The 288358-nt window shown below is 50.6% G+C and overlaps 1 protein-coding gene and 2 long non-coding RNA genes across 4 annotated transcripts; 1 reads left to right on the top strand and 2 right to left on the bottom strand.

The window, feature by feature from the left end:
• The first annotated feature begins 47404 nt into the window (after nucleotides 1–47404).
• On the top strand, nucleotides 47405–48255 carry LOC143270637 (uncharacterized). The gene is made up of 2 exons (XR_013047873.1): nucleotides 47405–47472; nucleotides 47727–48255. It is a non-coding gene; the product is annotated as an uncharacterized LOC143270637 (long non-coding RNA).
• Nucleotides 48256–59372: 11117 nt separating this feature from the next.
• On the bottom strand, nucleotides 59373–62378 carry LOC143270359 (uncharacterized). The gene is made up of 2 exons (XR_013047518.1): nucleotides 61645–62378; nucleotides 59373–61450 (listed from the first exon to the last, which is right to left on the bottom strand). It is a non-coding gene; the product is annotated as an uncharacterized LOC143270359 (long non-coding RNA).
• Nucleotides 62379–117678: 55300 nt separating this feature from the next.
• Nucleotides 117679–236205, bottom strand: Adgrd1 (adhesion G protein-coupled receptor D1). 2 transcript variants are annotated; one of them, XM_006971373.4, is made up of 26 exons: nucleotides 235698–235942; nucleotides 235579–235615; nucleotides 224574–224657; nucleotides 222092–222187; nucleotides 219688–219810; nucleotides 211520–211699; nucleotides 205803–206057; nucleotides 203037–203092; nucleotides 201740–201895; nucleotides 193974–194033; nucleotides 190990–191107; nucleotides 189832–189942; nucleotides 188303–188378; nucleotides 186678–186819; nucleotides 159498–159571; nucleotides 151082–151205; nucleotides 144476–144579; nucleotides 143347–143458; nucleotides 142893–143046; nucleotides 133915–133981; nucleotides 132308–132374; nucleotides 123456–123547; nucleotides 121578–121704; nucleotides 121197–121238; nucleotides 120806–120898; nucleotides 117679–119853 (listed from the first exon to the last, which is right to left on the bottom strand). In XM_006971373.4, the coding sequence occupies exons 1-26, from the start codon at nucleotides 235761–235763 to the stop codon at nucleotides 119758–119760; spliced, it is 2712 nt and encodes a 903-aa protein (XP_006971435.2). In that variant the 5' UTR covers nucleotides 235764–235942; the 3' UTR covers nucleotides 117679–119757. The 2 variants fall into 2 exon arrangements, with proteins under 2 accessions (XP_006971435.2, XP_006971436.2); XM_006971374.3 differs by lacking the exon at nucleotides 222092–222187 and having other exon boundaries at nucleotides 235698–236205.
• Between the last annotated feature and the right edge of the window lie 52153 nt (nucleotides 236206–288358).

The raw sequence follows: 288358 nt of genomic DNA, 5'->3' as shown, positions 1-288358 counted from the left end.
ACTTTCAAGAAATACTATTTGATGAAAGGATGAATGGATGAATGAATGAATGAAGAGATAGATGAATGAATGAATGAATGAATGAATGAATGAATGAATGGCCAAGCCAGGCTTTGGTAACAGAGTCATTCTCCTTGGTAGGGTAAGTATGACTCTATGTTAGACCCTCTCTGCTGGTCAGTAGCACCTGTGCTTCTGAATGGATTCACTGTCCTGGTCCTTGACGTGGCCTCACCCTCTGGAGACCAGAACCACAAAGATGGGGCTCTTTGTAGACAGACAGGGCACAACTGGCATTCCCAGTAGAAACCTGACACTTCTGGGACTTGTGTGTGTGCTTACAAGGGGAGGCAGTCAACGCACACTGCCTGGCCACGGTCCTAACCGCGCCCCCATCACCGTAGCAAACCCTCCGCTGTCAGGAATCCTCAGGTAGACTCCCGTGGCTGTGCACACGTCCACCTTCTCTCTATAGCCCCAGGCCTCCCTGATACAGGTTCTCATGCCCCAGCAACTCACAAGAAAGAAGAGACCTAGGCACCCTGTCCCCCAAGAACCTGATTCGGTAAGCCCCTCAGGGCCCTTCCCCCCACTGCATAGCTGCTTCACATGCTTAACTGTGTAACCGTTCACTTTCTGGGACACGTAACAGACAGGGAAGCATGGTGCAGCTTCTACATTCTGGACGGTGGACTCGGATAGTGCAGGAATGACAGCCTACACATCAAATTCTGCCCTCTGCTCCAAGTGTGAGAACGGTGGCTGACGCCGCAGCTCAGGCCACAACTGGTCACCATCATGGTCACCATCACCACCATCACCATCACGACCACCATGACCTCTGATACCACCATCATTACCACTATCGTCGCTACAATTACCTTCATCACCAACACCATGTTCATCACCATGACCATTATCACCATCACACCCCCACCGCCATCACTTATTCCACCACAGGACCATAAGCTCAATAGGAACCAAAAACATGTGCGTCTCGTCCCCCTTGGCCGACCTCTAGAGCCGTGCCTGGCACGGCGCACATGTGTTTATTGGATGCATGTGGGAGCTAATGAATGAATACAAAGGAAACGCTCAGTGGGCTTCTGCTATGGTGCCAACATTACAGGGGATACACAGCTTGCTGCCGGAGCCCGGATGCCACAGGGCCACAGGGAAAAGGTACCCTCTGACCACTCTCAACGCTCTTCTTGCCTGGCCTCCTCTCCTGGCACCCTTCCCGTCTCATGGGACTCTATGCAGCCTAATTGATTAAATGCCCCGGCCCACTAAGTGATGGATTTAGCATCAATATATGCTGCCCTGGGGGCAGACCTGGGCAGGAAGCTCTCTAAATAAAGACATTTAATGATGAGTCTGTGACCTGGGTACAGGGAGTCAGGGGAGGGAGCCACTGCTCCATTAGCCAGGACCAGAGTAGCTGAGCAGGGAGCGTGAGAGGCCTCAGCTGCACTGGACTCCAGGGGGCAGGTGGGCCTAGCTGGAGGGCTGCCTGAGCTGCTGGGCAGAGGCTGTGGGCACACATGAGTGACCCTCGCTCCCTAGCCTCCTAGCAGGTCTGTCAGGATCTCAAGAGAGAGCTGCGGCATCTTGGGGTAGCCGCTGGGCAGTGCCTGATATGGACAGGAGAATTTCCATTCCATCACCTCCTGGGTACGTGTGGCTGGATAGGGACTTGAGGTTGCTGTCTAGACCACATTCCCGGATCAAGAAAGTGGAAAGGCTATCTATCCATTGCTTTCAGGGATTTGCCACTTGGAAATGTCACTCAGAACGTTTCTCAAGGTAATTTAGTTCTTAATTAACTTCTTGTATTTCCCATACCCCACCTGGAATGACTCTGGATCCCAGGTGCTTCTGTATCAACATATCCAGCTTTTCCCCTGTCCCTGCTGGGCTGCCTAAGGCAGAGAGAAAAATGACTGACCGAAAAATCCCCTTGCTCTGGCCGTCAGCAGGGACCGCACTGACCTCTCTCCAGCAGCTTAACACACAGTTTAGTAGCAATCATAGTTTCTAGCTCCTTTGTCCTTCGATGACTAGCACAAGGGGCGGAGAGGACAGAAACTAGCCCTAGGTCACCCATAAGTGTCTCTGCAGTCTCATCCTTCCTGGCCTGCTCCTCCCTGCGTCCCCTCCCCCAGGGGTCCCTTACCCTCCTCAACCTCCCGCTGGTCAGTATGGCAGAAAACTCAGCCGTGACCCCTGTTTGAAGACACTTGCACTAACCTTGGGGCTGTTTATTCCTCCTACCTCTTGGCTCTTTCCCTGGGATTGTCATGGGTGTTCAGACCCATTGCCCCAGGGAAAGTCCCATGCTGTAGATATTGGGGGGGCGGGTGGTGAGTAGAGGTTTTATTTTTCCCTTGTGGCATCTAGTTGGAGGACACATGAGAAGTCTTGGTGGATTTGACTACATCATCCAGATGAAATAAAACTGGCCAGTTTGACCGTGGAAAGAGCAGGCTGAGGAGGTCGCAGTTGAGTGACCCTGGGAAATAAAAAAAAGGAGAACCCCAGAATCAGAGGACCTTGACCTCTCTAAAGGGAGATCCCCAGATCAGACACACCCCAGGCCCCACATCACATCCACCCTCTATGTGAGACCCGCACACCACCTCTCACCCTCTGACCATGCTCCGTCTCAGACCTTGAGTTGAGGATGGAGGAGAATGGGCTCTGGTACCTCTGGTGGTGCAGGTCCATTTCCACGTGTGGCCCTTTCCTGTGTCACAGTCACCCTCCGGATTTGCTGTGGGACAGGGAAAGTGACGCTCTTGGCAGAGAACAGAGGAGATGTGTGCCTACACGGGTTGCAGATCACTGCATGCCGGACGGTGTCCGTATGTGGTCATTCTCCTCCTTACGGTTACTCTCCACCTGCACCTGGAGATGACTGGCACCACAGAAGCCATTCCCAGCCTCCCCTGAGTCTGCTCAACAGATGTTCCAGCAACTGGGTGGCACGGGGAAGGAAGCTGGTGGCTTCCCCAGCACCACCTAGCAAGATTTCCTCATGCCAGTGTGGGACACTGTCCTTCCTGGGCTCCATGATGCGGTCCCCCGTCCCTGATGATCAGTCTTAGGCCCTGTGCTCTGCTCTAATAGTCCTTGGGGCCCCCATGTCCCTAATGGGCTCCTTGTGCCTACTGACAGCCCTGTGAGCAATGTCCTCTTTGTTTTTATTTCTTTTAATCTCCCTGGTTGAGAATTGGCTATGGAAACCAGGCTTCAGGATGGCCTCTTTCTGCCCCCATAAGTGCTTGGATTAAAGGCACATGCCATTGTGCCCAGCCAAATAATGTTCTCGAAACTTCTCTTGTTAGCTTCTGAGCTTGATCCTGCATCCCACAGAGCCCTAGTCTGTGACCCAAAGTAACAAGGGACTGATAGAGACTCTGAATCCATTGGGTGTCCCCCAAGTGCTGGGGAATGGGTCTGGGTAGGAGTTAATTGAGGTGACTCCCCAGTGCTCGGGTATGGAGACTAGGTAGGAATCCTCTGGGTGGCTTCCAGGTAAGAACTGTGCCAGTTAGCAGTATAGGGAACTCAGAGCTTAGATGAACAGCTGTGGGCCACAGCTGCCCCACTTCGCAGCCTCCTCCCTGCCCGGAGTACCCATCCCTTCCCTTCCTGGATGTGAATTCAGTCTACTGATGTGCAGACACAGGTTCTTCCAGATGAAGCTGAGAGTGATTGGCTCTGGCAGGGATGATCTGCAGAGAAAGGACCGCCTAGGTTCTTCCTGGCATCTGGCCTGGCTTTTCCTGGGTCCCCACATCAGCTGGACATGGATTCCTATGGCAGGTGCTGCATTTGGGCATTTCTCAGGTCAAGGGAACAAGCCTGAACTCTTAGCCCTTTCTTCCCCTGCACCAAGCAGAGCGTGATATAACTCCCAGAGAAGACGTGTCCCTGGCCAGACAGGGTCCCTATGCTAGGTGGCTCCTGGGTTTCCTTTCTAGGCAGGAGAAGCTATGCAGGGTGGCTCAGAAGTGCACTGCCCATGCCTCTAGGTTCCTCTGGTCCTATTTATATGGTGACCACTGGGGAATTTATTAGCGACAGAGATAGTTAGCATCACAGATAATTCATATTAGCTCCGAGCGCTCAATGGCCTCGTAAAAAGTCACAGCCACCATTAACCGGATAGCGTCCTCACCTGCAGTGTGCTTTGGAAGTCAAAGCCGAGCCAGACCTCCAGGCTGCCTGCAGCCTGTGTTCCCTCAGGCCAGTAAATTACCTGGCTGGACAGCGATTCCAGGATGGGGTTATTAAACGCAGACACGCTGACCCTGTTAAGTGGGCTTCCTGTAAATTTGCTCCGGGAAACGTGAGGAGGGAAAGGAAGCTGCGTGCCTGGACGCAAGTGGCCAAATGCTGAGGTGCTGAGGGAGCGGATGGAGGCAGAGGCGGCATCGTCCCTGGTGTTGGGGACTTAATATGAGGTGCATCTGGACTCACCCGAGTGCAGGTTCCGGGCTATGGCTTCCTTCTTTCTGTGGGGTGTGGAGCCCCCAGGCTCAGAAATGGAAGCAGGGGCTGACAGCAGTGTCTGAGCTGGCCCTCGGATGCTCTGCTCCGGTTAGCCACGAGCTCTCAGACCTTGAGCAGCCAGTTCTGTGTCTCCCTCTGGAACTGCAAAGCTTCAGTCTCAGCTGCGGTTCCCAAGTGTGACACTCTTCCCTGTGTCAATTAACAGTGAGGCAGGGTGCAGCTGGCCAGTGAAGGGGGAGCCCCTGATGGAGGGGACAGAGCTGGGAAGAGCAGTGCCATTCCAGAGACATCTCATACCCATCCCCACGCCCCAACACCCATTTATACGCTATTTCGGAGGTTGGGATTTGAACCAGGTCCTGAAAGAGCAGAATCAGTTGGGAAAATTGGGAAATGGATGGGAGATAAGAAGTGCAGGGCTGAAGAGCGTTCCTTGGCAAAGCTTGAAGGAAGCAGGTCCAGGAGGAACAGGAAGCTTCCGCTGTGACCCTGGACAAGAGAGGGGGTGGGTGCTGAGAAAGCGCACTGCAACCAATATACAGGGAGAAGGTGAGGGAGAGAGAGAGAGGGAGAAGAAATACCTAGATCCTATTATCCTTCCTTCTTCTGTCTCTAACCAGGGTCCTGAGTTCGATTCCCAGTACTGAATAAACTGGGCATGGTGATGCCTATGATTCCAGCAGGATCAGAAATTCAAGGTCATCCTTGGCTTCTTAGAGAAGTTACAGCCATCCGGGATACATGAGATCCTGTCTAAAGAACAAAAAGTCAGGAGTGGGGGGAGGTGGAGGCTGCTGAACTCTAAGGCTGCCAAGAACCTTCAGAGAGTGTGGCTTGCTTGCGGAGAAGATGGCTTCTTCTGGAAGCCAAAAGTTGACTCTGTCTCTCCACAGTGAAGGCCACACAGGGTAGAAGGGCTCCAGATCTAAGCCTGAGTTTAAGGGGTATTAAGACGGGGTCAAAGGTCTGCTTGAGTCCTGCCTCTCCTCATCCCAGGTCACGGTCATGAGGAACCGCTTGGTCTGCAAAGGTCCCAGGGAAGGATGTGCCTGAGCCTGGGACCCCGCAGGTGCACCCCACCACACGTGCCCCTGAGAAGGAAGAACAATGCCCTGTTCTGCCTCCCTTCTCCCCGTCACTGTTTCCTCTGCCTGGGAAGAGCACCCGCCCAGGTCTGCAGAGGGTGAAGCTAAGACCTGCCTCTGTACCTGGTCATGGCCGCCTGTGGTCCACAACACCGCTCACGGTGTCGGATGGGCTCTGGCTACCTGCGGGACAGGAAACCTGCATCCTCTTGGTTTGCACCTACCCCTGACTGCGAAACGCCCTGTGGCACCCTGTCTCTTAGCAGCTGCGGGCCAGGGCTACCTCTAGCTCAGCCCAAGGCCCCAGGGGTGGCTCCTGCACTCTGTGCTGTAATTGCAGATGGAGGCTTTCGAGCAATGGAAGGGAATCCCGAGAGTCCGGGTGGAGAGGCCCAGAGGGCTGCAGCCTGTAGAGAAGAAGCCTCAAGCCTTGGCTCACCTTTCACGGTGGAGTGGAAAAGCCTTATGTTTGCTCTTGGCCCAGCCCCGGGGTCTCAGATTCCAGGATCCAGGGGTTGGGGCCTCAGCCCTTTACCCCGTGGCCAGTGTGGACACAACCATTGCTGGCTATCTGCTCAAGAGGCAGCAAAGTGATGGCAGAAAGTTACTTGCCCTTCTGCTGGTCCTATGAGCTGCGGGAGTGGTGGACACCTCAGGCTGGGGCTGCAAGGTCCGCTGGCCCTGCTCTGGGTACAGTGGGGAGCGTGGGGGATTCTTTGGAGAGGCATCATGGAGCCTTAAGACTTTTACTCTGGAGGGGGGCAAGAGGGTCTGTGGGGGAGTTGGGGAGGCCAACAAGGTCCACAGGACAGAGAGGCACTGGGGAGGCTGACTCTCACTAGGGGGAGGGGATTTGTACATCCCATGCTCCCAGTGAGCTCTGTCAAGCATGGACCAGGTGATTCTCTTCCTCCTAGACCTCAGACAGGCCCGGACACACTCCACGAAGGCAAGTCCAAATTGCCACTATTTATCAAGGGCCCCGGCGCTTAGATTGGTGCCCGTCTTGTGGCAAATTTTCATGTGGTGTTTATTTGTGGAAATGTAGGAAAAGAGAAGGTAGGCTTGTGTACGTCAGAGGAAGAAGGGTACAGGGCTCTACTGGCGAGCCAGAACTTTCCTGCTCGGAGTCACCCCGCTCAGGGTGGGAGCCAGTCTGCAGTATGAGTCTTGGAACTCTTGGGAACTCTGGTAAGCCAGGCAGGGACCTGGGGCCCTTAGGTGCACTGGAGCCTTGTGCCTGGAGACCTGCTTTCTGGAGCCTGTTGTCCTCCTCAGCCCAAGAGGGAGGAGGGGCCACTGCAGCTGCAGGCTGCCACCTCCTTGGTGACACTCTGACCTCTCCACTCCTGGCACCTCAGTGAATCCCCACACCCCATACCTCTGTGCCCAGAATCTGGGTATAATCCTATGGGGCTCAGCCCTGCCCCCACCCTTCTCAAGGAGGAAATGCCGGCTGACCATCTGTCTCACGAAAGACGTGACCTGTGTTACATATAGGTTTTGCTGAATCATCAAACATAGGTTAGAAATGCGATCTGCCATGAGTTTCCCCAATTTTTTAGCAGAACAGTAAGTGCATGCATCTGATGCAAGATTATTTTTTTACCATTAAATAAAAAAGAATGCCGGAACTGTTAGTATTAAGGGTATTCCCTAATAAGTGAGTCAGGCTAATTTAAATAATTCAGGAGGCAGCCCTGGATGCAAGCTGGTGATGTTCGTGCCTCAGGACAACACTCAAAGACATACCGGTTATTTATTCCTTTAATTCCCCTGAAATGCGGCTATAAATCCGTATTACAAGATTTTAATGAATATTCATTTCTAAAATGAAATATGTAGTTGCTCTAGTTTTTTGTTTTTTTTTTTTAATGGAAGGTGGAGGGGGCAGGAGGCTGTGGATACAGATACTGCAGACCTGGATTCTGGAGCAGCCCAAGGACCCCTGGGTACCAGGGCAGGAGACCTGGCTCCCAGGAGTCTGCAGGGGGTTCTAGAGAAACCCTGGATGAGCACAGCACTTTACAGTGTGCAGAGTGCCCTCCCGATCATGTATGTCTTCACTCATGCTCATTCTGCAGTGGGATGTTACACCACAGACAGGTCTACCCAGTCCTGAGGTCCCTTGAGCCACTGGTCCCCAGGCATCAGCTGGCTTAGTCTGATGTCTCTATCTCACCTGGGTGGGCTGGGATAAGCTGCCACCCTCCCATGCTCTCTTCCTGCCCACAAACACGCCCTTGCAAGTACGATATGGATGCTTCCAGAAGGACTGTGCTGTGTGCACATTGTCCTGTTTGGGGGGAAGGGGTTAGTCTGTATTTTTAGGTCACTGCAGGTGGTCAGGGAGGTGTGTGAAGCAGGGGGAGGAAGACACCTCCCCTGGGGTACTGAGGAAACAGGAAGCACAGTCCTGGGAGGGAGTTCTTGTTCCTTGTGGACTCCCACGCCCTCTGCTGTGCTGTATTTGGATGTGGAAAGGGTGAGGGCAAGGCTAGCCTATCCTGCTTCCTCTCTGACCCCCCCTCCTGGTCACCTTACATCCTGGACAGCAGCAGGGGCTCAGGGCCTTGGGTGGGGAGTGCTGAGTAGCTGGCTGAGTTGATTTAAGAAAAAAAAAAATTTAAGTACCGCCAGAGATAGTGGCGTATGTCTGGCCCACAAAGTGCAGAGGTCAACCTGACCTTGAGGATGGTGGGAACAGGTGAGCCTGTTGCTCTGCCAGCCAATAGATCCCTAATTAACCCAGGATGCCTCACTAGCCCATTTCTGCATTCAGCCCAGTTCTTTCTCCAGCCTTCTGCTCTGGATAGCTCCTCCCCCTAGTTAAGGCTCCTCCTCCCAGTGACACCCCGGATGTAGTACATACTTACATACTACTGTTATTTTGCTTTGTTTCATTTTTTGAGACATGGTTTCTCTGTGTAACAGCCTTGGTTGTCCCAGAACTCACTTTGTAGACCAGGCTGGCCTCGAACTCACAGAGATCCGCCTGCCTCTGCCTCCCAAGTGTTGGGATTAAAGGAGTGCACCACCATGCCAGACTGACCCAGGTCTTTCTTAACCAGTATTTTGTTAGTGTCTTTTCCCTCTTCATCTTCTTCCCTAACAGGATGTGTCCAGTGTTGCGATAGAACAGATACCAACTTCTTCCAATCAGGAAGGAGAAGAGGGGACTCTAAGTCCTAGGCACACGCTTCCCATTGCAAGTCACAGAGTCAATAGTGGAAACAAGATGCACCCCACGACAGAAGTTCCTCACAGTCGCAGGACCCACATTTCCATTCCCAAGCAAGAGCCGTCTGACGCCTCAGGGAACGAACTTTTACCCTTCAGCTGATAACTGATATACAACCACTACTTGGCCCCTCCTGTTCCCCCCACTCATGGCTACCCTGTCCCAGAGACCCAGCGGCTAGAGGACTGACCTCATGGGTCCAGCCAGCAGAGAGGGTGTTGTGGCAGACCCTGGAGCTTGCTGGTGCCCGAGAGGGGCCGATCTTAGGTCCAGACACCCACTCCCCTCCGTTTGCCCTTGAGTTGTTTGTGTCTCTGGTTCTGTTTATATTGCTTGATTTTCTTCCCTTTATTCACAAAGAATCAGTCCACTGGAAAAGCCAATTAAAACAAGGAGAGATTAAAAGGGAGGCATCGGGAAGAGACAGTCACCACACACACATTTAAACAGCACTGGGAATAAACAGCTTAGGGTCTACTCACATTAAAATTAAACAAATATTTTACATTCTGCACTTGGCCAGATTTGGTGGTGTTGTTTCTATGGAAACGTGCATCACTTGTGCTACAGAGTCTATCCCAGGTCCACTGGCCTTTGTGTCCACCTAGGGCTTTTTCGCCGGTCCCAAGGACTGACCATTCAGTGAAGTCTGGGGTGGGAATGCCCTCCCCCGTACAGCATCCTTTTAAGTCCTGTTCGGTGGGTGAATGGAACTTTATCTCAGGACCATCAGCACACGGCTTGTGGGAACAGAGGAGAGTAAGCATCCTCAGATCCAGGTCATGCGGGGCTCGACCATGATCAGTCTCCAGGAGGAAGCAGGGCCCTGCCCCAGTTCTCATTCAACCAAAAGAAATGCCCTGGGGTCTACAGGACAGTGACGGGAATGCTATTTGGGAGCAGAGACTGGAAAGAAGCATCCAAATAAACTCCATCTCTGGACAGTCAGCAAGCCTCATTAATTCCTCTGAAACCCCAGTTGGGCTCTGTGGCTTGAAAAACAACAACAACAAAAAAAAAAAAAAAGTAGAAACTGGAGCCAGGGATGGGCAGCCTACGAAAGACCATGATAACAGGGCACTAGCAGGAATCAGCCCCAGTTGGTAAGTTTGCATATGACATGTCCCCCACAAAGGCTCCTGCTGAAGGCTTGGTGCCCAGCTAATGGGTCCAGTCATTGATAGGTAATGATAGGAGATCTCTGACCTAATCAATGGATTAACATTGGTGGATTTATATAGAACAGATTAGGAGGTGGTAGACATAATAGAGAGTGGGTATGCTTGGAGGAAGTGGGGGCATGTTCTTGAGGGTTCTAATTTGTCTTGGCAACCTCCTCTACCACTTACGGGATGCTCTACCACACCCTTCCACCATGATGTTTTGCCCCAACAGGCCTACTGTTATGGCGTCAAACAACCTAGACATTTGGAACCTCTGTAATGTCATCTCAGTCTTTGGCCACAGCAATGAAGAGCTGATACATCCAACTCAGTGCCACAGCTCAGCTTGCCTGTAGGGCAGCAGGGTCATCCTGCCCGTGGCCAGGAAGGAACTCAACGGGGTCTCCAGGGGGAGAACTGCTATATTGATGTGAAGTCTTGCTTGCTGGGCTGGACTCAAACATATTGTGGAGGAGTCAGAGCCCAGGGGAGGTGACCTGCCTGAAGGGGGTACCATCTGTCACCCTGCCTGCAGTCTGCCACCTGATATTTCTGAGGTGAGTAATGACATGCTCTTGTGCATCAGCAATATTGAACACCTTCTCCACTGTTTGAGAGTCCTTGGAATAAAGGGTCATCTGTACAAAATTCGGAGATAGACCCTGGGCAAAGTATATCAAAGTGTAGGCTGCAGACCCGGGGGGCAGGACCAGGGCTTGACCTATTTCTTTAGCCTTTGGCCTTGAGTCCAGGAACACCAAGACCCTTAGGCTGAACCTTCTCTTGACTGGAGCAGGCAGTAGATCTCAGGGCTGGGATTCTGCCTCTCAGAGGAGAGGTAGCACATGGGTGGAGGCATGGGCTCTCTTACTGTGCCCTCCCGTTGAGATTTGATTTATGCTTTAAGATTTAAACATTTTTAAAATAATATGTCTGGGTGGGTACCTGAGGAAGGCAGAAATGTCCAGTGCCATGGAGCTGGAGTTACAAGTGTTTTTAACCTTCCCTGAGAACCGATTCAAGTCTCCTGCAGGAGCAATAAATGCTCTTACCTCGAGTCACTGCCCCAGCTTCACCACCCAGCCCTGCACTCTGGTCATATCCTGGTTTCTTGCAACGGTGCCTTCAGGGACATTTCAGCGCATCACGATGCACTTATTGGGCACCAACTATGTCGTACAGTCACCAAGGTTTTCTCAGTCTGCCAATGGAACCTGCCCCATTCCACCCCCTGCTCTTGCTACCTCTTAGTTACTGACCTTGGAGCCTCATGTCAGGTGTCCTCTACGGTAGGTATTCAATGGCACCGTTGCTCGGGCCTGGGACACGAAACCGCCAACCTCCAATGCCATCCGATTACATTAGTTACTTCTGCGGTATCGTGACTCAAATTCCTGGGAAGGTTTATTTTGGTGCACACTTTCAGAGAGTCTCAGCCCATCGTGGCAGGGAAGGCGTGGAGGCAGTGGGTTGGTGGCGTGTGGAGGAGCCGCCCTCCTCACAGCAAGGTGCATCCGGAATCAGACAGTACAGGCAGGAAGCAAAGGCTGCCGCTGGTGACCCACTTCGTGCCTCCAGGCGCCACCCTGAGACGCCACACACCACCAGTTGGGAAACAAGCCTAGAAAACAAGCCTGTGGGGGCATCTCAGATACAAACTCCAGCACCAATATTCCTGCCTCTGACTACCCCCCCCCCACCGACAGAAGCCACTAGCCCCTCCCACTTAGACAACTATGGGGGGCCTCTGCTATATTCCCTCCAAACTGCTGTTGGTAAAGTGGCCGACGCGTGAGTTTCACCGTGTCAGCTGTTTTGAGAAGTGTGAGGGGCCGAACGTCACACAGGGATGAGCTGTCTGTTTGCTTTGGGTTCGTTATTTCTAAGCATACTTAACGCCATTTTTTCTTCAGTAGCCATGCTTCCAGGGACTTACTGGAAAACTATCAAAAGTAATAAAAACTACATTAAACACTTGACAGTCACTTAGTCTGAGATGGCCCTGTCCCCAAATACTTGACAAGTACTTGATGCACATTATCTTGCTCTCCATAAAGGCTGGAATAAAGGATGCTGTCTTAGTATTTCTCATTCATCCTTTTTCTGTTTTCTGGAGATGGATTCTTACTATATGGACCAAGTTGGCCGCAAACTTATGACCAGCCTGCCTCAGCTTCCCTGGTGCTGGGACTACTGGCATGTACCTTGCTTCTGCAACTTTTATGTGATTGATTTCTTTTGAAAGGAGAAAAACCCCAAAAAGTAGGAGAGAAAGGAAAGGGGGAACGTGGCCTGTGCCATCTGATCAGAAGACTCACAGCCACAAACTCACTAGGATGCCTTTAGGATTAGAGAAGATGAGGTTGAGGGCAGGACTTACGAGGGACATCTGTCACTGGGCCGGTCAAGTGTCTGGCCCTGGCGAGGCCTTCTGTGATCCCCTGAAGTGGGGGCCAGCAGAGTACTGAACTTCTAGCATCGTTACCCAGGGCGTGCTCTCTCTCCTCATAGCCCAGTACCTGTGTACCTACCTTGATGGTGAGGCCTTTCCCTGGACCTCTTGTGGTGCTGCTGTGGGACCTTCAGATTGAAGAGGGGCAGCACCGTCTGAAGGCGATCTAGAATGTTCCACACAGTGGAAGCTGATGGATGTAACCAGGCTGGTTATTGGGCCTCCAGGCTTGAGAATCAGTATTTCTAGAGTTAGGGGTCTCAGGGTCCCCCAGTATGTGAGACAGGACAGGGAGTACTGCTTTGAAATGATAGGTCTTTAATGGCAAAGGGGGCATCTTCCAGGAGCTTGTTGAAATGCACACAGAGAAGCTTTGCCCTGGAGTCTAATCTTAAGGGTGCAGTGGGAACCTGCCTTTTAAAGTACCAGGTGGGGTGAGGGCGGGGATGGGGATGGGGATGGGGACAGTGGGGATAGGGACAGGGGACAAGAACAGGGCTGGGGATGGGACAGGGGATGGGGACAGGGACAGGGTTGGGGGATGGTAGTGAGGATGGGGGTGGGGATGGGGATGGATGGGATGACTTAGCAAGTCAAGTGCTTGGTAGGCAAGCGTGAGAACCTGAGTTGAATTCCCAGAACCCGTGAAGAAAGACCTGGTATGATAGCACACACTTGTCCCAGATCTGAGTAACCTGAGACAGGAGGATCCCTAGGACTTACTGACTAGCCGACTTAGCCTAATCAGGGAGTTCCAGTCCAAGGAGAGACCCTGTCGCAAACAAACAAGGTGATTGGCACCTGAGGAATGGTACCTAACCTGAGGTTGTTGTCAGGCCCCCATGAACACATACATGTGTGTCTGAACACGTGTACCCACCTACACATACATACAAACCCCTCACCCACCAAGTGCCAGTTTGATCTGAGTGACCAAACACGGTGCTCTGGAGCAAATGAAAAGTTTAGCAACATTCGCCATGGCAAAGAGGGGCATTGGTGGTTTAAAAAAAAAGGCAGGCTGGTGGCCTCAGAGGGCAGATGCCCAAAGTCTGGTGCTCTGGGTGCTTCTGAGGGCAGAGCTGTGTGCCCAGAAGTCTCCCTGCCATTTGTCTATGGGGACCCCTCTATTCTTGGAGTCAGCCACTCTTGGTAGATTTCAAGATGTTCCTTAGAGACACCTATGCACAGTCTTGTGCATAATCCCATTCCCTCACACACATGCACACACACCCTGCAGTCAAGGTCTGTGCTGAGCTGGACCTGCCTCCTCTTTCCTGTCCCCTTGTATCTGTTACTTTTCCCATTGTTGTGACAAAATGCCCGGCAAACGCAGTATGAGGAAAGGAGGGGTTATTGTGGCTCAAAAATCCATCATGGTGGGGATGGCATGGTAGCAGAAATGTGAGGCAGCTGGTCACATGACATTCGCAGTCAGGAAGCAGAGCGAGATGAACGCTGGTGCTCAGCTCAGATTTCTCCCCTTTTTTTCAGTCCAGGACCCCAGCCTAGGGGATGGTGCTGCCCACACTCAGGGTGGGTCTTCTTTCCTCGGTTACACCACTCTGAAAATGACCTCACAGACAAGCCCAGAGGTGTGTCTCCTAGGTGATCTCCAAACCAGCCAAGTTGACAATGAGGATGAACTATCATGCCCCCTTCCTTTCTTTCTGTTCACTCTCCCTTTTGTTTTAACAGTGTATTGGTTCACCACCAGATGTACAGAAGACAGATAAATCTCATTCTTAATGGCTCCATAATATTCCATTACAAGGACATGCCGTATACATGGAATTCAGATTATTTTTCATCTGGTCAAAACAGGGAACAATGACCCTCCATGCATCTGTCCCTCTTTGTGTATTTGAGTAGCTACATCAGCAGGGTAAACTACCTAAAGTAAAGCTACTGTCTGGCTGAGTTACGCGCATGCTGTATTTTTAAGGTATCACTATCTCTCTAGGAAAGGCTCTTTGCAAATAATATTAGTTATGGATTCAACCAGCCATGAGTTGAGTTTTTTTTTTCCAGAGAGGAAAGTGTGTCTTCACTAAAATGCATGTAGGCATTTCCCTTGTCATTATTACCTAAACAGTACAACACAGTATTTATGTATTTTGTGGTATTTGCTATTTTAGACATCTAGAGATGAGTGAAGGTCTACAGGAGGCATGTATAGGCTGTTTATAAGTACAATGCCAGTCTATGCAAGGAAGTTGAGAATCAATGCATTTATTGTCATAGGAGGTCTGGCAGCAGTCCCCTGTGGACACTGAGAGGCGACACCGCTCACATGCCTCCTCTGAAATCACCCTGAGTTTGAGTTTGTTCATTGTATGGACAAATTACTCCTCAAATAGCCTATCAAAACCTTGGCAGGTTGTTTTTTGCAAAAGCTGACAAGCTGGTTTTCAAATGTCCTTGGCTATGTGAGTAGGGCAGGAATAATCAGGACGGCTGACCAGCAGGGCTGAAGGGCTTTGCTGTCGGGCATGACACCTACAATAAAGTCATGATCCCCTGATCATGGGCCTTCAACACCCAGCCATGTAGTGAAACAGTCTAAAAGTAGACACACACACAGACCATATACACGCAAACACACACGCATACACATCACACATAAGCACACAAACCCATAAAATACACAATTACCAGACACAAAGCACACATACTACATATAAGCACACAAATACCACATACAGAAGCACAGGAGCACACACCACACATAAAAATACAAACAGATGCCTGACACAAACACTCATGTGCAACGTACACAACACACAAAAATGAGTGCGAACACAGTTATTAAATGTGAGAGTTGTCCTGTAGATTGTGGGGTCCTTTCCATATCTTTTTCGGTTTTTTCGAGACAGGGTTTCTCTGTGTAGCTTTGCGCCTTTCCTGGAACTCACTCTGTAGACCAGACTGGTCTTGAACTCACAGAGATCCACCTGCCTCTGCCTCCCAAGTGCTGGGATTAAAGGCGTGTGCCACCACTGCCTGGTTCCTTTCCATTTCTTTAAGAGAGTGAATGAACCTTTGAGTATGTCTTATCCCCTGCTCTTCCTTAACCATTTCAAGGTAAAGCTTAGGTCTAAACGTGGAAGAACCTTTAGAAAATGATTGGGTTGGGGTAACTTAACGGCTTTGGGTCAGGGAATGACTCGAAACAGAAAACAAATCTAAAGGCATAGCAATGGATAGATTGGGGAAAAAAACTTGAATTGAAGAAACGCTGATCATTTGAAACCTTTTGGAGTGAAACTGCAAGCCACCCAGTGGGAAGAGTTCTTCACAGCACATTTAATGGGTGAAGGACTGATGTTCAGAACATAAGTAAAGGATCCATAACCCATTGAGACACAGATAACACAATAGAACACAATGATCCAAGAGTAGCGTCCAGTAGATTTCCTAATGGGAAGCATTTCCACATAAGCACTGTGCCACTTTGGTGTCTCCCCACTCCCCTCGTTCTTTACCTGACCCAAGAGACCAACACCTTTGGGAATTATCTGTGTGTATTTTGGGACACAATGCATAAAGGTGTAATTTTGCGACATCAACCACTGAGAAAAGCAGGGTGGGGGAGGTGTTGCAGAGTCGAGTTCTTGTGTGTTATTAAAGTTAAGCTGGTCTAAATCCAAATTAGAGTGTAATAACCTTAGGCCATTACATGTAATCCCCATGGTAACCACAAAGAAAAGAGCTATAGAATACACACAAAAGGAAATGAGATAGGAATTTAAACATTTAACGGCAAAATAAAAATCAACTGCACATAAAGGAAGATGGTAACTTGGAAAACGAAGGAAGCCGGAAGGCAGAGCAGACATGTCTCCAAAATGACAGAAGTGAATATCTTATTATCAGTGGACTTACAGGGAAAGGAAGTTCACCTGCTACCGGCTGGCCCGGGTTCTCTGCTCAGATAAACAACTCAGCTGCAAGCCCCTCCCCCACTGCACTGCTGTGGGTCCCCAACTCTGGCCTGCAATCAGTACATCCAGCTTCTCTGGGAGGCCTCCTTCATGGGACTGAAGTCCTGGTCCAGACCCTTACTTCCTCCACCCACCCAAGGTACCAGGAATTGGTGACGGTTGTCCTGTGCCGGATGGCACCATCTCTTGGGCCTCTGCATTTCCAAATGTCTGCGCTGGGCTTCTCCAGGTGCACCAGCTTGAGTCAGATTTGACTTTTCAGTAGACCAAGATTGGAATTTATCGCTTTGCTCAGGGATTTCACATGCTAAGCCCATGCATGGTTCCTAGGCTCATAGGAAAAATACAGACAAGAGTCTCTACCAGAACTTTCTCAGAGCCCAGCAGGACACTCTCTACCTAGTCAGTGATGTCTTACTTCACCAACTCAGGTGGGCTTTGTACCACTGTGACTCAGCAGCACAGGACTATGGGGGTACCATGGTCCACCCATCAACAGAGATGAGGATATACAGCTACTACTCACAGTATATAATGACTATTGCTTGGGGTCATTCCTAGCCCCCAACCAGGGAACCTAATGCCTTCCACCGAGATCACCCTGAGAACCTGCCATGCAGTTTTGCCACACCCTTGGAGGATATACCTCCAGGGCACAAAGTCACTGTATGAGAAAAGTGGGAAGGGTGGTTGGGAGACCTGTATGGAGGAGTGTGGTCGCTCATGTGGGGCTTGGCTACAGGCTGGAGCAGGCACTCCGGCCTCCCTCTCAGGCCCTGGGCCAGGTGTGTGTGTGTGTGTGTGTGTGTGTGTGTGTGTGTGTGTGTGTGTGTGTGTTTGCGCATGCTCACGCACGCGCGAGCATGCAGAACCAAAACCATTCATAGGGCCAGCCTGAGGCCCAGCAAGTTGACACTTGCTGAAACTCTTTATGGAGTGTGGAGATGACACATCTTCCCTGCGAGCTGTGTCTCCCCCCACGGTGCTCAGCTGTGTAGCCAGGAACCTGGCCCAGGCCTGAAAAGGCAGCTAAGAACACTATCCTCATACTGTGGGTCAGACTGTGCCGGGTATGGCCAGGGGCAATGCCGGATGCTGGTCATGATTTCAGTCAGTGCGTGACTCCAGAGTTTCCCTCCAGACCGGAAAGCCATGAAGTCATTCTTTCAAAACAGGGCTTTGAGAAACCACTGCCTCAGGCACTTCTGGGGCTCTGGGTAGGACTGGAGCCTCAGGGTAAGTGACCAGATACAGAAAGAACTTGGCAGAAATATTTGAGTGGCAAGTTCTGTCTGTTTTGAGCCTGGGAGCAGGTGAGGAAAATCCACACTGGACCTGGAGGCAACTGAGGAGGACCCAGGAGAGCAAGCAAGCAAATGCCTCTCCCTGAGCTGGGAATTCACTGTGCAAGCTGTGCATCCTGAATACTGTTCTGATACATGTGGTGCCAAGCAACACACGAGTACTAATCTGCAGTGTGATCCATGGCTGCCATCAACTCAGCGGTCACCTGACACATCCAGAACCCTCCCCACCTGAGGGTTGAAGGTGGAGGTTGTTGGCTTCTGAGATTTTTGATGAAGCTGCTTTGCCTACGAAACCAGTTCTTGATGGGGGTCCCCCTGCAGTGTCATCTACTTCTGGGACTCCCATATGGCTTAGGTTAGAGCCGTTTCCATCGGGTATGTCTTACTCTCCCAGGACTACCCTGGACCTGGACTCAGTTTGACCCCAAGGAGTCCTTCCATGAGGGCTGGGGGTGTCCCCCCCCCAGCTCTGTCCTTTCACATCCTGGTGATCCCTGGCCATTCTACAGATTCCCACCCTTTCATATGGGGTCCAAGATACTCATTCCACACCGAGTCTCTGAGGGGAGGTCTTCTGCCCCTCATCCAATGGCATTGTGCAGGACACTGGAGGTTTCGCTTCTTGTGGGTGTTTTACCTGCTATCTTCAGGGCATGTGCCTGTCACAGGGATCAGGGACTAGGAAAATGGCACTTGTCATTCCTCCAGAAGAACATTAGTTCCTGGAACCCCATCAACCATCAAATGCAACCAGCCACTGGGCGAATGGCTGAAAACAAGGTTTGCCTGTGGGTTTCGCTTTGAGGGCCACGGTACCCAGCTGGGCTGTTTCATCATCTCTGCAGAGCTCTCCCCCAAAATTGCCTTCTTTATTTTTATGCTTGGAGCCCGGGACTGCATCTGTTCCCACGCTTAGCCCTAGGTAGGACCAAAGAGAACACATCTGGTCACCTGCAGGTTGAGTGTTCAGCTTGGCTTTGGCTTCCTGTGGGGTGGGGGCAGGAAGGGGGGCGCGGAGGCTGGAGAAAGCCAGGCCGTCAGTCACAAGACCAAGAAAATCTCCAGAGCTCCCCTGCCCATTCTGTGTGGGCAGGGAATGACTGTGCGGTCTGTTGGCCACGCCATTGATTTGACCTAAAGGTTTGGATAATTGAAGAGGTGGGCGTAGCTTAGCCAGCAGCGGTGAGGGCCAGACCCAGGACATAAGGTAGAAATAATTCTGCTCAGAGGGAGCGGGGAGAAAGAGTGGAGTCATGTCAGGTTCTACCCCAGCCCTAGCCCACCTTGAGCAATGGAGGAAGGGAATAAATAGATGAGATTCAACCGAGGGTCCTGGGGACCCACTGACGGTGATGCGGTATCTATGGGATGTGGGGCGCTTCTGAACCTGTCAGCATTACCTTTGACTTCCTGTGGAGGCTGACCCCTCTCAAGAGCCAAGGTGAGAGAAAAGATGGGCACTCACTATTCACCTGGGGATCTAGGGGGAGGGGAGATGGGTACCTGTCCCAGCTGCCACTCATGGTAGATCCACATGCAGAGTCCTGTGCCCAGATGCAAAGGTCTTGGTAAGAAGATTGGAGCAGGCCTGAGGAGTCCTACATGCTTTGGAATTCCTGGGTACCACTGTCATCTGCATCCAGCTGCGGAAAAAGAGTGGGGTGGGTCCTAAGCCTGGGAGGGATGGATGTCACTTGGGCCGCATGGAGTGGTGGCCACTGGCCCCAATGTGCTTCAAGACAGGTAGGTAGATGATGGTGGACTCCATTGCATTGTTCAAGGGGGAATCTCTGTGATGTGGAATTATCCCTCTGTCTTCTGAAGGTTCATGCCTTTTAAGCTTCCCTGGGTTCAGTGCTAGTGTGGGGGACAGGAAGTGACGCTCCTGGGAATGCTTTGTGACTACCCTGTGGCTCTAGGGAGCCTGGTGTGCAAGGCTCACAGGCAGCCTTTGTCCACTACGGTGTCAGTGTCCAGCTCTGTCCCAGCAGGACAAAAGCTGATGCTTACATTTCCTGGGTGCAACAGTGGCCACCAGCGGCAGGAAGCAGGGGGCAAAATCATGTCCTAGCAGAAGTCCAGGAAGTGACTGCTTACAGTGTGTGCTTAGAGATTCCGTTTTTGCCTAAAGATCCTGCCCAACCGCCACTTATATTCTGGGCTTGACTCACCTATGAGTCCTTTCTGTGAAGTCACTGGGTGTCAGACACCGGGGACCAATTATTCTGTCTTTCTTCTCAGAAGGCCCTTTTGCTAGTGATGATGTCCCATAGTCTCCTTATATTCTGAGGAGACTGTGTGGGCGCGCGCGCGCGTGCATGCGTGCATGTGTTCATGTGCACGCTCACGTCTGTGCAGACCTACATGTGTACATGAGGAGGCTAGAGAACAACCTTGGTTGTTGTTTGTCAGGAGCCACCCACCTCTCCTCCCCTCCCCTCCTCTCTCCTCCCCTCACTTCTTCTCCCCCCACTTATTTTAAGAAGACTTTGTTTTATTTTTTTAAAGTTTCATTTATTTATGTGTATGCATGCTTGCATGAGTTCATGTGTACCGTGTGTGCAGGTACCTATGGGAGCTAGGAGAAGACCCTGGAACTGGAGTTACAAGAGGCTTTGAACTGCCGTGTGGGCATCAGGAACCGAACCTGGATCCTCTGCCAGGGCAGACAGTGCTCTTAACCACTGAGCCCAGGTAGGCTCCCTAGGCTGGCTGGCCAGGAAGTCACCCCAAAGCTGGGTTACAAACATGCATCGCCATACCTGCTTTTTATTTTCACATACATTGGAGGGACCGAACTCAGGTTTTTGTATGACAAACAGTGTGTTGACTGAGCCATCTCCTCAGCCCCCAGGAGGACTTTGCCCAGGATTTTGAGGGTCATTGTCCAGGTCTGTGAGGATGAGGCAGGAGTGAGCTGTCCGGTTTTAAGAGACACAGGAGCTTTCCCCTAAGGCCTGAGGGAGGTGACAGGATTTCCAACCCTCTCTTTCACTACGTGCACCCTTTCTCTGGTGGGCTGACCCTCCTGCCCCTGAGATGATGGCCAGGCCCTAGTCTTGAGATCTACCACTTTGGTAAATTAAATTCTTGCACGAGAAGTCTTCCGTTCAGAAGGCAGTCTCTCCTAATTGCTCATTTTGGGGTCTGATCAGGCATTTCCGTGGCAAGAGGTTGTGGATATGATGTTAATGGAAAAAAATTATATTTGGCATTTCTGTTCTCTTCCCACCGAAGGCCCCGGGTCTTGTTTCTTATTAGATTTCTGCTGGCAGATTTACTTTTGCATTTCCTCTTTATTACAGGGCTTAGGGGAGTCAGGGGTGCTGGAGGGGGTGGCTACGGCGGCGCGATTTGTGCCACACGGCTCTCAACAAAGGGCAGGCAGCCTGGGGACAGGCAGGAGCTTGGGGGTACGTGGGAAGAGAGCGTGTGATCCATCTGAGGGGGTCTTCACCCTGTATCCCTGGCTTTGGGGACATAACGGGGCGGGGAGGGGGGGGGAGCATGCAGAGTCCAGCAGGGCTAAACCGTTGGGTTGTTAAAGAGCGTGCGGGAGCCTGCATCCCCAGCAGAGCGCTGCTGGCCGCGGCTGGCCCGCCCCACGGGCCACGCTCTGTGCAAAGCCCGCTGGCTTTGCTGTGTGTACTTGCCGTGAAGGAGAGAGACAGATCAAACAACGGGAAAAATATGGCCTGTAAAACGGGAAGCTGACGAAGTGGCTGTCAGCATGTTCCCCCGCCCCGCCCCGCCCCGCCCCGCTCCCAAGACTTCCATTCGCTTTTTGTGTGTGAACACTCCACATGTATTGAGAAACAAAACTGCCTACAAAGTATGAAAAAGCTTTTTTTTATAAAAAGTTTACTTCACATTGGGCATTTCTCAAGGGGTTTGGGCTTGTGGCTCTTTTTTTTTTTTTTTTTTCAGAAGGCAGCATTTTTTTTTTTTAACAGTTTCATACATGTATACATTGACCATCCCGACCCTCACCCCCTCCATGCACTCTCCTTGGACTCCCTCTAACACACACCCCTCTACATTCGTGCCCTCTCCTCTTTTCTTTTTTTTGAATCCACCGAGTCCAGTTAGTGCTGCCCGCTGGAATACTGACTGGTCTCGTTGACTTGATCCTGTGTGGGTGACAATAACTGGAGTTAATGAGTGCAATGGCCATATTATGTCCAGAAGACATTTCATGCACCCCTCCCCATCCTTGGGTTCCCCACCACCACCCTACCCCCCGCCACCCCACGCGCTTTCCACAGTGTTCTCTGAGACTTGGTAGGGTTGACATAGACGCCCCATTTAGGGATGAGCACTCAATAATCATCACTTATGCTCATCCATTTTGTCCAATTATGAGTCTCTGCGTTAACTGCTGCCCTTTGCACAAAGAAGTTTCTCTGACCGAGGCTGGAAGCCGAGCTAACCAATGGGTATAGACATACATATTTAGAAGGCAGTTTGACAATGTATCCATTTAGCAAAACAACATTAGCAGATTCCCTGCTAGGGCCTATGGCCTCCTCAGCCGTGGTTTTTTAAGTAGTTTTACAGCACCAGACATGAATTCCTTTCTGTGGAGCAGGCTTCAGAGCCAAGCACCAAGTGGTTGGTTACCCCCACCTCCCCTCATGCCATTATTGTACCACAGGGCACATCTAGGATGAAGCAGTTTTCACAGAAGGAGTACACCCACCACATGAAGCCAGTGTCTCTCTCACAAACTGCCAGAACTTATTACAGAGAGAAATGCAACACACGTGAGCTTATGAAGATAAAGTGCTTGGGCTGTGGTTGCCTAAGGACTGACCTACAAGGTTCCAGGTTCAGAAGTGGGAAAGGAGGTGAGCAGGAACAAGAAACAGTGACTTGGGAAGGCAGAACGGTGTCACAGGGGTCTACATTGCAGGCTCTACAACGAGGCAGAGGATGGAGCACACAGAGCAGGGTTGGGTTGGGGTGTGCATGGGCAATGAGAGGTCACCAAAGGGAGTAACATAAAAACACAATTCTCTCCTCTCTGCTTCCCGCTCAGCTACCTCCATGTTTATTCCATTTGTGAGAGACAGCCACGGTCGAAATTGAGATTGTCGCCTAAAGCACTGTGCACATTTCTCATGCATAGTGTTAATAACAGAAACAGTATGCAGGTGCATGTGTAGATGCATGTCTGATCAGGAAAACATTTTCAATGTACACAACGGTGGAAGGCGGGTAAGACCTTTATACACCTACCACTTGACATCAGCCACCACAGACCTTGTGCCTCCCCCAGGGATAGACTCGGGAAGGTAATCAATCAGCAATGATCAGAAAGGTCACAAGGAGGCTAGCTCAGGGCATGGTCTGGAGTACAGGGAATGGAAGAGTTGGAGAGCTGGTGATCATGGAGCTGTTGAGACCCTATTCTGAGTAGGAGGGTGTCACCCAGCTGCTGGGTGCATGGCTGTCTCCTCAGTCAGCCAGGGTTATGGAGCTGTGGTTAGCAAGAGGCTGAAGGCCCAGAAGCAGCCTACAGCATTTGAAGAGCACTTTGGATGTGCGTCACCTCTGAAGGACCCTAACACATCAAAGGACTCAGCACTGAAGTCAGCCTCCAGCCCAGAGTTGGGTGGAGAGGACCAAGGGAACTTGGAGGAGGAGGAGGGCAGGAAGTCCCGGGGAACTTGAAGCACACTGCACATCTCATGTTGCACACTGATGCATCCGCATGTGCCCCTGACGCGGAGCCTGCTGGTCCCTCCCACGCTCCGCCGATTGTGAGGAAGTCAGTGGCTCTTTGGTGTCGCTTGACACTGTAGCTGGTAGCACAGCCGGGTCCCCAAGGTTGGAAACTGATCATCAAGGGGGGTGGCCTTGGGAAGTGACAAGATCATGAGGGTGGAGCCTCATGGCTGGGCTAAGCGCTGTTACAAAGGGGTTGGAGCGTCGCCTTTGGCCTCTCACACTGAGTAAGATTCAACTAGGAGGTCTGTGAACCGAGAAGCCACCCCTCACCTCACGCCAGGTCTGCAGGCATCTCTCCCACTCTCAGAATTCAGCTTCCAGTACCTGGAGCAACACAGGGCTGTTACTTATGAGATTCCTGGTCTGTGGGACTTTGCTATGGCAACCTAACGCGACTGAGCCAAACCCACACTCAAGTCCTTGGTTCTTTAGACATCGAGTATTAGTACCCAGATCACACTGTGTTAGAAAACACCTCCAAGTGTCTTCACATCTAGACCAGTATCACTCCCACCCCTGTATGGGTTTTCTGTCTCCCAGGGCCTTGTGAGGAAGCCAGTCAGATGTCCTACCAGAGGAAGGATCGTGGTCTGATTTTAGCCAATGGCTCCTGCAGGGCTGGTTGACTTGCTTGGCATGTGCCGAAGACTGCAAACTGGACCCTGAGTGACGAGAGTCCAGGGTTTGGCTTCTGGGATGATTGGCAGGCAGGGTATGACTTCTATGTGTTATCACACTCCAAGTATACATGACTGCTCAGCCAGATCAAGGGTTCTTGTGGGAGGCTTTGGCTAGCAGATTCTGGTTGGTTTGAGGCTCTGGTACCTGATCCCACTGGTGCAGATTTCTACCCTGATCTTCCATTGAGTTAATTTAATGAGTTAATTAAAAAAAAATAAAGTGTTGGAGCCCCTGATTTCCTCATTCCTCCTGACTGATTGCTCTAGATGATTTAGAATAGGTATCCCTCATCCACCAGGAGCATGAATCTGCAGGAAATACAGTCTACTATGTATCAGGATAGGGTTTCTAGTTTTATTTCTGCTATTATGATAAAACAAACAAACAAACAAACAAACAAACAACAAAATAAAACAAAAAAACAAAAAACAGCTGGACAGTGGTGACACAAGCCTTTAGTACTTGGGAGGCAGAGGCAGAGGGATCTCTGTGAGTTCCAGGCTATCCTCATATCTACAGAGTGAATTCCAGGACAGCCAGGGCTATACAGAGAAATCCTCAAAAAACCAACCAACCAACCAACAAACAAACAAAAAGACCTCTGACAAAAAGCAACTTGGGGAGGAAAGGGTTAAGTTCAACTTATATTATGCCAGGTTATAGTCAATCATTGTGGGGAAGTCAAGGCAGGAACCTCACAAAGCTCATCACACCACACCTGCAGTCAGAGGTAGAGAGAAATGAATCCACACATGATCACTTGCTTGCCCTCAGCTCTGTTTATCCACCCTTACATGGTCCAGGACCCCCAGCCTAGGGAATGGAGCTGCCCACAGTGGAATGGGTCTTCCCACATCAATTAACTTGATTAAGGTAATACCCACAGACATGTCTTCAGGCCAACCCAATGTAAACAATCCTTCATTGAGACTCTTTTCTCGGGTGATTCTAGGTTGTGTCAAATTAACAATTAAAGCTAGCCATCACAGCACGATAAATGATGCTCTCCTTCATGTGTTCTAGTAGCAGAGTGATGAGTCAATATTCTAGCCCCATTTGGGAGTGGACCTATGTGTGTGAGTGTGTGTGTGTGTACTTTCTCTTTTCTACTTACACAGATATTCTTTTACTAAGAGCTTTGTTTGTTGAACTGAATTTCATAGAACACAGAAGTAAACACTTAAAGCACGCGACTTAGAGACACGACTTAGAGGCATTTAGTACGTCCCTTCCACAGCTGCGTCAACCCCACATCTGGACTCTGTTTTGCCATTCAGTTGCAGAGCGATGCTCTGCAGGTCTGTCTACACGGTGACTCGGGTCAGTGTTTCCTCTCTAGTTTTAGATGTGAGGTATTCTGTTGTATGGACAGCCACCCTTCACCTGTCACAGAGCACTGGATATTAGTGTAGTTTATGGTTTGTTATTGTTGTTGTTGTTATCAGGGTTGGCACTATGAACATTCAAGTTAAAAATAGCTGCTAATTTTAAGCGGTTTGGACTTAGTGGCAACATTCCTAGGCCTCCTGGTGATTTTGTATCTAACCAGAGAACTGCCAACCAGTTTTCCACAGAAGCCATGCCAATTTTTTAGCCACCTTGCACATGTATCCACAAATGAGGCCACACTTCCTCTGTGTTCTGCCAAGTGCTACCTAGACTCCGTTACATCATGATTGTTCCTGTGACTGCTATAACGGTTTGGGTTCTCTGGTTCTTCCTGAGTCAGCTTTGGCAGTATGTATTTGTTTCTGGCACCTTCTGGGTTCTATCTAGGTCGTCTGGTTGCTGGCATCAGCTCTTCACGGTGCTGTCTGAGTCATTGAGCTGTGTAAGGTGATGGTGCCCCACATCCACTCCTGGCTCTTACAGCTCCTCATGTGGCCAATGTCTTCCCCTCTACCGGGTTGTCACTGTTCTTTTCGTGGCTATATTATACCCTCCCTGTTATGTGAGGGGTACACTGGATGGCTCTTGGGTCCTGTCCCAGCAACTGCGTCAGCCTCGGTAACATCCCACCATGGGAGACATCCAAAGGACCCCTGAGTAATCAGGTTCGAAGCAACTGTTCTAACAACTGAGGACCTTGGAAGAATAGCTCTTGTACCCCTAGTTCCCTCCTCGCCAATAGCTCTCTGCACAGTCTTCTGGGTTCAACTCAGGTTTTGTTCACGGAACTGGGGTTAGGAATCCGTGTGTGTGTGTGTGTGTGTGTGTGTGTGTGTGTGTCTGCCTCTCTCTCTCTCTCTCTCTCTCTCTCTCTCTCTTCTCTCTCTCTCTCTCTCTCTCTCTCTCTCTCTCACACACACACACACACACACACACACACACACACACACACACCTCGGTAGCACTTAGGGCTGTCTGGGGATTCCACACTTAGGGTCTGGGCTGACCTGAGCTGGCCTTGTAAGGGATACTATAAGGCAGAAGGCAGAGAGTAACACCATAAAGAGACTGCAGTCCTGGAGATCCTGCCCAGTAGCCTGGTGGTAGCCTTGACAGCCCTTGGCAGGCGAGCAACGTGAAGGGACAAGGCAGCCATAAGAAAACCATTTTTTTTTTTTTTTTTTTTTTTTTTTTTTTTTTTACTAGCAAGAACCTGGCTCCAGCCACTTGCCACTCAAAAGTCTTGGCTCATAAGCTATTTCCAAATGTTTGGAATTTGTTCCTTCCACCTGTTACTAAGACAACCCACATAGCATGGTGAGCTAGCCGTGGGGGGGAGGGGGCACTCAGAGAGAGGGAGGCAGAGAGAGAGAGAGAGAGAGAGAGAGAGAGAGAGAGAGAGAGAGAGAGAGAGAGAGAGAGAGAGAGAGAGAGAGAGAGAACAGGGTGGTCCCTGATGGTTTATCCCCCTTCTGGGAGTGGGGCTTGTTGGTTCAGTATTTGAGCCTCAGCCACTGACTGTGAGCATCCTGGCAGGCCAGATGCCTGTGTCTCAGGGCGATTTAAATTTCACATGTTCGGAGTGTGGGGGTGGGGTAGGGAGACAGACAGGAAGTCAGGAGAGTCGCTCTGAGCAAGGTTTACATTTGGGAGACAGGTCAAGAGGAGGGGACGCATTGCAGAGGTCCTCCTCCAGCTGGTGAGTGGTGCACCCTCCTCACCGGCCAATTCCTTCTCCGATTTTGGTGACTCGTCCCTGCCTGTGACAGGGGCTGGATGGGAAAGGAAAAAAAAAACAAAAGCCACAATGACAGAGAGCCACCAAACTGTCTGCAGAGACCGGCAGCCCCTGTGCCCCGTCACGATTGTCTGAGAAGAGGGAACCAGAGGTCGGAGGAGAGACGGTCCCCACAGCTGGGCCGTCTCGGGGGAGGACAGAGACGTGAAAAGCCCTCAGAGAGGGACACAAGGCCGCCTTGTGTGGGGAGCAGCCTCCCCTTCGCTGAGGGTTCCAACCAGCAAGGCTTGGGGATAAAGGTCAGCCAGCTGCAATGTGAGGCTCTTCAGGGGTCAGGAAGGTCTAGTTCGAGCCCCGCCCACAGAGTGGGATGGGTCACGGATCTCAGGACAGGAGGCGGGACCGGGGTCCAGCTGTGAGGGAGAATGTGGCTGGAGCTTCTGCACTGGCCACAAACTTTGGCCTCGTCTCCAGCTAAGGACCCTGAGAGCCGAAGGACCAGGAGTGGAGGGTGTGTGGGGGAGGGGTGTGGGGGAGGGGTTGGTTCCACTTTTGTCCTGAATCTTCTCAGTTCTACACCTGCTCCCTCTTCCCCCTCCCTTCCCAGGCTGCTGCCTCTTCCCTCATCGGGCTGACCCCAGCGGGCAGGAGTGCTGCCCTCTGAACCCTGGCACCCAGAAGGCAACTGTGTAGCGTTCACACTCCATAAAGACACCCAGTGAGTGCACAGGGTGACAATGGAGATGACTCAGATCTCTGTTGGGGTGCTGTGAGCAACAAATAGCCTGGAAAGGACTCATTGGGATCCTAGATCTGGGGATTCCATGGGCAGGAGTCATCCCTGACGAGAGAGCACAGCCAGGCCAGGCAGCAGGTTCTGTCCCAGCAGCCTGAGTTCAAATCCTCTCTACTGCAGTTAGGGAGCAGCTGACCCAGTCTTCCTCTCTGGGCCTCAGTTTTGCCATCTGTTAAGTGGGAGGGCGGATAGTGAGGAGAGCCTGATAGAAGGAGGGTTACTAGGGTAAGCAAGGGACTCAATGTACAAATGCTGAGGCTAGCCCTCCACACAGGAAGGAGTGGGACTGCCCCCAGCACCCAAGTACCCCCCAAGCTTTCAGTTCTGAGCAGCTTATGGGGTCCCCAGGGAAGGCGAAGCCAGCAAGCATGCTGCAAGAAGCCCTCACAGCCCAGCTTGGCTTTGAACTTGCAATCCTCCTGCCTCCGCCTTTTTCAGCAAATCCTGCCGGTGGCATGCGCCACCACAACCATGAAGGGACTGGTTCTGTGGAACGACACCCGCAAGATCTCCAAGACTCATGACAGCCACAGGATATCCCAGAAGTGTCCTGGTGAGGGTCCAGTGAGGATGGTGTACCAGAAACCAGGGGCCATGAACCAGCCCAGTGACTCACAGCGATGAACACTCTCTGGTCAAGCTGATGGGACCAAGGGGTGTACTATATGGCACACCAAAGCCTCCTACGCCACCAGGAAGAGTGAAGAGAGGTGACAGAGAGGCAGGAAAGAAGGAGAGGCGAAGAGATTTTTCTGTTGTCGTTTTTCTTTGGGCGGGGGGTGTTTTTGCTTTTGCTTGCTTGCTTTGTGTTGTTTACTTTTGGGGTGTGTGACAGGAATGAGGGGAGGATATGGGGGGAACCGGGAGGCGAGCAGAATGGGGGTGCATGATGTGAACTCCCAAAGAGTCAATAAAGAAGTTAAAAAAAAGACCCCTCACAGGTGGCCTCAAGGGAGGAGAGTAGACTAGCCTTGTCTCTGCTCAGCTCGGATTCCATCCCCTTGAGATGCTCTCCCCAGGGGCTCACCCAGTCTGCTAGCCTATTTTTGTCACCCAAGCCTCATTTTCTGAGTGACTGCCCCTCCTGCTGTGTGGCTGAGACAGAGCCACAGGCCTTTCACTAATTAATGAGAGGCAGCAATTAGCCATTTACAGCAGAGCAAGCGCTGGTAATGGGATTTCTAATTCTGAAGGGAAACGGAGTTAAACTGTGTTCAGAGCAAACGAAAGCCTGAAATCCAACATGTTTTTGATTTGGAAAGTTCCGTTCTAGTAAATGAATCGGATGGAGGTCGTTAACTTTCCTGCGAGAGACCAGAGATGATGTGCCGGGGTCACAAAACATTTGGGGGTCAGGGAGTGATTTTGTCTCCCCCAGAAGACCCTTGTGGATGCTGCCTCAGAGAACATAAGATGGAGTGGGCCTGGAAGTGAGCCTCTCCATTAGTGAGAGAGACACTGAGAGAGAGAGAGAGAGAGAGAGAGAGAGAGAGAGAGAGAGAGAGAGAGAAAACTCTTAGAAGAGTGGTTCTCAGCATGGGGGTCGCGACCCACGTGGCAAGCCTCTATCTCCAAAAAACATTTACATTACGATTCCCAAAAGTAGCAACCTGACAGTCATGAAGTAGCAATGAAAATAATGTTATGGTTGGGGGTCACCACAACATGAGGAACTGTGTTAAAGGGTCACCCTGTTTAGGAAGGCTGAGCATCCCTGTCCTAGAAGAAGGACTCTGGGCACCTGGTGGGGTCCCAGCTCCATGGCTTCACTTCCAGGTCAGCTCCAAGCCGCTGCCTTGTTAATGAGGTTGCGATGAGGACCTGATCCGTGGAGTTTTGGGAAGGAGAACACAGCACGCACATTGCCTGCCACCACCTCTGCTTCAAAATCGTCCATGAAAATGACCTTGCTGGCCAATGAACCTTTACCTATCCTCACAACTTGCAGGGCGAAACACCACCCTCCTGAAGGAGACAGACATTCAGTGTAGAGGAGTCCCTGAAAGATGGGTGGGGAGAAAAATCGGGGATTTATGTTTCTTCATGTTCAGGGATTCCAAGGTTCATTTGTTTATTTATTTAATGTGTACAGATGCTTTGCATGCATGTAATCTGTGTACCATATGCATGCCTGGTGCCTGCAGAAGCCCGAAAAGGGCATTGGATATTGTCTTAGCTGTGAAGAGACACGAATGACTGCGCCAGCTCCTCTAAAGGAAAACATTTAATTGAGGTGGCAGCTTACAGTTTCAGAGGTTTAGTCCAACATGGCGGGGAGCATGGGAGTATGGCAGTGTGTAGGCAGATACAGTGCTGGAGAATTCTACCTCTTGATCCAAAGGCAACAGGAAGTGAACTGAGACACTGGCTGCTTCTTTAGCATAGGAGACCTCAAAGCCCGCCCCCACAGTGACACACTTCCTCCAACAAAGCCACACCTCCCAACAGTGCCATTTCCTATGAGCTTATGGGGGCCAATGACATTCAAACTACCACAGATACCCTGGAATTTGAGTTACAGATGCTTGTGAGCCTCCATGGGGGTACTGGGAATTGAACTCAGGTCCTCCGAAAGGGCAACCAGCGCTCTTAACTGCTGAGCCGTCTCTCCAGCTCCCGTGTTCAGAGTGTCTAAGCAGGAAGGTGCTCATGGGGAAAGTCTCAGGGTTCCATGGCTTCCTCGCCTGATTTAAGTGTCCAGTTTCAGTTGCACATGGGGTTTCTTAACTGGGGCAGACTGTCCCAAGCCATCCTAGCCGATGCCATCAGACCTGGAAGACACCTGTGGGATACACACCTGTGTCGTCTTCCATTGTGCCCCTCCCCCACCCGTGCCCCTCCCCCCCTGCTCCAGAGTCTGTGCCCCTCCCTGCTTCTGAGTCTGGTCAGGAGAGAGCTTTTCTGTCCTCCCACAGACCACCCCCCTCCTCTTCCCAGTCTTGTGCAGACCCTGGCAAGGGGAGGGGGGCGGGGAGGGCATGACAAGGTCACATCCGCTTAGCCAGGAGGCATGCTGGCCCCCTCTAGACCAGCAGGCTTCCCACCTGTGCCACAGAACCCAAGCCAGCACGTTGAACGGTATCTTCTCTCATGTTTTCTGAGCTGACATTTAATAGTTCTGTTTTAAACCTGGAGACGGGTTGCACAGGCCACAGCCCCGCCGGTTTGTAAACACTGACATTTCACACTCTAACTGGTGTCTCTTTCCCCTGCATCCAATGGGCCACCGACAACACGGCCCCTCTCTATTCTCTCCTCAGCCTCCCCTGTCACGAAATCTACAGGGAAAGTTCACGGGCCCCGCCCCAGACTCTCCTTCTCACTGTTCCCCATGTCTCCCAGGCTGTGCTGACAGACACCTCAGCACATTCCTCTATAGAGCTGACTTTCCCAGAGCAGGAGCTCGGCCTCTCTGGCTGCTTTCTCCCCCTCCATCCACACCTGCAGGGTGAAAGTCTAAATACAAAATTGTACTGTGTCTGAAAAGCTCCAAGGGTAAGCATGTCCTTCTGGACCACGTTTCCCTGCATTGCTGGCAGACGAGTTATCAATAATACAGCACCAACACCTCTGTGTTTATCTTATTATATAAATACGCATCTTCATTATGTGATATGTCATTTATAACACACCCTCCAGGGTGTGCATCATAGGTTCACGTATTTAACATTGAAGATAAACATACCTTTCTTTTTTCTTTCTTTTTTTTTTTTTTTTTCGAGACAGGGTTTCTCTGTGTAGCTTTGCGCCTTTCCTGGGACTCACTTGGTAGCCCAGGCTGGCCTCGAACTCACAGAGATCCGCCTGGCTCTGCCTCCCGAGTGCTGGGATTAAAGGCGTGCGCCACCACCGCCCGGCAAACATACCTTTCTTTAGGAAAGAGTTTGTGGGCCTTTCTCATTTGAGGGTCTTTCCTTGCCTTTCTATGCAGACCAGGCTGGCTTCAGATTCACAGGGATTCACCTGCCTCTGCCTCCCAAGTGCTGGAATTAAAGGCGTGCACCACCACATCCAACTATTCCTCTTCTTTCCTAAAATAACAAAACAAAACGAAACAAAACCCAAAAATAAACAAACAAAAAACCAGCCACGGCAATGGGAGTGTGCAGCACCATCTGTGACTTCACCCTCAATTTCTTCCTAACTTATGAAATCGAAGACTTCATCCCTTGTGTGTTTGCTACTTATACACTGGGGAGTAAAAATGTCTGTGAAATCTTTCCAAAAGAACACTGGGGTCTTTGTTTGGTTGTTATTGCGTCTGAGGTTATTTTTATGTTCTGCACACAAGTGCATTGTCACATATGAATTGTAGATGCTTCTGCCCAGCTGCGGCCAGCCTGTCGCTCTCTTAACAGCGTCTTCTGCAGAGCAAAAGATTTTAACTTTGATGAAACCAACCGATTTTTCTCTAGGGCTCCTGCTTTCAGCCTCCCCTACGCCGAGGTCACAAAAATGGCTCCTTCTCTCCTCTGAGAAATCGCAATCTTGCATTTCACATAATGTCCTTGATACATTGGGAGGCAGTTTTCGCAGAAGGTTCTGAGGTCATTTTTTGCCCAACTGCTAAGATGACGTGTGGTGAAAAAAAAAATCTCTTTCCTCTGGCCAATGGCCTGACAAACAAACACTTGCTAAATAATAATAGTCAATACAGAAATCATCTCAATCACTCACACTTGTTGAAGGAATGAAGGGTGACCAGGCCAGGAGAGACCTTACTGTCCTTGACATCACACAGACAATGGACTCTCTCTACCTCACTGTGTTGCTGGCATCTGTGCTTCTGGACCCAGGAAGGAGTCACCAGCCCCAACATACAGTTTCCCCCACCCCCTCCCCGAGAATCATGGACTACATCTCAAGTGGCCTTCAGGTTCTAGCACTTTCCAGGTCCTAGGCTTCCTGAGTGTCTGGGAATTGGTCTGGGTCCTGACTGGGCCATGGTTGCACCCAGGGCCCCTGAGTTGAAGGCCCAGCCCCTCCCTCTTAGGCTTGGAGGTCCAGTGCTGTCCCAGCTCTCCTCCACGTTGATGCCCAGCTCTTGCTTGGGGCCTGGGGACTGTCACCTCTCTGAGCTCTCTGAGGAGCCTTAATTGGGCTTCTCGGGCAAGGCAGGGATGGAAGTGGCATTCCCACATGAATGAATGGATGTTCTCTCTGCAGATCCACAGAGTTGATCTGAGATGCAAACTGAGGTTGGGAGAAATCACTGCTCTGGGGATGGAGAGTTGGCTCAGAGGTTAAGAGGACTTGTTTCTCCTGCTGAGGCCCCAGGACCAATTCCCAGCACCAAGACGGCGGCTCACAACCTCCTGTAACTCTAGTTCCAGGGGATCCAACCCCCTCTGCTGACCTATGCAGGCAATGGACACACACTTACATACTGCACTGGCTAGTTGTACGTTGACTTGATAAACGCTAGAGTCATCAGAGAGGAGGGAACTTCAATTGAGAAAATGCCCCGAGAAGATCCGGCTGTAGGCAAGCCTGTAGGTCATTTTCTTAGTGATTGAAGGCAGAGGGCCCAGACCATGGTGGGCAGTGCCATCCCTGGGCTGGTGGTCCTGGGTTCTATAAAAAAAAAGCAGGCTGAGAAAGCCATAGGGAGCAAGCCAGTAAGCAGCATCCCTTCCTTGTTTGAGTTCTTGCCCTGACTGATTTTGATGTTGAACTATGATATTAAAGTAAATAAAGTAAACCCTCCAAGTTGATTTTTTTTTTTTGCTGTGGTGTTTCATCACAGCGATAGAAACCATAACCAAGATACATATAAAATAGCATGAATAAATCTTTAAAATATTTTAAAACAAGAAGTCACTGCTCTGTGTGCAACAGGGCACAGGGGCCATTCTTCTGGGTCAAGACCTTGACCTCGAATTTGTCTGCTCTTCAGCATCACCCGCTGCGGGTGAGGGATGCTGGGGAAGTTCCTGCATAGTGATGAGGGAGCCAGAGGAACCCATGAGTCTGTGTCCAGCGGCCTGAGTCATCTGGGTCCCTGAGCAAGGGATGGAGGCATGAGTGTGGGTGGCTGGGGGAGCAGATGAGAGCTGACAATTCTCCTCACGTCAGATCACAAGTGAACTTTATGTCCCTGGGTCACACCCAAGTCAAAATCAAACTGGCTTTAAATGCACATGGCTGACTGTCCAGCTGGTCTGGGATGCTTTGAGGCCAGGTTTCTGTGTCTTGCAGAAATCTGTTCTTCTGGTGGCTAAAGTGACACCGGGTGACAGGAGCAGGCTCATGGCTGGTACTTTTTCCCTGTGCAGAGCCTGGCACAGGATTCTTATCATATCTACATGAGTCCCTAGGACGTCAGTTCCCCACAGCACACCTTTATATTGAAGTTATCATTAGCCTGCGTTACAGATAATGGAACCAAGCGGCTCTGACGGTGTTGTGTCCTTGAGCCTGGGCTGACCATGAACCCTCCTGGGCTGGTTTTGTTTTCTAAAGGCTCGGGAGAGGACAGCTGCTGATTCGGAGTTGTAGGCACTGGACACATGTGGACACACGCGATCCTGTGCTCTCCTGTCCCACCTCAGGTCAGCTGACCAGTTGGGGTCTGAGAGGCACCCTGGCTCTGGGGAGGAGGGGAGCTCCAGGAGGTTGTACTTTGGCTGGAGGAGAGAGAGGGGACTCTCAGCTTCAGAAAACAGTCGGGGAGAACTCGTCTACCTGGCTTTATAAATCAAATGGAATGAGATTCCAGGACGGCACAGTCTGCCCCTGGATGGCACCAGGAAGGGGGCTTATTCCTGGAGCAGAGTCCTGTCCCCCACGAAAGAGAGGCAGGCCATTGGCTTGGCGGGAGTGTGTCAATGAAGGGAGCCTCACGTTAGAAGAGAACATGAGCTGCCCCCTCAGATCCCAGCCTGGTCTTCAGGAGAAAGTTGAAGGGTTACTGTGGGCTTAGGGATGCCACGCTCCTGTTTTGCCTACGTTCTCTCCTTTGGGGATAAGCCGCAAAGAGGTGAAGGTGGATTCCCAACTCCTTCCAGATCTTCTGGGACATGCTGATTGGAATAATACTCTGCTGGATTCTAAATTGTCAAAATACAGCACTGACCAATCAGAATGGAAGGTGTGAGCAATCAGGTTGAACGTGAGCCAATCAAGATGGAGCATGGAAGGTACAGAATGGAGTATGGGCCAATCAGGATGGAGCATTGGGCCCATCAGATGAGAGTGGACCAATCAGTATGAAGCATGGAACACCCAAAGTGTGTGGCCCCATTACAGAAGAGATGCACACATACCCAAGGCATGAGGAGCTGTACATGTACCCTAGGGCCACATTGTACCTTCTTGTCCCTCTGCTCGAGACAATGGGTCTGTGATAGGAACCCAGAAGATCCAAGCTCCCCCACTTCCTGTACAGGGTTCACGCCTCTGAGAGAAGATTGCCTTGGGCAGAGGGGCAGGAGCCCTGGGGTGTGCTGGTTTTTCTGTGTTAAACCCAGGGACCTCAGGCAGCCTCAGCTGTCAAGGACGGACCCTCCCTGTGCAGATCAGGGTGGAATCCTAGACTCGTAGATCCTTACAGCACAGATGATTTAGATGTGTCCCCAGGAGCTGCCTGTAACTTGGTGAATTAATTTTTAATAGTCAGTTGACACTTATTGTAAAGGATGAATGTCCTCACCAGTCCTCATCCATTCCCATCCTTGGGACCAAGTGCAGGACATCACTTTAATTGCTTTACTGTGTGTGTTTCCCGCAGTCTTTACGGCTGTGCATTTCAGTTTATCATCAGGGACACTTTTATAACACTGTCTGCTGCTTCATGGGGATCCTTGGTTCCTAGCAGGCTCTGGTAGGAAGGGGAGAACCTATCATGCCCCAGGTGTCTCCTGAGCTGACTTGTGACCCAGAGACTGGCACCCTCAAGGACAATGCAGCCAGAGGTTACAGCCCAGGACAGATGGGGGCACACTATACCTGCATGTCCTGTGCTGTGTAGCCCAGAGTTCTCTTCACTGCTAGGCTGTGCTCTTCCTTGGCACATCAAAGGAGTCAGCTTTGGGATGGCTTCTATCCAGCAGCCTTTACCCCAATGTCTATTCCAGCACCCTAAGGAGGCACCCTTCCTGGAGTTTGAGATCCTTTCCAGTCCAGGGATAGATCACAGGGCCAGTTCTCAGATAACTGGCACCCTGCCAGGAAGGCAGGAGAGGCAGACATGCGAATAGCAGGATATCAGATGCCCCTGCCGAAGTCTAGAGCACAGTGGAGATGCCAGGTGTCATGGTCATTTGGTGAAGGTTCTAGAAATTACACAGGACAAGAAATAAATAATAGAAACCCAACTGGAAGAAACACATTCATCAACGTTTGTAGAACATGTGTCTGTCTACATAAAAAAGCTGAATTAACCAACACTACAAAACAGTGAGGACCTCAAGGAAAATCCAAAACACAGAAGCCAAAAACTTCCTAGCATGATAGGGGTGGGATTTCACCAGGACCAATCACATGCCAGGAGACTTTCAGTGAGAGGCTCTGGCCTTCTTCCCTACTGTATGTGACCCAAGATAGGTGTGGTCACAGGACAGCCAGTGGGAACCCAGAGAGGAGGTGTCCGAGAGAAGACTGAGACCACAGTTGTGAGTTCATGATCACTCCCTGCTTTCCTTAGGAGGGCCAGGCCATCCCCTTGAGGTTGACTCAGGATGCTGAGTTAAGATGTGTTGTCACCAAGAAGCAAGGATGAAATGGTCCCCGCTTCAGAAGATCATTGGAGGAGGGTGGGAAGTTCTGGGGGACCATCTGATAGCACCCAGAGTTCGGGAAAGGGCTACTGGGACCTGAGGGCTGGTTAGTGAGGGGCCATGGCTCCTGCTGTGTTTACTTCAGGTCTGCAGAATGGAACAGGTGGTATTCAGCAATCCCTCATTAGAGGGTGAGTCTCACGGTTCTGATGTGAGGTTCTCATCCCTGCCATCATCCTGGAGCATAGGTGGCGAGGGCAGCTGCCACCCCAGGATGGCTGATGACTCACAGAGCTTCCTACACACAGCTTGGAGCCCGCTGCACCTGCTGGAGTCCCCTGACCCTAGCTAACCCTAGGGACCTGCCCTGTGAATCTTGTAACTTTCTAAGCTTCTGAGTCTTGTAGGTTGCATGAGCTTCTCTCTTGCCTCAAGGAGGGAGCGTTTCAATGGAGAAGAAAGGGCTTTGGGTTCCTGGACCATCCCAGGCAGCTCCTCCTTCCTTGCAGCTTCTTAACCAGAATGGAGCAGCTACCCCGGCCTGGGGGACTGTCCAAGGTGCTGAAACCCTCTCTGACTTCCAGGACAGGAATGGGGATGGTGCCCACCCCCCACCCCCCACCACCCCGAACCCCCGTGAGCAGTGCTTGGGCACCCAGGACACCTGCAGAGAGTGTATCTGGTGTTCCTGTCTTCCATAATTACAACAGGCTAACAATAAGAATATGTCCAATGTCCAATGTCCAACATCCCACCTAGAAGACACGTCTGAGCAAAAGTGGGAGATGAGACTTCACCATGAATAGTCTGAGTCACCATCATCCACAAGGCCTGGTTCCTGGTGTGCTCAGGTCTGTGACACTGGAAACAAGGGGCCATAAGATGGGAAAATGCATCATCTCAGCACATGTCCATCAAACTTGTGTGGGTACCATCCTGCATAGGTCCCTTGGCCCCCAGAAGGCTGGGCTGTCACCTTGGCCTGGAGAATAAAGCCAAGGAGTGGGTCTAAGCATGTGCCTCAGAGGACCAAGGCATTGGATATTGCCTGGAAACTGGTCCCCCTGTACCAGCTCTGGGTGTATTTTTACAGCGTTCTTTTCCCATCACCAGGAATTGGGTGTGACTTTTAAAACTTTTTGCGACAATAAGTGTAAATGAAATCTGGGGCATTGCCAATGTGTGATGTTCACAGAACTGGGAGAGACAGACAGTCACATATCGGGGCTTCAGAGGCCCCTGCTGAAGTCAGGAGCACAGGAAAAGAAATAAATAATATAAACCCAGCTAGAAGAAACCCGTTCATCAACATTTGCAGACTATGCGGCTGTTTACATAGAAAAGCTGAATTAACCAACACTATAAACAATGGGGACCTGAGGAGAAACTCAAGACACAGAAGTAAAAAATATCTTTCTTATTGGAAATAACCAATTTGAGAATTAACTAAGATTTGAGTTAAAAGAGCAGCCAGGCATGGATGTGAGTGAGCAAGCCGTGCTACACTGTGGAGTGTGTGTGAGGATGACTGCGCAGCTCAGCTGAGAGAGGCAAAGATGCTGAACAAGAGGGAGGCAGACGGGATGAAGGCATAGCTCAGTTCTCAACTGAGCATGTGTGAAGCCCTAGGATTGGTCCCCAGTACCACACAAGCCGGGTATGGTGACTGACGCCTGTAATCCCATCACTCAGGAGGTTGAGACACAGGAGCATCAGCAATACAAGATCATTCTCAAATACATCGTGTGTTCAAGATCAGTCTGGGCTGCATGAGATCCTGTTTTGTTTTGTTTTTTGTTTTTTTGTTTTTTTTTTAAAAAAAAAAAACCATAGAAGGGAAGGAGAAGGAAGGGGGAGGAGGAGGAAGAGGAGGAGGAAAGAAAGAGATGGAGAGGAGGAAAGTGGGGAGAAGGAGTGGGTAAGATAAGGTGGGAAGAGAAAGCAGGGATTGTGGGAGAAGACAGGACACATCCCCAAACAGAAAGTCAAGCGTGGACCAGCCCTCCACCTCCCAGTGCTGATCAGCACACTCAGTGCACCATAGAACTTGTTTAGAGAAAATCACAAGTGGATTGAGGAATTCACCATGAAGACAGAGTTCGAGAATAGTGAAGTGTGGGGACAGAATCAAAGAAAGAATGGGAGGCAGAGGAGGAGATGAGAGAGAGTGGTCCTGGATTCCACCGCACAGGGCATAGAGTCTGTGGGTGGGTGGAGCCACAAGGCAGAGCAAAGAGATCAACAGAGCTGGTGTGCAGCTCCAGACACAGGGCAGGGAGTGAACCTCAGACCCCAGGAAGGAGCTGTGGCTCATCAGTACCCTTCATGGTGAGACACGGCATTGAAAGAGTCCCTCCTTGCTAAACAAAACACAAAATTGAACTTTTGCCTCATACCATTTCCCCAAATACTTTGAGATGGACTTGAGCACTAAATACAAGACAAAGCCATACAACTTTGGATAAGAACATCTGAAAACCTAAGCCAGGGATGCACAAGATTAGCCAAGCCAGAAACTGCAGAAGACTGACATAAAGAACGCACGCCGAAATCCCAAATTCCTGGAGGATGAAAGATCTCGCTAGGAGATTAGAAAAGGAGTCAGAGGAAACATTCACACGATAAATAACAAAGGACTCCCATACAGAATATGTAACACTCCGTGTAACCACATGAGCAAGATAAGAGGCAGTATGGGGGATCAGCAAAGGAGAGGAACAATCCGTTCAGAGGAGAGAGTGTAAACACTCGGCAAGCACAGAAACTGCCCCCCTGAGCAGAGCAAGGAGGAAAACAGGTAAAACAGGGTGCAGGGTGTTGCTGGCTCATTGACACAGTCGAAGGGAAACAATACTATCAAGTGGTTAACGGGCTAAGGCAACTCTCTCTCATCACATGGATGAGAGGCGGCTTAGCTCCTGAGAAATGTCAGCTGTGAAATAGGAACAGTGAAAATGTTGGTGATGGTGAAGATGGTAAAGATAGTGATGATGATGGTAATGGTGGTGATGGTAGTATTCGATGGGGCTGGTACTGGCATTATGATGGTGGTATAGTAATGGTGATACTGGTGATGATGGTGGTCATAGTAACCATGATGCTGGTGATGGTGCTGATGAAGGTAATGCTGGTGATGGTGATGATAGTAATGGTGATGATGGCAATGATAGTAACCATGATGCTGGTGATGGTGCTGATGAAGGTAATGCTGGTGATGGTGATGATAGTAATGGTGATGATGGCAATGATAGTAACCATGATGCTGGTAATGGTAATGGTGAAGGTGATGCTGGTGATCATAGTAACCATGATGCTGGTGATGGTGCTGATAAAGGTAATGCTGGTGATGGTGATGATAGTAATGGTGATGATGGTGATGATAGTAACCATGATGCTGGTGATGGTAATGGTGAAGGTGCTGCTGGTGATGGTGATATAGTAATGGTGATGATGGTGATGATAGTAACTGTGATGCTGGTGATGGTAATGGTGAAGGTGATGCTGGTGATCCTAGTAACCATGATGCTGCTGATGGTGATGATGAAGGTGATGCTGCTGATGGTGATGACAGTAATTATGAGTGATGGTGATGGCATTCATGCTTCATCTAAGGAATAAGAGATTTGGTTACACCATGACAGAGCTCAAAACCGGGCAGGGCTATTTGAAATGTACACATTATTGTTATTACTGTCTTCCCACTTCTCTTAGTATGCAGAGCTAGCTACCTTCCCCCACCCTCCCACCCCCACCAGGCCATGTGTCCTCTGCTGAATTACCTCTGTTTAAGAAACCTTGGCCGGAAGTGGTTAATTTGGCCATGTGGGGCCGTGAAGAAGGCTGGTGTGATGATTAATTGCAACTTTCAACTTTCTGCGATCTAAACTCACCTGGGAGATGCCTGTGGGGGATTATCTTGATTAGGTTAATTGAGGTGGGAAGACCTGATCACTGAGGGTGGCAGCAGTATTCTATCACAGCCACGGAAGAAAGCTGGGAACACAAGTGTCCTTATCCCACTCACAGTTCTAACCATCATGACTCCTGAGGGCCCCTGAGATTGATAAAGCCTCTGTGCTTTCCAAAGCGCCCCTCAGCCCTCTATACCACCACCCAGCTGCATCGTTGTGCATTTGGGTGTTGCTCACCTCTGTGACACCCCTGTCTGTGTAAAGTTAAAAAAAAAAAAATTAGACGTGTGCCTTCTGTCTTGTTTGCCTGTATTTGTTAGCTTAATTCACATGTCTCCAGCTACTGAACCTAACAGGGTGGGATAAATGCTTTTCTCCCCACAGTGCTTAGAAATGAGTTTTCTCACCTGTGTCTCCCGTCTGCCCACCCACAATCCGTGGAGATTTCCAGGCTAACTCGGTGAAGGTTTGTTAAAGCGAATGCGCGGAGGCTGTCTGAGTAAACCATTGTCCTAGCAATTTCCATTTTAATGCCTTTCCCCAGAGTGCTTTGAGCTGGGGTGTTTGGGGCCCCGCCCAAATGGATCTGTGTGAGGTCGCGAGGAGCCCTCTGGCTGGGATTCTGTGGAGTCGCAGGTGGGAGGCAGGACAGTCACAGTCTCTGCCATGCACCCAAGGCTGGGCCTGAGGATCTGAAGTAGAGTCTACAGGAGCTATAACCATGGCTGACTCCGGCCTATGCAGTCTATCTGCCTTCTGCCTCGTGGAACCCTCTGTACCCTCTGGGTCTCGTGAAGCAGCCTCAGAATCCAGTGGCCCAGGAGACACTGCCCGCTCCTCCTCCCTCATGGCTCCCGCAAACCTGAGACTTGAGCCTCCTGTAGTTCCTAGCCTGGGCTACTGTCTCCTCCTCTGATGGGTCAACATTCTGATGATGTGTATAACTGCTGTGATCCATGACGGCAGCTGGTTATCACCCACTCATTAGCGGCCACTGAAGGAGGAGCACTTCATAGCCAGAGTCTCTGTGGTACTGGCGAGGTAGAAGGCTGGGGGTGGGGCCATCTTCTCAACCACTATGAGGTTTGCCCATCATCTTAGGCCCTGTGAGCTTCTGTTTCATGTTAGGGTTCCTCTGACTACCTCCAGCCACCCTCCAGGTGAGCCAGGTGTCACTTGGGTAATTTATCACATGAGGGAAATATTTGCATTTAAACTGTTTTTTTTTTGTCAACTATAAAAACCAATATTGAGATTCACATTCATGATTAAGTTTCAATTTGCCTTATGAGAGCCCCACACAGTGGGAAAGGAAGATGGCTGGGGCAGCTGAGAGACACGGGGCAGACAGCCTCCTCCTGCTCTTCTCCCCTTGAACCCTGGTACAGGGTAGGAGCTGTGAGGTCACCTTTTGAGGTCACACTGTGAAGGGCTGGGTCCTGGGGCTGGGGCGTCTTAGGGTCTCCATCCCCACTCCCAGGCCGGGGAGAGTCTGTAGGAGGATGGAGAGGACCCTGTGTTCTCCACAGCCTGCCCTCACCCTGCAGATGACGCCGCAGGAGAGGAGAGATGTGCAGGATGCCTGATGAATCAGAACAGCCCTGTGGAAATGCTGCCTCTGATTTCATCCAGGCACAAAATGAATGAGCTTCTCGGGCTTGTGGATTCTGAGGGAGGAAGTTTTTTAAAGAGATCAAGAGCTTCAGAAATGTCCTATGTGACCCCTGGGGAACAAAACACACTCTCCTTAAACCAGAACAAAGCCAACCCTGATTCCCCAGACTCTCTTGTTACCCATTGGGCGATGACACCCTTGCTCACAAGGAGCCCCAGTATGTGCTGACCCTTGTGCCCAAAGTCATTTCAGAGGCACCGCTAACCCCTCACTGTTGTGTGTGGTGTTGTAAATGAGACCCCTGTGACATCCCCCTGTCTGTCCACACACTTCCATCTGGTAGCTGAGGCCAGGATGTGGCTCAGGGGAAGGTGCTGTGTATCAGTCAGGGTGGGCTGTATGGAGCAGTAGTAACAAGCAAGCCTGTGGGCTCAGGTGTCTCTCCTAAGCAAAGTCTCACTGACCCTCACATAGTGACTCAGGGTCCCAGGCTAGACCCTCTGCTGTCTACTCACATGAGACCCTGACAACAACACCAGGGGAGAGGAAAGCCTTGGGGGGACCCTGACCCTAAAATCTAACTCTTACTGTAACCGCAATGTCCAATCTGAAGCTCTTAATGGGATGGAGATGGTGTCTCCTCTAAGTCCCTTTGGAGCTGGTTATGACCTTCCGGGGGCATGTAAGAATGAGGGATGATTCCAAATGGCCGGTCCCCTACAGTGAGGAGCAGGGGTCCTGTAGAACCAGGCAGGATTGGGCCAGCCCTGCTAGAAGGGGGCACAGGGAGGAACAGCAGGGTCCCTGTCCTCCCTTGCTGTGGGAACAGCTCCTCTTCCAGATGGCAGCACCCAACAGAGCAGGGACAGCCTTGGGGGAACATGGAGCAGAGAGGCCTCTGGGCCCAGCGCCCCATGAAAGATTCACCAGAGCCCCAGGGCCTCGGTGCCAGCTGTGCAGCCTCCTTGGTGCGGGGACAAGGAACCCAGTGGGGCATGGCTTTGCTTGCCTCACACTGTCCCTAGTCCCAGGGCTGCAGAAGCGATTACATCAGAGTCAAGGCGGGGGGCGGGGGGGGGGGGGGGACACCTGTGCCCGATGCTCACATCCGCAAACTGTGTGGCTTTTTGTTGTTGTTCTCTGCAGACAACCCTGCTCCATAAAAGCAACATTTGGGGTTAGTATAACCTACCTCCCCGAGCCAGCCTCAGCCAGGGTCACCTGACCTGGGGCTCAGGACAGAGACGGGGGGGGGGGGGGACAGCAGAGACAGTAAAATGACGCCGACAGGTACCAATGCTCAGCATGCAGGTGAGTTCAGGTGCACAGGTCCCCACTTCAGGGGATGAGGAGTCACACAGACTTGGGTCGTCTGGAAGGCGTACTGTGTGTGGGAACTCAGGAATCCAGGGTGGGACGACTACACTGCCTCTGGCCTCCTAGGTTGGCAGGTTCCAGACCTGTGCCTAAGATTCCTCGACTGGAAACCAGGAGGGACTGTCCTGTTCCTAGAGTCATTCCTGATGGACCACTCAGGGTGAAAGGGCACAAATGACACTTGGTCCTCTGTGGTGGCCACAGCTCAGGAGGCTCCCCCTGGAGCCCATGAACATGATCCTCCGATTGCCTAGGACGCAGGGTCCCTTGACGTGGTACTAGATAAACTCTAGCTGTGAGTGAGTGGGTAACTGAGAGAATGGATGAATGAGTAAGTGAATGAATGAGTAAACGAGAGAGTATATGAATGAACGAATGAATGAATGAGTAAACAAGAGAGTGAATGGATGAGTGAGTAAATAATTTAGTGAGTGAGTGAATGAATGAGTAAATGAGAGAGTGAATGAATGAATGAGTAAATGAGAACATGAATGGATGAGTTAGTAAACAATTTAGTGAATGAATGAGTAAATGGGAGAATGAATGAATGAGTAAATGAAAGAGTGAATGGATGAGTTAGTAAACAATTTAGTGAGTGAGTGAGTGAACGAATGAATGAGAGTCTGCTCCTTTTTCATCCCCTCTCCACTGCCCACGTCAGTGTCATGGGCCCCAGCGTGTCTGGGTAGAACCCCAGGCCTGGCTTCATTCTGTTACCTCTGTCACGAGGAGTTGCTCTTGGGCATGGGTCAAGGTGTGGTAAAGCGCATGAGTGAGCGCGGTGTCCCGTGGATACTTAAGGAACACGCTGGTGTTGAGGGATGCGGCTGGCACAAGCATGGAGCAGTTCTGAATTCTGTGACGTCAAACGCTTGGCGTGGATGTCTGGCCTTCAGCAGCAATGAGTTGGTGACATCTCCTGAGGAAGAGGACCTGCTCCCCTCCCATCTTGCAGGTCCGCATCACTGGTTCTCCATGACCGGGGGACCCTGTGATATTCAAGCAAGAACGGCCGGTGGGTGGTCCTCCCTTTGAGAGGCCGCTGTGCCTCTGTTAATGGTCAGCAAGTACAAAGAGTTATAACCTGGGACGAGCTGATATAAGGCCGGGGGGACACGAGAGGGCAGAGTGACTGAAGTCAGGCTGTTGGCAGTTTAAGACAGGCTGTTACAACTCGAAAGTGTTTGATGTGGTTCCCACACGAAGTGTGAGAGGAGCTACAGAAGACGCAGGAAGGAAAAGCGGTGGGATGGCCCCGTGCTATCAACAAGACAGCAAGGAAGGCTGCAGGAGAGGGAGGGAGGGAGGGAGGGAGGGAGGGAGGGAGGGAGGGAGGGAGGGAGGGAGGGAGGGAGGGAGGGAGGGAGGGGCACAGGAACAAGGCAGAGGTGAAGCAGCCAGTGGCCGTGCACAGCTGGAGTGTTTCTGCCCCAATTTCTTTTGAGACATAAAAGGACCAAACTCCTGAGCAGAGCAGCCGAACAGAAATAAAGTAAGGCCCAGGCACAAGCTGTCTCAAAGATAACTTATTTATTATTTTTAAAAAATCTTTTGTTTATGTTTTATTTTATTATTATTGTGTGATATGTGAGGTAGGTGTGCGTGTGTGTTTGAGTGTGTGTGTGTGTGTGTGTGTGTGTGTTTGAGTGTGGGTGCATGAGTATCCAGGTGCATGTGTGGAGCTCAGAGTACAACCTTGGGTGTAAGTCCCCACTGTCCACTTGTTTGAATCAGGGTTTTTTTCTTTCTTTTTTTTTTTTTTTTGGTTTTTTTGAGACAGGGTTTCTCTGTGTAGCTTTGCACCTTTCCTGGATCTCGCACTGTAGACCAGGCTGGCCTCAAACTCACAAAGATCCTCCTGCCTCTGCCTCCCGAGTGCTGGGGAGTCAGGGTTTCTTATTTGTTGCTGTGTAGACCAGGCTAGCTAGCTAGTCCATGAACTTCTGGAGATTCTCTTGTGTGATTCCCATCATGCTCAAGGAGCACTTGAATTGCATGTGTTCAATCATGTCTGGCTTTGATAGGAGTTGTGTGGATTTGAACTCAGGTCCTCATTCGTGCACAGTAAGTACCTTACCTACTGAGCCATCCCGTCTCTTTTGTCTTTTTAAAAAGTCTGTGTGTATATGTGTGTGTGAAGACACTCACTTTAGAAACAAAGGACATACACAGATTTAAAAGGGAAAGACAGAAAAATGTATTCCATACAGATGGTGACCAAAGGGAGGGCAGAGGGGGCTCCAGGTGATTCAGACAAAACAGACACCCGGGGAGAACCCGACACAGGGGCGGAAGGACCTAGTATGAGAGGGTTTGGCAGGAGGTGCAATGTGTGAACATGTTGGCACCTGCCAGGAAGGCCCCGATGGATGAAGCATCCTTGGCACCAGTGAGGGGTCTCCTGGCCACGTACCCCAGCAGCAGATTACAGCAGCAACCCCCAAGAACAGGTGGGTCAGCCAGAGAGGCCATGAGAAAATAGAAGCCCCAGAAGACATTGCTGCCCAGATAGACACAGTGCCATGCACAGCGCTTCTTCCTGAGTCAACAGACCGTCCCCAGGACACATCCCATAATAAGCCCCAGAACAAAGCCTTGCACATGGCAGAATACCGAGATTGTGCCATGTTCCTTCTTCCACCACAGCAGAGGGGGCTAGAAGGAAGATGCATTTGCCGATGACACCATCTTACACAGGGACAACCCCAAACGCGACCATAAATGTCAGGCTGGATGAACAAGGACAGCAAGACCACAGAATGAACAACGTGTGAAAACCAGCCTTGTTCTGAGATGGCAAGGTGATCAGTCCCCAAAGGAAATTAAGCAAATGATCCCACTTTCAATAGCAGTAAGAGAAGGACACACCTAGGAAGGGACTTGGCCAGAGAGATGAGATACTTGACCTTGAAGACTGTAAACACTGCTGAGAGATAATATAAGCGCATGGAAAGATGCCTTGCGTTGGAAGACTGGTATTGATAAATGTTTGTATTACCCAACATGATCCACATAGTCAGTACCATCCCTGCCAATATCAAAGAGGCTTTTTTTTTTTTTTGGCAGAGCTAAAAAAAAAAAATAATAATAAAATTTATAGGAATCTCAAGGGACCCCAAAGAACCAAAACAGTCTTGAGAAAGGAAAACATGTGGCTCCTGACTTTGGAAAGGCTGCAAGACTCAGGTGTCCATCCTAGAGGTTGTGGACATGAAGACAGACAGACAGACCAATTGGACAGAATTGAGAGCACAGAAACAAAATTTTAGGATGGTGGTAGACTTTGGGAAGGTGTCAAGGTCAGACATGTCAACCCATGGTGCTGGGGAACTCAACTTCTTAGTTACTTTTCTATTGTTGTGCTAAGATACCATGATGAAGAGAACTTGTAATAAAGCATTTAATTTGGATCTCATGGTTCCAGAGGGTTAGAGTACATGTCTCCATTATGGCAAGGAGCATGGCAGCAGGCAGGCAGGCATGGTGCTGGAGCAGTAGCTGAGAGATCACATCTTGATCCACAAGCATGAGGATCCACAAGAAAGAGTTAACTGGGAATGATGTGGGCTTTTGAAACCTCAAAGCCCACTCCCAGTGACACACCTCCTCCAACAAGGCCACACCTCCTAATCCTTACCAAACTGTTCAACCAACTGTGACTCAGGCATTCAAATAGATGAGCTCATAGGGGCCATTCTCATTCAAACCTTCACACTCAATATCCATGAGCAGATGTGAAGTTGGACTCTCTCCTCACACAACCTGAAGGATGAACTCAGACAGATCAAATGCGCAGGCTCAGGCCCAGGTACAGAGCTGTGCAGAGAAGATGGCAAGGGGGGTAGGGGCAATCCTGTGTAATGATGTCCTGGACCTGATTCTGTACAGACAGCAAAGGTGACAGCTGAGGACTCAGACAACAATCTCAAAGCTTTGGAGTGTGCAAAAAAGGGGGGTCATCAGAGGGAATGCCCTACTCACAGGACAAAGAAAATGCCTTCCCACCTTGTAAGTAATCAGGGTTAATTTTAAAATGTGTAATCAGCCTTTGCCGCTCCACAGGAAAAATAAACAAACCACCCCAGTGAAATGGGTAAAGGACTTAAGTAGACACTTCCCTGAAGCTACATAAACAGTCAGCAGACACACTGAAAGGCACTCAAGGTCACCAGGCACTGGGAAAATGAAAATCAGAACCACAGTGCCCCATCATCTCACCCCATTGGAGAGGCCATTATGAAAAAATGAAATCAGAAAGTAACAAAAGTTGGCAAGAACTTGGAGAAATGGGAATGTAAATTAGTGCAGCTGCCCTGAGAAACAGTGTGAAGATTCCACAGAAACTTACAAGCAGGCCTTCCTGTGATCCAGTCAACCCACTGCTGGGTATTTATCCAAAACCAATGGTAGGATCTGGAGATTTTTTTTTTACTCATGTGAGCCAAATATCCTGAGGCCTGAATGTGTGAAGATGATGTGGTATGCCCATTCAATGGAATATTACTCAGTCTTAAAGGAGAAGGAACTGAACACAATGTATCTCCAGTGGTCAGACCTGAAGAAACAATAAATAAAATGCTGTTGCCAAGGACAGGAGTTGTGGGAGTTCTGTCATTCGGTCAGTTGGATAGCCAATAGTAAAGAGCAGCTTGGCCCAAAGGGCAGAGCTTGTATTAGAGGGCATGTGACCTAAATTATGGGATATAAAGCCGAGGCAGGGCAAAACACATCCTCTAGGACTGGGGCAGAGCTTACAATGAGCCACGGAGAAAGCTCGGCTTGGTAAACTTCACCATCCCATTTGGAAGCAGGGCAGTAGTGGCCACAGTAGCGGATAACTTTGCCCCCATTGGAAACAGTAGAATAGCTGGTGTGGCGACCCAGACTCTTCTTTCTGACTTGTAATTATGCACATGGATTTTGTTTATTCCTAAAAGGTAACACATTTCCCCAGGCTTCCCTCTTTAGACAGGGGCTGGGGGTTGCTCCAGGGAGACAGATTGTTGGTGGGATGAACATGTCCCCGTTATCTCTCACACTCCAGTGTGCAAGTGGCTAACACTCCTGTGCTTCACGGTAACAAACATTTAAGATAATCAATGTGTCTCAGGCACCATGCATGGAGAGAAAGTTTAGGCAAGAGTCACATGGCGTGGCGGCTTCAGCCAATGGCCTGGAAGGTCTCCAGAGTCACTCAGGTTCTACCTTCACTTTTTGTTGTGTGGCTGGTGTGTCCTCTATTCCCACCTATGCCCTAGGAAGGGAGTCTCAATCCCTGACTACCACTACCTGCAGATGTACTCAGCCTCTCCAGATGTCTTAGGGGGTGGGGCACTCAGACCTTCTACCAGGATGCTGCCCACCAGCCTCCGTCTTTGTGGGACCGGTGACTCACCCTGGGCGGCACAAGAGGCCAGTGTCTGAGGTGATCAAGAATTGAGGGAGCCGGGGGGTGGGGGGAATGGAAGGAAGTGAGATGATGCTCCTCCCTCCATCCTGTCACCCCTCCGCCCCTCCCCTATCTGAGGCCCCCTCTGCTGTGATGATGCTCCTCCCTCCATCCTGTCACCCCTCCGCCCCTCCCCTAGCTGAGGCCCCCTCTGCTGTGTACTGGGGACTAATCAAGGGCGTGATTGCTGAGAGAGGAGACAGTCTGTGGGTGCGTGGCGGAGTCCCCCACCGCACTGAAGTGATTAGACCCAATCCAACCAGAGCGGGACCAAAATAGCTCCCTGCCCAGCATCTGCTGAGCAGACAGAGGCCACGGCCCCTGCAGAAGCATGGACTCTCATGACGCCTGAGTGAGTGGACTGGGTGGCTTGTGAGAGAGTGGGTAGCAAGGCGATTCTTCTAGGACTGCAGACCCGGCCCCTCTATCCTCAAAGCTCTTGGTAGCTTTGACCCCCCCCTCCCCAATGACAAAATCCAGACCAGCACCTGGTGCCTAAGGTCTGCAAAAGTCCCTCTGTGGCCCTCTGATGGTCCCAAACTCACTCCCTGTCTCTTGCTCTCCACCAGGAGCCTCAGGTCTTTCTAGAACATGCCAGCTCTTTCACCTCTGGACTTTTATACATGCTGTACCCTCTGCTAGGAAAATCCTTCCTACAGCCTCTGCTCCCTTCATCCAGGTTTCCCCAACTTGTCCCACCCATGTCCTTGCAAGGGGTCATTTCACAGAGGAGCCCCAGGAGATGGATGGTGAGTGTTGTTGCACGTCCTTGGCCTCCCCTATCTCAGGTCATAATTAGGTCGTGAGTTGCTGCTCATGGTCACGTGTTGGACTCATGGATGCCATCCTGACTTTGGGGCTCGCTCACAGTGGGAGATAAAATACTTTTGAAGCTGGGAGGCATCCATGAGGATATGTACACACCAGAAGCACACCCATGACCGTTGTCACACTTGCTGGTTCTGACCTGGGGTGCAGGTTCTGGGGTTGTAGGTGCTAAGTCTGAGTTATGAGTGCTGATGTCACACACACACACTAAGTGTGAGCTGTGGGTGCTAGGGATTGAGTGTGGGTGTTGGGATCACAGGTAAGGTGTCTGAGTTGTGGGTCCTGGGGACAAGCTGTCGTTTTGAGGCTGTAGGTGATGGGGTTATGGGTACTGAGTTTGATGTGTGAGTACTAGGCTGAGGGTGTGGCACTCATGTACTAGGTAGGGATTGTGGTTTCTGGGTCAGTGGGTGCTGGGAATGGGTGTGGGGGGCTCTTGGGGGCTGGGATTGTGATTGCTGAAGCCATTGGTGTTAGGTCCTCTGAGCTAATTTCCCAAGCATCAGAAATTACCTGCTGATGATTAAACCCAACCATGACCATCAATTAATTACATAAACTTATAATGAAATAAGCTGTGTGGGAGGTGAAGGTGTCCCTGCCCTTGTTTCTACATCATTCTCTGACCTCCATACATCACACTGACAGCCAGAGTCAGAGTCCTGGAACCATGGCCATTAGGGGGCTGAGGCTCTCTAGAAAGTACCCTAGCCAACACGTTGTAGATGGTGCAAGAAACCAGGGGCCCTTTGTCCAGTGTTCAAGAACTACATCCCAACAAGGCAAATCCTTCGGCATATAGATGAATGAGCAGGTTTCTGTGAATAGCTTTCACAAAACTCATGTTAATGTTGAGCTTTGAGTCTAGCTTCATGGGACTGGAATCACTCAGGAGGTTTCACCACAGCCTGTCTACCTGTCCATTCTGTGCCTCCACAGGAATGTGATGGCTAGTTTTAATTGTCGTCTTGATAACGGCCTAGAATTACCTGGGAAGGCAGTCTCGATGGAGGGTGGTCTGGATCAGGTTGGCCAATGGGCGTGTTATCTTGGTTACCTTAATTGATGTGGGAAGGCCTAGCTTGCAAGTGGGTGGCACTATCGCCTGGTGTTGGTCCCGGACTGTAAGTGTGCTAGCAGAGCATTAACCATGCGAGCATTTATTCTCTCCGTGCTCTTGGATATATTTCAACTAGCTGCCCCAAGTACCTGCTTGACTTCCCTGCAACGACAGACTGAAAGCTGGAACTAGAAGCCAAATAAATCCTTTATCCCCTGCATTGCGTTTTGTCAGGGAGTTTTGTCATAGCAACAGAAATAAAACCGGGCTTGGGTAAGAGGCAGTCGGCTGGATTCTTGATGTCCGGAGTCAGCCATGGTGGATTCCTCTACAGAGAGGGGGGCCTCATGGTTTTGTCAGTGGGGAAAACCTTATCAGAGGCCTGTGATTCTCTGAGGTAGTGAGAGGTTCACTGTGAAGAGGAAAGAATTCACCAGAGACAGGAGTGGCTGGTACCCAAGTCAGGCTCTGGAGATGCCAACTATGTAGGAATAGCTCCAGCCACCAGGCCCTGACCCCTCCTGCCATGGCCTTACTCAGTCTCCATGGATGTTGGTGGACACCACTCTCCTGGGCTGTTTTCACACACCAGGCAGAGCGAGGAGACTCAGAATCTAGAGGTGATGTATGGAAATCCAGGGCCTACATGCTGATTGCAGATAGGACGGATCCACAAAACCCAGTGAGGACAAGTGTGAGATGTGGTTGGCAATATTTCACGATTCTAAACTTGAGCATGGTGGACCCTCACACCAGTGAGGTAATCTCAGTCGCCAAAGGACAACGTGGGCGGGACAGGGATGTGTCACCTTCTTGTAAACCATTGAACCCCACCACTAGGACAGCCTGGTCCAGAGAGGGATGAGGCTGCCTGCTACGCATTTAATCACCATGGAGTGGTGGCCTGTTGTCTCTTTTTTTCCTTTCTATTGCTGTGATAATGACCATGGGCCATAGAAGAAAAGGCTCATTTGGTTAGGAGTCCTGCTTATAGTCTGCTGTGGAGGGAACTCAAGCAGGGCAGGAGCCTGGAGGCAGGAGTTGACGCAGAAGCCGTGGAGGAACATTGCTTCTTTCTGGCTTACTCCTTATGGCTTGATTAGCCTATTTTCTTACAGCACCCAGGACCATCTGCCCAGGGGTGGTACATCCCACAGTGGGCTGGCTGAGCCCTCCCAAGTTGATCAACAAGAAAATGCTCCACAGACATGTCTACTCACTAATCTGTTGGAGGCATTTCTTTTATTGAGTGTCCCTCCCCTCACATGACCCTCCTAAGTGTCAAGTTGACAAAACCCAGCACATCTGTCTTCTGTGAGTCTCCTGGCCCTGTGGTACAGGTCCCTTCCCTTCAGCATCTTACGTACTATTACTCATTATTATCATTGTTATTATTGAAGGTCAAGCCTCTACCTGGAGTTCAGGCCTCCGGAGTGGGGAGGAGGAAGAGGAGGTGACCAACAGGTTCCTCATCAGAGAGAGGAAGAAAGAATTTGGCAAGGTGCCTGAGGTGTCCCTGGGGGAGGTGACCCTGCATGATGGTTAGCAAGCGTCACTCTCCTTGGCCTTGGAACACCTGACACATACATGGTGCATCTTTCTCTGGATTCGGAGAGGCTGTGCTGACATAGGAGCCCTGGGCCTCTCTTCTCTCCTCTCGGCCCCTCACAAGTCTCAACACCTGCTGCAGTGGCTTTTCCTGTCCCCATGCACATCACTCTGAAAGCCTTTTCCATGGTCCTGCAGAAGCTCCCATCCTGACCGCCCCACCCTGCCCTTCTCTCCTAATTATCTCTCCTGGCTACACTGTGGCAGGCCAGATTAAGCCATGCAAGGCAGGCTGGAGCTTGGATGTGCCCTTTGGTTAGCAGCTGGAGCCTTCTGGCTCCAGATGCTGTTGCTAAAATTAAGAGAGATGTTGTTTGCTCCTGTGCTACCCTCACACCCCCACAAGATGCACCCTTCCTTGAAGGCTCTGGTGCCTGGGGCCATGATGATGGGTGCCATAGCAACCCACCTACACTGTCGCACTGTAGAGTCCTAAGCTGGGGCTAATTTAGTGACACTTGCCCTGGTGACTCAAGCCCTAAGTCACCTTGAATACAAAGCCAGACTGTCCAGGATTAGAACTAAGAGGGCAGTCCCCCAAGGGCTGCAGAGAGACAGAAGTACCGTTTTCAATCCCCGTGAGTGTCTGTGGTCACGGCCATGCACTCAGAGAAGACAAAGGAGTCCAGGAGATTTAAAGGAGCAGGTGCAGGCTTGGCCAGGCCCAGGACACATTGGCACCCAAAGCCTCCCCTAGGATCCCTCCCCATAGAGCAGCTCAGTAAGCACATGTGGTGGGAAATAGCCACTTTCCTACAACATTCGACTCAGGGGCTCCTGGTGAGGAAGGTTGACCAGATGGTGCTCTGAGGGTCTTTAGCTTGATTTGGGTCAAGGCAGGGGAATCCGGTGCTGAGGGATATGACCAGGAAGGAGGCTTTCTGCAGAGAAGAGAGGAAAGAGAGAGGGGACTGGAGGCAGGAGCTGGGACCTGCCGTTCCCTCAAGGAGGAAGTTCTTGGGGGCATGGACAATGTCATTGGTTTAGGGGCGAAGGGTGGCACTGGAATGGTGTCAGTGTGGTGTGGACTGTGGAGGAGCCTGGAGGGATAGAGAGACCTGGAGGCTGGGCTGAACCCAGAGCAAGGGAGGCCAGTGAGGTACCGGGTGGATGCCGGGAGAGAGAAAGAGAGAATGATGGGAAAGGCAGAGCCTGGACTTTGTGGGGTAGAGAGGATGAGGAGAGGAGAGGAGAAAGGTACGCCCTGGACATTGTCCCATCAATCTAGCCTAGCACAGAGCCACAGTGCCCCCTTCTCAGCCTCCTATCTCTCCCAGCCTGACTCTGTCTCTGGAGATGGGGTGAGGGAAGCTCTCAGCTGGCCGGCGTCAGATCAGTAACAGGTACAGCCATACCAGCATGTCCCTGCCATGTACCTAGATCTGGGATGTGTCCATGCCGGAAGTCCCCACCACTCATGATATATCAGGACCCATGCATTTCAGCAGCCAGCACAGGACCACCACATTCCCCCCTGAGAGGGCATTGTGAATCCATGACAACTGTCCACACTCCAGACGGGAAACTGAGTCTGAGCCTCACAATGAGGCCCGTGCCCCTCTGAACCCCAAGCCTCCTGCTGCTCTGGACGCCGACTCCCCCATAGGCAGAAGCCTAGTGTCCCACCTGTTCCAGCCCAGCCACAGGGCTTTTCTTTCCTATCCCCGGAACACGGTTAGGGCTCTGGGAGCTGCAGGTGCTGGAGCGAAGCCACGGTTGTGTCAGACGCACTAGTCAGAGCGGCCGCTTGGCATTCTGTAAATCACAGAAGGAAACGGCGCGGCATCAATCAGGGCGATAATTGTTGCGAACCCTCTGCGGAGAGAAACGCCAGCTCAGCAGAGCCTCCTAGAGACCCAGCCTGAAGGATGAAAGCATTATGGGCGCCTCATCAGGAGGCCCAAGCCAGTGCCACATGCCTGGAATCACTACAGCCAGAAACTCAATCTATTACTCAAGTCTAATAGCCCCGGGCTCCCAGCTTCATTTTCCCAGCTGCATTTAGAACAGCACTCAGACGGTCCCAGACTCTACCCCTATGAGATTTGGAGCCAAAAGACCTGGAGGCATTGTAGGAATAATCACACACCGGCTGCTGACCATGGACCAAGGGCAGATGGCTGCTGTGTGTGTGTGAAGGATGCTCACCATGTGGCCACTTGTGTGTCGCCCCCCCCCCAGCACTGCCAATAGCTGTTCTCGGGGTTCCCTCTGAAGTTGACCAGTGTCCTGCCTTTGGTTCGCGTGGGCCAGGTGAGCCTCGATATTCTTCCTGTGTGTGACTCATGTGACCTGGGACCACATAGCATCTTGTTTCAGAGGTGCTGGGGTGAGGCATGGAGGCTGTCTCATGTCTCTGTTGCTGTAACAGAATACCAGAGACTAGAAACTTACAAAGAGAGAAAGGAAGCGTGGCTATAGTGGTTACATGTCTGTGGCCCCCAGCATGTGACAGACAGAAGCAGTAGGAAGTGGTGGGGCCAGCCTGGTCTACACAGTGAGTTCCAGACCCACAGGGGCTGAATAGCAAGACGGTCTTAAAAAGCCAAAACAAAACAAAGAAGAAGGGAAGGGAAGGGAAGGAAGAGAGGGAGGAAGAGAGGGGATGTATCTCTCACAACTCTGGAGTCTGAGTTGGCAAATAGGTAGGTACCATCATTTCGGGGCCTTTCTGCCAAGTCACCTCATGATGGAGGGTGAGAGGGCAAGAGAGGCAGAGGGTGAACCCACACCTTCAGGTGAACCCATTTTTAGATCGGTCCACCCACTCTAGTGCCAGTAATGTTAATCTACCCACAAAGACAGAGCCCTCGCGACCTGATCTTACCTCTTACGTGCCCCGCCTTTATATATTAGAGCCATAGCAGTAACTAAGTGGCAGTGTGGGTTTCCAGGGATATTCAAACCACAGTGCGAGCAACATCCGGAGCTGTGGAAAAACCCGTGTGGAAGTTCCACCGCGCTCTTTCTGGAGAACAGGGATGGGAGCCTCTGCAGCCCTGTTGGAGGTCGTAGCGGGAGGTTCCCTGGAGCTGCAGGGAACCTGTGTGGGGGCCCTGAGATTGACAGCTCAGAGGATGGTGAACCTCAGAGACGGGGCACAAGGAGTGTCCTCGTAATGTCTTCAAAGGCCCCGTGGCTGTCACTGCGTCTCTGTCACATCCGTGGATAGGAAGAGTCTAAAGAGACACAGGGGGACTTCAGGAAATGACTCTAATGGAAGACCCCGTGTGGTCTCCTGCTTTCTTCTTCCGGTTACAACTTGAATGCCAAGGCAATACCTGGGGCCCTTCAGACGGAGTCTTCGTTAGGGTTCCTATTGCTGTGATGAAACACCATGGCCAAAATGGAAGGTGGGGAGGAAAGGGTTTATTTGGCTTACACTTCTGCATCACTGTCCGTCACCGGAGGAAGTCAGGACAGGAACTTAAGCAGGGCAGGAACCTGGAGGCAGGAATGTAGTAAGCTTTGTTCTGTCGACTGCCAGCTCACAGTTAATCACCCAAAGACTCGTTATTAATTATGAAAGCCTGGCCTTTAGCTTAGGCTTGTCTCCACTAGCTCTTATAACTTAAATTAACCCATATTTTTTAATCTATGGTCTGCCACATGGCGTTACCATTCTTCCATCTTGCAACCCCTGTCTCCTCTCTGTGTCTGGCTGGCAACCCCATCTTTCTTCTTCCCAGAGTCCTCTCTGTGCCTGGAAGTCCCACCTATACCTCCTGCCTAGCTATTGGCCATTTAGCTCTTTATTAGACCAATCAGAAGGCTCCTCGGCAAAGACACATCTTAACAGTGTGCAAAAAGACTATTCCACAACACAGGAGCTGATGCAGAGGCCATGGAGGGGAGCTGCTTACTGGTTTGCTTCTCATGGCTTGCTCAACCTTTCTTAGAGAACCCAGGGCCACCAGCCTAAGGGTGGCCCCACCCACCATGGCCTGGGCCCTCCTCCATTGATCACTAATTGAGAAAATGCCTTACAGCTGGATCTCATGGAGGCATTTCCTCAGCTGAGGCTCCTTCCTCTCTGATGACGCTAGCTTGTGTCAAGTTGACACAAAACCAGCCAGAACAGATGTTGATAGTGAAACCATGATCCAAGGGTGGCCTCGGGAAGGCCTGCTCCTGGGGGACTGGTCCTTCCCACATTAGGCTTGGACTGGCCTCTGCATCTTTCCATTTGGTGTCCTGGTTCCTCCTACTGAAGACCTCACCCTTCACCCTTGGGCTCTATGACCCAGCAGGAGAGAGCCAGTTGGCCACTGTTGGGCCCTGCTGAGTCTTTGGCTGGGGTTTTCAGGGGCAGTCGTGTTCAATCCCTGTGGGTGGAATCATACCCAGAGCCATCATTTCATGAGGGTCCCAGCAAGAGGGGCTTGTCCCCTCTGGAAAGAACCATGGCCTGTGAACAGCCATAGGACCCCACTGTCGTATGCTGTCTAGAGGCTGGGAGCTGTGTTCCATGACTAAGTGTCAATGGAGCTTTAAATGAGTCTAATTTAGGAAGTGCTTGTTCATGATCAAGGGCCACTCTCTCTCCCTCTCTCTCACGCACATGTGCACACGCACACGCACACGCACATGCACATACACACCACTGTTTGCTTTAAATCCCGCAGGGAGCCAGTGAGCTCGCCGCAGCTGTCTCTGCCTACAGGACTGTAGAGCCTGGGTAGTTCATGTCAGGCATCTTTCTCAGCCATGGGAAGCAGGCGGCCCTGATTCCGGAAACCGATACTGGAGTGTGTCACTGTGCCACCTCCAAAGTGCAAATAGCGACAATCACAGCTGCCGCCACCACCTTGCATGCCTCCCAAGAACACTTTGCGATTATACTCCTCAAGCTTCGGGGCTGGGGCCGGAGACAGCCCTCTTCATTTAATATGCAGCTCTGAAGCAGGAGGCTGGAGACCTTGTGTGCCCCATCCAAGTGACATCCGCAATTGCTGAGCCCAGCTGGGTGGCTGGGTGAGCTCAGCAGAGCCCAGCCATATTGTATGAGCTCTACCACCCATCCACTTCCTGAAAGCCTTACCCTCTGTGCCTTAGATTCCCCTGTAAAGAGCAGGTACCGGTACTACCGTGATGGGGGCCATGCTGCCAGGTGCCCATAGTCCCAGCATCAGCCCTATCCTCATATCCCAAGAGGGAAAGTCCAAGGCTGTGTGTCAGGTGGGGCAGCAGCTACCTCTCTGCTCACTGGTCTGTAACTGTGTCCTCTAGTTCTTGATAATTTTGCCTTTGAATTTGTTTCAAGAGTGAGGTCTAGTGGTATCTATGCCAGGGCCACATGCCTCGTTCTCTCTATCTCCACTGATGCCTTCCCCCATCCTGGACTGTCTTTTCTCACCCCTGGGTGCTGATTCCTGGTATCCCAGCCCTGTCCAGCCTTCCCTCCTGCCCCATGATGGCTGTTACCCCCACCCATGCGGTGACTAGGCAGTGTCAGGGAAACCAAGTCTTATCCTGTAATCTTTAGCAGGGGCTTGGGGTCAGGTTCCAGGAATGCTGGAGTCTGTGTGCATTTATCTAGTGACATCACCACACATCCTACTTAGGAAGAGATTGCCCGTTGTCTAGTTCCATCATGTAATGACTCTAGATTGGACACAGGAACATTACATAATACTAGAGTAATACTAGAGACCCCCATCCCGCTCTGATTTGCCTGGTTCTCAAGCCTGTGCATCCTATCTGAGCATGGGGAGAGAACCTGGCACTCAGACCCTGAGGACCCAGCACTTGGGACCCTGAGAGAACGGTTCAGTCACTGCTCCCCTTCCCACTCTTGCTCCCTGATGTCAGGAGCAAGCGGGCACCAAAGGGACTTAGCTGGTGCCTGAGTGTCACCCCAGCCACAGTCTGGGGACAGGCAGGGAACAGGCTAACTCAAGTCAGGATATCATCTTTCAGGACACACCCGCTCCTAATGAAGGCCCGTGACTCCCCATCACGTTGAAAACGCGTGAAGGGCATCTGTTCCAAACCCATTTTCCACTCCACAGCATCTGCTTCAGCGTGTGGGGTGCAGAAGGGAACAAGGTGTAGGGGTGAGGAGAGAAGGGACTCGATGATGCTGCTGCTGCTGCTGCTGATGATGATGATGATGATGATGATGATAATTGGAGGGCTAGGGGCTTCGAGCCTCTGTCAGCTCACAGCAGTGTTCTGGACTCTCTGATGTGTGTGTGACCGCAAAGTCTCTGCCTCTGACCCTAGGTCTATGTGGCTGGACCCTCTCATTGGGCGGGACTGTCCCCCACGACTTTGGGCTCATTCTGCAGGGAAGAGGCGGCGGACAGCTCTGTGCGTGTGATCCAGAGCAGGGACAGCATGGCACCCTTCACACCGCGAAGTTCTGCACCTACACAGCACATTCCACACAGCTCTACACAGTCTGTAGAGCTCCTACAGACAGCTGGCAGTCAGGCCTCCTGGCACCCCATGGATACCGGGGCTGCCCTGGAATGGGAGGCCGTGAGCCACAGCCTGCTTTCCCCTCTGGTTTTGAATAGAAACCAGAGCAACATCTATTTCATTTTAGAAATGAATATTCATTGAAGTTGTAGTATAATACAGATTTACGGTTGCATTTTGAGGGACAAATTAAAGAAATAAATAACCTGTAAGTCTTTGTGTTTTGTGCTTAGGTAAGTGTCTCCATCCCCCACCCCGTCCCCAGCCCTTACGGCCACTTATTGAATTTATTTAAATTAGTTAAAACTTAGATGTTAGTAAATAGTCAAAACCATTCTAGTTCCGGCGTCCTTATGTTTTATTAAGGGCAAATGCTTATGCAAAGAGTTTGGATTTATTGTTCTGAAGTGGGCTCAGTAAACTCCATGCAATGAACATTTTTTAAACAGAATCCAGTAATATTCTGTACTTGACTGAAGTCCCCAGGCTCTTGGGACAGATGGCCAGCACTTTAAAATCTTCCCTGAGGAAACGTAGTAGTGGGGGTGGGAGCCCCGTGGGATTTGTACCCAGTACCAGGCACAGGGGTGTGAAGCATGGGGATTCATGGTATGCTGGGGGGCTGAAGGGTGAATCCTGAGCTACTGGTGTGGCCAGAGCGCCGCCCTGGAGGTAGAAACCTGAAGGTGCAGTGGCCCTTCACTTCACAAGGGCCTGGGCTCCTGGAGGCAGCCCTAGGCCGCAGGCAGATGGCTTGCTCTGGGAGATCGGATCCCCCAGGCACAAGGCTCCAGTGCTCCTGAGGGTCCCAGGTCCCTGTCTGGCTCACCAGAGAGCCTCACATTAGATAGACTGGCTCTCTCCTTGAGGACATGATGCCAAGCAAGAAAGCCCAGCGTCTGTCCTCAGACTATCCTGGATCCAGAGACCCAAAGGCATTACCCATCATCCCATAGGGCTGCAGAGACATCCATTTCTGGGGTGCCTCAGGGCAAGTCTGGGGGCTTCCTGAGGCTCTGTAGAGCGAGCATACAGCCCTGGAAACTTCCCCACATTAGGGTAAATCACACTACTCCCCACCTCCGAAGGCCAGCCAGTCTGCAGGATCTTCGCATTGTCTCTGTACAGCTAGCTGATTTGGGACTCAGTTGGCCTAGAACAGTGATTCTCAACCTTCCCGATGCTACAATCCTTTAATACAGTTCATTTGCGGTGATCCCCAACCATCATATTATTTTTGTTGCTACTTCAGAACTGTAACTTTGCCACTGTTATGAACCGTAATGTAAGTACCTGATATGCAGGCTATCTGATAGGTGACCCCAGTGGGGGGGGGTCGTGACCTACAGGTTGAGGACCATGGGCCTAGAGGGTGTCTGTGATTCCTGATTTGGTGGCCAGCTATAAGCAATATCTTGATATTATAAGGTCACTTCTCACGTGCTGCCTCCGGGTGGGGGGGGGACTTTGCTCACTGGCGTGGGATGAGAACTAGAAGCCCCCGTGAAAGCTTGACCCCTCTAAAGAGACTAGGTGGGATTCCTGGGCCACCAGGCGATCAGGACAAGGGAGGTGCCCAGGGCAGCAGAGTACGATCGGGGTGTGAGGTAAGGACATCCTTACCAGTGTGACTTCCTCAGGGACCACATAGAGTCAGGATCTCAGGAAGAGCCGGAACCGTTGCTCTTGACATGGCCACTTAAGAGCTGAGCACCATGTGAAACGGACACAGGACTCACCAGGGTGATGTCTGGCTTCAGCAAGTCGCTCTGGTCGCTCTCACTCACCTCCCTGGCACAATCGACCTGGACACGACCACTCAGAAGGACTCAGAGGAATAAACAGGAGAGGGGACCACAAGGCCTTGGACGTGAGGTGTATGGGGGGGGTGACTCTCTAGGCCCCAGTTGCTACCCCATCAGGTTCCCCCACTTCCTACTGTATCTGGGGGAGGGAGGCAAACATACCTTCTCCCTGGCTTAGGCATCCTCTGTTCCCATAGCTCAGAGGGACCACCCAAGGGTGAAAGGCCTGACTGTTATTAACGATTGTGTACACCCCGGCCATGCGGGATAAGGCCGAGGAGCATTACCCTTCCTTGCAGTTTGGAATCAGAGGCTCTGGGACTGGCTGTGATGAAGGCTTTGTTGTTCCACTCTCAGGGTAAACTGAGGCCTGAGGTGGTTCTGCGCCTCTCTACCGGAACTCTATGGGCCCCCTCTCCAATAATCAAACTTGTCCTTTCTGGAAAGCTCCACCTGTAATCACAGCTACAGGGCACAGGGGAGGTTCTGTGACCTTGAACTAGCTGACCTGGAGATCGCCTGGCTCAGTGGTCTCGGTCCTGTAGAGCTGTTCTCAGGGGTCCGTGTAGATGAGACTTCAGGAGGGCAGCTGGTGTAGGTACAGAGGACAGCACTGTGGGACCCGAGGGGTTCTGGTTAGATCCACAGGCAGCTCCCAGCTCTGAATTCGGCAGAGCCTGCTAGGTTTCTTTTCCTGGGCAGAAAAAAAAAATGAAGAGAGCCTTCCTCTCGAGGTGTGCATACCCTGGGAGCTGCATCTGGTGGACCTATGGGGGTCCCCGGTTCAGACCCTTGGGGGTTACTCACCTGTATGCTTTCCTGGGATCCTCAGAGGCTGTGACTGTGGGAATATGCTGACATCTCATTGGAGCCTGGAATGAGGGGAGGAGGAACTCAGGCAAGGGCCTCTCTCCTTGTCTCACTCCTGAATTCAGGCTTGGGTGGAGCCCTGCTGCAGCCCCCCCCCCACCATGATGGAACCAGTCTTTGGCTTCTCTAGCAAAACAGTCCCCTGCAAGCTCCTGGCTTGTCTATGTGTCCTGGTGTTTACGGAACATGAGGCGCCCAGGAACGGAATGGTCAGTGCTTCCAAACCTGAGCACTTAAGCCCAGAGCCCTGCCTCCAGCCACAGGCCAAAGAGCACAGTGACGCTGGACTTACTGGAGAATTGCTGGAGACCTGGCCATACTTCCCCGGGGAAGGAGCTTGAGTCCTTCCTTATTCAAAGACACCCCCTGTTGACGCTCGCTTCTTCTATCCTTAAAGTCTGGACCCAGCATAGAGAACTCCAGCTTGCAGACTCTGCCTCGACTAATTTCCACACCTAGAAGAGAGATAGGGACCTTGATACCGAGCAGCCACGATACCAGAGAAAGAAATGGGTCGAATGAAGACCAGCGTGGAGTCAGGACCCAGGAACAGTTCTGAAGGCTAAGACCCATATTAGCCTGTCTACTCTGGCCCTTGAAGTTCCCAGCATCAGAGACAGATCTGTCTCCTCTTCCTTCCCCAGCATTTGGTACTTGGGTCTCTGTGGACTGCCTCTTTGCTCTTTTGTCTCTGCATAGCACTTCCGGTGACCTTTCTTCCAGGGCCTTTACAGGAAGTCGGCTTGGCTTCCGTGGGCCGGCATGTCTTGACCTTTCTTCCAGTACATTTACAGGAAGTCGGCTTCCTGGGGCCAGCTTGTCTGCGTTTAATAACTCCATCCTGGAATCGCTGTCCAGCCAGGTAATTTAGTGGCCTGAGGGAACACAGGCTGCGGGCTGGTTCTGCTTTGACTCCCGAAGCACACTGCAGGTAAGGGCGCTATCCTGCTAATAGCGGCTGTGACTTTTTACAAGGCCATTGAACGCTCGGAGCTAATGTGATGATACAGGGAAATTACCTGTAATGACGGCTCACCCGTCATCGATAAATTCCCCAGTGGTCACCACATTAATATTACCAAAGGACATTGGCCCCCTCCTCACACGAACCTCTGTGGGCCACATCCTGCTGTGCCACCCAGCACAACTTCCCCTGCCTGGGAAGGAGACCCAGGAACAGTTCGGCATGGGGACCCACTGTGGCCAAGGACACGTCTTCTTCGGTATGGTTTGCAGCTTCCTGTGCTGAGGCAGTGCATGGAAGGGAGGGGCTGGGAGTGTAAGTTTGTCCTATGACCTGTGTCCTTAGCCTCTTTCCAAAGATGGACACTGAGCACATTCTTATGGACCACACGCCACGGGGTCTGGGTCTTGCTGTTCTGAAGCTTCGGACCCAGGGAAGCTGCCGGGGAGGACCTGAAGCACCCAGGCAACCCTGTCCTGCAGCTCTTCCCTGTGAGAACTTCATCACTGCCAAATGTCGAAGCATCAAGTGACTATGAATCCATATCCAGGAGGGTAGAGAGATGAGTGCCTTTGAGGAGACTGTGGGACCTGGTGCGGGTGGGCCCCTGGCACCCATCCAGCTCCAAGAAAAAGGATGGTTGTGTGCTGGTGGGTATCACTTCTCGTTCTCATCCCTCATCACTAAGAGCCATCCAGAGGATTCTCTCCCAGTGCCCATCTCCACTCCTGGGGAACTCACTCATGGATTCCCATATGGTCCCCAGGCCCCGGTACGGGATGGCCACAGCACCAGCTTCCAGTCAGGAGAGCTCAGCAGAGCAGTCAGCACATGGAAACTGATGTGGAGAGTGACATGATCAGTGAGTGACCACATATGCAAAATGACTGTGACACAGAGACGGACCACACGTGGACACTGACCAGGAATGGTGACTGCACACGTCGAGTGATGGAGACACAGAGGTGGACGACACACGAAGTCCTGTGCTGTCCGTTACAGAGTCCATTCCCCTCTACCCTCAAGTCAGGGGTCTTACGTGGAGCAGGGTCAGAGGGTTGAGCGTGGGGTGTGAGATCTGATTTCGGGGTGAGGTGAGTCTGTTCTGGGGTTCCATCTTAATGGAGGGCCAGGTCTCCTGATTCCGGGCTCCTCTCTGTCTTGTTTCCTGGGGTCACCCCTGCAGGATCCCCTCTAGGCTTCCTCTCTAGTCTGCTCTTTCCACTGCCGTTCTGGCTAGTTTTTATCTCATTTGAACAGCCTGGTCAAACATGCCAAAACTTCTCACATGCCCTTCAACAAAATGTCATGGGTTCCAAGGGCGAAGCAAAACCTTGGCTTCTGCTATCCTTAACCCTGGTCTTTCTCTGAGGCAGTGGTCTGGTGCCCACACTGATGGATGCAAGAGACAAGGGCTTGGGGGAAGAAATAGCCCAGGGCTAGAACAGATGCCTTCTATGGTGGTTTAAAGAAAATGCCCCCAAAGGGAGTGGCACTATTAGGAGATGTTGCCTTGTTGGGGGAAGTTTGTCACTGTGGGGGCGGGCTTTGAGGTCTCGTATATGCTCAAGCCACGCTGAGTGAGACAGATCACTTCCTGTTGCCTGTGAGTCAAGCTGTAAGAATTCTCAGCTCCTTCTCTAGCACCACGTCTGCCTGCATGCTGCCTTGCTTCCTGCCATGACGACAATGGACTAAACCTCTGAACTGTAAGCCATCCACCACAATTAAATGTTTTCCTTTATGAGAGTTGCTGTGGTTAGGATATCTCTTCACAGCAAAAGAAACCCTAACTAAGATACCTTCAGATGGAGTTACTGCCGGCAACTCCCATAAGAATGACTGATAGCCAGGCAAGGAGAAGAGGTACCTAGGGTAGGGTAGGAGAGGAATTTGGGGCTGCAGGAATATGCTGGGAAATCTCAGATAAGCTCCTGTCCTCTCTGAGCTGTGGGCTACTCATTGAAGAGCAAAGGAGTGGTCAAAGAGTTAAATACGAGGCAATCAGGGACATCTTCCACTGTGTCTCCAGGCATCTGAAGCAGCCCTCTGTGGTTAAATATCCTTGAAGCTGCAGTTAGGTTGTTCCCACAATAACAGAAGCTAAGGCACCAGGGCACTTTCCTATCTATCATGTATGTGCACCCACAAAAGGTCTGCAGCACCCTCCAAGGACTCAGCCTTCACCTCTGTAGCATTTGCACCAACCTTAGATCTCCCCTCCCCGTGAGCTTTCTAAAGACTCATGGGAAGAAACACCCTAAGTAAGAGACTGGGTCCCCTGTGATTGGAGGAGAGACAATAGGGCCGCCTTTCTCATGAATATGCTGCCAACCTCATAAATATTCATAGACCCCACTGGGCTGCTGTCTATTTCTAGCTCACTGCATTCCAGTCTCCATGTTTGCTTTGCTCAATAAACTTCCGCTTAAGCCAACTGTGTCTCTGAACTGAATTCTTTCCTCTTCTTGCCTGAGAACCAAGGGATTCCTGTAGCAGAGGAACATAAAAGGTGTGTGAAGTCAGGGGTCAGTGCGATCCTTGCTGAAGGCTAGAACAGCCAGGTCCTAAGTTCTCATTGCTTCTCTATCCAATAACCACCCCCAGGGGCTGGGCAGTTCGGCAGGAAAAAGTTGGACATGTTGACACAGGAGCCCCCAGAATTCAAGTTCCAGATGAAATGCAGGGGATATAAGCAGCGTTAACAAAAAAAAAAAAAGTGCCGGGCGGTGGTGGCGCACGCCTTTAATCCCAGCACTCGGGAGGCAGAGCCAGGTGGATCTCTGTGAGTTCGAGGCCAGCCTGGACTACCAAGTGAGTCCCACGAAAGGCGCAAAGCTACACAGAGAAACCCTGTCTCGAAAAACCAGAAAAAAAAAAAAAAAAAAAAAGTATCCAGAACACATTTCTGTGTGGTATTTTCAAGTGTCACGTTTTCTTTGCAAGCAGGAGCCAGCCATGGCAATTCTTTCACATTCTTGAACCGGAGTACCGCCCTGGGTCCCCGCTCTGCCTTATGTAGCTAGGTTATAAAATACCCATTCCTCTCCTTGTCAGGCAATGTCCAATGGCTATCCCAAGCTGTCCGAGTCCTTTTCCATGAGATCACCAAGAAGGAGGGTCAGGACATCTAGGACTTGCCTCCTTCGATCTGTGGGCGCCTCAGAGCTCCTCATCAGACAGTAAGTACTCAAAGGCACTGCCCAGCAGTACAAGCAGCCCTCCGGCCAGGCTTACTTGCCTCAGAGACCAGTGCAGCTCAGGCCTTATGTCTCCTCCCACCCAGAGCCTCTGGTCTTGGCTAACGGAGCCTTCTCCTACATCCCTCCACCAGGTCAACCCATGACTAGATATCTTGATTTAGAGAACTTCCTGCCCAGGTCTGCCTCCAGGGCAGCGTGTATTGATGGTAAATCTATTACTTAGTGGGCCTGGGCATTTAATCAATGAGGCCGCTGGAAGCCTTGGGAGGTAGGAAGGGCTCCAGCGAAGGAGGCTGGGTAAGAAGAACGTCTAGATTGGTGGTCCTGTGGTATCTAGGCTCTAGCAGTATAGAGGCCTGAATAAGAATGCCCCGCCCCCAATGGGTTCGTATATTTCCATGCTCACTCCCCAGCTGATGAACTATTTGAAAGGATTGGGAGGCGTGGCCTTGTTGGAGAAGTTTTGCCCTTGGAGGAGGTGTGACTGTGTTGGAGGTGGTATGTCCCTGGGGGTGGGTTTTGAGGTTTCAAAAGCCCACAACAGGCCCAGTGTCTCTTTTTCTTCCCGCTGTCTGTGGATCCGAATGTAAAGCTCTCCACTACTGCTCCAGAGTCACAGATGTCTGTGTGGCACCATGCTCCCCTCCATGATGATACTAGACTCAACCTCTGAAACGGTAAGTAAAGCTCCCAATGATGAGATTTGCCTTGGTTGAGATGTCTCTTCACAGTGATAGAACAGAGACTAAAACAAGCAGTAAGTGGTATGTCTCCTTGTAATGTGGCCATCACTGGAGAAGTCCACTGGGTGCTTTCCATACTCATTAACCCCCGTACACATCCAGCAAGCACATGTGGACTGTGCCAGCCATGATGTTACAGGCTAGGCAGGAAGGACTAACATGCAGATCTTTGATCAGACTGAGCTTATAGTGTGATGGAATGATTGATAATGGTGGTGGTGATGATGGCAAAGGTCATGGTTGTGATGGTGGTGATAGTATTTATAGTAGGGATGAAGGTGATGGTGATGATGATGGTAATATCGATGATGGTGATAATAGTGTTGATGATGTTGACAGTGATGATGATGATAGTATTGATGATGATAGTGGTGGTGGTGGTGGTAACCATGGTGATTGTGATAATAATGTTGATGATGTTGACAGTGATGATGATGATAGTATTGATGATGATGATGATGGTGGTGGTGGTGATGGTAACCATGGTGATTGTGATAATAATGTTGATGATGTTGACAGTGATGACGATGATGGTATTGATTATGGTGGTGGTGGTGGTGGTAACCATGATGATTGTGGCAGTGATGATGATGTTGTTGTTAGCCAACACGGTGATTGTAATTCTCATTGGTCCACACACGGGATGATGTTTAGACTCACTTCAGGTCATCGACCTCTTTTCCACTGTGTCCCCATATTAAATGCAAGTGCCCACACACAGAGGAGTCTTCACAGGGCAAAACATGAAGCACTCCAAAAATATAGTTCAGCAAGAGGAGCTATAAGTCAGTGAATCGCAGTAAAAATTAAGACCATTTGCTCCTTCAACTGCCAGATCCTGCACTGTCAATGGAGTGAGAAATTCTCTCTTATGGCGCCAGGGAAGGATCCAGCACACTGCCCTCCATGCTGCTACTTGGCCTCGGATCAGACCTCAGGGGTGTTCCCGAGGCCAGTTCTTTTATTCTTTTTAATGTCCCCTAATGGACATCCTGAACTCTGCCATTATTTTGTAGCACTCCCTGCCAAGATAAATGCTGCTTCGCGGCCATCTGCCACACTGGCCATCCTGGTCTTGGCTGTTGGGGTGCCCTGGGGCTCAGGATTGATCACAGGCACCGGGAGCTCTGACTCACAGCAAGTGACAACTGGAGCTGATGCTCACGGAGACTAAGCGTGGCCATCATCCACCACCCTGCACTCAGGCTGGACCGATGCCTGCACAGAGCTGGCCTCAGTGTGGACTGCCATCTGCAGGCTGTGCTGTGAAGGACCACTGTTCCTACCTTAAGTGGAGGTGACATGCAGTCTTCCATCTTAGGGCCATCAGAGCCAGTGGTGTGTCAAGGCTTGGCAGGAGAGGATCTGAGTCCTAGCTCCTGGCATCCATGGCCAAGCACCACCTGCTGGTTTGGGCATGTCTTCTCAGTCCCCCGGCTACTGGCTCCAGTTTCCTGTGGTGCCTGTGTGTTTATCCCAGATCCTGCTGTCCCTTGGCTTTTTTTTTTTTTTTTACCCTCTCCTCATCTGCTATGTTTAGGGACCCAGCTCTCTTGCTCTCCCCAAGACAAACATCCCCAAATACAAACTTTAATGAAGGACACACAAAGGTCACCCACATTTTATTTTCTCATTATGGTGATTCATTGTTCGCCGCTGGAAAAAAATAGATAAAATTATAGAGGAAATAAAAATTAAAAACCTGTGCATATTTATATATGTAAAACAAACGACAATGCCGTTGACACAAAGATAATGCCAATTTGCTCCTTTTAAAATAAGCTTTAATTATGGTGAAATACAGGCACATAAAATTTGTCAGCCTTACTGTACAAAGGGAGGACATGAGTGCTCCAAAGCATGGTTGAGGGGAAGGTTTTTATTGTAGATATGAGGGAGAGACCAGCCAGAGGCATCTGGAAGAGTCCAGCGCAGGGAGAGAATGTAGTAGACTGAACATGGCCAGCAGATTGGACCGGGCCAGGAGCAGAGGGTGGGGTGGGGGGAGGGGGGGGACAAGAGAGCACACGGCTAAAAAGGCAGGGTTATACTGGAATGAGAAGCTGGAGGAAGGAAAGCCTGTAGGCTAGAGAAGTTTAGGGGAGGGGACTGAGAAGAGCTGAGAAAAGCCATAGGTAGTTGTGATACTGAGAAAGACCAGAGGCCAGCATGAGCTTTGGTATGCTAATAGACACCACAGTTAGCCATCGTGGCTCCCCCATCCAACTCTCCTCCCAATTTCTTTTAGACCTGATTCTCCCCCCCCCCAAGACAAGGTTTCTCTGTGTAGCCCTGGTTGTCCTAGAACTCAGATGTCTACCTGCCTCTGCCTCTGAGTATTGGGTGCCATCACAGCCAGGCTGACACTTAGCATTTTTAAGTCCTTTGATAAAAGGACTGAAATGTGACTAGCTGTGCGTAGCCACCATGTGAACTGGGTGGGTTTGGAAGAGGAGCACACACCCCAGAGACCATCACTGTGATCCGCCTCTTCCAGTACCACTACCTAGTCAGAACCACTCAGAACCATCACCACAGTCTGCACCACCTGAGAGGGCCAGATGCTCGACCCTCCCTGACAGCTCAAAGTCCTCAGAGCTGCTCCCCTGCTGAGCACCTCCTCAGGTCCGGTGACCTGCAAAGTACCAACTCTGCCTGACCCTTGGTCTCATCTCATGTCTGGAAAGAACCTGAGTCTAATGGACCCCAAGGCTTGTTCCTTCCTTCTGTGGCATCCCATGGACATCCTGAGATCCTGGAGAGACCAAAGAGAGAGCAACAGGACAACTTATCCCTTTGGCCAAACTTCCTGTGGGGAGATCGGGACACCATGGACATGGCAGTTCCCATGCCCTGCCCCCAATACCTGAGCATGCACGCACGGCCCTCTCTGCCCTTCCCTGCCGAGCCTTGCAGTGCATGCCAAGTTGCACTGGACTTCCACAATGGTTTATTTTTGCTTCTTTCAACTGTTAAGCTGTTCTCACAATCCCAAATGTCCACAAGGTTATTCAAAATGGATGGTGCCTCCAAAACAGACCCCCTCCCCAATCCCTTTCAGATGCTCTGAGGTCTCACTCCTTCACAGGGTCCACGGACAGGCTGCCAAGGCATTGCCTGGAGCTTGTTAGAGACATGGACTCCCAGTCTTATTATAATCCATAGATCCAGAACCTGATCCCACCAAGACTCCAAGGATGCAGGTGACTCCCGGCTGTGGAGAGTCAGGGCTCACGCTGGCTGTATGCTGGAGTCTCCTGAAAACTTGCGTTTTCACCCAGAGATTCTGGGTGACTTTTGTCTTCTTGTAGGTCTGTTAGTCCCAATAGTTGGGGTCCAGGGTCTCATGGGCATCCAGGGCAAGCATGTGGAAGGTAAAAAAGGCAAACACCTGTGCCAGCCACAGTCACTCTGCTTCAAGGTGTCCTTGGTCGAAGAAGTCAAGTGAGGTCAATTGGGGGTACCAGCCCCGAATAAACTCAGGTAGAGCCAGCATGCTTCTTTCCCCTCAGCTATCTGGGTCCTTCCGCTCTGCTCAGCTCTCCCAGAACTGTCAGTCCTGGCTCCTGACATATCCAAGACCTGAGAGCTGGACCAGCAGAGCGTTGCTAAAAGTCCTGCCCAGTAGGAGAGACATAAGCAACATCTATCCTTCCTCCGAAGGTTCCAATGACGAACTGAGGCACGATGCCACCAAAGATCACTCTGGAAAACCAATGAGTTTGCTGGGGTTCATTATAGAACATAGGTGAGGGGTTACTTACAGGGTGTGAGTGCTCCTCTGCCCCAGAGGCCGCACTGAAAGTCTTCACTCAGCAGGCATGATGGCTTCCCTACCACCCCATAGATGGAGCTCCCTTCCCCCAGTGGTCCCAGCCTATATACTCTAACTCCTTCCTCCACCTGCAATTTAAGGCAGAGTTGTATAAAACAGGGTGGTAGGGAGTGGCTGGACTCTCAGATGAGGGTCTTGTGACTCCTCACCTCTAATGGGGTTGTAAACAGTCCATAAGCCCAGGGGAAACATCCTTTTACCAGTGAGTGCCGCTGAACTCCCCAAGATGGTGGTTGCTTGGCTCTGAGGGTAGCCAAATAACCACACAGACCTAGATGCTAACTCTGGGCATGGAGAGCTGGGGGCCTTTTGCACCAGGCCTTGGCTTTCAGGACCCGGTTATTGCTGGAGGATTTAGCCACCCGCACTTGGGAGCTGTTGTAATCCTCCGCTCTCAACAGTAGCAAAAGCAGCATGCTGTGACGGCTCCCAAATAGCCATGGAGTGCCGGGACTCTAGGTCCTATAGTGACAGTGTCACCCTAGGGTGTCAGAGACCCTCGGTTCTTAAAGCATGACAGCTTCTGACAACTCTTCTGTGACCAGGGCCACAGTCGCGTGTCTTTGGTTTTAAGTAGCGCTGCTGTCCCGGCCACCTCTGCTCCCCATTTTTTTTTCTGCCCTGAACACTCTCTGGAGATCTCCGGCTACCCCGTCACCATTATTGTCACCTCTTCTGTTGTGTTCACCACGGCCATAATTCTGCTCCTGCTTGCCACCTCCCCTTCCTGTTACCAGCTTAGCCTCTTCTACAAATGCTGAAGGTTGGAAACAGACGAGGAAAGACTGCTAAAGAAGACTAGCGTTGGGCCCTACTACTGCACCACTGGGAGCAGAAATGGCAAGAGAGGCTCCGGGCTCGCAAACCAAAAAGGGGGCGTGGCAAGGGTGATGGAGCCAATCGGAGTGAACCTTCATGTAAATGAAGGACTGAGCTTGCACCAATCAAAGGCCTTGTGCTGGATCAACAGGATAGTGCGCCCCATCTGGCCTGAGAGAGAATAGCTGTAGGGTAAGCAAGGTGGTCTAGAATTCAGAGACTTGTGTAGGCAAAGAGATCCAACGCAGGCTGTTTAAACAAGTTGTGCGTAGAACAGTGCATTTTGCTGCTAGGACTGGTTCACGCTGGCAGCAAGCAGCTGTAGATGTAGTGTCGTTTCCTGGAGGTGACTGTGGAGGGTACAAGGGAAGATGTCGCATGGAGAGAAAGAGAGATTGGAGCCCCACACTCAGCCTTGACTTCCATAAGCAGAAATAGTTAGATGCTTATGGCCAACTTTTTTAGGAACAGTCTTCTTAAAAGTAAGGATTAGCCTGAATGGATGCAGCTAATTTTTGTGGACTTGTATGTTTGACCCAGTCACTGGAACAGCTGAGGAAAGAACGCAGTCCCCAAGGAAGGTTATGACAGGCCCTTGAGGTGGGTGATAGAAGTCGATACATTGATGCTGTCCAAACATTGACCCGCATGGTAACTGTGGCTGGATCATACAGCCTTTGTGTCTCCCTCCCTGCCTGCACCTAAATCCCCTGAGAGAGAGCAGGCCATCTCTGGACTTTAGCTGCAAAAACTCCCTCCCCAACACGGAGGAGGAACAGGCAGGGAGACAACGATCCTAAGGTGTAACCTTAGAAATACATCTGGACCTCAATCCCTAGCTAGTCACATAGGTGTGGGCACAGGACCTGCGTGCCTGTGCCTCCTGGGACCCTTCAGGGACTCTCTCAGGACACATCCAGGGGAAGGGGACAGCTCGGAAACCAGAAGAGATCACCTGAGTGGGGGATACCGATGACATCCCTTACCTGTATGTGAGACAGTGCCCCGTGACGTTAACTAGGGGGACAGTTGTTCTCAGGATAGAAAGGTGAGCCGTCAGCAGCTCTGGGGGAAAACAATCCCTTGTGAAAGAGTATTTGGTGTTTACAGCTATGGCATTGACTTCACGCAGCAGCCTCAGCCGTGTGCATTTTTAATGCCCCAGCTGCATAAAAGGCAGACGAGCTGGCCTTCCCCTCTCCCTTCAGCTATGGACTCTCCACTGCGGTGTCTGGCCTGGGGAGAATACTGAGCGGCTGTCCTCAGCCTCTGGTCACATCTCTATGGGTAAATGGATGGAACACCTCGGCCCCTGAGTTCCCCATGTGGTGTCGGAGACCAAGGAAAGAAGAGCTGCATGGGAAGGCCATGCCTGTCGCTTACATGACAAATAGGGGGACCAGTGTCACAGGAGATGTGTGCCAAGTCCTGTCATGGTGACACCGCTTAAGAGACTGAGCAGCAGAAACAAAATGAATAATGGCGCTGGGGCGTAAACACTGAAGCAACAGTTTCCAGCTTCTTCCTCAAGCAGCCAGCTGTGGTCTTTCCCCTTTTCACCTTTGAATTGGTGACCTCCCATAACTTCTAGGAAAACGAGTCTCGCAACTTAAAACCCCAGCTTGTCGGAACTCCCCGGCTTGACTTTGCTTCCCCAGCTTGTCAGTGACCATCTGTGCAGGCTGCCATCCATCTCTTGAGTTTCCTCACCTGCCCGGAACTGGTTACAGTCACAGATGGGAGGCTCTCAAGGCTGCAGACACACCTCTGCGGGGGGGGGGGGGGGGGGGGGGGGTGCTGCTGTCTCCAGTGTCCGCCTCCCTGCAGTAGGTTATAGCCTCCTGGATTCAGCTAGACACATTGTATCCCAGAATAAGGACACACCCCAGCATCCCTTGCAGCAAGGCATGGTCATGTGACTGTATACTGTCCAATGGATGAGAAGGGAGATAGCAGGTAGCCCTTTCTAGTCACTGCCACGCCCCTCCTCTTCCCATCCCCCCCCACCTCCCACCCCCTCACCCTCCGCCAGGAAGCTGGATGCCCAAGAGTTGGATCACGAGGAGGAGAGAAGATTGAGGATTGGCCAGTGTAGATGATGCAATGCAGGAGAGAGCCTGGGGCCTCACCATGGGGCAGTGGTCACACAACACTGGCCAGCAGGTGTCTGACTGTTGTCGGAGGTGACTCCTGTTGTGTTGAAGACACTGTTCTGTCTTAGCAGTGACTCCACCTCTCAATGGATGTTGCTCCCCACCCCCCACCCGCACCCCAGTGAACCCAAATCCCCCATCCTGTCCCTCAGCCTAGATTTCTGTCATCTCAGAGTGTTCCATAAGGTACAAAATATTTCAGGAGCATTCACCCCAGCCTTGTGCCATGTGCTGGGCACTAACTCTGCAGCAGGCTTTGTGTCTTGACTCAGGGTTGCAGCTAGGGACCCCAAGTCCTTTTGCGTGGACTATGCCTGTCCACAGGCAGCCCGGGTGTGTGGGTGTGTGGGTGTGTGGTGTGTGTATGTGTGTACAGCACCATCTGGGGGGATTCTTCCAGGAAGTTTCTCTCAACCCCTGAACTCTACCATGCTGTAGAGCAGGAGCCCCATTCAGCCCACCTCCCTTGCAGCAAGGCCTGGTCATGTGACCACTGTCTGGCCAATGGATGGAGAGGAAGATTCCCGGAGAGGTTAGTATGGATTGATGGGGCCAGAAGTGACTGTCAGAATGATGGAAACCCTGCAGAGCCACAAACCTCCTGTGCATAGCTCAGGGAGCCGCTCCTGAGCCTCTGTCACTGCCCCGGGCCGAAACCGCAGCGTTCACCAGTTTTTCATACGTTGGAGATATCTCTTTCAACATGTTCTTAAACGCTCCCTACTGGATCCTCCCCTGCAGCTAAGATGAAGCAAGACAAGGTGCTCCACTGCCATTTGGCAGCGAACCCCAGGTCAGAATAAGAGTACGTGTGTGTCAGTCACCTATAAGGAGAGTCTGGGAAAGCAGGATGGAAGACCCTGGTGAGCTCGGGCAGGGTAGCCACCACGCCCTCGGATTACTGCACTCCGTTTGCCAGACACCATCAGCACCAGAGTTATTCTTCTTCATTTCTAGAGTGTGTGCGTGCTTGCGTATGTGTGGTGTGCATGTCTGTCTGTGTGTGTCCCAGTGTGCAGGGACACACGTGCCTGCAGGTGCACACGCACACCAGTGAGCATGTGCCTGGAGGCCTCCGGATGCTGCTGGATGCCTTCTTCGACTGCTTCCTGCTTCATCTATTGAAGCAGGGTCCCTGTTGAACCCAGAACCCACTGATTCAGATTCTCCACCTAGCCCACCCCTGGCATCCCCTATCTTCACCCGCTACCCTAGCACTAGTATTAAAGGTTGGTTGCTGCACCTCTCTGGCTTTTTAGTGAGTGCTGGGGGTCCAAACTCTGGTTTACCCACTGAGCCATGTCACCAGCTCCTGGGGGTTCTTGACCCACATTGCCATGTCGTATGCACAAAGGAGCTTTGCCCAGTGTCAAGGCTCAGGGTCCTTGTACGGATGAGTTCTCCCTACACAGCCCTTCTTGTCCATGCTGGACCCTGACGCTTGGATGTCAAGGGACTGAGCAGACGGTGCTTTTCGGCAGAAGCAGTATTTCCAGTGGGGAAACAGGACAGAGGAGAGAGTAATCCAAAGACTGTGGGTGTGGCAGAGATGCTGCATACACCTGGAGACACTGCCCCCCTCTCGCCAGCTTCCACAGCCTATGCCTTTTGGTGTTTGGAATGCAGACCACATTCTCCCCTGTTCTCTTTAGCTACGTGTGACCAATTTTTGACCAATAGCCCGTGAAAGAAGCAGTGCCCTTAAAGAGGAAGACCACGTGCGGTCTCCACTGGGGCTGCAGAAGGCTGCAAAGAACATCATTTCCATGCTAACAAGCAGAAGGCAGACAGTCTTCAAGATCGGAGCAGAGAGAGCTGAGCTTTCAGGGACACCGGCTCCCTCCTAAGGAAGACATATGGCTTCCAGGAGAGGTGGTTTGGGACACTGGCTTTCTAGGACAGAGTGGCGACCACCTAGGGCTTCTAAGAATATTTGGCTCAAGATATCCAACCGGGCTCGAAAGCTTGGTGTGCCCTAGCCTGTGAGTCCAGGGTAACAGCCATGAGATACCTGCAGGCTGCAGGGAGCAACTTCCGGGGGCTTCTCGTGGAGCTTGGCAGGAGTCAGAGAGATGGGAAGAAGCATTGCTCTGTGATGCCCAACTGTCGGGGATGGGGGGCGGGGCACAGGTGTCATTGCAGAGGTGGGAGGAAACCCTTCCGGGCTCCTCTACCCTGTCTCACCCATGGGACAAACTTTGATCAACGGAAGCACTGGGAGCCAGCAAGCCTGCCTCCTCCAGGGGACAAGCAAAGAGCCGCTGTGGCTGGGAGCAGAGAGGATGTTGTTCAGGGAGCCAGTCCATGTTCCCAGGTCCTGCTGCTGGGAAGCTAGAGGCATTAGCACTAGAATCCTTCATATGATGAGGAAGAGTTGAGGAGGGTTTGGTGGGATGGCTGGGTGGGCAGGAGGATACCCAGTACCTACACTGCCCAGGACAGCTGAAGATGCACAGAGAGTATAGAGAGTATCCTGTTCCTGTTGCAGAATATTATTTTAAGCTGTGTTACTTTTGTTTATGTTGCATTTGTTTAACTCTGTGAAGCTGTGTTACTGTGCCTGTCTAAAACACCTGCTGGTCTAATAAAGAGCCGAATGACTAATAGCAAGGCAGGAGAAAGGATAGGAGGGGCTGGCAGGCAGAAAGAATTAAGAGGAGAAATCTAGGGGGAAGAAGAGGTAGCCAGAGGAGGACTCCGGGGGCCAGTCACCCAGCTACACAGCAAGTCATGGAGCAAGAGTAAGATTTACAGAAGTGTGAGAACAGGAAAAGCCCAGAGGCAAAAAGTAGATGGGATAATTTAAGAAAAGCTGGCTAGAAACAAGTCAAGCTAATGCCAGGCATTTATAATGAAGAATAAGCCTCTGTGTGTGATTTATTTGGGAGCTGGGTGGTGGCCCCTCCCCCAAAAGAGCCAAAGCAAACAACACCATGTCCCAACTGTGAGGCCCAAGGCATTGACTATCTCCTACTGAGAGCCCAAGAGAGGGGAGATGTGGGCAGAAATCTTTGATGGACTTGTAAATAAAGCCTGGAGATGAGAAGGGACAGGAGCAGTGACAACATTTTAGTAGCTAAATCTCCACAGCAGGCACAGGGGAACAGTGGACAGACACTCAAGAACTCCGTTGCTGTGAGAGCGGCCATGACCAGCGGCCACCAGATCCAGTGCAGTTTTGTCCAAAGACATGCCCTTCTTACCCCAAATGAAGCCCTAGAAAAAATAAGAGGCAAGTTATCTCCAAGCACACATGCCATCACCTCCAGTTCCATGTTCTATCCTGTATCTACCTTTCCTTCTCTTCTTCACTTTTATTACTGAAAACATTTTTAATATGTGTACATGTGATGTTTGTGCATGTATACATGTGTGCCTGCACTTGCACGTGTGTGTCTGTTCTTGGAAAGCCCAGAGGCTGGTGTCAATGTCTCTCTCAATTTTTCCACTTTATTTTCTGAGATAGAGTCTTTCACTGAACCTGGAGGTTTAACCGGTCTGTTAGGCTGGCTGACCAGTGAACTTCAGGAAATCTTCCTGTCTCCACCTCCCCAGTTACTATACCTGGCTTTTACCGTAGGTACTGGGGATCCAAACCCGGGTCCTCACATTTGCAGGGCAACTGCTATATCAACTGAGCCATCTCCATAGCCCACTTATTCAAACCATTCTCTCCTCCCCACCCCCCGTCTTTAACATTTCTATCAAGTACGTGTGTGCACATGCATGCGCAAGTGTGGAGGCCAGAGGACAACTCTGGGGAGTCAGTTCGCTCCCTCTGCGTTAGTCCAAAGGATTGAACTTAGATGGCCTGGTTTGGCAGCAAGATCCTGTACCTGCTGAGCCATCTCACTAGCCCGTAAGCATTCTTGTTGTCGGGTGCACGTATTCATTGTACAGCGTTGGGTTTTAGGAAGATACGCATGTGCTTTCACCACATCTACCCCAGGCTGTCCTCTCTCTCACCCTGTGTTCCCCTCCCCCTTTCCCTCCCCCGTTAATCTCCCCACACTCCATCTCTGTCTTCTACTTTTATGTGACATATATAGTCCATATATATATATATATATATATATATATATATATATATATATATATATCATATGTATGTAACAAATATAAATGCTTTTACACACATATAAGAATTCTAGAATCCATAAATAAAAGAGAATGTGGTATTTGTCCTTTTGTGTCTTTCTTATATTACTTAACGTGGTAAAGTCCATTTGCATCCATTCCTTGCAAATGGCATAATTTCATTCTTCTTTGTGGCTGAAAAATCTCCAGTATCTCTCTGTTCTTTATCCATTCTTCTGTTGGTGGACACTCCTGGGTATACACCAGAAGAACTCTTAAGCCAGCACACCACAAAGACACCTGCACACTCCTGTTTATTGAACCACTAATCTCAGTAGCCAAGTGATGGAATCGACTCTGACTGACTTTCAACCAAAGATCCGCGGTGGAAGAGGCAGCAGAGAATCTGCACACAAAACAACAAACGCAGCCGGACCCGGATAGGATGCCGAGAACCCACAGTGGGTGTGGAGTCACTGATTAGCGTGTGAAAGCCTGGAGTGAGAACAGAGCCCACGTGGACTCCACAGGTGTCAGCAGGGACTGGAGACTGTAAAGGATGGATCAAAGGTTTGTCCAGATCAAGTTCCACCGATGCCTCTGTGAATGCAGCTCAGAGGTAAGAAGGGAGAGACGCTATGAGGCAAGTTAACACAAAAGGTTAAATACTTTTGAATACAAGGGCTGAGCCCATCCTAAGTCATCAAGAAGATGCCTTACTTGGTGCAGCGAGCTACAGAGAACGGAGGGCCGGGTCTGACAGGATTAGGAGTGAGCAGGAAGGAAACATCAGATACACAGAGGGTAAAGACTTGACCGTCAGCCTGCCTGCATGGCTGCCGGCCCCGCCGCGTACTGGCTGGACGCTGGGCAAGGGATTTGATGTCTAGGGGCCTCACTTCCTTGATCTGCAAGATAGAGAACACGAGATCCAGCTCTAGCCGAGATGCTGCAAGAATCGGGGGACGGATCACACTGTTCCCAACAGGGTTGGCAGAGCAGGTGCTTGGGCGGAAGTAACAATTATGCTTCAGCAGAGACATCCCGCCCCCCATCTCAGCCTCGTCTTCAATATGACATAATTTATAAAGAACTGGGACCTCCATGGAACCTTCCATGAATCAATGTCTACCTGGGCATAAGAACCACACAGGGATGACAAAAACGTTTAGCAGCTCCACAAACGGGAACAATGACTAACATTTCCTACCCACTCGCCAGGGACTAGCAGACCCGGGTTACATCTTGCACATCCGCACTCATCCCAATGGCTCTGTGATTGTCCTGCAGGGATTCCACCTTCACAGAGAAGGAAACTGAGGTAGGAGGCGGAGAGGCTTCACAAAGGCCACATGTGCTGGGGGATGTCTTTCTGTATGCTGTGAATATGTGTTGTTCCCATTGGTTAATAATGAACTGCTTTGGCCTATGGCAAGGCAGCTTAGAGGCAGGCAGGAAATTCAGGACAGAAACAGAAAAAGGAGAGGCACAGGCAGAGAGGAGACACCATCCTGCCATCCAGGGAACAGCATATAACAGCACACAGGTAAAGCCACCAAACACATGGCGACATATAAGTGAATAGAAATGGACTGAGTTTAGCTATAAGAGCTAGCTAACAAGAAGCTTGAGCCATAGGCCATGGCCATAAACTGGTGATTAATATTAAGCCTCTGAATCATTATTTTATAAGCAGTTGTGGGACTGCAGGGCTGGGCAGGACACAGGAAAACCTCTGACTACACACATGCGTGGTGGAACCCGCCAAGAGATGGGACTCGAATGGGCTACTGAAGTCTAGGCTGGGCAGAGCTGTCCTTGAGTTCATTGTGTCTCCTAGACACGTTCATGGCTTGGATGCTGAGGAGGACCGACCTGGTTGCACAGAGAACCTGGCAGAGCCGTTGTGGTGAAGACCTGTGTTCCCACTGGGTAGAGCACAGGAGAGCAAGGAAAAAGTCCTTTGGGTCTCTGATAACCAGCCCCTGAGTGGAGGTGGGGGTGGGGCGGGAGTGTGTTCCTATGCCAGCTTTCTAGAGAGAGGGGATTCCTTCGGGAAACACAATCAAAGATGAATGACAGGCAAGTTGGAGGAGCATTTGCATGGTGACATTTCTCAGGGGCAGAGCTGTTCTGAGGGGGTAACGGGGATGTGACAGGCAGGGTGAGGATGCCTGTGTGAGCTGACTCCTCACAGAGGCAGGGCACTCACATCCCATGACCAAATCACACAGAGGAGAGAGAGAAGGGGGAGGAAGAGAGAGCGAGGGAGCACAGGCCTGAATTAAGGGCCCTGGAGCTGCTGAGTACAGGGGGTGGTGGAGAAATAGCCTCGCTCATTGCTGACGCCCTTTGCATCCAACATCCTCAGCAAAAAGGACTTGCTTGAAGAGAACAGGCCTCCAGCTTGGTGTGGCTCTGGGGACACACCCCGACTATGTCCCCTGTGGCCTCCTGAAGCTGGGGCTCAGTGGAGCTGGTGTGTAGCAGAAAGCAAATGCAGCTACCACAGACGGTGGCCGCCGAGGACCAGGTGTGGGAATCAGGCTCTTCCATCCTGGTGGAGGCTCTTGCCTGAAAAACCCCCCTCCTCTCTTCTCCTTCCCCCTCCCTTTCTCCTCTGTCCCTTCCCCTTCCCTCTTTCCCTCCTGGGGACACACAGCACTTAAGCAGATCACAGATGAGGACTTTATTCTCTTACCAACGCTGAAGAAGAAAGGGGAAGGTGGAATCCATCAGTCACCACCATTAAGTCAATATTGGGGCTCTGCTGGGATCCCCGGGAGGCCCAAGGGCCAGAGAGGATGGAATGTACCTGCCAGAGTGTAAGAAGTATCCAGGAAGTCACTCACACATTCACTGCATAGGGTCATACCTGCCTCTGTCCACGCATCCTTTCCCACTGGCTTCCTCCGTGAGGAGTCCGGGACCATTGCTGTTAAGGGAAAACAAATATTGGGGTTAAAGTGAACACCGGGGGTCAAAGGGGACAGGTCAGAAACAACAAGGCAGGTAAATAAAAGAGCTTGCAGCCGGGAATGGTTACAGAAGCGTGTGTTTGAGCCCCAGGGCAAGGGCTGAAGTTTCCAGGTGCTTCCGTCTCCGGACAAAGAATTGCGCCAGGGACATACGGTGAGATCTAGCAATTGAGACATTCTATTAAGAGAAAGAGGTTTCTGCAGGGCCCAGAGAGAACATCTGGCGCAGGCGAAAAGAGCCCTTGGCAAGTGATTGCAGCTCTAAGCTGGTGACAAAGACCAGGAGGAGCCCTCAAGATGTACGCTTTATAGCTAAGGGGAGAAGCAGCAGCCCCGAGGGACCCGCGCCATCAGCCTCCTGGGGAAGTTTACATGCCGCGGACTGAATCTATTTAATTTACTTGGTGTGTTCTCAATTGGCGCAACAGACTTGTTTACCTGGGCGGGCTGCACGGGGTTTCGGAAGCGCATGCTTCAAAACTCTCTCTGCCCCACTTTCCTCTGAGTGGCAGGCAGGCTGTGGCCACGCAGCCCTGCAGGCCAGGCGGGGAGGTTGATGGGTGATCGCGTGGGGAGAGCAGAGCCGCCCAAAGCAATATGAGGATTTTACTGCAGGCCTTAGAAGGAGCAAGATGCTAGGTGGGCAAAACAGCATGGCATGCGGTCACCTGACTACCGTGGAAGTGATGCAGGTGACCCTGGGGGAAGTCTCACCCGGCCCCGGACGGTGACATTTATTTGTGACATGAAGGTACTCATGCTAGGTCATTAATGAGCCCCTGGAAGGGTGATGGACACACATCCAAACCTGCTTTGACTGAAATCTGCAATTCTAGATCCCCACCCCCGCCTTCTGTGGCCAAGGCCACAGAAGGGCCAGAGGGCCAGCTCAAGTTCTGTCTATGTGGCCATGACCTGGCTCGCTCCCTTAGCTCTGCCTAGACCATCAGGTTCTGGTGTGAACTGGAAGGTTCTGGAAATGTTTGTGTGTGAGGGGTGTGTGTGTGTGTGTGTGTGTGTGTGTGTGTGTGTGTGTGTGTGTATACAGGCTCATGTGTACCTGTATGTTTGTGTACATGCAGACGTCAGAAGACAACCTCAATTGTCATTCCACATTTATTTGAGGCAGGGTCTCTCATTGACCTGGAATTCATCAAGTAGGCTAGACTGGCTGGCTAGAGAGCCCCGGCAATCTGCATTTCTACAGCTCTCCTGTGCTGGTCTCATAAGCACACACATCGGGCATGTGACATGGGTTCTGAGGATAAAACTCAGGTCCTCGCCCTTGCAAGGCAAGCTCTTGACTAGCTGGGCCATTTCCCCAGTTGTTTCGGGGAGATTTTGAAGCATCTGCCCCCCGTTGTTTTCAGCCAACACTGAGGTCGTGGGAGTTTCGTGGGGGAACATTTTATCACTGGAGCAGGAATCAGGGTCGCGTCTTTCACAGGAGCCGCAATCCAGTCCTGATTCCCAGGACTAAAGCAAGCTCTGATGTGAGGCTGAGGCTGCTTGTCCTTGAAGCCGTAGCAACCAGCACCATGGGAAGGGTCGCTGTAAGCTTGAACTTGAGGCTTTAATAGACGCTCTACCCAGCACTCCTCCTTCTTCCATTTCCTTGGCCTCCAGGGAAGAGGGAGTTGGAGACTCTGGGAAGCATGCCCTTTGATTTGCTAATTCCTAGGAAAAGGAGCCAAGAAATTGTCCTTCAGGGCTTAGGACACACAGGCAGTGGCTCCAGGTAGTGCTGCAGCTTGCTGGCATCTGATGGAGTGACAGGCGGTCAGTGGGAGGGACTGAGACTTGACAGAACTCCTGAGTGGCATCACAGGATCTGAATCTCCATAAGCCTCATGGGAGATCCAACCCCAGAGGCCAACAGAAGCCCAGGCGTCCTGCAGATTGAGAACCTGGACCCATGCTCCCAGCTATCTGAGCCACAGAAAGCTGCGAAGTGGCGGGGAGCGGAGTGGCAGAAGTTTCACTCCCCGCCCGCCCCCAACAATCTTCAGGCTTACCACCTTTTGGCAAAGCCACAATTTCCTACTGTGGCTTCCTCTGCTTCCAGTCAAGAGTGGTTCCCGGCCACACTAATGGAAACTTTAGCTAGATTAGAAGTGGATTTAAAGAGAAATACCGAGGCGGTTATGCTGGGAGCGTGGGGGGTGGTGGATGCTGGGGACGCTGACCCTGGAGATATGAAATCATCTAGTTAATTTCTTCGTCCTACAGAAGGAGAAACTGAGGCCTGGGGGAGTGGTGGGACTCCCCTGGGTCACCCTGAGCAGGAAGAGATGAGGCTAGTACAGAGGTGTCGGTCCCCACTCTGTGTGTGGTTGATCACTGCTGGCTGCTCCCTCACTGGCAAGAGGCGTCTGAGACAGGACAGCATCCTCACCTCTGTGGGTTTCCAGACAGCTTCGCTTCTCTGTCCAGCATGGGGCTTCCAGATCCAAATCCCCAGAACAGCACAATTTACAGTTTCAATTTACAGTGTGGATATGTACCCAAAACGCTGGGCTGAGGATACCTCAATCTGTGGTGCTATGAGGAAGTGGAGCTTTCCTAAGGTGAGGCTCACAGAAGTACCCCTGAGTATGCTCTCTCTCTCTCTCCCTCTCATGGTCCCTCTCACTGCTGGCTGGCTGTACAGGAGCCAGATGTACAGGAGATGGGAACATGGGGACACTTGTGCCCTGAAGGAAGGAAGGCAGCCATGGATTACCGCTCTGTCACTGCGGAGACACTCTGACCCAAGCTTGGAGGGGACCCTGCCTGAATGGAGGTCCCTGAGAGAACAGTGTGTGTGTGTGTGTGTGTGTGTGTGTGTGTGCGCGCGCGCATGGGCGCGCGCGCGACCCACTTAGCAGTGAGACCCCAAGGAGGTGGTATGTGCTTAGCAAAGAGTGGGTGGTTACAACATATTGGGATTTGTAAAAATAAATGTGTAATAAACAGAAATGAAGAACAACTCCATGAGTGTCCATGCCCAGAGGACTGTAAGAGTGCTGTGCAGAGGCCCCATTCACGTAGAGATGGTATCAAGCCCCGCCTACGACTGAGCAGGCAGGGGATCTCAGGAAAGGCCCTGAGTAGATACATCCATCACCGGATACAGGAGCAGAGGAGACACAGCAGGTGCCTGCCATATTTCTTAATCCTCCAGGGTCAGAAAGAGAGAGAGAGCGGGGAGGGGGATGAAGGAGATAACTATTGAGACAGTGTGCAGGCAGCCAGAACAAAGGGCAGATAATGTCCTGCCTAAAAAGAGGGTGAATTCGTCCATGGTCTGGAGGAACCGCCAGGAACGGAGGAGGAAAAAGGCTCAAGGACATCCAGGGACCCCCAGAGATGGATGAGGCTGTGTGTCCTTCCTCCCTTCTTCAGGGTCCCTGTGGCCCCCTAGGATGTATGCAATCCTATCCCTCTGAGGCCCCGGGTTCTGCAGGGAGCTCCGAGGAGTACCAGAAGAGACAAGCTCTGTACGCAGCCCTTCTGTGGGAACAGTTAGGATGATGGATGGGGCTGAAACCGGGTCCTTGGAGTCAGCAATTTTTTTTTTCTGCATTCCCTCATTTTCAATTTCATCTCAACCAGAAGCATTTTTAGAGTTGGAAAAATGCAGGCACCATCCATGGATGGCAGGAGTGTGGGACAGCACCGTGCACATGGTGTGGATTTAGGAAGCAGAGAGTGAGGGGTCCTCCTGAGATGTGAGTCAAGAGAGTTCTAGAAGGGCCAAAATCCACTAAGACTCAGGAAGGCTGAGACAGACAAGGTCTAGCCTCCTTTGGGCAGAGACCTCTGACCTGACCCAACCTAATCTTGACCGGACAGACTCCACTCTGGGGACAACATGCCTTGTCACCCCAGGCTTGGTGTCTCCAGCTGTCCTCTCACATGCCCTGACTTTGGAACTTTGTTTCCCATCTGTTCAGAACTCAGGGCAGTTTGGCTGCAGGTGAGGCTGGGTTCCCCCGGAGGCACAGTGTCCAGGTCAGCAGCCCAGGGCTCTGTAGGCCAGGAGGTGAGTGTCCTCTTCCCCCTCCAGGCTGAGCAGCTCACAGCTGTCACTGCCTCTCTGGGTCTCCACCTCACCTCATCACAGAGCTGGAACCTCAGGCCTGGGTACAAAATGTCCATTCAACAGAAACTGATACACTCCGACAGCAAGTACCACCTTTCCACTTGAGAAAGTTCAAGGTCAGAGTTTATGTTCACAAACACTTGTTCACCGTAGTTGGACGTCTTAGGCCAAACCCCTGTTAACACACGTCCTTAACCTCCAAAAACCTGACAAATCCAGCAGAGGGTGAGAAGCTCCTGCACCCGACTTTATCACCTCTTCTCAGCCAATCTGGGGGCCAGGGAGGTTGACTATGCACCCAGAGCCAAGTCATCGGCCCCTTACAACAGCGAGTGTTGGCGAGTGTCGCTTATGGCCTCTCACAAGTGTCACTTATGGGAGCTGGAGAGGCTCACTTGGTCCCCAAGCTCAGCAAGGATAAATGCCTGGCTGCTGGCAGCGTGGACTAAGCCATGGATAGTGTGGATTCCAGAAAAGCAAGTCAGCTCTAGGGTTACACCGATCAACACAACTAATAACCTGCCAATCAATACAACAGACACCCTGCCAAGTCAGCACAACGACCTGCCAATCACCACCAAAAAGCAATTTGCCAATCAACACAGCAACCTTCCAATCAACACAAGAAACCAACTGCAAATCAATGCCATGGGTCTGTATGGGGCTCACTTTGGCTCACGGTTTCAGAGGGTCTCAGTGTGTCACAGAGGGGATGCTGGCAAAGAGTCATTGTCTTGGTAGCGGGGAACATGGGACAGCACTGGGTACATGGTGTGGACTACAATATGGAAGGTAAGGCTGTAACCAGGGGTGAGTTCAATCTTCAAAGGCTCCTGGTGACCTTCTACTAGCCAGGTCCTTTCCTCCTAAGGGTCCCACAGCCTTCAAAATAGTGCCACCAGCTGGGGACCCAGTGTTCAAACAAGCCTGTGAGGATATTTCAGATCCCACTGATAACACTGGGGGATTTCAAACTTAGCTGAGCAACATCAGGAAGAGATAGGTCCTGGCCTAGAACAGCTACAGGAGCATGCCCAGAGTGACCAGCAGGGTCTGGCTGAGTGGACCTGGTCTAGATGGTTCAGAACCACACTTGTGGGCTGAGCCCTCCAAGGCTTTCTAGTGATTCCATGTGACTCCTGCCTGCCTTCCACCCTTGTCCAGTCAGGTACCAGGGAGACAGGTGAGGGAGTCTGTCAGAAGCTTTTGAAGGGTTCTTGGTTGGAGGAGAGAGGAAGGAGGAAATGATAGCTAGAAAGATAGCAATGAGGAGAAAGACAGAGACACAGGATAGCTTCGGGAGGGCCCTGGGTCCATACCCAGCCGCCTCCAGTCTTCATTCAAAAGGGCTTTTTAAGCAATGCCAAAGGGAGAGGCAAAAGACCTCCCCCTGGAAAGATCAAAGCATAATGTACAGCCAAGTGTAGCCCCTTCCCAACACCTGGTAACCATGCCCATGGTCAAATCACCCCATTATGAAGCCCTGCTGGGTAAAGCAAGCTCAAACTCTGACCTTGGGCAAGGCCTTAACAGAGAGTCTCTGTGGGCCCCCACAGGACAGTCTTCAGTGTGTCCTCCATGTGGTGTCTCAGGTCCTGGTAACAACAGAGCTTGTCCACCTGCCTGCCTCTGCTCCCACCAGGTGGGCACAACTACCCGGGCCATGTAGGCACCTGTCAAAACCCTGTCCTCTCCTGCCTATGTTTCACCAAGACCCACAAGTGGGTTGTTCAAAGACTCCAGGTATTGGGGAGGGGACTAAGCCTCTGGGGTGATAGAAGAAATGCTGTTTTCCCTCAGTTTCCTTGTCCCTTTCTGGCTAGAGTGAGGAGCCTGGGCAACCTTCGGTCATGTGCCTACAGGACACATTGGTGGCCACTCTGTGGAAAGCCTTCAGCCCCCTGAAGGCAGAATTCGACCTCAATGTTCTATTTGGAACCACGGCCTTGGGTTGAGACACCAGCCTGATCAGCTACTACCACAAAGTGTCGTGTCTCGACCTTAGTCACCATGTGACTCCGAACCCCTCCTGTACCCATCTCAATACACTCCTCGTCCGTCACCCAGCAGTACGTTGTCTTGTATCTATGGGTAAGGAGTCACGGGGTATGCCATCACCACCATCCTGGGACCCTGGGACTTCGATGGGAACCTCAAAGACAAAGATATTGAAGTGGCTCTACTTTTGGGGTGAAGACACTCGAGGGTCCAGTGCGGGAGCAGGGGTAGGGCTCTACTGTGTTTTGCTGCAGCCTAGATAAGATGAGGAGTGTGTGTGGGGGGGGGGGGGAGGTAATGCTGGTACCATCTCATCCTCTGCAATCTGCTGCGGGGACCCACAGCCGTGTTCCCCCTGTATCTTCCTATCCAGATGTGCACACAGCAGGCTATCATCTGAGAGAGATTTGGGGTGACCCCCTGTCCACACCCAGCTGCAGGAGCAATGGCGTCACTGTCTGGCAGGAACGGGAACCGCATCACAGTGAGGTCTGGAGGTGCTGCCGTGGGCTGCCATGTTCCCTCTGCTGCTGCTGTCCCCGAGCCACCCCTGAGAGAAGCCTGCAGGCTTCCCTGGGTCTGGGCACCAGTACTCTCACATCCATACCCTGCCTGTACTGGCTTCTCTGTGGTCAGGTGATAAAAAGCGCTATTGGCCAGCTGGCCTCAGGCACTGTTGAGCTGTAACGTGCAGAGGGCGAGATAGGGAACACTCTCTAAATCCCTCCATCTCCTGCACAAAGGCGAAAGGCTACCCTGGTCCCACGTCCTGGGGGCCCTGCTCCTCCCATCCCTATCAGAAGAGAACACACGGGGAATACTCCTTGACGATGGTCAATTCCCTCCAGTCTCTCGCTGCCAATTCCCTTTACCTCCTACCACATTACACTGAACTTGAGTGAGTTTTCCTAGGATTGACCGAATTATGTTTCCCGCGTAGCCCAGAATATTTGGGGCACGGAGCCGGGTTTTGCGGGAGTGATTGCATCTGGCACTGCTGATTTATGAGTTTTGAAATGAAAGGCTGTGGGGAGGCGGGGTGGGGGAGGGGAGCAAGCTATCTCTATCCAACCAGCCCTCCCCAGCTCTCCCGAGACGATGGACTAGGGTAGACAACAGAGAGCAGCTGACAAGGACTCACCCGGGTGTGGCGAGCACTTAGTGTGTCCGCAGCTCGGGCCCGATGGCAGCCCCGATCAATCTACAGTATCTCTCTAGGTCCGAGGCTGATTCCCTCTCCCACAGTGTGGCAGTGGTGACCATAGGTGCCACCAACCGAAACCAGCAGTGCGGGGGGGCGGGGGGGGGACGGGGGACATAAAGGAGGAGCCAGGGGAAACAGGACAGGAAGGTCTGTAGCCACTATAGGTCCCTCAGAGGAGGGAGGAGCCTACCAGAGTCTGTGCCCTCCTGGGCCTCCAGGGAGTCTGGCCTGGTTCTTGTGTACTGTGACCCTTGGGGCTGTGTAGAGCGGCGCATGTACCCTCCTCAACCCTGCAGCTCCTCAGCCTGTGGTTCTGGATGGAGCCTATGTTGGCATTGGATAAAGCATGGTCCTCCCTATTAAGTCTTAGGGTGTCCCTGTGCAGGTCCCTGGCTCCCCCTGGCTCCCTAAAGAGGGTCCCGATGGCACTCTTCTCAACTGTGTCCCGGGGAGGTACATGCCGGGGGTCTGTAGGTTCCAAGGCACTCCTTGGGTGATTCAGCCTGAATGAGCTCATTCCCGCTTGGGTGTCTCTGAACTACAGCGTGGAAATACATCATGGGAGATTCAGAACGCGTGTCCTCATGGGCGCCTCTAAGCGCTGCTGTGCACTGCACCCGCTCAGCTCTGGTGGCCAGACATAATCCTCACCCACACATCCGAGGCCCCTTGAAGTGAGAGAATAACCAGCCCCCCCCCTATAGAAAAAGCCTGAGATGGGGCCACAAAATCCCACCAGTCCCTGAGCTTGCCCCAAGATCAGGCTACAACATCCCTCTAATCCCAGGCCACCCTGAAAAGCTCCCCACACACCCCAAGAAACCCTACATCAAGCCTGCCTCCTACTCAGTTCTCTGCTGCTTCTCTCCAGAGCAGAGGCAGCCACCTCCCTCCTGTGGCTTTCCCAATAAATCTCTTGTGTGAGGTTTGTTGTGCAGTGTGACTTTGTGGTGTTCCTTGGCTCCCGACTGCGAGGATACCTTTCCCCTCAGAGCTGCAACACTTAGAGGACCAGCAACTCCAGGCTAAACACAGGCACGTGAGCAGCTGGCTCTTTCGTCTGAGGAAGCCCTTGCTTGGCCTCTGAGCAGCCTGAGCTCCAGGGTTCAAGCCCCAGGTCCAATGGCAGCTGAGATAACCTGCAAGGCATTGACAAAATGCCACCCGTCAGCGTGGGAGGCCTCAATAGCAATAGCTAGGCTTGTCCCGCCTGTCTACACACGCTGCCATCCTGTGGTGAGCTGTTCCCATCGTCACAGCTCTGAGGGATGGTCCCTCCCCAGGTCATCATCTTTCCCTGCTGAGGACCACTCTGACCAGGGCACTTGGAAAAAGCAATGCAATTAATTTTGTGAGTGGCAATATCTTCCGGTCCTGTTTCTGAGGAGCCTCTGGAATTTAAGTCCTACTGATTCATGTCTGATAAAAAAAATGTCCTCTCACCAGGGACCTTATGTTTCTTTTTTTTTTTTCTTTAGTTTTTTGAGACAGGGTTTCTCTGTGTAGTTTTGATGCCTGTCCTAGATCTTGCTCTGTAGACCAGGCTGGCCTCGAACTCATGGAGATCCTCCTGTTCCTGCCTCCCAAGTGCTGGGATTAAAGGCGTGTGCCACCATCGCCAGGCTCCTTATGTTTCCCTTTAACCAGACTCAAGCCTGAGCTTCCTGCTCTGCGAAGTGACCCTCACATTGCTATGAACCAGCCCAGACTCTAATGCCAAGAAAGAAAGGAAAGCTCTGTCTATCCTGTCTGTGTCCGGGCTCCCTACCCACAGAGTTTTCACTATGAGCTTCTCAGCACAGGGCTGATCTCAAGCAGACATATAAACATAAGCTGTTATTTGTTGTTTTTGCTCTTTTGTCTCCCCGCACCACCCACCACCCACCACCCAGCTCCCACATAAATATACGGAGGCTTTTTCTTACTTATGAATGCCCGGCCTTAGCTTGGCTTGTTTCTTGCCAGCTTTCCTTAATTATTCTGTCTACCTTTTGCCTCTGGCTTTTCCCCATTCACTTACTTCTGTAAATCTTACTCTTACTCCATGGCTGGCTGTGTAGCTGGGTGGCTGGCCCCTGGAGTCCTCCTCCTTCTCTGTCTACTTCTTCTCCTCCCAGATTTCTCCTTCTATTTATCCTCTCTGCCTGCCAGCCCCGCCTGTCCTCTCTCCTGCCTCACTATTGACCATTCAGCTCTTTATTAGACCATCTGTGTTTTAGACAGGCACAGGAACACAGCTTCACAGAGTTAGACAAATGCAACATAAACAAAAGTAACACCCCTTAAGATAATATTCCCCAACAATAAGCCTTAGGCTCTTGGCTCTGGGGTCTGAGCAGATCCATGAATTCCCACCTTGCTTTGGAGATGCGGGGACACAAGACAAATAACCAGGGAAGGTAACACCTGCAGAGTACTTATGGCGGAGTTTAGGCAGAGCTGAAGTTGATGCCTGGGGCTGGCCCTGAGTTCCTCTTTCCTCCAGGCCCCAGGGTTGGACTTTATGATTTTATTTCCCAGCCTGCCTTGCAGATAGTCATGTGATCTGAGTGTCTGGCAGATGTGGCAGAAAGAAAGGTGTCATGCCCCTCCCCACACCCCTGCTGACCGGATCCTTAGCTGACTCTAGGGAATATCCATGGCTGGTACAGCCACAGTCTGGTTCTGAGGGACACATGGAAGCTAGGCCTTCCTGTGGACTTGAACCCACTTTGGCTGCTTCTGAGAGAGCCACGCATACCTCCTTACCATCATGTCACCAGATCCTGGTGTCCATGAAAGCTTGCACAAGAGTTTTTGGTAGAGATCTAGGAGGGACGTGGAGAGATGTGGCTGGCCATTGCCCGGGGCAGGAGGTTAAGTGGCTGGCTGTGGTGATATATTGTGCACTCTAATAAACTTGCTGAGGATCACAGGACAGAGCCAGCCACTAGATTAGACACAGAGTCAGGCAGTGGTAACACGCCTTTAATCCCAGCACTTGAGATCTCATGCCTTTGCTTGGGAAGCACACATGCCTTTAATCCCAGGAAGTAAAATGGCACCCAAGCAGGAATGAGCTCATTCAAGCTGAATCACCCAAGGAGTGCCTTGGAGCCTACAGCCCCCGGCATGTATCTCCCCGGGACACAGTTGAGAAGAGTGCCTTCAGGACCCTCTTCAGAGAGCCAGGGGGAGCCAGGGACCTGCACAGGGACACCCTAAGACTTAATAGGGAGGACCATGCTTTATCCAACATAGGCTCCACCCAGAGCCACAGGCTGAGGAGCTGCAGGGTTGAGGAGGGTACATGCGCCGCTCTACCCAGCCCCGAGGGTCACAGTACACAAGAACCAGGCCAGACTCCCTGGAGGCCCAGGAGGACACAGGCTCTGGTAGGCTTGACCACAGAGAGCCTCTGGGGAGGACGTAGACATCAGCAGGCCACCAGCAGATGGCCGAACAGAATGCAATAGAAACAGAAAATACAGGTGGGTGGTGTTCACAGGGAGGCTGAGTGAAGACTTCCGGATGCTTGAAGATCTAGAGAAAGAGCAGGAAATTAACTCCAGGGCCCCTTGCCACCAGAATACCGCCCCAGGACAGATGCGAAGAGGCAAGCTGAGTGAGGAGCAGCATTGAAATGAAGATGGTAACCTTAAAAAGATGGTGTGCTGGGGTAGTGCTGTGCAAACACCGATGAATAATAATATCAACAGAGAAGTTTAAAAATAAAGCGGAGGAAACAGGCCATGTATTAGCAGCCCATCAGCCCAGGCAAAGATCGGAATTAATCACTATAATCTAGAAGGGAGGTGGAAACATTAATTCATTTAAAGTGCAATCAATTAAATGTACATGTTAAAAGGGTTACCAAGAGCGGAGAAAGGCAGAAGGTATATCTTACAAATGCATAGGGGAGGAGAGGGCATGGGCAGGGGCTGGAGAGGGTGGGAGCATAATGTGTTGTTTACAGAGCATGTAACAGAGTCTGGGATGTGTTCACAGTCTATTGAGAGAGTCGCATAATGTAGAGAGCACCCAAAGCCACCATCAGAGTGGGGGCCACTGGGGATGATGTCACTTAGGAAACTTACAGCATCTTCTGACTGAAAATACATTCAATAAAATAAATTGAAAAAAAAAAAAAAAAAAAAAAGGTCAAATTTTAGTTGTGGATTCAGGACTACAGAGACACCTGAAAAGAAGGTGGATTCAAGGGAGCCTCTCTCCCTACAGGGAAGAATTGAGTGACTGAGAGAGAGGGTGATGTTGTGGCTGGGGAGTAGGGGAAGATGATATTCCGGTAAGGGGTGTGATGGATGGCAGAGGCAGAACATGGGGCCAGCCTGGCTGCTGGGGGCAGTTCAGGTCTCAGTGAGGGCCCCTGTGTGTCTGTTGTAGGTGATTAGTGTCTCTATGGATTAGGGAGGTAAGACAAATGTGTGCTGGGTTTTGGATGGCTAGACAGACCTAGAAGGTGGGTCAGATGTAGCAAGAGGTAGCTAAGGAAAGCTCATGCCCAGAGGCCATTAGGGACATGGGGCCTGGTGGGCTTAGACACATGCATGTCTGAGAAGAGGTGGAAAGCCACTGTCCTGGGCAGGAAGAAGAGGAACTGACCCAGCATCCGCTCAAGAAGCCGCCACATCGTTCCAACGTCATCCTTCCTTAAGCTGGCTCCTTCATCCTGTTGTTGATGTAATCTTTCTCTCATGATGGCTGTCAAGGGCCCAAACTGTCCAGGTGACTTCATCAGGGACCTGAGCCCTCAGCCTCAGCAGAGCAGGTAGATGTGGAGGCTGTCATACCAGCTAACTGTCCAGGAGTGTTGTGTGACACCCAGCACAATTATATTAAAAAATCCAGCAGACATCGATAAGACAGAAGGGACCGGAATGTGACAGGCATGATTTATGGTTCAGTTAATTTAAATAAACAGATTCAACCCTCAAAGCAGTCCAGCACCTTTCATCAGAGACCCAAGGCTCTCATCAGCAATAGCCATCTCTTCAGCCACCTTCAGCCACCAGCCCCAAGCAGGTCCCCTTCCCCATCGCACAGTCAGCTTTTCCCAGTCCCCGGACCCCCAGCATGTCCCAAGGGAGCTGGACAAAGCCAGCTTAGAGCTTTCTCCCCCTCCAGGATAGACTACAGCTGTGCTCAAGGGAACTGTGTCCACTTGATTTGAAGGGACATTAGTGATACCATGGGCTAGCCTGGGCCAACTTAGAAGAGAAATGGACTCTATTGCAACCTGAGCTGCTAGGATCTGGAGATCTCTGGTGGCTGGAGGCAGGGACCAGGAAATGAGACCCAAAAGGGTGGGGGCAGGGGTGTATGTCATAGCCCAGAACCTCCTGTGCAGGCCCAGCTGATGATCTACCATCCATCTGGTCCTCCTGGCCTGAGGTCTCAGAATCCGTAGGATGAGCCTTGACTGGTCAGGCCGTCACTGATTCTCCAGCACTGCCTGTGCCTGACGATGGGTAGAGTTTACGCCCCAGAACCTCCAGTGAGGGACTGCATAGGATGATGGGAAATGAGCAGGACCCTGTGTTAGTCAGTTTGTTGCTGACGCCACAGGTGTCTGAGGAGGACACTTCATGAGTAGGGCAGATGGTTTTGGCTCACAGCCTCAGGCTTCAGTGCACAGGCGGCTGGCTCACGACTTCAGTCCTGTGGTAAGAAGAGCATCACGGTAGGAGTATGTGGCAGGGGAGGTTGCTCACCTCACGGCAGCTGCAAAGCAGAGAAGCAAGGATGGATAGGCCAGGGACAAGATATCCCCTCCAAAGCACACCCTGGGGACCACGTCCCCCAGCAGGCCCCACCCGCTGGTTTCCACCAGATCCCAAAGACTGACAAATATGAACCCACCTGTGGGTCAGTCCACTGATCAGGTCAGAATTCCTGTGACTCATGACCTCTCAATGACTAGATCTACCACGGGGACCAAACCTTCAACAATGAGTCTTTGTTTCATCTCTAAATCACAACAGCCCCAAATCATCCTGATGTGACCCCAAAGAGCAGGTGTTGGCCAGGACAAGTGTCTTCTGCATGGTAAAGGGGTGGGATGGAGCAATCTGTGGCTGGCTGACCCTGAGAGATGAAGACAGCATCTCTGGACACTCCTGATCTCTGTGTTACCATGGAGACCAGGGAGGGTAGCAAGTGTGTCCAGGGGATTTCTGTATCAGGACAAGAGTCTATGACAGACACAAAAGTCTGAGCATGGTTCCTTTAGGGTCCCCCTCCCCCTCATTTTTGTACTCATAAGCTTGTGACCTCAGGCTCCCTCCATAGACCCCGAGGCCTCAGCAGGAGAGGAAGGGGTAGAGAGCCTGGAGGGGGAATGGGCCTCTTCCCCCTCTGAGCCTTAGGATGCCCAGCTAGTGAATCTTCCCTTCAACAGACAACATTCAATCCAGGTCAGGTGGAGGTGACTGGGGACCAAGCAGGGAGGGCCATTGTCCTGGAGTGTCTGGGACCGCATGTCTGCAGCTGAACAGGACAGAACAAGAGCCCTGACCTTTCTGACCAGGGGACATTGTGGCAGCCGGAGCGTGACCATTTCCTCAATTGGAGGAAAACTGAATTTGAACAACAGTCAAAGAGATTTGCTTTTTTCCTGGGCCGCCTCAGGCAAGCTCTGCTCTCTGGCTCCTTTGTGTAAGGCAGAAATACACCTTGCCTCCCACACCGGCCCAGAGGCTGAGAGAGAACTGGTCAGCTCAGGTTAATGCCCATGGCTCAGAGCGGGCATAGCCTGTCACTGGCCCCGACCAGGGACAGTGGTCTCTGGGGACAGGTAGCCAAGGGATTTACAGGAAATGGAACCACCTAGGACCGGGTGGGCAAGGCAATGCAAGGGAGGGGGGATGGGCAGAATGAGGCCTGCAGGGCATAGGCACCCTCAGTCAGCAGGTGTTGGGGGTGACTCCCAGTGGTCCTGAGACAGAGGAGAAGACAGGATCGAATGCCACATCCAATCCAAGCAGATGACACTGTGTGTATATGGCAGCTAGTTGGGATGTGTGGGGTCCCGCCGTGTAACAAATGACCCTTGCATCTCAATTCTCTGATTCCTGGCCTGTGCTTTCTGCCATTGGTCCTATGGCTAGAATATTGTTTCTTTTTAAAAACTATATTTTTTGACATTTGTGCACATGTAGAAGCAAGAGATTAGGCACAGGAATAATTCCACAGAATTCATCTACCTTATGTTTTTGAGTTAGGGTCTTTCATCGACTTGCTCAGTAGGCTAGGCTGTCTTCCCAGCAAGCCCCAGAGACCTGTCTCTATCTCCTCAGTGCTAGGACCGCAACTGGGCACCACCAGGTCTGGCTTTTCATGTGGGTGCTGGGAATCATGCGTTCATGGAGAGGACTTTCCTGACTGCTCTATTTCCTTAGATGTAGAGGACACAAAGTCCTTGTGCTTCCAGATAGCACTCAGGAAACGACAACTGTTAAACACACAAGCCTTTCTCTTCAACAGAGGGATTTATATCTGTTTCTGCCCAGAAATCTGGGAATGGACGTATTTAATAACCTGGTGATCTTTGCTACCTGTAAGGCCAGGCTTCGCCTGAGTCCCCCAGACTATTATGTTTATCTTAGACTCCTGCGCATTATTTCTCAGTCAATAGAACCTCGTCTTATGAAAGATGCCCCATGTACTTTGCAGAAGTTTACTATCATGCCTATCCCAGACCCTTCCTCTGTAGACTCTTATCCTGAGCACTGTTTCTCAGTCAATAGAACCCATTTGTGTTGTTGGGCTGTTTTACTCTTTGTCTCGTTGGGGGCCCATCATCCAGCTCCCAAGTAAATCACACACGGAGGTTTTTTCTTACTTATGAATGCCCGGTCTTAGCTTGGCTTGTTGCTAGACAGCGTTTCTTAACTTAAATTATCCTGTCTACCTTTTGCCTCTGGACTTTTCCCTTTTACTTCTGTAAATCTTACTCTTCTCTTACTCTGTGGCTTGCTGTGTAGCTGGGTGGCTGATTCCTGGAGTCCTCCTTCTTCTCTGGCTGCTGCTTGTTCCTCCCAGATTTCTCCTTCTATTTATTCTCTCTGCCTGCCAGCCCTGCCTATTTCTCTCTCCTGCCTCACTATTGGCCGCTCAGTTCTTTATTAGACTATCAGGTGTTTTAGACAGGCACAGGAACACAGCTTCACAGAGTTAAACAAATGCAACATAAACAAAAGTAACACACTTTAAAACAACATTCTCCCACACCCATTTTTATGGAAGAGGTCACAGGTACTTTGCAAAAGACATGCACCTTGCAAAGGAGTTTTAATGTAGCCATGCCTTAAACTTCGTTGTGATAACTGTCACAAAGGAAACTTTTCCCCCAAAGTTGCACTGTGCTTAAATATGTCAAAAACAAACTGCTCTGAGTCAGATTCTACAAGTTTGAACCAATACCAGCTAACTAAATTGTGTTGAACCCAATTTCCATCTTGCCTCACCTGGACATGGTATTTGCAGGGACCCTCACACCCAAATCTTGTCACCTTTTAAAAAGATTCATTTATTGTTTTATTTGCGTATTCTTGTGTGTCTATGCATGTATATGAACAGATGTGTGTGCAGGTAGCTGCAGAGACTAGAAGGGGGCATTGGATCCCTTGGAAGTTGTGAGTGCTAGGAGCAGGGAGTACTCTTAACCACTGAGCCATCTCCCTAGGATCTCTTTGTGTCTTCTTTATACTGTGTCCTGTGGCAGAGGGAAAAGTAGAATACAGTAAATGACACCCTGAGTCCTAAGGGGTTTCCTGACTCCTAAGGTTGGTGCAGGGACGGACATGTGACCCGGACATACCTAGTGATTCGAGGAGATGATTGATGGGAATGCCTGGACCAAGCTAGGCAGGTTTCCACCATACCAGAACCAGAGCGGATGTGAGATCTGGGGATGCTGTAGCCCCTTTGCATTCACAAAGAGAAGCTTGGCTGAAAATGTGCTACTCTATCCTGTGTTTGACCAAAAAAAGGACATGATTTTATATAAAAATTACACTGCAAAGTGGGCTGTCAAAATATTACTATCGAGCCAAATGACCAGCCTTTTATTCTCCTCACCCAAATAATGATTCCATTTTAATTCCACAGTAACTAAGCACATTGTCTTTGTAAGTGTCTGAATAGTGTGTGTCTTTTTAAATAAGGAAAGAAGACAAGCACACCACAAAGGAAAATTATTCCACTATTTCAAAGAAATCAATGACACATGAAAGAGAAACACTCATTTCTAAAGAAAGGAAGGAGAAAGAGTTGGATGTACTCCTGCTGCTGATGGGGGTGACGGTGACGGCGGTTGGTGATGATGATGATGATGATGATGATGATGATGAAGAAGATAATGAAGATGATGGTAGCGGTGGTGATGTTAGATCATACAAGGATGGTGCTGGCACTGTTGCTAATGGTGGTGATAATTATGAGTGAGATATTAGTACAGGTGGGGATGACATTATTCCATTACTCACTGGCTTGTGTCCTTGGACAAGTGAACGTATCACTGCTGTGACTCAGTTTCTTCATCTCCAAACTGAGCAAAGACAACCTGACTCTTGGGGTAGGGGCCAGTGGGCGGGGCCTATAATCAGAGCTTTCGTGGGCGTGGCCAGCTCAAGGCCAGTGTTGAGAATGCTGGTTCTTCACACTGGCCAGAGGAGACCCAGTGTCCTCCTCCAGGGCTGGCATGTCACTCCTGACAGAATGCCCTCGGCAGGGCCTTGACTCCCAGGAGAATGGCTCTTCTCTTTGAGCTGTCAGCTCCAGAAGCCCGGGCTGACTATTAAACAAGCTGTTCTGACTCCATGTCCTGCTCTCCTGTCAGTGGGAAAACTACAGCTTCAGAGGACAGATCTTCTATGAGGAAAGACAAAGTGTCACTGGCAGAGATCAAATCAAGAGCGTGTCCTTTGGTAGCAGGTGTCAGCCGGGCTGTGAGGACAGGCTCACTCTGTTCGGATTTGTTTCCTTCGAAGTTGGTATCTCCCAGCTGTCCACACAGTCCATGCTCACAATCAGATCTGGGACTCTAGTGAGGAGTAGCAGGCGTGTGGGAAGGCGGGATGACATCATGGTTATCAGGTTACTGTGGGCTGTGATATAAAGATGTGAGGTATTTGAGATGACAAGGACCCCTTGTCCTTTTCTTGCTCTGCCCTGTCCTGGTGGTCTACCATCAGAACCATGGCCAACCTAACGACAGGCTGTGTCCAGACCATCCTGGAAGATGTTTAGGACCTGAGGTGGGACATTCATGAGAGTGCAGGAGAGGATCCAGGGGCAGTCTGCACTGTGCAGAGTCAGCAGCAGCCAAGGGCAACAACAGGGCCGAGAGCTGAGTCCTCCTGCTGGGAGAGGTGTGGCCCGGGAACAAGGGCATCGCTACACAGAGAGGGCTTGGCACTGATCAGGTGGCGGCATTCTGGGGCAGGTGAGCCTAAGGTGCAACTGTGGTGTTGAGGAGAGAGACTGCCCAAGCCGGCCAGGCGGGTGTGTGGGCAGCACCACTGACTGAGAGCATGGACTTGTGGGATCAGACACTGGATCACACCTGGGCACCATCGAGAATCTATGAACCTTCTTGTGACTCTGTTTCTTCAGCATTAAAATGGGGGAGGTGACGACACCTCATAGGCTTGTGATGACAACAGAGAAGCGACCAATGGAAAGAACACAGAACAGATGCTGGCATGTGTCAAGTACCACATACAGTGACAGAAATGGTGATGGTATTTTGGGCAGCAGTGACCATGCTGGTAGATGTCCAGGTCAGAGGGGAAGGGTTTAGAGTCCTTTGTTCGCTCTTCAAAGACTCCCCATCCATAAACACTAGCTAACTGCTCAGGAACCCAAGCCAAGGTGATACCCAGACCATGTAGGGGACTTGGGCACAGGCATGATTTCACCTCTCATCAGTGCTAAGCTCAACATCCACCTTTTGCAGAATGAAGATGACTATCACACCTGTGCCGTGGGGTTACTATGACGACTGCATCAACGAAGGACAGCACACTTGGGCAGCAGCTGGTGCGCAGTGAGCACTAGATTCCTGAAACCTGCTGATCCCTCCCTCCTCTCCTTCTGTGGTCCTACCACGACTAACACATCAATGGGGATCCAGTGCAGGTCCTTGATCAAAGTCTATCCCTGGAACACACTGTCTATTTTCTCTTCTCTCACCCTGGAGAAGAGGATCTGGGGTGTGTCACTCTCCTGGGACAGGCTGCAGCATCCCTGTGTTCCTGGACTCTGGGGAAGCGACTGCCTTCTCAGCACAGCACCACCCTCTTAAGCCAAGGACCCGGCCTCACCAGCCATGCCAAGGGCATTCTCTGATCTAAACACGGAGCAGGTCTATTTATAGACTGAGCTCCGTACTGATGGAGATCATCAATAAATTGCTGCTGTTACCGGGAATTAGGCTCTTGTTGGAATATTGTCTCCAGTGAGCTATCGAGGAGGAGACTTAAATTTACAAATGAGTATCACACTAGGTGAGAGGCCTCACAGTGCCAGAAAGGGGATCATTGTTTTATTCTATTCTGTTTTTATTTTAGAAATTGTATTTTCTTACACAGAGACACATGCTCCGGCCACCGTCTTAGCCATGCATCTATACAAACACATCTCCCTTATGGAGCTGAATAGGATCAGGCTGCTTGCTGTGATGGCCTCCCTTTCCATCCATACCTTGGGCGCTCCCTGTCACCCGAACCTTTGCATGGAGTGTCCCCAGGGCCTCTAGCTCATCTAGCCAGAGGCTGTATGGTATGGATCTGTGTTGGCTCAGAAACTGGGCAGGGAGAGTCTGGGGCAAACAGCTGGGGACCAGCAAACCTTGTAGCTGACCAGGGTAGCCTGAAGAGGGCAGAGCCTCTGAAGACCCCTGCTCCTCCTGAGGTTAACAGAGCAGCCCAGGGAGCCAGACCCCACAGCTGCAGCCTCAGCCCAAGAAATGGGATTTCATGGAATTATAATTTCGAGTGCAATTACTGCTCTGTCACTGCCTCACAAATGTGATTTTCTTCCTTTGAAATGGATTCACGGGACTGACTTGGCCTAGGTACAAATCGACATTTATGGCTGAATCACGGACACATGCTGAGGTCTCCACTGTCTCTGCGCCAGGCCCAAATGGGCAGATTCCACATCGTACCAAACTGGGGTCACAGTGCATCCTGCCTGCTCTGCTCTTGAGGGCCACAGGTGTCCACTGCCATGGGCATGCTGCTCAGAGCCCAAGCTTGTCAAATAACAGCCCAAGTTAAGAGCCATCAGCAAAGATCCTGATTGTTGTACTGTCCTTCACTGCTTCTGAGCCCTGAGACACTCCCTGATCTGAAAGAGGCTGAGACATTGCAGTCCATCCGGCCGGGGGGCTGTCAGTCATCGCAGAGTCCATTTTCTACAAGACCCTCCTGGCCCATGGGAGTTCCATCCAATGGCTCCTTTTCCTTGAGGACTCTGGAGAGATGGGACAAGAAATGTGTGGGGTGAGGTCTCTCCACCCTTGTTGTGTAGGTGGAGTGTCTCCAGGTTTATCCATATGCTGTGCATGAGGGCACATCTGGGGCTTTTTCTTCAGGGATGGGTGTGTAATTCTGTGGATATATCTGATCCTGTTCTTCATTCTTTCTGGGCCCACTGTATCCAGCATCAGAGAGCATATTCTAAGATAATCCCATTTTGACAGAGGGACAGGAGGAGCCAATGGGGATACTTGCATAGCCTATATTTTAAAGACATACCTGTACTCCATACTGTAAAGGGGAATCAGGGCATACATTGGCATCACCAGCTTAGCATGTACACACCAGTAAGGGCTGGCTTGTCTGAGTTAGCCCCTCCCACCCAGATGCCCCAGGAAGAAGAGAAAGTCAACATCACAGCATCAGGTAAACTGGACTCAACATATCAAGAAGTACCAGAGCCTGGACATCCACAGGACAAGGGAAGTGTGTGAGGGCTGATAACGGGAGACGCACCAATGTGGCGGGTCTCAGAAACATGGTAAGCCACCAGACGAGAGAGTCCCAGCTGAGCTCTGGAATGACGGACTGCCTTTGATTCCTGCCTCCCTCGCCTTTCCCATGGCCTATTGGCTGGGGGATGATATGGAAGGCAGATATTTAGGATGGTAATCCCACTTTCTCACATCACCAGCTGTCTGAATAAAACCCAACTCAAAGAGACGATTCCTGTCTCTGCTAATTGGCCTCTGTTGTGCGTCAGGAGGGATGAGCTCCCGTATTCTGGTTACTGTCTTGCTCTCTGGCCCCATCCATATGGTTTCTGTCTCACCAAGATCTTCACTCTGTCAGCATATCTCTGATGGATTCTGTGGGGGATGGGAGGAAGGGCACACTCCCTTCCCCTTCCTGTCCCCTACTTTAATGTACCCCCCACTCACCAGCCTGGCTTTGGGGTAGCTCAGACTAAGCAGGTCTAGCCTGGGGACTCAGACTGTTCACGTCCTACGGACTCAGGGGAAGCTGACTCTGGGCAGCCCAGGTGGGTACACGGACGCTCTCTGATCCCCTGTGGGGCAAAAGGGGTTCCAATCAGCCCTCCAAGGGCTGCTCTCCGAAGATCACTCAGCTTGTCCTTGTAACCCTGAGTTCCCCTAATACCGGCCTCCTTCCAGCCCTGCTACCCGCACAGGGGGATCCCACCCAGGGCCATCTTCTTCCTGGGTCCTTTATCTGGGCAGAGGCTCATGGGTAGTCCATGGGTCCAGGGACCGGCTCGGTCAGGTGAGGGATGTGGTTGCAAGTGGAGAGACGGCTTCCTCTTCAAAACAGTGAGCTGCAGAATGAGAGAAAAGCCTCCGTAGAGCAGAGTTCAGGAGGACTACAAGGGCTTCGGCACAAAAACAAGACCCTCAGGACTTACTCTTGCCCGGTCACTCCTTCTGCTCGGCAGCCTTACCACACCTCTGTCCCCCATGCACCGGGTTGACCTTCCCCGAGCCTAGATCATTCTCCTCCTGCCTCTCCATCTAAACCTCACCCTAATGTCCTCAGAGAGTCCTTCAACAGACTTACAGTGACCCTTATCGATCACTACAACTAACACACAACCCACATTAAAGAGCACAGGGGCCAGACTCTACCCTCTCCTTCCGGCAAGGTTATTCTTTCCAGGCACAGGGCACATATCCCAAACACTGACGCCCACAGGCATCTTCAAAACAGAGGTAGCTCCAGAAGGCATGTCCCAGGGATGAGGCTGAGCCACCGCCACACACTTGTGCCTACGTGCATCCTTTAGCAGACTGGATGAAGAGCCTCCCTCAGCCAGCATGGCCAACACCCCTTCAGCCCATGTCCCAGGCCCCTGCTACCTTCTAGAAAACAGCTTTTATGCTTATGGGTCCTCCATAGATGTGTGCCTGCACCAGGGGGATGCCAGTGCCTGAAGTAGTAGGAGGAGTCCAGACCGGAACTGGCCGTGTGTCCACCTGAGGCAGGCAACAAACGCACTATTTCTCACAGCAAATTTCCCCACCCCCACTGGAGAGCTGATCTGCACACCCGGAAAGAAGATGGCAGAGGTGGAGCTGGGTACCACTGGCCTTGGTGTCACAGCTGCTGCCTATGACACCTCCCTCTGGATGTGGAGGCACCGTCTGGATTGTCCCAGCAGGGACACCATGGCTATGGCGGGATGTAGCCAGGTCTTGGAGCCCCTCCATTCTGTTGATGGACAGATCAGAGATGGAGGGTGTGGAAAGTGGATGGAGGAGACACCTGGGGCTCTAGGGTCACTGTGGGCATCTCCTCACACCAAGATCCTCCCTTGCGCTCCCTCCCTTATGCATTTAGTCACTCCGCCATTGGCTAGGAATGATCAAGGAGGGGGAGGGGCGTTCAAGTGATTAAAAAAAAACAACAGAATTGGATTTAAACTGTGCTCACCCATGTCACCTTGATGTTATTGCTATCCTGGCTACTTATGCTTCAGAGCTCTGAGGCACGGCCCTGGTGTTCGTTATCCGGCTTGAGGAGGAGGCAAGTCCCGTATGAATCCTGGAGTCAGCCTCACTGCCTAGGTGGCTGTACAGGGGCCACCTCTTTGTACCTCAGTTTTCCTCTTGCTAAAATGCTGACATTGGTACCCAGAGCTCTGAGGGAAGGTCAAATACAAGCATCCTTCAGTAGCCCTCAGTGCGGGTCCATACAGCAGACTCTTCCTAAGTAGGATCATTACCAACTTCCCCAGTGCTGACAGAGTCAAGGGTGCGGGGTTGGGAATCCATTGAGCTGTCCAAGCGTGTCCGTCAGTAAACGAGGTGCTGGGATGCAAGGCTTTAATCAGACAATGCCCCCTCCCTCAGAAAGAGAGCTCTGGCCTCCATAATTATTTATGTTAATATTCACTTTTCTCCCCAAACCAGCATTTCTTATCATTTCAGTCCCAATATTTAAACGTCCATTTTAGGATAATCACAGGAGCTGGGCGAGACTATTTGTTATTTTTTTAACATGGAAATTGATATTCTGGTTTCATAAATCCTGCCTTTCACGCATTGCCTATGGGTTATTAGCGTTCAGTCAGCGCATCCATTTCGCCTCTTCATATCTCATTTCTCTGGCTCACCTTCCCGAGGAAGGAGACAGGCTCATGAGTCTGCAGTCAGCTCACTTTGGGCTCTTTTTAATTTACACCTGACAGAAAACTAAAATTGCTCAAACTTCAACTTCCCATTTTCCCTCAGCTGTCTTTTCAGCCGCTATTGTTCCCTTTTCTCTCTCTGTGTTTTTTTGTTTTTTTTTTTTAAGATAAAACTTCAAAAATTGCATGATTTGGAGGTGGGCAGTTGAGCGGCATATTCATGATGTTTTGCAGGGGTTTGGCGCCTTCCAGGTGTAACTCTTCCTCCTGCTTGGTTAGAGTGAGATACATTTGTATACATTGTTCCCCTTTAGCTTCTGCAATAAACAGAATTGTTTCCTAATTGCTCCTTAGATTTTTCTTGGCTGATTGTGCAGGAACAGCTGGGTTTTGTGTTGATCTTGTTCCTCGCCACTTTGCTGAGTTTGTTAATGGGGGGGTTTGGGGGAGGAGAAAGAGAAAGAGAGACTTAGCAGTTCTTTAAAAAGATTTTATTTTTGATTCTGCTTGTGTGTGAGTGAACATGAGTGCAGGTGCCCAAGGAGGCCAGAAGAGGGCGACAGATCCCTTAGAACTGGAGTGACACATGCTTGTGAGCCCCCAGGCTCCCATGCTGAAAATGAACTCAAGAGCAGTATGCACTCTTAATCACTGGGCCATCTCGCCAGTCCCCAACTGTTTGGAATTTGTTTGTTGTTTGTTTGTTTGTTTGACTGAACCAGTTGACTTTTCTGTTTTATCTCTGCTGTGCTCTTTGTTCCCTCTCTCCCACTGGTTTTGGATTTACTTTGCTCATCTTTAGAGTATGAAGTCAGATCACGGATTTGACCTCTCTGTTTTAACATTGCTGTTCACATTGCTGGCAAAGTGGCTTTCCCTGCAGTCCAGAAATTTGGTGTCTTTTTATTTTTGCCTCTTCTTCTTTATTTTATTTTAAAGGTATTTCCCCCAGGACTTCTTCTTCTAACAGCTCCTGAAAGCTTGTGGCTCCATGTTTGTGCATCCGGACTCGCTTGCTCTCTCTCTCTCTCTCTCTCTCTCTCTCTCTCTCTCTCTCTCTCTCTCTCCCACTCTGTGTTGTTAATTGTGTGAAACACAGACAAAACAAAGGTCTATCCTGGACAATGCTCCACACGGGCACACATCCTATGGTTGTTGGAAGTGTGTTCCTGATCTATTGGGTCCAGCTGGATCATGGTGTCTGCATCCTCCATCCTGTTTCCATCCCTGTCCATCATCACTGTGTTACTGAGAGCACCTCCTTTCTCCTCTTCTTCTCATTTTCAGATGCCCTTGCATAAAGCTTACGTCAGTGAACCCCAGTTCATCAGAGCACCCTTACAGCTGGGCCTGCCTCTCCCCATGCCAGATCCTACCCATTTCATCTGCTGCCCCAGTCACCCAGCCCACTATTATGGAAGGGCTGTGGCTTCACCTCCCAGATGCAAGGAGATGCCGATGGTTGACGCTGGACACCAAGGGGCCCAGCTGAGGTTTGACACACGGATGAGAAAGCATTAATTATCTGGAAATAGAATTCAAAATATTTTAGATGAAGTCAAATTAGCCTCCAGCTGGGACTCCGGCTGAGCAGATGTCACCTCATCACATCTCACTGCCTCTGCCTTCCCTGAATCTCTGCCGCGTGAGTTTAATTCACAGAACTTAGCCTTGCTCTCCGCTCGCACCCCACACCTGAGAGGCCCGGACCTGGTGCCGTCACAGGAGCCAGTGGTGAGGTAGGTATCTCAGACAAAGGGGTCAAAGTCCGGGGCCTTCCCAGCCAAGGTCTTGTCCTGGACACAGGCTGTCATCACCAAATCCATGTGGGCTCCAGAAAGGATGGTGTCTCTCCCCACAGGGTGCAGACAGTGTTCCGGGACTCACTCCTGAACCGGTGATGACAGAGAGGAATTCCCCGCTGCTCTGTAAGTGATGGTGTGTAGCTCAGGCCTGCCAGCGAGAGGATAAATGGCCCCCGAGAGCCTGTGAATGTGTGAAAGCTCGGATCATAAAGAGCAGTTTTCTTAACAAAATCAATCTTTAGATGTATGGTTTTCGCAGCCAGGACGGGGAAAAGCACAAAACACAGTAATCGGAACAGAAAAGGAAAGCACTCTGGCAGATCCAAGAGCTGTCTGTGCCGAAAGGGGACTGCTGGGCATCCACCAAGTTTGTTTAGAAACGGCAGCATTGTCCGGAAGGTGGGGACTCACACGGTCCTGGCTCAGCTGCTGGACCTGTCAGGACTCTGCGGGCTGCTAATGCTGGTCCCTCTTGGACACGCCCTTCTCACACCTGACTCCCGACGATCTCAAGGTCAGCTCCACGTGGCCCTGACAATGACACGCGCGAGACACACACACACACACACACACACACACACACACACACACACACACACACACACGCTCAGCCTCAGGGATGGCAGCCAGCTTGGCTCTACAAGCTGAGGGCTGCTTTCCTTTACTTTCAGAAACATGGCCTCCCGCATCAGCTCCCCATGGCCACCTTCAAAAATCACCACTGACTTGGAGGCTCAGAGAATGGATGTGTGTTTTCTTGCCGTTTTATAGATCAGAAATCGGACACAGAAGCCGCACAGCTCAAGCCAAAATGTCAGTAAGTTGCTGGCCTCTCTGGAAACCTGAGGGGAAGCCCTGATCGTGTTGGAGAATTCAGTGCCTGAGGGTTTAACACTGTGGTTCCTTTTCCCTGATGGCTACCAGCTGAGGTTTTACCAACTTTCTGGGCCCTTGTGTTCGCTGTGGCTTACATCTCCTCTGTCTTCTAAGCTATTTCTTCATTCTGGTTCATCGGTGCGCTCCATCTGGGAATGATTGTCCTACCAGAAGGACTCATGTGGTGACACTGGTCCACCCCGGGTCCGTCAAGCTCCCCGTGATCTCGAGTTCCACAGCCCTAGTCACAAAATATCTTTCCTCAGATTGGGGACATCCTTACAGATTCTGGGGATTGAAAGATAAAAGGCTCGGGTTATGGTGTTGGTTACCAGTGGAAAGGTCACGGTCACAACAGAACCCAGTATTAGGAGGAAGCGGGGGTGGGGGGGTGGGGGGGTGGAGGAAGAAGAGAGCCAGGCCTGGAGAGGAAAGAGAGAGAAAGATGGTGGGGTGGGGGGAGAAGGAGCAGAGCAGAGCAGAGAGAGAGAGGGTGGAGCCTGCGTCCAGCTTTTAAGGGCTCCCAGTACGGAGCTACACCATGCATGTGCTGATTGCTTGACCATGGTAGTCGCCAGCGCACAGTGATGACGTAAGACACAAGGCCAAATTTTGCTTAACTCCTGGACTGAGCGTGTGCGGCCACACAACTGGAGTAAGGGCAGAATTCTACCAGGGATCGTAATGGACATCTAAGGGACCATTATTCCGCCAACCACCACAGCACCATGAGCGGACTAAGGTGGAGGTTGTCCTGACCCCATTTCCCTACACGAGATGCGGCACGACTTGATGAGGACTTCTTTGCCCACCTCGTCTGACTTGAAGGTCAAACTTCCCAAGGTCAACAGCTTCCAAAGGTCCATCACTGAACTTGTGTCTAGGTGCAGTGAGATCCACAGGGTGCCCTCAGATGTGGGTTTTTAGAGTACAGTGGACAGATGTTGGCCGAGCTGGTCCCTTTTGAAGCGTGGGAGAGTCTATGCCTGTCAAGGATGGCCACTGAGAACAGGGCCAGCTGTCCAAGAAAATTAGGAATAGGTATTTTAAGCCAAAGCTTAGCTTTCAGACACTGGGGATGATTTCACCTCTCTAAGCCCAGAGAAGGTTAAGTGAACATCTGAGGGCCCTTCTGGCATGTAACCTCGCGTGCAATCTATGTCCAGGAAAATGTCTTTTTAAATCAGTCTCTTTCAAACCTGATCTTATCTTTACTCCTTCATCTCCACAGAGGGAGAAGGCCTTCTCCTGTTAACACTGGTGCCCACTCCCATCTCCTACCCCTTTCTCTGCAGCAGCTCCAACCCCCCCCCCACACACACACACTGTGTTCCCACCCTAAGCCTTGACTTCCTGGTTTCTTCTCCTGGGATACGCAGCCCGCACCCCACCACCACCACCACCCATTGCCATCTTGAAGAACCTCCCTGGGTGGAGCTTTGTCAATTTCTCCAGGGGTCTTCAAAGCAAAAAAAAAAAATGAAATATACATGAAATTTTCAAAGAATGATTGGAAAGGATACGGAATAAACACAGCAGAACTAACGAATCAGACATGCCAGATGCAAATGATAGACTCCAATCCTTGCACAAGAGCCTGCAACACGTTGACTTCCAGCTCTGAGCCCCGGGGATGTAGGATACTGAGTGATAGCGAAACCTGGGAACAGCAGAGCCAAACGCATGCCGCAGGACATGTGTCACTTTCCTGCTGGCCATGCTTCTTTTCCGTCACAAGATATGCCTTCTTTGGTAACAGATGCTGAAGAGGATCATGGCCGTAACGATTTCCAAGTATCTGTCCTTAAAAAGCGGTGTCCATTTCTGCCCTAGTTAACTTTAACCTGACAATGTAATACAGCCTAGATTCATCTGAGGGAGGAAAAAAAAAGCCTCCATTGAGGAACTGTCTAGGTCATTTTGGCCTGTGGGAATGTGTAGAAGGGTCAGCCCACTGTGGGTGGTGTCATTCCCCGGGCAGGTGGTCCTAGGTTGTACAAGAAGACTAGGTAAGCATGAGTGAGTGACTGAGCCAACAAGCAATGTTCTTCCACGGTTTCTGCCTTGAGTTTCTGTTTATGTTCCTGCCCCAACTTCCCTCAGTGGCAGACTATGACCTGGAAGTGTAAGCCAAATAAACCCTTTTCTTCCCCAAGTTGCTTTAGGTCAGAGTGTTTTATCTCAGGCACAGGAAGGAAATGAGAACAACTTCCTAGCCATACTAACTGCCCATCTCCAACTGATGAGAGAGATTCTGTGCTCACTGTGGTCAGAGCGGGACCAGGCCACCACCATCTCCACTGCCAATAAGAGGGGCTAGGATGGAGCACACCCCAAAAGTCAGATGTCTCTGCACCTGCAACCTCAAGAAGAACCAATACAGCCTCAATACAGTCACCCTTTATTTCAGGAGGGGTAGACTACCAGCGGAATGGAATAAATTCTCCAGTGGCTACACCCACCACCAAGGGGTTCAGAGGCAGAAGCAGCTCCCGCAGATATGAGGGGAGCTTGAGAAGCTCATATTGAGGAAGGCTGACACTCAGAGCCTCACAGAGACTTGCTCCCTTCCTTTTCAGTCAGACATGTTCTGGGTCCTGCCGGCTAACGGCTTGATGTGGTGGGCCGAGGGCCATAGGGTCTGGGCTCTTTCTCTCTGTAAAGCCTCAGATCTCTCCATGGGGCTTGTGCCCCCCCACTCCTCTGGAAAGAACTGTAGCTGTTGCAATCCCATTTGCTCCCTGGAGATTCCACCGAGAGCCCACCATCTTCGGCGTGTGTCTCAAAGCTACCGGATGTCATTAGGCTGTGTTTCTGGTTCCCGAATGAAGCGGAAAATCCAGGGACTAGGGTTTCACACCAGCGCACACGTACATAGTCTGCAGCTCTCTGATATCCCGGCTCAGTGGTGGATGATCTGTCAGCTTCCGAGGCTGTATACTAAGCATTTAGGATACAAACTCCAAATCCACTCAGAGCCTGGGGACCCACCCAATCGCAGCCTATTCCATTCGTAGTGGGTGTGGGAAGTGAGAGGAAGTACTTGGGTTGGGACTCAGTACTCCACCACACAGGGACGTTACCCAGGTGGGTCCTAAGAGGGCCATGCCATTGCTGGGTCTGAGGGAGCCTGGCAGCTCTGCAGACACAGGCAAGCGCTGGGTATGTAAGGTAATTAGATGGGCTCTGATTAATGGGGGTTGACAGGTGCCTAGGCTCTATCCCCCCTTAATGTCCAGGGTCCTGAAGGTGGGGGGCAGGCTGTGATGGTTTGAAGAGGTGTGGCCCCCATAGACTCTTGTATTTGAATGCTTGGTCCATAGAGAATGGCACTGTTAGGAGGTGTAGCTTTGTTGGAGTGGGTGTGGCCTCATTAGAGGAAGTGTGTCACTGTGGGGGCGGGCTTTGAGGTCTCCTGTGCTCAAGCCCCACCCAGTGTGGCACACAGTCTCCTTCTGCTGCCTGTGGATCAAGATGTAGAACTCTCAGCTCCTTCTCCAGCACCATGTCTGCCTGTACGCCGCCATGTCCCACCTTGATGATAATGGACTAAACCTCCAAACTGTAAGCCAGCCCCAGTGAAACGTTTTCCTTTATAAGAGTTGCTGTGGTGATGGTGTCTCTTCACAGTAATAGAAACCCTAACTAAGACAGAGACTTTCCAGCCAACAGAACAGAATTTAGTTCTGTGAAGGACATCATTTTTTTTTTTTTCTAGAAAAATCTTTATACTGGGTCTCTGGGACCCTGAGACCCTAGTGGGCATCTCTGATCCAAAGAGGGGCCTGTAGCCCATGCCTTTTGGCTCTGATTGGTGCAGAGATGGTCACCTGGTCCAGCCAGTCCAATCCCAGTAAATATGATTTGCCCGAGGGTTGGTGGAAAAGACTCTCACACTTTCCACGTGCTGTGCTCTGGCTCTAGAGACTGGCTCACTGCCAATCAGAGTGAGCCTCAGACCTGCCCCAGATCTGACAGGAGCTGGGTCTGGGAGGAAGCAAGGGTGACCAGTGCCATCCTGGCACAGTGGCCACAGCTTCCAGAGCCCGAAGCCAAAGCCTGAGAAGCTACAGCAACAGCTGAGATGGAAGAACTGAGCTCGGTCCTGATGATGTCATGAAGCCCTGCCTACCCCCTCACCTCCAACCCCCATCACTCCCAGCCTATCTGGAGCCACGCCTGCTCTGTAGAGACTTGATTCTGAGAGCCAGCCCCTCCCCTTTCATTTCCTGAACACACCTGAGGTGGTAGCTTTTGTTCCTGTCCCCCAGCTGTGCCACACTGAGCTTCAGCTCTCAAGCCTCAGTTTCCCCTCTGTGAGATGAGACGGGGCGGGGGGGGGGGGGGGCTCCTGAATGAAGCTGTCATTGGCATGAGGGCACTGGGGAAGTGGGTGTCCAGAGGGGCCATTTATTCACTTCTGCACTTTTATGCCCACCCTGAGGATGAGGCAGAGAAACACTAGTTATCCAGAAACCTTAATCCCCCCCCAAAGGATGCTGTTCCCTAAAGCAGGACCCAAGACCTCATCCCCCATCTGGCCTCTCTGCGTCTATCCTGGTCAGACCGAGAAAAAGGAGCCAGCGGGAGAGGGTCTGCCCACTGGGGCTGGAGTCCATGGAGAGTTCTGACCGAGAAGACATTGCTGCCCAGGACCTGTCCTCACAGAGTGCCTCGCCACACACAAGCAGGCTTCCAGGCCGTCCCTGTGAGAGGAGGTTGAGCTTAGCCTTAGAGCCCAGCTCCTGAGAGCTGAAGCAAGTGCTGTCTAGAAGGTCGGGAGGTGGGACACCAGCCTTGGTGACACTGTTAGCCTCCTCAAGTTACTAGAGACCCATGGGAAAGAGCTGAAGAACTGGGGTCCCCTGAAGCCTTCACCTCTGCTCACCCTACACCATTTGGAGAGAGTGGGGTACCATAGGGAACCGCTTGTGGGCACCATTCATGGGAGTGGTGCATCTGGGTCACCAAGAGAACATAGGTAAGTGACACACTCATCACCCCAGGTGAGCTGCAGGGAGCGCACATGCTGGAGTCACAGAGCATAGTGCATGTAAGTGACCCGCAGAGTCACACCTACATGCGACAATGAGAACATGTCAAGGCAGACACAGGGACCCTAAAACGACACACACGGAGAAACCATATACAGGAAATGCACAAAACCCATCCATATCAGGCCCGTGCTCAACCGTGAGACACACGGGGTGAGACAGGAAGAAACAGACACCCCAGATAAGTTTCGACATGATGACATGTACAAAGGACTCAAGATGGCGCGGCACATTCTGGTTGACAAGGAAGCTTAGACCCAAATGATATGGACAACACACAGAAGCTGCTCACACCTCAACATGATATACGTGGGAAGCCCACCTGTCACCCAGGAGAGCATGCCCAGACTCCGCATAGCCTGTAGTTAGTGGGCATGCACACATAATACACCAGGGTTGCCTCATCTCCCAGTGTCAATGGTGCAGCAAAGCCTTTATTTCCGAGATTAAAAAATATGCTTATGCAGACAGTCCTGGTTGACATCTACATAAATCTCTCTGTTGCGTTCTGCTGCTCAGGCTTCCCTCAGTACCCCCGCTCTTCCTGGAAGTGCACCACAACCAGGATGTGTAACTGCTGAGTCCAGATGTGAGGGAGCACAGGTCCCAGGAAGCCTCTGGAAGTTTCAACTTGGCTGGCACTGCGTGAGAAAACACCTGCTTCCTGCATTATTAAAGGACCCTCAGGATGCCGCCGGTGAACCGTGGGTGTGATGCTGCTCCTGGCTGTCCATCCATGCGTCTTTCTAGGTAAAGTGATACAGCTGTGTTATCTCCCAGCACTCGCCACACTGATGCTGGGGAGACTGTGGACCATGGATAGTCTGGGTCCCTGAGAGGAGTGCAGGAATGGAGGCTGCTGCGTACCAGGCACTCCAGTGTGAGGCTGTCTGATCCAAGCCCTTTCCTGAACCATGGGACAGGCACAGGGTATCAGACCCAGGTTTGTAGAAAGGCAGTTTTTACCTTGGGGGTTTTGACTCACCGAGTGTCTGGCACAGTGCAAGTAGATTCAGAATCCTTGGCTTCCTGGGTGTATAACTAGCCGGTTAATTTCCTTGTCTTTAAAGTAGGGTGTAAGGACAAATGAGCAGATGGGATCCTGTCATCTGAACTGCCCAGGGTCCCAGTCTGAAGCTTGGGGACCCAGGAATGAGAGGACCCAGTCCTAGTACAGATGATGGCCTGTGGCCCACAGCACGACCTGAGTGTTGGGCTCTCTGGCTGCCAACACTACTACCCAGGCTCTGGTATCCCACTCTGTGCATGTGAATTTTAGATACCCCACGGCTATATTCTGTGGGACAGGCTTGGGAGCTAGACCCATCCCTTCTAATGACTGCCTAAACTGTCCCTTGGCTCTCCTATCAATGATTCTCTCTCTCTCTCTCTCTCTCTCTCTCTCTCTCTCTCTCTCTCTCTCTCTCTCTCTCTTCTCAATGAGAGCTAAGAAGTGGGGTTCTGCGTGAATTAAAAATGCATTAAAGCTCTCAGAGGACATCAAAGGCAATTTCAGTTCCCGAGAACAAAGTGCATGTCTCAGAGCTGCGTCGCAGTTTCCCGGCATTCTGGGTGCCCCCTCCAGGGCCATCTTCTATCCCCCACCTCCTGTGCGTGGTCTGTGCCATGACACTCACCATCGTTTTAATTACAAGCCCATAATGCGCGAATGTAGTTAGGAGGAAAGGGGACACGGGCCCCTTGGAGGGTAATTATGTGCTTGTTACAGCTCATTGACTGTCTCTCATGGCGCATGAAACTCACACTAGGAGCCCAGCGAGGACCTGGGTGGAGCGGTGCCCATGTGTCACTCAGCGTGCATTTCTAAGTTTCTACCGTGTCCAGGCTCCGTGTTGCTGGAGGTGTTAATGTTGCAGGACAGAGCACTCTGGCCCCTGGGGTGTCTCCCATCTGCAGAGGACTCAGAAAAAGGCCTGAGACTTTCCCAACAATGTAAAAGTTAAGCCAGCAGACATTATGAAGGAAAAGCATGTCAGGCCCTGAAGATATGGCACAGAGGTCCAGGGAAGATGTCCCTAGGAAGTGACATTGGACCTGAGAACTTCGAGCCAGGTAGGTGAGGAACTGAAAAGAAATACAGAGCCTCAAGTTCATGGTGATGTCACCAAGAGTCCCTGGGTATTCGAAGCTATGTCCCTGCTCCCAGCCTCCCAGCTTTTAGATTGTGTTATACCCCTTGGGGTCTCCCTTAGGGCATCATGAAGCCCAATTGGGAACCTGTGGAAAATGGAGCCAGCAATGGTTGGAAAAGGCACGGACAGATCACAGCTCAGCAGGAAATCAGAAGCATCTCCAGGGACACCGCCATGACACTTTGTCACTAAGTTTTAGAGGAAACGGATGACACCATCTCAAGTCAGCACCCGGCCAGGCAGGCGAGGAAGAGCACAGACAGACTGCCAATGTACCTGCTGGCACACTCTGCCATGGTCCACTGTTGTCCAACTGCTGAGGAAACTCATGGGGCGGCCAGGGGACAGCAGGGGACTTGCTAGCTCTCCCTTGAGGCTGAAGAGGGCTGGAGAAGTCCTTGTTCCCTAGAGGCTCCTATACCTACAAGGGCTGGATGGATGTCCTGGGTGAGTGCACAACACGTCTAGAAGTTCCGGGGGGGGAGGGGACTTGTAGACCCACTGCCTACAAGAGTTGGGGCTCTGCATCATGGTGCACCCCACTGAGATGATCATCTTCTACTAGGACACAGCAGGGACCACAGGGAACTAAGGGCATACCGCACAATGAAGGGGTGGACACACGGGACCCCTGGGTACACCGCATGCTTAGGGGATGGCCATGGGAGGCTAAGTGCTTGTGGCACACAGAGAGGGGGAGCCACCGGGGACGGTGGGCCTCCTGTATACTGGGGTTCAGCTGCAGGGAACTGCTCTCCACAGTCAGCCCACACATGGCCAGAAATCACTCCTCTAGTGACGGGTGAGTCAGAGGGAGGGTGAGCCAGCTGTGAGTGCCATAGGCGCTGAGGCAGGACAAAAGCTCGCTTCCCTAACAAAGCTAACCGGAGAGTACAGTGCAGGGCTGGCCTTGTGTTTATGACTGTGGGGGACAGGCCTGCTCTGTCCTGTCTCCAGGATACCCTCTGTGTTTAGGCTTCTCTGAAGTCCCACCATGGCTGCTGAAGCTCTAGCCTCCATGTCCACATCCCATCAGCCTGTGGCAGGAAGGCCACCATCCCACCTGACTCTAGTCTGACTGCCCCAGACCCCTCCCTGCTTGGGTACCGGCTTCACACTGAGTCACAGTAACCATGGCTTGCATCCTGAAATGTACCCGGACGCTCTCCCAGCATGGCCAGAGGAGAGGAAGGCTGTCGTGTGCACCAGCCCCCAGCCCGTGTGGAAGGAACCTGGCCAATGTCCATCCACAGCACACAGCAAGAGAAGCGGGTGACCATTCCCTGAGAATGAACACAAGGAAGCCCGGAGAGCTGCAAAAGCGGGCGGGGAACACAGAGCGGGAGGCTTCATGCAGAGTAGCTGAGTTCACAGCTGCAAACCCAAAGGATGCGGAAGAGGCTGTGGGGCCAATTACAGAGCAGCTGAGCTGGAGGCAGGAGGCGCCAGGATCCTGGTTCCCTGGGCAGACTCCATTAGGCCCATCCTTCCTTCCCGATTAAATCTCCTCTAAGTGTACCTTCCTAAGGGAGAGAGACTGCTGATGGCTTGCAGTTTACAAGGGCCACAGGTGGCACCCCCAGATCCCTGCCTCAGCTCCAAGCCAGAGATGGTGTGTGGTGCAGTCCTTCCGGCCATAGTAATATCCTGGGGTCTCTGCAGTGACCCGCCAGGGGCCCCATTCTCTCCCAGCAGTAGCCCCAAAGGGACTCCATGGTGCATCCAAGAGAGGGTTCTATGATGCATCCAAGAGCAGCTGTGCCCCAGTCAGGGACTTGGGTCTCTCTCAGCCATCCTCACCGACCAGCTCTAGCTAGAAACTTCTCTGTACCATCTGTGGGCTCTGGAATTGACAACGCAGGGTCCCTGGGAAATAAGGACAGCCACTTGTAGCTCTGGGGCTGAGGGGCTGTCATAGCAGTCCCTAGAAAGGGTGAAATGACAGAGATGGAGCCCAGAGTAGTGGCACACACCTTAATCCAAGCACTCAGCAGCCCAGTCTCTGAGTTCGAGGCCAGCCTGGTCTACAGAGCGAGTTCCAGCATAGCCAGGACTACACGGTGAAACCCTGGCTTAAAAACCAAATAATGAATAAAGTTTCTGTGGTTAATATCTTAAGCGGCATCGTGGAAAAGGAACAGAGCACGCAAGACAGATGGGAGAGGTCGACAGGCAGACATAAAAGTGACCGTCCCTCTACTTAAAGCCATTCCGTAGCAACATGGGAGGCCTCTGGCGGCCACAGAGACTCCAGACAGCCAGGGAAGGAGTGGGTAGTTTGGAAACAGACTAAGAAACTCCGCAAACAGAAACAGAGATGAGAAGGTGTTTTAAAAGCACCGGGAGTGGGGACTGGGGGGGGGGGCAGTTATGAAAGAGGAAGCCATGGGAACCTGGGAAGAGACTGCAGTGTGTGTGTGTGTGTGTGTGTGTGTGTGTGTGTGTGTGTGTAAAAATAGTGACTAGGCCAGTGAGTGACTCGGTTGGTAAAGGTACTGGATGCCAGGCCTGACAACCTGAATTGATCTCCAGAACCTGCATGGTGGAAAGAGAAAATCAGCACCAGCAAATTGTCCTCTGATTTCACAATGAGCTCCAGCATAGGCTGGCTCTGTGTCTCTGTCTCTCTCAACGTAATTTCAAAAAGAAAGAGAAGAGCTAGAGAGATGACTCAGCACTTAAGAGCACTTTCTGCTCTTGCAGAGGCCTGGGGTTGCATCTCCAGCACCCACATGGTAGCTCACAACCATCTGTAACTCTAGCTCCAGGAGACTGATGCCCTCTTCTGGCCTCCTTGGGTACTGCACACACACGGTGCACAGACATAACGTGCAGGCAAAAGACCCATATACATACAGATTTTTTCAATAATGTTTTAAATTAAAATGAATAAGATAAATGGTAATGACTGAGAATGTCCCAACACACCAACCACAGATACAGGGAGGTCTCATGGAGCAACACACACACACACACACACACACACACACACACACACACACACACACACACACACCAGTGTTGAATTACATAATTCTAGCAAAATCATCCTGGGGAGAAAGTCAGCTCTATCTCAGACAAGCGGACAGGGGAGCCGGTACTCAGCACGCCTCTTCCTTGCAGGAAATGGTGAGTTTCTTCAGAAAGCGGAAAGTGATTAGATCGGATATAAACCCTAATTAACACGAAGAACAGAGTCCCAGCAGTGGGATATCCAAGAAGAAATAAGGGAGGGTGGGATAAAGCACTGTTTCCATTCCTAATTGATTTAAGAACTAGCCGGTCCACTACAGGAACATGGCAGCAGTCTTACCTTATTACGTTTTGTCTTTTGCAGCTTCTGCTACCTGTGCTCTACCAGAGTCTAAAAATACGAAACAACAACAAAAAAATCCCAGAATTGATTTTTAAAAACTGCATGCCCTTCTGAGGGGTGCCATAAAAATCTCACGCAGTCCTGTTCTAGCCACCTGAAATATGGATCTTCCCTCTGTCTGATGTGCCCATATATGCCTCCTGCCTGTCAGCTGGAAGCATCCACACCCTCTAGGCTTCTGGCCCATCCACCATGCACAGCATCCATATCCTGTAGGCTTCCTGCCCATCCGTCTATCACACACCCCACTACATGCATGACAGAGCCAATTGTGTTCAGCATCCACACTGCATATGTCCCCTGCTTGTTGGCCTGTCACGCCCATGCCATATATGCTTCCCCCCTGCCAGTCACTCAGCAGGCTTGGTCATGAGATCAACAGTGATTGGTTATCGAGGAGGCTAAGGCTATGCTACGATGCCCAGGTCATCACCGTGCTTCGTCTGGTCTCACGGGCATTGCATCACCCCACACCCTCCTAGGAAGAAAACACAAATGTTGCGCATTAAGAGAGAGATCAGAGTCCCGCCTCTCCTGACATTGCTGTAGTCAGATCATTGCTATTGCTGTTCATCTCTTACTGTGACTGTGAGTGACAACCCACTGACCAATGAGTGACTACAATTTAGCAGGTTGGACCTGCCGTAGGCAAGTCGGGTAAAACCAAACATCCGGTGGACTGCACATCAACCAAACTCTCAAGCCTTAGCCCAAACCTCACTCTGCCACCGAGAGCTAATTTTAGTGGAATAAAGAAGGTGTGTGCTGCAGCCAGTAAGGGAAATACATTTGGAAGGATTGTCTATTGAAGCAAACCGCCTAGGAGGACCCAAGCCAGATGGTTCCTTCTGTTGTCCCCTTCCTTCCCAAGCCTGCTGTTTGCCCTGGGATACTCACACCCCCGCCCCGGGATACAGACCCCTGGGATGGAACATACTGAGTGTACAATAGGCACTGAGACTTGGGTGACAACATCCTGTTCCGGTGCCGCTAACCACAGATTGTGAAGCCCAACGCTGTAGTAAAGGACATTGAGAGTTTATTTTATCAAAACCACAACATGTCTTCACTATAGCAGCAACTCATCATCTCCCCTCTGCTGTAAACTACTCACACACACCATGCTTTCTAATTTATGTGGGGCCAAATTACACACAGATAATAAATGATTGCAGAAGCCAAAGTAGGTAGCCTATAAATAAACCACACGCTTTCACTCACTGGAAATGGGAAGCCGAGACAGGATTTGCTCTTGGCTTCTCTTGATATATCAGCTACATATGAGGGAGGATTACAAAAAGCCAGGAACTGAGAATCCCACTGGGAATAAAGACAGTCCTGGCCTGCCTTGCCTCAATGGGAGCCCAGTATGCATGGGGGGGGGGGCGGGGATACAGTGTTCTCACTACTGGGAGCTCAGCAGGGCAGGTCGGACCCTGGGTCACTGGTTTTGGCCTTGGGGAGTAGTGAGATGCTGAGCAGTGACCACACACATTCTGTAGACAGGACTCGTCACAAACACAGAGTCTCGGCATGACCTCAGCCGCACTGGCCAAAGGGGCTGCAGGAGGGTAGGTCGCAGGGGCCCGGTTGGCTCATAGATTTAAGTCCTGGCTTGGACAGAACCAAGTCTGGTCCTATAGCCTCCTGGCTTCTGGAAGAGATGCCTGCATGGGGGCTGTCACTTTGGGGCTGGGGTGTGGCTCAGTGTGGAGTGCGTGCCCAGCTATGCCAGGCCCTTGCACCGTTTCATTACAAATGGAGAACAAGAAAAGAAATCAGTCAAAGCCCCCAAGATCCATAGAACTGAGTGGAAACATGCTCTAAAGCCAAGCAAGTGGGGTGGGGTGGGGTAGGGGCTCAGGGATGTCATGGGAAATGGGGGTTTTCCAGTATCAGGGTCAGACTGGCCATCCGAGCTGTGCCTGTCATAGACGCTTAGGTTCCTGTCACACTAGTTGACCCTTCACAGCCTGTTCCATAATTCTCCGTGATCCCCACCCACACGAGGATCTTGTTGACATGCAATTGTCACAATGAACTGACTGACTGCGCTTCCCGGGGCTGGGTCTGATTCTGTCCACTCACGCCAACCCCAAAGGCCTCCAGTGGCCACCCTGCCCAGGAGTGGGGACTTGGTGTGGTCACTGATGGAAAGAAATCAGTCTCTGCCGTGTGGTGGTTGGTCTGGTATATGGCATGAGAGACATCCAATGTCTAAGCGATCTGGTGCCTCATTGGCTCTTACACAGAGGTGGCATATCTAAGAAACGAGACAACAGACCATAGGGGTAGCTGCGCCCACCCCTCCCAGAAAACCAGGAGATGCAGATGCAGGCGGTTCCCCGGCAGAGGATCTCAGTCCTGGAAGAGGCAGTGGACAGAGAGAGGCTCATGTTTGAAACCTAAGGCTGACTTTAGGTCCAGCGAGGCACAGCTTGCAAGGAATAGGCTGAGTCAGTTCCTAGGCAGTGGCTCCATTAGACTGTCTTCACAAGGCTCCATCCACAGGATAGTGGGTGACTCCGGACAGGCAAAAGCAGAGACCCCAGAACTGGCATACAGCTAGGGTGGGGGGTGGCCCAATTAGCATCCCCTTACATGAAGATGTATATTCCAATTAGTGCTGGCCTCATCTCTCCCCCCGCCCCATTAATGCAGCTACGTCTGTTGACCCTCTGGAGACACACAGGACCTTAAGGGCCCCTCAGGACTTCGAGTCTCCAGCAAGGCTGGAGGTTATGACCTCTTATAGCTGCATCCTCCCGTCTCATTTACCACAGCCTTGCTGGTACTGTACTCTCTGCACATGATAACAAGGGAGGTTCTCACTTAGTGTCGCCATGGGCTACATCGCACTCTGGTGTGCACAGAGGACAGAAGCGTGCCGACCACATCAGGGAAGAAGGGCCACGTCATCGCTGGCCACACCACCCTGAGTCAAATTGCAGTGATAGAGAGGATACTCTGCACAGTTATAGGTCGGGGCTGCGATCCCAGGCCGAGGCAGCAGGGAGAGGGACCCATGATGGAGGCAGGGTGCGCATTTTTTTTTTCTCTGCTTCGGGGAAGGCACTTGTTTTGAACGGCAGCCACCCTGATCACACAGCGGACAGGTCCACATGGTGGGCAGAAAGGCTGCTCTTGTCCCAAGGGCTTAACTTTGTGGATGCCACGCCTGGCCGGGTCCCGTTGACCTGCAAAGCACAAAGGGAGGTATGAAGACAATTTCAAGAGGTAGAATTTCAGTCCATAGGAATACAACAAGCTTTGGGCCCAGGGCCATGTGAGGATCTGGGACCGCACTTCTGAGACCCAAAGAGTCCAGACCAGAGCACCCCAGGCAGGTTCTAACCCCATGAAGGTCAGGTTCTTGGCTCATCACCAATCACCAGTCAGGTAAGCTCTCTTCACGGAACACGCCATGCACCAGGAACTTGGAGGGGGGCAGGGTACTGTTAGACAAAGCTAACCTTCATCTTGGCCCTCATGAGTTTATTTCCAGGAAGGGGACAGACAACGGTCACTAGGAAAATGGCTGAGGTGGGAGATTGACCATGAGTCAGTGACACTTTTACCTAGTGGCATCCAGGAAGGAAACACTAGAGCAGTGGTTCTCAACCCGTGGGTCTCGACCCCTTTGGGGGTTGCCCATCGGATATCCCGCATATCCGATATTTGCATTATGATTCATCACAGTAGCAATATTACAGTTACAAAGCAGCCACAAAAATAATTTTATAGTGTGTGGGGGGTGTGTGTGGAGGGAGTCACCACAACATGAAGAGTTGCCTTAAAGGGCCGCAGCATTAGGAAGGTTGAGATGCACTGCCCTAGAACAAAGGGTTAGCAGATGACAGATAAGTGGACTGCATGGCAGGCTAGACCCTCCCAGGGGCCTGGAGAAGAGGGAGCTGTGGACGGAGCTCCGTGTTTTAAACAATGGCTTGCAACCGCATGCATCCTCCCTGAAGCAGAGGCTATGTCCACCTGCGAAGCAGCCTTGCAGCCAGGTTGGTGTCCAGGATTGCTGGTCCAGGTAACAGCCACACTAACTAGAGCCCTGAGGATGGTGAGGAGGGAGGCATTTGGAAGAGGTCTAGTGAAGCCAGGGAAGGGACTCAGGAAGACGCGTCACATTGTACTCACGATGTCGGAACTGAAGGGCTTTGTGTTTGTTGTACGGGCGGAGCTGCTGGTGAGGGACCAGACCTTGGTCTTGTGCTTGAAGGCCGCTCTCACCTTCAGAGGCAGAAGAAAGAGCCTGAGAGGGAACTCCAGAAGCTGACCTAGCAAACTCTCAGGGGCCATCGCCAACAGCCTCTAAAGACTTGCTGTGGTGTCAGCCCCGAGCACCCAATGTAAGGGCGTGGCATCGGAGTTGGTACCAGTATGGACGTCAGAATCAGTGGTTCCTAAGCAGAAGCTAACAGGGATTGTTATTACCCTAGACAACACTGCCCTTCTCTCTGCGCCCTTATGGAAGTCAAAAGCTACTTGTAGCTGTCGGGGGGCCGGGGGGGGGGGGGGATGGACATACCTCTGAGTTTAGGAGACAGTGAAAGAGGAAGATGAAGAGGCCCTGGGAAGGAAGGGGAGAGACAACATCAGGGCCACACACTGACACAAGGTCCCTCCGTCACTCGAGCCTGAGGGAGGCATGGGCATAGCTCACTGTGGCGGCGGGGTGGGGGTGGGGGTGGGGGCTTGCTGTGATCTGGAGCCTCAGGCCTGCAGCCCCAGGGAAGGGGGATTTCCAGATGGCTCAATTCAGGGAGGGGGCAAAGACCCTGTTCACCACCCCCGACTTCCAAGCAGAGGACACCAGACTCTGCCTTAAGCAGGCCTTGGTGCTCACACCCGACAGGGATGATGGGAGCCGTCCGTGTCGCCGGCCTGTTGGTCCGCAGGCTCTTCTTACCTGCAAGGAGTTGAGGACAGCAAACATGTATTGGAAGACCAGGGCCCGGTCACTGACGGCCAGCACTCCAAACACCCATGAGGTTCCCAGGATGGGTAAGAGCACAGCGACAGCCTTGGCCGTCAACCTGGAACGGAGACGGTGACATTCACGTTAGCCGTGGGCAGGCGGACCGGGCCAGGAGGACCTTAGGGGGCCAGGTCTGCTGTGAGCAGAAACAGCTCAGCGGGGAATGAGACGGGGTTGTCTGTGGACGCTTGAGGGCACAGTGGGCAGTGCCTTCCACTGCAGAGCTGCAGGGCACCAACCTGCCTTCCCAGGGTACCCTGATCTCTGAAGCTCCACAGAGCCCAGATAGGACCAGCATTTGGTGGTGCTTCTGCAGAGAGAGGTAGGGGTGAAGGCACCTCCTGGCTGGGCTCTGGGAGAGATGGTGGGTATAAGTGTGGGGGTGGTGGTGGTAGAAGTGCAAACGTTCTGGGCACAGCGGCAGCCTTGGTCCTGCAGGTGCCAGGCTAAGGTAGGAGCAAAAGCCTGGGCTGAGTATGAGAACCGGGGACAGAGTGGCCACCGTGACCACTGAAGAGCCTTAGGGTTGGGGATGGAGTGTGGAAGAACAGCCTCCCTCCTGATCAGGCCACAGTGGGCAGGGGACAGTCCCGGCTCCCCCACCCGTGAGATGGAAGAGGTAAGGAAATGCTCCCGACCCTCATGGACTTATTTCCTCATCTAAGCACAGCCTAGAAGGTTCTAGGGGCAGAAAAAGCCCAAGAGAGCTGCCTCCACTTGTCAAGTTAATTTATGGGGTTTAGAATCATTATCTCATCGATTTGCTGTTGCCTGTTCATAGTTTTTTATGCCAGACGCACTGTTTTAAAAGTCGCTTACAGGATGCCAGCGGCCTGGCATCCCAGCTGTTTCTATAGGAGCTCCCAAATCACCTGCAACGAGGCCCTCAGCCATGATCCTTAGGGTGCAGGGTGCTGTCAGGCCTCTATGGTCAAGGAGGACTATGAATCTTGGGTCCATGAATCCCATGAGTGAATCCCACCCCATTGGGCACAAGGCTTGGCCACTGTCACCATAATCCCACCACACCCCCTCGTACAAGAAGGAAGACACTCTCCCAAAGAGGACGCTGGCCACTGCTGTTCTGCCTCTAGGAGCAGAGAGTGGATTTGGGCATGAAGAGGAGAGACACAAAATGGGAACTGAGCTCAGGAGACTGTATCTCCATGTATGGGGTCTCTTACAGACTCATTCCTTCCTGGTCACTGCATCTCCCTCGGCCACACCCAGTTGCTGTAGGTTTTTCTGACATTTGCCATTGGCAGGCCCCATGGATAAATACTAGGAACCCAGGCAACCTCAATTGGCATATCAGTCCCATTGGGGGGGAGGGGTACTTCCAAAGATCTCCCTTCTCCTTCAGTGGTAGCCCAGTGTGCATGGAGCACGGCTTTCTAGAACGTTCCCTCATGCGGCATCCCAAGAAGAGGGCTATGTATTTTCTTTCCACTGTGAAGGAAGTGAAGGGCAGAGGGACCCATTGCTGCAGGACCTAGAAGTCAGATTTTCATCTCTAGAGTCTCCGTTTCCCCTCCCTCCAGCCATCTCAGATTCTGGCTAGAGAAGTCCCAGGAGGGCATCTTCATGTGGTCCCCAAGGCTGCAGTGGGACCTCCTCTTGCATCACTAGGAGTAAATCATGGAATAAGGACCCAAACCAACCAAGGCTGACCATGTAGGGCTTGAAGGTGCAGAGCCACTCTGGAGGAGACTCAGGTGCTGGTCCTGGGAAGCAACATTGTCCCTCCTGAAGCCTCTCGTAGCCCCCATGGGCAGTGCAGTGGGATGTGGACGGTTGGGGTCAACTTACTTGAAGGCGCTGGGGTCCCCGTGTATCTTGTAGCTGTCGGTGCTGATGTGGGAAATGACCCTCGTCACGGCTACCAGGATGACGATGTTGACCTGTGAGGGAGGAGAGGGAGGGAGGCAGTGAGCAGCCAGGTCCACCCACAGGCCACAGGAACATGCCCCCACAGTAGGCACTCCACAAGCAGCAGGGAACGTGGCTGTGATGAATTCAAGGCAGGTCCCTGGACTTTGAGCAGGACAGATGCTACATAAGCCTGCCCCACAAGCATCATGGTGGAAAGAATGAGTGTGACCTTTGGGGTCAGACGAACCAGTCAAAGCTCATCTCGTGTTTGCTCACTCTGCCTGACCCTGGTGGACACCTCCGTGGGTCCTGGGAATCTCTGCTTCCCGCTGAGCCAACGACTGGCTGGTGCAAACTAACCAGAGGAAGAGGAGATGCCTCATTTGCTCGGTCCATGGATGGCAGCTGGCTCTCATCACCCACACACCCGTATGATGTTTGGCAGCCATAGCGGTGGGGACGTGTTATCTGTGCCCAGCACTGCTCCTGCTCCAGGGTGGGGACATAGGGACATGCTGGGTGACTCCCACACTCTAGCCCAGCCCCTCTGCTAGCAGCTCTCCTGAATCCGAAATGTTAAGGGGCGAGGTAGGAATAGCGGGGGGGGGGGACCCCCAGTCTCTTTCCGCTTGAGAGGCCCCCAGTTGGGTTGTGAGAGCGATGCTGTGGCCAGAGCCCATTCCCGTAAGTGTTAAAATCTTTGAGATCACCAGGAAGCCAGCTCCAGACTCACGGCCTTAGAACTGACAGAGGCATCGCTATCAGGCATCCCAGGGAGGCTGCTGGTCTGTCCAGCCTTGTGCACAGCCAGACCTGGCAATACTGAAGAGGCCTGCAGTCAAGACCTCTGACAACACAGCCTTGCGGCCACATGCATGCATGCATCAGTGAGCCTAGGTGGCTGTGTCCCAGGCCATTCTGAGACCCCTCTGCAGAGAACGCCTGATTTGAGGGGGACTTGAGATGCTCTCATTCCAGCTGGTATTTTTCCACTCCAGCCCTCTCCCTCTGCCTCCTCCCGGCTCCCATCAGTCATCCAGAGCCTTTTGTTAAAGGTTTTCGGCTGAGACAATTCTGGGTCTGTGCTATGCCAGGGAAAACGAGGCACTATGGGTACCTCGCCTATCCTGTCTAGACTCTTGCTTATGCTGCCGTCAGACATGAACAAAAGCTAAAGCGTCACTCTCCCTTGGTGCCTTGTTGCCCTGGGTAACAACAGAGCCTCCCAAGGTCGGGGAAGATGAGAGAGGTTAATGCATAACCAGCTAGCACAGTGTCACGCAGTGTCCTGTAATTCAGCTGCCCTCCAGCCTTCCTACAACTGATGACAGGGGCCAGAGAACCGCATTTGACAGGAACAAGAAGAGACAGTGGGTGTGACGGGCTGCTGACTTTTAGACCAGGTTATACTCCAACTTGGACAGTGACAGGAGTCAGAGCAAGCTATTCGTGGTGACTGATTCAAGGGACAGGAGTGTCACCTCGGACCACCAGGGCCATTGACACCTGAGAGCATCCTGTTGTCTTCAGTCATGGTGCCCCGGGCTGTGTGCCCCAGATCCTACAGAGCACCCACTGGGTCACCAAGGGAGAGCGCAGAGGGCACAGCCCCAGCTGTTCACAAAATCACAGACCCTTCCAGGCCTCCTGTGATTCGGTAGATTTTCTCGGGGAAAAACAAATAATAAATGCTTTTTTTTTTGTTTGTATGCCTTTGGTTCATTTCCAGAGTGCTGGCTTTCTAACAATGCAATTCTTTTTGCCGTCCCCCTGATTAGGAGGGTAGAGTTATTCCGTCTCCCACTGGCATGCTGCCAGCCTGCCCCTTTCACTATGGGAATGTATAGCTTAGCTATCTCACACACCTGTAAAGGCTGGTGATTGGAAGCAAATTGGTTATGCACCATTGGACTACAGATGTGGACCGCGGGGCTCTAGAGGTCATACCTATGACACAGCCATGGTCCTTTTTTCCTGCCTAAAGCCCCAAGGCCCTGGTCCCCTAGAGAAGATACTACTGGAGTAAAGAAACAGATGGAGGTGCCCAGTCTACAGAAAACCCATGGTGATGGAGAAGCTAGTACCAAGCCTGCTCCCTTGGGGAGAGTTGATACTGGGGGATGGAAGAGTAGATGTGGGCAGAGATTGTTCATATATTCAGATTTTTTCATATATTCCTAAGGTTGTCTCTTAACCATGTCTGTTACAAATTTAAAAATCAAATCGCCTAACTACTTTTTAATCTGGAGCAATTATAAATTAAAAGGAAAATTACTTGAAACCCATCATTGGTGAATATGTCAACAGCGTCCTTGGGGGTCACAAAGATATTTAACCGGGGCTAGGTTCTAGCGACTTAGGAATGTGATGGGCTTGGGGAAGAGCCGGTGGGCTGCTGCCTGTGGGAGAGATTCCGATACCTTGTGCCGGGTCAGAGGTCACACTACCCAGCTTCTCACGTGAGCTGAGAGGCTACATCATGATGAGCAGGCCACATGAGCTCACGGTCATGGCACCTTCTCCAGACGCTATAAAAGGTGATTCCATCTCAGATCTCAAAGCAAAGGCCAGAGATGTAGCCCCAGGTCCCCAGGCTTCCTAAACCAGGCTACCAACAGTGTAGTTGACTCACGAGAGAGTGTTTCGTAAACGTGAAAATGTGACAGATGAAAACTTCAGGATTTTTGAACTGATCTACACAGTGTCTCAGCACCAGCAAAGCTGCTCAGATTTCTCCATGCCCACCCATCACCGTTTCTCTTTTTATATTCTTTTTTCTGGGTTTTTATTTCTGCCCTAGGTGTGTTTGGTTTCATTTGGAAGCCTTAGATCTGGTCCACCACCTCTGTAGTGACTTATCTACATGTCTGTGGTTTTGCATCTGTTTCTATGCCTGGGCCATCCTGTCGGCAGCGGCACCGGGAGAGGGTGATCCTGCATCCGTGTAGTGATTCAAGCCAGTGGCTTACGAACAACATAATCTCGAATTTCGCAGAAATACGAAGCAGAGTGGGTCTGACCTCTCGGCTCCATGCTGCTCACTCTGGCCTGTATTCTAGCAGGACTAGGAAGGCCTGATTAGGTTGAGATGCTGTATGACATGAACGGCAGTGGTTTGCAGCAATTTGTGTGACCTGTCAGGTTGGGGACAAACTTCAAAGAAACGATTCCAAGCTGCATTTCAGAAGAGTAGAACTGCAAACCAGGATGTCAAACATAAAGCCGAGCACAGGCCAAGATGAGCCAGGAAAAGATCATGGTGGCCTCTGGGGGATGAAGGAGGAATGGTAGGTAAGGCCTATGGGATTGGGTCTGGCTCTTCAGCTCTGTCAACTCCGGATCATCTAGGAGCTTTTTTAAAAAAGAAGGGGACATGCAGCAGTGTTTTACAGGGAGAAGCTATCCACATCTGTACACATACACACAATATATAGTGTCCCAGTGGTATGTCAAGTCCCAGAATCCCCGCGTCTTGTGTCTGCCTGGGAACTCTGTGTACAGCTTTGCATGTGGCTCTGGACTTACATGCCTATAGCTCTTTGTAATAGTGGATCTATGTGCCTATAGCCCAGTTATAATGTGTCTATGTCTGTAATTCTGTGTAGACATGTAGATATACGTGCCCATAGTTCTATATATCTGTGGATCTATGTGCCTGTAATTCTGTCTGTAGCTATGAATCTATGGGCCTGTAGCTCTGTGTCTGTTGGTATCTGTGGACTTACGCCTGTAGCTTTGTGCATCTATATATGTATGGGCCTGTAGCTCTGTGGATTTGAAGAACTATGAGCCTATAGTTTTGTGGCTCTGTGGATCTAAAGGCCTATAGCTTTGTGGTTCTGTGGACCTATGAGCCTATAGCCTTGTGGCTTTGCAGATCTATGTGCCTATAGTCTCGTGGCTCTGTGGCTCTATGAGCTTGTAACTCTGTGGATCTGTGGATCTATGGGCCTATAGCCTTGTGGCTCTGTGGATCTATAGGCCTATAGCCTTGTGGCTTTGCAGATCTATGTGCCTATAGCCTTGTGGCTCTGTGGCTCTATGAGCCTGTAACTCTGTGGATCTGTGGATCTATGGGCCTATAGCCTAGTGGCTCTGTGGATCTATGGACCTGTAGACTTGTGGCTCTGTGGATCTATGGGCCTGTAGACTTGTGGCTCTGTGGGTCTATGGGCCTATAGCCTTGTGGCTCTGTGGATCTATGGGCCTGTAGCCTTGTGGCTCTGTGAATCTATGGTCCTATAGCTCTGCATCTGAAGCTGCCTATTATTCATTCATGTGTCTATACTTGGCTTCTCGAGGAAGACAAGGATTTTGAGTACTAGGATCTTTTCTCTTTCTCATACCTAGAGGCACTGTTCTCCTGTCCTTTTTGGGACAGGCACAGACCAAGTGAGCCACTGTGGGACACAGGCTACAGTACCCATTCTCTTCCTGAAGTCCTCTTCTCGGTGGGGGTGGGGATGGGAGTGGCAGTGTGCATGCTCTTTGGACTGATTTGCATTCCCTTGTGACCAAGCTTCCCCCCACATAACCACAAAATATCACCGCATTTTGAAGTGGGGCATTCAGAGAGGGGATGTATTAAACTGAGGTCATTTGTATGGTTGTAATCAAACAGAATTATGGCCTCCCACAGGCAAATGGCCAAGGAGAGAGGGAACCAGGGAAACTGACCCGCTGAGCCTTTGATTTCGGATATCTGGCTTTAGTGGCAATAAGGGAATTATTCCCTTCATTCAAACCCCTGGTCTATGGCACTTTCTTGCAAGACCTTGAGCAGATGAAGCCCTGGGGAACTGCTGGTCCACTGGACAGGTCTACATTTAGCATCATCAAGTTGGATGGTGGGTCCTGATGCTGAGGGGCTCAGTTCTGCTTTTCTCTTTAGATCAAGGTTTAGGTGACTAGCTACTGTCCACAACCTCCTGCACCCACAGCCTAACCGTCACTAGTACAAGTAAAGCTACACGTTCCAACACACACACACACACACACACATCCTACTTTCTAAAATGGCTTCACTTGAAAAGTTTGCAGGCCAGCCTGGCAGTGGGGGTGTACCCTTTTAATCCCAGCACTCAGGAGGCAGAGGCAGGCAGATCTCTGAGTTCGAGGCCAGCCTGGTCTACAGAGTGAGTCTCAGGACAGCCAGGGATACACAGAGAAACCCTGACTCGAAAAACTGGGCTTCAGAGAGGTTTCTGCAGTTAAGAGAATGTACTGCTCTTGCAAAGGACCTGAGGTTGGTTCCCAGAATCTACATTGGGTACCTCATAACTGGCTGTAACTCCAGCTCCAGGGAATCCAATGCTTCTAGCCTCCTTGGAGACGTGCACTTGCACTCATGTGTATAAACCCACACAGAGATATACACATATACAACATTAAAAATAATAAAAATAAATCTTTAAAACTGTGCTAGCCTTGTGGGGGTGTTTTTAGATGCATATAAAGTCTAGGCATGGGGCAATAATCCCACACTGCTCCCCAGGGAGCCACCATTCAGGAGTATCCACCCCACATTTTCCCATCCATTTCCCACTTGCTTGAGAATAAGTGCCCACGGAGAGCTTTTACACAAATGGGGTCAGGCCACGCTTGACATCCAAAACTTGCTTCCTCCATTTGGAAGTAAGGCGGAGAACTACTGGGTGAATGAGGGCATAGCTCAGGAGGACACAAAATGCCATCCCACCCCTACTCCGGCACCCAGCCTGAGGCCTGGCAGTCAGCAGGACCAGCCACAGCATGCCTCACACCGGGGATTGGCCACCTTTTTCTGCCACGGGCTGGGTAGTGTGAATACCTTCGGCTCTGAAGGCTGCAGCGTCTGCTGCAGAATGTCTCCGCGCCGCAATCTGAACAGCTGCAGACACATTGTAAATCAGCAGGTGTGGCTGTGGCCCAAAACCTGACCTCGAAAGTAGGCGTCACCACGGAGCCCTTAGAGCAGCGGTTCTCAACCTCCCTAATGTGTGACCCTTTAATACAGTTCCTCGTGTTGTGGTGACCCCCTAACCACAACAAATCATTTCCGTGGCTACTTCATAACTGTAATTTTGTTGCTGTTGTGAATCATAGCGTAAATATCTGTGCTTTCTGACAGTCTCAGGCGACCCCTGTGAAAGGGTCCTCCAATTCCCCCAAAGGGATGGCGACCCACAGGTTGAGAGGCACTGCCTGAGAGACTGCCTGCACCTCCTTCTCAGCTTCGACCACACCCCACTCTACAGGAAGGCACCAGATGACCCCCACATTAGCTAGAGCAGCCGGAGGGAGTTTACAGGGCTGCTCTCTCCAAAGCCTCCGCAGATGACGTCAACAGGGGAAGCTTTAAGCATCACATGGTGTGGCTGAGGACTTCTGTCCCTGGGGTTGAGAATGACTGACACTCTGGGAAATGAGCAGGGTGCTCTAGGCAGCGGAACCCCTGGGAGTGACACGCAGCGCTCCATGAGCCTGGGACAAGGGTGCTGGGTTTCTGACGCTAGGGTGAGAAGGATCTGGGCCTTGTGGCCTCAGACCCTGGCTGCCTCTGGCTAGAGGCATACAAAAAAACATCTGTACCCAGAGGTTCTTCCTGGCCCAGAAGATCCGGAGGGTCTGTGTGTTAAAGAAAGAAAAGAAGACGAACCTCGAACATAAGTCCTCTCTTTCTTTGTCCTGGTGCCCCGCTGCCTTCAAGCCAATGGTGTCCCCTGAACCAAGGGGGACTGTGGAGGAGTGGGGACCTCTACCAAGAATGCATTTACATTTTTGGCTGGCATGATAAAGGGTCCTGCTAAACCCCAGACAGTAGGGAGACTTGGCACCACCTCTTGCCCAAGCCTCTGTGAGCCACCCCCCCCCCGAAACAACTAACAATGGCAGCTGACCCTCCTGTAGGCCTGGGCACAGCACAGCTCTAGCATGGGAAGATCCACAGCACTGTGATATGTTGTGGTCTCTACACGGAGAGCTGCTAATGGGAAGAAAACCATATGAAGGCCAGAGCTCTTTTCGGACATGCCTGGAGGGGGTTGGGCTCCACCTCATCCCTAGTCTAGACTTCTCGGTCCTCCTTGAAGGTGATTCCCACACTAAATAGGACCCCCTCTAGACCCTGTGAGCCTCCCTGCTGGGTCATAGCTTCCAGCTCCCCTTTGAGGCTTCTTTTCCCAAGAAGCTATGCAAGTTTGCCTGGGATAGCCCCCAAGCCCTGGGAGCTACCTCGGGGGACTGACCTGTAAACGTGGATCCTGGGCCAAGCCTCAGCCAGGACCCAGCCTGGCTAGTAACCTCAAAGCTAGCATGATCTACCCCCTCCACCCCCACCCCACCCTCCAAGGACAGAGAAAATTACTTCCAGGATCCTGGGGCCTATGGACCCTGCCGAGCAGACTTTCCAGTGGGAAAAGGTTCGGCAAGAACGGAGTACAGCAGGAACTGTGATGGTCATGTGTTTAGCAGGAGCCACATGCATAGTGACAGTGCCTGGCCTCCCCGCCCCAAAGGGCACTGTGATGACAGTTCACTCTCTGCCCTCTGTAGACCCTCAGCCAAGAAAGGCGCCATTGTGCCCATTAGCACGAGAGGGCATCAAAGGGATTTCTATGAAGAAGCATCAGCCCAGCCAGCCATTCAGCAACTCCCGCAGTTTCCTTTATAATTAACTACCAGAGTCCTGCCTCAAACAGTGCTACCGAATGGGGATGGTCACGCAGATTCATAGTCTGGAAAAGGAGAGGAGAGGGATGGGGTTATGGCCTTCTTGAAGTGTGTGTGTAGGTGGGGGGGGGCGGGGCTCAGATGTGGTCCAAGACTTCCCAGAGGTCACCTCATTCTTTATCTGGTGAGATGTGAAGTCTGACATCACCTGAGATGTGAGGACAGTGTTGTCGACCCCCCCCCCCTACCCGCTCTCAGGGTGGGGCTGGGACACCCCATCTTGGGGGTAGCAAACCAGCTTACTGAAGGCCAATGTATCTCTCTACAAAGGGTATCCTTTGGCACTGGTCAGCACTGGCCCCCCGGAGCCTATGAAGACTACAACCCCCTACAAAGGTAGCAGGGTGGAAGGCAGGATCTCCAGGACCCCAGTTATGACTCAGTCTAGGCAGGAAGCCCTTCCCAGAGTGGGCTGGTGGTGGTGTCCTGACCCCTATGACTACACCAAGTTTGTTCTGTGAACCCCCACACCCCCACAGACATGAGCCTCGGCACACAGGCACTGGGGTCAGCAGGAGGATGTAGCCATGGTTACGAGAATGCTGTATGGGTCTGGCTGCCCTGCTCGCTAACCCTGGGGCAACTGCCACAGAGAATAGCCAGCCACAGGGAAGAGAAAGAGCTCCCCAGCCTCGGGCGGGTGTCATGTGGCTGATAGCTGTCTGTAGGCCCCAGACTGTCCCCCACGCTGTCACGTGTCTTCATCTCATGACATGAATCTTCACTTATATGTAGGGTTCCCACAAGACCCTCTAGCATCCCAGCCTTGGGGTGCTGGGGCTCTCTGAGAATTCTGTGCATGCCTCTGGGCCTGAGCTCAGCAGAGGTACACTGAGGACTTGTTGGGATTGCTCCAAACTCAGGGTCTTCATGAGGCTATGGTAAGCCAAGGCTCAGAGTCACTCGCCCCGCCTCCCCCCCCCAGCGGGGGGGGGGGCCGGGGAGAGAACAGGAAGTATAAAAGATAAATGGCAGCATGATGCTATATCTTGGGGTGTATCTTCAGGGAGCCTGGCACAGTCCACGTGACCCTGCCCCTGGCCTGCCTGGCTCTGCCCATGAAGTGGGGGGAGACTTACCACAATGACCAGCAGGGCAGGGCCCACAAAGGCCCAAATGGCACCACTTCCCAGGGACAGCCAGCAGCTGTGGAGAGGGAAGAGTTACTTCAGCAACCTTGTCCACCCTCCACAGAGGCACCTCCACCCCAGTGGGCCTCAGCCACGACAATGGCAGGGCCACAGCCCGGTGAGAGAATTCATCGGCTCTCGGTGCCGCTATGACACCCACTCTGCAACCCAGTCACTTCCGTGGTGATCTCATGGGTCTTTGTCTCGGAGAGGATGTCTCGGGATCGATGCCTGGGTCAGCCATCTCGGCGGAGTTCAGCCAAAGCACAGAGTCGATTTCTGTTTCATTACCACAGTAAACAAAAAGGCCTCACCGGGGACTGGCTCCGGGTCTTTGCAGAGCGAATCAAATATTAGCCAGGAAGGGACCTCCAGTGGGGTTCAGGGAACTGGCTGGCCACCTGCCCATCTGCCCTGGGCCTGCTGGTTCACTACACCCCCATGGAACCCTAGCACAAAAAAAAGGTTCCAGTGCGTCCCAGCAATGGCTGGCTCTAACATGCTGGGGTATAGTGACTAGGAATGTGGTAGTCCACCTGCAGTTCTCAGAGACATGGCCCCTAACTCAAGTGAGATGGCCATCTTCCCCACGGGGCTCCATGACCTCCCAGTGCAGGGGTGGAGTCCAGGAATGTCATCTTTTCAATCCTGGACGCTCTAATGTGCCTTCCTCCTGACATGATTAGGACCCACAGAGACCCCAGGAAAAAAGGCAGCCCAGGCCTCCCAGCCAGGCAAGGGCTACAAGACCCATCAGCCTGTGCATTCCAGACTGTGTTCATTTGCATACTCTCGTATTTCTTTCAGCCAGATGTTGTATATTATAATACCCAAGAAAGGCCCAAAGGTCACAAACCTGGGCTTCACGGGTGACCAGAGCCGTGCATCTGGGAGAAGCACAGGGATTTAAAAAAAATTCCCATCAGAAGGATCAGTGGCTAAAAGCAATTCCTGCCAGGACTCCGGATGATCTGAGTTAGAACTCCTGGACCCATGTGGTAGAAGGAGGTGACTGACCCCTGAAGGATGCCCTCTGACCTCTAACTGGGTGCCGCGACATCTGTGTACATGTACATATGCACACAAGCACATTTATACACACACACACACACACACACACACACACACACACACACACACACACACACTGAATAAATAGATGCAAAAGGAAAAAGAAACCTGGAACATTATAATACCCACATTGTGGTTCTTTTTTTGTTTGTTTGATACAGGGTTTTTCTGTGTAGTCCTAGCTGTCCTGGAACTCACTTTGTAGACCAGGCTGGCCTCAAACTCACAGAGATCCGCCTGCCTCTGCCTCCCGAGTGGTGGGATTAAAGGAGTGTGCGGCCACCGCCACCTGACTCCCATCATTGGTTCTAAGAGCATAACGGGACTGCTACAGCTCTCTCTGCATGGGCCTGAGGGAGCCGGCCGGTGCCCACTCTGCACCCAGGTGAATGTGGACATCTGAGACTGTGGGCACCTTCCAGTGCTCTCCTCTACAGGAGGCCTGCCAATCATAAGGCATGCTCAGAGGATACGGAGTCACTTACCTGTCACTTGTCCCATAACTGTCCATGGAGAATGACATGGAGATGACGCAGATGAGGAGAGGGCACCCTGCGGAGAGATGGAGATGTCACACACGGCATGTTCCCATCCGCTTCTGTCCACAGATGTGTGTGTTCACTCATGGCTGACATATGCCCTGGGGACTGTGGCTGAGCACTGGGCACAGAGCACTGTTAGATACAAGGAACTTGTAGGCTAAGCCAGAGGTTACACATGGTCACACTTACACAGCACCTTATTTTGGTTCTACCTAGGAGCCTAGGGGTCTTCTGTGCAAGGCTTTGGGGCAGGGTGGCCCATAGTGACAAGAAGGGACGCTAGGTGTCCTCTGTTTGGGCCGTGAGTCCTAGCTAGGTCAAGTTGACCCACAAGAAGCATGTAGGAGCTGTTGAGGGCATTTTGTGTATGTTAACAGGGATGTGTGCCCTGGACATTCAGTAGACAGAGGCACAGTCCTCTGCTGAACACCCCACATGCCACAGGTTGGCTCCCTGTGCTGGTATGAATAGGAATGGCCCCCACAGACTCATGTATTTGAATGCTTGGCCCGCAAGGAGTGGCACTATTAGGAGGTGTGGCCTTGTTGGAGTAGGTGGGGTCTTGTCAGAGGAAGTGTGTCACTGTGGTCTTAATATGCCAGCTTTGAGGTCTTAATATGCTCAAGTCAGGCCTAATGGGGCAATCTCCCGCTGCCTGTGGATCAGGATGCAGAGCTCTTGGCTCCTTCTCCAGCACCGTGTCTGCCTGCACGCTGCCATGTCCCGCCATGATCATAATGACTAAACTTCTGAAACTGTAAGCCAGCCCCCAATGAAATGTTTTCCTTTGTAAGAATTGCTGTGGTCATTGTCCCTACTCACGGCAATAAAAGTCTAAGATACTCCCTAAGGGAACATGAGTTGAGAAACCACTCCAAAGCTAGACTAGACTATCAAATATACGGTCCCCATACTGCCAGTGTTTGAGCCCATAACTCTCTAGCCAGCCATTCTCCTCCACATCTATGGGGCCCAGAGGCTGACTCCTTCTTGGCTTTCAGGCTTGTGACCCATGACTGGCTCAGTGGGCCACCAATCCCCGTGGCCACAGCAATGGATTGAAAGATGGGCATGTGGCCTGGATGAACCAATCAGACTCCAGCAGGGACTCAAAGGCGAGACTGCCTTTGATACTGGGAAGAGAGAACTCTCTCCTCATGGGGTTGCAGAGAGGGCAAGGACATTGGTGGGACAGGTGGGGCTTGTGCAGCCACCTTGGCACCATGGGGAGTTAAGGCAAGCTCAGGGTACTGCCAGTGAGGATATCAAGAAAGGCAAATGTGTGTTGTGGAAGCCCACGGTTCAAGACCCGAATTTGTCACCAAAGATTTATATGAACCATTAAATTCCCTTTGTGCCTAAGCCACTTTGAGCTGGATTTGTTTTTACAAAACCTCGTCAGGCTTCTGGAGAGGTGGTGGAAGTGAGGTCGAAGAACAAACTAGAAAAACATCTAGACCAACAATTCCCACGGCATTCTGTCTTCCTGCCAAGAAAGAACTCCGGGTCAAACTGCTCTTAAAGCCAGCCAGCCCAGAGAGAGCTGACTGCTCCCTGCACTTTAAAAGTTCAGAGGATTGATATATTATATATATTCAGATGTGAGTCTCCACCAGGAGGAAGTTGCTCAGCATTCTTTAGCTCAGGCATGGCGTGGGGTTTCACTCTGGAAACATGGCTGTGCTTCCCAACCCCCACCCCCAACACACACACACCTGAGCTTTCAGGCCTGATCCCTCTCAAATTTTGCAAACATTTCCTGCCACTCAGCATTTCTACAGGCTTAGGATCTGGTACCCTTTGCCGCCTCTGCAGGGGGTGGGGGGGTTGGGAGTGGCAAAGAGACCAAAGACCTGGCTCTGCCCAGCAGTGGTGGCGCATGCCTTTAATCCCAGCACTCGGGAGGCAGAGCCAGTATATATATATATATATATCCCTTTCTTTTTCCTTCCCTCCTTCCTCCTTTCTTTCTCTTTCTTTCTTTCTTTCTTTCTTTCTTTCTTTCTTTCTTTCTTTCTTTCTTTCTTTCTTTCTTTCTTTTTCTTCCTTCCTTCCTTCCTTCCTTCCTTCCTTTCTTTCTTTCTTTCTTTCTTTCTCTTCCTTCCTTCCTTTTCTCCTCCTTCTTTTTCTTCTTCTCTCTCTCTTTCCCTTCCTTCCTTCCTTCCTTCCTTCCTTCCTTCCTTCCTTCCTTTTCTGCTTTGGGAATCTGATTGTGTGTGTGTGTGTGTGTGTGTGTGTGTGTGTGTGTGTGTGTGCGCGCGCGCGCATGTGCGCACGCGTCTTTTTTGATCAGAAATTAAGAAGAAAAGTTCACAGATGGACAAACCAGGAGAGTGGACACAGACAAGAGACAACAAAGGGAAGAAGCCTGAGTTGTGGGATCAAATGACACCTGGCTCCCTTCCTGAAGTCACACCAGACCTGCTGTGCAGCCTCGGGGAGCTGGCTGAACCTCTCTGGGCCTCCGTGGCCTCGTGGTTTATGAAATGGAGTCTGCGGAGTGCTCACATGGGGCTGTTGCAAGGACCACATGAGATGCACGGGAACAGTAAAGCCCTTGGTGTGCGACGCTGATCCCTGTCGGAAGCAGCATCCTGGATGACTCAGATTCCTCACCTGCTCCCACCAATGTCTCATCCGAAAGTGTCTTCCCCCAAACCCCAGCTAACTTGTGCCACCCTTCTGTGGGCCATCTGGAGTTCTTCTGGCCCTGTCACCATAGACATATTCTCTCTGGGTCGAGATGCACTCCTCTTAGGAACATGGTGACCTTTCAGAAGACCCAGCCTAATGCCATCCCTAGAGTTGGCCTCCTAAGATCCCGGTAAGGGTGACAGGCATACTTGGGAACCACTGCTGGCAAGTGCTGGCAAGAACCAACAGAAGACTTGGGCATCTCCCAGGAGATTACTGAGGCCACCTTTCCACGTTTCTGTTGTTCCACATGTGGGAAATGTGCAGTCCGCCCCGTGAGGCTCTTGGGACCTTGTTCTGAGCGGCAGGCAGAAGTGGCGTGTGCTTCTTATGGGTTCAGTACTGAATTCCCAGCACTGGCTCCGGGTGACGACCTCTCCTCTATGGAGTCTGGGTTCTTACCCTCTCATGGGCACTGTTTCTTACAAACCCAACACCAGTGCTCAGCATTTGCACTGGCTGGTGTGACGTCAACTTGACACCAGCTGGAGTCATCAGAGAGGAGGGAGCCTCAGCTGAGAAAATGCTTTCGTGGGATCCAGCTGTAGGGCGTTTTTTTCATTAGTGATTGAAGAGGGGAGGTCCCAGACCATGGTGGGCAGTGCCATCCCTAAGCTGGCGGGCCTGGGTTTTATAGGAAAGCAGACCGAGCAAGCCACTGGGAGCCAAGCCAGTCAGCAGCTCCCCTCCATGGCCTCTGCACCAGCTCCTGCCTCCAGGTTCCTGCCCTGCTTGAGTTCCTGTCATCACTGTTTCTGATGAGGAACCGTTATACGGGACCGCGAGTGAAATAAACCCTTCCCTCCCCAAGTCGCCTTTTGGTCATGGTGTTTCATCACAGCAATAGTAACCCTAACTAGGGTAGCATTTAAACCCAAGCAAAAGCAGGAAGCTGGTTAGTAGTGCAGCACGGCCCAGAAGGCCCTGATTAATAGCCCACCACCACACAGAGGCCGAGGTGGCTTCCTAAATAAAAATGCAGAGGAAGGCAGGCCTGGAATGGACTTCAATGGGGTCTCACCCCAGATGATGGGGGAGTCACAGAAGACATCAAGTGCAATGGAAAACAATAAACCTCGTGACATCTCTCCATGCCAAGTCGGTAATCAAATTCCAGTTGGCTGCATCAAAATGCAGGCACCAGAGTCCCTCATCTTCCCAGGGACACAACCTGGTCCCCTCACTTCCACAAACCCCTGTGCCCAGCTCGGGGCATGGCTGCCAACAAACCTGTAGCTGACTCCACATCTCCTCCTCCTCCTCCTCCTCCCCATCTCAGCTCCCAAACAGGATTGGATTTCTAAAGACTTCGATTATGTGCAGGCTGAAGTGCTACCCGTGAGAGATCCAGGGGGAGGAGGCTATGTTTCCCATGGTCTCTGCCTGCCTCGGGGTCTCCTGGGTCAGCTCCAGTTCCTTCTTCATTAGGGGATGGGGTTAAAAAACCTGCTGCCTGCAGACTGCCTGTACTTAGGCTCGAAGCCAACCCTGCCCTGGCAGGATGAAAGACACAGTTCATGGGCTCCTGATGAAATTAATTAAGGGCAGGATGTTGGGAAGATGGATAGGGGCTGTGGGGGTCAGAGCTGCCTGGAGTTCTATTTGTAGAGAGCTTGTATCAGGGTTGCAGACTGAGTTCTGTGAGGACCACATATGTGGACATCAGAAAATGCCAGTCCCTGCCACATTGGGAAGCAGGATGTCTTGCCTCCTCATTTTTTCAAAGGGGCTTTGCCATTGTAGGTAAGGTCCCTCGGTGTTTTAATATTGGTCAATAGCTCATTTTTCTCCAACACTGGCAGATCAAGTAAAATATTCCTCCAGGGTGGATAGAGTGGATTGTCACACACTCACACATCATCGTACACCCACTCACAACCCACTCACACACCCATCCACACCCCTCTATTCACACACTCACTCATGATTCACCACATGCCATTGCATGTACACACACACACACACACACACACACACACACACACACACCACTCTACCAGCCCTAATCTCTCTACCAGAGTGACCAATTTCCACAAAGAAACCAGTAAGCTGTAGGGAGGTAGTCATCCATGTCTGTTTCTAGAACTTTCCTAACTGAAGTCAGAAGTCACTGGAAGGAGCCACCCTCCAACTTGGGCAATCGGGTGGACTGAGGGAGCAGGTCACACTTGAACCAGCCTCACTGGCGGGCGGGATGGAGAGCAGTGGACACCCAGCCTTGTATCAGACATCCGAAAGCACCCAGCCTAAGCAGTAAGGCAGAATGGAAACCATGGGGACAGCGGGTACCAGCTGCATGGCCTGCAGCAGTAGGAGGTAGCTACCCACCCACATCCTCTGTTCCAGTCTCTCCAGGGAATCCCGGGGAAAGTGTCAAGTGTCAACGCCTCCACTTCAGCCTCAAATAAACGACATTTACCAACTCCAAGCGCACACAGTAAACACGGTTAATCTGCTGTTTGCATAATGAGGGCTGAGACAATTAAACCCATTTGAAGGAAAGGAGAAACAAGCAGCAGGTCTCTGATGCCTGGCCCACGTTCCCCAACAATGGCGAACGTGGCGGGTGCCCAGCCTCAGGGCGACACTGGCAGGAAGTGGATCCACCCGCGCTGGCGGGGGCACCTTGGGATGGTCGAGAGTCCATACAGCCAACAAGCCAAGACTGGGATACTGCGCAGACCATGGCTCAGTGAGACGATGGATGATAAAGGATCCAATTTTTGAAACTTTGAAGTTCCTGTAAACTTTCCTGAGTGTGCAGCAGATTGAGATAAACGGTCTCAAGGACCTCCACAAAAATCACTGTAAGAATAGGGAGACCAGCCGGGCAGCGGTGGTGGCACCCGCCTTTAATCCCAGCACTCGGGAGGCAGAGGCAGGCGAATCTCTGTGAGTTCGAGGCCAGCCTGGGCTACGGAGTGAGATCCAGGACAGGCTCCAAAGCTACACAGAGAAACCTTGTCTTGAAAAAAAATAAAAAATAAATAAAAAAGGCTAGGGAGGCCAGGGACACTTGAGTGGCTTACTGCTTACTGGCTCAGCCCTTCCTATGTTCCCGGGCCTGCAGGGTATTCATAGGGGGCAGAGCCAAAATCCCCAACCCTCAGCTCTGCATTGGAAAGCTCCATTCTAAGGAAGCCATTGACACCCACGCTGCTTGACACCCTCCACCCCCAGCCCGAAGTGTGTTTATCCACAGAGATGTGGCAGCTCTCTGGGTCCTACCTCAGCTGACTCTCAGGGTAGAGAGGAACACTCTGCTGACCAGAGACCGCTGTCCCTTCCCAGAGCCCTATGAAGAACAGCATGACACCAGGTGGCCACTGTCCTCCCTCTGTTCCTGCACTCTCATACCCTGCTAGGAAATGTCAGGCCAGGACTAGCTTCAAGCAGTCAAGTAAACAGAGCAGCGAGCCAGCCAGAGGCAGGTCAGCACTGGAGGATGCTCAGAGCCTTGAACGATCTCATCCAAAAACACCAAATACTCAGCCAAGGTTCTAAGTCATACAGGACAGCAGAAAGTGTGGTCCACACAAAATAAAGGTAGATGAGAAACTGCCTGGGAGGGGCCAATGTCATTGAAGACGTTGAGAGAACTGACCAAAGCCACCAGCAGATGTGACGGCTATGGCTATGTCTCTTCCGAGTATCAGACAGCAGATGGGAATTTTTTTTTTAAGGAGAAACAAGGATCAGATGGACACTCTGGAACTGAAAAGTATAATCATTGAAATGGAAGCTTCCCTGGAGGAGCCAGCAGGGGCCAAGCAGCAGGAGGAAGAGTCTTGGGGACTCAAACACCACACAGACTATGCCACATGACGATCAGAGCAAACAGGAGCCAACAGAGTCCCCAGAGAAACGGTGACACCCTAGGATTTCTGCCAGGGGGCCGGGGAGCGCCAGAAAGGAGAGAGCAGAGCGAAGCAGGTGTCTGAAGACATCAACAGCTGATAAGGACCAGGAAGAATGCCAGAGAGCCAGGGAGCGCAGGAGGGAGGCAGCCTGGACGCGACTGAGTGCAAAGGCTGAAAGCAAGTGAAACCGCTCAACAGCACAGGAGAAAAGCAGCCCTTCAGCTCCAGGAGCTGTCAGGATAAAGAGCAGACTTCAGGGGAACAGTGGAGACAGAGGTAATGAGGGACCACAAAGCGACCCAGGGAAAATAATCTGGGTCCAGCACAACCACCTTGTAAGATGAAGGTGAGACTGATGTGGCTGGATAAATAACCATCCCATCCAAGCATGCGATTAGAAGGCCTGCCTCGCCAGCCGCAGAAAGGAAAGAGAGTGCTCCGGGATGAGATCCAGCATCAGAAGGGGAAGAGAGTACTCCAGGATGAGAACCAGCATCAGAAGGGGAAGAGAGTGCTCCAGGATGAGAACCAGCATCAGAAGGGGAAGAGAGTGCTCCAGGATGAGAACCAGCATCAGAAGGGGAAGAGAGTGCTCCAGGATGAGAACCAGCAGCACCAAAGACAGCGACATGCACAGACATGCACATCAGTGCAGACACAATGACACATGCATGCACACCTACAGCAACACAGACACACACAGAGACACACAAACGCATGGACACACATAGAAACATAGATCTACACACACACCACACACACACACACACACACACACACACACACACACACACACAGAGCACCGATAAATTACGGAATTATAAGCAACAGTAGAGCTGTGTGCCCTCTTTTTTTTTTCCTTCCTCAATTGAGTTAAAAAGCAATAATATCAAATGACATTTATAGAACTGCATTATTAGGCCCATAACAAATAGAAATGTAATAAGCTTCCGAGGCACACCAGAGAGGGAGGGTGACGACGCTGTGCTGGAGCACGGTGACAAAGCCAGATGGCAATTCAGACTCACGGGGACAAACGCCGAGGGCCAGACACGGTGCGTCCAATAGGTAATAGGACAAACGCCCCATCTCCTTTCTTGGCTTCTTTTAGCAAGGCGGGGTTGATAAAGTTATATTACAGCCTGTGCCCCCCCCCCCCTGCAGATGTGATATGTGTAGCAATAACCACAGAAAGAGGAATAAAGTAATAGAACCACTTAAAAGCAGCGTTTCCGTGTTGCGCTGTAATTTAGTAAGAACATAAAATAGATTTTAATATGCTGAAATGCATACAGTAAGCACGGGGGCAACCACTAAGAAAACAACCCAGAAATACGGTGGAAAACTCATTAAGAGAATTAAAACGGTGCGCAGGAAAACACCCACTTAATTCAAAAGGAGGCAAAAGGGGAGACGCAGGAACAGAACAAGTGATGTCAGTACCTCGTTTCAAGTAATGGGCAGAGCAAAGAGAGGAAGGATCTAGGCCAAAACAGAGGACCCGAATGTCACCTTGAGCCAGCTAAGCCTGACACTGATAGAACACACCATCCAACAGCGGAGAGCACATTCTTCCCAAGATGACGGAACATCAATAAGCCGCGAGACAAACCTTGATATGTTCGAAAGTCATGCTGACTGTTCCCATCTTCACCAATGTCACCCCACAACCTGATCCCCCCATCCCATCCCATCGCCACCCGATCCCACTCCATCTCCACCTGATCCCACTCCATCTCCACCTGATCCCACTCCATCTCCACCTGATCCCATCTCCACCTGATCCCATCCCATCTCCACCTGATCCCACTCCATCTCCACCTGATCCCATCCCATCTCCACCTGATCCCATCCCATCTCCACCTGATCCCATCTCTACCTGATCCCATCTCCACCTGATCCCATCTCCACCTGATCCCACCCCATCTCCACCTGATCCCACCCCATCTCCACCTGATCCTATCCCATCTCCACCTGATCCATCCCATCTCCACCTGATCCCACCCCATCTCCACCTGATCCCATCCTATCTCCACCTGATTCCACCCCATCTCCACCTGATCCCACCCCATCTCTTTTTTTTAATTCTTGAAGACTAAAACATTTTAATTCCAAATTGTATAGTTAACTGTATTGCATCTAGAACCTTCTAGTTACAGTATATGACTAACCCACTGTTTACCTCTCTAAAGGCATGCCACCCCATCTCTTTATGACCCATCTCATCTCCCCCAAAACCTGTCCCACATTCACCCACTCTGCCTCATTGCCACTAAGACCCTCTCCGTCACACCCGGCCCACCTTCTCCCTCCCAACTCATCTTAATTGGTTCAACCCCTACCATCTGCCCCGCCCCTACCACATACCCCAGCCAATCCCATAGTAGTAGAGATGCTTGCTGTCCTCTGACCCGAAGACCTTTATCACCATGCTGTAGAGATGCAGTCCCTCCACCAGCATCCAAGCAAAGGCACTCAGGAAGAAGTAGTGCAGGAGAACAGCCAGTACCTGGCACGGGACCTGGAAGCCAAGCAAAGACGCAGGGTGAGGCCATGGAGTGCACAATGGCCGTGCTTAGGTTTTTCTTCCCAGTGTCTATTTCCTGGACACCTCTAGTCACATGACCCCACTTTCATCCTGGGGAGCCAAGGCTCAGTTTCTCAGTCCCAAGGTCTTCTACAGCCTCTGACTCTGCCACTCACTCATGCCCACTCCTAGCACCGGAACTCAAGAAAGGACCCCCAACAAATCCTCTCCCCAATGTCTCACCTAGGTGCAGAGGGAGGTGCAGCTGAGGGGTGGGGATCAGCACCTACTCACCGTGCCAGGCTCCACACGGAAGCTGATGAGCAGCAGAACCTGGGCCACCAGGACAGCAAAGGACAGGTTGGCATGGATGTGGTAACGCTGGTTCCGAATGGTACTGACAGAACTGAAGACAGAGAGGCGAGTGTGAGTCCCGGAGCTCAGCCTTGACATCCGATCCCCATTCTGGTCCCCTACCTTTGAGAAACCATCGGTATCTTTATGGCCTCTACTCCTCCAAGCTGTCGCTACCTGCTTGGACCCTCAGCAGCTCCCTATGACTCTTGGCTAGCATCCCAGGTCCTTCCATAGATCCAACCACCCTGCACAGCCTGAGCCCTGCATGGCAGTCCAGTGGTTCTTCTAACATCCCTGGGCCATCTTCTGTTTCTCACCCTCCACCCTGGAGGGGGTGGGGAGCAGGGACACTCATCTGAATTCTGAATTAGAACCCGCAGAATATACACCCCATGACATCATCAGCATCATTGAGGGCAGCAGGGAGGGAGAGAACTACTTGGGATACAGGAGAACGGTTGCAGGACCTGCCATCCTTTTCTAGTCATTCCTGGCAAGGCTCTGCCTGTAGGCTTGGATGGCCACCAACAGGGAGAGTTTCCTAGCCTCCCCAGCCCCCCGCCCCAAGATGCTCACCTCTGTACTGTCTCCTTGTACATGGCAGACTGCACAAGAAAGCATTATTTATTCTTTGGCTTTCTCGGTTATTGATGGGCCCCCATCCAAAGGCACTTGTGCATGACTTGGCCTCAAAATCAGACATCATAGCTTGCTGAGGAGGGGAGAGTCAAGGATACCTGTGCTAACTCTTGCCTGGCTCAGATCCCCCCCAGAACTCCTCAAGTGTCGATGTGGGACTTTCCAGACCTTTTTAGTATGTCTAAAACCTAGTGACCCCACTCCACAGGCCCTGCTATTTCTTTGTATCTTCCCTGCACCTCAGATTTTGAAAGTGAATGTCACTGGAGAACAGTCACATTGTCACATCTGGACCCCACCTAGCATGGCTGGGATATACCCCCAGGGTCTTTAAAGCCAGAGAGAGGTATGACCAGAGTGGTAGGATGCACAGATATTTCCAGTAAGTTGCTAGGCCTCCTGGGGACACAAGGAGAGGGTGACTCACGACAGGACTGCAAAGGTGACCAGCGTGGCAGCCAGACAGAGAACCGACAGAGAGCAGCCAATGTAACTGATGGACGACAGCGCCACCTGGTGTCCACGTGTGAGCTGCAGGAACAGAACAAGGTGTGGGTGGGTGGCCTTGGACCCCATTCCAATGGCCGGGAGGGTGCCACATGATGCCATAGCGCTGACCCTGTGATAATGACCCCCAAAGCCTGCCTCCTGCCCCAGTCACAGGCAGGAGTCTACTGGAGTCCTACTGGACTTTAGGGTTGACATGACCCATGCTTCAGATTGCTTGGCTTCCTGACTTAGGCTACCTGACCTCTTCTACTACAACACCCCCCAGGCTCAAGTCCGTTCAGCCATGTCTGAATGGGTGACCTAGGGTGACCAGAGACATATGCCTCCACTGGCTATGAAATGCAGGAGATAACAGTGATGGGCTTGAAGCGGGGAGTGGGGTGTGTGTGTCAATGGATTCGCAGACATGAAGGACTCAGGAAGACCACTCACCGCATGTTAGATGAGAGGCTATACTGACTTGCAGAAGAAGGTCAGTACCCTCCCTGGCCCTCAGTTTAAGAGCATCGCTAGCCCCCAAACTGACAATATGCTTTTCCTCATTGGCAGATACATGCCAGCCCTTGGTACCTTCTCTTGAGTCGACACCCACTTGGTCACCTGGATGGACATCTGTTGTGACAGATCATCTCTCATGGCAAAACAAGACATGTGTAAAGAGAATCTGCACCCCACTAGAGCCCAGCAGCCCATACCTGAGCATTCCATCCATGCCCTAGCATCCGGTACCCATCTCTGTTTTGTTGCACCTGGTTCCTTCTCATCTGTGGCTCTCAGAGATGATGTCCAAGTTCCAATGGATGCTAAGATCCCTCCATGCTGTTCTCTGGCCCTGGACAGAGGCCAGGTACAGCCAGACCTTGAGAGACTCCATGGTTCCCTGGGCATGGTTCTCTAGCTTGGTGACGGTCCCTTATCTTAGTCAGCTCTAGCATTTGCTGACCACAGGCAGGAGCCTTGCTAGGGCTGAGCCTGGGCTGTCATTATTCTGTGTCCCATGGAGGTGGATACACAGTGCAGGTGCAGGTGGGCATGAGCCACCTAGCTGCTGTGGCAGAATGGAGGTTCCCTGACCTCTCATGGGGTTCATCAGACACGGAGTCTAGGCCCCCTCCAACTTAGGTCACCTCATAAGAGCCAACTAGGGGGTCCAGGGCTCCAACACTTCCTCCTAGGAACCAGGAGTCTCTGTATCCCATCAGCCACCTGGCTGACCGGGAAAACAAAGCGTCTATCTGTCCTTCACAGTGAACAAAATTCAAGACTTTCATCAAAAGCCAGGAGACTCCTCAGGGCTAATGAAGTGGCTAAGATGTCAATCACGACAGGGAACTAACTACCTTCCTGGCTATAGGGCAGAAGCCAGGACCTGGAGTCCTGGTGGGACTTGGAGCCACAGCAGGATACAGTCACTCTCCTAAGAAGCACTTGTAGCCCACAGTAATATTAAACAAAACAAAACAAAACAAAACAAAACCCTATTGGTCTCTTTCCCCATCATCTGCACTGGCTGTCAGGAACTAAGACCAGCCTGCGGTGCAAAGCCAGGCGAGGATGGAGGTAGGGAACCCATGGAGCAAAGACCCAGGGCCAGGTGTGACATAGGCTCTCGGGACTGAGTCCTTCATGAACACTAGAAAATAAGGACCCTCTCCCTGGGCTGGCAGGTCCTGACCCCAAAAGTGCTGGGGGAAGGAGGACCTGCAGGCAAAGGTCCCCCTGTTTTCCAGTTCATCCCCAAAAGCACAGCCAGGCAGCTTGAGACAGTGGGATGGGATTTAGCATTAAACTTCTTGGTCTTCGGGTCCACCAAGAGGACTTAGCCCACAGCACTCAAATGGGGACGGGAAGGGTGTGTGTGACATCTCACCCTTGTCTGAAATGGCTGGAGAGAGGACCACCACTGAAGCATGCCCCCCATGGAGGTCAGAGTCCTGGGGAGACACGGCAGTGGGTCACATGAATGTGGCTGGATCTGTATGCACCTAGGCGGAGCAATCGTCAAGATACACGGATTCCTTTGTAAGAAGGGAGCAATCTTCACCCTTTGTTCGGAGAACAAAGAGGTGCTTGCTGCTGGCTCAGACGGCGGCATGTCGGTGATGATGGGAAAGCCTGCGTGCGTGCATGCGTGCGTGCGGGACCCAGGAGACGGGAGAGAGAAGGAGAGGGGGAGATGTTGGTTTGCTCTCTGCCTGGTGTGTATAATTTCTATAGGCCCCACAGAGAATTCCTCCACTTCCTCACGCATCTTCCATCTGGTCCTTGGACCTCTATGGGGCGCCCTGTCCATAAGGAGGCCGGAACCTAGCCAGAGCTGCCCACGCTGGCCATCCTCAGCCCTTTGCTCCATTTTGGGCCCTCTAGGATGGAGACTTCCTTCTGCCTCATCTGTCCTGTCCCTGCACCTAGAGCCACCAAGCCTACCCCTGCCCCTTGGGGGATGGGGCCCCATTCTGAAGGCAGCCTCCTCCTGAAATAGGATCCCAGAAGAGGCAGACAGCCCCCCATCTGGAGAAAGCTCCTGCCCCCCACAGTTTTGGAGCAGCTGATTCTTAATGAAGATTCTAGGATAACATCAGTACCATCCATGTCTCTATTTCAACTGCGGCATCCCGGGCCTGGCTAGAGGAGCTGATGTCGGGGAGTCAGAAGGTGGACCCCAGAGTAAGTAATGAGGGTGGGGCTCCCCAGAGGTTACCCGGCAGCCTTTTATACACTTCGCTTTCATCTCCTCTGTCCCAGGTGCCCTCTTCTCTCCTTCCCTTCCTGACCCTCCTAAGAGCAGTTTGCACAGTTACCTCTTCTGTGACTTCTAGGCTCATTGCCATGGCCCAGGAGCCTCCCCAGAGCCTGAAGGAAAAGATACCTGACAGGGAGCAGCCAACAGGGAGGCTACCACAGGGAGAGAGTGAGACAGGATGGGGGCCAGACACGAACTTGAAGGGGGAGGCCACGGGAGGGGACAGGACAAGGAGTAGAGAAGATGAGGAAGAGGAGAGTCTGCTCTGAGGCCTCTAGCCTGCACATAATTAGTGCCCTTCCACGAGTGACATTGGCATCCGGTATCCCCTTCAGTCACTCCCTGCTTTGTTACTGAGGCAAGGTCTCATGCTGAAGCCAGAGCCAAATGGGCCAGCCTCGTTAGCCAGCTTGCACCAGGGATTCATCTGTGCCCATTCAGTTTTTCTTTGGGTGGCTAGGGACCTAAACTCTAGTCCCCACCCACTTCCAAGGCTGACATTTGAATGTAAGAGGTCACAGTCCTAGAGGGAGTGGCTAGACCTGCCCCCACTCCTACCCCACCCCCCACCCCCACCCCATACTCCTCTGTCTACCCCACGAGCCCTCACAAACATCCCTAAGGACATCCCTAAGACTCTCATGCTCCCAGCTCATTCTGTGCCAGGCATGGAGTTCAGAGGCTGGGGGCTCAGGGCTGGGTGTTAGGGGGTGATGGCGGGTTCCAGAGACGGAACCCTCAGAGGCATGCTCAGGGTTAGGGACTCAAGGTAGGGTGCTGAGGCTGGGTTCCCAGGCTGCATAGTGCCCACTCCTTCTCCTTCTGATATCTGCCATGGGCCTCCAGAAGCAAGTCCTGTCCCCTCCCCCCACCCCTCCTCCACCCCCCACCCCCCCACCCCACCCCCCGCACCCCGCTCTGCTGCAGATGGTAGTGGAACGGAGGCTCAGAAGACCCACACAGCACACGGCAGGGAGGAACCCTGTGTGTCCCAATAGCTGGCACAGTTGACTTATAGAGGGCCCAGCACTGAAGACCCACAGCCCAGGACAGGGACATTTCCTGGAGGTTGCCTACGCATAGACGACGCGTAGAGCCTGCTCGTGCCCAGTCCTCATATATGCCCCCAGCCCCAAGAAACATCCATGGATCCCTGGCTATGCCACGTTTCTGGAACCACAAAAGCGGCTCACACAGTGGCTGGACTGGTCTCATCATCCCTTGCTTTCACACCTACACACAGGCCCCCTTCGTGGCTGTAGATGACCGCCACTATCTTGGATCCAGGCTAGAGATGGTGCAATGGCCGTGAGTGGAAAGGGGTTCCATGACAGCACCCATACACACACACACACAACACACGCAACGCCAGCTTCAGGGCAGCATTGTGTGGCCTGGCTGTGCCCTTTCTTTCCCACTGTGGCCAGATTTAGAAATGCCCCAAAAATACCCCCTGGCATTGGTTTCAGGACTGGATCCCTCTGAGTCAGCGACCACAAACTCGATGTCCTTGAAGTGCCTGGAGAGACGGCATGCAGGAGACTAGCTGAGGCTCCCACTCAGAGGAGCATGCGGGGCCACTCTGCCCAAAGATCACTCACCCTTCATCTCAGCCCCTCGGGGTGGCCAGGACATCCTCCCCTCCAGACAAGAATGAAAAGTGTTGCCGTCTTCGGCACAAACTGAAGGTGAACAGCTACTGACCATAGTAGGGGAAAGTGATGGAGATAAAGATGATCTGGACCCGTGAACCCTTTCCCTGAAGGGACCAAGATAATGCCTCTATCCCCTCCAATATCATTTCTGGTCAAATTCAGCTCAGTGTGGCTGGGTCTTCTTCTCTTTAATTAAATTTAACTAATTTTTCCACCCCACCCCCCATCTCTCTCACAGTGTGTGTGTGTGTGTGTGTGTGTGTGTGTGTGTGTGTGAAAGGCATGTGTATGGTGCATGTGCACATGTGTGCTTACATGTAGAGACCCAAGGTTGATTTCAGAAATCTTCATCCCTCTTCCACCTTATTTATTGAGTCAGGGTCTCTCAATCAAACCCAGAGCTCTCCCTCCCATAGACCTAGTCTAGCTAGCTTGCTTGCTCTGGGGATCCCATCTCCACTGTCCAAGGTTGGAATGACAGGTGGGCCACCACCCCCATGTGACATTTATGTATGTTTCCGGGGAAGTGAACGCTCATCTTCATGCGTGCAAGGCAAGCGTTTTAACCACTAAGCCGCCTCCCTAGCCCTGTTTTGCTTTCTAAAAACCAGAAATCGAGACTTTCAGGTCAAGTATCTGAAGCATGGCATTCTGATGTGAGAGCCAAGCCTTCCATATTCACACATCATGAATACTTGAATGGCCAAGGTCAGCCTCAGACCACATTCTAGAATCTCCTGGAACACCATCCTGGGGTCTCCTGAGACATCATCCCATGGTCTCCCAGGGAATCATCTTGGGGCCTCCTGAGATATCCTGGGTTCACCTGCGGCATCATCCTGATGTCTCCCGGGCCATCATCCTAGAGCATCCCTCCTAGCATTGGTCCACCAGTCTACATCACTACTCAGGCATGCCTCACTGTCTGTTGAGACTGCACAGAAAGGCCACACCCACTCAACGAGGAAGACAGAAGCCTCCAGGAGTGAGCCCCTAGGAAGAAACTGGGAGTGGAGAAGGGTTTGACTGACCTCAGAGATGGGGACACGACGGGGCAGGAGTGCCCAAGCACAGACTTGAACCACAAACCCAAAGACCATGAGGGGGAAATTGGTGCCCAGGAGGAAGCTGGCTTGGTGTCAAGGACATGAGGTCATTCACGCCACCTTTTGAATTCCATAAGTGTGCCCCGGGCTTGGCCTCGCTTGTGAGATCTGCCTTAATTTCGTTAATGTTCATGAACCGCTCCTTTTAAACGGGGATAATTTTAAACCATTTTCAAATCAACCTTTCCCAGCAATGAATAGATGTGATTTTTCTCCCACGAAGACACCCACAGGCTGTCTAAATTTGGTGTCACCAATACTGACTGGTGACAGATTCATAATATAAATGAGTCTGGATTTCCTTCTTCTTCTTCTTATTCTGTTGTTTTTCCCTTTTTGACTTTGTAGCTTGGACCTCTCTTGGGACAAATGCCAGGCATGAGTAGCCGCTCCCTGGAGAGTACACATCCCTTTGTGCGACTCCCGGGTAGGCCAAAAAGGGGTATAATATCCCTCCAGCATATGGAGGACCCAGAGGAGGAAGCTCCTTACCCTGGTACCATTTGAAATGTCCCCCAGTGGTGTGAAATCTCCTGTCTCCCTCAGTGAGCCTAGGAGTACACCTGTGCCTTCCCTCTGAGTGATCTTTGGCAACACTCAGGTTCCCAGCCGGCACGGTGGATACCCACTTGCTTAACTGCCCACTAAGAAGGTACCTCCAAAGGCAACATCACTGGCCAGGTACCTTCTCTGGTGGCCCTTAGTGTGTATGCTTGCTGGATGCCATGGGCTCATTTCCTGCAACTCTGGAGCATCTTTCCAGGGCAGCTCACAGCTTCCTGCTGATCTCCCCTCCAGGCTTGTGATCTGTGTCCCATGTCCCTTTATGCTCCCTTAACCAATGTAGGTTTCTATGTGAACCACATGTCAGACTCCCCGGCTTGCTCTTCAAAGATGTTAACTGTGTCCAGCCACCTCCCAGATAGGAGACCACTTTGTAGACCATCTAGATCTGCTCCGAGGGTGGCGGCGACAGCTGCTGCGACCTGAGGACCAGGCGGGGTCTACGTGGCGCTCACCTGCAGCGGGACCACTTGCATGAGGATGGCGAAGTTGGTGAGATGCGTACAGCGGCACACTGAGTGGGTGAGGTTTCCCTCTGTGAGCGCACAGCCCTGGCTTGACCAGACGCCTTCCCCGGAGCTGAGGACACAATGAACAGGCATGATCAGTGGGAACAATAGCACCCCTCAGTCCCACAGGCTCAACAGCTCACTAGCTAACCCTGACATCAGGGTGCAAACCATCCTCGGGTATTAAAACTGGGAAGTGGCTGCCACTGGGACAGAGAGAGGCCGGAGCCACTGCCTCAGCTTGGTCCACTGGGAAAGCACCTAGACCTCTCCCAGCCTTGGGAGGAAATGTGTGTGGCCCAGAGTCCAGCTTGGGAAACCAAACACTCAGGGACTCATGAGTGACCTAAGAAAGCAAGCATTACAGTTCTTAAACGTGTGTCCGGAGGACAGATACATAAAATGCAAGGTGTATAAATAATATGCACATAACTAAAATGCAATGCATACAGATATGATATAATGTGGTAGATATAAAGCTAAAACTCCTACATAACACTTTAAAAACCTTGAGGCTGGAAATAGGGTGCCGTGGCTAATGTTACTCACAGTGCGACTATGAAAACCTGCATTTGATTCCCGGGCCCCGTGTAAGAAGCTGGGCATGGTCCCCTATTCTCCTGTAACCCCAGTGCTGTGGGCAAGTGGAAGCCAGGGGATAGCTGGGATTGCCAGTCCAGCCAAAAAGAATGCAAGCTCGAGATTCAAGGAGAGACTCTGACTCAAAAGAGTAAGCTGGAGAAGTATCGAGGGCACTGGATGGCCTCTACTGACCATGGCATGGGCATAGGCATGTGCAGCCACACACACAGACACACACAAGCACACACACACACACGCACACACACAATACACATGTGCACACATTACTGTCACTTTAAAATTTAAGGATTTTATTTGGTGTGTGTGTGTGTGTGTGTGTGTGTGTGTGTGTGTGTGTGTGTGTGTGTGTGTGTGGACTGGGGATATAGCTGCATGTAAGCACAGGTGTCTGCAAAGGACAGAAGAAGGCATCAGATCTCCTGGAGCTGGAGTTACAGGTGATGGTGGTGATGAGCTGCCACATGGGTGCTGGGAATTGAACTCAGATCCTCTGAAAATCAGTCTGTGTTCTCTACCTCTGAGCCAGCTCTCCAAGCCCCCAGAAACTTATTTTTTTTTTCATCACAGGCAATTTATTTTGTTCTATTCATTCACAGTCAATACAGAAAATACTTGAAAACATTTCCATATAATGTTTGACACAGAAATCATCAAATAGAAGTATACAATGTTAGGAGGCAGTACATTTATAATTTATAACCCCAAATGTCCAGAAACTTATTTTAAAAACAGTCCTTGGCCAGTGTGTACCGTGAACACGTGAAACACAAAAGCGGCGCACAGGATATCGTGACGGTGTGCGGGAGGCAACATGGACCCGGTGTCTGTGAATGCACACATAAATGAATGTGAATTACTAAGGACACTGACAGCCTGGTCACAGTGGCCTCCAAAAACCCGGGAAGGAGGTCAGGGGAGGAGGCTGGGGTCAGATGGAATGTTTGCTTTTCTGTAATGTTCTAGTCTTTAATTGCTGTTGGCGCTATGATTTCTCACAGCGACGCCCAGGCCAATAGGCGCCGATGCCAGCCGGTTAATCTTTGCAGGGAGCATGGTGATCACTGTCATTTTCCTGTGTGTACTTCTCTGTCCTTTCAAATGCCAAACAGGTATCTTTGTCCGAAAAGGCAAACCTGCGTCTCAGCTTGAGGCAGGAGCCCCTAGTCTATGGAGCTGAAGGAGCCTGAGGCTGTCTCTCATTGGTAATCCGCTATAGTTCCTCCTTCTACACTGTGGGGGTGGCCGCCTGGAGCGAGGGAACCCAGGACCCAATCTTGCACCTTTGACAATATCCAAGGACGAGACCACTCAGCTATAACAGTGTTATGTTCCAAAGAGGCATGTAGCCCTTGCAATAGTAACCCTGCTGGCGGGGGATGGGGGGTGGGGTTGGGGGTGGGAGGTGGGGGGTGGGCTGAGAGTGTGGGAATGGAGCCGTGGTGTGGGCACCGCACCTGGTAACTGAGATTCAGGGAACAGCAGCTTTCTGGGTGGTTTTCATGATGAATGAGTCACCTCCTGGGGGAGGTCAGAGGCATCCAGCAGAAAGCAAAGCCTGGGCCAGTGGAACCACGTGTAGAGAGACCAGATCCCATCAGTAACTCCAGAATACAAAGGTGTCGTGGGCCCCTCCCCCACCCCACATTTGGATCTCACTTTCCCGGGACCTGGGGAGGGCCCAACACACAGGCAATTGTGTTTGACACAGCTACTTTGTATGCCTACTTAACGCAAGGATGCCACATTTCCATTTGAGGTGGCCCTGAGGATTCACAAGGGTGGACACAGTCAGGAGGGCAGACCTGGCCCTCGGCTCTAGCGAAGGGTGTGCAGACAAGCCTTGAAATTCACGTCCCAAAACCGAACCCTGAAGGTGTGACTCTGCCCTAATCAGCCAGGGAAGCTGAGTTGTGAGAGGTGTCACCTCTGTATGGGATGGAAATCTGTTCCCAAGGGAGGTGGTGGGGAGGAGCGGGAAGCTTCCCAGCTGTGCGCAAATAAATCTGCACAGAAGACAGCTGAGCCATTTCAGATAACATCAAAAATATGCACAGCCTGTGACCTGGGACGGCCACGTCGAGGCAGAAATATGGTCACTCGGGTACATAAATACAATGTGATGTATATAAATACCGTAAAAGAAACAGGTATCGGTAGAGACAGAACACAAAAGAAAGTCGTGTGGAATGGTGCAAGAAATGTCCGGCTAAAACACGTCCATATATTTCTCATGAAAGCAAGTGTAGATGACACATAAATTATTTCAACACGCATGCATAAACTCAGGGTAAGATGTAAAAATAAAAGAGGTATTTGTCTTTTTAAAATGATGTTCCACCTTCAAAAATAAAAAGAATAATATTTTGAAGCCCGGACGTGGTGGTACACGCACGCCTGTAATCTTAACACTTGGGAGGCTGAGACAGGAGGATTGCTGTGAGCTCAAGGCTAGCCTGGGTTACATGGTAAATTTTAAGCTAGCTTGTAAAGTGAGGCCCATCTTGAACAAATGAAAAGGGGGAATGTGAATATATTAGGGGGTGGGCTGGGGGTATAGTACAGTGGTAGAACATGGGCCTAGCATGAACGACTCTGGGTCCCATCCTCAGTCCCACAAAGTAAATAAGTAAATGCATGTATACCTAAATATTAAATATACACCAAGAGAGTCTTTGTATAATTTCTTAGAGTATTAATCTTTTCCAAAAAGTGACCCACGTCGCCTGGCAGGACGGCTGCTCAGCCATTAAAAGCATTTGCTGTCAAGCCTGAGGACCTGAGTTCAATTGATCTCTGGGACACATAGGATGGAAGGAGAGAGCTGACTTGAGCTGCAGGCCATCCTCTGGGCATCCCACACCCACTCTGGAACACTTGCACCTATGGCCAACTACGCATGCACACACAGACAAGAAGTATTTTTAAAATTATAACTAATAAAAAAATGCATTTAGGGCCGGGCGGGTGGTGGCGCACGCCTTTAATCCCAGCACTCAGGAGGTAGAGCCAGGCGGATCTCTGTGAGTTCGAGGCCAGCCTGGTCTACCAAAAAAAAATGCAATTAGGAAAAAAGTGGCCCAGAATTCTAAGACCAGTGAAGGCATCTTTCAACAACGAAAGGGAGCTTGTTCTCAGACGAGCGATAACTGAATTTACTTCTGGCAGGCTCGCAATCGGAGGAAGGTTAAAGGGACATTATAGCAGACAGAAGCGTGGCTCTGCACAAAGCCATAAAAATAGCTAGAGATGGGATCAATGTAGGCGTCTGTGGCATGACTCTGGTCTTGTCCGGTAACTGCTCTACAAGATAGTCAATTGTCTGGGGCAGAAACGAAAGAACCTGCAAAGATCTACTAAAGACAGTGCAACCTCACAAGCTATGGGCAGGAGGGACTGCCGATGTATTAATTACATCTTGGAATACCTTTAAAGTGCTAGGACATCCATTGCAGGTAGACACAGGGCATGCAATGTAAATGGTCTGAGCAAGCTTCTGAGAGACGGTCTAAAAGCCCCACTTTTACTCAAAGAGGATGAAAGGAAAATAGTGAGTGAAGATATACTAATCGAAAGGGTAGAGGGAAGCCTGGAGAAATCACTTGGGAATTAAGAGTACTGACTGCTCTTCTAGAGCACCCTAGCACCCACAATGGGAGGCTCACAACCACCTATAACTCCAGCTCCAATATCTTCAACTTCTGTGGGAACCTGAGTTCATGTGCATATACCCACAGATGCAGACATACACATATTCCTAATTAAAAATAATAAAAACTTAATTTTTAAAAGGGCCGCGGAGTTGTGTTTAAATGAGATGGTGCGGACCTCAGAGTAGCGCTTATCTTCCAGGGCAAAGAAGGATGTACCAAGACAAGAGCAATGATCCCAGGCCACCATCACAGTGGAGAATCCACGCGCCTCCTCTGAGTTCACTGTTCTGGGTCATCTCTCTCTCAGGTCTGTTCACTCCATTTCTCAGACCGAACCCAGAACCTCATGCATGCTAAGCAAGTGCTCTGCCACTAAGCCATATCCCCCACCTCCCTTTTCACTTTTTATTTTGAGACAGAGTCTCACTGAGCTGCCGGGGCTAGCCTTGAACTCTCTCTGTAGCCTCAGCAGGCTTTGATCTTGCTGTCTCCCTGTCTTCCTGGCCTGTGACTTTGAGCCCAGCTTCCCACTCTGGGAATTGGTTCCAGGACCCCCTCGTGGAGACTAAACGCCGAAGAAGCTCAAATATTGAAAGTGGCCCAAAGTTTGCGTAGAGTCCCCACACAACCTCTTACATTCATCTCCAGGTGATGCATAATATAAAATGCAATGTGAATGGCATGTAGACAGTTATATCATGGAAGGAATAATGACAGGCAAGAAGTCCGCACATGCTCGTTACAGGTGTAATTCCCCCGCAGCCCGGACATTTCAGGTTTGTGGTTGGTTGGATATCTACCACAAAATTCATGGGGACTGAGGGCCGAGGACAAGTTAACAGAACAGTAGCAAGACCAGAAGACCTGCGCATAACTGCTACTCCGTGTGACCGCGCTGACATTTATGGAACTCCTGCCACGAACGCATTGTTTCCTGGGACCACTAGAGTAGGGGTTGTATAAACAACTTAAAACGCATCTTAAAAACCCAGGCCGTAGGAAGTACCTTTTTAGATCATAAAATATTTAATTACACATCAATAAATAGCGGAAAGGGCTCCAGAGATTTCCCCCACTGTTCAGAAGTGAAGCAGCTCCCTTCAAAATGAAGAGGGGCCGGTGAGAGGGCTCAGCGGGTATAGGCGCTTGCCGTCAAGTGGGACGACCTGAGTTCCATCCCGGGGACCCCACACAGTAGAAGGAGAGAGCTGACTCCCCAGGGTTGGCCTCTGACCTCCATCCAGACGCATGCCATGGGGGAGAACATTTGAAGCGGATGGCATTGTCCTAGATCTCGGTCACGTGACGGCACAGCTGTGTTCACTTATCAAAACCAAGAGGACTATGCATTCAAACTGAATTCTCCTGAATACATAATAAGGAATCATTTGCAAAGTGGTCTGGCTGGATGCGTGTGGTGTGGCCGTCTCTGGGAGCTGGGGCTGAATAGAATTGCACTGTGCGTGCATATCATCAACGTAGGTTGATACCATATCTTGGCTATTGTGAGTAATGCTGGGAAAACATTCTCTCTAACTTGCTGACTCCACTTTCTTTGGATGTGCACCAGGGGTGGGTCTGATTTCTTTTCCCGAGGAACCTCCAGACTGATTTCCACAATGGCTGTGCTAACTTGAACTCCTCTTTGCCCCACACCCTGGCCAGCGATGCTGTCTGTTGTAGTTAGTTTCAGCTGTCAACTTGACACGACCCAGAAGCATCTGGGAAGACGGAACCTCAGCTGAAGAACTGCCTCCATCAGACTGGCCTGTGGCCACATTTCTGGGGTATTTCCTCACTTGCTAATTGACGTGGGAGGGCCCTTCCCACTGTGGGTGGTGCCATCCCCCAGTCAGGGGGGCATGGGTGGTATAAGAAAGGTAGCTGAGCAAGCCAGGGGGCGTAAGTAGTGTTCCTTCCTGGTCTCTGCTTCAGTTCCTACCCTTGGCTGCCCTCCATGATGGACTCTAACATGTAAATCAAATGAATGGTCTCCTCCCCCATGCTGCTTTTGGTCAGTTTTATCTCAGCAATAGAATCTAACTAGAATGCTGGCTTTTAGCCTTTTTTTTTTTAAGTCAAATATATCATTTGGTAACAAGGAGTGAAAAGAAATTCGTGTGCGTGTGTGTGTGTGTGTGTGTGTGTGTGTAGGTACACATGTATGTGCAGAGGTCAGAGGTCAGCTTTGGGTGTCATTCCTCGGGTACCATCCACCTTTTATTTTTGCCAGTCTCCGACTGGCCTGGAGTTCACCTAGTTAGGCTAGACTGGCTGCCAGCCAGCCCCAGGCATCCTCCTGTCTCTGACTCCCACCACTAGAACTACAGGCCCATGTCCCCATGTCTAGCTTTTGACATGGGTTCTGGGGAGTCCAACTCAGATCCCCATGCTTGCACAGCAAATATTTAACCGACTGAGCCATCTCCCCTGGGCCAAAAAGGAACTCATAAATCTTCTTCTCTCTTCTTGTGGCTGACTGAATTGTGGTGGTCAAGAGGCCAGCGACACAAGAATTCCCTCGCAGGCTTGCTCTTTTGCAGAAATGAGAAGGGGCCAGAGTTGCTCGACTTGCAATTATCCTCGAGACAAGAGTCCCGACCGCTGGGCACCCAGCATCTCAATGGCTGCTACAATCTCCTTCTTGGGTTATTGGAATCTGTGGGAAGTTTCAATAATGTGTTCAATGCCTGTGCCCCAGCCGGCTCTTGGGAGCAGCCTGTATTCCAGGGCTGTGAATACGGCCCCCTCGACACTGATTCATCCTTCTAGCTTTCCCAGGATTCCCTTGGATTCCACTGACATCTCTCCATGGAAGTTGGCTATAAACACCATTTCCTCCTCTGATTTATAATTCCTAGAGTCAGCCCTGCTTGTCCCTCGACCCTTTCTCTTTGAAGGTCTGAGAAAATGAGTCCCGCCCCCCAGAAGCTCTCTTGGCTTGGATCCTCCCTGCAGCCTTGGGGTGTCAATGAGATGCTCCCCCAAGCTGCAGGTGACTGTGTTCTTGGATGAAGTGAGCGATGTGTGTTTACAAGGAACTCCTCCATGACTTTCGTCTGGTGAATGGCCTCACTGCAGCTTCTGACTTGGGTCTGGGCTCTCAGCAGCCACTCAGTAGCCCAGCTTACCTGGTTTTCCACTGAGCTCTTTCTGTCCAGCTCAGCTTTCAGGAGTCTCTATGATTCATTCTTGCTCAGTTTCAGCTCTTGAGCTCATCAGCTCTTCTCTCAGCTTCTTGCACCGTGCCCATCACCCCCGAGGTCCCCACCCACAAACCTCATCTTGTTTATAACAGCTGTTCCTACTGCAGTGGAGAACTGCCTCACTGCGATCTTATTTGCATTTCCCTGAGGACTGGGATATTGATTTGGTTTCTTTTCTGTATCTGCTGGCCATTTTTATTTCTTCTTTTGGCAAGTGTCGATTTAGGTCTGTCACCCATGACTTAATCAGGGTATGTGGGTCTCTGGCTATTGGGTTATTTGAGTTTCCAGAAGCTGTTTCTGGATATTAACCCTGACACTAACCATCAATTAGAGAGATGTTTTTATTACATTTATTTATTTATTTGGGGGTAGTGTATGTGTGCATGCTAGAGTACGCATTGGGAGGTCAGGGGAGTTGGCTCTCTCCTTCCGCCATGTGAGTTCCAGGGATCAAAGTTAGGGTTATGAGACTTGGCAACAGACACCTTTACCCACTGAGCCATCTCGCTGGCCCCAACACTAAGATTTTGATATGCTTGCTAGTGACTGCTGTTTCCCAAAGCCCTGAGTCCTAGTCCTCCCTCAAGACTCTCATCATAGAAGGCAGCGGGACGGTATTCCCATGTGGCCTCACGGTGCCCCGATGAACTGATTCTAAGGACTATAAAAGACTTTTGAATCCATGCAACCTCTGGTCATACCCAATCAGGTCCTACCCTCACGCATGCTCATAAATGCAAACACGCTGTCTTCATAAACCAGTGATTACCACCCTACCCTGTGTGATGTGAGACCGGCCTGGGGTCTCAAACATCACCTTGAGCCCGTGGACACCTTGTCTCCCCATCTTCCCCCACGCTCCCCGTTCTGTCCACCTGGTACCCCCCACACTGGCAGTACCTGAAGTTAAGGAAGACACAATACAGGAAGAGGCGGTTGCTCTCATTGGTGGCATCGACCAACTGCTTGTGAGTCTGAAATGAAAGGAAAGGGACACAGCTGTGACACGGCAGAAAAAGAACAAACGCGCGTCCCGGAGCGGGGACAGGATTCCCTCACAGGGGCAAAGACCATGGCTCCCTGAGTAAAAGCATTTGCCATGCCGGACCTAGTGACTTGAGCTCAGTCCCTCCACCCAAATAGAAAACCAGATGTGGCGGTGCACATCTGTAATCCCAGGGCCTCTACGGTAAGATGATGATGTCGTGAGCCAGCTAGCCTGGGTGTGGGGCATGGTTCCAAAATAAGAGAGAGAGCCCTGCTGCCACAAGGGCCTGCAGAAGGCCAGAACTGGCTCCTGAAGGTTGTCTCTGACCTTCACAGGTGCGCCACGGCACACACATGCCTGCATCGGTAAGCACAAACTTTAAAGTGTGTTCAGTTAATTAATGTACTTAGATTTTCAGACTTGAAAATGTATGGGCATAGGCGTGTATATATGTATCTGTGTACACACGCATGGGAATGCAGTGGCCACGGAGGTCAGAAGTGGGCACTGGGTCCCCTGGAGCTGATTCTAGGTGGTTGTGAGCCCCCTGAAATGGGTGCCGGGAACCGAACTTGGGTCTGCTGCAAGAACAGCACACATTCTAAACTGTGGCGCCATCCCTCTAGGCCCATAATTTTTTTTTTAATTTCCCCAATGGTCTCTCACATCCTGAACATCCAGGGTGCCTGTCACAAAACTGGAGAAGCCAAGGGACTAGCATGAGTGAATTCGAAACCACGCTCCTCCAGGGCTGCCCCAGATCAGCACCTGCAGACTTCCAGGTCTCTTATCAGTTCATAAACAGCCTGCACGGATGAGTAAGGCAATCAGAACGCTTTTGAGATTCTGAGTATGAAGAAGGAAGAACTCTATGAAATGGTGTGGGAACCTGGAATTAAAACCACTTGCCTCAGAATGGAACAGAAAGGTTTTTTTTATACCATCCCTCTGCCCAGGTACCACATAGCTCTAAGGCACTCAGGAGAAAGGTCTAACTAACACAAGGAACCCAGAGTACTCCATGCCTGCATCCACACTTGGCATTAAACAGCTTCTGATTCCCCAGTGATGGGGAGGTAGGGGGAGGCAGAGAATGCACATGAGCCCATGGAGGGTGGATGATGTAACACTGAGCTGGAAGTTAGGAAGAACAACCTTGGTAACAGCCAGGCCAGGTGAGGACGTATCTCTACTGGAATAGGAGCCCTGTGTTTGGTATCTCCTCTGGACCCAAACTGCACAGAAATATCTAAGAGGTACATCTCTGTGTCACCCGGGTCATTTGGAAGTATTTAAAGCAAGCAGGTGGCCAAAGGAAGCCAGTCCCAATCCCCCATGCCACAAGAGACATGGGCTCTAGGGAGGTGGTCGGAAGACTGTCTTCTCCTGGGTGGCTTGTTTCTGTCCCCTTCCGCCTCCAGAGACCAGAGCTTAAATCATCCTTCAAAGGAAAGTACATCTGGCCAGTGTGCAAAAAAAGCCAAGTGTGTGTGGTCCTTAAGGGAGGGGTAGACTAGCTGTCTTGGGTCTGGGGCCAAGGTCACGGCCTTGACCAGGAATTCCCTGCCCAGCTGGTCCTCAGGCTCTATCCCAGGCTCAGTGATTTGGCTGGGAAAAGCAAGTTGCTCTAAAATAATTTTTTTTTTTTAAGAAAGGAAGCCTTGATGTTTTCAGAGAGATGTTAACATATGGGAATGTGGCTATGCCAAAGAAAAGGTGAGTCGCCTCTCACAGCCCACGTTCCACTTGCAGAGGACTGTGGGAGGCCGACAGCTCATCCAAGTCCCTGTTGCCTGGGCTGGAGAGAAAAACCATTTCCACAGGTCAGCAGGATGCTGGGCATCCAGAAGGGCCTGGCAGGGTCCCTATGAAGGTCCCCGCAGAGAACCCGAGGACCATCCCACACAAGCCTGATTGTTTCCGCCCCCCACCCCAGACACCTGCTCTATGTCCAAGGCCTCAGAGGCTGCAGAACAGCTCTTGCCGATCCATGGGCTCCCTCCGTCTCTGGAGTGAGCTTCCCGATGGGATTAACCAGCCAATTACTCATCACCTGCTGCTTATAGGCAAAGTGTGGGCTTCTGAACATGAAAGGGAAGGAAATATATCTGAGAAGTTCCCTTAACACCCCTTGTTCAGACATGTGTTTGCTTTATGTTTTAGCGTGTGGCTTTACCGATAAAGAAATTGGGAGACAGTTCTTCATCACTGTCCCCAAGCAGAAGGCAGAGGGCACCATGGTCCTTAATTCTGACCCACAGCAAGGCAGCATCACAGACCAAAATAGCCACATCCCCAGCACAGGGCCAGACACAGGCAGAGTCTAGCAGAGGTCCCAATCCACCCTCACTGCATTTTTACCTTCCATCCGCATTTCCTAGCAACCCAAGCCCAGCTCTGAATAATAACGGATTTCATAAGACAGAGGCCTGATGTTCTCTGGTTTCGGAGAAGCTTTGGATAGCCCTTCATAGCCCAGGAAAGCCCTGGTGTGGAAGACTGGTGGGCCCGTCTGGGTCAGAGCCAGGAAGGAACAGTTGGGTAGGTTCCTATCCCAGGATCTGAGGCAGACCAATGGGATGGGCCACCCTGAGGGCAGGAAGGATAAAGGTCAAGCCAGCACCCTATCTGGGCTTTGTACTCAATGGCTCTGTCTTCCCAAGACCCCCAGGGTCAGAGAGAACCTCGCCAGCCTCTGCATAACGCAGAATTCAGGTTTCTGTCTCTTCACGGCCAATGCGGGCCTTTGGGGTCTGAAGACAGACCCATCCCTTCGGCATGAACTAAATTCTAAACCACGTCCCTCCACGGCTGCCCCGGATCAGCACCTGCAGACTCCCAGGTCTCTTATCAGCTCATAAACAGCCTGCATGGATGAGTGAGGTATCAGCTCATAAACAGCCTGCATGGATGAGTGAGGTAACCAGAGTGCTTTTGAGTTTCCGAGTATGACCAAGGAAGAACCCATGGAATGGCGTGGGAACCAGGAATTCGAGCCACTTGCCTCAGAATGGAACAGAAGAGTTTTTATATGATCCTTCTAACTAAGCACCACACAGCTACAAGGCACTCTGGGGGAAGATGTAACACAAGGAACCCAGAGTATACTCCATGCCTGTATCCACACTTAACATGAAAAAGCTTCTGGTTACCTGGGGACGGAGATGTAGGGGGAAGGCAGAGCAAGCCCAGGAGCCTATGGAAGGTGGTCGAGATGGAGCCAGACTCAAGACAGGATAGCCCTGGTGGCAGCTGGGTCAGGTGAAGGCGTGTCTCTAATGGACCAGGACCCCTGTCCTTGAAGTCCATGAACTCTTCTCTGGACCCAAACTAACCTTCCACCATTCGGAATAGGCCAGATGTGCAGTCTGGTCTGGGAGACAGGGAGGGGTCCTGCCACCGGTAGAGACATCTGCCCATGCCTCCAGTGGCAGGTAGCATCCTCTACAGCGGCCAGCTCCATCTCCCTCAGGCCTACTTCTTTCTTATCTACCCTTCCCACTTTACACTGGGCCCTACCTCCTTTCAGACCGACCACACCCCTTCTTAGCTGATCTACAGGGGTGTGGCCTGAAGAAGACCAGTCTATGCAGGTGCTTCCTGTGGTCCCACACACTCTCCCATCCAGCCTAACCCGGCTGCCACATGGTCCCCCGGGTCCAGCAGCTCAGGAGGCTGCCCGCTGGCCTCACACAGCCGTTCCTGCTCTTGCTCCCCTCCCCCATCCTCCCACATCCAGCCTTGTCCCTTCTCACGGCACAAATCCAGTCCCATCGCACACTTAAGGCCCTCGTGGGGAAGACGGAACGCAGCCACCTGAGGGATGGAGGCCACCCTCCCTTCATGGCACCGCCTTCTGCCTTAGCTGAGCCTATCCTGTCCACCTGTCCCACCTACCTTTCTCTCCTCCCATCTATCTACCTTCCCTACCTGCCTATCTACCCACCTGTTTTCCTGTTCATCTACCTACTACCTCCCCGTCACCAATCCCTCCCGCCCCATCTACCCACCTCCTACCACCCCCTCCTGACCATTCACCCACGTACCCACCCACCTCTCCTCCACTCACTCACCTATTCATTCATCCACCTACCCACCCCACGAATCTATCCTTCCATCACCTTATTCCCCCCATCCCACCACATACCCCTCACTTGCCCATCCACCTACCCATCCTCCATGCTGTCCATCCATACACACATCTCCCAAGCTTGCCCACCTGGCTACAGCTGCCTGGGAGGCCTGACCTTTCTGACGCTCCTGCCGCACTCACCCTCATCGAAGTCCCAGGCTCCTCCAGGGGTGCTGTCCACTGTCCTGTTTTATTTCCTCTTCTCTGCACACTCTTGTGTCTGATAAACCCCACCCTTTCCCAAGGTGTCAGGGCCCCAGAGCAGGCACCACCCTCGACACCACCCCAATCCACACAATGCTCCTTACCAGATAGGTAAGTTGTATACCCATGGACTCATGAGAACTGGACAGTCACCCTGCTCTCTGTGGGCTCCGGTGGGAACCCCAGTCATGCCTTGTGATCTGTCCAAGCTACAGAACTATAGAAGGATGGGAAGGTGACTTGGGTATAGATTAGGAGAGGAGTGGATAGAGGAGAGGACCCCAGAAGGTCATCTGTCTTCTCAGATGACTCCGGCTATCCGTAGTGACATCTGATCGGTATTCATTTCCCAATTCTTGCTAACAGAACCGGTTTTGCTCAGGATGACAGTGTGGCTCTGAGTCTGTCCATCTAGCACTTGCGACCTCATCCTATATTGCCGGGGACAGAGGGACAGTCTTCCCCAGCTCACCAACAAATGCTCACACTCACTCATGTACTCATACTATGTTCACACCTGGCTTTGCTGGTATGTCTGGACACTCTGGCCTGCTCCTTCCTCCTCTCAGACACCAGCCTGGTCTCCTAAGGGATGGAGTCAAGTGTAGGTCAGACCCATAGGATGGGGCTGTGTGGATCTCCTGCACATCAAGGTCTAACACTCAGACAGACCCACAGCCCATTCACACAATAGCCTGTTGGCTGGCTGGGCTAATTTCCCTCCCAGAGCACCATTGTTCAAGGACTATGTTCATTGATAGTTATTTTTCTCAAGATGCATAGTTGGAATTTCCCAGGATGCACAATCCTCTTTCTGATGTCCCTCTGCTGCAATACAAGGTGAGATGAAGTGGAGCCCAGACCATGCCACACACCTGCTCTGTCTGGGCTCTCCATCTCATCCTCCTCATCCTTCCTGCCCTGGGATTCTGCTGTGTTGAGCATCATGAAGATGGCCTTTGATAAACCTAAGCCTATCACTCAAACTGTGCTGTTTTATCCCCCTCCGTGTGTGTGTGTGTGTGTGTGTGTGTGTGTGTGTGTGTGTGTGTGTGTGCATGTATGTACATGTGTATGCATGCATGCACGTGGAAAGTCCAAAGTCACCCTCAAGTGTCACTTCTCAATAGCTATCTACCTTGTTATGGTCTTTCATTGGCCTGAAGTTCAAACAAAATTCAGCTAGGCTGGCTAATGAACCTCAGGGATCTGTCTGACCCCTCGTGTCCATGGGAAGGATGGTGCTGGCTTACAAGACTGTGAAATCCCCACCTCTCCCGCAGCTGATCCCGTGGCTGTTGATGGTGGATTGTGGTGACTGTACACCCTCGAACATGCCACATGAAAATGCTGTTCCCCGCAAGAAAGGAGCTGGTTTACTTCGAAAAGAAAGCAAATATTTGATGGGCTGTAGTGGTACCCATTTCTGTGCAGTGTGTGTGTGTGTGTGTGTGTGTGTGTGTGTGTGTGTGTGTGTGTGTGTGTGTGTGTGTTCATATGGGTGTGCCTGTGTGCATACAAATAGAGGCCAGAGGCCAGCCTTGGGTGTCACTCCTCAGCTGTTGTTACCTTGTTCCTTGGAGATAAGAACTCTCCTTAGCCTGGAGCTCACTGAGCAGGCTCGGCTGTCTGGCCAGAGAGCATCAGGGACCTGCCTGTTTCTGCTGGAATGACAGGTAGGTGCCACAGTGCCTGGCTTTTTAAGGTAGGTGCTGAGAATTGAACTCATTTCCCTCAACTTTTCCAACAGAGCTACCTCCAAGTTTTGTCCTGGTATGCTCCTGATTTCCCCATCTGCTACTCTATTTTATAAGCCTGTAGACATGACAGCTCAATCCCAATTTCCCTGGGCCCCAAGTACACACACACACACACACACACACACACACACACACACACACACACACGTGTGCATACTATTTAAGAAAATAGACAGCTTGCTCCTGAGATCATCCCCCTGACGAAGGGCTAACAGTTAAAAAGGTGCATGGAGACTCCCTTACAGACACAAGGAGAAAGGTGTAATTTCACTCACGAATTAACAAGGGACGAGCGGATATGGCTGGCCCCTCCAGGAAGGAGTCTCAGAGCAGGTGAGGCTATGGGAACTACTGAAGCAAATTTGCTTAATAACCACAAAACATTCCGAGCTGGCCGATATCCACAGGGAGGGAGTGAAGGAGTCTGTGCCAGACAGCATTTACACTTCAGTGGGAAGAATGAGGTCTCCAAGCCTTGTCAGTATTCCAGTTGCAGTGCTGTGCGGGAACGCAGGGGCCAGGGGGTGGGGGTGGGGATGATGGGATAGAACCAGGAGGAGCCAGACAACGCCAGGTAAGGCCCAGATGAGCATGCTGTGTGTCCTTCTGTTTCTAAGTCCTCCACAGTTATTTCTCCCACAAATTAATTACACACACACACATACACACACTTCCAGAAATAAAATGCAATCTTGATGGGGTCAGAAATGAGATAGAAACCAGTGAAGAGGGTAGTTCCAAAGGTGTCTGAGTGGAGGTAACAATTACCCAGCCCATCAGGGCAAGCAGTTTGGGAATCTTGCTCCTAGAAGCAATGAAGCCATCAGGATGGTAGATCCATCAGGATGGTGGATAGATACCCTGAGGAGCAGGAGCAGGTGGGAAGGGAGGTCGCTGGCGAGGGGGCTCACTGACAGCCCATGTCTAGCAGAGAGAATTTCCAGATGGTGGAGATGGGGAGAAGACATGGGCAGATTCCAGCCAAGTCCCTGGTGCTGAGAATTGGAAAAGTAGCTGCCCAGAGGGCATGGCCCCAAGACCCCACAGTGGCTGCTATCTGTTTTCAACACGGTGATGATCAAATGCCCCATGCGCAGTCAAGGAAGCTATCTACCTACAGCAGGCTGGGAAAGAACTGCCCAGCAGGCAGGACAACCGGAGGAACACCAACCAGACAACCAAACACTAACGGTGTGGTGGGCGGGCTGCTTCGAAGACTCCGGTCTCACCTGACTTAGCTGGCAGCAGGCGGCAGAATGAGACAATGCCAGACCAAGCACAGCAACTCAATCCCAGAATGCTCTAGAAAAAAAATTGCTTACAACAGCCACACAAAGGCTGTGGGACACGTTGGGATAAATGTTGGGGGCTGGAGATGGGGGCTAGGGGATTCTGAATCAGAGGCACATTCTCTGGTTTTCCTAGCAGTAATGGTCTACAGCCTGGATGCAGCAGACTTTAAATACATGTGTTTTCTGTACCTCAGTAATTCTGTCTTTTGGTTTATGTTGATGTGCTTTGGAGGGTGCAGAGGAAGCAGCCCCGGGACCTGCAGGTCAGCACAGAGGAAGGCTGTCCTGGGGAGGGTCAACAGGAGCTAACGGTACATGGAGATCCATGTGCAAAAGCACCAAGCTCATAGGAAACCAAAGAGGGGCAGACTACGTCTTCATACCAGCACCAACTGGTACATCTGGTGGTGTTGGTGAGCAAGCAGGGATGCCCTGCAGAATGGGGTGACACATTCTGGCAAAATTAAACCTAGGTGCAATGGCTATAGCCCTGGACCTGGACCCAGGGATGGCGGTGAACGTAGAGATTCCTGGCTGCCCAAGGTGCTCAGAATGGAGTGGAGTTGAGGGACCAGCCCTCCACAAGATGTTGACATCATCTCCTCGGATGTTAGACTCAGGTAACATTGCAGAAGGATGGGAGAGAGTACGTAAGAGCCAGAGGGTAGGGTGCAGCTGTGAAGTGGCTCCCTCTTGACTGGACAGCCATGGTAGGATGGCGAATTCCCAATTACAGTCATCTGCACTGGGCCAGCACAGAACAGCCCCAGTCTACAGTCAGTCAGGGATGGGAGGAGAGTTCATGGGATCTTAGCTCTTACTGCTGAACTATTGACCATTGACAGGTTCTGGAAAAGGGGGGAGTCATCATCTTCATTTGTGGGCCCACTATCGAGCCTACTAGGCTCCAACAGATACCCCCAAACCAGTGGTCACAGTTTAAGCTCAGTGGGTCACAAAACAGATAGATAGAAAAGTGAGAAAGATCTGTAGGTAACAATGCAGGTAGACTGGGAGGGTAGGGATTTGGGAGGAGGGAAGGGGGTCAGAGTGGCCAGTATGCATTATATACACATGGGAAACTGTCATCGGGCAAATGTAATTAATAGAAATATGTTAAAACTGAACCCACTCCTAATTGTGATCTGTGTCCCCTCTCCCAAACCAAGCTACCTTGAGTCGTGTATCAGCCGGACCCACTGTGGACTGCACACTGACACTCACTTCCCACTGTGGGGAAAGTTTGGGTTCCATGTCCCGGGAGAAAGGTGATGTTCTATTTATTCACTTTAACGATGACTAAAATTCAGAAAAACAGCCCTATTTACGGGTTACCACGGGGTTATGGCTGATTGCTTCTGGGACATCACCTGTCACTCCCGGGGCACAAAAAACCACTTCAGGTCCTTACCAAAGCACTGTGGTGTTCCATGAAAAAGCTTTTACTTGAGCGGTGTATTTCCCTGTTCAGCAGAGCACTTTAGCAGAATTAAACAGCCTGAACAAAGAAACACATCCAAGACAAAAAGAAAAAAAGAAAAAGAAAAACACTTAGAACTGGCAATGGCCCAGACAGTAGAGTCCTCAGATAGGCTCAGACAAAGTGGGAAGGCAAGAGCCTTGAGGTTCCCTGGACTCGGCCAGCATCATTCCCACCTTGCCTCCTGGGGGCTATTACCCAGATCTAACAGAGCATAGCCATGACATTGTTCATTGGGAAATGACCGTAGGGTCAGCGGCACCAGCCTCCGGCCTCCAGCATGATACGGCAGGGAGCCAACCTCATGATCCAAACCATGACCTGGGCTGAACTCGGGGGCAGGTGTCCTGCCGTACAAGGCAATTCTGCCCCCACCACCACCACTTAGACATCAGATCGCTTCCTGTCCAGACACACAACTGGAAAGGAGGTGATGAGTGAGGGATGGAACTGAGGGAAGACGATGTCAACATGGCCAAGAAGCATAGAACAAAGAGCCTAGAAGCTTCCAAGGACACAAGCTAATGGAACCTCCTAGCCACAGCTGCCACCAAGGATGTCTTGGTGGAGACTGTGCAGATGATGATGGCGATTTCCATTGAGAGGATGGGGACATCTGCTCTCTAAGGGCCACCAGTGAACAGCAAAAGCCCACTGTTCTGGCTGGGACATGCCAAATCCCCAGCTTCCTGCACACAGTTTCTGGAACCTCATGTCTCCAACACATTCCTGACACTGTAGAGGGAACACTTTTGTTCAGTCCCACAGGGACAGAGCCAGCTGAGATAGAGCAGAGGCCATTTCCTTGACCACCCAGGGTGACACTCAGGCGCCCCAAGCAGTCATCCTACTGATCAGGCTGAGTGACTGGATCTGCACCTGGTAACAGCTCCCTCCCTCCCCTCCCAGGCTCCAGTCACAGACCTGGCTATGGGTGTCTTTGGGACCTCCACTAATGTCACCACAGGATGGCCAGTCCTGCCAGGTGGCTTGGTTCTCTGTCCCTCTCCCATCCAAGCAAGGACGTCCCTATGAGGCTGGTCCCAGGATCACCACCTCCACCCCATCCCTGCACCCCCCTGACGCCCTTCTGTTATACCTAGGCAAACAGCACACAGTCACCATGCTGGTGACAGCTAGCCAGAGACAGCTGTAGCCCTGGTAACTGCCCCTCAGAGGGGACCGCTTCTGATCTATAAGGTCATGTGGTGTAGACCTGATGCAGACTAGAACATTACACTCCAGGAATGTTGGGTGGGTTGACATGGCTAACATGAGGGGGCACCAGGCATCTGGGGAGACAAGCTTATCAATATGAGGCGAACATGGGCCCTGCACATCTGAACATCTGAAGGAAGAGAGACCAGGTGGGTGAGACTCGAGAGAGGAGTCCAGAGCAGACATTAAGGTCACATGTGGCATCAAGGCCCCCATGACCTACTCCTTCTGGGAAGTCAGCCACACAGCTCCAGTCTTGCTGCTGGCATTTGGTGTGGCCATCCCACAGCCCTGGGCTCAAACAGCACCAAAGGCCCCACCCAACCATGAGGAAAGCTGAGGCCAGAGACCAAGGGACTTGACCGCTGTCCGACAATAGACCAACCTAAGGCACTGTGGCCCGCCTTGGTAAGCTCCTGGGTCATAGACTCCTTCATCCTCCTCAGCCCTCGCTTGTTCCTTACGCCTGGCCTGTTTTCTTGTCCCCTTCCTTCTCTCTTCTCCCCAACTCTCCCCCTGAGCACGGGGAAAGGCCAGGCCTACGGTAAAGCTAACACCTGGGAGTGCTGGAGAGACACAGAGAGGACTCGTCCGGTCCACAAACAAGGGACAGTTTCTCAGCAGACAAGCCCGTGAGCATGGCTATAAAAAGAGGCTGGCTCCACAACCTATGATCATCGTGGGATAAACAGCAGATCTGAATGCTGGCTGAGATGGAGCCATCTCAGCGGGCCCCCACCCTGTCCATCTGGGGAGCCTCAAGTCACAGCCAGGCCTGCCTATCACACACACACACACACACACACACACACACACACACACATCCAACTCTTCCCAGAGGCCATGTGTTCAGACCAGGAAGGTGGATAGGCCTTCCGCACATCTGTAGCCCGAGTGTGTAGGACCCGCAGAGGACCTGTGGGTGCGTGCCCACCTGCTACAGGATGGACAGGGCAGAAATGAGCTGTGGGGGAGGGAAAGGAGGACCCAGGGCTGCCAGCCACCACACCTTCAGAGATGCCACTCCTGACTGAGCCCACATCCTTCCTCAGTCATCCACACCGAGTGAGCAGGCTTTATGGGTAACAGGTAGACATCTCTCCTCTCATGACCCAAACTAAGCATGCCTTTGATGGCATGTGATTCCACCCCAGCAACTGGATGTGTCAGTCTATACATTCACTCACATAGGGGGGACCCCATCATGTGGGAGGCCCAGGCACCTTACTCAGCAAAACTGCCTGAAAGAGCCTAGCGGTGGTGGTGCACGCCTTTAATCCCAGCACTTGGAAGGCAGAGGCAGAGGAATCTCTGTGAGTTCGAGGCTAGCCTGGTCTACTAATCCAGGACAGGCACCAAAACTACACAGAGAAACCCTGTCTTAAAAAACAAACAAACAAAAAAAGCCAGGCGGTGGTGGTGCATGCCTTTAATCCCAGCGCTTGGGAGGCAGAGACAGGTGGATCTCTGGGAGCTTGAGGCCAGCCTGGTCTACAGGGTGAGATCCAGGACAGGCTCCAAAACTACACAGAGAAACCCTGTCTGGGGGGAAAAAACTGTGTAAAAGCCTTTGGGGGCCTAATGAAATCACCAGTCATACAAAGACAAACAAACAAATCAACAACAACAACAACAAATAAAACCTTGCCCAAGGGAGTCAAGCTCATATAAGTTTCCATCCTGTAGTTTAAGCACACAGCCAACCCTATCCAGAGGACATGCAGGGCTGGCCTATATCCCCAAGGCCATTCAGTTGAATGGGGTTCTCTGCTCATTCCCTGGCCTGTCCCAGCAGCTCCTCTTGCTCATTTTGTCCTGAGTGCTCCCCTGTGTCCATGTGGCAGCAATGTCCTCCTCCAGGGTGGAGCTGGTGTGACCAGCGCACACACAGAGCTGACCTTAGCTGTCCGGTGTCAAAGCCCTGACCTCGGAGCAAGAGTCTTTCTCTCCCTCGGGGTGACAGAGGCCAGCAGACCGTCATCTCTGCAGTGGGCAGGGCAGAAGATGCTCATACTATACACAGAAGCTATTCTGCATTTGGTCGGGCAGTGAGTGCGTGGTGAGAGGTGGCACATGGCCCACATATTGATGGCAAGCAGATTTCCACTTCCTCCAAGAGCCCGAGGCCTGGCTTCTACTCCCAGTTCTGAATTTCTTAGCCAAGACAGAGTCCCAGCAAACTCCATTCCTCATCTCCGTGAGGCTCTCACAGCCCTCCCTACTGTCTGCTGTAAAGCTGCTGGAGGGGATCATGGGTCTAGACGGCAATGTTTTGTTAAAATATAGAGTTAACTTTGCAGGGGTTCCTGATGCTCCTGGGGCACCAAGGACCTATACCACCTTGACTCTGCACCTAGAGGGTCCTCCCCAGCTGCCTCCCACCCTCCCTTTGCCCCTCCAGAGCAGCTGAGGCTGTAGCGGAGACGGGAGCCCTGACAAGACAGGGTACGGACAGGGTTCTGAGCAGTGGGAATGTAGAAGGCCATGTAGAAGGTCAGACACTCTGGGGAATGGAGGGTTGAATGTAGTAGCTGGCTTGGCCCACTGTCTATTCCCGGGTGAAGCTGTATATGAATCAACATCGCTTCAACTGTCACCAGTGGGGTGGATTGAGGATCTGGCCCCTTCAATTCTGGCTTGAAGAACAGCGGAACAAAAGGCTTTTCCTAACCATGTGCACCTGGGTGACCTCTCCAGTTGTATGGATACCACCTCGTGGCTCACGTGGATGCCACATACAGGCTCGGGGTGGACCTGTGGAAGACAGCTAGGAAAACATGGGGTGGGTGTGCCTCCCAGAACAGGTTGGGGGTGGGGACTATAAAGCGTTTGAATGGTCTTGAAGGTTAATAGGCCAGCCCTGCATGCTATCTGTTCTCTTCTTCCTGGTCCTTAGAGATGCGAACAAGCAGCCTCACACCCCTGCTGCCACAGACTCAAGCTGCTCCCTCCACCATGGTGGACTATATGCCCTGAACCGTGGGTCAAAACAAGCCTGCTTCCCCTCGGTTGCTATTCTTGGGTGTTTGTTCACAGCAATGAGAAAAACAACCAATAAGAAGGTAGCAATCTTCCCACTGGCAGCAAAACCTTCCAAGCCAGCTGTGGAACTCAGTGACTTCCCCATCCATAACCCCATGAGGCTAGACTCTAATTGTCCCTGCCTCATTTGATGGCCGTATAGCCTGTGATGAGGGCAGAGTCTACTCCAAAGTGGAGAATTGGTCCAGGCGTGCATTTGGGGATCATAGGGATTACATCATGACATAGCTGTTAAGAGCAGGCCACCACCAGAGTGGTCACCATGTTGTCTCAGGTCCCCACAAGCATGAGGATCATCAGAGCCATCTATTCAAGTGTTTGAATGACGTACACCAAGCTGACGGCACATGGAGGCTATGGTCCCGCGTTCTTCCCTGATCTGAAGGAACAATGTACATTTGTCTTACGTGTGACCTAAGATACATAACCACACGTCAGAGCTGTGACTCCAGATCATGTTTCTGTTTGTGAGGAGGGGAGAAGAACGAGAAAGAAGAGGATGGAGAAGAGGAGAAAGGAGAAATGGGGAGCTATTTAAAGGAGGAGGGGTGCAGAGAAAAGTGAGAAACAGAGGCAGGAAGGAAGGGGAGGAAGAGGGGGAGATGCTATCAGGGTAGGGGAGGCAGGTGACAGATGCCCCGAGAAGCTCCATGTCCCTGTCCTGTCCTGATGACCCATCCTACCCACCTACTCTAGACTGCCGGGAGAGCATGGGAGATGGGATTCAGCCACCTCTGCAGGAGCAAAAGCCACTGCATCTCTTCACCCAGGCGCCAACCTGCTGGATGTGCAGGGCAAGGCTTGGCATGGTAAGCCCTTCAGTCATGTCCCCGGATGGAGACTGGAGCCCAGCACAGCAGACTAGTGGCAGGTATGTGAACATGGCCCCTTGTCAGGCCCTCCCACATCAATGGAATATATAAATCCAGATTTGCCTGTGGCGCCTTGAGGCTCCAAACCAGGCACAACTGTAATCCCAGCACGCAGAAAGCAGAGGCAGGAGGATTGTTATGAGTTTGATTAGTTTAGACTACATAACAAGTATGAGACTACAGATCAGCCTGGGCTATAAGGTGAGACCAAACATCAAAACCAACCAAGTAAGTAAAGTAATAATGTAGACACCTGCTAACAATTCACTATTTTAAAACAGAGAGGAAGAGAGGAAGTCGGGGCCTCTGGGGCAGAGTCCCGGCCTGAAGCAGGCAGTCAAAGTGAGGCTGTTTCCAGAAGGCTCCAGAAGGATGTCAAAGAGGGGCTTTGGGCAGAGGAGCCTTTCCTGGGCTAGTCCTCACCATGCCAGAATCACCAGGCTGGTGGCCCCTCCTCACCATTACCCAGTGAGGAGCCACCAGCACCCAAGAAATGCTTGTGCCTGCCAGCTCCAGTAGCCCCTCCCTGGGGACCTAATTTGGGCAAGGTAGGACTGGCCCCATGGTCTGGGGGGCGCAGACCCCATTACACAGACCATTTTGAGGGATACAGCCTGGCCATTCCTGCAATTTCCCAGTGTCTTGTATTCTTGCGCAGCCTTTTCAACTTTCCAAGGAGCGAGCAAGCACAAATCCCCAGGACTCCTCACCACGAGGCCGGTGCTTGACCCCAGGTGTCAGCCTGAGCCCCATTCCTGTGCATATGTACGCACACATGCACATGCGCTAAGATGTTTAACCGTCAGCCAGCGTTAAGCAATCAGAAGATGGGGTGGGTACTCCCGGAGCTGCGGGGGAGGGGTGGGTGGAGCTCAGAGTTGTTTTCTTCTAATCCCACTATCAAGGCCAGTTCACCTGTCACCCTCAGCTCTTAGATGTGTTCTTGACTCAAGAAAGGGGTTCCTCCATCATTTCTGCTCCATCAAGGGGTGCTAAATGGTAAGGGATTCTCATGTACTGGGCCACTTCGGTAACTAATCCTGGGAACTGCACCTGCCTCATCAGTTCCAGAAAGCAAATATTCAGTTTCTGCCCCTGGCCTTGGCCTCTATGCAGGAAGAAAAAGAACACGCCTGCTGGGTAGACTTGGTGTCGCAAGCAGCCTGGCTCCTCTCTGGAGGAGCAGTGGCCCTGGGCTGCGCCACGCAAGAGCAGGCACCCAGCAATGTGACAGACAGGTTGATGAACGGGGCTGGGAGGCTGCAGGAATCTCGACAGTGTGGCCAGATAAACCTACCCAGCACCCGTAGGTGGTTTATCATTGTGATGACGAAGTCAGGTCATTTACAGTGCTAGCCCATGGAGCCATTGACAAAGACTCATTGATTTGGCTCCACATCGCCACGTGTTCTAATAGCGGGGGGGGGGGGGGGGGGGGGGGCAGTAACCACAGTGTGTAGCTGGGTCGGAGAGATGTTGATTCCACTCAGGACATAGCTACAAGGTCCACAGATGTGGTGATCCAGGTACCTGCTGTAGGAGTCTGGCAAAAAGAGAGTGCCGCTGAGCAGGGACCTACTCCACTGATACCAAGTCATCTTTAAAACTCAAATGCGGGGCTGGGGAGACGGCTCAGCAGGTAAAGGCGCTTGCTGCTAAGCCTGACAATTTGAGTTCAATCCCCGGGACTTACTTGGTGGAAAGAAAGAAATAACTCCCGAAAGTTGTCCCCTGACCTCCACAGGAGTGCCATGGCACATGTGACCCTCACCTCCCATAAATAAAATCCAAATTCATTTCATAGAAAAAAAAAGCCAGATCAAACAAGTTGCACACCAGATCCTTGCTAGTACTATGTTGCTTCCCTCTGCAGTGAATTCTCTGCGAATAAATCTCCCGGAGACTAGTTTGCTTTTGTGGAGACGGTGAAAATAATTAGCCAAGGAAACAGATCTCATCCACATTGTGATTCCCTCCACGTAACCCTCTGTGTGCATTAGACATCTGCGGAGCTAGACCCAGACCTAGGAAAGTGGGCAGATTTTTCTCCTTTTGTTTTGACCCCCATTAGCATGGCTATAATACGGTTTCTCTGGGACACAACAATAGTGCTTTCTCGGCCTCCTGCCTCCTGCAGCTTCTCCATTGTCCAGTCTGAGAACAAGTAAGTGAGCATCCTCTGTGGGGCTGGCGACGGCCGTGGGGCCATCATCTAGGCGCGGGCAAAGAGAATTTTGCTTCGTGGAGCAGTGGAGGCTTAAGCCTAGGCTGAATATGGAGAAACAGAGTGCAGCAGAGCTCATCTAAACAGCACAGGGCAGAGGCCAAGGGCTGCGTTCGAGCTCAGTGCTGTGAGTCATGCAGGCTCCAGGCTCCATGATACCCTCAGCTGACTAGCTATCAGAAACAGGGTGTTGCCTCTACAGTACCAGCTCCTCCTGCGTGCCACATGGGACACCTAGCATGACGCCCGTGTACAAATGCACAGATCTGGCCTCAAAGGAACATCAATAACCACATGGAATAACCACATGAGTACCCGGAGGAAGGGACATGGCGGGCAGATCTCACCAGCTCCACGAGTGGAGCCTGGACACAAGGAGAGCAGGAAGGAGCCCCATGTGTTAAAGCACCAGGGCCAGGGAGGGGGAGTGTGGGCTGGGGACCGGATGAACGATGTCCGTGCTGTGTAAGGGCCCCTGGGAGGGCTTGCCCTCACCTCCCTGGGGTGTTAGGGGAGCTGGGGAGGGTCCACAGCACATAGAGAGGTGACCGGATCTACCTCTTGCAGGACCTTCTTGTCCTGGAAGAGAGGATGACAAAGGCTATTACAGCTTCTCAAGGCCAGGGAGGAGGCTCGGCAGCAAACAGGCAGGGAGCCCCACTGTGCGAAGCCAGGGTGCGAGGTCTGGAAGTAAAGACATAGGGGCCCAGGCACAGTTTAGTCCTGTCAAGGCCAGTCGATGAAGGAAGAGCTTCAGGAAAGAGCCACTGTCCTCCGAGCTCAGGTAGCATAGCCTGGCTCACCCGTGTGGCTCAGGGTTCACTGTGTCTGATGGCTTCTTCCGTTCATTTATTCAGTCAACAGACATTGGTTATATTCTCTCTCTCTCTCTCTCTCTCTCTCTCTCTCTCTCTCTCTCTCTCTCTCTCTCAGAAGCTGCTTTCTCCCAGAGAAGACAGACAACAACCACCAAAGTCATGCAAACAGGATTGTGTATACCTCCATACCTCCGGGAAGGGAAATAAAGGTAGCAGGCAGGATAGGGCGTGCTTAGGGTGTGTGGCTAATTCTTAGAGGATGGTTGGGCTGTGGGACAGAGTCTGTGAAGGTGGTAGCCATGCAGGGGGCCTGAGGAAAAGCATTCCATTCAGGAGGAAAAAAAATGAAAAGAAAGGTCCAGACTTGTGTGAGGCAGGCCAGGAGGAGGCTGTGGTAGCTGGAGGCTGGGAATGGAGAAGGCCCAGGAAAAGGTTGTAAAAGCATGGGTGGCAGTTTTAGAGCAGATTGAAGATTTATTAGTTCCTACTTATTTTTTTATGTGTGTGATGAGTGTTTTTGCCTGTATGTGTGCCACGTGAATGCAGGGCCTGCAGAGGCCAGAAGGGGGCGTCAGATCCCCTGGAACTGGGGTTATGGTGATTGTTAGAGGCCATGAGGGTACGGGGAACTGAACCCTGGACCTCTGCAAGAGCAGCAAGGGTTCTTAAGCACTAACTCATCTCTCCAGCCTCTTTTTGAATAGTCCTCTGGGTACTGAGTTGAAAGTGAGGTCAAGTCTGGAAGAAGGGGGCCGCTAGGGGGGTATGGCTGTCTTATTGGGGTGGTGACAGAGACCAAGATAAGGACGGAAGATGGGGGACTAGGACTCAGATGCAGCTAGACGTTGGGCCTTTTTCTCTTATGCAGCAGTGTTGGCAGGGGGTAGGGTTGCCCCACCTGGGAGGCAGAGAAAGCCATGCACACTGATGCCCGGGCACACCCTGGGCCTACCTCACCCAGAGCTCAAGTGACGCAGCAGCTTTGGAAATGGGCCCACGGAAGACGCAGCTGAATGGCCCTGGCTAGACACTCCCTGTTCACAGTCCCAGAGGCCACTGTGTCCCCACCCTGCGATTAGTCTCTGTGGCCACCCGTCAACTCTGGCAGAAGGGATGTGCATGCGTTCCTTCTCTCCCAAGAGCTGCCTGTCCGGACACTCATAAGGAACGAGAAGTCAGTGAGCCTGACTGACATCCAAAGGGGAAAAAAAAAAACGGGAACAATCCTACACTCCACCATACCACATGCCCCGACCCCCATCTGTATAAAACAGAGAGGCCAGGTGTACACAGGTCTACCTAACTCGTTCTATGGCACACTTACACCACACAAGACAGAAAGCTGGCTGTGCCGTGCCGTGATGCCTGCTGGTGACTTACCCACTAGAGGCTCCAGACATCCACCGAGGCAGACATGAACCTCGGAGCCTCCTCAGAGGGCTGGGATGTTTGGGTTTAACAGAGGTGGGCACTGGGCAGGTGTGAGTCACTAAAATAAGAAACTCGGCTGAATTCGCTGTCTCTCTGCTGGAGCCTGAGTTGGGGGAGGCCCCAGGCCCCGTCAGTACAAACCACTTACAAGCCCCCCACTAGGCTTGCCCTTGCCCGCAGGCTGTGCGCTCAGTTTGTGTGACTAAAGCTCTTGGAAAAGCCAACCAAGGGCTGCTTTGAATTCCTAGTTTTCTAAGGCCCTGCCCACTGATGCGGGAGGACCCACGGCTTTGGACTCTGCAGAGGTGCCAGAGGGCAGTAGCAAGGAATGCATGGCAAAGCGTGGCAAATCTATTCGCCACACGGCCAGAAGTCAAGGGAGGGGAAGAGGAGGTGAACAGGGTCCCCTTATCTCCTTCAGGGTAACAAAGTCCCCCCCCCCCCCCCGTGATCTAGAGCTGCCAGCACTCACTATCTCCCAACACCTAGGGGAACAAATCTACCATGGGTCTCTGAGAGCAAAAGAGTCACATGAGAGCCAAGTGCAACGCAAGGTCCCTTCTGAAGAGCGCAAGCCGCCACAAATGAGAAAGGTGTGGAGGAACACCCTGGGCTGCCTCCAGCCGTAAAAGGTGACGTTACCAACAGTGTGAGGTGTGGACAGGAGCACCCGAGTGAGCTACAACCAGCATGGAGGATTTCCAGAGTTGGTGTCGGAATGTATCAGCTGACACACCCAGGATTTGGAAGAACACTCGCTGCCCAGGGAGGGTGAAGCTGTGGATTTCTCTGCAAAGCTACACCCTGAGTTCCCAACCCCAAATGGCAATTCGGGTTTATGGAGAGTCTGTTCCCACCAGATAGGGGCTTCAGCAGGGCCTTGAGAAGCTGTGTGCCCTCCAGGGTAGGGCCCGGCTCATGTCTGACTCTGCAGGAAGCTTCAGAGGGCACCTGTGGGGTGGCGTCCCCGTTGCCAGAGTCCTAGAGCCAAACCCTGGGAAACACTCAAGGCACTCACAGGTGTCCTGCCCCAGCAGCCTGTCATGGAAGTGCCTGGTCGGCTGCCTGGTTCTACACGGCCAGGGCTGGAAGCAGAAGAGGGTAGTGCCTTTTGGGGCATGCCAAGACGTGTAGTCCCCAGAGCTGATCCCTAGAAGAAAGCCAAATGTCTTTTGCTCCTTTGGCTATTGACCAGCATCCCTCAGTTCCCTGAGGCACAGTGAGGGAAACCCTACACTGGCCTTCTCATCGGGGGTGGGAGTGACATCCATGACATCTCCCTGACCCTTTGGGTATCTTGTCACCTGGAGAAGAAAGGTTTGAACACAAAAGAACCTCAGCCACCAAGTGGGTGAAGGGGGGGGGGGGGCGGGAGAGTCTGTCATCCCATACAGGGTCATCTTCTCTGAAAAGGGCTGTGACTGTCTGCTGAAGGTGTCCACACTCCCAGTGTGTGTGTGTGTGTGTGTGTGTGTGTGTGTGTGTGTGTGTGTGTGTGGTGTATTGTGTGTGTGGTGTGTGTGTGGCATGGGTGTGTCTCCATATGGCAAAGGCTCCATGCCAATACCTTTCCATCAAGGGTCTGGAGATGGAAGAGCACCCTGGGTCACTTAGATGGTCCTGATGCAGCCCTTGGGAGAGGGAGGTAGCAAGGTCAGAACTGGAGAGGGAAGAGAGGGAGGACAGCAGTTCAAGGACTGGTCTGTAGAACGCTTTAGAGACGTGGAGCTGAGGGAGTCTCCAGAAGCTGGGAAGGCAAGAAAGGAGTTGCCCTTCTGGGCCTCTGACACCTGGAGTTTAGCACAAGGAAACTGATTTTGTACATCAGCCCTCCAGGACTCTCAGATAATAAAGCTATGTCGTTCCAAACTACTGGCTTTATGTGGATTTGTCACAGCGGCTGTGGGGAGCTGAGACGTCTTTCTAGAGGAAAACGGTTGACACCCTTGACAACATAGAACTCTTTAACTTGCACAAGGCAAAAAAAAATTGTCAAAATAAAACACAGCTATGGTGGATTGCAGCAGGCAATGAGCTATCTGCAAGATGAGGACGGATCTTTGAAGTCAGTAATGAAGCAAACAGCATATCCCCCCAAAAAATATCAAGGCAAGAGTGCATGATCGGGAAGAAAGATGCAGATGGCCAAGTCACTCAGGGAAGGGCGCTCAGCGTTGCCAGCAATCAAAGGAACTCAAACAGAAACAAGCAGATGTAAGTTTTGCCCATCAGAGTTTAGAGCTAAGTGGGAAGCGGGCTAACGAGCCCCGGTGGTGACAGCGCTGATCTTAGAATCCTTCTGAAGGCACTTTCTGCCATGAACATCAGTCGTGAAGATGTAGATGCCGCCATCCGCAGCCCAGGCAAAGCGTGAGGGTTAGCTTGGCTTTAGCATAAAGCCACTGAAGTTAGAGAGATAGAAACAGCCAGTTTGATGGATGGGGAAGGGCAGCACAGGAGCCGGAGGCAGAGGTTTATCTTGCCAACAGGTGGAGCCTGGTAAATCGGGCATGCATGCGGGGGAATAAATCTCGGCCCTACCTCATCACACACTGACACAATTAGGCAATAGCCGCAGAACTTAATGGAAGCGAGCGTGGCGAGTGCTTCGGGCGGCACCAGGGTCTCTCTGTGACCTCCAGTCAGATGAGATTCCTTGACCAGGACACCCAGAGGCCTGAAGCTCAAGTCAGGAGCTTGATAAATGGGCTTGCATGAAAATTTAAAGCAGCCACTCATCAACAGACACCCTGAGAGCAAAAAGGCCAGGCGCAGCGGAAGAAGGAGTTTGCCGTACAAATGCCTCACGTCGGAGATGGGCCAAGAACTGAAAATCGATAAGGAAACAAAAGCAGCAACTAGATGGGAAAATGGGATATATATATATATATATATATATATATATATATATATATAGAGAGAGAGAGAGAGAGAGAGAGAGAGAGAGAGAGACAGACAGACAGACAGACAGACAGAGACAGAGACAGAGACAGAGACAGAGACAGAGAGAATGAGAATGTCCAGTAAACATATAAAAAGGTCACCAATGTCACAGAGAAAAAGAATGAGGCAACACAAGCCCCCTGGATGGCCAGCCTGGAGAAGATGGACAATCCCAAACATGATTGACAGGTTCATATGTTCCTGGAGGTTTGGAATGGTGCCCTCTTTGGGAAATGTGATCCATCATTGGTGCTGTTCATCACACACACACACACACACACACACACACACACACACACACACACACACACATCTGCCCCAGGACCAGCCACTGTACTCCCAGGCTCATGTCCCACAGAAGTGAGCACACACCAGGTAGTTCTGGAATGTCCTCGCCGTGTTCCCTGCACAGCACACACTGGCATGGGGCTGGGCGTGGAACGAGCACTCAGACACTGTTTGCATTCTGCCGCTTGGCTTGGGTGCCCTCACGAACATGTCCACTCTGTGAGGCATGGGGCACTCACACAGACAGGTGGCTTCCTGGGAGGGTGTAACCTGCCCTGACGCATGCTCCTCAGAGGGGAATGAAGGAGGTTGTTCTGAATCCCCCTAACCCCCACAGCTCACATTCTGAGTTCAAGCTCACAGGTCTACTGTCTCCCTCTGAACATAAACACATACTTGGCTTAAACATCACAAGTTAAAAATGACTTAAAAAAAAAAAAAACAACTGTGACCATTTAACCAAATGATTCTACTTCTAAGATGTTATCATAGAGAGAGACCTGAGCAGGCATAGTTCATCACAGCCTTGTCTATTAGGATTGAGATTGTGAAAAGCCAGACACAACAACGGGAGGCAGGGTGTGGACTGTGATGCAGCCACGGAAATGACCAGAGAATTTACGGCAATTGGCTTGGATATTCAGACAGATCGAACCAAAAACTGGAAAAGACAGCATGGCTAGCCTCGCCTCATTTACCCAAGTCTGTGTATGTGCCCTGGTCTCTACAGAGTCCTGAGGAAGCCCCTCAGAGTTCAACATTCATTGTAGATGGATTTTTTTTTAAAGAATCATCTCACAGCACAGTCTGCAGAGAGGGGCCTACCAGTCCCAGACAGAGCACCACAGCAAGAGAGGAAAACGCTTTGTTTATATTACAAGACTTTTTTTCTCACAGGGCCAACAAGATGGCTTTGTAGGTAAAGGTGCTTGCCCTAAAACCTGCTGATTTAAGTTCAAACTCACATGATGGGAGGAGAGAACTGACTCCCACAAGTTGTCCTCTGGCCTCTATACATATATAAATAAATACGCAAATAAATGCAATTTTAAAAAAAAAAAAGAGCTTTTCTCATTCACAACAGATCATAGCAAAATAATAGCTGTAAACCATTGGTTTTAAATGTTATTCTTTAAGAAACAGAAGAGTGACTGTGCTTAATAATCTAAAGTGGAAAACAACCCACGCATACCCCAGGAGATAAAGGATAGGATGCTCACACTATGGAATATTATAGAGCAATGGCAACAGTCTAGCTGTTCCTACTGCGATGACATATGGGACTCTCAACTGGGAATCTCCCAGGGCATTCCTGGCAAACGTCTGGAGATGTATCTGGTTGTCACAGCTGGAGATTCTGCTCCAGGCATTGAGTCAATAGAGGCTACAGATGTTGTGGGATGCCCTACAGTTTATCAACGGTGCCCACAAATCCCCACATCCTGGAAGCATCTTGCTGAGTCAAGAGGCCACAGCTGTTCCAGCAGAGAGGTCAGTTGCTACTGCAAGATTAGCCGGCATCTGGATCCCACGCCTGAGTGTGCCATGCAGACGAAACTTCCAGCTCCATGGGAGCACTAGACTGGAGAACTGTCACATGATCCACAAGCCTTTGGCATCTACTTCCTGAATACTATTAATCCCAGGGTCCTAGGAGGCCAGGTAGATAAGCACTACTTTGCATGGAGAAGGGCTCCCAGGACCCAAAATAGCACTCCAAGAGAAGGCCCAGCTTCTGGCACACTTAGAGGGGACCATGGAATAAAACAGCCAGCCTCAGGGATGGAGCCAAGAAAGGTGTGGCAATGACCTAAGATACAGCATAGCAAATACCCCTGCGGTCTGGCCAATCCATACACCAAGCCTGCGCAGGCCATCTGTCTGCAGAGGGCAGCACCAAACACTGGCCTCATTCAGAACTTTCTCAGCTCCTTTATCCTCCTCAGCCTGAGCATCCAGGGTAGTAGATAGGACCTAGCACATTCAGAGTGATGCAGCTGTAGGTCCCAGAGCTTTTCGGCAGGTTTGAAATTATATGGACTGGGGGTGGGGATGTCTGTGCTGTACCCATCCTTATCCCTAGAACTCACCAGGCACCTGTTCAGGAGCCTCCAGGACAGGTCTGGTAGTGTGCTACGATGGTTAGTGTTTTGGTTTAGTTTGGGTTTGGTGGATGCTGTTGTTGTTATCAACCAAATGACACAACCAGGGTCATTTGGAAAGAGGGAACCTCCACTGAGAAAATGCCTCCATCAGACTGGCCTGTAGGCAAGTGTGTAGAACATTTTCTTGATTAGTAATTGATGGGGGAGGAGGGCCAAGGCACTGTGGGTGCTGCCACCCCTGGCAGGTAGTCCGGAGAAATAGAAGGGAGTTAGCTGAACATGAGCCTGAGCAGTGAGCTAAGGAGCAATGTCTCTGCATAGCCTCTGTTTCGACCCCTGCCCCTTCATGATAAACACCGGTTAAGACTCATACACCAAATAAACCCTTTTCCTCCCCAAGTTGCTTTGTGGTCATGGTGTTTATCACAGCAATAGAAAGCAAACTTGGACAGGTACCTACACCCTCAAGATCCTGGAGGGGGGGGCGCATACCATCTATAGTCCATGACAAAAAGAGAGGACCCCTCAGCCAGGAACCCCAACCTTGACCTGTATGTGCTTTAGAGTGTTGGAAGACAGTACTATGACCCCTGCTCCGTGCTTCATGGATGCAGTTGGGGGAGACCATGCTGAAGCCCCCACCCCCAAGATCCCTCTGTTCATTTCCATCAGCTCTAGAGAGGACTCCATGGGAATTGCTCCCTGCAACTGTAGCAGCAACCTGCCTAAACATCCTCAGAAGGACGGCAGGAACCTCCAACCAAAGGGAAAAAAAAAAACCCACGCAAACAACAACAAAAGCCCCCCCAAAATCCCAAACTCTTGAGGACACCCAGTTAAGACTGTCTTTAATTACTGTTCTTTTCTGGTCGGATAAAAATTCCCCTCTCTTTAAGGCACAACCCCTCATTCAAGCTCTTTGTTAAAAATAACTCCAGCAACCGACCATTAAGCCGGGAATGTGTCTTAGCCTACCCTTCCTTCCCATCCCCCTCTGGTTTGCAAATTGGCACCTTCCCAGAACTTCACAGAAGACAAAAAAAAGGGGGGGGGGGGAGTCTTCCACAAGAGCGCCACCCACCAACAGCACCGGGAAGGTGAAGGTAGGTGAAGACAGGTGGGATCTGTAATCCCGCTGCAATAGGAGGCCATCCCCTCCAGGCAGGGTGTGGGGTGTGTGTGTGTGTGTGTGTGTGTGTGTGTGTGTGTGTGTGTGTGTGTGTCTGTTTGCAGGAATCCGTTCTGTTCTTCCACCACGTGAGTCCCAGGCATGGGATTCAGGTGGTCTGGTGGCAGGTGCCCCTGTCTGCTGAGCTCTCTCCCTGACCCCACTCCACTCCCTTCCTAAGTAGAGTCAACACTTGAAACAATCCAGTCTTCTACCGGTCAGGGAGAAGCGTGCATGTTTTGAGACCAGACAGCGCCCCACTCAGGTTGGTCTGCAGCTCTTCACCAGCTCCTTGGAAGTTTTGGTCTTCTGGGGTCCCCCGCCCCCCTTTCCAACAGGACCAGTTGCGAATGAGTGCACCCAGGCAGGCGTCCAGCCCTCCTGCTGCCTCTCCCTGAACATTCCAATGATGAGGCGGGGGGGGGGGGGGGGGGGGGGGGGGGGGGGGCGGTAGACGGGCAGCAGCCTACATCTGCTTCCTGTGCCACACTCCAGTCAGCTCTGCTGGGCAGGGTGCACGTTTGGGTGGCGAACTCCCGTTTTTACTGCTGCTGCGGAGCCCCGTAAGACTTGAGTAGGGTAATCAGTCTGTAAGACTCTATGTTAGTCTGTCCTTGACCACTCATAAATCTGCATCTTCAGAAGTGAGTCACACACACAAACACGTGACCCCAAGAGAGATGGAGGGGGGGGGCTACAGTCTGTCACTGTTACCCCACCAGGATGACGACCTGAGTCTCTCTCTCTCTCTCTCTCTCTCTCTCTCTCTCTCTCTCTCTCTCTCTCTCTCTCCTCCCTCCTTCTACCCGCCCCTCCATGGCACAGTGAAGAGGGCAGGCTCCAGAAGAAGAAAGCAGGATGGAGGGGTCTATTAGCAGAGAGGAGTCTCTTTGCAGGTAGGGACAAACTTTCCAGAGCACTGGGTGGACGGACCCTACTGCTGTGCTCTACACAGCAAACCCGAAATTCTCAGAGGTGCTTACTGAACACTGGGAGCCCTGTGAACCAGGTTAGGGGCAGGGCCAAGCAGACCACGCAGTTGACAGAGTTGGGGTTTCTGGGACCAGCCTGGAGATACTTCTAACACAAAGAAGAGGGAGAAGAGCAGGAGTGTCTCTCTTCACAAAGGGAAAGTGGAAATGATACCAGGACACAAGGGAAGAACAAACTCACGTTTCACATTTTAGATTTCTTAGCTCCAGCCAGCCTGAGTGCATGCGGGCCCAAGTGTACACATAAACAGATGCACCACAAACAGGTGTGCTCTCCTTGGCATATGGATACCACGAAGCCCTGGTTCTGAGCTAGCTTGTCTGCCCTCAGCCCTCAGCGGCTCTTGGCCCACCCCTCCTGCCTCCAGAGAGCATCCCTGGCTGTGTTTTCCAACATGTCTCCACCCGGCCTCATGATATCTGCTGTCACCTATGAGTTCTTTCTCCAGGGGCCTCACCTGAGGCCTCACTAAGGCAAGATGCTAAATGCCAGCTACAGGATGGACAGGAAGATGACGCGCGCCGATGTGTGCACACGTCTCCACATGAGCATCTCAGGAACATCAGTACATCAATTCCCATCTCCGCCCTTCTCACCTACAGGCGGAGCTACATCAAGATGAGAAAGAGCCTCAGCGCGAACGAACGAACGAACGAACGAACGAACGAACGAACGAACGAACGAACGAACGAACGAACGAACGAACGAACGAATCAGGACAAACAGCTCATCCCTCCAAACCCAAAGCTCGGAGATGTCACTCTCAAGCTCAGAAGCAGCACACCACCGAGCTCAGCTCTCCATCTTGCTAACAATGTCGTGCCTGCTAAGTGTCACTGGGACAGCTTTCCCTCTGCTCCAAGCGAAATATTGCCACAAGCCAGAGGCGCGTACCCGTAAGAGCTGTACTTGCTTTGGAGAACCACAGCAGGCCCCAGAGGCCTCTTCACTCAATGTCAGCCCATGTGTCATCGGCAAGGCTCAGCCGTGTGGTTCAAGAATAAGATCGCATGGACTCTGGGAAGGAAAAAGTGCTCCTTACCCGGCACCAGGCCCATGAACTCAACGCCACAGGCAGCGAACCATATCCAGGGCCAGTGAAGGGGAACGCCTTCCACTCACCAATTTGTGCCTGAGATGGACGGTGATCAGAGGAGAGCCCGAGAGGTTCTGGGACAGAGTGGGTGGTGGGGACACCTCCAGGGAAATCAGGTGGCTGGCGACAGACAGAAGGCAATCTCTGCAGTTCATGGCCTCGGGAATCCTGGGAAATGAGAGGAAACGGGTTACAGGCAGGGATGGAGGGAGGAGGATGTGCCGCTAGACCGTGACCTTGAAGCCGCGAGTTCTGAGACCAGTATTTGAGGCTGCATCTGGAAGCGGCCTTGGCTGCTAAACATCGCAATTCTGTCCCTCGGTTCTACCCTCTTAGAAGTGGTCAACGTGGTCCGGAGGTGAGGACCTCAAAATACACCAGGGAATTTGGGAAAAACATACCCTTGATCTCAGTGCATTTGCATGCCTGGCTGTATAACCTCAAGCACTCACTCACCCTTGTCAACCTGCCCCTAGGACACAAACCACAAACATGTGGTCAGTACTTGGGTGGTGGGGTCTACTGTCTCATTGCTCCTGTTCAATCCTTTCCTCACGAAGGTGCCTCAGTTTCCCCAGGTCATTCGGTTGGCCAGTCTTTCTCCACTCAGCCACACACTCAGAGCTGAGTCCATGGCTCAAGAGCTCACCCCGCCACCTCCAGCTCTGTTGGTCAGCACAGCACACTGCTCAACCACGTGACAGCTCGGGGATGAGGTCGTGTGCGCATGCCAGGGACATTCCAGGAGAGAGAGTCCCACTTCTCTCTGCTGGGTGTCCGCTCTAAAGGACAGGGTCTCCCTGGCTTAAAACCGTAAGGGGACTGCCGGACAGAGAAGGGAGCCCACCCTGGGAAGAGCCTAGAGATGGGATCTGGTAGCTACACCAGGGCAGCTGGGTCACGCTGCTCCTGAAGCCAGATGCTCGCATTATTCAACTTATATTATTACATGATTACCTTATTCAGCTTACATTATTCAACAAGTTCCCCATTTGCTTAAAACCGTTCAGACTAGATTTCCCTGCCTCACCCCAGCCCACAGCCACCCCTTAACATCTCCTAATCCTTAGTCTTGGAGTTCTGAGGTTGAAATGCTGTTCATAGCCAAAGTCAGGGACAGTGCTGTGAGATATCTGGTGTGCAGAAGTTTGGCTCATGGACTGATGAGCTTGGCATGTGGATGATCCCGGGGTGAGTTTAATTATGTACCTGAGCTTCCTGCTCCTCTCACACCAACTGTGGAGGAGGGAATGGAAAGAGAGAGAAGGAGGGAAGAAATCTTCCCAAGGGAAACAAATCTGAAAGGCTGGTCTGCTGCCTTCCCATTCTACAGATGTAGAAAGTGAGGCTCAGAGAGCTTCGTTCATGGCTCCCAGATCACTGTCAGCCCAGGGGGCGCTGAGGTCTCTCGCTTGTGCCTCTGAGCATAGCTAGCCAATCTGCCCCAGAGCCTGCTGGATCCCACTGAAGGAATTCTTGAGTCTTTTCCAAATGGCTAGAAACCCAACCTGGCTTGGACAGCAAGGCAGCAGGTGTTAGCAGCAAGAGTTTTCTAGCACGCTTGTGTGCGGCAGTGTAGGGTGTCATCGTGGTTGGCCATCCAAGAAACAAGTACATACACACATCCCGCACACCACTGTACGACACTTACTTTGTGCTGGCTGGGGGGATGTTGTTCAGGTAATAGTGCATGGAGTGGTAGAGGAGGCCGACAATCGTGGTCCAGGCTGAGGACAAAGCAGAGGTCAGACACCCGTCAACACCCAGTTACAAGCAGGAAGTGTGTAGAACCACGCACACAGCGGGGCTGAAGACAGTGACTTGGTGGACTCGGGCTGGGGGGCGGGGGTTGGAAGAGCCACGGAATGATGAAATTTACAGCAGCGTGGACACCGCGGCTAGCCCTGTGCTCGGCCGGGACAATGACCTCCTGCCCTGTCCCCTGTGTCCACCCCAGACACAGGTGCCGAGGCCTACCCAAGACACCACAGAGCCTCAGGAGCAGGGGGCTCTTCGTGGGCTACCAGTTGCCCGGCACTGAGTGTGTCTCAGTCAGTCTGCAGGATATGCTGATACTCAGATGCAGGTCTGCAGACTAGCAGACACCCAGATGGCTGCAATGCGTCCCCTGCCCGTTGTTAGTACAGTGAGAACCACGTACTCAACTCTTTTCTCACTCCAGAACTGTGAGACCACTCAGCCATTGTTGGCTGATTCTCTGAGCTCTCCCTGATGTTAATTCAGGACTCACTATACACCAGGCATGGTGATCTGTACACACTTGGCCTTGTAAAGTCTGAAACGATATCACGAACCAGGTATTATGATTGTCCTGGCACAGATGTGATCAGCGACTTGCCCAAGGTCACACAGCCAGCAGCGTGGCGAAGCTGGGGTTCTAACCACAGAATCTGGGTTGGTGGATGGAAAGTGTTGAGAACGTGGCCTCTGGCCATTCCGGAAACCTGGGTTATTTCTAATATGTCCCGCAGTGGGACCTGGGAGGATATAAGACCCTATGCAAGGCTGCTAAGTGGTGCCTCTCTCCTGATAGCAAGATACACTGAGTCTTTGCCAGGAGAAGATGGATGTCATGGGCACCTGTCCTCCAGACCAAGAGATGGATCCTTGCTGTGGGAGGGGCTGTGTGGCAGGGCTGGGTCTCTGTCCCGTGAGGATCCACACCAATCCACAACTGTGAGTGGACACAAGAGGAAAGAATCTGCAAAGAGGATGCCATCCAGATACGGCCAAAGTCACCTGGGCCACATCCATCAGATGCCCTTGGCTACTCACTCACAATGAGACTTGACTTGGGCCTGTCCTGGGATAGTTTCTGGCTCTCCTGTACAGACATACCCATCTGTGGCGACCTTGAACAAGGAGGGGAGGTGCCCCATCTATTCACATTCAACTAACCAGGAGCCGAGCCGATTGGGGGGCACACATAACATCCTGGGTCACCGTGGGTCAGACTCACAGGAACGTAGTTTTGCAGAACCTCCCTCCGAGGTCCAGCTCAGTCTACAGTGTGTTGTGGGATGAGGTGGTAAGGCATGCTTGGCCTCGGAGTCCTCTCTGGGAGCACCCGACCCCACTGTCCCGTGGGGCAGCTCCATCAGGGAGGGACAGTCACCCAGACTGGACCACCTGAGAGCCTGGGCAACCAAATGCGCTCACCTTTGCTGTGCAGGGCCTCTCTCGGAATCTCAATGTAGCTGTGTCCGTGGGCTGGGAATCTGTAGTGGGGGGCGCTCAGTGCTGGGGGAAGGACCTTGGCCACGGAGAAATCTGCAGGAGAAGTGGACACAGTAAAGTGGGGTCAGCAGGTTCACTGGCTGCAAGAAACAGACTGAAACCCTGTGTGTCACTGTCCTTCATTTCTTAAAGCAAGCCAACTCCCAGGGGAGAGGGATCGCCTCTAGAAAAGGCGACCCGGAACACATACATGCACATGCACACACACACACACATACACACACGTGTGTGTGCATCCACAGGTATATGAGTTAGGGTGAGAATTTCTGCAGGGGCTGAGTCCTCCAGCTACATCCTAAAGGAACTCCTACCTGGTGGGATCCCACCCCTCTGTACCCCTCTGGCTTTAAGCACTCAGCCTCATGTTAGCAATGATGCCAGACCCCATGGGAGGGAGACTGTGGCTATCTCAGCGCTGGGAGACCCTGTCAGAAAAGGGAAAATTAAAACACATGTGTGGAGGGAGTGCCTTGGCAGACAGGTAGCTCCAAAAGTTCCCTCTGGGGGCAGATGAGCCCCTGGGCCATGGTGGGGCACTGTGTGATGCCCCTGCACTGAAGTGTCCTCAGACAGAAACTCAAAGCGAAGAATTTATGCCTGTCTCTGGGGGACCTGACATATCCCAGGTAAACCAGGCTGCTTCCTCTGAGATGTCCCATTCTGGCCTTCACCCAGACTCACATTCTGGGCTCCTCTCCTCCCGCTCCAACAGCCTTCTTCACCCACTCCTTATCTCCAAGGCAGAGAGCATCTCATTGGATACTTAAGGACCCAGAGGCTCATGGGAGTTGGAGTCCCCATTCCGTTTGAGCCCAGCCGACTGTCATGGGACCCCTGCAGCTCCACACTGCATGACTGCTTACACCATCCTGTGTGCGTACCATGACCCAGCACTTCTTAGCCTCATTCTAACACATTTTTCTTCAAAAACGGGATTTTGCACAAGGTGCTGGACCTCAGAGAAATGGTGGTTGATCTCAGCGGCTGCATGAGCCTCAGACAGCATGAAGGCCAGTGGTCCACACTCCTGGCACTCCCCTTCCCACGACCCCCACTGCCCCCCATTCTGACAATGGCTACCTGCCATGGAGGAAGAGCCTGTGAGGATGACATGGGGTTCTCTGGACTGCAGGTTGGATGATATGTGACCCATGACAGTATCGATGGTGTCGACCAAGCCCAGCGTCACAGCGTTGTCCTGGAAGCAACACAGATGTGAAACTCTGAGGACCATCACACTCAGCATCACATGAAATCAGCACATCATGAACTTGGAGCTTCATCCCTTCCCCAAGATGGCCATAAGAGAGAGAGAACCACCCAAATGCCCCACTTCGAAGCCTGGGAGGTGACCAGACACCTGATGAGTTCATGGAGCGTGGACACAAGTCAAAGCTGACCAATGTCATAGCATTAGTGCCTGAGTGGCCAAAGGGCTCGGACTCCTGTTTGTAGCTCTGCTATGACCTCTTCGAGGACCTGGGCAAGTCTTAGGTCTGCCCAGGCCTCTGTCTTATAGCTAATGGTCCCGAGTCCCCTGAGGCATGAGGACAGCAGCAATTCTTTTCCCCTCACAACGAAGCAGCAGCCTCTTTGGAGGTACCAGTCTCCAAATTCTGTCTAGCCTCCTTGACTCCCATGAAATGGCCCTCTTCACCTATTCTGCATCTTTAAGGCAGAAAGGACACCACTGGATTCTATCTACAGGAAGACGGGTTCCTTCTAGCTACACAGACCTCTGCTGCCAAGTTGGGACCAGTGTCCATGTCAGGGTCCATGTCCACCTTGGCCTGACTGTCTTGGACCTCAGACACCATGGCAAAGAAGAACAGTTGTCTCCCCCCACCACCCCATTCTGCCCGGCTCTGCTCCCCCTACCTCGCCCATCCCCTCCCATCCCTTTCTTAGACAGCATCTGTGTTGTTGGGCTCCCGGCACCCTCTCACAAACACTCCAGCAGGACTTACTGAGGCGGAACCAGATACACAGGCCAATTTTAGACATTGTCTCTTAAGCCCGTGGTCTGATTCCAATGAGAACGTCTGTGTCTTTGGCACATGGTTCTGGGGGCGGGGGGGGGGGGGGGCAGCGATTCATGCGTGGCCTGCTCTTCAACGCTCATAAGCTTGCCTAAGCCTGGATTGTTTCACAATTATTCATATTTTGCCACAGATTTGCATATTTTACATTCAAAGAGAGTTCATTTAAATCAATGAAGAAAAAAATCTGCCGATCCGAGGCCTCCCCTGGCTGCTGTCCCTCTTCTGGCTGTCCTCACTGGCTATTCTCCCATGGTTCAGACTGCAGCTTGTACACAAAGTCCCTTAGAAACCTATCCCTGGAAGTCTATGCTTCTTGAAAAAAAACTGTTTCTTTTCCTTTTTTCTTTTTTTTAAGATTTATTTTATTATGTATACAGTGTTCTGACTGCATGTATGCCTGCAGGCCAGAAGAGGGCACCAGATCTCATTACAGATGGTTGTGAGCCACCATGTGGTTGCTGGGAATTGAACTCAGGACCTCTGGAAGAGCAGTCGGTGTTCTTAACCACTGAGCCATCTCCTACATAAGCCATCTTCTCCTACATCACATTCTTGACTCCCTTCCCATTTGCCAAGGTTATGCAATCTCGTCTCACGTGAAGCCTTTCGATAAAGGGCTCACGGCACACGCAGACCCTCACGCCATCTTATCAATACAGTGAGAACTGGCTGTCGCCTCTGCCTCTCAACCTTGCAAAACCTCTGAATGTTTGAAATGAGGAGGTTCCAGGAGAGCGAGCACTTCAGCATGCTGGTGTGATCAGGGCCCTCCTGGGCACCTGGGAGGTCTTCATCGTCCCTCCCACTGAACTCCTGGAAGCCGTGTGTGGCACAAAAGCTGGGCAGAGCTGAGTTCCTGAGTCCCAACACGGACTCTTAATATTTGAGAGGTGAATGCCCACTGTACCAAGTCACTGTGAAGTGGGGTCTGTTGTTACTGTAGCATGGACTATACTGACCTGACTAACACGGTGTTCAGAGTACCTTGGCAAATGGTCTTTCTCCCCATTTGTGTGTGTATGTGGTATGCATGTGTGTGCATGTTTGCATGCATATGGGTCTCTATGCCCACATGTGCATGTGTGCATGTGGGGCCTGAGGTTCATGTTGAGCACCAGTCTCAATCACCCTTCCCTCTCGCTCACTGAGGTGGGGTCTCTCAACCAAACCTAGGGCTCACCTATATGGTGGGCTAGCCACCTTGCTCTGGGGATCACCTGTCTCTGACTTCCTGGGTTGGAATTTAAGGAGGCCTGCCATGCCCACCCAGCATTTGTGTGGGTGCTTGGGATCTGAACTCCAGTGTGTATGCTTGTGAGCCGTCTCCCCAACCCCACCTTGGCAAACGGTCTTGGTAGAATTAAAAAGCAGGTCCCACCAGATGTCTGTAGAGCGAATGTGCGTGAGTGGGCTCTGGACCAGATTGTGGGGTCAGATGAGGCTGCTCACCGTCACGCTCTGCCTAAAGGCAGATTCTTATCTAGGTGATTCTTATCTTAGGTATTTTTATCACCGGCCGTCGCCACAACTATTCATCGACTGTTCTCATGTTTTAAAGAAGTAATATCAATAGGGTGCTTTGGAATCAAAGAAAAGCACTCCGTTCTGCTTCCTGAATTTTGAGTGCAGAGGGACAAAAGCCTTTCATTTTCTCACTTTAATCATGAAGCACACTTTCGCGCTCCCGTCTCCCTCAATCCGCTGATCTTAAAATACCAAATATGGCTCTTATGACTATTCAAGAATGCAGACTAAAGAAAAAAAATGCATTGTGCAAAATGACAAGCAAAGGTCAGCCTTCTGGAAGAGCTGGGCCCTTTCCCAGAGCCAGAGGTGGTGGCACGGGACTGGGGATACCAGGGTCCCCAGAAGACACAGTACCCTGGGTATACTTCATGACCAAGGGTAATGAACTTCAGCGGCTCAGACATCAGAACCGAGAAAGGCCCTGGGATGCCACTGCAGGAAGACAGTCATAACCCAGTACACACACGCTGAAGGTCAGAGCATCCTTCTTCTTACCTCTGATACGTGGGTCCAGCTGGGCAGCAGAAGTACATCGCCCACAGTTCTTAAGAAGGTCTAAAGACAAACAGAACAACACTGCTTAGCATAGATCCTTGAGCCTCACATCTGAGTCCATCAGTCTCCTCCCACTTCTCCTCAGCCGATAATTGGTGTGGCACACAGGCAGACCATAGTAGTTTATATATATGGTGTGTGGACATCTGTGTATGTTTACGTGTGTGGGCACACTTTTGTGCTGATGCACCTGGGAGTGCATGTATGTGCATGTGAAGCTCAAGGCTGGTGTCAGGGACTGTCTTCAATGGCTCGTCCACCTTATTCATTGAGACAGGCTCTCTCAACTAATCCCAGAGCTGGCCAATACGGCTAAACCTCACCAACCAGCTTACTCTGGGGCGCTCCTATCTCTGCCTTCTGAGACTGGAATTATAGCAGGTTGCCATGTCCACTCAGCATTCTGTGGATTCTGGGGAATCTGAATTCAGATCTTCAGGCTTGTAGGTCAAATGCTTTAATCACTGAGCCCTCTCCCCAGCCTCAGGCTATGTCTTACAGATGCTATCTCCTCGCTTGTTTCTTGTGACAACTTTGTGAAGTCAGTGATCAGAGTGTGGATATCACAAGTGTCCAGTGCATGTGATAGACTCCAGCATGTCCAATCAATGAATGAATGAATGAGCAGATGAATGAAGTAATGAGTGGATGGATGGATGAATGGATGGATGGATGTGGGGATGGATGGATGAATAGATGAGTGGATGAGTGGATGGATAGATGCATGCATGGATGGATGGATGGATGGATGGATGTGGGGATGGATGGATGTGGGGATGGATGGATGGATGAGTGGATGGATGGATAGATGAGTGGATGAATGGATGGATGGATAGATGGATGGATGGATGAGTGAATGAGTGAGTTAGTGAATTAGTGAAACTGCTTCTTTTGAAAAAAAAAAAAGGCATTAGCCTGCCAGCATCCCCTGTAACCATGGAGGAAAGCTGAGCAGGGTAGTTGCTTCAGTGGTGCTTGCTCCAGCCCCTGCCCCTCCCTACTCATCTGTCTCAGTCTTTCCCTTTCATCTCTGGCTACAGACACCAGACTCAAGCTTGGAGGCCAATTCACTGACCTCCATTTCCTCTACCCAGTGGTTCTCAACTTTCTTAATGCTGCGGCCCTGTAATACAGTTCTCATGTTGTGGTGACTGACCCCAACCATAAAACTATTTTTGTTGCTGCTTCATAACTGTCATTTTGCTACTGTTATGAGTCATCATGTAAATATTTTTGGAGACCTGAGGGGTGCCAGTGGGGTCACGACCCACAGGTTGAGAACCATGTAGCATCTTTCTGGTCAACAAAGTCCCGTCCCTCCTCGCCAAATACGCTAAGTATGTGCAGGGTGCATCATCAAAGCTTCCTTGTCCCATTCATCTTCATTCCACAGCTGTTTATTTGTATTCTCAAGCGCAGGGGCTTAACTAATGACCGTAAAATGCTTCTGCTTTCTCTCCATGATCAGAGGAACAGCAAACATTTTTTTAATCCCTTAGTCCTTTTCCTCCTTCTCTCCCTCCTCCTCTCTCTCCTCCTTCCCCCTTTTCTCTTCCTTTCTCCCCTCCTCCTTCCCTCCCTTCCCCTTCCTCCCCACCTTTTCTTCCTCCTCTTCTTCCTCCTCTTCCAGAAGGTCTCATATAGCCCAGGCTGGCCTCAAACTCACTATACATAGAACTACCCAGGCCAAGGATGACCTTGAACTTCTGATCGTCTTCCCTCCACCTCCCAAATGCAGGGGTTACAGGTGTGTACCACCAGACTTGGTTTGTGTGGTACTGGGGATCAAACCCAGGACTTCACGCATGTTGGGTAAGCACTCTTCCAACTGAGCCATGTCCACAGCCCCCCACGATTTTTCTAAAAAGCCACAAAATAAAGACTTCAGGTGGTCAGGCTATAGCCTCAACTCTGCCACAGAGTGCAGAAACAAGCTAGACTGTGCAGAAGTGAGTGACCATATGTCCCTAAAATTTTACTACAGAAATAAGCTATGCATGGATTACATTTGGCTTGAGGGATAGAAAACAGTTCTGAGAACAGAAACGAGTGAACCACATCAGTTAACTCGGATTTTTTTCTTTCTCTTATTTTCTTTATTTGGGGGCGGGGGTGGGGGAGGCATAAGATCAAATGATGTAGTCTCAAGGTCATCCTGCCTCAGTTTCCCACGTACTATGATTACAGGTGTGTACTATCACATACAGCTTTCTATTTCCAATCAGTTGTTTCTATGGGGGGGGGGAACTAAATCAATTAAATAGTATTATATCAACACATAAAAATATTATTTCAGCATGTATGTCATATTTTTGTTAACCGTTAGATAGTTTACATTTCATTTGTTCAGGCAGTGGACATCCTGTACATGGGTCACTAGTCCCTGTACATGAACCACAGACCTCACACTCAAGAGCACACATGACCGGTGGCCTCTGGCCACTGTACTAGGCCATCATCAATGGTCAAAAGTCAGGACACTATGGAAAGCTATACAATGGCTTCCTAGAAATTTTATTTCCTGTTCAATTGGAGTTGAGAAGTTCTGGACATCATCATTCTGTATGATTTATCCCCAGGGTACCAGAGTCAGCACAGGCCACGGAAAGGCCTCAAACTGATGACCACTGGGCTCAGTCAGCCTTGAGATGGTCTTCATCTGATCTGTATACATTTTCTTTTAAAATGAAAGCCATGTTTTCAAGGCTTAGGGCTTCCCTTGCCAAATCAGAAGAGACTGAAGGTTGAAATCAGGAGGCTTTGAGTAGCTGGCTGTTGCTCTTTGCAGATCAGCTGTCTGCCTGGTGGTCCAGCCCATCGCATCCTTGACTTTGATTGTTGACCCCACCCCCACCCCCGCAAAGGCATCTGGGTTTGTAACCTCTGACTCTGTGAGGTTCAGCAGAGAGGTAAAGAGGAAGTAACAGGCAAAGAGCCAAGCCACCGAGCTCAGGAAATGTTTCCCATGGGGCCTGCATTGAAGGCTGTGTTCCAATACGCCATCTTATGAAGAACATGGAAACACCTTGGCCATGTGTCCCCACCTCACTTCCTCCCCCACCAGCTGTCATGTAGCTCCACACTGGGTTTAGCAGAACAACCTGTCTCCCCTGACCCAAGTCCCTCCATGCTCAGCCCCATGTCCTTCCTGAAAGATGCATGCTACTCTTGCTGAGGCCCTCGACCACAGTGCCTCCCAGCATGCACGGCTCAAGGAAGCTATGGTTCATGCCTGCCACAGCCCCTCATCTGCCTTCACATTCCAACAGGCGATAAAGGATCATGAGGCGGGGACTAGAATGTGCTGAGGGGCTGAGGAAGCAGACAGACTTTTGAAAGATTCCTACACTCTATAAGCAGACTCTCGGACCAGCTATTACAGGAGCAAACGAGAGGTCTGATGACGCACTTACTGTAGGCCAAGCCCTGCTCCAGGGCATCACATACCATCTCCCATTGGTGACCTGTGGTGACATTTGTAATCTAAGAGATACAACTTGTCTGAAGGTCAGAGGACAGAGCCAGCCACCGGGTTATACACAGAGGTCAGGCAGTGGTGGCACGCACCTTTCTTTAATCCTAGCACTTGGGAGGCAGAGATCCATCTGGATCTCTGTGAGTTCGAGACCACACTGGGCTACACGAGATTGATTCAGTCTAGGAGAGAAACAGAGCCAGGCAGTGGTGGCACACACCTTTAATCCCAGCACTAGGAAGGCAGAGATAGGAAATGAACTGACTGGGCAGAGAAAGGCATATAAAGCGTGAGGAACTCAGGAGCCCCTTTCCGCTGAGGACTCAGAGGCACTCAGTCAAGGATTCATGGAGTTGGTGAGGTGAGACGTGGCAGTGGCTTGTTCCTTTGTTTCTCTGATCTTTCAGCATTTACCGGGTTTTTATTATAAGATCATTTAGGATTCCTGCAACATTGACCTCTAAGATTGCCCAAATTCAGGGATTTTCCACCCAATCCAGATCCTCTTCCTGTGGAAACAGGAAGTGTGCCACACAGGCAATTTTGCCCAACCAAGATCTTTTTCATGATTGGCTGGTCTGCCATGACAATTCTGCTCCCCTGGGCTGGTGATTGGTCTAGGTGAGGTCAATAAGCCCAGTTATAATCAATAAGATTGGGTGGCTACTTCCAGGGTGCTGAGGGCTGTGGGAGTATACAACAGGTGACAACTAGTGTTTGACAAGTCGACCCACCAGATGTATAACTCGCTGATGGGAAGCCCCACCTGGCAAAGCCATGAGGTCACTGGCGGTGGAAACCTGTTGTTTTCTGTCTGTAACTTTCTTATGTGCCACCATTATGCCTCCCTATAAACACAGCTGTGGGGTGCTTTCCACAGCCCTTTAGTAGTGTGTTTTACATCTCAGGGCACCCATTTAGCTGTGTGTGGGAGCCCATTTTCAGGTTTCCTAATGGCTTTACCCAGCAGGTCTGCATAGAGAGGCTGATTGGACCACCGGCTTGAGTGCAGGTGTCTGAGATGGTCTGCACTTGGCTGTGCTGGGGGGAGGTCTTTTGCTCCACCACGTGGCATTCCTTTATATACCCTAGGGCAGAGACAGTCAGGGGCCCCATGGATTAGGATCCCGGCCCTCTCGAGGCTATCCTGTATTTATTTTCTATTTCTTTCTCCCCCTCTATCCTTCTAACTAATATTTCCTGCTTCTCCTACTCAAGAGCACTCTGGGGAAATGTGGGGGGCAGCCCCCCACCCCACAGCTGTGGATGCCTGTTTAAGCTGTATAATTCTGATGAATAGAAATATTACCAGAATATTCTTCTTTACTGACACAGGAAAGTAACAGTACTCTCAGCCTCAAAGACAGCCTTTTACACATTTTGCAAAGACCTTAGAACTAGTCCAAAACGGGCTAAGCTGCCCCTACAGAAAATACACAAAGACTAATTCCCAGGTGCTGTCTATTGCTAAATCAAGGCCAGGCTGTCTACATCAAGACACAGTCCTTGCAGTAGCTCCCTTTCTGCACGTACCCTGACAGCTCAAGGTTCAGCCAGGTGTTTAATGTCTGGGACCCCTCACCGACTTAGAGCTACGTGCATGGGTCTCGGTCTTACTAGCCTAAGAGAAACTACGTAACTTATCTTGTGTTTTGAGAATGGGTAGGGCCCTGAAAATATAACTTATATTGTCCAGAGTTTGGCTGTGAAGAGGCAGCGGCGGCAGCAGTGGTGTGGAGAGAGACGGCTGTGCAGAGCTCTGTGAGAGCCGCTGCAGAATGTGAGTGAAGTGTGTGTGTGTATGTGTGTGTGTGTGTGTGTGTGTGTGTGTGTGTGTGTGTGTGTGTGTGTCCCGAGTGAGAGATGAAGGAGAAGTATGAGAGAAGTGTGAGTGAGTAAAGAGTGAGTGAATACTGTAGAAGTGTGTGTGTGTGTGTGTGTGAGAGAGAGAGAGAGAGAGAGAGAGAGAGAGAGAGAGACAGAGAGACAGAGAGAGAGAGAGAGAGCCATGTGAAGGAGCTGCTGCTCTGGAGAGGAGCTGTGCCTAGGAACTGTGGAAAGTTCTGTATGGTGAGAGAGCTCTGCAAATGAGATGTTCAGTTGTGGCTGTGTGGAGATTCGTAACTGTGTGGAAGCAGGGAAGATGCTGTATGGAAAAGAGATATAGAAGAGAAATATATGTAAAAGATGGACGTGTAGACATGTGGAAACAGGTGTGATTGTGTATAGAGATGTATGGTCGTATGTATGTAAAGAAAGACATGTAGCTGTGTGTATAGAATGTAGCAATGTGGAGATAGGTAGCTGTATGGAGACAGAGTCAGAGATCATTCTTAAGATGAAGTAAAAGAGAAAGTTAACATCAGAAAGCACGTGTGTCTCCTTACACCGGTCAGATAGATAGAAACTTACTCCTAATTACCCTCAGATTAAAAAAAAAAGTCTAGCCCTCGCCGCCTTCGTGGATTTTCTTGCATTGCCCTGGAGGCAGCCTTGGAGCAAGCTCTCCATAATGCCCCCGATACCAGGGCATCATGGGAAGGTGTCTGCCCTATAAAGATGAGGCACTCCCCCTCCCTAGAACAGCCAGACACGAAGGCAAAGGGCTGGGAGTACGTGTATGGACATAGGGAATATAGAAACTGGGTCCATTGAACACTGTAGTTCAGAGCACAATGACCTCAACACTAACAGATCAGCAGTCAGGACGCATTAAGGAGGGCCACATAGCAGACCCACCCAGCCACTGTCAATGCCAAGGACTCAGACCCCGTGGTCCACACCTGCTCTAGGATGAAGCCTTCTTATTGCCATGCAGGTACCGGCTAAGTATCCGGGCAGCACGACTCCTCCACACCTCCAGGGAAAGTGAGGCCTTGCAGGGTTAGACAGTGTGCCTGCCAAACTTCCAAGAGGACAGGGCTGGGATCGTCTCCAGCTTGATCCACTCCAGAGCCTGGAACCTGAGCCGAGCCCCCCCCCCCAAGCCCATCCTTCCGTAGCACTTTCCAGAACCTGAATCTATCTTAGCCCCTCAGCCTCTTGAAAGCCGTGGTAGTTTGGGGTGGTGTGTAATTCTAGAACCTACCAGACATCCAACTTGCTTCTCCTGCCCTGATCAAGAAAGCTACTGACTACCTCCAGCCACTCTGGGGAGCCTCTGGTCACTATATCCCAGGTTTGATATGTTTCCCTGGGTATGCCTTCAGAACTAGACACTAAAGTGCACAGGGATCCATTTGGTGCCCTGAGATATGGTCACAGTAACCATCGCCTCCATGTCTCAGAATAGCCAGGAAGCCAGCAACATTTGTACCCTAAGAAGAAGTACACAGTTGTAACCTGCAGGGCAAAGGTGGGCCTAGCAGCCAGACTCCACACTCCCTGCTCATCCCCTTGGGGTGTATTCTCAAGAACGGCCTACCTCAAATACCCCTTCTCTCTCCATACCTGACAATAACCCTGGGTCGAGAAGACCATACAGCCGTGAGATACCTCAAGCTCCTTCCTCTCCCTGGGAACTGTTAGGAGGAATGAAGAAAGGGGACGTCTCCACTTTAATGTCCTAAGCACCACACTCATAGAGTGCTCTGGGTGACTTCAGGAAGGCACACTGTACATGATGATCTGTGGCCTCTAACTACATCTGCTAACATCCCCCACATCTGCTTTATTGCTGAGGAGACATCAGACTTGAGACCATGAGTTGCAAGCTCTGGAGGCTAGGTAGGTGTACAGATGGACCAGGAAGGCTAGATGCTGGGAAGTGAAATGAAGATCGAATTCTCAGCTCAGGGAGGCTTCACGGAGCATCACAGAGCTGGCCTGAACAACCTGCCTGTTTAGAAGAAGCCTAAACTTTGTTAGGCAAAGACTCTTGATCTTGCTGTTTGTTTGTTTGTTTGCACATGAGTGTGCAAGAGCATTGTGTGTGCATGTGGGTGCGTGTGCACGTGCGTGTGGTGTTCATGAATGTAAGCCAGATGTGTGTAGGTGCCCCTGGAAGCCAGAGAAGGGCGTTATATCCCCTGGATCTGGAATTATGGATGGCTGTGAACCATGCAGCTTGGTGCTAGGGGGCTGAGTTATAGTCCCCTGTAAGAGCCGCAAGTGTTCTTAACTGCTGAGCCATCTAGTCAGCAGCCATGGCTCTAGATCTTTCTAACTTTCTAATTTATGGTCCAGCCATGCGCCAGCCCCAACCCACCAGCCAAAGGCACCAGAGCCTTACCTGTGTGAGGTTCAACGCAGTTTCCTCTGAGAGGGATTTATTGGGCAAGCTGAGGGACACATTTTGAAGGTATCGCAGCACGGTTCCAGGCCTCTGGAAGCATTTCCTCTCCTCTGTCAGGTTGGTGATGATTGGGTGGTAGGCGTCTGTGGGCATCTGAAATACAGTGGCCACATGACTTCCTGCTAGGAACTAAAACCAGGACATTCTATAGAAGCTCAAGGTGACCTCTGGCTCTGGTCCCATCAGGACAGTACCAAGACTGGTCCCTCACACACACGGATGCCTCTGTGAAGAGCCTGCAGAGGGGCAGCATCTCATCCTCACAGCCACCTCATGAAACAAGAACAGCTTGAAAGATGAAACTGGCCATACATGCTTACAGAGAGGAGGGCGGGGCATACAGAGCTGATGATCGGTAAACAAAGATCTGAACCCAAGCGGACTAGAGTCCGGGCATTTGCTGTCCAAGTCCCTGAGCAAGGGACATACATTCTTTAGACATAAAAACCAATCTGAAGCAGCCACAATTCTGTATAAATCAACCCATTCCTCCGATGTCAGAAAAAGAGTCACCAAAGGAAGGCGAGAAGAGATGGGTCTCAACTGCCCAGGAAGCCATTTCAGGGGTCACTGGCTCCCCACAATTTCCTTTCTTCCTAGCGTCCCAAGGGACAGGAACCAAGGGGATCATTTTTCCCATCACTCTGGCACCCCAGTGTTACCCTGAAACTGGATTCTCTCCCTTTATTATTTCATCCTGGACATGCCTCTGGCCTTGCTGGCACACAGCACAAGCCAACCCAAGCACCAGGAGGGTGGGGTTATGGTTTGAATGTGAACTACTCCCCTGTTAAAGCTTTGGTCTCTAGTGGGCGGCACTATTAAGATGTGATGGGGCTGTGGCAGGGTGCTAACTTCATCAATGGATGAAATCCATGGATGAGTTGGTATGTTATAGAATGGGCTATAGAGGTGGGTGGGGCCCAGGTGGACAAAGAAGGATGTGCCATTGAGGGATGCATGATCCTCAGACTCTCATTCTCTTCCCACTCCTACCCCACCTCTCTTCCCAACCCCACCCTTGCTTCCTGGTTGCTACAGAGCGCAGAGGAAGCATCTTTCCCTCACTTGGCTTTCTACCATGTTTCTGCCTTGTCTCTGGCCCTCAGCAAGGCATCCAGCACACCACAGACTGAAAACCCTGTTTCTCCCTTGGGTTGTCTTCTCCCATATTTTTGTCCCAGCTATGAAATGTGACTCACACATGGGGCAAAGGGAAAAGGCCCCTGCTCACCACGGAGTGTGCTGTGGGCATCGCCGGTGGTGTTGAAGACAACAGAGCGTGTTTACCTGAAAGAGAAAAAAACAATGCTTCCGTGAGGGCTAAATCATCCTTGGTCGTCCCCCAGGGAGGCCTGCCCTTATTCGGATTTTACCAGCTTGAGGTGTCCTACAGAGGCGCGGGATGTTTTGAGCATGGATGTTGCTGGGAAGATAAAGGCCTCATAAATCAGCCTAAAAGGTAGATTATATGGATTTTCCCAGCAGAAATTATTTTTCCATTTATATTGTAAATTGCTTCTGAACACCGTTCATGCAAACCATCACATAAAAGGATGATTTTATGCAAGGTCTCACGGATTTCAAACAAAGAGAGAATGAGAAATAGGCTTCAGTTTCACCCAGACTCATTATAGATAAGACACAGGATCCTTAATCACTGGGTGCTATGGTTTGAATCAGAAGCGTCTCCCACACTCGAACATTTGGTACCCAGCTGGTGGCACTATTTTTGGAAGGTTCTGGACACTCTGGGAGACAGAGCCTAGCTAGAGAAGTGAGGGCCGCTAGGGACAGGTCCCTGAGGGTGTATTTATCCCTACCCACTTCCTGTTGTATTTTTCTCTGCTTCCTGCCCCACTGTGACATGACTAGATGTCCGCTTCTGCTACGATGTCCCACTCAAATGTATTCATGGAGCCCAGTGGCCACCAGCTGGACCCTATGAAATCATGAGCCAGGATTCATCAATTCGACTTAAGTAAGTAGTTTTTGTCAGGTGTTTTGTTACAGCTTAAAAGAAACTGATACACTAGGCTAAAATGCCACCCCAAAAGTGATGAAGGAGACAGAATTTCTGCTGTGAAGAGCCTGGTTATTCTCTCTACTGATGATCATGGTTAATTATGAGCCATTCCCCATGACGAGATGTCCAAGATCAAAGGTGAAGACCCCACTTGACGTTTTTCTGCCTACGCTTCACCAACTACTTCTGACTCTATTGTTTCCTGACGAGAACACAGACTTAACTTGGTACATGACCTCGTTTTCGGGAAATGTCTCGAGGTTGCTTGGGGTGACCTGAGGAAATGACATCATCCCCCCCTGGCTGGCTTGAGAGTGATGGGCCCCTTGGGACTGGGTGGGGTGAGGTGGCTGGTGATGTAGAGCTGGACCCCAAAAGTATTTTGTTCTCCAAGATCAAGTGACATTCGTCGCTTGGGTGCCAAGAAGTCACAGGGCAACCATGCCATATGTTCATGTCATACAATAGTCAACTCCTGTTGACTTGTATGCCGCTAAGAGATCAAGGCAATGGAAATGGGGGTTTCCGTGCATACCATAGGAGTGGGCATGCAAGATTGAGATGAGAAGCGAGACTCCACCCCACCCTTGGTCTGTCTCATTCCTGAGTGATTCTTACTATGGGGTCGTCTGGCAGAGGGTACATATGCCTAGATTTCACAGACGTGTGCACTGAGATCTTGAGATCTGGACTTGACCCTCTCTGTCTCTGCGTGGGAGCTGCTCCCCACTTGAGCTGCAGGGTCTGGGAGCCTTGCTGGGAGAACAGACATCAACAAGCCATCTTCCTATGAGTCAGTAAGGGATGGCGTTTGGATGGACTCTCTAGAACAGGTGAACCTCAGAAAAAAGAAATCGATCAGTGGCTGCAGAAGTCAGCGATGGCTTAATAGACATGGATGCCCCTTAAGGACGGTGAAATATTTGAAGATGATATAGAGGCTGTGGTTGCACCCTGTGAACTTGCTAAATACCACCAAACTGATTCTCTTAATGCCATTGCTTTTTTTGTTTCAGTGTGTGCATGGGGAAGCAGAGGTCAACCTCAGTGTCTTTCCCGAGGATCTGTCTGTCCACCTTTTTTTAAAAAAAACTAGGACCTGGGGCTGACTTGTGATGCTAGGCTGGCTGAAAAGTGAGTCCAAGAGATCCTCCTACCTCTGCCTTCTCAGTCCTGGGATTATACACACACACCATCACACCCTGGTTTTGGGATTTTTTTGTTTTTGTTTTGGTTTTTTTTTTGGGGGGGGGGTTGTTTTGTTTTGTTTTCCCGGGACAGGGTTTGTCTGTGTAGCTTTGCACCTTTCCTGGAACTCACTCTGTAGCCCAGGCTGGCCTCGAACTCACAGAGAATGCTGGGATTAAAGGTGTGCGCCACCACCGCCAGGCTCACCCTTTTTTTTTTTTTTTTTTTTTTTTTTAATGTGGGTCCTAGGACTTTAACTCAGGTCCTCACAGTTGAGAGGCAAGCACTTTACTTACTGAACTACCATTCCAGCCCTACATATTTTTAGTTGCTCACTTTAAATGGTTGCACAGATGTCACATGAAATTTATCAGAGCTTTTTAAAAGTCCCATGGCAAAGTAAGAACTGAACCATATCCACCTGTCTACAGGCCCCTGCTTGGAGCAATCACCTGCAATCGAGCAAGAAGAAGGTACCCTGGGGTCTGAGGGCCCCACAGAGGTTGTGCGCATGGGAGGCATTTGTCAAGGGTCTGACTATTTGCCATCAAAATCTCTGTAATCAGGCTGTGTATACCCCACGGAGCCTGCAAGGATCAGAGAATATTAATCTCAGCGTGTCTCCTGTGAACTGTTCGCTCATTTATCTTGGGGAACAGGTGTTCAGAAACATGACTATACTTAGAAGGTTCATTAAGACACATCTCACATCTGCCCTGACATGAGCTGGAGGACTGAAGGGTGATGGGGACCCCAGATCTACCCACAGCCTTCCCACACACTGACCGACGGCAGCTGTGAAGTACATCTTGACCTCATCGGGAGTCAGCGCACGTTCCCAGATGATGAACTCATCGAAAGCTTCGTTCTCATAACGCTTGGTCTGGTCCTGCTCAGACCCTATGACCAGGTTGACATGAGGCTCCCCGTAGGTGTGAGACACTTTCCCACTTGGGTCTGAGGTGCTCAGAGTCCCGTTGACGTAGACTTTTAGGCCCTCCTTGGATTTCCACGTGAACAGGACATGAGTCCAGTAAGGACCTGGAAGAGAGCGAAGATACATCCTGAGCCCAGCAGATGAGTTCTACAGGAGCTTCCTAAGCTCCTAACCACATCCCTCTTTCACGGGATGCTCTGTCACCCTTGGCTTTAGTGAGTCCAACTATGGGTTATAACATAACCTGACTTCCCTTAGTCCTTTGGAGCACATGACCTTTGCTCACCCCCAAGTTCCAAAAGCAACTCGAGAAGACCCTTTATTATTTTAACACAAGAGTCACAAATTTAAACACCTACAATCAAAGGTAATAAAAGGCTTGTTTAAAAGGCAAGATCCAAGCTGGGCAGTTGTGGCACATGTTTTTAATCCCAGCACTCAGGAGGCAGAGGCAGGCAGATCTCTGTGAGTTCGAGGCCAGCCTGGGCTACAGAGTGAGTTCCAGGAAAGTCTCCAAAGCTACACAGAGAAACTCTGTCTCAAAAAACCAACCAACCAACCAACAACAACAACAAAAAAAAAGGCTAGATCCAAGCACCAGCCAATCGGATCATAATCCTATTTGAAAACCTCCATATGGTCAGGAACAAGGTGAGGACAACCCTCTGTCACAGCTCCTAGCAGTCCCCACTATTACAGTCAGCAGGGAAAGAGGCACCTGGGTTGCAAAGGACAGACTAGAAATATCTTTGTTATCAAGAATAAAAGCAAAGCCTGAAATGCCCATGTGATGTTCACATGATGGGTGGGTAAAAAGCTAAGAGATAAAAGTTGACTGTCTTCCAACCTGACAGTAATAAACACGTGGCGTGTGTGTATAGGCACACACACCCACACAGTCATGAGCGCACACACACACACACACACACACACACACACACACACACACACCCCACACACACACATGACTGAGGAAAACTATAAAACTAAGGAAAGAATGCAATGTCTAGAGAGACATCCCATGTTCATAGACAGGAAAACTCAGTGTTGTTAAGGTATTAGTCTATCCCAGTCTGTTCTTCAGTAGACTCAATACAATTCATACCCCCAAATCCCAGCAGGGTGTCTTTTGGAGAGCCACCATTAGACTCTAAAGTCTACACAGAGAAACAAATACCAAGGAAGGTCACATATTAAGAGGAGAAAAACAGAGTTGGAAGACCGACATGGCCTCTTCCCATTTTTGATGAAATTATTTTACTCATCTAAATTTTTTATAAACTGCAGATACTAAAGACTTTGCTAAGTTTTGAAGGAAAGCTTCCACTGTTTGACGGGAAGCGTCTGCTAACTTGGCCTCCTTCTGAGACTAAAAATGGCCCGCCCAGCCATGGCCTGTGGGGTGCATGCAGCCACTTGCAGCTGAGAATAGCCATGAATGCAAAATTGTAGACACTTAAAATGTTGTAAGAGTCTCTTTTGCAATTCAATAGCACAAGTCCGGAGCATGAACTCTGCAGGTAGTAATGTTGGTTGATGGTGCCCAGAGGTCGGACAAGCTTGGATGAGTAAGCGAAGCCACGTGGTATTAGGGAGACAAACAGATCAAGAGGAACAGAACAGACAGCCCAAACATAGAGCAATACAGACACCAGCTGATGGTACCTGACAAGAACAAAGCCAAATTGGAATAAACAAAGCCACAGTGAAACTAATACAGTCTCTGCAATGGAGGATGCTGGGGAAACCGGATTCAAAAATAACAATGAATGAATAAATAAGGACCTCATTGCTACACCCCCAAACTAATTCAAAGCGGGTGGTGGATGGAAACGCCAAACACAGATCTGCACAGCTTCCAGAATATAAAAGGGGGACTCTAGAATGCCCCTGGGCTTGATTCTGACTTTAAAAAAAAAAAATGTTTGTTTTACTTTATGTATGTAGGTGTTTTAGTTAGGGCTACTGTTGCTGGGATGAAACACCATGACCAAGGCAACCTGGGGAGGAAAGGGTTTATTGGCTTACGCTTTCACATCACAGGTCATCATTAAAGGAAGTCAGGGCAGGAACTCAAACAGGGCAGGAACCTGGAGGCAGGAGCTGATGCAGAGGCTGTGGAAGATGCTGCTTACTGGCTTGCTCCTCATGGCTTGCTCAGCCTGCTTTCTTGTAGAACCCAGCACCACCAGGCCAGGGATGGCCCAATGGGCTGGGCCCTCCCAGTCAATCACAAATTAAGAAAATGTCCTCCAGGCTTGCTTACAGCCAGATCTTAAGGAGGCACTTTCTCCATTGAGGCCCCCTTCCTCTCTGATGACTTTAGCTTGTGTCAAGTTCACATGAAACTAGCCAGGACAGGTGCCTTGTCTACATGTATGTCTGTGCACCACATACATGCAGTGCCCATGGAAGCCAGAGAGCCTGGGGAGGCAGAGCCAGGCGGATCTCTGTGAGTTCAAGGCCAGCCCGGGCTACAGATTGAGTTCCAGGAAAGGTGCAAAGCTACACCGAGAAATCCTGTCTCAAAAAACAAACAAACAAAACAGGAAGCCAGAGAGGGTGTCAAAGTCCCTAGAACTGGACTTAGAGGCAGTCTTGAGCCACCATGTGGGTGCTAGGAATCGAACCCAGGTCCTCTGGAAGAGCAGCCAGTACTCTCCAGCCCTTTGGTACTGCTTTTTATCATCAAAAGCACCATCCGGGATAGAAAACCTGAAAAGCTAGTCACCACTAAAACTGAAAACGTCTGCTCTGTAAAAGAACTTGTTGATAGAAAGAATGAAAAGGCCAGCCTCAGGCCGAGGAAAGTGTCTGCAATGGACATTGTCATACAAAACGTGCAAAGAACTCTGAAACTCACAGTAAGCAAGCAAATACCCCACTTAAAGATAGGTAAAAGGTCAAAACTCGGACTCCTCCCCTACATACAGAGGCTATGACACCAGGAGTGGACGCTGACATCTCTAAAAACAGGCACACATTCAAGTAGCTCATCCCTGAAGCACAGTGCTGGGATGGGGGGGGGTGCTTCTGGGGGGGGAAGCTGGTCATGTGCAGAAGTGGGGAGCCCCTGGGAGCCCTTTGTTCCTTGTGCTCAATTTCGCTATGAATTTTAAACGCCGTGAAAAAAAAAAATGGAGGCTGTTGAGAACAGTAGTACGGTCAGGCCAGACTAGTGTTCACACACCTAGTGTGAACCAAGGAAGAGGGAGACTAGAAACCTGGTTTCACTGAGGACAGGCCTCTGTGCTGACTGGGCTGTATAGAAAGGTGGCTCCTAGGAGGATTCCTCCCCTTCCTCCTCCTGCCACTAAAAGATGGAGCTGGGGTTTCCATTCTCTTTTGTTTCCAAGGGAAAACGGAAGGTCTCAATTCAGATATGAAATCAGAACTGCTGGCCATGCCTCATTCAAAACATCACTGAATAACTAAGCAGTCACCCGAGCAGGGGCCACCAAAGCGTCCAAGGGACTGTCCTAACATACCATACATGGCATTAACCAAAGCGAGGTGACATGATGGCTATGGCCAGCCTCTGGGCTCCATCATAAACCCCCCCCTTAGGAAGACTCTTGGTCCTTCCTCTTGTCGATGGGAAGACCAGCCCACAAAGGGCCTTGTCTGTTCTGTGAGCCTTGCTATAAGACATCCTCCTGGGGTTGACAAAGAAGGAACAGGGGAGCCCCTCTAAAGGACACACAGTGCCCCTGCCCACTGGTCACTGTGGACTGCCAGTGATTACGTCAGGGCTTCCTGCTGGGGATTGTGTAACACTTTAGTAATCTTGACACTCTGAGGAACACTCGGATCCTAAGCAGGGCCAAAGCATCATTGCACTTGACTTTGAAAGTGAGAATAACAAAGCCCTCCAGTGAATAAATGAGGAGCAGATGACTGGGGGTTGTTTACAAGTCTCTTGGCATCCCTGGGTGGGAAAACAGCACGTGTTCAGTTTCAAAGAACCTGCTAGATGCCTGACTCCGTGCCACAGGCCCAAGGCCCATAGGGAATGAGCTGTTACCTAGGAAATCTTGACCGCCAGCGGTCCTCACTGAGAACCATCTCAGAGGTTCAGAAGGAGCCTCGGGAAGTAGGAAGGCAAAAATGTTTCCGGTTTTGGAAAGCATCCAGAAATTCAGTGTCTTCCCTGGATGCTGCATTTCCCCCACCTTACAGAGAAGGAGTTACGAATTCAGCTTAAGCATGTCCAGCACCCAGAGGGCAAACCCAAGTCTCCCAGGATTCTGCAGGCCATTGTTCAAGGCTCCCCCCCCCCCCCCGCCCCATCCATCAACTGTCTGTCTTCCTGGGGGGCAAAAATAACTGCTACTCTTCGAATGTTACAAATGAAGAAAGTGGGGCGGTGGTGGCACACGCCTTTAATCCCAGCACTCGGGAGGCAGAGGCAGGCGGATCTTTGTGAGTTCGAGGCCAGCCTGGTCTACAGAGCGAGATCCAGGAAAGGCGCAAAACTAAACAGAGAACCCTATCTCGAAAAAAAACAAAACAAACAAACAAACAAAAAGTAACAAATGAAGAAATTGAAGCGCCAAGTGATGGACTATGATACCAGGTCCATAAAGCTACGAGGCAGATTCAGGACCTGACCCAGCGCTTAACAGCTAAGCCATGCCGCCTCCTTCAAATGGGCCAGAAATGGACCCTGAGCTATTTCGAAGACATTGCTTGCTTCTAGGGCAGTGCTTCTCAGCCTTCCTAATGCTGCGACCCTTTAATATAGTTCCTCACATTGTGGTGACCCCCCAACCATGTCCGTTGCTATTTCATAACTGTCATTTTGCTACTGTTATGAATCGTAACGTAAATATCTGACATGCGACCCCCAAAGGGTTGAGAACTGCTGTTCTAAAGGCTTAGCATGGAGCAGCCCCTCCCCCACCTCTGACCTGGCTGGTTTCTGTCCAGGTTCCCCCTGGACATGTCCCATGACGCTCCTGGTCACCTTCCTCTTCTGGTATCTTGTACTATCCTCAGCGACCCTGGTTTCAGCGTCCAGCCCGACTAATGAACTTGATACCACCGACCATTAGAACGTCTCTGCCTACTCTGAAACTCAGGCCCATGGTACCCCGGTCCCCTCCCACTGGTTCTAAAGGCACATCCTTAGTCGAGACCACACAGTAACCCCAACCTCTCCTCCTGCCTGACTGCCTGCTCCCTGATTGGCAGCCTGTCTTCCCCAGAACTGCTTGCGCTTCTAGGAGCAGCTTCAAGGCCACCTCTCTGAATGGTGTGGGGACAGGGGGATTCAGCCACGGTCTGTCCATCGTCTCCTCACAGCGTCTACTTGGTCCCAGCCAATGACCGGGCAACTGCCATGTCACCTCCATTCTGCAGAGAGCCAGCCTCACACAGCCCCTGGGTAACAGCAATTACACAGTGAGCTTTAACTTGGCAGGAGGTCATCTTGTGACAGGTGCCCTTCTTGTTCTCCTGACACCTTCCCAAGCTGCTGGCAAGAAGAAACCCCGTGCCACAAAGACTCCTTTGGTGTCCCGTCATCACTGAGGGGCACAGAGGCTCCAGTGGGTACCACACTCACCCGGAGGGTTGAAGGTGGCCTTCCATGTCATGGAATTATCCCGCGTGTACAGCTCCACGGAGCCCTTTCCACCGCTAGAGCAGACTTTGAAACCGTCGGAGATGACCTGTCCCCCATAAGCGAAGGGGGCCGGTCGAGGCTGCTCCCCTTGAGTCTTCCAGAAAAATGAAAACGTCACTCCTGCAGAGAGAAACACAGGTTTATCAGCCGGGGCTGCAGCAGCATGAAATGCCACAGCAATATCTGGTCAAAGCCAAGTGCCGTCCCAAGGGTGTGACCGGATCCACCATCCCCTTTCAAATAGTAAGAAGCCTTGCTCCCATTCCCCCGTGCTCAGAAGGGAAACTGAGGCCAGCGGGTTAGTGACGGACGGAGGTCGGATACAGACCCATCCTGGCTGACTCTGAGCATGCAAATGTGAACCCCTTCGACACAGCCTCCACCCCCACCTACTCACCCAGATCCTGACAATGACTTCACAAAGGAAGGAACCTGTTTCATTCATTCTGGTTACACACAACATCTTTTTAAAAGATGTACTGCCTCCGGAGTGTCCTCCCACATCTCTAAATACGCTTTTCCACTGCCGTTTTTTATGTCTGCCGGGTGTCACATCCTAAACAACCCCCTGTCTCTGAGTCACAGGGTTTGCTTCAAAGTTTTGAAGGAACATTCCAAACAGAACTTGAAGCTAATTTTTTTTTTTGACATATCTCAAATTGTATGTATTTCAGAGCACGTTCCCCAGGGGGTGTTCTTGTGAAGAGGGAATCTGGTTTTTCAAGGTTCAGAATGCCTTGGCAGCTGACTGCCTGTGGGTGAAGGTGTGAGGTAGGCAGAGATAAGAGCATCGACTGTGTTTTCCAAATGCCCAGTATGGGTAGGTGTGATAGCTCTAGTTTTAATCATCCATTTGACACAACCTAAAACGGCCTGGTGGAAAGAGTCGCAGTAGAGGATTATCTAGATCAGGTTGGTCTGTGAGCGTGCCTGTGAGGGATTGTCTTGATTGCTTTAATTGGTGTGAGAAGAACCAGCCCCCTGTGGGCAACACCATTCCCTAGGTTTGGGTCCTGGACCCTATAAGAGTAGAGAAAGGTGGCTGAGAACAAACCAGGCATATATTCATTCTCTCTCTGCTCTTGACTGTGGATATGACGTGAGGGACAGATTTACAAGTCCCTTCTGCTTTGACTGGCCTACAATGGTAAATTATAACCTGGAATTTTGAGCTAAAAGAAAAACAACTTTCTCCCCTACGTTTATCCTAATAAGTTAGGATCCCAGCTCCTACGCTGGCATGAGGGTGGTACCCCACGTGGACTATGTGGTCCTATGATGCTACAAACATCATCATGAATGAGTCAGGTCATAGGGGATGTGACCCCTTCATCCCCAGATGCAGAGAGAATATAGCTGACCAGCCAGGCTCTGGATGGCCAAGAGTGTCTGGCATGCACACAGGCAGGTCTGGGCCCACCTTCACTCAGGTCCATCAAGCACAGATCTGGTGGGAGGCACCCAGGGGTTATAGACATCCCTGAGGTTATACTATAGCTTTCGTGCTTCTGGTAACCTGTGCCCACTTCCCTTAGCAGATGTGCACACCGTATGTGTGTGTTTGTATGCGCACGTGTATGTTAAGCTGGCCACCGACTGGACTCTATGTGAAAGGTAGACATAAAATGATTGTCTGGCTCCTCCCACCTGGCCAGGGAGGTGACGGAGTGTCCGTGACTCAAGCTGATCTCCCCACAGGGCTGATCATAATAGGCCACCATGGACCAGGGTACAAGGAGGAGTGGGGACATTTGCCCTGGCCTTATTAATATAAATGGCACCAAATGCACTTTAGCTGTTATCAACAAATTGAGGTCATGTACAGAGGCTTACCAGACCACTGGCTCTGACATATGCATTGGTGTCTCCTTGCCAGCCATCTTTGCTGCAAGGCCTTATGGGTTGGTCTGTGAGAGTCTTTTGAAGGTCTCGTGATAGTACTGCTGCCTCATGCCTTCTGGTTTCAAAGTCCCCATATGACTCACTCAAGCATGGGAGGTGTGGCACAAGTTTTCTATCCTTGGCTTGGAATTTTTCCCTTATTTTTTTTCTACCTAAGAGGAATCTAAAGATTTTGAATGTTCCCCAAAAAGTGATGAGTGACTGAAAAATTCTTGTGATGACAGATTTTGAATTGCCCTGCGCAGGTTAGTCTTAAGCACATAGGTGTTGATGTGACATACAATACCCATAAAACACATTATCGCTCAGTGTGGATCAAAGATGAAAGTCAAGAGTCCAGAGATGGCTCAGTGGTGAAAGCATTTGTCAGGCAACTATGACTTCTGGAATATGGATTTCTGTAAACCCACATAAATGCACAGCCATGGCAGCCTGTCTATAACTCTAGCCTCAGAAGACTGAAACAGACAGTCCCCAGAGCAAGCTGACCAGCAAGACAAACCATATCCATGAGCTCTGGGTTTAATTGAGAGACCTTGCCTCAATAAATGAAGTGGAAGAGCAATTAAAGGAGAATCCTGACACCAACCTTGGGCCTCCACATGCCCGCACACACACACATACATGTAGACACCCATACATACATACACATGAAAAAAATGGAAAAAAATAAATAAAAGCCAGTCAAAGATGGTGGTGCAGGTCTGTATCTCAGCTATTTGGAAGGCTGAGGCAGGGAGATCATAAGCTCAAGGCTAGCCTGGGCTACATAGTGAGTTCAAGACAATGCTAGACAACTTAGTGAGATCCTGTCTTCCAATAAAAAGTAAAAAAAAAAAAGGGGGGGGGGGACTGGAGAGATGGATCAGTGGTTAAGAGCACTGACTGCTCTTCCAGAGAAGCCAAGTTTAATTCCCAGCACCCACATGGCAGCTCACAACTGTCTGTAACTCCAGTTTCAGGGGACCTGACATTCATGGCAAAACACCAATGCACATAAAAATTTTTTTTAAATTTAAAAAGTAAAAGAAGAGTGGAAGATGTAGATCAGTGGTAGAGGACTTGCTTAGTTTTCTGGCCATGGGAGTAGATGGATAGAGAGAGAGAGAGAGAGAGAGAGAGAGAGAGAGAGAGAGAGAGAGAGCGCTTTGGGCTGTTTTGTAGCCTTGGTTGTCCTGGAACTCACCATGTAGACAAGATTGAACTCAAACTCACAGAGATCTACCTGCCTCTGCCTCCCAAGTGCTGGGATTAAAGGTATGTGTCACCATGCCTGGCTCAAAACTATGATATATATATATATACATATATATATATATATATATATGTATATATATGTATATGTATATAATTTTACAATACCATTCAGTTCTACATATCAGCCACAGGTTCCCCTATTCTCCCCCCTCCCACCCCCTCCCCTTACCCCCAGCCTACCCCCCATTCCCACCTCCTCCAGGACAAGTCCTCCCTCAAGGACTGCGATCAACCTGGTAGACTCAGTCCAGGCAGGTCCAGTCCCTTCCTCCCAGACGGAGCCAAGTGTCCCTGCATAAGCTCCAGGTTTCAAACAGCCAACTCATGCAATGAGCACAGGACTTGGTCCCACTGCCTAGTTGCCTCCCAAACTGATCAAGGCTTTGTTGTTTTTTAAGAACCTCCAAATACTAGGGAGGTCCCAGGCCTCTCTGGGGCTCTGGGAGCTCTGGGGAGAATCCAAGAGGCATCCTTGGGTTGCTCAGGAAAGTGATCCTGTGAGGTCTCCAACACTAGGATAGGGTGACAGTGAGAGGCAGCACAGAGGCTGGAGGATGCTGCTGAGGTCCTGGTCACTCTGGCTGTGGAGGAGGGCACTTAGATCTCTCCCTCCCATCCTTCCTCCATCAGGATCAGATGGCACCCTGGCCCACCCCGCCGCACTCAGAAACAGCCAGTTTCATATGGAAATGAACAAGGCGCACTGTGGAATTTTCGTTGTGAAATGTATCTCCAGCAAGACTCCTGGAAGTCATTTCTCCCCACCCGCCCCCCAAAAATGTTACTGCTTTAAAAAAAAAAAATCCTTTCACTCAACTGAAAACGCAAAACGATGCTGTCTCCGCCAAATGTACCTCTCTGCCCAGGAAGAGAAATAAAAATAAAAAATTCAATAGAGTGTTAGGTAATAAGAATAAAAATTAAAAATTCAGTATAGTGCTGGACCGGGACAAGAAGAAAGTGGGTCGTGAACTCTGCCAGCAAAGCAGCTCGTTTTAGCTCAGTCAACCTGCAAAGTAATGACTCCCGTCTGCCACAGCCCTCATTGAAACATCAGTCTGTGTCTCCACGGTCTGGAAAGATTCACCATGTGCCCACAGGAGCACCTGTCAAATGCTCAGATCATCAACCCAGAGAAGGAAGTCTGAAGGGGAAAAGAGTGAGCCCAGCACAGCACATTGGTTCCGTAGTTCGCTCTTGTTAGGATCAGTAAATCCTAATCTCTCCACAGCCCCTTGTCAGGGATGTTCTGAGTTAGACAGAAGCATCAATGGGGCGTCCAGACCAGCTGCGCCTGCTCCGTAAACGCACTACGAGTGCTGCCTTGTGCTGAACACAGTAAAGGCCTCAGAGAACCAGCGGGTGGTCCAGACAGAGTCCCCCACGGTGCCAGAGAGTAGGAAGGAGATGTGACAGTATCCCACCATCAATCACCACGGCTTATGGAGGAGCTGCCACACAGAGACAGGAGGTCTGACGTAGAGGCACTTGCCAAGCAAAGGGAGTATGGAGCAGAGCCCAAGGTCTACAGGTAGCTCCCCAGATCCCCAGAGAGGCCCTTCCTGCTCTCAGCTTCCCCACATGGGTACTCTGTGAGACAGACAGCTCCCTGAGGCTGATGCTCTGGGTTGCATGTGTGTCTCCGTTGGTGGGATGCTGGCCTATGCAAAGCGTGAAGGCCAGCAAACACATGCATGAAGCGCTGAGTTGGATCTCCAGAACATAAAACCATGTGTGAGGTGCGTTCCTCCAATTCTTGAAAGGGAAATGGAGAGGTGGCGGTGGGGTGGGGGGTGGGGGGTGGGGAATAGCCTGGTGGTGTTTTGATGGCCGATTGAACTGGGGACCAGCTATAGGTTAGCAAACACCAAGACTTTGACACTTTGACCTGAAAATTGCTCCACAGTTTCTCATAAAGCTAAAAATAGGACTACCCTGTGACCTCGTTATATCACCTCTTGGCGTCTACTCACAGGACTCCACATCCTACCACAGAGACATGGCTGGTCTATACATGATAGCCAAGAAATGGAACCATCCTAGATGTCCATCAGCGGCTGAGCGGATAATACAAGGTGGTGCTTTTATTACACAACTGAATTTCATTCAGCTGTTTAAAAAAAAAAAAACAGAATGAAATCATGAAATTTGCATGAGAATGGGTGGAAGCAGAAAACATCACAGTAAGTGAGGTCACCCTGGTGTAGAAAGATATAATGTCTCACGTCCTTTCTCATATGCAGATCCTGGCTTTGAATTTCCAGATTTGTATGTTTAATTCTGAATGTCTGTAGGGGAGCCAGAGAGGACCCATGGGAAGGGGAGGGGAAGAGGCCTGAACATACAGGCTGTGAAAGCGGAAGTGGGGGATGCTGGGGTTAAAGGGTTAAGTAGGAACGGGGGGGGGGGGGCGGGGCAGAGGGATGAGATTGGGGGTGAGTTAACCAAGACTGAAGATATGCGAAAAATACTTGTGGAAAGTCACTACTTTGTTGGCTACTTAAAATACATAATTTTAAAAAGGAATTTGAATGGAAATGCCCTGCATAGGCCAACAATGAGGCTCTCAGAAGATATTTTTCAAGACAGGGTTTCTCTGTGTAGCTTTGGAGCTTATCCTGGAACTCCTCTGTAGACCAGGCTGGCCTTGAACTCACAGAGTTCCACCTGGCTCTGCTTCCTGAGTGCTGGGATTAAAAGATGTGTGCCACCACTGCCTAGCCCGAGATATGAGTTCCTAAATGAAAATCTCAGTGCCAGGCATGGACACCCTCCTTACAAGTTATGTATTGGTCAGAGTGGCCCCAGAGACCCCTGAAGCAACTTACCATGGCTGGGTTCCCTATCATCACTAGATGGTAAGGCCCATGTTGCTAAAGACACCACATACTTTGGTTGCAGGACGGAGAGAAATCCAGCAAGGACTGACCTGAAAACTTCTTTGCTGGCTAGCTTTCACAGTGCTGGAAGGTGCTATGCAGACTACTGGGAACGAAAAGTAATCATTGATTTTACTCACTGCTAGACCCTGCATGATAAAATACTGGTCTGCCAGGTAAGATGTGCTCACTGGCACAGTAACGGCATGACAGGTAGGAGGTAACCAACCATCTTCTAATTAGATCTGATGCCCGCACCCAGGAAGGAATTCATGCCTTGGTACTGTAAACTTGGTCAACAGTGTGTGGTTGAGGAAGTCATAGACTTCGGTGGGAAACCTACTACCGTTGCTTTGATAGATGGACACGTGATCAAGCTGCCTTCCAAATATTTTTCTTTACACCCATGGATCGTTGTTCCTGTCCACCTTGGTCAGGGGAGCTTCTTTTGACAGTGGGCAGTGGTTGACACAGAGATTCGTAACTGTTCAAAGTGCTGTGACCACGTGGCCACTGAGTGCTCATCCCTAAACGGGACATCTGTACCAACCCTTCTAGGGCCTGAGGACCATCCCAGAAGAGGAGACAGGAAGGATATAAGAGCCGGAGGGTGGGAGAAGTGCCAGGAAATGCCATCTTCCAGACATGACACGGCCGATGTCTTCACAAGCTCATGGCGGCTGTGGTCACTTATACAACGCCAAGTCAGTCAACATTCCGACACAGGCTGAGGAGGGGCTGGTGAGGTCCCACTCCTCGCTCAGGCACTATTGACAGTTGGTGACTACTGGGGGAGGAGTCAGTTTGCTTCCGGGCTGTGGCCGCTGACAGGTTGCCCATGCTCTGGAGGATGGCCCCACACCCGTGCCCTTGTAGACAGCATTAATTGGGTGAATAGGTTGAGGAAAAGGGCATGAAGCTGGCCTTGGGGGGCAGAGGACGATGTCCCCCAAAGGATTCAAATGTGGCCCAGGCTCCAAGGGGAGAAGAGGGCGTCTGTCTTCTCTTTGACATACCTGTCATGAGTTCCAGCCACAGGTCATAGGCTGGAGCGGGTCCACCCAGCCACCCTCAGTGAACACATAAGAAGTGAACCCGGTTTGAGGGTTAACAGGCACACCCTGCTCTGCCAGGCCTGACCTGTCATCAACATCCCAGATCCAGAAATAACGCCGTTGAGAGCCACACCATCAATTTCCTTCCCACAAGTGCCGGGCCCCAGCCCAGCCCGAGTGACATCTATCTCAGCAGTTGTGTTTTAAAGTGGGGTGTCCCCCATTCCTCTACAAGGTTCGATGGTTTGATCTCCTGGCTCTGTAGGGCCATGTCCTAACTTTCTGTCTCCAGGACAGGGGACTGCATTCAAGTGGCTGCAGCCCTTCCCTCTCCCCAACTTGCATCTGACATTTTTCACACACGTTGCAGTTGCTAAGAAGCCTGTTCTCATAGGATAGGGACATGATAAAGCAGGGAATGATGCTCACTGCGTAAGTATAAGGACCTGAGGTCAGATGTCTAGAACCCACATAAAAAAGAAAGAAAAAAAAAGAAGAAGAAGAAGAAGTCAGGCATGGTAAGTTTCACGTATAACCCCAATGCTATTGTGGGGATTTCAAGAAGATGGCTAGAGCTGTGAGTCCAGCTCCAGGGCCGATGAGAGACTCCATCTCAGAGGAATGAAGCACAGAGTGATAGAAGAGGACACCCAGTGACTGTCTCTGGAGCATGGGCACATTTACTGCTTACACACACACACACACACACACACACACACACACACACACACACATGCGTGCCCATGCACACACACACACACACACACACACACACACACACGCACACACACGCACACACACACACGCATACACACATGCACACATACATGCACACACACACACACACACACACGCGCGCGCACGCACACACACACACACACACACACACACACACGCCCATGCACACATACGCCCATGCACATATATACACGCGCGTGCGCGTGCGCGCACACACATACTCACTCTGTTCACATGCGCCACTAGTAGGGTAGCATACATCTCAGCCCCAACTCACCCTCAGGTCCACACTGGGCCGGGTTGCTGATGCAGGATGACTTGAAGCTGCCATAGTAGAGGTATGTCACACCCTTCTCCTCCTTGAGGTAAATACCTTTGTTGACCTTCCCTTCCATGATATCTAAGAAAGGAAATGGACGTGTCAGCCACCCAGTTGCCACCAGGAGACTAAAACACACATGTCAGACCTATATAAGCAACTTACAAATTGAGTTCGCAGGGCTATCTTCCTTCATAATGCATGCTTAATGTCACACATTATTCCCCGACAGTAATCGCATCCACTAATACTTAATTATTGATAGTGAGAGTGTGAATGATTCATAAGTTAAAGTGTTAGGGAATAAATTATTACCCTCCTATTAATGACAGGTCAGCATAACCTATATTTTAATGCAACAATATTGTAACTGACATATTTGTCAACTGTTGGACCCTAAATGCCACTCACACTCCTGCCTCACGCTGAGCTTTCTGGATGGAGCACTCTCATTATTTAAGTGTGAGGCCACAGCTGCAGATCGGTCTTGCTGGCTACTCACTGAAGCCTGCTGGTCCTCTCTGGGTATGCAACCTCAGCTTTAGAGCCACATCCAGACCCAGGAGGAACCACAGCTCCATTCGGAAAGTCCCTGAAGGGCCTGCCAACAGCAGTCCCGGAGATCCACACACCCCTGTCTCCAACACAGCTCATTCCGTGACCTTGTTTTGTCATGTGTCATGCGTGGCTGGTGTGTGCCACGGCCAAAGCAAGGTGGTTGCTTTATAGACAGACAAGTGAAGACTCTAGAAACGATTGGTGATGGGCTCTCGCTATGCATCAGAATGAGCATTACCCAGGTGACTGCCGCAACCTGGGTAGGAACAGGAAGGTTGATAGTGCATGTCCTTCCGGCTACTGGCCGACTGTGCATTCAAGATCTGGACGCCCTGCTCACACGTACAACTGGCTGGGTGCAACACTCCCTGTCACGTGGACCTCCATGCAAGGGCTCTGTTGTTTAAACCCTCTGGTTCTACTAATCCCATTGGTTGCCATGGGAGGGCTATATCTTACTTCACTAAATGGATAACTACCCGCCAGATAACTGAGCCAGACTGCTCCGGCCCGAGAACCAGACTGCTTGCTTAGGAAAACCATTTACAGATGCTAAGCAGCCCACAGTGGAGAGAGAAATTGGATGATGTGCTAAGAAGAGAGAGAGAGAGGCATACACAATCTGAACAGGTTTTCCATGCCCGTCACTGCTGTCCCTTTAGCTCTGAGCTCAAGGGAATCACAGGCTCTGGGTTAACTGGCAATCATCTGACTTGAGTGGGCGTGTCTTCTAAAATGGCTCCTACAGAGTTTTCAGAATGCAGCTGCAGAAATGCTGATGGGATGTTTGTGAAACTAGATTTTTTTTTTTTTTTTTTTTTTTTTGCCTGAGTTTTAAAATCAACTTGCGGTTGTCCGTGAACCGGGCAGGGTTAGCCTCCCCCAGCCCCTCCCCCACAAAGAACACAATGTATTCAAAACTCCAGTTTCTTCCAAGCATGGTGGTGGTGTACAGCTGGAATCCCAGCACTTGGGAGGCAGGAGGAGAAGGAGTTCAATCTTGGCTACACAGAGAATTTGAGGCCAGCCTGAGCTACATATACCTTGTCTCTAAAAAAATGGGGAGGGGGAATCCATTTTCAGTGTTTCAGAAAGATCTGGGACCTGCTTGTTTTTGCTTCTGAGATCAAATGACTGACTCAAAAGAGTCTGGCTTTGAAATGAATGGAAACACATGAACTATGAACCAAAGGCTGAGGGGTCCCCAGCTGGATCAGGCCCTCTGAATAGGTGAGCCAGTTGATTGGCTTGATCAGTTTGGGAGGCAACTAGGCAGTGGGACCGAGTCCTGTGCTCATTGCATGAGTTGGCTGTTTGAAACCTGGAGCTTATGCAGGGACACTTGGCTCAGTCTGGGAGGAAGGGACTGGACCTGCCTGGACTGAGTCTACCAGGTTGATCGCAGTCCTCGGGGGAGGATTTGCCCTGGAGGAGGTGGGAATGGAGGGTGGGCTGGGGGTAAGGGGAGGGCGTGGGAGGGGGGCGAATAGGGGAACCCATGGCTGACATGTAGAACTGAATGGTATTGTAATATAAAATAAAATTAAATTAAAAAAAAAAAAAGAGTCTGGCATTGTAGAAGAGCCTCCGCCCCTTCCAGACATGCCTGTGAGGGAGGCTTCCCAAGCCAGAAGCCTGTGTGCCTTTTCCCCAACACCCTGGCTCTCTCTCTTGACGTCCATCACTTGCACCTGGCCACCCACTCCTTTTTACCAGCCGAGTGAGTCCTACAGAACCAGATTAGACCGGTCCTGAACTTCCCTGGGCTCCAAATGTGACGGGGGACCAAGCACCGGGTGCTCACCGACAGTCGCGGAGAAGTTGGAGTAAGCGGAGTCATTGGTAAAGACAAAGGTAGCATTGTGGGAGGGAGGCACAGTGAGGTTGTGGGTTCGCAACGCTGGGTGGGGCGACAAAAGAGAAGACACCGCATGAGTGACGTGAGACACAAATGGGAACGGCACATCTCTCACCCCAGCACGCAGGGGGAGGGCTCCTCCCTCCCACGTCCGCCTCCACCCACAGGTTTCTTCAGCAGACTCCAACGCTGCCGCCGCCGCTGCCGGCTCCGACGGCCCCCTGAGTTGGGTCACTGCTGACCTTGGCCGCAATCGAGCAGATAACGGTCTCGATTTGCTGGCTCCCACTCCGCCCCCCCCCGCCCCCCCGGGATGCGTAGCTGAGAGATGGAGAGTTGAACTCAGCCGTTCATGAAGCAGTGATAACAACATAGGGAAAGGGGTGTGATGTGAAGGACCAATGAGAGACAAACACTGTGGAAAAAACAGCTGCGTGAGATGGCAGCGGACGAGACAACAGAGGGATCGGCCACAGACAAAGGGCTGCACGTCCAGGAGGTGGCATCCAGAGCCGTTCCGCCGCCACCGTCCCCAGCCTTGAGAGGTGCTGGTAGATCCCAGCTTGTCTCTCCATCCTGGGGAACCTGCTCTCGTGATGACACACACCTGTTCGGCAACAGAGACTGCCGAGGAGGCTCCAACAGGAAGCCACAGTGCCAGCACCACGTTGCACAGTGTGGGGACAGGCATGGGGGCACTGAGGAGTTCCTGCTGTGTGTCTGGGTGATCGTGGGACTTCGGAACATCAGGAGCTACTGACGTAATCAGCAGCAGTGAGCTAAGCTGGGGAGACAGGGTAAAAATGCCTAGGATGGGGGCTCTGGGGTCCCGAACAATGCTCTTCCACTTATCCAGGTGATCGCCTCTCAGGGGTTTCAAAATAAAGACTTCCAGAGAAGAAATTTAGATCATGACGAAGGCCGATGGTCTGTTTTCCCCTGATCCAACACACTGGCTAGCACAGGGTGCTGTCGCCCTTCTTACTACAGCAGAGTGGAAAAAATTCTTGGCTGCCATACAGTCTGCAGGGGCCACCAGCATCCTACCACATGGGAGAGCCCACGAAGGATGGAGGATACAGTACAGTTGGGCTGAGCCCTTCACAGAGGCCACACCCACCACCAGCTCCAAGACCCCAGCTGGAGCTTCTAGACTTGGAAGATTTTTGTTTTAGTTTGCTTTTAATTTAAAATAAAAACAAAACATTATTTTATTTTAGTTTTTAAAATACACATGTATCTGTTGTATATGCACACACACACACACACACACACACACACACGTGCTTGCATGACACAGCATGTATGTAAAGGTCAGAGGACAACTTGAGGCAGAGTGTATTCTCCCCCTTCTTCCATGTGGGTCCTGGAGATTGAACTCAGATTGTGAGAGCAAGTGCCTTTATCTACTAAGCCATATTGCCAACTCTTTTTCTATTTTAGAGAATGGGGCTTGTGTATACCATGGGGCATAAGTTGAGGTAAGAGGATAATCTTCTGGATTCACTTCTTCTACCATGGAAATCTTGGGAATCGAACTCGAGTCGAGATGCTTGGCAGCAAGCACCTTTACTCACTAAACTACCTCAACCAGCCCCTGGATTCCAAAGTTGTAGGGAGACATTTTGGAACCTTCTGCGACAGTTTCCCACTGTGCTTGAGTCGTATCAAAGAGGAAGACGCACAGGGGTGGGGAATTTGCACACCAGTAGTGTTTTGAATACATTGCACTCCAACTTGTGTATATACAGAACAATACCATAAGAGAGAGAGAGAGAGAGAGAGAGTGTGTGTGTGTGTGTGTGTGTGTGTGCATGCTTGACACATTTGATGTTCATAAGAGCAGCAAGTATATAAAAATAAAGTGGAAGACCTTCAAAATTAATTCTGAATCAATACTTAAAAAAAAAAAAAGGAGTTCTTGTTGGAATGGACATGCTCACAACTGTCCTGAGTTTCTCCAGTATTATGGTCTGAGTTCAATGAGACAGAGCCCCTGACACCTCCTGTGGAGTTAACACCAGGAAGAACATCTTAGGGGATGTTGGCTGGTGTTTGGCTAAGTGCTTGGCAGACAGGGGACACCTTGCTTCGGGAAACAGTGACCTTAAGACAATAATCCGCATATCAGCTTGTTGTGGCAACTCAGCTCCGTCCACCCACAAACTTCTACCCAGACTCACGCCAGAGCAGAAGGTTGTACACCGATTAAGGTTTAGGAAACCCTGCCCTTCTATCGTAACAATGTATAGATGGTCTCATAAAACACTTTGCAGTGACTATCAGTGAAACAGAGCGATCGCTCATCTCCATTTGCTCCAGCTCCAATGCGTCCTGGGGCATCTAGAGTCTTTCCCTCTCTCCAGATGCCCCAGCCCCTAGGAGGCGCTATCCCCACATGGCAGGCATGCTCACCACCCTTGTCTACCTCCAGTTGTGTCCTGAAGCTCAAGGATCCCATCCACATTTTCCAAGGGCCAGTAATGAGAAGCAGAAGCCAGGACCGCAAACCCTGCAGAGAGAAAGGACCAAAAAGTTTACACCACAATTAGGGAGGAAGGAACTGGAGATAAGAGCTGTGACCCTGAGCACTCAGAGACTGAAAAACAGTGAGACTGTCGTGATGACCACGGACCTGGCTGAAAAGGCATTAAGAAAATTCAATACACGCTCCTGGTTAAACAGAAACCACCACTTTAAATTAGAAATCAATGGCTAGTTTCTTAATTGGACAGAGCAGGACAAATAGGGAGGGACCTCCCCTAACTCAAGGAAACAAAAGCCCCCGTGCATGTCGGTACAGGGCTAGGAGCTGCCCATTAGTGTGGGGAAAAGGCAGAAATGCCCATTATTGTGCTGTTACTTGGAGTGGCTTTAGAGGCAACATCTGATCCTAATTGGACCACAGAATGAAACGAGGTTTGAAATGACTTCACAGGGAGAAGATGCCGGGCCTGAGAGAGGCCCCTGACAAACACTCCCCTGTGTTCTTTAACAGTAACCCGCAAGATCGCACGTCCTCCCCCTATTTGTAAAGAGAAGTGAAAGTCCCGCTGGAGGGCTGGGAAGGTGGCTGAGCTGACAAACTGATTGCCACACAGGCGCTGAGTACCTGAGTTCTGTCTCCCATCCCCACATGAAACCAGGTGGGGTGATAAACACTGATGATCCCGATGCTGGGGAGGCAGAGACACGGGGATCCTGGGAGCTCACAGGCCAGCCAGGTTAGCTAGAACATGCGTTCGGGTTCAGTGAGAGTTTTTGAGACCCTGTACACATGCATGTGTGCATGCACCCCAAAACATAAAAATAAACAAAAATAGCTATAGCCAAAAATAAATAAGAGGACCTGGAGAGGGCATGGGGGGGGGGCGGGTGGGGGGGTGTACTAGAGGTGATAAGGACAGCAGAGGTCTTGAGGGGAGCTAGGGACAAGCATGGAGGATGCAGTTCTCGGACGTTGTGTACCACGCATGTGGACAGATGTTCAGTGGGAGGAGAGGCCTCGGGAGGCTCTACTACCTAGAGACAGTTGGCTTATGATAAAAGTGGCATTTTAAACCAAAGATCTATTCACCACAGGCACTGAAGTCAGCTAGGCATCTGGGAAAAAAATAAGACCTTACCTCACTAATACTTCTGATGGTTCAAAATGTGAGTGTGACATAAAAGCTGAGCTAGAGGCTGGGGTGGGGTGGTACGTGGCTTTAATCTCAGTTTGGGGATCTCTGTGTTTGAGGCCAGCCTGGGCTACATAGTGAGATCCAATCTAAAAAGAAAAAGGTGAGCCAGGTACGGTGACCTGTGCCTTGTGCCCGCATGTAATTAGGGTTTAGGGGACTCTCTCTGCCCTTCAATTGTAACAATTATGACATTTTGAAGTAGCCGTCCGTGAACTACCCAGCGTTCCCTCATCTCCATCACCCCAACTCCAACACATCCTTCCCTCCCTCTTGGGAGGTGGAAGGGTTAGAAGTTCAAAGCCAGCCTCCATGAAACAGTGAGTTCTAGGTCAATCTGAGCTGCGCGAGACCCTGATTCAAATAAATACACAAATAAATAGAAGTTTTCTGAGGTTTTACATTTAGCCGATTTTGAAAATTTCTATATAGGAAATACACCGGAAAAAAACTTTGAGGCAACATGCTCGAAGTATTTATGACAGAAACACATTGATTTCTTTTTAAGATGTATTCAATTTACTTACTGTATTATTAAAATTCCTGTGGGCCAGGAATACGGTTCAGTGGTAGAATGTTCACATAATATGTGTGAGGACCTGGATTCAATCCTCAGACAGAAGAGAAAGGAGGGAAAGAGGGAAGGAGGGAGGCAGGGAAGGAAGGAAGGAAAGAAGGAAGGAAGGAAGGAAGGAAGGAAGGAAGGAAGGAAGGAAGGAAGGAAGGAAGGAAGGAAGGAAGGAAGGAAGGAAGGAGAAAGAGAGAAAAAACCTATTAATGAGAAGGAAATCAACAGAACGCTTAGGCACAGTAACACAGTTGAAGGAAAAAGGAACACAAACTGTTTTTTAACTATTTTTAAAGCAGCTCACCCTCCCAACCTTGCTCAGTGCATCCCAGGATCATAAAGACTACAGAGGACAGTCAGCCAGACTTCTCCGGTTGGAATGGCCACTGAAAGGCCAGATGTGTGAAGCTGGTCAGTTCTGACAGAGGTTCAGAGTGAGTCAGCATCAGTTTGGCCTTTCCAGAGAGACAATTTGGCTAAGTCTCTGCAGAGGTTAAAGACGCGTTCTCTCTGGTGAAGTAAGGCTATTCCTAGGAATTTATACTCCAGAGGCTCTAAATCGTGTGATCAAAGACCTGTATACAAAAGTATTTGTTGTGGAATGTCCCCACAGGATCAAACGCCAGAGAGCGGCCTGGATGCTCATCCAGGGAAAGCTGACTGAATAATCAGCTTGTATGTACGTGAAGGGAGCTGGTGAGCAGCCGAAGGAACGATGGAGAATGACATGGGTTGACATGGGGTGGTGTTTAAAAGAGCTGGGTCCACAGCTTGCTGGTAGAATGCTTGTCTAGCATGCGGAAAACCCTAGGCTCCATGCCCAGCCACTCGTGCGCACGCGTGCACGCGCACACACACACACACACACACACCACACCACACACACACCACATATACACACACATTCTCTATCTATCTATCAATCTATCTATGTATCTATCTATCTATCTCAACAATTTTTACCACATTGTAGCTAGACAGGGATAGGAATCTCTGCTGTTCTGCTTCACAGGGGATTGACTACAGAGAGGAGCTATGTCCCACGAATCTCAAAAGCTAGCAAAGAGAGTCAGTTAAATTCCCAGGAAGCTGAGGCAAGAGGATTGGGGATTTGAGGCCAGCCTGGGCCACAGAGCAAAACCTTGTCTCTGAAAGACAAAAAAAAAAAAAAAAAAAAAAAAAAGCTGAAAGAAAGGTGGGTATCTTTACCATGAAGAATGATAAATGTCTGTGGCGATGGAAGTCTACCCTGATCTCACAGTGTGTGTCCACACCAGGAGAAGACGTGATGTACCACGGACATGGCAGGTTCCATGTTTTTAGGAACCAATACAAAATAAGGCGGGTCAGTGAGATGGCTCAGTAAGTGTGTGCCACCAAGTCTGCCAGCCTGAGTTCAATTGCCAGATCCACAGGGTGGAAGGAGAGAACCAACTCCTTCAAGTTGCCCTCTGACCTCCACATACACACTGTGGCATGCCCACACATACAGAGACACACAGACACAGACACACACAGAGAAATAGGTAAATGTAAAAGAAAAGCTACTGATTAAAAATAATAAATAATAAAAAATAATTTAGCCAAGCATAGTAGTACAGATCTTCAATCCCAGCACTAGGGAAGGTGAGGCAGGGGGATAGTGAATTCCAGATCAGCCTAGTCTACAGAGTAAGAATCAGTCTCAAAAAAAAATTAAAATAAGCCAGGTGGTGGGGGCATACACCTTTAATCTCAGCACTCCGGAGGCAGAGGCAGGCGGATCTCAGTGAGTTCAAGGCCAGCCTGGTTTACAAATCAAGTTCCAGGACAGCCAGGGATACACAGAGAAGCCCTGTCTTGAAAAACAAAAAACAAAACAAAACAAAAAAACAAAAACAAACAAGCAAAAAAAAAAACGTAAAACAAATAAATTTTTTTAAAAAATCAAGGTGAGATAGCCAGGCATTATGGCATACAACCTTCAATTCCAGGATCGGGAAGCAGAGGCAGGTGGATCTCTGTGAGTATGAGGCCAGCCTGGTCTACAGAGTGAGTTCCAGGACAGCCAGGGCTAGGGCTATATAGAGAAACCCTGTCTGAAAAAAGGAAAGAAAGAGAGAGAGAGAGAGAGAGAGAGAGAGAGAGAGAGAGAGAGAGAGAGGAGAAAGAGAGAAAGGAAAGAAAGAAGAGAGAGAGAAAGAGAGAAGGGAAAGAGAAAGAAAGAAGAGAAAGAGAGAGAGAAAGAAGAGAAAGAGAGAAAGAAGAGAAGGAGAGAAAGAAAGAAGAGAAATGAGAAGGAAGAGTCACAACACTGACGCCTCCTGTTCACCAAGCCTCTGACCTACCTTCCTTGTCAAAACACTGTTAAATCCCACCTTCAAAATCACAGTAGCCTTGGGCATCATCTTGGGGCAGCATTAACATCATAATCCTAGATGACAGCTAAGTACGTCACCTTGATGGGTACCAAATACCCTATCTCTTGAAGTTCAGATTGCTGGCTCCATTTGCCAGGTTGTGTCTTGATTACTTTACACTTGATGTGATAAAATGCCCTGCCACAAGCAACTCCAGGAAGGTTTTCCTTAGGCTCACAGTTTGAAGTCCACAGTCAGAAAGAAAGAAAGAAAAATGGATGCTGGTACTCAGCTCACTTTGTCCTAAGTGTAGCATCCTTATCCACAGGATGGTGCTGCGTATGTTTAGAGGTAGTGTTCCCGTTAGCTCTATCAACTTGACACAGCCTAGAGTCCTCTGAGAGCACAGCCTCAACGGATGAATCATCTAGATCAAATTGGGCATGCCTGGGGGTGGTTATCTTAATTACTAATTGATAAGGGAGGGCCCAGCCCACTGTGGGCAGCACCATTCCCTAGGCTGTGTAAGGAAGCTAACTGAGCCAGACAGCAGTGGTGCACATCTTTAATCCCAGCACTCAGGAGGCAGAGCCAGGCGAATCTCTATGAGTTCGAGGCCAGCCTGATCTACAGAGCGAGATCCAGGACAGGTACCAAAACTACACGGAGAAACCCTGTCTCGAAAAACTGGAAGAAGAAAAAAAGCTACCTGAGCTTGAGTCAAAGAACAAGGCCGTGACCGGTGTCCTCCATGGTTTCCGCTTAAGTTCCTGCCCTGACTTCCCTCAGTGATGGACTGTGACCTGGGAGTGTGAGCCAGATAAATAAACCCTTTCTCCCCTTACGGTTGCTTTTGGTCAAAGTGTTTTATCACAGCCACGGCAATCAGACGACAACAGTGAGTTTTTCCACCTCAATCAGTCCAATCTAGATAATTCTCCACACGCATGCCCAGAGCTTTGCCTCCCAGAAGATTCTGAATCCTGTCGAATTGGAGATATTAACCTTCACGGTTTTCTCCTGGCCCTTCCGTGTTCCCACGCAACTCCCAAATGCAAGCCAAAAACAGAAAAAGTCCTCCAGTGGGGCTTAAGGAAATTAATCAAGGCCTAACTCCCACATGCAGCCAGGAAGCAGTGCTGGGCAGTCTCCAGCTGTGAGATGATGCCGGAACTCAGAGAGGCAAAAATACAAAGCCTTCATTTTCAACTTCTAATTTTTTTTTTTTAAGCCCAGAAACTGAGGATATTCGGTTTTAAAAACCCTCATGGGCTTGTTATTCAATTCATGTGGGAGAAATATCGGAAGCAGAAGGAACATCTATTTCACAAAGAGCAACTGTTGGGTCTTCAGAATCCACCTCTGCCACTAAAGCCACGTGGACAGTGTCCCTCCCGCCATCTCTAGGGAACAAGGCGACAGCCAGTTCTGGGCAGAAAGGCTGACCCATGAAGGTATGGAGTCACCCCAGAACCAGCCCATGCAATGGAGACAGGATGAAAGGTTTGAGCATGTTGTCACCATAGTGCTGGCATGAACCCCGAGACAGGACAAAGCACCCACATTGTTCCCATTGTCCTCTGGCTGCAACATGAATCTGTCTACACATGGGAAGTCAGGGGGACAAGGCTGGTTGAGAGGAAGTAGTGTGGGGTCAGGTGAGCCCTGAGGAGGAGGGTGACATTCTAGGTGGTTAAAAAGCCAGATGGCTGGACACACGAGCCAGGCCAGAGGCCAGATCAGTCTACACCAAGCGGTGGCCAGCCTTGGAGCAGGAGAGTGCAGGCAGGCAAGGGCAGCCAGCCTGTCTGACCCTAGACCAGACCAGTGTCACACTGTGTGAAGGTTCACCTGGGATCAACAGGTCTCCCTGTTTTTATTTTTATTTGTAATGATCATTTCAAATAACCCAGTCCCAGGTGATATATCTACAATACAACTCCTGCACGTAAGGCTCAGGGAATATCTCAGAAGGGAAAGGTGGGAAATTCCTAAGAGCCAGAGGAGCAGGAAATCTGCTGTGAGACTAAAGCTTCTAGAAATGACAGGGCAGCCTCCACCATGCTTCCTCAATATGGCTGCACAAACAAGACCAGCAGGATCCACAATAGCCATGCCAACGTGGGAGGGGGAGATCTCACGGCGCCCCAACCCTAGATGAAGAACTACAGGCAACTAAGGGATGCTGAGAGCAAGACAATTATTCCTTCCCAGCAATCAGCTCCCTAATTCATTTCCATTTTATTACAACAAGACCTCCTCCCTTGGTGGACCAGGCTGACTATGAACTCACAGTGGTCCTGCCTCTGCCTCTGAGTGCTGGCGAGATAGGCGTCTACCATGGTGCTGACTCAAGGCGTCCCGCTTTTGAAAGATAAGTCAGAAACGCAGATGTTTTCCATTGGATTTTGAAATTTTTGGTAATCTCACCAGTTTTTATTATTATTTTTTATTAAAATCGTGTGGTATTAATAAGATGGGCTAGACTCAGCCCACAGGTTCCCTAAACGCCCAACAGAGCAGGATCGCCCACGGTCCTCTAAGTTTCGTAAGAGTGATGCAGCCTCATTCTTTTGTGGAAAAAGATAAAGGTGACTAGCCTGTTGCCATTAGTCACATGGCTGCCTCAGACTCCCACAGGGATGGCAGGCAGGTCTCAGGAGGGAACATGACCTCAAGGGCTGAAAATAATGGCCTGGAGAAGGCAGAGAAAAAGAGGAGGAAGGGGAAGGAGGAAGAGAGAGGACAAAGAAAGAGAAACATAAGGAGGGGATGAGAGAGAAGAAAGAAGGAAGAAGAGGGAGAAAGGATTTAGTCTACAACATAACTATAAGCCAGTTCTTCAGAATTCCCTTTTCACGCGTATCTAATGTTCCACCGATCCAGTATCAATTTGCTTTGAGGAGAGAGGCAGAAGGGAGGGAGAGAGAAACAGATGAGCATCAACACTCCCAATCCTCCATGTCTCTGACCTCTCCCCTTCCCAGCCTGGCCCTCTTGGGGTCAGGGACCTCCCTTATGGAATGCTCCTTTGGCCTCTGCTAACAGGACACCACGGAAGCCTCTCCCTGGTGGAAAAGTTGGTCTCTCAGCCTCTGCAGCTGGCCTTGGACATCCAAAGCTCATTTCCTGGCTGTCTCTGTGGTCTGCAACACTGCCTCCCATGTTTTTCCATAGAGGCCTCTTTTGAATCTGGGTCTCTACTCCCCCTAGCAAAGTTTCCCAAATCCAACACATCGTGTTCTGTTTTCTCAGGGTGGGGCTCCATGTTTTGGTCATGGTCTTAACTTGATTGATCTTTGAAGGTGGTAGAGTGAGGGGGGGGGGGCATCTCCTCTGTGTCCTGTATTCGCTGTATCCAATTACAGCCTTTCTGTGTGTGTGTGTGTGTTTGTGTGTGTGTGTGTGTGTGTGTGTGTGTGTGTGAGTGAGTGTGTGTGAAATTCAGGTTTCTGCATTTGCAGCCTCCCGTTTTAAATGTCAGTAATTAAAAACATAACTATATAGGTAGAATGAATGATAGAGTATAAAAACAACTAGACAGGATATAATTAAACATAAACATAGAATGACCACAGAATATAATTATATGCATAAAATATATTTATAAATCTAGCATCCCTTAGAAAAATCTCTACTTGCTATATTTCCATGTTTTTGTTATGGAATAAACATTGTTTTTAAAAATTCCATTATGGGGGCTGGAGAGACGGCTCAGTGGGTAAAGCATTGCCTGTTCTTGCCGAAGGACATGGGTTCAATTCCCAGCACCCACATGTCAGTTCACAACCATCCATAACTCTAGTCCCAGGGGATCTGATGCCGTATTCCGACTTCCACAGACATCAGGCACACATACGGTATGCAGACATACATGTGGGCAAAACATGCCTACATGTAAAATTTTCTTTTAAAAACTCCATTGTGAATACATATCATTTTTTGACTGGCCCAGCAAAGATGGAGAATGACATTCCTGCCATGACCCAGAGGTTGCAGAAGTCCTTCGTAAGCCACTACGTAAATAATGACTTGTCATTGCCTGCTTTACATGCCAAGTAGAGCCGTGAAGCCTGGGGCTAGACTGAAGTCGGCATCCCAGTGGCCTGGAAGGAAACGAGGTAGCAACCCAGCTTGAAATTTTTCTCAAGTTTCCAGTCCTTCGTTACAAACATCATCTATAAAAGGGCATGTTTATAAACTTTTACAAAGTGGCCTGTAATCTTGGCGAATGCCATTTATGGGTTTGGATCCACCAACCTCAGAGCGTCCTAGGTCGTCCTGGGGAGCAGAGGGCTGTGAATCAGGACCTGGGCTGTGAGAGGGTCTCAGATGAGTGTGGGGGGTCAGTCCCCTCTCTGGATTCTCCCTTCTACTCCTGGCTTCCCTATCGAGTGGGAACCTGGGTTAAATGGGCTCTCGTTACAGCTATTATAATTCTGCTGCAATGACAGCCCATGGTCACAGCCACAGGGAGACTCAGAAGGTGTTGACACTCCAAAGGACCTCATACCGTTTTTGAGATTTCTAAAACTAAGCGTGCCCTCATACGGTAGATACAAGAATCCAGAAGCTATCTGGTGACCTGGGCCAGTGTAGACACCTATACACAGGGAGCTGAAAAATGCGGGTAGCCTGGTAGCCTCAACTGGGACTCTGTTTACAGGATGACAGTCCTGTCTTTACACAGACAAGGCATGGAAGGTGGTTGGTGACCGTTTTCTGAGTCCTGCCTCGTGCAGAAGGCACAGGGTTGGAGCCAGGATAAAGCAATATAACATCTTAACTTGACTTTCCTGTATCACTATCAGGTCTAGGTGAGCCTAGGTGTCAGTTCCCCTAACTCCCTCCAGATGGCGTCATCTCATTTTCTGTGAGCCTGAACTAACCACTCCAGCTACAGACTTGCCATCGACTGGCCGCCCGTGCAGGTGAGTGTGGACACGAGGGCACCAGCCCGGTATCCTTCTTAAGCTACTTTAGGCAATCCCAAGGCCACTCCCTTCCTTGGCAAGTGACTCCCTCTCTGCGTCTGGACAGTCCCTTGGCTCATGTGTCAACCCTGCGCCCATCTGGGGCTTTCATGGGTGGAGGTGTCTTGTCTGTCAGGAATCAGGTTTTCCTAAAGTCTCCCTCGGGGCTTCTTAGGCTTTGGTGGCAGGAGAAGAAATCCAAGGAGGCCTTTGCAGAGAGGGCTGAATGTTATTTTAAAAAAATAGCCAAAGTCCAAAATGTAAGAAAAGACAAAAATGTGTTGGGAGCGGGAGGAAGTAGAGTGGGGGGAATGAAAGAAATGAAGGACAGAAATGGGAGGAAGGAAAGAAGGGAGGGAGGGAGGGAGGGAGGGAGGGAGGGAGGGAAGGAAGGAAGGAAGGAAGGAAGGAAGGAAGGAAGGAAGGAAGGAAGGAAGGAAGGAAGGAAGGGGAGAGGGGAAGATGGCCTTTGGGTTGTGCCTTGCGGCCAGTGGAAGCAGAAGAGAGAAGGACTAAGCTACTAAGGATGGGAATGAGGACCAGAAGGAAGCCCTCTCAGGCTAGACGGGGACTTCGAGAGGCACCAGGATCCCTGGCCTAGGCTCCGGGCACCCTCGGGCTCTGCCTTCGTTATCTGTGGTGCACATGGGCTGATACAACTGAATGGCTGCTGGTCCTCTACAGAGGGTGCTTAACCAGGACAGACTTTGTTCTACCCGACATCAGGTCAGGAGCGAGGTGTCTACACAGAACCAAGGTCTCCTGGCACCACTGACGTTTACAGAGTCCGGGATGCTTGCTCATGTGTGGACATGTGTGAGCATGTGCGGACAGGTACGGCGGTCTGTGTGGACACGTGTGGATGTGTGCAGAATCTCAGTCAAAGGTCAAATTCTGGAAAAGGCCCTTGAAGCTTTCTCCCCTCGGACCAGCAATATGCACCGTTCAAAGTCCAACTGACTGATGATGCCTATTGGTACAGGCAGGCAGCCCCCGGTCTCAGCAGGGAGGGAGAACTTTCCCTATCACCGCTTCAGGTATATTCTCCAGATCCACATCCTGTCTGCTGCCCTTCACCGTGCTTGCCACGTTGGCTTGCCAGCCCTGGTGGGGCAGGGCCCCTGTTTGGAGGCAGAATGGTCCTGCTGATCGGTTCTGCCGGGAACCCTCGTCTCTCTGAGTCACTGACTTGTTCGCCTTGACCCACCGGGCTTTCCCAGCAATGGGTCAGACATTCCCCTCTGACCTTCAACAAGAATCCTAGCCCCAGAGCACCTGCCACGGGACGGTCGGGCTGCAAGTCCCTTCCTATTCATCCCCACTATAGATGGAGCAACCCCCTCCCCCCCCCCCCCCCCCGTCTGTAACAGGGCTGTGATCCAGACTTCCGAACAAGTGCATCTAAAAGGGGAGCCACAACAGCCAGAGACAAGTGTCCTGGTGCCTCCCCACCCACCACCCACCACCCACCCCCGCTGTGCATGTCCAGCACAATTGGAAAGATGCTACACAGTGGTGCCCGGGTCCCTTGGGAGCACAGCTCCATGGTACCATGAGGCTGGAGGCACCAGGGAGAGTTCCCAGTAGGCACAAGTGCGTGGTCCAAAGAGCAAAAGACATTCTGCTCTGGAGGACGTCTCCTTAATTAGAAGACAGCACCTGACCTAGAGCAAGAGGCAGCTGGGACAGGGGCCAGCTTCCTCATCACCAGCTTGAAGACATTGGTCACACCAGGGTTGTTGTCTCAAAGGACAGAACGTATTTTCTGGGGATTAAGGATCCCAATGTGGGGGTTGGTAAACAAGTGGTTTCTGGTGTACCTCCAAAGGCAAGGAGAAAAGCATACAGCCATCAGAGTAAGGAGGGACCTTACCTGGATGTTCCTGGGCTCTGGGCTGGGTGTCACACACCTGCAAGGAAAGATCATGGGGTAAGTATGGGGATATCCTCCACAGACATATCCCAGCTGCCTTTGGTGGCCTGGGGCATTACCTGGAAGCTGCAGAAAGACCAGAGTAGCCAGACCCAGTGGCAAGGCAGTGCCGGCAGATCCCTCATGGTGGGAACCAGGCGGTGGGATCCCCCACAGCCTGCAGGGAGCCTCTCTACCTCCAGCTTCCCGAGGACAAGGACATCTTCATCACAGGTTGTCTGGTCACCAAGTCTGTCCCCTAAAGTTTGTGTCGTATTAAGGGCCTGAGAGCAGTTGGGGCGATTCTCCTCTCCGAACTGGAGTCTTCAGGGACCCGAAGGCTGGATGCAGCGCTGGGTTGAGTGAGTACTTCTCCTTAGATCCACCAGAGTTCTCCAAGCTCCTGGCTGCTGCTGGGCAGGCCAGGGCCTCCTCCGGGTGCCTGTAGGCTCAGGAGTCCGTGTCCTGGGCCTGGGACTGGCAGGCACTTGCCTCCCGTCTCAAGTCGGAGCTCAGAGCTCAGCTCATGGCCTGGAGCTCAGTGATGTCTCTGCCGCCTCCTTCTGCAGCTGAGCTCCGCCACACCTCGTTGGCCCAGAGTCCAGGCCGTGGCTTTGGGTGGGGAGCCAGAGTGATGTCAGCGGGCCTCAAACTTTGTTCGCCTCTATTTATATCCGTCCCACTCCGGCCTTTCCTGGGTCCTAACACCAGTCTGTTAGGAACTGCTGAGCCCTTCCCAAGACTTTCCCATCAAAAGGTGGCCAGACAAGCCCAGGCTGTGTGTGTGTATGTGTGAGGGGTGAGAATGTGATGGGGGTGGGTGTAAGAGAGTGTGTGTGTGAATGTGGAAGAGGTTTGTGAGGGTGAGAATGTGTGTGAGTGTAGTGGGGGGAGTGTAAGTATTTGGGGTGAGAAAGTATGTGTAGGTGTGTGTGTAGGGGTGTGTGTGTGTGTGTGTGTGTAAGTGTATGTGTGAGTATTGGAGGTGCAAGCATGTGGGTACTGAAGGATAGTGTAGGTGGGTATGGGAAGTAAGCATAGGTGTAAGTGAAGAATGAAGAGTGGGGTGAAAGCGCAGGGGTGTGACAGCGTGGAGGTAGGTGTGAGCAAGTGTGTGAGTATGTGGATGGTAGGGAGATGCAGGTGTCAGGAGTATGTGCGGAGTGTGGGTGAGTGTGGGTCTACGTATGTTAAGATATCTTCTGCTTGGCGCTTTCCCAGTCACTATGTGCTTGTGAGTGCTTGTGATGTGCACAAGTGTGTGTGTGTGTGTGTGTGTGTGTGTGTGTGTGTGTGTGTGTGTGTTCCTATAGATGTGGGGGGAGTGGGATGTGAGAATGTCTGCATGTCGTGTGTGTATATTCTGTGGACATGTGTGAGTGTGGCCATGTAGGCATGCAAGGTATGTGTGGGGATGGATGGATATGAGTAAGTGTGGGTATGAGTGTAGATGAGTGTGGGTGTGTTGGTATGTGGGTATACATAATCGGGGCATATTCTCAGCAGCACCCTCAAAGTCTCATTAGTATTAATAAGTACATGGGGCCAGAGAGTTGTCTCAGTAATTAAAAAGCACTTACCGCTATTGGAGAGGACCTGGGTCCAGTTCCCAGCGCTCACATCAGGCAACAGCTCACAACCGTCTGAAGCTCCTCCAGTTCCAGGAGATGCAACAGCTTCCTCCAGCCTATTCATCCAACAGCCTCTTCTGGCCTACTTGGACACCTAGAAACACATGATGCACATAAACTCATGTAGCCTCACACACATACACGTAAGTAAAAACAATAAACCCTTAAGAAACAATGTTAAGGGCTGGGGAGATGGCTCAGTGGTTAAGAGCACTGGCTGCTGTTCCAGAAGACCCAGGTTCAGTTCCCAGCACCCACAGGGCAGCTCATTCCTGTCTGTAACTCAGTTCCAGGGAATCTGACACCTTTACACCAGTGCACATAAAATAAAATTATTTTTTCAAAAAAGAAACAATGCTAATAAGCACGAGTGTAGTTGTGGATGGGTGTGACTCAGTGCCTTGTGAATTTGCATGAATTGCAGGCTCATTCCCATTGGCACCCTCAAAATCTCTATCAGTATTAGTAAGCACAAGCGTGGATTAAACCGGGAACTCCGCTAGGATCCGGGTCTGCTCGAGCATGGGAAAACAGTGATTATGCACACAAAAGAAAGGAGGCATCGGAGTCAGGAGATGCTGCCAGCTACCGCCATGTATACCAACATGTAAGATACTGGTAAGCCACGAGCCATGTGGCATAGATTTATAGAAATGGGTTAATTTAAGATGTAAGAACTAGATAGCTAGAAGCCTGAGCCATTAGGCCAAACAATAGAAAGAAAGAAAGAAAGAAAGAAAGAAAGAAAGAAAGAAAGAAAGAAAGAAAGAAAGGAAGGAAGGAAGGAAGGAAGGAAGGAAGGAAGGAAGGAAGGAAGGAAGGAAGGAAGGAAGGAAGGAAGGAAGGAAGAAAGAAAGAAAGAAAGAAAGAAAGAAAGAAAGAAAGAAAGAAAGAAAGAAAGAAAGAAAGAAAGAAAGAAAGAAAGAAAGAAAGAAAAAAAGAAAAAAAAAGAGGCATCTACCTACCCATGCCCCATCCGGAGCTGGCCATGCTTTCTCTTCGACCCACCCTTGAAGAAATCAAGGATGCCCCCTGATGTATGTGGGACCTTCCCTTAATTATACAATCCACCTTAGCACACCTCAGCACCCAACCGAGTCCGATTTCTGTTAGCTGTGCCTCCGTTTAGTCAAGGCCAAGACTTGATCCACCTTGCTCCAAATGTGCAAGCACACACACACACACAAACACACACGCACGCATACATCGCACTCACACCCGCACCATAACCACCCCTGCAGAGTATGTCCAGTAGCCACGGCCACAAGGCACACAGCTCCCTCAGCCCAGCTCTCCCCACTTGTGTGCTCTCGGGCAGAGCTGTCTCCCTCCTGAATTCCTCCTCTGCAGACTGGAGGTAACGCTGAGTGTCCGGGAGACAGAGATTAACATATAAGGCCCTTAACAAGGGGCTTGGAAGAGAGGTAACGCACTCAATAAATGTTCCGATTACTACGATAACGTGGAGCATAGCACCCAATAAACGCTGGCTATCGCTCTCATCTCAGTTGCCCTGGCTTTACATGGGAATTAAGAGTCCTGAGTCCAGCAGGCTTCCTAAAGAGGGCAGAAAAGAGGGCTTCCAGCCCCTGGGGGTGCAGGGAGAAGAGACGTCAACGCAAGGTGATTGCAGTAATTCCTGCCAGCGCTGACAACCTCCCTTGCTATCTGGTCACCTCGCTCAGGAAGGCTCCAGATGGCTCTGTGGATAGCCCTCCTCCCAGAGCCAGAAAAACTGGACTCTGACCTCCAGGCTGTTTGTAATAATGACCTTTCGCTTGGTGCCTAGGTGCCTGCCATTCAGGGAGAAGGGGGAATTTATAACTTTCCCAGCCCCTCCCCCAAGAGGGAGAGCGGAGGGAGGGGCCTCAGCGCCTTCTGAACTTAAGAATTCAAACAGATTGCTGAGTACAGACCTTTGTTTCCAAAGGGGGAAAATAAAACCAGGAAGTATCTCTTAGTATGAATTTGTCCTTGGATAAAAAAAAAAGACAACCTGATTCAATGACAATAGTGAACATTGGTTGGAAAACACATTTCACAGGACCATCTGCCAGGGGCCAGAGCCTAGGTACCAGGACTCAGCCCACAGGGTGCTCACCTGTCACCGTACTTCTGCACCCTCACAGGCTGGAGAAGAGACTCCCCTACACCTCCCTTTCATGCCATGCTTTCTCAAGGCTGGCTTTTGCCTGATGTGGAGGTCAGAGGGCAACTTGTCAGAGTCTGTTCTCTCCTTCTACCATGTGATACCCAGAGAAGACACTCTAGCTGTCATGTTTGGTGACGAGCACCCTGACCCAGTAAGCCATCTCATTGACCCAGCATGTTATTTACTACGGTCAGAGTATACAGTGCATAGATAACTAAAGCATCCTCCTCCAGCCTCCTGGGACTATGTACCCGGGACCAGCACGTCCCTTCCCCGACTTGCCGCTTCTGGCTTCCACTCACTCTATTGTTCCTACACAATTGACTTCCTGAGACTCCACATACAAGTAATCACACCGTGTTTGCCTGTGATTTGCTTTATTCACTTAGCATAATTCTGGATGTGGATCTGGAATGGCGTGTGGGCTTGCCGTCCAATAACCAGGTCCCTTTGTGAGCCTCATTCCATCACTCCCGTGGGTGACACCCAAGAGTCATCCCGACAGATGGCTTTCAGCCCTTCCCCACTGTTTTTCTTTCATGGACATTAATCACCACCTGACATACATTTTTATCTCCAATATTCATTTCAGTCACTGCCCCGCTCATCTGGCTGAAACGGGCATGTGGCGGCGGAGCCACGTGCTCACTCTGAGCGTCTGACACCCGATATTCAAACAGTACCCTTTGAATGAATGCATGCCCACTTAACTTAAAGGATGTGTGGGGAAGTGTTGTGGTTCAGGAAAAATCCATCAGATTTTATTGAGTGGATGCTAATTAAATATTTTTTAAAAAATGAGCCTCAAGGTTTGATGAGGCTCTACTCAATAAATGTTTATGGGGTTGCTGCAAAGAGGGGGGGGACTTGCTGGTGACAGGGTATGAGTGAATTACACAAGGGCCAGCCTGGGCAGGACAGAGGTCCTGCAGGGGTCAGTCGGGAATGACCGAGGAACTCAGTAGAGAAATTTCTTTGCTGAGTTCTGTATTCTCGCACACACCACCCGTGCCCGGTCATGTGCCTTCCACCAACTCTCTCAGCTGCGTGGGGCAGCTAGCTTGTGTGTTTGATCACACACACACACACACACACACACACACACACACACACTCCCTGCAGACGGACAGACAGAACAATGGCTTCTGACACACAGTGGTCGCATGCCATAGGCAGGCAGGAACAAGAAAGACAGACCTAGAAGGACTGAAGGGTGAAGTCGTTAGGGAAATGATGTGGAGTTAGGGGAGTCTTTCTCCTGATGGCTAAAAGAGGGAAGAACAGTCTATAAAAGCAAATAAATGAATGAACGAACAAAGTAACCTGTGGAATACACTAAACTCAGGTCAAACATACACTCCTGAGAAACAGCACCTGAAGCACGCTTGTGTGCTTAAACATGCACGCTTGCACAAGCATGCGTGCGCGCACACACTCAGAGCTGCTGCCAGGGCTGGGGTGAGTGTGTGGCTCACCTGTAGAGTGCTTCTCTTAAATGCACAGGACCCTTGGTTTCACCCCCAACAACTTCCCGGGAGAGAATAAAGGTCACTACCTGCAATGATTAGTCTTCATTGTCCAACTTCAATGGATTTGGGATCACCTAGGAGACACACTTTGGGGTGTGACTATGGGGGAGAGAGGGAGAGCTGTGAAGAGTCACCCTGAATGTGAGCAGCCCTATCCCATGGGCTGGGGTTCTGGACTGGGGAAGCCAGCTGAGCACCAGCCTTTAAATGTTCTCTGGCCCCTGACTGCAGTTACAGTGTGACCAGCTGCTTCCTGTCCCTGCTGTCACAGCTTGACCCCATGCTTTCACCACCATGATGGACTCTTCCCTTGAGCTGTGAGCCAAAACAGACCCTTCATTGGTTAAGTTCCCCGGGTCAAATATTTTGTCACAGCAGTGATTAACACACTCTCCTTCCAGCAAGGAGTGGCCACTGGCCTGTGAACAATAAGACATGGACGGAAGTCCCTGAGGAAAGGACTCCAAAGGCATGCATCTTCTCTACTCTTTTGGAACCTTCAGACAGGCTCTTTCCCTGGCTTGAAGGTGGCAGCCGGGAGCAGTGGATGCAGAACAGTGTTCTGCTGGTTCTGATGATGATGGAGGAAACCATGAAGATGCTACCAAGAGCAGCCCAGTCCACGTCCGAAGGCTTCTTGACTCTTCTTGACCCTCTAGAGAGGGGGGGGGAGGAAACGCCCAACCTGTCATCCACAGTCAGTCAGACCACGGGAGAGATGGGACTTGAGCAGTGGCCTCGGAGACAGCTGTGCGCAGGAGGAACAGAGAACTCGGCAGAGACCTCCAAGAGTTTCACAGAGAACACGGATTGCCCACCCCCCCCCCCCCCCGCTTTCACTCTCTTTCCCAAGGACTTCAGCAGGTGCCCACAAGGAAGGCCGACAGGGGGCGGGTGACAGGACATGCCACGGCACACACCCAGGAAGTCAGCATCACTGCTGAAGAGGGCTGCCAGCCCTGCCCAGACCTTTCTTCCTTGGACCAAAGCCCTCCCCTTCCCAGAAGTTGGACAGCCAGCCTACACTAGGTGAGAACAGAACCTTGCAGGAGACCAAGACTGGCAGGAAACGGGGCTCAGCATATTTGGGCTCTCTTTCTGCCCAAGGCAGGCAGGGTAGTTGGGAAAAAACCCACCAATGACACAGGGACACAGGGACACTGAGGCAGAGCTCACACTGCCCCACCACCAGGCCCATGGGAGGCAGCATTTGGGGGCTAGAGCAAGAAGAATTTGGTGGGGGGGGGTAGTATATAGGAGATCTGGACCCTGAAAGTGCAGTGAGACATGGTGAGGAGCTGAAGGACCAGACAGCCCTACCCAAGGCCAGAGGAGTATGGAGCAGGAGGACTGTGGGGCCTTCAGTGTTAGGGGTCTCCAGAGCAGTGGAGCCAGACTCAGGGCAATACCCATTTGGCTAGATGGACTTAATGCACACGAGAGTACATGCTTGGGCACACACAGACACACATGTGCACACTCTAATGGCTCAGCAGGAACTTGGCCTACATCTGGCACAAATACAGCTTATCAGTCTCCAACGTCTTCCCAAGCTGCCCATTCTAATATTATGACACACACAAAGGCAAGGGGGAAAAAAAACGAAAAGAAAAAAAAAAAAAGCCGGCTGTCAAGAAACAAGACAATCAAAACCAAGAGATGGAAAACGTTGAGTGATGGGAACGGATTCGCGGAACACCGACAACGTTCACCACCTAGCAGGACTTCTGCGGATGTGGAGGTGATGCCAAGAGCCCTGTGGAGTGCTGGCCCCCAAATTGGATGACACGCAGAGCTCACGGCAGACTTCGCTCAGGCAAAGAGAGGGCCACGACCTTGACGGAGGTCCATTAAAAAATCAACCAAACCGATGCACAAAATGAAAGGGCCCCCTCTTAAAACGGCTTGAAAGAGCAGAAGCGCGAGTCGAATCCTCTAATGGGGGTGGAACCGGAATTCTAGAACTGAGAAAAAGAGACCAAAGGAAGCTGGGAGACAGGAGGAGAGAGGATAAAGGAGGTAAATGAAAGATAGTCAGTCAGCCAGGCTCGGAAAACGCCGACAAGGTAAATGGGAGAGAGAGAGGAGAGAGAAAGAAGAGAGAGGAGAGAGGAGAGAGACCAAGCAGGCAGCAAGAAGAAAAGTATGCATAGTATACAGAAGAGAGACTCAGAGAAACATCAACAAAAATTATAATTATAGCATCTAAAGGACGATGTAGGGAAATAACTAAATACCGAGTGCTGAGAATTTAGCACAATGACAGAGCCCTTGCCTAGCATGTCCTTATCCCAGATCCAAATTAAAAAAAAAAAATGAAAAGGGGGCTGGGGAAGGGGAGGAGGATGAAGAGGAAAAGAGAAGGGAAGGAAACAGAAAGGGAAATAGATGTATATTTCAAAAGAAAAAGAGTGAACTGCCTTTCAGAATGGAGGCGCCAGGGACTGGGGTGGGGGGGAGGGTAGGTGAGCCAGAGTCACGTACCGGATTTCTTTGGATGATTAATTGTTCTGAAGGCAGAGGAGAATGCCGATGATGGCTTAATACTGTGGCTAGCCTGCGAGCACCAGGTTTTACCCCTTAAAATGGTGGATTTTATTGTATGTGAATTATGCCGCCATAAAGCAGAAAGAGAAATAAACACCTCAAACAGGAACGGAAAGAATTCAGTAGCAGGAGACCAGGACAGGAAGAAATGTAACCTGTTCTCTTTATCAGAACCACGGGATACTCAACGGAAACTCCATCCATGCCGAGAAAGGAAACGGCTTAAACTCCAGTTAAGTGGGAAAGAACTCACCCCCCCCCCCCATTTTTTTACATTTAAGTGGGATTTTTGTTGTTGTTATTTTCTATTGATTTTATTCAGAGAGAGTCTCATGAAGCCCAGGCTGGTAGCTCTCTAAGTAGCCAAGAATGACCTTGAATTTCTCATCTCCTGCCGCCACCTCCTGAGGGCTGGGATTACAAGCCTGTGCCACCACACCCAGGTTATTCCTTGCTGGGGATTGAACTCAGGGCTCTGTGCATTCTAGGCAAGCACTCTACCAACTGAGCTATGGGTCCAGCCCGACTGGGTGAAGAAGAGAGAGGGTAGAAGTGGATTGCTTTGGGCTGCTCTAAGATCCAGGAAACACAGTCTAATGTAAGACAGTGAGGGATGAGGGACGGACAATGGTGAGGGGTTCATCTCTATGTCCTGTCTTTGGAAAGTGACCTGGGAGCAATTAAAGAGATGCCTTCGGTGGCCACTATTGGTGAAATTATTATGGCCACTGCTGGGGGAAGCATGCGACAGATTTTAGGACAGCCACTGGAGGGACATACAGTTAGAGATAAGTCAATAACAGCAAGTCACAAATTCTGAATTAATCCAAGAACAGATGGAGAAAAGGCTGAGGGAGGAGAAAACAGCGGACAGATGGAATGGAAGATAACTGGCAAAGGGCAGGTTTTTATCCAAGTCATAGCCGGAGTGAGAATAAAAGGCAGATTCCCAGATTGGGGAAGAATGGAAGAGCTGACTGCCCACCATCTGTGAGAAATGTGTAAGTATAAACATGGAGTGAGGTTACAGGAAGAGGATGAGAAACCACATACTACACAAACACTAAACCAAAGAAACTAGGCAGCAGGGTGTGTGTGTGTGTGTGTGTGTGTGTGTGTGTGTGTGTGTGTGTGTGTGTGTGTGTGTGTGTGTGTGTGTGTGTTCTGATATCCCTGGAGAGACAGCTCCAAGGTTAAGAAACCCTACTGCTGCTGGGTGGTGGTGGTGGCAGCACACACCTTTAATTCCAGCACTTAGGAGACAGAGGCAGGTAGATCTCTAAATTCAAGGCCAGCCTGGTCTACAGAGCACATTCCAAGACACTCAGGGTTACACAGAGAAACCTTGACTTGAAAAACCAAAACAAAGCCAGGCGATGGTGGTGCACGCTCTTAATCCCAGCACTCGGGAGGCAGAGCCAGTCTGTGAGTTCGAGGCCAGCCTGGTCTACAAAGCTAGATCCAGGACAGGCACCAAAACTACACAGAGAAACCCTGTCTTGAAAAGCAGCAGCAGCAGAAGGAGAAGAAGAAGGAGGAGGAGGAGGAGGAAGAGAGAGAGGGAGAGAGAGAGAGAGAGAGAGAGAGAGAGAGAGAGAGAGAGAGAGAGAGAACCAAAACAAAACCAAAGAACATGTACTGCATCCGTAGAGGACCAGAGTTTGGTTCCCAGAACCCACATCAGGAGGCACATTGTCTTAGCTAGGGTTGCCCTTGCTGCAATGAAACAGCATGACCAAACAGCAAGTTGAGCAGGAAAGAGTTTATTCAGCTTACACTTCCACACTGCTGTTCATCATCAAAGGAAGTCGGGACAGGAACTCAAACAGGGCAGGATCCCAGAGGCAGGAGCTGCTGTAGAGGCCACACTGGCTTGCTTCCCCTGGCTTGTTCAGCCTGCTTTCTTAGAGAACCCAGGACCAGCAGCCCAGGGATGGCCCCACTCACCATGGGCTGGGCCCTCCCCCATTGATCACTAAATGAGAAAATGCCTTACAGCTGGATCTCATGGAGGCATTTCCTCAACTGAGGCTCCTTCCTCTCTGATGAGTCTAGCTTGCGTCAAGTTGACATACAAAACCAGCCAGTACCTGTGTGGAGAGTTGCCTACATACTGTAGTTACTACAGCTCTAGGGGATCACACACACACACACACACACACACACACACACACACACACACACACATACACTACAGACCCATGATAGATAGATGAATAGACAGATAGACAGATAGTTAGATAGATAATAGATAGTTATAGAGACAGACAGATAGGTAGCTAGAGATAAATAGATAGGTAGATAGATAGGCATGAAAGTCACAGGACTATAACAATATAACTATATATGGGGTTTTTGTTTTACATAGGTTTATTTATGAGGGATGACCTAATGAGACTCTCTCTGAATAAAATCAATAGAAAATAACAACAAAAATCCCACTTAAATGTAAAAAAATGGGGGGGGGATTTCTTTCCCACTTAACTGGAGTTTAATATATATTTAATATATATATAGTTATAACAATAGAACTATAACAATAAACACACAATGATGACAGCGTATAAGCTGTGGAATGGACAGGTGAGCGCCACAAGGTCACAAGAATGAGGTCAAGAGGAAAAAAAAACAATCTGTTGTGATATGCTCGAAATTCAGGATCAGAAATTAAAATTTATTTATTTATTGAGACAAGGTCTCATGTAGCTCCGGCTGGTTTTGAATTTACTATGTAGTCAAGGATGACCTTGAACTTTTGATTCTCCTGCCTCCACCCCCTAAGCACCGAGTTGGCACATGTGTGCCCCCATGCTCCGTTTCTGTGGTGCTGAGGACGGAACCCAGGGCCTTGCCTTTGCTGGGCAAGCGCTCTGTCAGCTGAACTAACCCCCCAATACAAACATTTCTAAAATACCATTTATAAGAGAACCAAAGAAATATCATTATTGATTTTATTTGATATGTATGAGTGTTTTGCCTGTGTGTGTGTCTATGTATCACGTCTGGTGCCCATGGAGGTCAGAAGAGGGAATCAGATCTCCTGGAACTGGAGTTAGGGATGGTTGTAAACCACCGCGTGATTGCTGGGAATTGAACCCCAGTCCTCTGCAAGAGCAGCAGTGATCTTAACCACTGAGCCATCTCTCCAGTCCCTATTTAGGAATATTTTTGGAGTGTTGAGCCTATTTTGTATCTTGTTATGCTGGTGGCACCATAGGAAAGTCTCACAGCTGCTTTCTGGAGTAGAAGGATATTTATTTGTTTGTTTGTTTATTGCTTTTGTTTTTGTTTTGTCTTATTGAGGAGCAGGGTCCTACCACGGAGCCCAGGTTGACCTCAAACTCATTATATAACCCAGGCTAGGTTAGTACTTGAAATTCTCCCGTATCACCTCCTAAACTGCTGAGGTCACAGACAGGTGTGTGTACCACTACCCAAGTGCAAAATCTATGTAAAACAAAAATCCCATAAGCTAAGAAGGCTACAGCCAAAGATGAAGGGCGTGTGGATGCTTGGTGATGCCGGACTGTCTGCCTGTCCCTCCACGCCGCAAAGCCTCCAGTATGGTTCTAGTAGATGTGTTTGGAAATCATCTCCAATGGAGCAGGACAGTCTGAGCCAGTCTCTCCTGGATCATGCATCTTAATCTCCTCTGCTTCGAAACTGGGCTTCAGAGCTCATGGTTTGCACCAAGCTGAGGCATCTCCCTGCAGATCCATCTTCATTTTCACCTACTTGTGACTGAGAACTAAAAACTCAAGATGCTAAAAGATGGGACCCTGCGGTAGTAAGGACTCAGCACCTCAGTCACACATCAGTCATGAGCCCCGTCCGCGGCATTTGGAGTAAGGGGAATGATAATCAATTATCTTGCACCTTTGGAAAGGAAAACCATGCCTGTACAGAGAGTCATGATTAATTAGCACCTTGGAGGCATCTCTGACTGACAGGGCCGGGCTAGGTGCAAACCTTCAAAGACAGAATGGCACCTCGGGGGGTTGATTCAGCAGAGAGCTTACACCAGCGTGCGCTCTTACACGGAACCTCATGAAGCCTGCAGCCAGAAATCAAAGAAAGATATCAACTTTGAAAATCAATCTCACGATTCTGTGATGCATGAGCTGCCATCGCTTAAAAACGGTGACAACAAGAGAATCTTTTTACAGTTTTCTTCCACCCGCTCCTCCTCCAAGACTGACAGCCAGGAGCCAGGGAGATGGCTCAGCGGTTAAAGGTGCCTGCTGCCAAGCTTGATGGCCAACATTTGACACCTAAGACGCACATGGTAGATGAGAAGAAGCGACTCCCACAAGTTGTCCTCTGACTTTAACACACACACACACATACACACACACACATACACACACACACATACACACACACACACACTAAATAAATGTAATTTTTAAAAAAACTTAAAGAGCCAGGCAGTGGTGGTGCATGCCCTTGATCCCAGCACTCAAGAGGCAGAGCCAGGCAGATCTCGGTGAGTTCAAGGCCAGCCTGGTCTACAGAGCGAGATGCAGGACAGGCACCAAAACTACACAGAGAAACCCTGTCTCTGGAAAAAAAAATTTTTAAAGATAGGAAAGTGCTCTGAAACCATCCAGTTTCCTCAAAAGGAGTCAAAACATACATTTGTTCTAGTACCACGAAGTCCCAAGGACAAAACGACCCCACTCAGGGCTCAGTTAGTGGTATCAAGAATTTATTTTTCTACCTCTCTCTTTTTCCACTTCCTCCCTGTTGGCTCCATTCTCTATTGAGGTAGCTGCCATACAGTGGCTGCAGAAGTGTCTTTCTATGCCCTTACATCATCAGCAAGTGTCTGCTGCCTCTCGCTGGGTCGTGTGTTCCTCTCTAACCAAGCTCTGTGGTTGATGAACTAGTTGATGCAAACACTGAGTTGCACTCTATATTCAAGACCTGGGTCCTAGGCTAGAGCCACAGGTAGACTTTAGGGGCTGAAAGAAGCTGTGGTCATCACTGGTGATACTCCAGTGTTTCTAGTTAGATTCTTGTTTCTCACACATCTGGAATTTGCAGCACGGAGCACCTGGCTTTGGCTAGTGAAAGGTGAGTGGTTACTTCCACGCAGAGGAACGTATTGAAGATTCAGGCCACAAAGCCTCACTTTTCACCACCTCCATCCGTAAGGCCTGAGAAGGTAACACCTTCATCAGAGTGGCCACAAGGAGCCGGACTCCTCTGGACACTGAGTGATGCTTGAAATGCGAACCAAACCAAAGACGACATGTAACAGCCACTAAAAGAGTAGGAGCTGTGCTGTCTTGGTAGGTTGGCTTGTGAGTTAGAACAGAAACCAAAGCCTGGGTTCACAGGATGTAGGGACCGGTCAGGCTCCACTCTGAGATACAAAGCTGAGGTGCTGGCCTGTACGTCTCAGCTTAGCTGCCCACACCTCTGTTCTTCTGGCCCCTGGGATCAAGACATTGGAATCATTTATCATTTATACAGACTGGCAGCTCCCCGCCCCCCCCCCCCCGAAAAACTTCCATCAAGGCTAAGCCCTTTTCATCCTTCCCTGTCCCTTTCCTCCCACTCACATACTCTATGGCACAGGCACCATAATGCTACCCCTTCTTCCGGTGTAAGACATGCTGATCCCACAAACAAAAAAGGAGAACTTATGATCTTGTTCTACATCTATAGTTGCTTGAGGCCTTTGGGAAGAGCTTAACTCCCCAGGCCTCAGTGCCTATTTCACACAGCTGAAATAAATGTTAATACTCTGTCAAGTCAAGCTATACCAATAGTGCCTCCATATACAGTAAGTGCTCCATCATTTCAGTAACGATCATGATGATGATGTTGGTGATAATGATGGTGATAATGATCATGATAGTAGTGATAATGGTGAAGAATAAGGAGGAGGAGGAGGAGGAAGAGATTATGATGATGGGGACTGGAGAGATGGCTAAGAGCACTGGGTGCTTTTCCAGAGGACCCAGATTCAACTCTCAGTACCCACATAGTGGCTAATAACCATATCTAACTCCAGTCCTAGGAGATCCAATGCCCTCTTCTGGCTTCCTTGGGCACTAGGCACTCACATGGTATATAAAGATGCCCGCAAGTAAAACACTCACACACATAAAGGAAAAATAATTTTTAAAAAGTTAATGATGATGATAGTGGTAGTGATTATCACGACAGTGATGAGATCAATGGCAATAACGATGGCAATGATAGTGGGGAGGAAGATGATGATGTTGATATGATGGTTGTGATGATGGTGATGAAGATGACAATGTTGCTCCTGCTACCAATAATAATGGTGATGATGATGGTGGTGATGATAATGTGATGGTGGTAGTGGTGACGACACTGATGGGGTTGTCATGGTGATGGTAGTGATGTTTTTAGTGATACTGATTACGGTGATGATGGTGATGATGATGGTGGTGATGGTGGTAGTAGTGAGGATACTGATAGGGATAATAGTCATGATGATGGTAGTGATGTTGATACTGTTTACGGTGATGATGATGGTGATAACAGTCATGATGGAGTTCAGGAATGTAATGAACCCACTGCCTGCTAAGCATTCTAATTCCTTCCTATTGTAAATAGAACCTTATTCTAAAGGATTCCTACCCCCTCTCTCATTCCTAGCTTCTCGGGGAAACACTTATTGAGTGCCTCCCATGTAACAGACTGCGACCTCCATGCCACCTGTCCATGTTTCTAGCGAGAAAAGACTTCTGCCTTGAGGAGCTTGGGTTCATAATTATTAAGAGTCAACAAGGAAACTAGACAAGTCCGCAGGTAATGCAGCTTTAACCTGGAAAGCAAGCCGGGTTGCACAAGAAAGAAAAAGTTGCATGCACTGGACAAGAGGAGAGAGTTGGCACTCGCAGAGCATGTCACAATGCCTCCGAGTCTGTTCAAGTCACTGGGTGCATGAGGACCCAGGGGGGGGGGTGCTGCCGTCTTCCTCAGACACCAGGCATGAAGAGGGGAGTCGTCTCTTGTCCTGCTCATCTCGCTAACCTGGAAGGCTGTAGTACGCACATAGTTGTGGTCTCCAGAGTCCCTAATGAGAAGAACTTGATTCCAAACCAAGCCTGAGGAAAGCAGCATTGAGAAAGCAGGGTGGCTCCTGATGACCCTGCTTGCATCCCTGGGCCCAGTCACCCTGAAACCCACTATGTCTACACCAGTCAATAGGTTTCTTTTTCTGTCCAAGTCCACTTGAAATGAATGGTTTTGAAATTGGTTGTTGCAACCTTCAAGGAAGACGCTTTGAATGAACCCGTGCTAGCAGGTCCTATATCTCCACACTTTTGCCCTCTGTCCATCCTCCAAACACATAAGTACCCAGCTGCCCTCCGTATACCATTCACATTCTCTCCCCAAACAGCACTCACCCTTCCAAACCTGGGCTCTATGTCATCCTCTGTGCTGAGATTTTTTTTTTTTTTTTTTTTTTTTTTTTTTTTTTTTTGGTTTTTCGAGACAGGGTTTCTCTGTGTAGCTTTGCGCCTTTCCTGGAGCTAACTTGGTAGCCCAGGCTGGCCTCGAACTCACAGAGATCCACCTGGCTCTGCCTCCCAAGTGCTGGGATTAAAGGCGTGCGCCACCACCGCCCGGCCCTGTGCTGAGATTTTTAAGGATAGGCATCTACCCTAGACAGAGTAGCTACCTCTGATGGTTCAGCCTGCTCCCCTCTGTGTAGAAAAGCACCATCCACCAAAGCTTGCCTTATATAGAGGCGCTCCGGGCAGCATGTATAAATATAACCACAAATTAGACCTTTCACATTACTAATTGCCTGTTTCCATCCCCACCAACATCTACTTGCCAGCACCCACGAGTACTTCCACTGGACAGCCCCCTCCCAGCCCTCTCTCTCCCCTCCCCTACCCTCCAGACACCAGCTTGAGGGTCTGGCAGAATTTAAGTCATATCTCATCACTTTTCTCTTGACACCGTGGTTTACATCAAGTCTTCAGAGCTGTCTGTTCCCTCCCAAGGACCCAAGCAGTCCCCATCTTACTACCTCTAATTCATGGCTAAGGACTGAATATGTGTGTGACCCACCCTGCTGATTCCTAGGTGAAAGTCCTAGTCCTTGGTGTGATGACCTCGGTGGACAGGGTTGTCTTAAGGATGAAACCCTTGTAAAGGGCATTCGTGTCCTTTTGAGAAGAGGCAGGAGGGAGATGACTCCCCTCTCATGGCAGGAAGCACTGGGACATGGCAACTATCGTCTGTCCACCAGGGCAAGTGATCCCCCCACCCCTGGCACCAGCTATCAGTACCACAACCTCAGGCTCCTGGTATCTAGAACCATGAGAAACACATGTCCACTGTCTGAGCCTCCAGGTCATAGCAGCCCAGCCTGACAGAGTTACTTGCCTGGCTCCAAAGACCTTATGCCCTGTCCCACTATCCCTCCCAACCCCCAGTTCCCACCTGAAAGACTCTGGGCTCTGGGCCCATTACTGCTTCCTCAGAGGGAACAATCCCCGGCTAAGAATATTCATTAAGAACCTAAGACGGGCCGGGCGGTGGTGGCGCACGCCTTTAATCCCAGCACTCGGGAGGCAGAGGCAGGCGGATCTCTGTGAGTTCGAGGCCAGCCCGGACTACCAAGTGAGTTCCAGGAAAGGCGCAAAGCTACACAGAGAAACCCTGTCTCGAAAAACCAAAAAAAAAAAAAAAAAAAAAAAAAAAAAAAAAAAAAAAAAAAAAAAGAACCTAAGACGGACCAATGAACTGGCTACCCTCAGTGCAGCCACAGTGAGGCTGCTCAGGTGAGCAGTGTGAGCCTCCCAGGGGGCTGAGGACAAACGTGGAGGACACAGAAGGGTCTCTGAGAGCACAGGAAAAAAGTAAAGGCCTCTGGGATTGGGGTCCAGGCTGCCTAGTCCCCTATGTTTCCACGGCAGAATCCCCAGAAACTGTACAAACAACATTTCTCACTCTCTGCATGGAAAAGAGCCGAGAGCCGAACAGAAAAGTCCGAACTGAAAAGGGCTGTGAGTGAAACTATGACGAACATCTGTGGGGTTTGAGGATATGTGGACAGGGGGTGAAGCAATCTGGACAGCAGAGAGAACTAATCAAAACAGGGGAAGAGTTTCTCAGACCCGCGGGGCGAGAGGGTAAGGTCGACATCCTCACTGTCTGGGAACAGCAGAAAAGTGGGGCACCAAACAGCCTCCTTGAAGAAATGATGGCTGTCGCGTGTACGCGAGTGAGAGGTGATCAGTATTTGAACCTGTGGACCCAGCCAAGAAGATCTGTCCTGCTGGGCAAGCCCATCAGCCCAGAAAGCCAAGGAGGGCAGGGAGAGGCTTTATTTCTTCTGCCTTTTGTGCTTTGTTTTGTTTTGTTGCTATTTTTGTTTTGTGAGACAGGGTTTCTCCGTGTAGCCCTGGCTGTCCTGGAACTCACTCTGTAGCCCAGGCTGGCCTTGAACTCACAGAGATCTGCCTGCCTCTGCCTCCCGAGTGCTGGGACTAAAGGCGTGTGCCGTGATGTTCGTCAATTTCTCTGTCTTTATCTCTAGTTTCTCTCTTTATTCTCTCCCTTCCCTCTCCTTCTCCCGTCCCCCTCCCTCAACTCCCATCCCCTCTTCTACGTACTCCTTCTTCCTTCCCTCCCCACCTGCCTCCCATTCTTTCTCATCCCCCTCTCTCCTGCATCCCTCCAGCCACCTTCCTTCCCTCCCCCTTCCTTCCTACCTCCCCCCCATCCCTCTCTCTCCTTCCCCTTCCCTTTCCCCCAATCCCTGTCTCCTGCCCCCTTGCCCTGAGCTGATTTCTCCATCTCCCCCTGTCCTTGTACATCAGAGCTGCTGGCACTTGGCCTTCAGACCTGGGTTGACCTTCACCTTCAGTCCCAGGACCCCAGCTGGTGGGGATCGAGGGAGGACAGCACAGTGGAGGACAACTCAGGCTCGGTGACCGGGTGACCGAGGAGCCTGTTCCCATGTCATTCGCTGAAGGGAGGGAGACAGCAGATGACGAATCAATAGGAGGTGGATCGTCTACAAGCTCCGTTTCTCCGCAGAACGCTGACTAATACAGCCTCAGAGAGAAGCAGGAGGCAGAAAGTGAACCAGGGGCTTAGCAGAACGCACCAGCGCAAGCAGCCATCTGGATCTAATTGACATTTACGGAGCGCCCCACCCAACAACATCATGATCCGTGTTCTTCTCAAATGCGTAGGAAACAGCCACCAAGACAGAACGTTATCTCGCACCATAAAATAAAATCTAATCCATATTAAAGAAGTGAAACCATATCAGATATGCCCTCTGGACACTGAACTTGAGCCATAAATCAAAGCAGGAAAAATAATAAGTAAGTCCCCACTCTCTGGGCAATTAAAACACTTATACTCTTACATGGCCCATGAGCTCAGAAGTAACCCTGGAGAGAAATCAGAATTTTTGTTTTGTTTTGTTTTGTTTTGTTTTGTTTGGGGGGGGACAAAGTTTCTCTGTGGAACCTTGACTGTCCTGGAACTCACTCTGTAGCCCAGGCTAGCCTTAAACCCACAAAGAGCCACCTGCCTCTGCCTCCCAAGTGCTGAGATTAAGAGTGTGCACCACCACGACCACCACCCGGTCAGAAAATATTTGAACTGAGTGAAAATAGAAATCTATTGCATCAGTCTGTGTGGGGAGTAGCCAAAGCTGTGATCCGAGGAAAATATATAGCATTGAGTACTTTTGTTAGAAAAGGAGAAAACCTCCTAAATCAGCCACCTAGACTTCTATGGCAAACTAGAAAAAAAAAAAAAAAGAAGAAGAAAAAGAAGAAGAAATATGCTTATTAAATAGCTATATTTCAGGTCAGAAGTGCTGCATAAATTAGTGCCTCGCTACAGCTTCCCTGCTCAGAGATCTCCAGGGACAGGTAATTACTCACTGATAAGATGGTTATTGACATTTCCTGTTATAGGCCCCATCACTCCCAAATATCACCATCTTCAGATTTTCCAACCGAATGGGAGTTACCCCAGACACCACCCACCACACACACACCTGCCCCTCACACGTGAGCACCGTGTTCACGAGGCTCTAGTTGGGGGTTTCCTAATCAGCTTCTTCCTCTTCTTGAGCGAGGGTGGGGGTTGGGCCTTGGACAGCTGATCTTCCTGCTTCTGCCTCCTGCCCAAGTGCTCGGGCGACAGGCAGGTGCCACCATGCCTGGCTCAGCTTCCTGTTAAAGTCAGCTTTTAACCAATCTTTGGCTAGGATGCCTCCTTTCTTACTATAAACTGATAGCTAATGCTAGCACTCTGTTTCCTGGGTCTCCCCGGCATCGCTTTCTTCTGACGACTCTGAGGCAGGCACTGAGGTCTCTCCTAGTCCAGCCCATGTCACGCCTCCCTGTCTATCCCCCTGGCTCCCGAAAATACATAGGTGGCTCAGAAAAGCCACTTCAGAAACCTCTACAGCATGAGAATGACTTCTTCCTGAAGTTTTTAACACAGAGGTTGTGTGATACCTGCCGCGGCGGCGGTCTGAAGTGTGTACCAGCCTTCCCCGGCCCACAGCACATACACTGCCAGTGTGTACCCTAGAACTTGCGCTCTCCCGACTGCTCCCCTGAGCATCTGGAAGCTCTCGATTTGGTTTCAGATGTGGTATATCCTAAGTGTCCCCGGAAGGTGTCCCTTTAGTCAACGGAGCTGGACAGGAGGAGGGCTGGAGGTGGCTCATGGTGGGTCAGTCTCTGAAAAGTCACTTTTAGAAAACAAGAAGGGTGTGGTGGTGCACGACTACCATCCCAGAACTCAGGAGGCTGAAGGAGGAAATGGCAAGTTCAAGGCCAGCCTGAGCTACCTAGGAAGACCTTGTTTAAACACACACACACACACACACACACACACACACACACACACACACACACACACACACACTTTAAAAAAGGGGTGGGGGGAGAGAGCGCTTCCCAGTGTCCCTCCTTTCTCAGTGGTCACTGCTCAGCGGTACGTCCAGATAAAAGGCACCTTCCTACCTTTGCATCCTCCAACCCACTGTTAACCTCCCTGTCCTTAGCAAGGTCACCTGCCACCAACCAATGGGGTGCTATATGGCTAGTGAGAGAGACAAGGGAGGAAGAAGCTGAAATCCCAGAAGCCCTTCCATCCTGGAGACGAGCACTTCATCAGACTATGCTCTCCGACTGTTCCAGAGATGCTCACCCGTGGCGTCCTTTGCAAAAGGGAAAAAGAGATGGTTTTCCTGAAAGCTTGACTAATAATGCTGCCAAGCCATCCCTGCTGTATGTCCTAAGCACCTGGGAAGACAGTGTTACAAACCTCCCAGTCTCCAAGCATCCTCCCCAGGTGGCTCCTCTCCTTGTAAAGCCTGACATCTCACTAAAAACCCCCCGGGGAGCCAGGTACCTCACACCAGGCTGTTCTGGGATGGAGTGGCAGAAGCCCCGCCCACTTAATGGGTCTGGCGCTTACTTTAGAAAGCTCCTCTCAGGGTTTGTCTCAGGGTGTGGTGTGAGGATCAGCCTCCCACATAGAGTACCTATAGATTTGGGGGAGGAGGAGATGCCTTCAAGGAACCATGCTCATGCTGCTTTGGAAAGCCAGCATGGAGTCTGGAAAGAAGCATAGGAACAGGAGACATGGGGAGCTGAGGGACTATGAGGATGGGGTTTTCAGTATCTCCCCAGAATAAGATCGAGTCTAACCAGACACCCGGGTGGTCCATGCTGCTGTTGCTCGGACCCTGACCCTTGGATAACTTTGAGCCACACTTCACTGGAAGCACTTACACTGCTGTGCCATGAACTCATCCTCTGGCCTGCACAGCAATCCCAGAGGGCTCCACGTCACCCAAGAAAAATATACTACTTATGCAGTGACCGAGGTCCATACCTCCTGAGCCTAGATCCCAGAGCAAGCTAGCTCTGTCAATCATGTTAACAGGTGGCACCTGGGCACCCCTCTGCTGGATTAGTCCTACAGTGTAGCAACAATGCTTTATTTGTCTTGTACACATGCTCGGAGATTACTATTGGACAAGGAGAGTGCCGAGTGAAAATTATCAATGAAGAAAACAGAAGTCTATAATCTATCTCAGCTTGTGTATTAAACTGTGGAACAGCATGGCCTTCAGAGGGCATTTGGTTTCTGCCGTAAATTGTGTCTTATATATGGAGTGGGGGAGACCAGCTGAAGGATGTGGGATCCCAATCTATGTTCTGACAATTCCAGATCTTTCTAAATCACTTGTAAGAACAGAATAACAATGACGCAGAAGAGTAGATAACATTGGGATGGATGGTGTGTGTTTGTCTGTGTGTATGATGTGTGTGTGTGTGTGTGTATCTGTGTCTGTGGGTGTCTGTCTGTTTATGGGGGGTGTCTGTGTGTGTGCGAGAGAGATTGTGCACAGAAGGGTGTGTCTATGTACATGTGTGTGGTGTGTGCGTGTGTGCATGTGAGAGGGTGTGTATGTGGTGTGCGTAGGGAGTACCTGTGTCTAGGTACATGGGTGCATGTTGTCTGTGCCTGTGGGATGTGCCTGTTTGTATGTAGGATGTGGTGTGTGTGTGTGTGTGTGTGTGTGTGTGTGTGTGTGTGTGTGTGTAGAAGAGGGAAGAGAGAGCGGGAAAGAGAGCAGGAGAGAGAGAGAGAGAGAGAGAGAGAGAGAGAGAGAGAGAGAGAGAGAGAGAGAGATTGAGAAATGAACTATTGATTACAAGCCAGCAAAGTAAATTGGCAGGTGCTCTACTGAGGGACACACATATCATTTAGACCCACAGAAACAGCCAATGAATAAATGGGAGAAATTGCTTGCTTGCCGCCCTTACTCCAAAATTATTACTGTGCCCATACCCAACCTTGTTTTCACTGCATCGGGAAAATAGCCTTGAAGTCACGTGACCGCCAAGCTGAGTGCCAGCAGGAGGCATGGGAGCGATGAAGTTCTAGCTCATTCTGGAAAATGAGGCAGTAGACTCAAAACCGTGGCCCTTTAGAGAGTCTGCATGGCAAGCCTGCTTTTGGGCGGCTCTGGGATGTTTCGTCGGTGGAGTCATGAGTAGATGGTCCATCACAGCCGAGTGGAGTCTCCACGAGGAGGAAGAGACTGCTAGCCCTCCCATGCAGTCATCTCTGACACAGCGTCCTCCTCTTTAGTCTCACTGCTGTCCTACCTGTCACCTCCATCTTCTTGTTTTGTTTTGTTTTCGAGACAGGGTTTCTCTGCATAGTTTTGGTGCCTGTCCTGGATCTTGCTCTGCAGACCAGGCTGGCCTCGAACTCACAGAGATCCGCCTGCCTCTGCCTCCCGAGTGCTGGGATTAAAGGTGTGCGCCACCACCGCCACCGGGTGTCACCTCCATCTTTATTGCCAAAGATCACGTGGTAGGGAGCGTACCGTTGCAACATCCTTACGAGAAGGGAGACTCAACCCGGATAGGAAGGGATTAAGGGCAGCTAGTGAGGACAAGCGCAGCATGCCAGCTCAGTCTTGAGAGTTTGTTTGTTTGTTCATTTGTTCGGGGTTTTGGTAGGTGTTGGTTTTAATGTGGTGGCGCTATGTTATTCATTAAGTGGGGAGAGAGGCCCTGTAGGAATTCCAACCGTAGGTTGGCTTTGGTTGGGGTGTGGCCTTTTTACTTTTTATTTTGAGACAGAGTGTTGTAGAACGCTATTGTCCACACCTTCATCAGCTCAGCCGTGCCAGCTTGCAAGGGACCACCATCATGATGGGTCTTGTTGACTGTGATTGTCCCCTCAGAGGAGAAGGTTTGAGGGTCACTGGACCTCCCTGTGAAGCCAATGCTTCTCCCAGTCTTTGCATGTAATTCTAATTCCCCAATTCCCTAATTGCATGTGGCCCCGGGGTCTCAGGAGGGGTGTACACAGGCCGAAAAGGGCAATAGGAGGGATCTCTGTCTCTGCAGCTATCGGGAAGTCATTTTCTATGCTGGATGAAGATTCTCCAGTGTGGTTGTTTGGGGTTCACCCAGGATCTCACTCGTGCTCTGTGAGTAAGCCCAGGAAGGCCATTGGTCCCCGGGGTGAACTTTAGGGGAATCACACTTTGATTTGTTATTGGAACCTTTTGAGGAAGAAGCAGACATTGTTTCTGCCTGCCCCTCCCCTGGCCCCACCCCAGGAAGGAATTCTTATAGCATAGGGTCTCACTAAGTGGCCTAGACGGGCCTTGAATTTATAATCTTCCTGCCTCAGCCACCACCCCCACATAGCTGGGATTACAGGTCAGTGTCTCCAGGCCCACCCTCCAAGTCAAGTTCTTAACCACAACACTCAACACTCCGCATATCCAAACAATCCAGAAACAAAAAAAAAAAATTACAATTGCAAAAAGAAATGTGCATTTGCAAAGTTTTCTGTTACCCTGATATTGGAGCCTAGCATGCCAAACACACAAAGCCACACGCAGCCTGGGCTCCCCTTCCACCCTGTTCCCACAGATGTATCTCAGAGAGACATGCTCTGGATGCATTCTCATGAATTTTTTTTTTTTTAAGTTTTTGCGAAGTGTTTTTTCATGTGCCACGATTCAAAGACATTGGAAACCTTCCCAGGCTCATAGCATCCTCCTCTCAAGAGAATGATTGGTTATTTAACCCCACAAAAGAAACCCTCATATCCCACCCTGCCTGGGGCCCCTCTACGATATCCCCACTCCCCAGCCACGATCACAAAGCATGAAAATCTGTAGCCGATGCACCCAGCGGTATGCTCATTAATCGAGAAAGAGCGTGGCTCTCATTTGCTTCCCCGATAAAAGTCTGAGGTGCTTTACAAAGACTTTCAAAATGCCAGCCTGGATGAAGAAACAGAATCAATGCACAGTGGGCGTGTGAGGGTTTTGCAGGATTTGGGGGGGGGGGGCTCTTCTCTCTCTGAGGGGAGGATGCGATGAGGTAGGGCAGCTAGCTGCAAGCTCCTGGCAGGAATTCAAGGGCGATGAACGCAGACAAGGAAACATAGATGCATCGAGGAGGCAGCCAAACATCTCCATATGTCACTTTTCCAGTACATTTGAGTTAAAATGGCTGTGGAGTATGTGGCCAAGTAGGTTATGCTAGGGCTGCATGGGGAAGAGGGAAATCGTTTGCTTGCATGTGACCAAAGCCAGACGTGGACCCATGCACGTGTGCAGGTGAGTGAGCCTGGCGCCATCACCTAACGGGGTAAACCACGGGCGGGTGGAGTGTGACTGGTGTGGGTGTTTTGCGAGGCCGGAATAAATAGCGACAAGAAGCAGAGTGGGGTGACGAGGGAAAAGAGAAAATGCCGAAGCAGGAAAGAGAGGTGGCAGCGGCTGACACCGAGGCCCTGTGGCTGTGACCCTGTAGGACGGCGGCGGTCAACCTGTGGGTCAGTCGTGATCTCTTGGAGGGTTGAACGACTCTTTCACAGGTGTTGCCTAAGGCCATCTGCTGATCAGATATTTACATTGCGATGTGTAACTGTAGCTCAATTATAGTTATAAAGTATCAATGAAAAGAATTTTATGGTTGGGGGTCGGTCATCACAACATAAGGAACTGTATTAAAGGGTCGCAACGTTAGGTGGAGAATCTGTAATGAAGGGGAAAACAGAGATAGACAGGTCCCTGGGAGAAAAGACCACTCGTAACCAACTGTGGGTCTGACTGGATCCAGGGACTCAGCTGCTCTCCTGTTGCTCAGCTCAGCCTTGCTGAGGAAAAAGGAGCCTGAAGCCCCAGGCCCCGCCCTATTCCCTGACTGCCTACAAGGAGGTTATTAAGACAGTCAGTCTCCTGATAACACCCCAGAGAAACTGAGATCATTTTCACTTCCCTTATCAAGAAATGAGATAGAGAAGAGCGATCGATGAATTCAGGCAAATGAATATGCAGGAGAGCCAGCCATGCAGGGCAAAGGCCATCATTTTCCCCGGAAGGGAGCCTTGGCTTGCTACAGAGAGGCAGAAAGCAGGTTTCAGGACCCTGGGGACTTTAGGGGTCCGAAGAAACTCAAGATACCGTAGGTACTAATGGAAAGCTCTTGTAGGCATGAGACCGGAAACACAGAGCCACTACCACGGTGGAGTACTGTTTAGGGCAAAGCGCACACACTCTGTTCTCTGTGTGTATTTTACCTATGTGGAGGGCACAGAGAAGATTCCGAGCGGTGAATACCAAAACACATTACTCTAGAGAGCTGAGAGAGTGATGATATCCATGACCTCCAACCCCGTGTGCAGTTATGACCTACAGGTGTGTCCACAAGGCTTGAGTTGCAAAGGTCCATCACTCTTGCACAACTCTGAGGCCACATGAAGACTGGTGGCTTCCAGGATGCTTTTTTGTTTGTTTGTTTGTTTGTTTTTACTATATGATCTCTACCCATCATTTGGCTTTCAAACCTAGTACGTCAGGATTTGAGCAACAGCTATGTGTGTGTATCGGGGCTAGGGGGTTGCCTATTCTGTGTCAGCATCTCCTTGGTCTCAACAGAACAGAAAATAAGGTTCTTCCTGACCAGCTTAGAGATGGGAAGACAGCAGCTAAGGAGCCCTGAGCTTGCCCAGTTGAGTTCTTCTCTCAGGGCTGGAGAGATGGCTCAGAGGTTAGGAGCACTGGCTATTCTTCCAGAGGCCCTGAGTTCAATTCCCAGCAACCACATGGTGGCTCACAACCATCAGCAATGAGCTCTTCTCTCATGTCTCTGGCTTCTGTGACTATCTCTTGTCCGCGAGGAAAGCTGCCCTCCAGAAGCATCTACCACCCTGTTGAAGAAGAAATTAATGGGGCTGGAAAGATGGCTCAGACTGCTATTCCAGAGGACCTGGGTTTGGTTCTCAGCACCCACGTGGTGGATTCACAACCATCTACGACTCCAGTTCCAGAGGGTCAAACATCCTCTTCTGGCTTTCATGAGCACTGCATGCATGTACAGACATACATGCAAGCAAAGTCATCATGCACATAAAAATAAATAAATAGATGACTTAAAAGGAAAGAAGTAAGCCCGGTAGCCCACATACCATGCATTTTGCACTGCACAGCTGTCCCTAGTAAGAATCGACCACGAGTCAGCGAGGAGCATCAGATGGTGGAGGTTCTGTGTGGTACCAAGGGACATGGATAAGTGTGATGATCTCATGCCCAGAGACTTCACAGCCTTTCAAGAAACATGAAATGATGGACAGAAGGTGAGGAAAAGACACAAAGAGACATGTGAGCCACAGTCTAGAACCCCAGAGGGGCCGGTGCTCAGCCCAGCTCTGCAAGTCAGTCAGCTATGGGGGGGGGGGGGAACCGAGCAATGGCAGAGGAGACACAGGACTCCTGTGTGGGGTCACTGAGCATTCCTGTGGGGACTCTACATATATATTCTGTTCCTCTCTCTCCTTCCCCTCCTTGCCTGCCTCCCTCCTCTTCCCTTTCTCCCTCCTTCTGTCTGTCTCTGTCCCTGTCCCTCCTTCTCTCTGTCTCTGTCTCTCCCTCTCTCTGTCTCTGGTCTCTCTCCCTTCCCTTTTTTCTTACTTCCTATCTCTCTCCTCCAGCCTCTGCCCAGGAGGACTAGGGACTATTTCACAAGATTTCTGAGTTTTGTGGAGATGCTACAAGATTCTAATCTTGTGTAGAACATTTGGTTCATTGCAAATTCAAACGTGCAGAAAATATGTAAGCAGAAAAATAAAAAAAAAAATAAGGCCCCAGGGTCCAGTTTTTAATTCCCGTAAATATGCTGGTACCAAAGGATTTGAAAACACAATAACAAGTGTGTTTGGTTAAAAATTGCCTTAGCCCATGTGGGATGTGATCACAGAATACCACGGCCTGCCTAGCTTATGAACTGCAGAGAGTCATTGCTCACAGTCCTAGGACTGGAAGTTCAAGAGCAAAGCTCTGACAAACCTGGCATTCGCTTCCCAACTGTTAACATTTGCTTGAGAACTGCCCCTCTCGGCCTCATGGGTTTGCATACTCCCCCCCCACACACACACACACCCCGTGAAGGCATTGCTTTAGAAGACTGTGGAAACTTTGGGACTCGGGGCCTACTTGGCAGATATGGACAACTGGGTGCCCTGGAGGGTTAGAAGGCAGCCCTGCTTTCCAATCCACCAAGATTGGACAATCTGAACAAGCGTGGCCTCAAGCTCCAGCCGCCATACTTTCTCCACCACAATGGACAGAACCCAGAAAACTGAGCTGACATGAGCAGTACCTCCCTGGAGTTGCTTCTGACGGGTATTAATTAGGCCATGGCACTGAGGGAACTCACTAACACCCCAGTTCATGGATGCTGAGCTCTCGATGGGTCATCCTGTGGGGATGTAATCCCAGTCACAAGAGTTCCACCCTCATGACCTAATCACCTCCTGATACCACTGTCCCAGGAGCGAGGATTTCAACACAAATGAAGGGGAAGGACTTTCAGGCCGTAGCAAAGATCCCCACTGATATTTAAATACATACAGCAAAGAGCTAGCCGCAGGGCGGTCTCACCCCTTCTTCCCCTTGGTAGGTAATTCTTGTCTACAGTGAATGTGGTTGGACATCCCTGCTGGCTAACACAAGACCCACCCCCCACCCCATAGGGATCTGGGAACTGTGTCATCCACACCCCACAATCTCGCTAAGTGATACAAAATGGTGTTCTATAACCCCCCCCCCAAAAAAACACTTGTTTTCAACAAGGAAAACAAAACTTAGCAAAAGAAGCTTTCTCTGTTTAGCATCCCTGATAATTTTGCATTCTTGGGTGGTGTTAAATGTTGCTCAGATTTATAATAGGAAGCAATTACCAGACAAATTCACCATCTTCAACTAATACGACTCCCTTCAAAATGTGATGTTTCTGAAGAAACAGATAAAAGCCAGGCTGAAGTGATCACATTTGGGGAGGCAATTCCTTTTATATCTCTGTAAAAGTGATTACAGACAAATTTCCTTTGCCAAAAAAGCCAACGCCTAGTGCATATGTACTTTATTTTCTTGGCATCCCTCAGCCCCTTAATTTTTTTGCAATTAGAGAAAATATTTGATGATAATAACATCTCTCACTTGAGTCAGATAAATTCCCTTCCCTCCTTCCTCCCTCCCGGCTCCTCCCACCCAGCCAGTTTTTTTTTTCCCCCCCCAAATCCATTCTCCACAGAAGAAGTGTAGCTCACTCCTATGGCTCGTGGGTCACCTCCACCAAATGGTATAGCTTTCCCTCCAGCCAGCCCTTGCCCACGCACGTCAGTCTGTTTCCATCCCAGGCCAGAACGCAGTGGTCCTTATCCTGGGCGATAAATGGAACGTGGAGCGTGCACAAGTGCTTTGGGACAGACAAGACTGATGGGCTGGGGCACGGCTGAGTAGGAAAGCTTTTCTAGGGTGTGTGAGGAGGCTCGCGCTCCAACCTGACCCTGTAAGGAGAGAAAGGGGAGGGGGGAAGGTAAAGAAAGGAAGGGGAGAGGGGAGAGAAGTAGGGGACAAGCAGCCTTTGGAAGCCTGTTGACTGAAATGGAAAGAGCACACTTGCTCATCGGGGCGTTGTTGCGATTCCATGGGATGCTTTCCTAAAGGGTCTGACACGGGACAGCTACTTGCCCTCCTCTCCTCCGCACTTAGGAGAGGACCATGCTTCCGGGTCCCACCCCTCCATGTCAGCCCTCAGAATTTTGACCTGCCCTGTGACAGGCCATTCTCAGCATATCACCATCACCATCACCATCATCATCAATTCTCCCTCCCTCCCTCTCCATCCATCCCTCCCTCCCCATGAGTCTCCTATAGCAATAACACCAGGCACTCACCAGTTCCTCCCACTTCTCACACCTCCCAGCATCCCTCATGTTGACATGGTGTTTCTGGGAACGTGAGGAAACGTGATGTCCATCACCCACCCCACCCACCCGACGTAATTGGGGCCAGGGATTTTACAGCCCTTGAGGTCAGTTTGTTCCTTCTCCCCTGCGCAGAGGACTCAGATTCAGTGGTTAAGCCATCCCTAGTCCCAAGATGATCACACACACACACACACACACACACACACACACACACACACACACACACACAAGATTATCCACTCTGTGGGATCACCTTAGTTTAAAGGGCATAAAATTGTACAGTGGGCATAGTCCCCCATCATCCCTGGCTTCTTAAGGCTTTGTCATTGTGTCAGGCATGGTGAGAAACAATAGATCGTTCTGAACCAAATGAGGCAGAGCCTGGCTTCCCACCCGGAATGTCAAGGATGAACCCTGACACAACCCCTTTAGCTTCTGCCCTTTTCCCTGAGACTGAGTCCCGAATGAATATCAGACAGTCTGTCTTCGCACAGAGTCAGAGCAGAACCTCCATGGTCTAGCCTGCCCCTGCTCCTCCGTTGGCTCTGTTACCCAAGCCTGACCCTCTAGCCCTCCCGATTCTATAGACCCCAACATCCTTCCGGAGACTCCCTTTCAGCCTGAGCAAGCCAGGCTGTCTTGCACTGGCAGCCGAGAATCCTGAGTAATACAGCTGATATCAGGGCAAAAAAATGTTTACACATGCTTGGGTGTTCTCAGCCAAGCCGGCCACCCCCACCTCCCCAGCCAGATCTGATGCAACGGCCAGGCAGCCACACCCTTGGCTCCAGCTCCGTGGACACGTCTCATGCACTTACAATGCTAAAACCGACCAGTCTCTGTCCTTCTTCTAGATCCTGAGGGCTGAGCCAAACTCCAAGAAGTGTCTCAGGTCCCCAAGCTGACTCTTCCCAGAATCTGGGTGGGTGACTTTCCGCAAAGACTAAAGGGATGTGGCTCTGTGACCACTCCTCAGCCCTAATGTGATGCCACCAACACCCAAAATACATAGCGTTTTGGATTCCTTCCGTCCTTAGGCTGCTATGTCTATGGGTCACAGGGAACCTAGCTCTGTGAAGTGGGGAGGTCAGGGCCACCTGCTGTGAATCATAACACGTGATGAGAAAGCAATGCTAGCTATTATATGCAGGGATCCAAGGGTCCCCGAGTGGCCACAGCACTCCTCATGTGTGATTCAGAACAAGGTCCTCCCACTATGTCTTGTCATGTAGCCTTGATACCCTGCACCAAGCCAGAGGAAAGGAGAAAGCGTGGCTAAGATGATTCCGTTGGTAAAGCACTTGCTGCGCGAGCATGATGACCTGAGTTTGGATCCCCAACATCCACGTGCAAGGCTTGAGCACGGCAACACACACCTGTCACTCCAGCACTGGGGAGGTAGAGGCAGGGAAAAATCTCTGGAGCTTCCTGATCAGCAGGTCCAACCAACCAGCATGCTCCAGGTTCTTCAGCAAGAGAACCTATCTCCAAAAGGAAAGTGGGCAGGCGGGAGATATGGCTCAGTGGCCGAGAGCACATACTGCTCTTCCAGAGGACCTGGGTTTGAGTCCCCACACCCATGTTGGGAGGCACGCAACTGCCTGTAACTCCAGATACAAGGGAATCTATAACTCTGGCCTAGGCAGGCACCCACACCCATGTAAGAACACAGACCCACATACATACCCATAACTAAAAATAATAAAAGGTTAAACTCCTCAAAAAGTCACAGTATTAATAAATATAATAATAATAATAATAATAATAATAATAATAATAATAATAATAATATAATAGCCGGGCGGTGGTGGCGCACACCTTTAATCCCAGCACTCGGGAGGCAGAGGCAGGCGGATCTCTGTGAGTTCGAGGCCAGTCCTGGGCTACAGAGCGAGTTCCAGGACAGGCACCAAAACAACACAGAGAAACCCTGACTTGAAAAACCAAAATAATAATAATAATAATAATAATAATAATAATAATGTGGAGATCAATAAAGATACCCAATGTTGACCTCTGGCCTACACACACACACACACACACACACACACACACACACACACAAGGCAAGGCGAGAGTGGGTAACGAGTCATGTGAGGGAATTATTGGGTCCTGACATAAGTCCCAATACCCCTTCTAGTCACCTCCCATTCACTACATCACACTACTGGGACACTAGATCTCCGGCCGCAGGATTACACCTGTGCTCAAAATGAAAAGAAAAGAAAAGAAAAGAAAAGAAAAGAAAAGAAAAGAAAAGAAAAGAAAAGAAAGTCAGAACCGAAACTGCTGTCTGTCAGCCACAGAGAGCCTCACACATAGGCCACAGGGCTGGGGGCGCACAGACACCCACCACCAGCCTCTCCAGGAAGAATATCAGTCATGCGCCTGTTGAAAGGGCTCAGCAACCTGATAGGCTGGCATTTCTGGCGGTTCCTGGGCTGCTCCTGGGAGCTAAAGTCCGTGACAGGAGAGGGAAGCGTGACCTCCATTGGTCACCGCAGGTGCGGCACAGGGTCACTGTAAGATTTGTTTTCAGGTGCCAAGATTTTACAGAGCAGAGACCTCAATGTGCATACCGAGTCACGGGACTTCTGTGGACGTGGGCAGAACCTCAGGGCATTCACAGGTTGCTGGCATCTCAGCTCCTTCTTCCCACCATCTTCCCATCTAAACACATGGTGGGGGTGGGGGGTGAAGGGATGAGTGAAGGAAAGAGCTGTTGCTGTGTTCTAATTCACACTTAAGGATTGCAAACGCAACTTGCCAGCGTAGTCTTCTCCACACCTGAGAACGGCCTCCTGCCCTCTCTGCCGTGAGCTTTCATGAGCTTTCTTCTCTGAATGCCAAGAGGGTGGCAGATCCACAGAGCCTGCATGCTGATAATGCCCAGGAGGTAGGACCCACCCTAGCACACTGAATAAGCTTGTCCACCTGTCCTCCAGACCACTCCACCAACCCTCCTCACAGCTACTTCAAGGTTTAATTGCTTCTGCCATCTGGGAAACCTCCCGTGCATCTGCCGGGGCCCTTCAACAGTGCGCGAGGGGCGTGGCTACCTGGAGCCGCTATGCAGAAGTCCCCGGGGATGGGGAGAAGTGAGCATCTCTCTTTGGATCACGGTGTCCTGGGAACTTGCCAACTCCCGAAGGGGATATCAGAGGACAATTAAGATAAACAGGCCGGGCGGTGGTGGCGCACGCCTTTAATCCCAGCACTCGGGAGACAGAGCCAGGCGGATCTCGGTGAGTTCGAGGCCAGCCTGGGCTACCAAGTGAGTTCCAGGAAAGGCGCAAAGCTACACAGAGAAACCCTGTCTCGAAAAACAAAACAAAACAAAAAAAAAGATAAACAGATAAACAGGCTGTTGTTGTGAGCTGCCTGCTAGGTCTCTGGTCTCTGTCCCGGTGTCTAGAATAAAGTTCGCAGGCCCACTCAGTTCTAGAATTCGTTTGTTTGTTTTCGAGACAGGGTTTCTCTGTGTAGCTTTGGACCCTGTCCTGGAACTCACTCTGTAGTCTAGGCTGGCCTCGAACTCACAGAGCTCCACCTGCCTCTGCCTCCCAAATGCTGGGATTAAAGGCGTGCACCACCACCGCCCCGGCCAGATCTGGAATTCTATGACGGAACCTCTGATCCCTCTGCTCTGCTGCCCCCTGGTGGACGTTCTCCTAAGCTTCGCACGCGTTGCCTGGCTCCCCAGGCATAAGCTGTTTCTGGTAGAAAAAGAGCCACTCTTAACAGCCCGATGACGGGGGAGGGCATCCCGTTAGCGGCTACCATCACCCTCCTCTCACCCCTCCCCTAGACTCAGCTCCTTATTTTTCGCCCTCCTTAGTGGCCCAGCCTCTCGGCCCTTCTCTGCCAAAGATCCCCCCTCTACAAAGTTCCCTCCCCGCCGCCAATTGACTGACGCCATACCTTCTGCAAGCCTCCGTGCACCATTGCGATCCTAACTTCCAGAGCTGGCAGGCACCCAGCCCCGTGCCGTGTGCTTCATGTCCACACAGCATTCAGCATCAGGCTGGCAGGCTGTGTGATTATCTCCCAAACTACAGTGACAGACTGTGACAACACGGGGCCATGCGATTTTTCTTCATCACTCACCCTCAGCCAGCAGCAGAGGTCACTTAGTGGGTGACTGAGCTCATGACTTAGAAGAACATGCAGGCTACCATGCTGTGGGCACTTGGTTTCCTGGACCAGAGACGGAGAGGAAAAATCCAAGGGGGGAGAACAGGGCTTACTGAGGCCTCGGAGGCCTCCGTCTGGGACACATCTTGCATTGAGTCTTTGCACGGACATGTGACCCAAGGAACTGCAGCACCAGTACCAGCTGTGTGCTGGCAATACGCGCAGGCTCACCCAGATCCACCAAGTCACATCTTAACTGCTCTGTGACGAGATCTTGGGGACTCGAAGGCACGTGCACCAGCGTTTGGAGGCGGCTGCAGCTCACGTGTGAATACCCTGCATAAACCAAGAAAGCAGCATCCACAGCTGTGCCTTGGTTCTGTGCCACCTTCCTAAGGCCTGATAAGCATCCCTAAGACCTTAGAACCCCCACAGCAGCCTCATTTAGCCAGACTCTGACGTTCAGAAGCCATCTTTGTCCCTAAGACGTTATCCCAGCTTCCCTGACCTGCCTGCTGCTTGGCATCAATGGATGCTGAAGTGGATGCAGGATGCGGGTACCACTCTTTCGTCTGCGCTTCATTTTGCACTTTTCCTAATGGAGCCTCCATAGAATCCATTCACCGAAGCTTAGAATATCATTTCAGGACGTAGCTTTCAACAGACATACTGTCGTTCCTCACAGCGTGGATGGTGAGTGGGTGCCTTGGTCTACTCTAAGTGGGAAATGTGACCCACCCCTGCCCAGCCCCCACGATGTCTTCTTCATCAGTGGTTTGTAACTACATATCTGGAGCTTTAGATACCTCCTGTCTTTTGGGTAGAAATCCCTGAAGTCACATGGCAAATGTGTCCCCAGTTTTCCCCTCCCTCTCATTGACCTCAAGAGACGCCTCAGGCCCCTTCTCCCAAGGTAAAAATTCTCCAAAGAATGTGACAGTCTCAAGGGCAGTGACTCTACAAGACCTGGAATGGAAGGAACGTGTCTCCAGCCACGCATGCAGTCCTGTCCAAGCCAAGACCCGTAGGGTGGCTTTCCTTCATGACCGCTTGCAAACCGGTATTGCAAAAGACTGTCTTTACAGCTGTCTGTGACCCTTCCAGCCTTAGGGTGCAGGGGTCACCAAATTTTTAGACATATATATTTGTATTATGTATAAAATATATAAATGTATGATATATATAAATGAATGTTGGCAACATGTGGACCTTTTGAATAAATCCTCTTGTAGGCTTGCGGCCACAGTATGGAGCATGGGCGCCCCCAAGTGGCACATAGGGGAAATGATCGGGGTGTTGGCATGACGAATCCAGCAGCAGTCCAGAAGCACCGAAGACACTCGGGACTTCCAGGTGAGATGGAAATGACAAATGGGCCCTGTCACTGGGGAGCATGCATGCTAGCAGGATGGGGTATGCCTGCAGTTTAGCAGATGGCACAGTTCACTCACGCAGTTCGGGACCAGATCTCTGTCTGTTAGCCAGTCAGCCCGAAGCATCTGGGAAGGAAGGGCCTGGCAGGTGCCTAAGCTGTGGGTCAGGCGGATAGATGAACAGTAACAAACTGAGGATGAGGACTTGGAACCTTCTGAAAGATTTCTGAGAGCGTACAGAGCATCAGTCTGTCCCCTCCTCCATCCACGTGTCTCCTTTTCTCTTTCTTTCCATCTCTACGCCTCTGTCACTCTGTCTGTCTCTCTATCTCTCAGAGGACGCCTGAATAAGGAATGGCGAACAACAGCCGAGCCCAAAGATGGAGGTGGGGGCTCTCACCAGACAGAGGTGCTCCATCATCAGCACCGGCCACACAAAGCAAGTCTGTGGAATGCCAGGCCATGACAGTTAAGAAACTGTCCAGTAAGTCGCTGCACAGGGTGTGAAGGACTCTGTAGATGGCATGGTTAAGGAGCCTGAAATGGGGGGTCCTCCTGATGATCAGGGAGACATTGCAATCATCAGATGTATGACAGAGCATCTGAGGTTTAGGGGAGGGGGGAGGGGGAGGAGGATGAAGGAGGAGAGGAGGGGGACAGACTGATGTGGGAGAGCCTCACCTTAGGCAGGATCATGGTACCTCCCACAGTTGAAAAAGACAAGAAGAATTTTCCCAGAAGCTGCTGGAAGGTAGCCCTGGAAGCATCCTGACTTCTAGCTTTTCCATTCTGGCTTCTAGAACCACATAAGTGAAGAAATCTAAGTCATAGAAAATAGAGGCGACGAAAAGTGATTGGGGAGGAAGGGATGAGATAAGAGGAGGAAGCATGTGGATGGCAGGAGGCTGGCACCTCCCAGAGCAGGGCAGGGCAGGGGAGACCCCTGGGAATGTCCGGCTGCTTTGGCTATGGGGAATGGGTATCATCCCCAAAGGGCTTTTAAGTAGAGTCCTTTGATGAATAGTTAGGGCTCTTAAATGAGCCTCTGCCAAGCCATATTTTCTATGCCTAGGCAACATTGGCGATGGTAAAAGAAGACAAGGCGCCACACTCCACACGGCACCAGTGGTGAGTCCTCTGGAGATGCTGCCTGCCACCATATTGTCACATTTAGAGAGCAAAGATATATATGTGGGTTTCACATATGCATTCATGGTAAGGCTGTCCCGTGACTGCACAGAACAGGCGTCCTGACAGATGCCTGAGGAACCCCTTAGAGAGGGACCCTGTGAGTCTCCATGCTCTGGTGATTTAGATCAGACAACTGCCCCCAGGTATCCAGCTCTGCCCTGGTTAGAAAGCCTAAGAAGAGAGCCCAAGACTCAATAACAGCAACTCTCCGGAAGAAAACAAGCGTGTGAAGGACACGGGGACTGTAGCTGACCATGAATAGCACAGCTGCTGTGGGGACCGTGCCGATCCGGCGCCACCACTTGACCTGTAAACCCTCTCCTGGCTGTGCATAGAAAGGTAGGAAAAACAGGTGCTCAGAATACGCCACACACAAAGGCTGCTGACAACAGCCAACGACGAGCAAGACACCGAATGCTCATCAGCGGTAAGTGGGTATGCAAATGGGCTGCATGCGCACAGCTCCAGCGCTCAGCTTCGGAGAGAAACGAGGTTCTGCCACAGGCTGCAACGTGGGTCTGACTTCAAACATGATCCGAGTGGGAATCTAGGCAGAAGGCCACATTTAAATGAGCTGTCCAGAAGAGGAGAATCCATGCAGATAGGAAACAGATTCGTGGGGTTCTGGTTTGCTTTTCGATTTCTGGGATAAACAGCATGCTCAAAAAACAACGTGGGGAGCGGGGGAGGGGGTTTATTTGGCTTAGGCTTCCAGGTCACACTCCATCATGGAGGGAAGTCAGGGCAGGAACTCAAGCAGGAGCCAAGGCAGAAATTGCTGGCTTGTTCTCTCTGGGTTATTCGGCAGGCTTTCTTATACAACCCAGAATCACCTCGGACTAGGGATGGTGCCGCCCACAGTGGGCTGGGCATATCAAGAAAATACCCGGGAGCTGGAGAGATTGCTCAGAGGTTAAGAGCACTGACTGTTCTTCCAGAGGTCCTGAGTTCAATTCCCAGCACCCACATGGTGGCTCACAACCATCTGTAATGAGATCTGGCGCCCTCTTCTGGTGTGCAGTTATACATGCTGTATACATAATAAATAAATAAATTTTAAAAAAAAGAAAAAGAAAAAGAAAATACCCATATGTCAATCTGATGAAGGTAATTCTTCAATTGAGGTTTCTTCTTCCCAGGTGACTAGGTTTGTGTCAAGTTGACACAACTGGGAAGGCAGAGTGGGAGCAGTTGCTAACAGGCGGACAGGGGCTCTGCTTAGCGTTGCACATGTTGAAAGCTTGGTGGCACCTGTGATGCTATGAGGGGATAGTGGAAACTTTGGAGTGTGATAGGAAGAAGTTAGGTCATCAGAAGCGTGCCCTTCAAGGAGATACTATTGCTTCCTGTCTCTCTGCAACCCAGATGCCATGAGGTGACTCACAACTGCCTGTAACTACAGCTTCAGGGAATACAGCGCCCTCTTCTGGCCTCTGTTGGCATCTGCTCTCAGGGGCACAGACACTGCCTCTATCTACCACCTGCTCCCTCTAACATATTCTGCTGGCCATGGGCCTAAACAATGAGAGCCAAGCAACTGTGAGCTGAACACATAAGCTGAAGCAAACATTTCCTTTTGGGTGTTTTGTTTTGTTTTGTTTTGTTTTGTTTTGTTTTGTTTTGTGTGTGTTTGTGTGTGTGTGTGTGTTGTGTTTTGTTTTGTTTGTTTTTGTTTTTGTTTTTGTTTTGTTGTTGTTTGTTTTTTTAAAGACAGGGTTTCTCTGTGTAGTTTTGGTGCCTGTCCTGGATCTCACGCTGTAGACCAGGCTGACCTCGAACTCACAGAGATCCACCTGGCTCTACCTCCCAAGTGCTGGGATTAAAGGCATGTGCCACCACCACCCAGCTCCACATTTCCTCTTTTTAAGCTGCTTCTCTTGGGAGTTTGTCACAGTAACGAACAGCCAACACAAGGTGATGAGGCTGAAGAAGTAGATGATAATGACGATGATGATGATGGCTAACCTACATCCTGAATGTTCTAATCCCACTGAATTTCATGTTGCAAGTGGTTAGGATGGGGATTTTATGTTAATTGTCCTTTACCATTTAAGGGAAGACAGTGTCTGAGCTGGGGAGTATGGGGGTGGGCCTGTAGGAAACCTACTGACTCTTCTGCAGTTTCTGGACCCGTGCGGAAAACGTTTGAGATGCTCCAAACACTCCAGTCATCCCCATGGCCATGATCTTGCCCATCAGACACCAGCCTCTCCCAACCCCAGAAACTGCTGTGTAAATGACACCAGGACAGTCAAGGCAGAGAGACACCATGGGGATCCTTCCACAAATGTTACAGGACAGGCTTATGCTGGTCCGAGCTGGATCCCCAGGGTATAAATCTGTAGTCATCTTGCTCATGGCCTTCCTTGGGCTCTGGTAATCTTCCTCAAGCTTCTCTCATCTCTTCTAGGTCTTTTGTGCCTCTAGATTAATTTTTTTTTTTACAATACCTTGTTTGTTTCTTCACAGTCTGCTGTGATTTTTCCCCCCTCTGGATTCATTGCATTTGTAGGTCAGTTTGAAGAGAATTGACATCGTGGTTAATACCAAAACCAATAAGCCATGAGCATCCATCAACCCACAGGAAACCTCCATGCTGCGGTCAGAAGAGCTGTGTTCATCCCCACTCATATTGAAACAGATCCCTAGTGGGATGGGATCAGGAAGTGAGGTCTTTGGGAAGATAGTAGTCATGTGATGGCATCCCTGTGGCTGGTACTATGTCTTCTGACGGAGGCTTTAGAGTACTCCCTCACCTCATCCTGTCATTGGAGAATCTGGAATGGGCCCTCACCAGACATCAGCTCAATTGGGTCCTTGATCTTGGACTTTTCATCCTCTAGAGCCATGGAAAATACATCTTTCCCATTAATCCACTGCCCAGGTCTTGGAAATTTGTTTGGCAAAGCCCCAAAGGACTAAGAAACGCCACTTTTCCGGGCGGCACATCACGACACTGGAAATTACAGATGGCTTTGATGAGATGCTGTTCCAGGCATTTCTAAAATTATTTTTGATTGTGTGCGTGTGTCTGTGTTCATGCACATGAATGCAGATGCCAGCAGAGTCCGGAAGAGGGGGTCGGATTCCTTGGAGCTGTAGTTTTAGGCAGTTATGAGTTGTCCAGTGTGAGTGCTGGGAACCAGTCCTCTGTAAGAGCAGGGTGTAACAGCAATACGCAGCTTAACTACTGAGCCACGTCTTCAGCCCCTGTTCTTGGTGCTTTTACAATGAGCTGGCTGCCCTATCCCAGAGGTCCCCCACCTATGGGGGTGATACATGCCCGTGAATATCCTGTGAACTATATATTCACACCACCACCACCTTCCCGTTTGGGAAAAGCTGTTGCCAGGCAGAAGAACCCTTGGGAGACAAGGGTTTCAAGGCTGAAGAGGAGGTGTTGGGAAAAGATCTGGGTGGTAAGAAGGAGGAACAGCTCGAAAACCTGGAGGAGATGGCAGCCTGTCCTCCCAGGAACACTGCGAGTGTGGTACATCCAAGCACTAAGCAGAACGGCAAGGCTGGAGCAATTCAGAGTCATGCAGAATAAGAAGAATGGAAATGTGGCGGCAAGATATTTACACTGGGTCCCAGGAACCATCAGCCGACACGGGGAGTGATCAGTCAGGTGGCTTGGCCTGCTGCAAAGTCTAATGCTGTCACCTGCTCGGCCAGATCGTCGCAGTCGTACAGGAACTTCCCTCTCAGCTTGCAGTGCCCCGCTTACACACGACCTTTCTGTCGAGGCTGTCGCCCTATGAGACTTCACCACAGACGCATGAGTCTACTCCTGCCTTGGAGAGCCCTCAGGGTTTGAAAAAGGAGAATCGCACTTGTCCGTCTGGCGTCTATTGTCGCTTAAAGGCCTGCTGAAGAAAGGTCCAATGTGGGGGTTTCAAACACTGAGAAGAAGCCCGGAGTGCATTCAGTGTATTTCGAGACTCAGAGCTCTTTCAGAGGAGAAAGGGAAGCAGCATTGAGGGGCACGGTGAGCCGCGTGCTCTTTTCTCTGTCGTCGCTCTCTGGAAGCCAAAGTCTGAGGGCGGCATCTGAACTTCAGAGGCAGGGGGATTTCCGCATCTGTTTGAAAAGGTCACAAGGCAGCCAATTTCCTTCTCTAAAAATACTTTCCATTCAGATCTTCGCTTCCCACTGGGGTGTCCCCAGTATTTCAAGACCACTCAGAGCAAGTCCTTTGGGTCCAGATTGAAGTCAGGACATAAATTTGTTAATAGCTTCAGACATAAAATATAGAGTGGGGCTGGGGGGTAGAGTATGTGCATAGCATATATGAAACCTGGGGTTCGATGATCCCAGGAAGTGGGAAGGCAAGGGGAGGAAGAAGAGGATAAGAGAGAAAGAGGAAAAGAAAGCCCTCTCCTTTTTTTAAGATTTCTTCTTTATTTTATGTGTGTGTGTGTATGTATGTATGTGTGTGTGTGTGTATATATATGACATATGTGTATTGTGTGTGTGTCAATCAGCTAAAAGAAAAAATTGGTGACCATTCTAATCCTATGTCTCTAAATAAATGGGGTGGGTTAAAAAACCATTCAATAGAAAGCAAGCACAGAGATCCTCAGGGCAACAAACACCATTGCTTTTTCCATTAAAAGCTGGGAAGACACATTGGCATCCACAAGTAGCATTATCGCTCCATGTGGACTAGGAGTCTCTGTAGATTTATAAATAAAAGCCTCACTATAAACATCTGGGATGGGATAGTAAAGCTTCTTTTTTCTGAATATGGCTGCATACCCTCCAAAAATAAAATAAAAAAAAACTAGTAAAATAAATTAATGGAACAAGTAAATAAAGCAGTGTTTTAAGGCAGACAGATTGATGATGAATCTTCTAAGTTATTTTCTGTGTATTAGGCCCTAAAGAGCTAATATAAAGGGAAGAAAATATCCCATTTGTCAAAAGTGATGGGAGCCAAATGGTATTTAAATAAAAGTATACAACGGAGTTTAATGGTATCTTATTGGGGACCATAAAAGAAGATCTACAGAGATGGGCAAATATAGACAGTCAGAGAGAGGAGTCCTAAAGCCACAGCCATTAAAAGCCTGTGGCACTGATACATAAGTAGCCACTGTGACTGCAAAATAAGTACAGCATGAGTCCAGATGTCTGGCTACTGCAGAGCTGTGATGGCTAACATTGATTGAAAACAGAGTCCCCTAGGAGACAGGCTTCCGGGTGCAGCTATGAGGGATTATCTTGATTAGGTTCATTGAAGTGGGAAGACACTCCCTGTAAGTGGGCAGCACCATCCCATGGGCTGGGGTCCCAGACTGAGTACAGAGGAGAAAGTGAGCTGAGCACCACCATCCATCATCTCTCTCTGCTTCCTGACTGTGGATGCCACGGGACCAGCCACCTCACGTTCCGCGGCCATGTCTTCCACTATGATGGACTGGGCACCCTCAAACCGTGAGCCAGAATAAACTCGTAGGTTGTTTTTGTCAGGGCGTTTACCACAACAACACAAACAATAATTAAGACAAGAGGCAAGGGGGCATCTCAGAATTTGGAGCATCTTCAGTGACTGTGATTTATGCATATTACAAGGGTAATAAAATTACACAGAACAATGCCTTCGACACTTGCATTGGAATCAGGCTCAATGACAAAAAACATAAGTACTAAAACCTGCAATTGCCAAGTCAGTAGACAAATGTTATCACCGTGAAAGGGAAAATCATCTTACTACTTCTGGCTCAAAATCCAGAAACCATTTTTTTTAATTGATAAATTTGGGGCCTAAAGAGACAGCTCAGTGGTTAAAAGCACCACTGCTCTTGTAGAGGACCTGAATTCAGTTTCCAGCACACATGTGGCTGCTCACAACCACCTATTACCCCAGTTTCAAGGAAACCAGTTCCTTGTTCTGGCCTCTGAGGGTACTGTGCTAATGTGGTACGTATACAAGCATGCAAACACTCATACACATAAAAACAAATAATCATATTTTAATTTGTTAAAAAAGTAAAAAATGGATAAATTTGGCTATATTTTAGAATGCAAAAACCAAGCTGGGTATAGCGGCTCATGCCTTTAATTCCCGGCACTTGGGAAGCAGAGGCAGGTGGGTCTCTGTGAATTCAAGACTAGCCTAGTCTACAGAGCTAGGTCCAGGACAGCCAGGGCTACTTAGTGAGACAGGAAAGGGGGGGATAAGGAATATTTCCAACCCTCTAGACTAGCCTGGTCTACTTAAAGTTCCAGGCCAGCCAGGGCTACACAGTGAGAATGGGAAGAAAATACTACCAATGCTCGCCCTATCAACTGTATTTTCCACAATAAAGGGCTACTAAAAATTAATGAAAAATGAAATGGAGCTTTCAGGGAAAGTAGTAGGGGACAGAAGCAGGAAGCCACAAAGAAAGGTCTGGCACCCAGCGTGGATAAAGAGGCAACCACTCACATCGCACGAAGATGCAAAAATTCAAACCATGCTGAGTTACCAAGACACCCAGTCAGAAGGACAAGATTCGGAAACCTCAGCTCTTCCGGGACTTGGGGAGACGGTCCAGGGCTTGGAAAGGCGATTAGGTAACAAACAGCTAACAGAGCAGAGCAGCAGGGACCCAGCGATGCTCCTCCTGGGAACTACCGTGCTGATGAGAAGTCTGCACACACGTGGCGAATGACAAGCACGCCCGGGTTATGTCTGCAGCTGTGTTCTTAATAACAAAACATTATCGACAACCCAGGGAGAGAGCCGGCTCAATATACATAATGTGGAGCATTCTCCCAGAGACTCTGTGCTGCGTGGGGGAAAAAAAAAGCCAGACACCAATAGTGTCTTTGAGTAGAGAGAATGTAAGGACCTATATCCTAATCATTGGTTTCTGCATATTCAAATCATGGCAGGACACAGGAGAAATAAAAACAGACCCGGAGCTGCGGTGGTGAGAGAGATGATGCCCAGCCAGGTGCCTCCAGCACTCCTGCTTGGGGCCATTTGAGTGTCTAAGCATCCCTTGTTCAAATAATTCAAAGTCTTAAAACCTCACTACATTCAGGCACACACAGCAGGACAGAGGACCACACTACCGAAGGAAAACCCAGCAGACTGTTGCCAATGGTTACATAGATGGGCAGAGGATTGGGATGGGGGGGGGGCGTGTACTTTCCAAAAGTGCTTGAGAATTACATTACCTATGATGAGCAACCCCTATGAATGTGAGGCTCCCGGCCCAAGGCACATTGACGCGCCGCATCTACGGTTTTTATTATTGCCATCCACACTTGTCTAACTAAAACCAGTCATTTTTTTTTGTTTTATTTATTTTTAATTGTTCCAATAAAGGGCCAGTGAGACAGCGTGGTGGGACTTACCGCCAAGCCTGACAATTTGCCTTCCATCCCTGGGACCAACATGGTAGAGAGAGAGAGAGCCAACAATATGTAAACAAATAAGCACAATAAAAATCCCAATCAATAAAAATGTCGTTTAAAAAAAATGAACAGATTTTTATGTTGTAGAAGGAAAACATTTAGCCCTCTTTCAACAGAAGGAAAACAAAAACTGGAGAAGAATGGTTATCGTCTGTAAGAAAGAGATTTTTTTTTCCTTATTGAAAACATCTTAATGTTTTAGTTATAGTAGGAGCAATGGGATTCAAGAATTCAACCGCATTTTTATCTTAGCCTGTATTTTCATTTATTTATTTATTTTGCTTTCTTAAGAACATTCTATCAAGGCAGTGGTGGCGCACGCCTTTAATCCTACCACGTGGGGGGCAGAGGCAAGTGGATCTCTGAGTTCCAGGCCAGCCTGGTCTACAGAGTGAGTTCCAGGAGAGCCAGGGTTACAATGAGAAACCCTGTCTCAAAAAATAAAAAATAAAAATTTGAAAACAAATAAACAAAAAACCCAACTGTAGTGGGTAGCCATTCCAGCTTGGTTCTGGAAGTTCCAACCCCCATTGAGACTCTGGCAACTGTCACGCCTACGAGGCGGGGCGAGGGGAGGCGCCGGGGGACCCGAGAGCTGGATGGGTCAGCGCTCTCTCTGGGCGCTCGCTCGGTGCCCGGAAGCTGACCGGTGCAGTTTGACTGTGCAGAGCTCCGGAGAACACCGCTGGACTGCGTTACACCTTCCCCAGACCCTGCGACCTACCCATTACTTAATTTGTGAGTTACGCCATTAAATAAATATCCTTTTAACTATGTGGAGTGGCCAAAATAATTTCTCCAATACCCAACCCCCCAGACTTCCTAACTCTCCCGAGAAGAAATAAAAAACAAAAAACAAAAAACCATGGTCTTTATTTCTGGGGTATAGTTTCAAGGTTTAGGCACTGTTCTTAGACAACTACAGTCCTAATAGACAACCCTCGGTAAAAATGAGAACTTTATCAACACATCCACCATTGTCAGCACAAAATGATTCAGATGGAGAGGGTGCTATCCCTCCCCTCACTTTTCTGTGTTTAAAATAGCATAATGAAAGCATTAAAATGGGGGGGGGGCAGGGCTGGAGAGATGGCTCAGTGGTTAAGAGCACTGACTGTTCTTCCAGAGGTCCTGAGTTCAATTCCCAGCACCCAACTAGTGGCTCACAACCATCTATAATGGGGATCTGAGGCCCTCTTCATGGTTGTACATGCAGATAGAGCACTCATACATTAAATAAATAAATAAATCTTTTTTTAAGGCATTAAAATTGTATCCTATAAACCAGGGTTAGCTGGACACCGTGGTGGTACAGGCCTTTAGTCCCAGCACCCAGAAGGTAGAGCAGGTGAATGTCTGTGAGTTTGAGGTTAATTTGGTCTACACAGCAAGTTCCAGGCCAGTCAGAGCCACATAGTTAGACTACTCCTTTAAAAAAAATAGCATTAGTCAACAAAATGACCCAGGAGAAAAGCTTTTTTCTGTTTGATCTGGGAATCGGGAACACTGTTCATCATTTTTTAGTACCATGGCCCTTTTTTTAAAAAAAAAAAAAAAAAAAGTGTTCTGATTTTTTTTTTTTTTCGAGAAATCTAAAGAATTGGTGTCACTGTGCCCAGGGCTCCACATTCCAACAGGAGGGGGGTGATGAGTTACAGCATTCCTCTTTATCCTATCCTGATGGCTGCCTTAAGGTAACCGTAGCAACAGGATGCTCGGGCGACTCAACAGATCGATGCTCACAGATGGAAGGATTCAGGCTGAGGAATTCCACTTGGTTTTCAATCTGCCTGGCTGTATGTAAAATGTCGTCTCGATGCTGAGTCCTCAAATCACCTTTGTCCAAAATCATTTAGTGTGAACTGGGCAGAGATCCTGGGGAAGTCAAGACACTGATTGTGGAGTAAAAGCCGGCAGACACCTCGGTTAATATTTACTGCCCTGGCACTGACTGTGCTGTGTAGACACTGGGCAAAGGGCTCAGAATCTACCCGCTAAAACTCTACAACTGAGAAACCGATAATACGTACATGTTAATATACATAATTAGTCTTATCCGGGGTTAAATGAGATAATGGTAAAGCATTTGACATTGTGGCCGGTACATATGCCATAAAAAACGAATATGGTTAGTTGGTTAGTTTTGGGGTTTTTTGAGACAGGGTCTTGCAAAGTTCAGGCACTGTCTCAGAACCAATATATGACAGCTGCTGGGCTTGAAGTCTTTATCTTCCTGTTTCCGCCTCCCAAATGCCTGGACTACAGACACACACCACCAAGCCCAGCTGAAACTAGTTGTTTTTAATCACATATATTGTCTTTTACTAGCTTCCCCCACAGTCTTAGTTAGGGTTTTTTTCGCTGTGAAGAGACACCACAGCCACGGCAACTCTTATAAATGAGAAACATTGGATTGGGGTGGCTTATATTTTCAGAGGTCTAGTTCATTATCAAAATGGTGGGATATGGTGCCGTGCAGGGAGACTTGGTGCTGGAGAAGTAGCTGAGAGTCCTATATCTTGACTCACAGGGAACAGGAAGTGGTCTGACTCACTGGGCATGGCTTGAGCATATATGAGACCTCAAAGCCCGCCTCCACAGTGACACACTTCCTCCAACAAGACCACACCTCCTAATAATGCCACTCCTTTTGGGGGGCCTTTTCTTTCAAACCAGCACACCCACCAAGACATATCAGTAATGCATGCCTTCTGTGAAGAACTGGGGTTAGCCACTGTTAGAATCTTAAAGCACTGTAGGGGTCCGTCTCATTTTCCTTCTTCCTTCTTCTCTTCTAATCTTGTGTGTGTGCTTGTCTGTGTGAGAGACACGTATGCATGTGCAATGTGTGCATTTGTTCTTACGTGAGCGTGGAGATGTGAGTGTGGAGGTCAGAAGACAACCTTGGGTGCCAGTCCTCAAATTCTACCTTGTTAAAAAGAGAGGGTCTCATTAGGCAGTGGTGGTGCACGCCTTTAATCCCAGCACTCGGGAGGCAGAGGCAGGCGGATCTCTGTGAGTTGGAGGCCAGCCTGGTCTACAGATTGAGATCCAGGAAAGGCACCAAAGCTACACAGAGAAACCCTGTCTCGAGAAAAAAAAAAGGGGGGGGGGTCCCTTTGCTGTTTTCCACCCAGCACAGTGGGCGAGCTGATCCATGCACGCATGTCTCCACCTCCCATCTTACCATAAGAGGGGAATTACAGACCAGATCAACCTATCCTGTCTGGCATCGAACTCAGGCCCTCCTGGTTGTGAGGCAAGGGCTTTACCCGCTGAGCCATCTCTGCAGGCCCGGGCTCATTGTACAACGATCAGTGTTTTATATCTACCGTGTTTCAGTGCCCCTCACATCCTGGTCCAATCCATTGCTGTTGTGTTGTTTGCTTGAATTTTATGGCAGAGAAAAAAAAAAAAAAAGAACTCTAATCAGAACTTGCGGGGGAGGCGGAGGGGGGGGGAGGGATGAATCAGTGGTGGAATGCTTGCCTAGCATGCAAGAAACCTTTGGTTCAGTCCCCAGAACTGCAAAGGAGGAGGGGAAGCAGAGAGGGGAAGGGCTGGGGGTGGGGGTGGGGGTGGGGAGTGGGGGGTGCGGGGTGGTAAAATGGAGGAAAACCCTTAACAGTCCATATCAGATATTTCCATTCTATGAAGCAAAGAAAGAGAGCCGACAATCAGGTCGTGGGGTTTGAGTATGTTCAACATATACTATGTCCCCCTGTGAGAACGTCACGAAACCTATTATTTTATGCAATTAAATTAAATATGCTGCTGGGTGGTGGTGGCACACGCCCGTGATCTCAGCACTCGGGAGGCAGAGGCAGATGAATCTCTGTGAGTTCAAGGCCAGCCTGGTCTACAGAGTGAGATTCAGGACAGGCTCCAAAGCTGCAGAGAAACCCTGTCTTGAAAAAAATAGATAAATAAATAAACAAGGGAAAAAGAACGAGAACCCTTTGAAATAGACTACACACTGGAGACTATATGTTTGTGTATGAGTGTGTATGCTATATGCACATACATGTCATACCCACACATATGTTAAATATGTGTGTGTTGTATATGTGTGTATGCTACATGCACATGTGTGTTATACATGCATGTATGTGTATATATGTGTTATATATACTTGTATGTATGTATCTGTAGGGGTGTGTGTGTGTGTGTGTGTGTGTGTGTACATGCCCGTGTGCCAGAGGACCCTGAGTGTCTTGCTCTATCACTGTCCACCTTATTCCCTTGCAACAGGGTCTCTCAGTGACCCTGGAGCGAGGCTGTCAGCCAGTAATCCCAACTATACCGTGTCTCTGCTCTGAAAAATATTGAAGTCACAGACCCAGGCCATACCCTTTGTGTGGGTTCCAGGGATTCAAACTTGAGTCTTAATGCCGTACAGCAAGTGCTTTTACCCAGTGTGCCATGGCACCAGCCCCACATTGGAGACTCTTTTAGTGTGTGTGTCTGTTAGCATTACTGGCCCATCTTTCATAACACGGTGCTGGATCTCAGTGCAAGAGAGACTCAAGGGGACAGATGGATGATGGCCCAGAGTGTCCTGGCTGAGAGGCTATGGCCGACTCACGTGATTAGTATGCTCTAATCCTCTTTTCTTTTTCTTTTTTTTAAAGACAGGGTCTCACTATGTAGCTCTAGCTGTCCTGGAACTTGCTAGGTAGACCAGGCTGGCCTTAAACTTGAACTCACAGAGATCCAGCTGCCTCTGCCTCCTGAGTACTGGCATTAAAGGCGTGCGCCACCATCACCAGGTTCTCCCTCCTCTTCCTTTTTCTTTTCATTCTCTCCCCTTCCCCACCCCTGTGGTTCTGAGGATACTAGCCTAAGATCTCACAGGCTAGCCATGTGCCCTAGGAGTCACCTACATCCCCAGACCAAGAACCAAAAGCAAGAGCAAAGGGCTGGATGTGGACCACAGTGGTAATGTGCTTATTACCTAGCACACACAAGGCCCCAGGTTTAATCCCCAGCAGCAAATGGGCAGGGCAAGGGGCAGTGAATATTTCTTACTGGGGCTACAACAGGAGGCAAAAATCACCAAGAGTCAATAAGAGGACTGGTAACATCCCTCCAAGTCCCCCCTGCTCCTTACCTGTCCCATCCAAACCATAGTTAGGCATTTCAGAGCTTACTCCTCTTGATCGAACTGTAAAGAGCAGAGACCTTGCAAAGCCCAGAAAAGCAGCAATGTTTCATAACTGGAGTGGAAAGCCATGCCAGAGAGCTATCCCAGACCCATCTTAGAGCCATCAAGAAGCCGAGGTCCACGGAACGAGACCAGCGGCAACTGGAGATGGAAAGCATCGCTCATAATCGGTGAACAGAGACTAATTCGAGCACTTCAGACACTGGAAGGCCCTCCGGGAGACTGATGAGGCTTGCAAATATTTCTACTCGAATCTCTTCTGATGATGTGAAAATCAAGTGTGTGTTGAAAAAGAAGCTGTAGCTCTTCCGAACGAGGGACCAGCCTCCCAGATTCACGCAGTTCGCTTCGGGTTGGTTCCAGGAATCTGCACATCAGTTCAGCTAGTAGCTCGATGGCATTCGATACAAAACTTGTCACATCTCCACTCGGAGATGCCCGTCCTTGTTTAAGCAGACTCAAGTGACTATTCGTAATCCCAATTACCCTCACTTATCGAGGCACTCCTGTGACACGCTGGCGAGCTCTTCACACTGGAATTTTGTTAGCCTTGACTATTACCAAATATTGGCTGATTTCCTGTTAAAAGGACGACGATGAACAGAAAAATCTGTATCTCTCACCACACCGTAGGGCTGGGGTGGCCACTCAACCTTCTACTAAGTCTACCCTCATCAGACGGAGACTCGGTGTGCACAGGAAAACGAAAACACACACCCTGAGAAATTACCTTCCCTCTCTAGTGGCCCCTGAACAAGGTTAAGATGAAGGGCTTCCTGAGGCAGAGCTCTCCCATCACCTCACTGCTGAAGTAAGTGAAAGAAAAGAGAGATGGCCCAGTGTTTGAGAATACTCACCAGCCTGGAATGGTGGCATTCAGGAGGCAGGCCAGCCTGGCCTACATAGCAAACTCCAGGCCAGCCAGGGTTACATAGTATGACCTTGTCTCAAAAAAAAAAAAAAAGTGTTCTGGACTCGTGGATACTGCATGCACATGATGGACATACAAACACTCAGATGCATATACACGCATATAAAATAAATAAATATTTTGAAAACAGTAATAAATATAAAAGTCCTGGAGAATTACACATGAAACAGGAGGTTGGTTTCTAGATTACGGAAGGACTTTGTAAGCCATGCTGAGCCCTTGGCATATACACACATGCACATTTACACACAGGTTGGCACTCAGAGGGATTCACACTCATAGTCAAACTCACACTCACCCTCTACCAAACACAAGCACACTCAGAGCAGAGGCCTGTTCTGCCTCACTCACTAACCGTGCATGTCTGAAAGCACAGTGTACGCCTTCAGGCAGATTCTAGATTCCAGTGCCTGTGAGGAGTCAAGGCCTGGCCCGCCTGGTGCGCATGAGCAGCAGCCACTATGTCCTAGAGGCAGGACAGCTGCCCAGAGAACTGTTCCAATCACAGGGGGTAGGAGGGATAGTGTCATAGCTTCCCACCCCATTCTTCAAGAAAGCATACGTAACGGAAATGCTTCAAGTGTGTGTGTGTGTGTGTGTGTGTGTGTGTGTGTGTGTGTGTGTGTGTGTGCTGTGTTGTGTTTTGTTGAGCCAGCTCTCATTCAATAGCCTGGGTTGACCTGGAACTTGCCATTTAGCCCATGCCTATCTCAAACTCACAGTGGTCCTCCTACCTCGGCTTCTCAACCACTGAGATTAAAGCCCTGAGCCATCAGGATTGGCTAGAATTGTATGTGTATTTTTTAAACTTGTTATAACCCAAACGGAATGCATTGCTGATGAGAATGAAAGTTGGCAGGACCCTAAATGGAGGAATTGGGAAGTGATTACCAAAACTAAGTAGACCTTAGCCTTTGATGAGACTGGGCACATTCAGGGTAATATGGCTATAGACAGGCCTCAGCCCTTTGAATTCTTGCCCCCAGCATACACTCATACACTTGGAGTTTTTGTTTTGTTTTTCAAGACAGGGTTTCTCTGTGTAGTTTTGGTGCCTCTCCTGGAACTCACTCTGTAGCCCAGGCTGGCCTCGAACTCACAGAGATCCGCCTGGCTCTGCCTCCCGAGTGCTGGGATTAAAGGCGTGCGCCACCACTGCCGGGTTCTCACTTAGAGTTTTTAATCAAAAAGAAATTAGATCAACAGGTAGAAATGCTACATACCCCCTAGACCCTTACCACCGAATCCTGGAAATAGCCCCCATTCATGTAGAGTCCTGCAGTGTTACATATAAAATGGTCCCCTAGGAGGCTACACAAATTAGTTCAAAGGTTCTCAGATGGCCGTGGTGTGTCAAAGACGGACTATCTCAAGAAATGTACAGGGTGATGCCTACCTTATAAGAAACAGGAGATATAGCCGGGCAGTGATGGCACTCGCCTTTAATCCCAGCACTCAGGAGGCAGAGGCAGGTGGATCTCTGTGAGTTCGAGGCCAGCCTGGGCTACAGAGTGAGTTCAGGACAGCCAGGGCTACACAGAAAAAACCTGTCTCAAAAAACCATAAAAGAAAGAAAGGAAGGAAGGAAGGAAGGAAGGAAGGAAGGAAAAGCCGGGCAGTGGTGGCGCACGCCTTTAATCCCAGCACTCGGGAGGCAGAGCCAGGCGGATCTCTGTGTGTTCGAGGCCAGCCTGGCCTACAGAGTGAGCTCCAGGACAGGCACCAAAACAACACAGAGAAAAACCCTGTCTCAGAAAAAAAAAAAAAAAAGAAAGAAAAGGAAAGGAAAGAAGGGAGGAAGGGGAGACAGGTGATATGCATATATTCTCTACTCACATAGGCACCAATGTATGTGTTTACATTTCCCTTTCTCCCCTTCTCTTCTTCCTCTGATTGGTGGAAGGAAAGAACTGACTCCCACAGTTGTCCCCTTCACATGTGCACCCCCACACATGCACACACATCACAGACACACAAAGTAACAAATGTGAAAAAAAAACCCGCAAGGACGTAAATACAGCCTCAGAAACATTAGGTAAAACCTGTGTATTCTTAATTTTTCAGTTGGAAATTGAGGATTAATTTTCCCTTTCAGAAAACAATACCTGCTTCTTCTATCTGTCACTCAAGCAGGCTGGTGGCAATGGCAGACCAGGAACAAACATCCCTAGCCCCACAGGCTTCCTCCTCCATCTAAACTGACACCAACTGCAGAAGTCTCTAACGAGATCTAGAGCCAGAGACAGAGATGATGGTCTGTCATGCCTGGAAGCAAGAAATATATTAAAGGGGGAAAAGGCCAGAGCAAAATGACATAGAAACCAATTTGATGGGTCCCCAATGGCCCAAGAGAGAGCCTTCGGCCATGGAAGAAGAAAATTATGACTTTACTATATTGAAACACAACCAAGATACAAGAATCTCTACGCCTCTAATGATGCCACAATGGAAAACGTTCACTGGTCATCCTGGAAGCTGAGTACCAAGTCGTTCTTCTCAAAGTTGATATATTAGTGGCTTCTCATTGCGGTGACAAAATACTAACAAAGGCAACTTAAGGAAAGTGGGGGATTTAGTCATGGTCGAGCATATAGTTCATCATGGTGGCAAAGGCATGTTGATAGAAACAAGAGGTACCTGACTGCATTGTATCCACAGAATACAAGAAGCAAGAGAGAGATGTTGCTGGTGTTCAGCTCACTTTCTCCTTTTTATTCAGTCCAATCTGTGGGATGATGCCAACTACATCCCAGATGACCGTACCTCCCCAGTTAAACCTCTCTAGAGACACCCTCACAGACACACACAGAGGTGTGTCTCCTAGGTGACTCCAAATCTAGTCAAGGTGACTCTAAATCTGGTCAAGCTGACAGTGCAGATTATCCATCACTATTGGTAAGAAAGTATGGGTATTAACTTTGCCTGTCCTGTGTGGGTTTGTGTCAGGGTTATCAAGCAGTTAATGAAGGAACCTATTCTTCAGAAGAGTCACAGTTAACAAGCTCAAGAACCATAGAATCAAGAAATTACCACCATGCCGTCGGGATGGAAGTACTGGATCTATCAATCATCTATGACCATGAAAGCTGTCAGGAAAGATAAATGAGGGAATAAACACATTTCTTACTTGACTGTTCATACTTAAGAAAAGTAGACTTCAAAAATCTATCACACAGAAGAGTGTAAATCCTGAGAATCATTAGTCAAATGCCCATTTTTCTAAAACTATGTGGCAAATATTTCCCTTAGTTTGTTAAGACCAGGATGCTCTGCACAGCTTTCAAGTGTGTGAGCTCTAAAGGCCCCTCATCCTTCCTGGTTTTGCTCCAGGCTGTTCTCTTGTGCTTCCTGAATTCTGGACTTGGCTGATGCAACTCAGCCGAGTCCTCTGAGCCCCCACACTGCCTTTGAAGTGGGAGTTAAATGTGGGGATTGCCTAGAATTCGATGCCACTTTCTGACCCACATCAGAAGAGCTGCTGAGCCGGGCAGTGGTGGCCCACGCCTTTAATCCCAGCACTCGGGAGGCAGAGGCAGGTGGATCTCTGTGAGTTCGAGGCCAGCCTGGGCTACCAAGTGAGTTCCAGGAAAGGCGCAAAGCTACACAGAGAAACCCTGTCTCGAAAAAACAAAAAACAAACAAATAACAACAACAACAAAAAAAAACAGAAGAGCTGCTGAACAATATTAGGTGTTGCCCAGAAGAGTGTTGTCGGGGGGGGGGGTGGAGGAGGCTGGGAAGAAGCTGGGGTGCTGGAACCAGCAAGCTGTGAAAGACTGAATGTCTCTGCCCCACACCCCCGTATGCCAAAGTTCCAGCACATGGTGAGGCTGTGTTTGCAGCATGGGGGTCACTAACGTTAAATAGAGGCGGCCATGAGGACAGG

This window comes from Peromyscus maniculatus, chromosome 23, assembly GCF_049852395.1.
Source record: "Peromyscus maniculatus bairdii isolate BWxNUB_F1_BW_parent chromosome 23, HU_Pman_BW_mat_3.1, whole genome shotgun sequence".
In the NCBI taxonomy this organism is placed as follows: Eukaryota; Metazoa; Chordata; class Mammalia; order Rodentia; family Cricetidae; genus Peromyscus; species Peromyscus maniculatus.
Note: the sequence above shows the minus strand (reverse complement) of the source record. Positions and strands in the feature narration are given on the sequence as shown.

Bases quoted from the DNA above. Each gene is read 5' to 3' on its own strand.
- Adgrd1 (XM_006971373.4), bottom strand. From the start codon at position 235,763: ATGAGGGATCTGCCGGCACTGCCTTGCCACTGGGTCTGGCTACTCTGG. The intron at 211,700-219,687 runs GTGAGTTGGGGC...TTCTCTCTGCAG, and splicing joins GGCCCAGTGTGGACCTGAGG to GAGTGACGTTTTCATTTTTC. The intron at 186,820-188,302 runs GTAAGTGTCGTA...CTCATTTCCCAG, and splicing joins ATCCCCCCAGCCAGCACAAA to GATTCCCGAGGCCATGAACT.